At 40.2% G+C, this 288,358-nt stretch overlaps 2 protein-coding genes and 2 long non-coding RNA genes across 33 annotated transcripts, besides 15 other annotated features; 2 read left to right on the top strand and 2 right to left on the bottom strand.

Moving 5' to 3' along the window:
* Positions 5,502-5,671: an enhancer, noted in NCBI's record as "experimental_109428 CRE fragment used in MPRA reporter constructs". NCBI's record gives its function as "activates a minimal promoter by MPRAs in K562 erythroleukemia cells, with activity observed for both the introgressed and non-introgressed 9:94254943 or rs72741296 variant alleles {active_cell/tissue: K562}" and the evidence as "EXISTENCE:reporter gene assay evidence [ECO:0000049][PMID:34662402]".
* Position 5,586: a transcriptional cis regulatory region, noted in NCBI's record as "Neanderthal adaptively introgressed variant 9:94254943 (GRCh37/hg19 assembly coordinates) or rs72741296 in the experimental_109428 CRE". NCBI's record gives its function as "modulates activity of the experimental_109428 enhancer by MPRAs in K562 erythroleukemia cells {active_cell/tissue: K562}" and the evidence as "EXISTENCE:reporter gene assay evidence [ECO:0000049][PMID:34662402]".
* Positions 8,072-9,271: an enhancer, noted in NCBI's record as "BRD4-independent group 4 enhancer chr9:94251258-94252457 (GRCh37/hg19 assembly coordinates)". NCBI's record gives its function as "activates an origin of replication core promoter dependent on BRD2, P300/CBP, MED14 and CDK7 cofactors, and independent of BRD4, by STARR-seq in HCT116 cells {active_cell/tissue: HCT116}" and the evidence as "EXISTENCE:reporter gene assay evidence [ECO:0000049][PMID:35650434]".
* On the top strand, positions 14,750-89,202 carry NFIL3 (nuclear factor, interleukin 3 regulated). 10 transcript variants are annotated; one of them, XM_047423425.1, is made up of 2 exons: positions 14,750-14,900; positions 87,341-89,202. In XM_047423425.1, the coding sequence occupies exon 2, from the start codon at positions 87,513-87,515 to the stop codon at positions 88,899-88,901; it is 1,389 nt and encodes a 462-aa protein (XP_047279381.1). In that variant the 5' UTR covers positions 14,750-14,900; positions 87,341-87,512; the 3' UTR covers positions 88,902-89,202. The 10 variants fall into 10 exon arrangements, with proteins under 10 accessions (XP_047279381.1, XP_016870232.1, NP_001276929.1 ...); XM_017014743.2 differs by lacking the exon at positions 14,750-14,900 and adding an exon at positions 73,187-73,544; NM_001290000.2 differs by lacking the exon at positions 14,750-14,900 and adding an exon at positions 73,621-73,838.
* LOC105376146 (synapsin-1) lies at positions 70,637-74,214 on the bottom strand. Its single transcript, NR_188612.1, has 2 exons — positions 71,851-74,214; positions 70,637-71,417 (listed from the first exon to the last, which is right to left on the bottom strand). It is a non-coding gene; the product is annotated as a synapsin-1 (long non-coding RNA).
* Positions 71,571-71,767: a silencer, noted in NCBI's record as "fragment chr9:94188762-94188958 (GRCh37/hg19 assembly coordinates)". NCBI's record gives its function as "represses an EF-1alpha promoter that drives an FKBP-Casp9 reporter gene in an ReSE screen in HepG2 liver carcinoma cells {active_cell/tissue: HepG2}" and the evidence as "EXISTENCE:reporter gene assay evidence [ECO:0000049][PMID:32094911]".
* Positions 74,078-74,477: a silencer, noted in NCBI's record as "silent region_20026". NCBI's record gives its function as "represses an Ori minimal core promoter by ATAC-STARR-seq in GM12878 lymphoblastoid cells {active_cell/tissue: GM12878}" and the evidence as "EXISTENCE:reporter gene assay evidence [ECO:0000049][PMID:35858748]".
* LOC124902209 (uncharacterized) lies at positions 76,188-76,625 on the bottom strand. Its single transcript, XR_007061661.1, has 2 exons — positions 76,543-76,625; positions 76,188-76,228 (listed from the first exon to the last, which is right to left on the bottom strand). It is a non-coding gene; the product is annotated as an uncharacterized LOC124902209 (long non-coding RNA).
* Positions 133,214-133,414: a silencer, noted in NCBI's record as "peak7289 fragment used in MPRA reporter construct". NCBI's record gives its function as "represses an SCP1 promoter by STARR-seq MPRAs in K562 erythroleukemia cells {active_cell/tissue: K562}" and the evidence as "EXISTENCE:reporter gene assay evidence [ECO:0000049][PMID:32103011]".
* Positions 136,159-136,598: a silencer, noted in NCBI's record as "silent region_20025". NCBI's record gives its function as "represses an Ori minimal core promoter by ATAC-STARR-seq in GM12878 lymphoblastoid cells {active_cell/tissue: GM12878}" and the evidence as "EXISTENCE:reporter gene assay evidence [ECO:0000049][PMID:35858748]".
* On the top strand, positions 136,329-284,424 carry AUH (AU RNA binding methylglutaconyl-CoA hydratase). 21 transcript variants are annotated; one of them, XM_005252066.4, is made up of 11 exons: positions 136,329-136,619; positions 140,734-140,763; positions 142,092-142,159; positions 142,277-142,364; positions 172,843-172,929; positions 200,171-200,263; positions 202,170-202,226; positions 277,255-277,442; positions 280,920-280,970; positions 282,141-282,188; positions 283,822-284,424. In XM_005252066.4, exons 1-11 carry the CDS (start codon positions 136,358-136,360, stop codon positions 283,897-283,899), a joined length of 1,050 nt encoding a protein of 349 aa, XP_005252123.1. In that variant the 5' UTR covers positions 136,329-136,357; the 3' UTR covers positions 283,900-284,424. The 21 variants fall into 21 exon arrangements, 19 of the variants coding, with proteins under 19 accessions (XP_005252123.1, NP_001338360.1, NP_001338361.1 ...); NM_001351431.2 differs by lacking the exon at positions 140,734-140,763 and adding an exon at positions 137,807-137,876; NM_001351432.2 differs by lacking the exon at positions 140,734-140,763 and adding an exon at positions 137,807-137,968.
* Positions 153,763-154,418: an enhancer, noted in NCBI's record as "NANOG hESC enhancer chr9:94106111-94106766 (GRCh37/hg19 assembly coordinates)". NCBI's record gives its function as "activates a minimal SCP1, AML or CMV promoter by ChIP-STARR-seq in primed H9 embryonic stem cells {active_cell/tissue: H9 hESC(primed)}" and the evidence as "EXISTENCE:reporter gene assay evidence [ECO:0000049][PMID:30033119]".
* Positions 182,587-183,086: an enhancer, noted in NCBI's record as "OCT4-H3K4me1 hESC enhancer chr9:94077443-94077942 (GRCh37/hg19 assembly coordinates)". NCBI's record gives its function as "activates a minimal SCP1, AML or CMV promoter by ChIP-STARR-seq in primed H9 embryonic stem cells {active_cell/tissue: H9 hESC(primed)}" and the evidence as "EXISTENCE:reporter gene assay evidence [ECO:0000049][PMID:30033119]".
* Positions 183,087-183,588: an enhancer, noted in NCBI's record as "OCT4-H3K4me1 hESC enhancer chr9:94076941-94077442 (GRCh37/hg19 assembly coordinates)". NCBI's record gives its function as "activates a minimal SCP1, AML or CMV promoter by ChIP-STARR-seq in primed H9 embryonic stem cells {active_cell/tissue: H9 hESC(primed)}" and the evidence as "EXISTENCE:reporter gene assay evidence [ECO:0000049][PMID:30033119]".
* Positions 215,675-215,844: an enhancer, noted in NCBI's record as "experimental_109279 CRE fragment used in MPRA reporter constructs". NCBI's record gives its function as "activates a minimal promoter by MPRAs in K562 erythroleukemia cells, with activity observed for the non-introgressed 9:94044770 or rs4430195 variant allele {active_cell/tissue: K562}" and the evidence as "EXISTENCE:reporter gene assay evidence [ECO:0000049][PMID:34662402]".
* Position 215,759: a transcriptional cis regulatory region, noted in NCBI's record as "Neanderthal adaptively introgressed variant 9:94044770 (GRCh37/hg19 assembly coordinates) or rs4430195 in the experimental_109279 CRE". NCBI's record gives its function as "modulates activity of the experimental_109279 enhancer by MPRAs in K562 erythroleukemia cells {active_cell/tissue: K562}" and the evidence as "EXISTENCE:reporter gene assay evidence [ECO:0000049][PMID:34662402]".
* Positions 239,491-239,660: an enhancer, noted in NCBI's record as "experimental_109225 CRE fragment used in MPRA reporter constructs". NCBI's record gives its function as "activates a minimal promoter by MPRAs in K562 erythroleukemia cells, with activity observed for both the introgressed and non-introgressed 9:94020954 variant alleles {active_cell/tissue: K562}" and the evidence as "EXISTENCE:reporter gene assay evidence [ECO:0000049][PMID:34662402]".
* Positions 261,966-262,260: a silencer, noted in NCBI's record as "tiled region #15085; HepG2 Repressive non-DNase unmatched - State 16:ElonW, and K562 Repressive non-DNase unmatched - State 24:Quies". NCBI's record gives its function as "represses a minimal TATA promoter and a strong SV40 promoter by Sharpr-MPRA in HepG2 and K562 cells {active_cell/tissue: HepG2 | K562}" and the evidence as "EXISTENCE:reporter gene assay evidence [ECO:0000049][PMID:27701403]".
* Positions 280,366-280,966: an enhancer, noted in NCBI's record as "OCT4-NANOG hESC enhancer chr9:93979563-93980163 (GRCh37/hg19 assembly coordinates)". NCBI's record gives its function as "activates a minimal SCP1, AML or CMV promoter by ChIP-STARR-seq in primed H9 embryonic stem cells {active_cell/tissue: H9 hESC(primed)}" and the evidence as "EXISTENCE:reporter gene assay evidence [ECO:0000049][PMID:30033119]".

The raw sequence follows: 288,358 nt of genomic DNA, 5'->3' as shown, positions 1-288,358 counted from the left end.
CTCTAACTGCATGACTAATTAAGATGACCTAGGTAATATTGTCACGGATTTATTTCAATTGGCATAGAAAAACTGAAAGTAGAAATGTAATATATAATCAATCTTCTCATACTGTGCATAAGCACACATACACACACAGACACAAGAATAACCCTATGTACTATATTATACAGCTTTGTTTTTGTTGAGTACCCGTCACGTGCCATGCACTGAGCTTGATTCTTTTACATAAAATTCTAGCGAGATAATTTCACATGCAATCTATGTAGTGTAATCTAATTCAGAGGGGAGGATATGGTCACTCCCTGATAGAGAGGAGACTGGTGAATCTCAAGAGATTAAATAACATGCTGATGATCATCAGAGAGAACACATCAGCAACGCATCTCCAATTGCTAGGTAGTGTTAGATGTAATACAGTCGCCTAGGTAAAAGCAGAACTTTCCTTTAAAATCTCAAATTTTAAAGGACTACACTAGTGGTGGGCGCCTGTAGTCTCAGCTACTTGGGAGGCTGAGGCAGGAGAATGGCGTGAACCTGGGAGGCGGAGCTTGCAGTGAGCCGAGATCGCGCCACTGCACTCCAGTCTGGGCGACAGAGAGAGACTCCGTCTCAAAAAAAAAAAAAAAAAAAAAAACAAAAAATCTCAAATACACTTTACTTGCTGATTTTCCTTATTGCATTCAATGTAGTAAAACCTGCTTTTCCGTTTGTGCACAATGGAGGCACCTCCCCCTTGTTGCTGGGGCCTGGGGAGGACAGAGTGGGGGATGGTGGTGAGAGACTGTTGGTGTCCACCCTGCTACGGTCCGTCCCTATGCCCACTGCTTCGCTGACAGGGCGCCCCTTCCCACAGGAGCTGGAAATTCCAGATGGCTGCTTTTCCCGCTTCTTGTGAAGCCAGGTGTGGGCCTGAAGCCATCCTGGCCACCAGACTGTCTTGGGGGTTGGGGGGACAGAAGAAGGGAAAAGTGTGTGTGTGAGGATGTGGCCCTTGCCGCTGTGAAGACAGAAGCCTGCGGCTGACAGGAGGGAGGATGGGCTGACTTTTGTCGTTCATGTTACTATGCCTATTAGTACACCAACTTACTATCATGATAATTTTAAGGCAGTCATTTTGTTCTTCGATGTTCTGTTAAAATGTATGTCTTAAAGAATAACAGCGTCTAGGGGAATAGAATGGAAGGCCAGTGGCTCCAGCCACTGCACCAACCTGGGCACTGTCCAGTCTCCAGACATGTTGCTGTAGAAGGCAATCAGCGCTGGATTTTTAAACTGTTGCTACCCAGCGTGGTCCTTGGGCCAACAGAATCAATAGCACCTGGAGATGGCTAAAATTCAGGATCCAGGGTCCCACCCAGACCTGCTGGGCCAGAATTTGCATTTTAACCAGATGCCCTGGTGATGCATGCACTGAGGCATGTGTGAGCATCTTCAACCGCTTTTCCAAAAAGTGGAACCACTTTTGCATATTCTGTGACCTGCAACCAAACATGCCCAACTGAGGCAGGGGTTGTAGTAAACACCGTGCAGCCCTGCGTCAGCTCAGTAGAGTCTCCGCTCTCTAACTTCTTACAAGTGTCTTCAGTCTAAGTACAAGACGCTCTCTGGCCTGTTCACTCCGATGGCAAGAAGCTTTTTATCAATGCCTGAGAAATACCCAAGCCAAACACTCTCCGGGAAAGCCTGGCATGGCCTCTAGTAAAGAGTCAGGTTTCTCCCCAGCCTCTCCCTACCAAGGCTGGCAGTGCTGATTCGTTATGGCTGCAAAGACTTTTTCTTTTCTTTTAAAAATAAGCTCTGTATGAATTCTTCCATTCCATTTCCCTAGACTCCCTTATTCTTTAAAACACAGGTTTTAACAGAACAGTGAAGAGCAAAATAACTGCCTTAAAATGATCATGATAGTAAGTTGGTGAACTAATAGGTATAGAAATAGTGGAATACTACTTCCCCCGCACCCGACCCATTTTAGTTCTCCTTTAGCTCACTTAAAAAAAAAAATAGAGGATAGGCACATATTAATGGGTAGCTTCCTCGTGTCTGTGTGTGTGTGCACTGAAAAATGCACTTAATAATTTATGTACTCGTGCTTTAAAATAAGCAACATTAGACATCTAGTATAACCTAATTATCAACATTTTAGTATTGCAAAACTAGTAAAAGTAGAGAAAGTCAACATGTTTCCCAGTTCCCAGAATGTAATTTTCCATCCTGGGAATTATTTTGACAATATTTTAGCAAATGGGAACTTTTTTTCCTCTTTCTGGGCAAAAACTGGACCTTTTTGACCCTTACACAAATGATTATTAATCTTTCCAGATTTCTGTTTTTTTTTTTTTTTTTTTTACATTTCATAAAGTGGAACCCAAAACTGTAACTGAACACAGTTTGGAGACAGATGACTAATTTCCTAAACTATTTCTGGATTTTTCCTTTGACTACTTATAGCTTCAAACAGGCTTCCACAGAAAATTTCGCTGTGAAGTCCTCCCTGCTCCCCCTCCAGTCCCCTTCTCCCTTGAGAGGTAGAAGTGAAAGGTTTGTAATGGAACACTTTAAAAATGATTCCACTGGGCCCTGCCTCCTATTCACTAGCAAGGAATGTGGTTGTGCTTATACGGCCGAGGTTAGTCTAAAAGAATTTTCATAAACCACCAATTGCATTACATCAATGCATCATCTTAAATCCCATGGTGATTTTCCTAAACATAACTAGCTCACTGGCCTCAAACCGATTATCTCTACTTGTCATTACAAGAAATTCTCTAAATGTTTATGTTCCTACAGGACCATACTAAAACGGCCAGTTAGCTAATGTGGAATACTAAGGGAAAAGTAATATATATGCTCTCAAGAAATTATGCTGGGGTGGAATATATAGCCACCAAGCAAAACTGTCCAAAGATCATGCTGCCCCTAGAACCTGTGAGAGGAAGCATTTCGTTAGCCCCATTGTTTCTGTGAATTTATTTATTGTTGTGGTGGGTGAAGTGAAGGGACTTTGGTATGGAAATGAAGAGGAAGCAGGATAGTTATTTAGAGAGACTATTCCTCTTTCCAAAACACCATCGGGCAAAAATGCCTGCCCCTGATACTCTGAAATTGACCGAGAATGACAGGGAACTCAGAGAGAATGAGGAGGACCTTACAAAATTAAAATGTGAGCTCCTCAACATCACTAATCATCAGGGAAATGCAAATCAAAACCACAGTGAGATATTATCTCACCCCAGTCAGAATGGCTATTATTAAAAAGACAAAAAACAACAGATACTGGCAACAATTCAGAGAAAAAGGAACTCTTATACTCTGTTGGTGGGAATGTAAATTAGTATAGCTACGATGGAAAACAACATGGATGTTTCGCAAAAAAGTAAAAATAGAACTACTGTATCATCCAGCAATCCCACTACTGGGTATTTATCCAAAGGAAAAGAAATCAGTATATTAAAGGGATACCTACACTCACATGTTTATCACAGCACTATTGACAATAGCCAAGATACGGAATCAACCTAAGTGTGCATCATTGGATGAATGGATAAAGAAAATGTGGTATACATACATGGTGGAATATTATTCAGCCATAAAAAAGAATGAAGTCCTGTCATTTACAGAAACATGAATGGAACTAGAGGCCATTATGTTAAGAGGAATAAGCCAGGCTCGGAAATACAAATACTCCATGGTCTCACTCATGTGGGAGCTAACAAAGTTGATTTCATGGAGATGGAGAATAAAATGATAGATATCAGAAATGGAAAAGTCAAAAGGAGAGGGATAAAAAGAGGTTGGTTATGGGTACAAACATACAGTTAGAAAAAATAAGCTATCCTTTGATAGCTGATAGGGTTTCACTGTGTCCCCACCCAAATCTCATCTTGAATTGTGGTTCCCATAATTCCCACGTGTCATGAGAGGGACCTGGTGGGAGGTAATTGAATCATGGGGACAGGTCTTTCCCGTGCTGTTCTCGCAATAGTGAATAAACCTCATGAAATCTGATGGTTTTATAAAGGGGAGTTCCCTGGCACATGCTCTCTTGCCTGCCGCTATGTAAGACGTGACTTTGCTTCTCATTCGCCTTCCCCCATGATTGTGAGGCCTCCCCAGCCATGTGGAACTGTGAGTCCATTAAACCTCTTTCCTTTATAAATTACCCAGTCTTGGGTATGTCTTTATTAGCAGCATGAGAACAGACTAATACAATAGCAGACTAGGAAAGTATACTTAAGCAACAATATTGTGTACATTTTAAAGTTACTAGAAGAGAGGACTTGAATGCTCTAAAAATGCTCCCAACACACAAAAATGATAAACACTCAAAGTGATGGGCACCCAAAATACCCTGACTTCATCCTTGTGCATATTCTATGCATGTAACCAACTCACGTGTGCCCCATAAATATGTAAATTATTATCTATCATTTAAAGGGAAAAAATTGTGAGCCCTCGAACGCAGTAACTGGTCAGGAAGATAATGTTATGAGCTCTAAATCAAGACATGTCTCCTTAGCATATTAGCATATTGGACTTATGCAGCTCTCTGAAAAAGTAATTTTTGGTTATGGCTGGGAGGAGGCCTGTAAAAAACAGTATAAAAAGGAAATCAGGTGTTGTATATCCTGAAGTTTTGGCTTTCTCTAAGACCTCACCTTTCATTGCAGGCTCTTCTCATTCCGTGAGTGACCTCACCCAAGACTTGAACTTCCACAGGTGTGCTGATGACCAAAACCTCCATCCCCAGCCTGGCTTCTCTTCTGAGCTCCAGATGCAAACTGCTAGCTGCGTATGGGGCATCTCCTTAGGGGCCTTCCATGGGTACCTCACAGTGACACATCCAAATGCAACTTCTCTGCCTGCCTAATACCTCCATCCCTTAGTGTATTCAAGAAGAGGTAGGTTTGTCACTCACCTGGTTGGCTGCTCTGTGACATGAGCTTGTCCCCTGTGGCTCTGGGTCAACCCTGGTTTGCTGGTGTATTCCTGCAGGTCACCACTGAGATCTGCTGAGAACAGTACCAGCTGTTCCCTTAGCACAGGCCCTGGGGTGGCTGTGGGGGCCGCCAGTCTCCCATCACATGCTCCAAACACCACATGGAGGCTGATCAAGGGATGGGACCCTCCGATGGGGAAGGAAGGAGAGTAATTAAATAGAATTACAGCATGCTTGGTGGAAGCATTTAAAACTGAGTGCTAAAATGACTATCCTGAGACTCTAGGAGAAAAGCATTAAAAACAAACAAACAAACAAAAAAAACCTCCTCCCTGAAGATGCCTTGTGGGCAATCGCCCAGAGCTGCAACAGTGTGAATCTCCAGCCTGCCAGGAAGCCCACTCAGATTGCTTTCACCCATACCCAGCACCCCCTCCAGCACCTGTGGCTCCAGCCATTCTCAGTTACTTGTGCCTCCAAATATCTCTGCCTGTTTCACCCTCCTTGCCTTCACATTGCTATTTTTCCTGGATTTCCTTCATCTTTCAGCTACTCCATCTGCTTATTCTAAATCCCTCTAGTACCTGTCTCAAGCATCACTGTCCCTGAGCCCTCGCCTGAGTTAGAGGCACATTATGTTAGAGCAGGTGCCACACCCTCACCTCCCTGGAACCCCGCCCATCTCCTCTTCTCACTTGATTCCTCCCACTCAGGGGCTTTGTGTTTGCAGCGCCTGGCCCAGCACTTGGCACATAGCATTTCACAAATATTTGGGGGAAGAATGACAGCTGTAAAGAACAGTATGCTTGTGTTCAAGACCCAGGATTAATGCCCCACTTTGCTATTTCAAATGTGTAGTTTTGCTGAGGTAGTGTAATTTCCCTGATTTCCCTGAGTCCTCTTGTCTGTAAAATGGAAGATGATCCCTTTCTTCTTCTAGTGAGGATCAGCATCACAAGGGGAGTGTGCACATAAACCCAGAAGTTTCACCCAAATGTAAGCTTTTTTTGGGGAAAAAAAAGGAGCTAAGAAGAAGAATAGCTGAAGCTCACCTAGCTCATACTCTGTGCCAGGCACCATTTAATTGATCCTTGCAATTATCTCATAAAGGAAGCTAAGTCATTTGCCAAAGAGCATAGAGGTAGGACATAGTGGAGAGAGGATTTGAACCCAGGCAAGTCACTCACTTGTAAATACTTTCACCAGGCAAATCTTTGGCTTCAGAATGTATAGGCTTAAAAGCCCGCTGACGACTGTAATACCAAAAGCTAACGCTGACTGCACGTTGCCTATATGCTGAGCTCCGTGATAACCATTCTACAGTGACATCGACCTATGCTGTCCACAGCCCTACTGTATCGGCGTCCTTGGTCCCATGAATCCGATGAGAAAATGGAGACAGAGCCATGGGCACTCGACCAGGCTGCAGGGCTAGTGTTCAGGCCTGACCCACACTTCAGAGCTGGGGCTGTCCAGCACCGTGCAGGGTTCAGTGAAGATGACCTTGAGGCAGCAGCTCCTGGGCTGTGCAGGACCAGGAGGGAAGCCCAGTCGAGGCTCATGGACAACCTTGCTTGGACACAGCTTTGTCTCAAAACTGGAAGTGTTGAATGATCTTCAAGTCTCTGTAGGAAAAAGAGGTTCCAAAACAAGGAACTAAGGCCGAGGACCACTGGGAATTGGGGCGGGCTAGCAAGTCCCTCTTGTGTTTAGAGTAGGAGACTTGACCCAGCAGGGAGAGCCTGAAAAGGCCTCGCTGAGGCTCTGAAAGCAAAGGTCTAGTGAACTCATCTTAGAGAAGGCTGCTAGTGTTGCGGAGGTCTCCTGCCTGTAAAAAGTTTGTAGTCCAGATTTTTCCCATGTTGTGATAACATTCTAATGTGTTAGGTTTGAGGTTTCTTCATGAATAGATTCAGGATACGCAATTTTGGTGGGAAGCAAGAGAAGTGCAAAAAGCTATGTTTTTCTCAGCACATCATATCAGGAAGTACGTGAAGTCCACCATCTCTGATGCCAGCTGTGATCCGCTGGTTAAGGTGAGGCCTGCCAGCCTGCACCAGTGTAAAGTGACTATTTTTCCCTTCGTAATCCATCAGTATTCCGCGAGGAGCTGCACTGAGATCATGAAAACATCCTATTCCTCCTCACCAGCTAGTTCTGTCTTCCGCTGACAGCTGTCTGAGTCAATATAACTATGACTGTTACCAAAAGGTGATTTTCTCATTAATTCATTCTTTAGGATGAAAACTTATGGACATTTTATGAAGTGGATAGCTTGTATGCCTCAAAAATACCAATCTCATTAAAACTGAGGAACTGCTCCACATCAAAAGAGACTAAGGAGCTATGACAACTAAATGCAATGTATGGATCCCAGACAAGAATTTATTTTTCTTTTGCTCTTAAAGACATTACGGGAGCTGCATGCCATGGCTCACGCCTTTAATCCCAGCACTTTGGGAGGCCGAGGCAGGTGGATCACCTGAGATCAGGAGTTCAAGACCAGTCTGGCCAACATGGTGAAACCCTGTCTCTACTGAAAATACAAAAAGTTAGCCGGGTGTGGTGGTGGGCACCTTTAATCCCAGCTACTTGGGAGGCTGAGGCAGGAGAATCACTTGAACCTGGGAGGCGGAGGCTGCAGTGAGCCAAGATAGCGCCACTGCACTCCAGCCTGGGTGACAGAGCGAGACTCTGTCTAAAAAAAAAAATAAAATAAAATAAAATAAAAGACATTACTGGGACAATTGGTGAAATCTGAACAAGTCCTGGAGATTAGATAATATTATTTGAATGTGGATTTTCTGATGTTGATACTTGTATTATGTAAAGAATGTCCTTGTTTTTTGGGAATTACATATTGAACTGTTTAGGAGCAGAGGAGGTTTTGGCTGCCACTTTCTTTCAAAAGGTTCAGAAAACTAGTATGTATGTATAGAGAATGATAAGACAAACATGGTAAAATGCTAACATCTGAGGAATCTGAGTGAAGGGTCTATGGGGGTTGTTTGTAATATTCTTGCAACTCTTGTACATCTGAAATGATTTCAAAATGAGCGAACGTTTTTAAATGTGCTATGAGTTTGAACTGAATATGTGTACTTGGCTCTTTCTGCCAATGAATGGTTGGACTCCCCACTCCTACAGGGAAGGGACTGGGGCTGTCTTGTCTCTGGGAGCATTCTGAGGTGGGTAGACAATCTACTCTGTTCCCCTCTGACAGATGCAGATCCACAGAGAGATGTAGTCAGAAGTATCTTGGTCTATCATGCTGTTGTGGAGGGGAAACACTTAAGTCAAATCAAAGCTCATCTTTTAGAACACTGACCGATACTGGCCCATCGCTTTTGTCTGTAAGTTCCAGCTTTAGGGTATGACGCTGCCACTGTCACAGGCTCCTGAAATAGATGATGCCAGAGCACGGAGCTTCCATAGGACAGAAGGCTTTACATGGCAGCAACAATAAAGCCCTTTAGCCACTGAGCCCTGCAATGAAGGGCAAGAACAGCAAGTCATGAGTCTTCACCACCACATGAATAAGCTGCCAACCCACAGTGCCACGGAAACACAGGCTCTGAGCCCACATGCCCACAGTGCAGATAATGACCTCAGCCTTCAAAGGGGAGAAAGAAGCGCCCCCTAAAACAGTCCTTTAAAACCCTCCTTCGTCATTTGTGACAGCACAATTTGCTGTTTCATTTCAGTCTCTTATGAAGACGCCTTCTGAATCAGTGCTCTATTTTGAGCACAAAGTCAGGATGTCTGTGGCTTCAGCCAAAGAGGCTCACATGGAAGACCTGCTGAGCTAGTTGCTGATTCAAGCCTGGACCATTCCTGAAGTTCTTCTGGGTGAGTGGGAAAGGGTCACCCATAATAGCTTTTTCTTGGCCTTCCTATTCCTTTCCCACCCTGTCCACTTAGCATCCCTCTAGAGAAAATAGGAAACTGAATAGATGCCAAGAAAATGGACACACTCCACATGCATTAATAACTTCACTATATTAATAGCTTGCCAAAGTCAACTATCTCCCTAGGGGATCTTAGTTTCTCCTCTTGTGTCTATTTTTTGTGTGTTTGTTCTTTCTTTTCCCTGGCCTTCTTATAGAAATAGCATGTAAGGTAACCAGTTGTAGCCTTTGTAATGATATTCATACCTAATGACAGCAGGGCTGGCCCCACAGATGCCTCTCAGTCACTGAGTTCCCATAACGAGGGCACTTTACACATGCCATCTACCATCCCATCTAACCCTCAAGACAGACTTACATTTTACATCCCAACTTTGCTGATGAGAAACTAAAAGCTTAAAGAGGTTGAATCACATGCCCAAAGATGCATGGCTAGTACAGGTGAGATTCAGACTCAGTCTATTTGTCTTGGTGCGAGAGCCTTAGCATTTCCACTCTGAAGATGACCAGCTTCTTCATTTGCCTGTTGAGGGCCCAGTGTTCTTTTACCAAATCGGCTTTGGTGCCTGGAGTGCATGAGGACTCATGACCCTTAGCTCACTTTCCACCTGTAGTTGCCCTTTTATTTCATTGCTACAAGTCTCCTCTGTAACCCTGTTCAGCAAGAAAGTGAATATATTCAGGCTTTTGCTCAGATTGTCATTCAGATTCCTCCACGATGTGTGAGCAGGGGTTCCTCAAAATGCAAAGCTGGGCAGTGCTGCCATCTTCTGCCCCGGCTAGTGAGGGGAGCCCCAGTAGCTAATCCTGTGTGTCCAGCCCTCCTACAGTTTGTAATCCATCATTTGGCTTTTTGTGAGTTATGTGACATCTGGGCCTGAGAAAGAAGATGTTCTCACCTCCCAGGGGACCTGAGAGTCTGTCCTGTTTCCCTGGATACAATCACCTCTTTGTTTGGCTCCTCAGGCAACAGCATCCCTAGAATGATGCTTCCAACAAGTGCCTGGGATGCTCCTCTCCTGGACATGGCTGAGTTGCACCCATCGCCCGCCGTGGCACCCACTGGAAGCTTGCACAGTAGTGGCTTCTCACAGATGCAGCGGCACTTCTCCATTGAAGGGCCCAGGGAGCCTGACTCACACGCGGGACCTGAGTCTGACGTGTGTCCTAACTTTCCTCTAGAGGCTTCCAGTGGGGTTGAGCCACTACTGCCCACAGCGATAACGTCTGTAAAGCACCCTGTGCATCGACTTCCTTCTCTTCTCTGTTTCACATCCACGCCCCTCCCAGTGCTTCCCAGCATCAGTGCCTAAAACATCCCTTGCACTCAGATCTTAATCTCAGTGTCTGCTTCTGGGAAAACCAGCCTCAGGCACCCCCGGACTCTTCTTGTACATCCCTAGTGCAGTGGTCCGCTGCTTAGCCCTCCGTGCAATGGTGCTGACAGTGGTGAGGGCAGACAGCCCAGAGTTCCACACTTAGACTTTTCCATTCCAGGAAGCTGCTGTTCCAGCCAGAAGGCACCCTCAGGAGTTCCTGGCGGGTACAGGAGGGCAGGGCTCAGGGTGGGGAGCCACTCCAGAAATGTGAGAGAATTTTCTGTTCCAATGGCGTATAGGGAAAGATACAACATTCTCAATCCAATTCCGAGTGCCATTAAGCTCAGAAACAAAAAATATTTCTATGCAAAAGAAAGGAATGTTTTGTCTTTTGCAGATTCACAGTGTTTCAAAAGAGTAAGATGTTTCTTCTTCTCCTTCCACCTTAAAACCCTCTTTTCTACCCTAAGTTGCACGCTCCATTAAGTTATCTAATGGTTTCCAGGAAGTAATGGAAACCCAGAGTCATGCACCCCACTTCTGCTAGCAGTCATTCGGGGCCCCACTGTGATCCCGTCCTCAGGGCACCAGGTCATGGAGTAGGTGAGGGTGTGTCTCGGCATCCAGGCACACACTCATTTCCTCCCTCACTCTAATTGGCTCAGGGGTGGACATGTGACACCTTGAGACCCAATGAAGTATCTCCTGGGACTTCTGGGAAACAGCCCTTTGCTTCTCCTCACTGGTTTACAGTAAAAGGATAAGGGCTGGGGCCTTGGCAGCCATTTTGCTCCCCTGAGAGAAGGGCCTGAAGTTAGAGCCCACAGGAAGAGGCAGAGCTGAGAGGGAAAAAAACACCAAGTCTTGTGACACTGAGCAGTGGAATCTGCCTGTCCTCCTCTGGACATTTCAGTAGTTTAGTCATTCAGTTCCCTTTCTTGCTTCATCTGGTGTTGAGTTTTTCTGTCACTTATTGCAAAGAGTCCTAATTGATGTGAACAGAAGGGAGAGGTTTCCTTTTTTTCTCTCTCTCTGATCCAAAATGACTGGTAAGTTTTCTTCATTCTCCTTTGCACCATGACCCAAGTTTCTTTCTCCTGTCCTCTGTGACCCAGAGTGGCCCTAAGAGGCAGGGCACGTGGCTGCTGGAGGCCCCTCAGCGTGCGTGAGTATCTTAACATTTCTCCTTGAAATCCTCTGTAGAAATGTAACTGACTCCGCCAAAGAGGGATGACCAAACTCATAAGGAGTGTAAGGAATTTGCACTTGAGATGCCCAAGAGTCTGATTCTGACATGCTAAGGTTTTATCCCAAAAGTTAAGATTTCATTAACAAATCTTTATGCAAAAGCGCTTGGAGAAATTTGGCTTTAAATTCAAGTGCAAAGCGTAATCCTTTTAATAAGCTGGGACCAATGTTTTGAAAGGGAGAAAAAAATTTTCAGTGGTAATTCAAATATGTAAAATAAACTATTTATCTACTAGTTCTTCTGAAAGGCTTATAAACATGGTAACTGTAGTAGAGAGTTTCTCATATTACTTCATTTTTAAAAAATCCTTTAGTTTCTCTCCAACTTATTAAATACTCAACATACAGAAAACTTGCAAAAAATAATCAAGTGGACGTCTACATATCCTTACCTAGATTTACCAATTGTTACTGTTTTGCCATATTTGTATTATATATACATATATGTGATTTTTTTTTTGAGGAAGCATCTGAGAGTTAATTACAAGCATCATGACACTGAACCCTTGAATGCTTTAGCATTTCTCTCCTATTAAATGAGATAATTATATAATTATCACACTCAGGAAATTAACATTGATAGAATACTAATTATTATTATTTTTTTACACAGGTATCACTCTGTCATCCAGACTGGAGTGCAGTGGTGAGATCATGGCTTATGTAGCCTTGAACTCCTGGACTCTCAACACAGCCTCCCAAGTAGCTGGAATTACAGGCACATGCCACCACACCCAGCTAATTTTTGTATTTTTTGTAGAGATGGGGTTTCACCATGTTGCCCAGGCTGGTTTCAAACTCCTGGGCTCAAACAATCCCACTTTGACCTCCCAAAGTGCTGGGATTACAGGTATACGCCACCATGCCCAGCTCACAATACTATTGTCTACGTCTTTGGTCCATATTCAAATTTTTTTCTTTGTCCTAAGAATATCTTTCACAGTTGACTTTTTTCTTTTGACACAAGATCCACCCAAGTATCATGCATCACATTTACTAATATTTTACTTTTGAACATTATGCTACAGCCTTTTTTCTAGTTCTTAATGAACTATCTTGGGTTATTATGAAACTGATAATTGTTCCATGAGTTGCTTATTTTCTATCAGTTTCTATTAGTTCTACTGATTAATTATTGAGAGAAGTACCTAAAGAATTACCTAAAGCCCACAAGGGTTTGGGCATTTGTGTAATTTTTTAAACCTAAGAGAACCTGTTGATTTTATACTTACAAGCAAAACCCATCCTGTTGCATTATACATTATCACAGGAAAAAAAGTAATCAAAGGAGGTTGGTGGCAGATGTATGATGATATTGATAATGTAGTGATGGGGATGATGAAGCTGAGGAGAAGGAAGGAGTATGGTGATTTTAAGTCAGGTTGACTGAATTAAAGTTTTGCCTGAAGATGTATATCTGTGTGCTCTTTTGTATTATGAGTGTTTTGCCAAAGGTAGCTGCTTCACATACCTCCTGGAGCTATAACCGCTTCCTTCAAGATCACTGCCTTGACCCCATTATCACCAAACCTACACCACATCCCAAAACTACAGTGCCATGCCTCCCACTCACGGACTGCCATATGCCACGTCTTTACTTGAGAATGGCGCTGTCCCGCAGAATGTTCTACAAGGATGGAATGTTCCAGACATGCACCATCCAGTACATGTGGCCACTGAGGGGTATGACTAAAGTACTGAAATTTTAATTTTATGTAACTTTAAATACTTTAAATAGCCACAGATGGCTGGTGGCAACCATATGAAAGAGTGTGGCTCTAGGTCATGGCTGCAAAACTGCTTTTCCCCTCAGAGCCCCCAGTTCAGATTCGCTGGCCAGCACCTCTCACAGCCCATACACTGTTTAGAGTTCACCAGTAGGTTATGGTTACCTCAGAGAAGAATTCAGAAGTGGTCATCTTGTTTAAAATTCACAAATCATCCCTCTTCCAGCCCAGCCCATGCAGAACTCCCCGTTTGCCTCCCTGATTGATTTTCTCCATGCATTTACCATGGCTTGGCATGCTGTGTATCTAACTTATTTAATTGTTTACTGTCCATCTATGTCCACTGTGATGTAGCCTCTCTGAGAGGAGTTTCCTCTGTCTTGTTTCCAGCTGCATCAGTAAACACTTGGGAGTGAAGCAGGCGCTGTAGACCATCGCCCGGGAATGCCTACGTCTCACCAGCACCACGTGCCTTACATATCACGCACATCCAGGATGCCCATACACCCTCAGCATGGTGGGGAACACGGGAGGCAGCAGGGTAGAGGAAAACAGGGGGCCCTAAACAGGGCTAAGTTCCAGCTTACCACTCATAAAAATAGTGGTACTTTTGGCCAGCTGGGTTGTTATGAAAAGTAGAAATAATAAATGTGAACAACCTATCGTGATGCCAGCAGCAGAGGATAGCCCCGTGCACATGTAGAATCTCACGAATGTGATTCAAGTCAGGCATCTTAAAACCCTTTTCAATGATACTTTCTTATAAGGGAGCAGGCAACGTGTTTCACTAGGGAATAAAAAAGAAGGGCCCTTGATACCTCTGGAAAATCTCAGTGCTGAGTGCTTCATCTGCGGTAACTCATTCATGAGTGGTCATTATCCTCATTTTCAGTTGGGAAAACTGAGGCCTAGAGAAGTGTCCTGAATCCCAACGTCTGTAGCGGGACATGAACTCACGAACCTCCTGCAGTGTGTTTCCAGAGCCTGCCAAGTCACTCTGCTGTACCACCTGGCATGTGACGTGCCAGACTGAACAGCAAGGCAACTGGAATGAAAGTCCCTCCTGTCATTCATTCAAATCCAGTGAGTCCCTCCTTGTAAGCATTGAATGAGGTGAGAAGCGGGAGGTTGGTGAGAAGGGCAGCTGCTTCCTGCTCCACACAGTCCAGGAAAAGTGGCTGACCGGCCACGCAGCTCACATAAAGAGAATGGGGGCATTTTTATGTTAGGATAGTTTTAGCCACGCAGTTCACATAAAGAGAATGGGGGCATTTTTATGTTAGGATGGTTTTAGGATCTTTCAGAGGCCACTTCTTGTTTGCTCCCTGGCTGAAGGAGCCGAAGAGCTGCTCATTCTTGCTCTTGCGGGGGGGTGGGGGGTGGGTTGGGGGGAATCTCATTTCAAGGTCAGAGACTGAAGGAGTTGCCTCTTTGGATCTGCACTAGAGTGCCAAATGCCCAGGCTTAGGAATTATTTTTAGTTGGGAACGTCACCCCAGAATGTTGTGATTCCAGAGATCGCCACCCAGGCAACCCTCATGCAGATGGCTGAGTAATGCAGCAGCCAGCACCAGGGCTCCAAGGAGGGGCAGGAAAGAGAGAGAAGCCAGTTCCTCGTGTCCTCATTTCAACTGACTGTGTGTTCCTGGTACCCTGACTTTTCCTGGTTCCTGCAACTCCAGACTCCTGCTGGGGACAGAAGAAATGTGGGTATTTCCCGGTCCTCTTGTCCTCTCCAGGCTTTCTGATTTTGAGCAGGGTGAGTACTATGCTAGTTTCCCAGATTCTATTTTCATCCTGCTGGTGCTGGATCCAACTCTGGACATTACAGCATATCCCAGCAAAGCTGTCACAGGCTGGCCAGGAAACATAGGACGGGAGGGACAGAAGGAGGGGGTGAGAAGGGAAGACTGCAGCTTCCTAGCTTCTCCACCCACAGCCAATGGAAAGGGCTCTGAAGGTGACTTATATGGCCTTTGGAACCCACCACCAGGGAGAGAACTCAACAGGTGCAGACTGTTGAGCAGACTGTTGAGGGAGATGATAAGGGAAGAGACCAGGAACTGGAAGTTGGGCAACAAGTCTTCTAGCCAGGGATGTTGTGGAAGCCCATGCTTCATAACCTTATGTGGATAGGCAGTCGATGGTCTTATCTGCATAGACCCATACTCTGCTGCTGACATGTGCGCCTTTCGGGTGATGACGCAGTCCTTTCTGCCCCATTACCTATATACATGTGCAGAAGTTCTTCACCATACTCTAGAGTCCAACTTATTTGTCTCTTTTTAAAACGTTCAGTTAGGAGGCTGGGCATGGTGGCTCACACCTGTAATCCCAGCACTTTGGAGGCTGAGATGGGCAGATCACCTGAGGTCACAGAGTTCAAGACTAGCCTGAACAACATGGCAAAATCTCGTCTGCACTAAAAATACAAAAATTAGTCGGGCGTGTTGGTGGGGGCGCCTGTAATCCCAGCTACTAGGGAGGCTGAGGCAAGAGAATCACTTGAACCCGGGAGGCAGAGATTATAGTGAGCCAAGATCGCACTACTGCACTCCAGCCTGGGCGACAAGAGCAAAACTCTGTCCCAAAAAAAAATTTTTTTTGGTTAGACAGTAATCTATACTCCTAGTAAAATCACCATCATCATCATCATCATCATCATCATCATCACCCAGCCCTGGCTTCTTTATATTAAACTACTGCCTCCCAAAGATAAAGGCCAGATGTACTCTTTGCCATAACTTTCACCACATTCATATAACCAGAGGCAAACACTGTTTTTGATAATATTTTATAAAACCATTTCCTGTTTTATAAAACTGGATTCATGCTGTGTACATTTCTGTGAAGATTGCCTTTCACACTTCTTGTAGTTTTTTGCCAGGCCAAAAAGTGTTGCAATAGACATCCTCAAGTACAGATACTTTTATTTTTATAGAGTAGATTCTGAGAAATGAGATTGTAGGGCCAAAGGGTATGCGCATTTTAACTTTTTAATGGATATTGCCGGATCACTTTCCAAAACAGTTGCGGTTATTCCTGTTCCCACGGGCAAAGTATGCAAGTGCCTTTTCCCCCAATCCTTTCCGGCACCAAGGTGTCATTTTTTCTCACTTTTAAGCAAATAGATTGCATGAAATTATCTTACTATTTCTTAAAATTTCATTTTTCTGGCAAATAGTCAAATTAATTATATTTTCATATGTTTATTGATCGTTAGTAATTATTTTCTTCAAAACTATCTATTAATATTTTATGACTATTTCGCACTGAGATTTTAAAATCTTTTTATTTTTCAAGCATTTTATTGTGTTATAGATGTTAACTCTTTATTTGTCACATATATTTCTCTGTTGATCATTTGTCCTTTGACTTTTTTTATGATAGTTTTTGCCATAATATTTTAAAATACAAATATCATTGGTATTTCTTGTGTTGTTTACAAAAAACGTTAACCGCAAAATCAAAAGCAAAGTAATTAGAAAAGAGTATGGTGATATATACAAGAAAGTATCAATTACAAGCACTGTTTATCATTAAAATAGAAATAACCCGAATATTGAAATATTAAGGGTGTAATTTAATTATAGTATTGTATACAATCACAGCCATCAAAAAGCAGATGACTATGATTGTATACAATACTAGAATTATAACTATTTACATGAAATGAGACTCAAAATACATATTTTGATGTGAAAAATAAGGTTACACGGCAATATGTATCTTATGACACCAACTATTTATATTTTTATAAGTGCATAGAAAATACTTGGGATATGAATAAAACCAACTACGTTTTATGCTAGTGAAATTACGTGTGTTTTCCCATTTTTTTATCTATGTGTATACATACTTTTTAAAAATTATCTCAAATTAATTCTGTAATGAAAGAATAAGGTCTATAAGGATTTACACACAAAATGTATTATCCCTTGGGAGTAGAATTGGGCTAAGAATCGTTGTTAGCTGAAGGAGTCTTTCAATGTTAACTCTACACACCTATGTGTTATTTAACTTTTAAAAACACGTTATTTCTGAAATATTTTAAACTAACCAAATAAAAAGGAAATGAAATGTGGATGTCAGGAAGTACTCCAATAACATGAAGTTGACATAGAATAAATCTTTTAAGGTCACCCTCTGCGCGCCCTTCCCTGCTCCGCTGTCAGCTGTCCCATCCTTTCCTGTGGGTAACTGTGGGTATTATTTACTCTGAGTCCTATCAGATCCTCTAAAGGTGCATTATGTATGGATATGCATATTTACAAATCTCTACCTTTTCAAGAAGGCTAATGTCACAGGACAATTAATTGAGAAGTAATTTTTTAGGAGCTCAAGCCATTTTGTTGCCTGCATTTTGACTTAATTTATGAGGTCTTCTTGGTCCATAGATTTCAATTTTTGTGTAGTCAGACCTCCTGAAATTTCCTTGCTGTATCTTTTATTGCTTCAAAACCCGTAGTCCATCGCCAAATTTTAAAATACAATCTATTCTCCTTTTTTTTAGTGTTTTCTAAGGTCTTTGTTGTTGTTGTTTTTTATATTTAGCTCCGTAATTCATCTAGAATATATTATTCTGCATGTTGTGAGGTAGGAATTTAACATTTTTTTCTAAATAGAGAATCAGTTGTTTCAATACCCTTAGTTGACCAGTTCAAACTTTCCCTGCACTTGAATGCTACTAGTAGAATATTCTATGTTTCATGTTTATGCTCTCTTGGGTTTCATTACTCTCTTTGATTCGTTCTGTAAGCTCACACACGGGTTTAACTACTATAATTTAGAGTATAACTTAATATCTGGTAGACCATGTTCTCCTTCTTGTGCTTCCTGAACTTTTTCCTGGCTATTCATTTACTGTTTAAAAAGAATGAAGAGGCAGTGAGCCAAGATCAAACCACTGCACTCCAGCCTGGGAGACAGAGAGAAACTCTGTCTCAAAAAAAAAAAAAAAATATTAGATTATGAGAACAAAATACAGGAGGTGGCTGGCAAGATGGCCAAATAGGAACAGCTCCAGTCTGCAGCTCCCAGCGAGATCAACACAGAGAGTGGGTGATTTCTGCATTTCCAACTGAGGTACTCGGCTCATCTCTTTGGGACTGGTTAGACAGTGGGTGCAGCTCACAGAGGGTGAGCCGAAGCAGGGTGGGACATCACCTCACCCGAGAAGTGCAAGGGGTCAGGGAACTCCCTCCCCTAACCAAGGGAAGCCGTGAGGGACTGTGCCATGAGGGACAGTGTACTCTGGCCCAGATACTACGCTTTTCCCATGGTCTTTGCAACCCGCAGACCAGGAGATTCCCTTGGGTGCCTACGCCACTAGGGCCCTGGGTTTCAAGCACAAAACTGGGTGGCCATTTGGGCAGACATTAAGCTAGCTGCAGGATTTTTTCTTTTCTTTTCATACCTCAGTGGTGCCTGGAACGCCAGCAAGACAGAACTGTTCACTCCCCTGGAAAGGGGGCTGAAGCCAGGGAGCCAAGGGGTCTTGCTCAGTGGATCCCACCCCCACAGAGCCCAGCAAGCTAAGATCCACTGGCTTGAAATTCTCGCTACCAGGACAGCAGTCTGAAGTTGATCTGGGATGCTCGAGCTTGGTGGCGGGAGGGGCATCTGCCATTACTGAGGCTTGAGTAGGCGGTTTTCTCCTCACAGTGTAAACAAAGTCACCAAGAAGTTCGGACTGGTTGGAGCCCACCGCAGCTCGGCAAAGCCTCTGTAGCAAGACTGCCTCTCTAGATTCCTCCTCTCTGGGCAGGGCATCTCTGAAAGAAAGGCAGCAGCCCCAATCAGGGGCTTACAGATAAAACTCCCATCTCCCTGGGACAGAGCACCTGGGGGAAAGGGTGGCTGTGGGCACAGCTTCAGCAGACTTAAACGTTCTTGCCTGCTGGCTCTGAAGAGAGTGGTGGATCCCCCAGCACAGTGCTCAAGCTCTGCTAAGGGACAGACTGCCTCCTCAAGTGGGCCCCTGACCCCTGTGCCTCCTAACTGGGAGACACGTCCCAGCAGGGGTTGACGGACACCTCATACAGGAGAGCTCCGGCTGGCATCTGGCAGATGCCCCTCTGGGACAAAGCTTCCAGAGGAAGGAACATGCAGCAATCTTTGTGTTCTGCAGCCTCTGCTGCTGATACCCAGGCAAACAGGGTCTGGAGTGGACCTCCAGCAAACTCCAGCAGACCTGCAGCAGAGGCTCCTGATTGTTAGAAGGAAAACTAACAAACAGAAAGGAATAGCATCAACATCAACAAAAAGGATGTCCAAACAGAAACCCCATCCGAAGGTCACCAACATCAAAGACCAAAGGTAGGTAAATCCATGAAGATCAGGAAAAAACAGTGCAAAAAGGCTGAAAATTCCAAAAAACAGAACATCTTTTCTCCTCCAAAGGATCACAACTCCTCGCCAGCAAGGGAACAAAACTGGACGGAAAGTGACTTTGACGAATTGACAGAAGTAGGCTTCAGAAGGTGGGTAATAACAAACTCCTCCGAGCTAAAGGAGCATGTTCTAACCCAATGCAAGGAAGCTAAGAACCTTGAAAAAAGGTTAGAGGAACTGCTAACTAGAATAACCGGCTTAGAGAAGAACATAAATGACCTGATAAACATAGCACGAGAACTTCATGAAGCATACACAAGTACCAATAGCCAAATCAATCAAGCAGAAGAAAGGATATCAGAGATTAAAGATCAACTTAATGAAATAAAGCGAGAAGACAAGATTAGAGAAAAAAGAGTGAAAAGGAATGAACAAAGCCTCCAAGAAATATGGGACTATGTGAAAAGGCCAAACCTGTGTCTGATTGGTGTACCTAAAAGTGACGGGGAGAATGGAACCAAGCTGGAAAACACTCTTCAGGATATTATCCAGGAGAACTTCCCCAACCTAGCAAGATAGGCCAACATTCAGATTCAGGAAATACAGAGAACACCACAAAGATACTCCTCGAGAAGAGCAACCCCAAGACACATAATCATCAGATTCACCAAGGTTGAAATGAAGGAAAAAATGTTAAGGGCAGCCAGAGAGAAAGGTTGTGTTACCCACAAAGGGAAGCCCATCAGACTAACAGCAAATCTCTCTGCAGAAACCCTACAAGCCAGAAGAGAGTGGGGGCCAATATTCAACATTCTTAAAGAAAAGAATTTTCAACCCAGAATTTCATATCCAGCCAAACCAAGCTTCATAAGCAAAGCAGAAATAAAATCCTTTACATTCAGCACATGTGTCCCAGAACTCAGAGTGTAATTAAAAAAAAAGAAAAAGAATAAAGAAAATAAAAAGGAGACCTAGGAATGTGCTCAATCTCCCCACTTTTGGGGTCTCTTTGTTGTGTTCATTCATAAGCATTTATAATTTTCTTTGTCTAGGTCTTGCACATTTTTATTAGTTTTATCTCTGGCTGTTTTTAGTTTCTGTTTCTTTACGTGCTTGAAATTTTTTCCCCAGTACTTTTTATAGTGAATTATTGGAAAGCGATTGATTTTTCCATTTTGATCTTGTATCTGGTTATCATGCTATCAGTTGCTTCTTTGGGATTTTCTTAGAAGTTGTGGTGAGTGGAATTCTAAGATGGGGCTTATGACCTGTCCCTGGCCTCCCTCTAGGTTACACTGCAGAAGGGATTTTGCAGAGATAATTAAGGTCGCCAATCAGTTGACCTTAAGACAGAGAGATTATCTGGGCTGACCTAACCTCATCACATGAGCCCTTTAAAAGCAGAGCATTTTCTGCAGCTGCAGAGAGAAGAGGAATTCAGAGATGTGAAGCACGAGGGGGTTCTATGTGAGGGACTCCCTGTCGCTGAGATGGAGAGTGACATGTGTCAAGGAAACAGGGAGCTCAGCTGGGCAACCCCAGGAACTGAACTGTGACCACAACACCCAAGAGCTTAGAAGTGGGTTTTCCCTGACTCTCCAGACAGGAATTCAGCCCAGCCAGCACCTTGATTTCAGGCTCTCGAGGCCACAATCAGGGAACCCAGTGCAGCCCGGCCAGACTCTGGACAACAGAACTGTGAGAAAACAAATGGGAATTGTCTTAAGGCACTAAGTTTCTGGTAATGTGTTATGCAGCAACAGAAAACAAACAGAAAAGTCAGATCATTTAACAGGAATTAGAGTTTTGCTCTTCCCTTTCTAATATTTACACCTCTAATATATTTTTATTATTCTGTTAGCGTCTAGAACCTCCAGAAAAAGGCAAACTTCGGCAGCAGTAGTGGAATTCTTGTTTGTTCCTGATTTTGATAGGAATGTTTAGTGTTCACCATTAGCTGCTTTACGTGCAATAGATTTCCTTTATCACAGTAAAAAGTTTCTTTTATCCTAATTTACAAAATGTGATATTCAGTAAGAAATGTTGAATTGTATTGAATGCCTTTTCAGCTACCATCACAGAGATTTTTTGTTTTTCTTCTTTAATTTGTGAATGTAGTGAATTGCGTTCATAGACTACCAAAGGTTGAAACACTTTGCATTTCCATAAATAGACAATTGGACATTGTTTTTTTTTTTTTTAGACGGATTCTTGCTCTGTCACCCAGGCTGGAGTGCAGTGGCGCAATCTTGGCTCACGGCAACCTCCGCCTCCCAGGTTCAAGCAAGTCTCCTGTCTCAGCCTCCAGAATAGCTGGGATTACAGGTGCGTGCCACCACACCCAGCTAATTTTTGTATTTTTTGTAGAGACGGGGTTTTGCCATGTTGGTCAGGCTGGTCTCAAACACCTGACCTCAGGTGATCCACCTGCCTCAGCCTCCCAAAGTGCTGGGATTACAGGCATGAGCCACTGTGCCCGGTCAGTCGTGATTCTTTTATACACAGCTAGATTTGGTTTTGCATCATTTTACATAGGATGTTTACATCTATGCACTGAATTGAGGTATGGGTTTCTTTGTGTGGTATCTGGTTTTTTAGTATCAGGAAAGTCCTAGTCTTGTAGAATGAGGTAGAAAGCCTTACATTATCTTCCATGCTCAAACATGGAAATTAACTGTGCTTTAAAGGTTAGTAGAATTTACTTGTGCAAGTCTCCTAGCCTCTTTCCTTATGGAGCAGTCATTCATTCATTCATTCACTTAGCCAATAACCACTGAGCACCAGGCATAGGTCTGGTGTCAGGGACCCCACAGTGAACAAGGCAGCTTCTTTCAAAGAGCTTACAATCAGTTAACTATCATTCACTACCTTTGATTTTGCTCCAGTTAGTATTTTTGCATTTGCAAGCTATTATCAAGTAAATGTCATTCACATATATTTTACTGGAAAATTCATTTAATCTATATTATCGTATTTATGGTTATAAGTAGTCCTTAATAATTTTTAAAACTTCCTCGTATCTTGAGTATATGGCCTTTCTCATTTCCAACATTGTTCATTTGTGAATTCTCTCACTGTTTCTTAACCCACCATGCCCTGGCATATCTGGTCTGTTGGTTTCAAATATATTCATTTTGCAATATTTTATTAATTTCTGATTTTTTGTATTAATCTTTTTTTAGCATCTTCTTGCTATTTTTATTTTGTAGTCTTTCTTTGTGTTCCAATAATTTCACTTAAGGTTAGAATTTTTCCTCTGAGTGACATTTTGGCCACATCTTGTAGGTTATAATATTAGGTACTTTTGTTAGAATTCTGTACCTTCAGCTAAAATTGACTGTCATGTTAGCCCAAGATGTATTTAGAGGAATTTAAAATGTTTCTATATGAATACCCATACATATATATTTATGTTTACATCTATCCATGTAGTTGGAAGTTTTGAATACATACATAAAACATATGCTGCACATATCTATACATAAGTATATTATAGGTCTAGAAGTCAGGGTCAAGGTCTGTACTGGAATGGATAATTTTGTGATCAATCTATGGATAGATTATAAGTGGAGTTATGAGTACATGAAATGGTTGGAACAAAGTAATGAGTGGGTAGAAAAGAAAGCCTTGAGAAATGATAACAATGAATGCTCAAGAAAATGAGATATGGGTTTGTCATGCCAATTGAGAATGCATTCAACTATCAGTCACAGAACCCCTGACTAACAGCAGCTTTAGCTTAGGGCTAGTAGGTCTCACAGGGCAAGAAGTCCACACAAACTTGCAGGGATGGTACAGTGGCTCCACAAGGCCATCCAGGTTCTTTCTTACTTTTTTGTTCTGCCATTTAATATATAGGCAGGACTTTGTCTACATGAGGGGCTGACTAATCTGGCCCACTGCCCATTTTGTAAATGAAGTTGTATTGGGAAACAGCCACACTGGTTTGTTTCCCTATTGCCCATGGCTGCTTTTGAATGACAAGGACAGATTAAAGTACTCAGGAAAGAGACCTTTTGGCTAGCAAAGCTCAAGTCGTTTATCTCATCTTTCTTCCACCTCACCTAACCCCTTCAGAGTGTTAGGATTCCCAGGATGAAAATCCACAATTTAGGTAGAATAAAAAACCATTTCCAGTCTAGCCCAGCACATAAGGCACTAAGAAGCCATCACTCCTGCCCTCACAAGAGAAAGACATAAATGGAAAATAAACAACTCTTATTAGATCATAGAATTGAGTTTACAGGCCAAACCATTGCCCCAAAATAGGAAGAGACAGAAAGGTGCATATAGAGAATCACCACATACTGGAACAGAAGCCAAGGAGCAGCAGCCTTCATGGGAACTAGTGCCAGGGTAGAAAAACCTAAATTATACACCAATATCTCTCGTTAGCCTAGATGAAAAAGCCTTCAATAAAATATTAGAAAATCAAATCAAATAATATATAAAAAGAATTACATACTATGAACAACTGGAATTCATTACAGGTGTGCAAGACAGGTCAATATTCAAAAATCAAGTAACATAATCCCTCATATCAACACATTAAAGAAGAAAAACCATAAGATCATATTAATAGGTACAAAAAGAGCAATTGACAAAATCCAACACCCATTCATGATGAAAACTCCTAGCAAACTAGGGACAAAGGGGACCTTTGTCAACTTGATTAAAAAAAAAAAACAAAAACCCTACAACTAACATGATACATAAGGGTGAGAAACTGGATGCTTTCCCTCTAAGGTCAGAAACAAGGCAAAGCTATCCCTCTCACCACTCCTATTCAACATTGTTCTGGAAGTACTCACTAATGCAATAAGATAAGAAAAGGAAATAAAAGTACAGATTGGAAGGGAAGAAATAGACTGTCTTTGTTCACAGATGACATGATTGTCTATTTAGAAAATCTCAGAGAATTGGAGATTGTTCCAAGATGGCCAAATAGGAACAGCTCTGGTCTGCAGCTCCCAGCGTAATCGATGCAGAAGACAGGTGATTTCTACATTTCTAACTGAGGTACCTGGTTCATCTCACTGGGACTGGTTGGACAGTAGGTGCAGCCCACGGAGGGTGAGCCAACACAGGGCAGGGCGTTGCCTTACCCAGGAAGCACAAGGAGTCAGGGGGAATTCCCTTTCCTAGCCAAGGGAAGCTGTGACAGACAGTACCTGGAAAACTGGGACACTCCCGCCCTAATAGTGTGCTTTTCCAACTGTCTTAGCAAATGGCACAACAGGAGATTACATCCCATGCCTGGCTCGGCGGGTCCCACGCCCACGGAGCCTTGCTCACTGCTAGTGCGGCAGTCTGAGATTGAACTGCCAGGTGGCAGCCTAGGCTGGGGGAGGGGCGTCTGCCATTGCTGAGGCTTGAGTAGGTAAACAAAGGCACTAGGAAGCTCAAAGTGGGTGGAGCCCACCACAGCTCAACGAGGACTGCCTGCCTTTGTAGACTTCACCTCTGGGGGCAGGGCATAGCTGAACAAAAGGCAGCAGAAACTTCTGCAGACTTAAATGGCTGTGTCTGACATCTCTGAAGAGATCAGTGTTCTCCCAGCACAGAGTTTGAGCTCTGAGAACAGACAGACTGCCTCCTCAAGTAGCCTGACCCCCGTGTAGCCTAACTGGGAGACGCCTGCCAGTAGGGGCTGACTGACACCTCATATAGCTGGGTGACTCTCTGAGATGCAGCTTCCATGGGAAGGATCAGGTGGCAATATTTACTGTTCTGCAGCCTCTGCTGGTGATACACAGGCAAACAGGGTCTGGAGTGGACCTCCAGCGAACTCCAACAGACCTGCAGCTGAGGGTCCTGACTGTTAGAAAGAAAACTAGCAAATAGAAAGGAATAGCATCAACATCAACATAAAGGACATTCACACCAAAATCCCATCTGTACGTCACCATCATCAAAGACCAAAGGTAGATAAAACCACAAAGCTGGGGAGAAACCAGAGCAGAAAAGCTGAAAATTCTAAAAACCAGAGCACCTCTTCTCCTCCAAAGGATCATAGCTCCTCATCAGCAATGGAACAAAGCTGGACGGAGAATGACTTTGATGAGCTGACAAAAGTAGGCTTCAGAAGGTCAGTAATAAACTTCTCTGAGCTAAAGGAGGATGTTTGAACCCATCACAAGGAAGCTAGAAACCTTGAAAAAAGATTAGACTAATGGCTAACTAGAATAAACAGCATAGAGAAGACCTTAAATGACCTGATGGAGCTGAAAACCATGGCATGAGAACTACGTGACACATGCACAAGCTTCAGTAGCTGATTCAATCAAGTGGAAGAAAGGGTAGCAGTGATAGCAGATCAAATGAATGAAATGAAGCGAGAAGAGAAGTTTAGAGAAAAAAGAGTAAAAAGAAATTAACAAAGCCTCCAAGAAATATGGGACTATGTGAAAAGACCAAATCTACATCTGATTGGTGTACCTGAAAGTGATGGGGAGAATGGAACCAAGTTGGAAAACACTCTGCAGGATATTATCCAGGAGAACTTCCCCAACCTAGCTAGGCAGGCCAACATTCAAATTCAAGAAATACAGAGAACACCACAAAGATACTCCTTGAGAAGAGCAACCCCAAGACACATAATCGTCAGATTCACCAAGGTTGAAATGAAGGAAAAAATGTTAAGGGCAGCCAGAGAGAAAGGTTGGGTTACCCACAAAGGGAAGCCCATCAGACTAACAGCTGATCTCTCGGCAGAAACCCTCCAAGTCAGAAGAGAGTGGGGGCCAATATTCAACATTCTTAAAGAAAAGAATTTTCAACCCAGAATTTCATATCCAGCCAAACTAAGCTTCATAAGTGAAGGAGAAATAAAATCTGTTACAGACAAGCAAATGCTGAGAGATTTTGTCACCACCAGGCCTGTCTTACAAGAGCTCCTGAAGGAAGCACTAAACATGGAAAGGAACAACTGGTACCAGCCACTGCAAAAACATGCCAAATTGTAAAGACCATTGATGCTAGGAAGAAACTGCATCAACTAATGCGCAAAATAACAAGCTAACATTGTAATGACAGGATCAAATTCACTCATAACAATATTAACCTTAAATGTAAATGGGTTAAATGCTCCAATTAAAAGACACAGACTTGGGGGGAGGGATAGCATTAGGAGATATACCTAATGCTAAATGACGAGTTAATGGGTGCAGCACACCAACATGGCACATGTATACATATGTAACAAACCTGCTCGTTGTGCACAGGTACCCTAAAACTTAAAGTATAATAATAATAAAATTTTAAAAAAAGTAAAAAAAAAAAAAAAAGACACAGACTGGCAAATTGGATAAAGAGTCAAGACCCATCAGTGTGCTGTATTCAGGAGACCCATCTCATGTGCAGAGACACACATAGGCTCAAAATAAAGGGATGGAGGAAGATACACCAAACAAATGGAAAACAAAAAAAAAAAGCAGGGGTTGCAATCCTAGTCTCTGATAAAACAGACTTTAAACCAACAAACATCAAAAGAAGGCCATTACATAATGGTAAAGGGATCAATTCAACGAGAAGAGCTAACTATCCTAAATATATATGCACCCAACACAGGAGCACCCAGATTCATAAGGCAAGTCCTTAGAGACCGACAAAGAGACTTAGACTTCCACACAATAATAATGGGAGACTTTAACACCCCACTGTCAGTATTAGACAGATCAACGAGACAGAAGGCTAACAAGGATATCCAGGACTTCAACTCAGCTCTGTACCAAGCAGACCTAACAGACATCTACATAACCCTCCACCCCAAATCAACAGTATATACATTCTTCTCAGCACCACATCACACTTACTCCAAAATTGACCACTTAGTTGGAAGTAAAGCACTCCTCAGCAAATGTAAAAGAACAGAAATCACAACAAACTTTCTCTCAGACCACAGTGCAATCAAACTAGAACTCAGGATTGAGAAACTCACTCAAAACCACACAACTACATGGAAACTGAACAACCTGCTCCTTAATGACTACTGGGTAAATAACGAAATGAAGACAGATATAAAGATGTTCTTTGAAACCAATGAGAACAAAGACACAACATACCAGAATTTCTGGGACACATTTAAAGCAGTGTGTAGAGGGAAATTTATAGCACTAAATGTCCACAAGAGAAAGCAGGAAAGATCTAAAATTGACACCCTAACATCACAATTAAAAAACTAGAGAAGCAAGGGCAAACAAATTCAAAAGCTAGCAGAAGGCAAGAAATAACTAAGATCAGAGCAGAACTGAAGAAGATAGAGACATAAAAAACCCTTCAAAAAATCAATGAATCCAGGAGCTGGTTTTTTTTAAAAGATCAACAAAATTGATACACCACTAGCAAGACTAATAGAGAAGAATCAAATAGACACAATAAAAAATGATAAAGGGGATATCACCACCTATCCCACAGAAATACAAACTACCATCAGAGAATACTATAAACACCTCTATGCAAATAAACTAGAAAATCTAGAAGAAATGGATAAATTCCTGGACACATACACCCTCCCAAGACTAAACCAGGAAGAAGTTGAATCCCTGAATAGACCAATAACAGGCTCTGAAATTGAGGCAATAATTAATAGCCTACCAACCAAAAAAAGTCCAGGACCAGAAGGATTCACAGCCAAATTCTGCCAGAGGTACAAAAAGGAGCTGGTACTATTCCTTCTGAAACTATTCCAATCAACAGAAAAAGAGGGAATCCTCCCTAACTCATTTTATGAGGCCAGCATCATCCTGATACCAAAGCCTGGCAGAGACACCACAAAAAAAGAGAATTTTACACCAATATCCCTGATGAACATCAATGTGAAAATCCTCAATAAAATACTGGCAAACCGAATCCAGCAGCACATCAAAAAGCTTATCCACCATGATCAAGTGGGCTTCATCCCTGGGATGCAAGGCTGGTTCAACATACGCAAATCAATAAATGTAATCCAGCATATAAACAGAACCAAAGACAAAAACCACATGATTATCTCAATAGATGCAGAAAAGGCCTTTGACTAAATTCAACAGCCCTTCATGCTAAAAACTCTCAATAAATTAGGTATTGATGGGATGTATCTCAAAATAATAAGAGCTATTTATGACAAACCCAAAGCCAATAGCATACTGAATGCGCAAAAACTGGAAGCATTCCCTTTGAAAACTGGCACAAGACAGGGATGCTCTCTCTCCCCACTCCTATTCAACATAGTGTTGGAAGTTCTGGCCAGGGCAATCAGGCAGGAGAAAGAAATAAAGGGTATTCAATTAGGAAAAGAGGAAGTCAAATTGTCCTTGTTTGCAGATGACATGATTGTATATTTAGAAAGCCCCATCGTCTCAGCCCAAAACCTCCTTAAGCTGATAAGCAACTTCAGCAAAGTCTCAGGATACAAAATCAATGTGCAAAAATCACAAGCATTCCTATACACCAATAACAGACAAACAGAGAGCCAAATCATGAGTGAACTCCCATTCACAATTGCTTCAAAGAGAATAAAATACCTAGGAATCCAACTTACAAGGGACATGAAGGACCTCTTCAAGAAGAACCACGAACCACTGCTCAATGAAATAAAAGAGGACACAAACAAATAGAACATTCCATGCTCACAGATAGGAAGACTCAATATCGTGAAAATGGCCATACTGCCCAAGGTAATTTATAGATTCAGTGCCATCCCCATCAAGCTACCAATGACTTTCTTCACAGACTTGGAAAAAACTACTTTAAAGTTCATATGGAACCAAAAAAGAGCCCACATTGCCAAGACAATCCTAAGCAAAAAGAACAAAGCTGGAGACATCACTGGCTGACTTCAAACTACACAAGGCTACAGTAACCAAAACAGCATGGTACTGGTACCAAAACAGAGATAAAGACCAATGGAACAGAACAGAGGCCTCAGAAACAACATCACACATCTACAACCATCTGATCTTTGGCAAATCTGACAAAAACAAGAAATGGGGAAAGGATTCCCTATTTAATAAATGGTGCTGGGAAAACTGGCTTGGTATATGTAGAAAGCTGAGACTGCATTCCTTCCTTACACCTTATACAAAAATTAATTCAAGATGGATTAAAGACTTAAATGTTAGACCCAAAACCATAAAAACCCTAGAAGAAAACCTAGGCAATACCATTCAGGACATAGGCATGGGCAAGGACTTCATGACTAAAACACCAAGAGCAATGGCAACAAAAGCCAAAATAGATAAATGGGATCTAATTAAAGTAAAGAGCTTCTACACAGCAAGAGAAACTACCATCAGAGTGAACAGGCAACCTACAGAATGGGAGAAAATTTTTGCAATCTACTCATCGGACAAAGGGCTAACATCCAGAATTGACAAAGAACTCAAACAAATTTACAAGAAAAAAACAAACAACCCCATCAAAAAGTGGGCGAAGGATGTGAACAGACATTTCTCAAAAGAAGACATTTATGCAGCCAAAAGACGCATGAAAAAATGCTCATCATCACTGGCCATCAGAGAAATGCAAATCAAAACCACAATGAGATACCATCTCACGCCAGTTAGAATGGCGATCATTAGAAAGTCAGGAAACAACAGGTGCTGGAGAGGATGTGGAGAAATAGGAACTCTTTTACACTGTTGGTGGGACTGTAAACTAGTTCAAGCATTGTGGAAGACAGTGTGGTGATTCCTCAAGGATCTAGAACTGGAAATACCATTTGACCCAGCCATCCCATTACTGGGTATATACCCAAAGGATTATAAATCATGCTGCTATAAAGACACATGCACACATATGTTTATTGCAGCACTATTCACAATAGCAAAGACTTGGAACCAACCCAAATGTCCATCAGTGATAGACTGGATTAAAAAAATGTGGCACATAAACACCATGGAATACTATGCAGCCATAAAAAAGGATGAGTTCATGTCTTTTATAGGGACATGGATGAAGCTGGAAACCATCATTCTCAGCAAACTATCGCAAGGACAGAAAACCAAACACCGCATGTTCTCACTCATAGGTGGGAATTGAACAATGAGAACACTTGGGCGCAAGGCGGGGAACATCACATACCAGGGCCTGTTGTGGGGTGGGGGTTGGGGGGAGGGATAGCATTAAGAGAAATACCTAATGTAGATGACGAGTTAATGGGTGCAGCACACCAACATGGCACATGTATACGTATGTAATAAACCTGCACGTTATGTACATGTACCCTAGAACTCAAAGTATAATAGTAATAATTAAAAAAAATCCCAGAGAATCAACACAAAACCCTGTTGTAACTAATAAGTGATTATAGCAAGGCTGCAGTATACATGGTTAATATACAAAAGTCAATTGCTTTCTTATATACCAACAATGAACAATTAGATTTTGACATCAAAAATGTGATATCATTTATATTAGCACCCCTCTAAAAGAAATGCTCTATTAGAGTATTCCAGAGAAACAAAACTGAAAAGATGTATGTTTGTGTATATATACACACATGCACACATACATCATATACACATGTATACATACACACATATGCTATATATACACACACATATGCATTTACACACACACATTTAAGTTGTATATACATATAATATGATATAATATAATATATAATATGTGTATAAAGACAGAGAGAGATATTTAGTTTAAGAACTTGGATCATGCAATTTGGGGTGCTGGCAAGTCCAGAATCTGCAGAATTGGCAGGCTGGAGACTAAGGTAACAGTTGTTGTTGAAGGTAGCTTGACTCTCAATGCAGTCTGCTTTGCAGAATTCCCTCTTCATTGGGGGAATCATTCTTTTTTCTTTTAAAGTCTTCAACTGACTTGTGGAAGGTATTCTACTGTACTCAAAGTCTGCTAATTTAAGTATGAATCTCGCCTAAAAAATGCCTTCAGAGAAATATCTAGGAGAGTATTTGACTAAATATCCGAGTATCATGGCCTGCCCAAGTTGACGCATAACATTAACCATCACAAGTCCACTCTTTGTCAACTTGACACCCGTATATACCTCTTTAAACCATGTTTATTCTCAGAATAAATACAATAACAATGTCATACTTCTGCCTAATGTGATAGAACTATCCTGCGTATGGCCAAAAGTGCATTAACCCTTTCCTCAAAAAGGATGCAACGTTCTTGGGTGATGTTTACTCTTTTCCTTGATGTCTTACAACTTAAGTATTATGAAATAAAATTAACAATGCTTAAATACTATGATACAGAGCCAATACTTTACATGTTATATGATAAGGGGATAAGAGAGGGAAGAAAACAAAGACATTATACAAACATACATATCCATAACAAAACAAACTCATGCTCATAACAATTGCAGTTCTCTTTTTACATAACAGGTCATACAGTCTTAGCTGCTTTTTATAACTACTTTCATCCACTACCATTCTGTATTTCTTGTGTTCTCAGGAAGCATCTCAGCTGGTCATGGTTTTTCACCTGGTAGAGTGACTCTAACCTTCATTCAGAAGGGTCTGTGTTGTTAGTACTCTGGCTGGAGTTGGGTTGTTGTCATTGTAAAGTCCATTGACTTTAATTGCAGGGCATGGTAATATTAAGAGATGTCCTAACATATCTCCTGTATTCCAAACACACTCTTCCTTACCTCTATTGTGGATTAGTGGTTCAATTTCCCTTTGGTAATCAGGATCAATCACACCAGCCAACACAAAGACACAGGCTAACTAAAAGACTGAGATCTAAACATGTGACTTTAGAATGCTTACACACACACACAGATCTACTGTACATCACACACACCCCACACATACACACACACACACACCACACCCTTTACTACCATGCCTACAGGGCTGTAGTATAATAACAGTGGGTTCCAGCTAAAAGAACCACAAGACTCAGACTCTCTCTAAAGAAAAGTACTTATGAAAGGTTAAAGTGAAGAGGAAAGATTAGAAAACAAGGACATTAGAAGAATTTTAATCCTCTGGCACCTATAGCACAGCAAACATTAAACAGCCCAACTCCTGAACAGATTAACATAAATTCTCACATAAATCCTAACATAAATGGCCTATTTACCTCAGTTCCTATTAACCAATATAGCACGTCAAGCATTCCACAAAAAATTTAAAGGCATGCTAAAAGGAAAAAAAAATGCACACACTACAAGGAGACAAAGCAAACGCTGGAATCTGACTCAGCTATGACACAAATGGTGAAATTGTCAGGCAAAGAATTTAAAAGACTATGATTAATATGTTAAGAGCTCTAATGGGAAAAATAGAGTAAAGGTAGACAAGATGCAAAAAAAAACATGGATAATACAAGCAGGGAGATGAAACTGGAATAAAGAATCTAAATAAATTTCTAGAAGTAAAAAACACTGTGGCAGAAATGAAGAATCCCTTTGAAGGGCTCACCAGTATACACAATACAACAAAGACAGAATCATTGAGGTTTAACACAGGTCAGTTAAAACTTCACAAACTGAAATGTGAAGAGAAGAAATATTTTTTTTAAAAAACAGAACTGAATCTCCAAGAACTTTGGGACAATATCAAAATGGGCAGTGTATACGTATTTGAAATATCAAAAGAGAAGAAAAGGTACAGAGAAGAAGAAATATTTGAAGTAATAATGGTTAAGAACTTTCCAAAAGTAATGACAGACACCAAACTATAGATGCAGAGCTCAGAGAACACCAAACATGATAAATACCAATAGAATAACATTTAGTAACATCCTATTGCAACTTAGAAAACCAAAGACAAATAGGAGTAATACCAATAAATACCAATATATCTAGGAATAGCCTATTGCAACTAAGAAAACCAAAACAAAAAGAAAATCATTAAAGAAGACAGAGGAAAAATACAGCTTAACGCTAAGAGAGCAAAGATAGAGATTAGTTTTTGGAAGAGAAGAATCTTCTCATCAGAATCCATGCAAGCCAGAATTGGAGTAGTAAATTACTCAAAGTGTCAAAAGAAAAAAAGTTCACACCAACCTAGACTTTTATATGCAGAAAAATTACCCTTCAAAGTTGAAACAGAGATAAAGACTCCCTAAGACAAACACAAACAGAAAATTTATCACCAGCAAATTGGCCCTGCCAAAAATTTTATAAGCTCTTCAGGCAGAAGGAAATAACATAGGTCAAAATCTTGGGTCTGCATAAAGAGTGGAGCTGCATCAGAGAGGGAATGAATGAAGGCAAAATAAAACATTTTATATTTATTATTCTTAATTGATACAAAAGATAACTGTTTAAAGTAACAATAATAACATTGTATGGGGCTATTATGGCATATGTATAAATGAAATGAATGACAGCAATGTCACAAGGGAAGGGAGGAAGCAAATAGGAATACTCCATTATAAGGCACCTGCACTACCCATGAAGTAGTATAGTGTTATTTGAAGGTAGAGTTAAGTTAGTTTAAAATATATTGTGTTAACTCTAGGACAACCACTAAAAAAATTTTTTTCAGAGGTATATTTGATATGCCAAGATAGGAGAGAAAATGGAATAATATAAAATGCTCAGTTAAAACCTGAGAGGGCAGAAACATGTGAGGGAGGTGAGAAACAAAGAAAAAAATACAGCAAATATAAAATAAATATGGTAGGTATTAACCAACTATACCAATAATGACTTTAAACATGCATGGTCTAAGTACACCAATAAAAAGACAGAAATTTTTGGTGAGGGTTAATAAAAAGAAAACTATATGTTGTCTACAAGAAACCCACATAAAATATAAAGATGCAAATATGTTAAAAGTAAAGGATGGGGAATGATATACCATATTAACACTAATCAAAAGAAAGCTGGAACAGTTCTATTTTTCAACAAAGCAGACAGAATTATCAGGGATAAAGAGGGACATTACATAATTATAAAGGAGTCGATTCTCCAAAACAACAGAACAATTTTAAATGTATATGTATCTAACAATAGAGCATCAAAATGCATGAGGCAAAACTTGATAGAATTAAAAGAAGAAATGGACATATCCACTATTATCGCTGCAGACTTCAACACTCTGTTGGTAGTTGATAGATGGAGCTGACAGAAAATCAGAAAGGATATAGACAACCTGAGTGTCACTACCAATCAACTAGCTCTAATTTATCTTTATAAAAGTCTTCGCCCAACAGCAGCAGAATGCACATTCTTTTCAAACTCACATGGAACATTCACCAAGACAGGTCATGTGCCGGGCCATTCTTAGACTGCAATGGAACTAAACTAGTAAACCATAACATAAAGATAGCTGGATAATCCCTGGATATTTGGAAATTAAACAACATTCTTCTATATATTACATTTGTCAAAGAAGTCTCAAGATAAAATATTTAATAAATAAATATCTTATTTAATAAAATAATAAATAATGAAATAAATAAAATTACAACCTATCAACAGTTGTGGAATGCAGCAAAAGTAGAAGTTAGAAGGAAGTTTATAGCATGAAATGTGCATGTTGGCAAAGAAGAAATATCTAAAATCAATAACCTAAGCTTCCACCTTATGAAACTACGGAAAGAAGAACAATTTAAGCCTAGAGCAAACTGAATAAAAGAAATAATAAAAATCAGAAAAGAAATCAATGAAATTGAAAATAAGAAACTATGTAGGATATCAACAAAACCAAAAGCTGGTTCTTTGAAAATATCAATAAGATCGATAAACCATTACACAGGTTAACCAAGATAAAAATGTAGAAGACATAAATTACCAATATTATAAATAAGATGTCATTATACTAATTCTATAGATATTAAAAGGATAATAAAGAATATTTCAAACAATTCTGTGGCCACAGATTTAATAACTGAGATGAAATGGATCAATTCCTTGAAAGACATAAACTACCAAAACTTATACAAAAAAATAGATAAACTGAATATTTTATGTCCATTAAGCAAATTGAATAATAATAACTATTTCCTTCCCTCCCCCCACCCCCAAAAAAAACATTGGGCCTTGATGGAATCAATGGTAAATTCTATCAAACATTTAAAGAAAAAATAATACAATCTCTTCCAGAAAATAGAAGCACAGAGGGCACTTTCTAACTTATACAATGAGGCCAGCATTATCTTAATACCTAAACCAGAGAAAGATATTATAAGAAAAGAAAACTACAGACCAATATCTCTCATGAATGTAGATATAAAACTTCTTAATAAAGCATTAACAAATTGAGTTCAACAAAGCATAAAAAGGATTATGCATTACAATCAAGTGGAATTTATTCCACGTATGCAAAGATGGTTCAAAATCTGAAAATCAGTCAATGTAATACATCATATCAACGGTCTAACAAAAAGCACATGATCATATTAATAGATGCAGAAAAAGCATTTGACAAAATCTAACACCATTTATGATAGAAACTCTCAGCAAACAAGAAATAGAGGGAACTTTCTCAATAAAGAACGCTTACAAAAAAACTATCGCTAACATTATACTTAATAGGATAACACAGATCCTCCTAAGATCAGGAATAAGGCAAGGATGTCCACTCTCACCACTTCTATTTAACATTGTATTGACAGTCATAGCAGGTGCATTAAGACCAAAAAAAATAAAAGATAATAGATTGGAAAGAAATAAAGAAATGTATTGATTGCTAGTATATTTGGATTTACTTCTTATTTTGTAGTTTGTAGTAACATATATACTCAACTATCAACTAACAAAGTCTAAAGTTATTTCACACCTGGTCCTTCTCAGCAAGACAAATACCTTAGTAGGTTTTAAGTACCCATTGAATAACCTCCCCCCATTTTGTTAATGTTGACTAGATTCCAAATCCACGTTATTAAGCATATAGAACAATGACCGTGATTACCTACCTATATTGGCAAGACTATAGTCTTGCCAATATATTTTATAGATGTGTGTCACTTTGTTTCCTAAATAAGATGCCTTTCCTCTAGGTTCCTTTTCCTCTCCTTACCTGAGGTTCATCCTTAAGAGTTATTAAGGACATTGCGATGAGGAAATCATCCTAGGTTATCTGTGTGGGCCCTAAATCCAATGCAAGTGTCCTAATAATAACAGAAAAGCAGAGCTGATTTGAGACAGGAGCAGAGAGGACTCAGACACAGAGGAGAAGACAATGTGAAGCTGGAGGCAGAGATTGGAGAGACGCGGCCATAAGCCAAGAAAGCCAAGAAACACCTGAAGCCATCAGAAGCTGGAAGAGGCAAGGCAAGGTCTTCCCAAGAGCCTCCGGAGGGAGTGTGGGCAACACCTGGCTTTCAGACTTCTGACCTCCAGATCTAGGAGTGAATACATTTCTGTTGTTTTAAGCCACGAAGTTTGTGGCAATTTGTCATGGCACCCTCAGAAAACTAACATAGGTCCCTTTTGGTTTTTAGTTATCAACTCAATCCTTACCCCACATACACACACAACTTGTTATTTTTGCTTTTTATTTGTAACTTTTCAAATTTTTACCTGAATTTATTTTTTAGTTAAAAAAATTTTAAGAAGTCAAACTAGGTTAAGTTTTCCTAAGGGCATTTTCCTAAGGGATGTATTTTCTTCTGTGTATAAATTGGAAAATGTGAAACTGTGGAATTGACAAGATAAATAAGATGGGGTTGGTTGGCTCTACAAACAAGGTAGCTTAACAAGTTCTTCACCATAATCGTCCCTGACTGAGTAAATCTTTCCAAAATCAATGACCAGGAACAAGTTTCCACCCAAGATAGATGAGAAACTCCAAACATGGCATAGACAGCATGGAATTCAGATGTTCCCAATGAAAATGACAAAAGCGTCTTACTCATTGCTTATGAAGTTACACAGAAGGAACTAGATGGCAATGTAGCATTTAATTTCTATTCTAAACCTTTCTATATTGCCTATATGCTTAGGATATATTAGGCATTTTTGCAGTTTTCAAGACATAAGTAAAATAGTACTTTTGAGTTGTAATGCCTTTCAGAGGGTGCCCAATGCACTTACCCCATATGCCATGCATTATGAGCCAGATGTTCATTTTTGACTTCTCTATTTAATAACTAAAGACTCAGGTGTATGCTTGCTAGGCTCTAAATGTGCATAACTCAGGAACTTTGCAGAACTCCCCCAGGGAAAACCCTTGAAAAATAAAGAATGTGATTTGGTGGATAAACATTCCATCTCCTGTCTTTCAGGTGGACAATTCTGGTTTCACAAGTTGTCTATTAAGAACAAACCCCAAGCTGGGCGTGGTGGCTCACACCCGTAATCCCAGCACTTTGGGAGGCTGAGGTGGGCAGATCACTTGAGGTCAGGAGTTCAAGACCAGCCTGGCCAACATTGTGAAACCCCATCTCTACTAAAACAATAGAAAAATTAGCCAGGCATGATGGTGCACACCTATAGTCCCAGCTACTTGGGAGGCTGAGGCAGGAGAATCATTTGAACCTGGGAGATGGAGGTTGCAGTGAGCCAAGATTGCACCACTGCACTACAGCCTGGGTGACAGAGTGAGACTCCATCTCAAAAAAAAAAAAAAAAAAAAAGAACCAAGCCCTCCTTGCCCATGGCAGCAATCTGTACACTTTTCTTTCTTCTTTTTTCCCTGTCTCACTCCCCTGGTCCCTCACTCTTCCTCCGAGGATTGCTTCTCAAACTACCTGCACAGCCTTCTCCTCTGACTCTACTCAAGGCAGAAGGAGCAGTGGATGGTGGGGGTGGCTGGGGAGAGAGGTTGCTGGGGAGAAGGGAGCTCAACTCAGACATTATTTTTCTAACATGTTTTATGAACAAAGGAACGTATAAAACCCCAATCTCTCTACCTTCTCCACCATCCTCATCAATATCTTCCCCAGATTCTGGATGAAGAGGGTATATAAAAAGGGCTCTTTGTCAGTGTGCCTTTGCCTAAGGAAAAGACTCTACGGTATGTCTCATTACCCCCATTCATCCATCCATCCATTCCTTCATTCATTATACATACATTCATTGAGCACTGTATTCGAGCTATAGCATTTGAAATGCAAATATTAATAAAAATCAGTACCCGCATCAAGGATTTTATAGTCTAGTGGAGAAAGTAAATACATAAACAAATATTTTCTTTTTTATTTATTTGTTTGTTTTTTGTTTTAAGACAGAGTCTCTCTCTGTCACCCAGGCTAGAGTGCAGAGGTATGATTATAGTTCACTGCAGCCTTGAACTCCTGGGCTCAAGCAATCCTCCTGCCTCAGCTTCCTGAGTAGCTAGGACTATGGTGCACACCACCATGCTCAGCTAATTTTTTATTTAATTTTGTTATTGTTGTTGAGACAGGGTCTCACTATGTTGCCCAGGCTGATCTCAAACTGAGAGAGGAGAGAGGAAGGAACAAGTTAAGCAGAGACTTAGGACATGTCCTTGGAAGAGTTCTTTTCTAAAAGAGCAGCCTGAAAGATCAAGCTACAAGCACAGATAAGGAAGCAAGATCCAACATAAAAACTGCCTTTTGTGTAGCCAGCAAGATTCACATATACATGATGGGCTTCACTGAGCACATCCCTTTCCTTTTTTGGGCATACTCAATTAAGGGAGCTTGCATAGGGAGTCTTGCCTAAAACATGCCTATAGCTGCACAGATAAGATACACAGAACCAGGCAGGTCCACAATGGAAAATTCCATCCCCTGACACATGGGCAGTAGGGAAGTTAAATAACATGGAGTAACTCAGACTAACAGCCCACATGGGCACTAGAGGGACAGGGTGGAACTGTCAGGAATTCACACCTTATGCAAACGAAACACTTAGTCCTGACCAGTTTTTCGCACCTTATGCAAATAAGGCATCCTGTCCCACCAGCCTGTTTCTAAAAATTATTGTATTCAACTGCAAAATGGCATCCCTCTCCACAGCAGAGAGCTTTCTTCTTTCACTTATTAAACTTTGCCCCAACCTCATCCTTGGTGTCCATGCTCCTTAATTTTCTTGACACCAAGAACTTCAGGTGATACCTCCAGCAATGAGATCACTTCAAAATTCCAGGCCTCAAGCAGTCCTCCTGCCTTGGACTCCCAAATAAGCAAATACTTTCTAATGACTTTGATAGAACAACATTAAATTAAGAAAAAGTTAACTAAAATATTAAGTATCACCAGAAATGGTAACTAGGTAGGTAAATATATAAGAATTTTTAACATTAAAGTCAGTGAAATAGAAAACAGAAAAAATAGAATCAATAAAACCAAAAGCTGGTTCTTTGAGATGATAAAAAAAATGGATAACTTCTAGAAAAGCTTATCAGAAAAAAAAGATAGAAGAAATGAAGGCCCAATATCAAGAAGGAGAGAGGTGACATTACTACAAATGCTACAAATGTTAAAAGCAAAACAGGAGAATACTATGAATAATATTATGCCAATAAATCTGACAATTTAGACAAAAATGGACAAACTCCTTTAAAGACATAAACTACCAAAGCTCACTGAAGAAGATAAATAACCTAAATAGCCCTGAATCTCATAATGAAATTGAATTTTTAGTTAAAATCCTCCCAGCAAAGAAAACTCCAGGATAAAATAACTTCACTGGTGAGTTCTACCAAATATTTAAGAAAATAATAATACTAATTCTATAAAAACTCTTCCAGAAAATTAGAGAGAACAGTTCCAAATTCTCTCTACAAGGACAGCATTATTGATTCAAAAAAACTAACAAATGTATTTTTTTAATTACAGATTAAAATTCCACATAAAAATATATGTAAAAATTCTAAATAAATCTAAGTCACTGATATATAAAAAGAACAATATAACATGGCAAAGTGGGGTTTATCCCATGAATACAAGGTTGGCTTGCATTTGAAAATCAATGCAATCTACCACATGAACAAATGAAAAGAAAAAAACTGTATGATCATCTCAAGACAGAGAAAAAAACATTTCACAAAATCATATTTACATTTTTCATCTTAAAATCTTGCAAAAAACTTGGAATAAAAGTTGCTCAAACTTAAAAAGAGTACCTACAATAAACCTATAGCTAACATACTTAGCAGTAAAAGATTAAATATTTTCCCCCAAATTAACAACACAAAGATTTCACTCCACCTGTTTTCAACATTGTACTAGAGGTTCTGAGCAGTGTAATAAGGTGATGAAAGACATAAAAGACATTCAAATTGGAAAGGAAGAAGTAAAACTGTCTCTATTTGCAAACAGAAAGCTATCTATGAAGAAAATCCAATGAAATGTGCTACACAGCTACCAGAACTAATATAATATAATACATTATATTTCTATATGGTAACAATGAACAATGAGAAATTGAACTTTAAACACTGTTTATAATAGCATAAAAAACACTTGGGAATGAATCTGACAAAGATGTGACCTCTACACTGAAAACTATAAGATATTGCTGAGAGAAAGTGCAGAAGAAATAAATAAATAACAGCGATAACAGTGTTAAATGCAGAGATAACAAGTGTTTACAGCTTGGAAGAATCAATATTATTAAAATGGCAAATCTCTCCTAATTGATCTATAAATTCAATGAGATCACAATAAAAATTCCAGAAAGTTTTTTTTTGACAAAAACTGACAAACTGATCCTTAAAAAATGTTAAAATTCAAAAGATTGGAACACCAAGAGAACTTTTAAAAAGAATGATAAATTTGGATAGTAGCACTATCTTATTTTAAGCATTATTGTAAAGGTACAGTGATCAAGATAGTGAGACATTAGTGTCAAGATAGACACATAAATCAATAAAAGAGAATAAAGAGTCCAGAAATAGAACCACACACATATCTTTTAATAAAAGTGCAAAGGTAATTCAGTAGATTAAAATATAGTTTTTTCAACAAACAGTGCTGGGACACTTGGATATCCATATGCAAACAAAACAAAACAATACAAAAACCCAAAAAAGTGAACCAAAAAGGAATTTAATGCATTCCTCACACCATATAAAATGTTAATTCAAAATGGATCACAGACCTAAATGTAAAACCTAAACTATAAAATACCTATAAGAAAGTAGAGGAGAAAACCTTGTCATCATGTGATAGGCAAAGATTTTTTAGATATAATGCAAAAAGTAAAATTAATTCAGAAAAAGTTAATGAATTAGACTTTATCAAAATTCAGACTTTCTTCCCTTTAAAAGCATTGCCAAGAAAATGAAAAGCTAGCCATACACTGAGAAAAAATATTGCAAACCGTCAATCTGATAAAGTCATCCAGAATGAAAAACTCTAAAAATGTAATATTGAGAAAACAAGCAATCCAATAAAAAAATTGTGTCAACACTTCAGGAAAGATGAGATAAGAATGGCTACTAAGAGCATGGGAAAGGTGTTTAAAATATTTATCAAATAAAGACTTCAATAAGATACCATAATATAGCTATTAAAGTAGATAAAATTCGAAAGACTGACCATACCAAGTGTTGGAAAGGATAGGAAAGAACTGGAACTTTCCTATTCTTCTGATAGGAATAGAAAATGGTATAACCACCCTGGAAAGCTGTTTGGCAAGTTTCTAAAAAAATTAACCATTAACCTACAATGTGACTGATCCAATCATTCGACTCCTAAGACACGCAAACACATGTTGAAAGTGCTGGAACAATTTGTAATAGCCCAAAGCAGGGAATGAACCCTATGTCCATCAATGGATACATGTATATCCATACAGTGGAATAATATTCAACAATAAAAAGGAATAAACGATTGATATATACAACACCATGAATGGATCTCAAAATAATTATACTAATGAAAGAAACAAGTAGGAAAGTTGTGTGGTTTCCCTTACATGAAATTTTAGACAGTGTGAATTAATCTCCAATGACAGAAAACAAATCAGCAGTTGCCTCAGAATATTGGGTGAGGGTAAGGGGGAGGCATGAGGAGAGTTTTAGGGGTGATATACATGTTCATTAACCCACTTATGCTGGAGGTTGCAATTTTTAAAATTTTTGCAATCAGACCTTGGCTATGACCTTGAGCAGTAGGATATAAATAACTCCCACGTGCATAGCGTTCCAATAATGGGATATTAGGCATAAATGGGTTAACTTGAATGTGGTGATGGTGTCACAGGTCTATAAGTATGTCAAAATGTGCCGGATTGTACCCTTCAAATATGCGAAGTTTATCATGTACCAATTATTCAATTACACATCAATAAACCTTTTTGTCAACTATCAATGTTTTAATAAGGCCAAAGAATGCTTGTAAAATAAAACAGCCCTGGGTAGATGAAGGGTTTGGAATAAATCCAAAAAAAGATTTAAAAAGAATTTTTAAGTTAGAGCTTATCAAAAGGACATCAAAGCTGGAACAATTTAGGCCACAAAATACAGAATGATAGTATTAAATAGAATAAAATAAACATCATTAAGCCACAAGTGATGTAAATAAATAAATAAATAAACAAATAAAATGGGGAGATGGGACAGCATTTCCTTACAGAATAACTACAAGTAATAAATGCAGAAGGAAAGAGGGAAATAGAAACTCAACATCAGTCAAACACCACAGCAAAACTTGCCATAGAAAGATCCATGGATGGGTGCTAAAATTGGTGAGCAAAAGTTTGAGGAAAAGCAATATATTCACATAGTCTCAAATATCTCCCTCAAGATGTTTATTACTTACAAAAAGACCTAAACAGTGGAGAAACTCAACAGATACTACCTTACCCAAATGATCAAAGGGAACATCACCCTCATATTCGTATAACTCATAGTCCTATCACAAACCCCTCATTTCATAAGAAAACATTAGATAAAGCCAAAATACTGTACAAAATAACTGGAGGCAAAGAGCATGCAGACTGTGTTCACCATGATGTCCCTAGCAATTACTGTAACATTTAACACATAGTAGACATTTAATAAATATTTTTAAATGATGGAATTCATTAGAAAAATGAGTTCCAGTTATTGAGAAAACTTCTAAAGTTTCTTATGAGAGGTTTTGTTTTGTTTCGTTTTGTTTTGAGATGGAGTCTTACTCTGTCTCCCAGGCTGGAGTGCAGTGGCACAATCTCGGCTCACTGCAACCTCTGTCTCCTGGGTTTAAGCCATTCTCCTACCTCAGCCTCCCCAGTAGCTGGGATTACAGGCACGTGCCACCACAAGCTGCTAATTTTTTTATTTTTAGTGGAGACGGGGTTTCACCATGTTGGCCAGGCTGGGCTCAAACTCCTGACCTCAGGCAATCCACCTGCCTCAGCCTCCCAAAGTGCTGGGATTACAGGCATGAGCCACTGTGCCCAGCTGACAGTTTTTTAAAAAGTAAAAATTGACAATCACTTTGGGGTAATTGAATTATGGCCCAATTTCTAAGGAAATGTATGAATTTCATAGGTAATCAAGACTTTGTGGTTTTACTGTAGCATTTTTTTTTTCAGAGTCAAAAATTCGGTGTTTTGTAAATACAAAAAGGCAAATATTGTTGGGATAAAAAGCCTCCCAGAAAGTTGATTTCCATGGAATAGAAATAATTTTTCTATTCCAATTGCCTTGTTTGCTTGTGCTTAGGGAACACAAATCATGGGTAATTTTACTTGTGATATTCTTTTTTTTTTTTTTTTTGAGACAGAGTCTCACTCTGTCTCCCAGACTGGAGTGTAGTGGTGCCATCTTGGCTCGCTGCAACCTCCACTTCCCGGGTTCAAGCGATTCTCCTGCCTCAGCCACCTGAGTAGCTGGGACTACAGGCATGCGCCACCCATGCCCAGCTAATTTTTGTATTTTTAGTAGAGATGATGTTTCACCCTGTTGGCCAGACTGGTCTCAAACTCCTGACCTCAAGTGATCCCCCGCCTCAGCCTCCCAAAGTGCTGGGACTACAGGCATGAGCCACTGTGCCTGACCTTAGTTGTGATGTTCTTTAATTGTATTTCTCAAGCCTTAATCTCTTGAAATTTCTTTTCCATGTCAAAAACTAATGTTTAATTCCACATGACACACAAAACCAGAAATGAGATACTATAAGCTAAAAAGATAAATCTCAAGTCAGTAAGACTTGCCCTCATTTTGTGGCTATTTTTAATGTTTTAATTCTATCAGTTTTCATAATTAGATAACACCTACCAATACAAATGCACCCTATTCCCATGTTTTAATTTCAGAGAAAATTTTAGACTAATCTGTATAATAAATGATTGCCTTAGTGTAATGTTGGAAATGTCTCTGCTTTAAAATACAGTCTCGAATGGTCAAATAGTTTTATTAGTATACCCACAGGAGAAAAATGCTAAATAGCAAGGATTTAAGAAGAATTTTTGAAATATGTTGGGAAAAAATCAAGTTTATGTCTCTCCGAAATAAAGTTAGTTTTTAAATATTTTTGTTAATAATTCATTACATTTAATAAGACAAAGGCTTATGAGGTAAAACCTACCAAATGTTTGTATTCTGCTTTTATTTATGATGCTATTATGGGCTGAATTGTGTCCCTCCAAAAATTTCTATGTTGGAGTCCTAAACGCCAGTACCTCAGAATGTGACCAGACTTGGGGATAGAGTCTTTTCAGAGGTAATTAAGTTATAATGAGGTCATTAGTGTGGGCCCTAATCTAATATGTCTAGCTTCCTATAAGAAGAGGATATTCAGATACAAACATGTACAGAGGAAAAACCATGTGAAGCCACAGGAAGAAGATGACCATCAACAAGCCAAAGAGAGAAGCCTGAAACAGATCTTTCCTTCACAGCTCTCAGAAAGAACCAAACCTGCTGACACATTGACCTCAGATGTGTAGCCCTCAGAATTGTGAGAAAGTAAATTTCTGTTGTACAAGCCACCCAGTCTGTGATACTGTGTTATCACAGCCCTAGAAAATTAGTGCAGGTGACAATTCCAGCTTTTGTTCTTACAGCCGTGAACCCAAAAGTCTCTGAGACAGGCCTCAATTAATTTAGAAAGTTTATTTTGCCAATGTTAAGAATATATCTATGACACAGCCTCAGGAGGTCCTGACAACATGTGCCCAAGGTGGTTGAGGTACAGCTTGCTTTTTTTTTTTTTTTTTTTTTGAGACAGAGTTTCACTCTTGTTGCCCAGGCTGGAGTGCAGTGGTGTGATCTCGGCTCACTGCAACCTCCGCCTCCCGAGTTCAAGTGATTCTCCTGCCTCAGCCTCCTGAGTAGCTGGGATTACAGGTGTACGCCACCACACCTGGCTAATTTTTAGTTTTTATTTTGTATTTTTAGTAAAAACGGGGTTTCACCATGTTAGCCAGGCTGGTCTCGAACTCCTGACCTCAGGTGATCTGCCCACCTCAGCCTCCCAAAGTGCAGGGATTACAGGCGTGAGCCACCGCACCTGGCCTAGCTTGCTTTTGTACCTTTTAGGAGACATAATACATCATTCAATACCTGTAAGAGGTGCATTGATTTGATCTGGAAATGTAGGACAACTGAAAATGGGGGCTTCCAGGTTATAGATAGATTTAAAATTTTTCTGATTGGCAATTGGTTGAAAGAGTTAAGTTATTATCAAAAGGTCTGGAATCAATAGAAAGAAAGGTCTGGGCTATGATGACAGGTGTTGTGGAGACTAAAGTTTTATTATGCAGATGAAGCTTCCTGGTAGCAGGCTTCTGAGAGAATAGATTTTAAATATTGTTTTGGTGTTTTTATCAGACTTAAGATCTGTGTTGATGTTAATGCTGGTCAGCTTTTCCTGAATTCCAAAAGGGAGGAGGGTGTAATGAGGTATGCCCAAACAACCCTTCCCATCACAGCCTAAACTAGTTTTCCAGGTTAACTTTGGAATGCCCTTAGTCAAGAGGAGGCTTCCATTCAGATGGTTGAGGGGCTTCAAATTTTATTTTTGGTTTACATAGCTAAAAAATACTTCTTGAACTTTCAAGAATTGTGAGGGGTCTAGGATTTTACTCTACTTGCAAGCTAACAATTTAGACTATTACTGTTTCTCAGATGCTAGCAGAAGACATGAGATTCCTGGGTCAGAGACAAAGGACTTCCTTACTCATGGCAACAGCAGGTCATGTGCGTGGATATCCTGTTTTCCCTGAATCCCGCAGGGCCAATTTAAACAGTCCATGATGAATGCCCATGTGTACAGTGGTTGTGTTACAAGACAAGAACCCACACATCTTAGATGAGTCATCACTAATATGCTAAGTAGAAAGAGTCCTGCTTTTTGTCTGAGAGACATTACTTCATTATCTCTCAGGTGTGCTCTCTGCAAATACAATCCTGAGGAATGGGTCCAGATAAAGAGTGATCAGGATCTTGTATTCTTGGCATACTCAGCAAGATCATGAAGAGATATTGAGGGCCAATTGTGGCTTGCCTTTCCCAGTGAAGCTATTATCTGCCAGGCACAATGCTAGAGGCCCTAGTGGTGATTAACAAGCCAAAATGTGGTATGTTAAGAGTTATGATAAGAATCAAAACACATGGAAGGGTATAATTCTTTAAAAGGATATGTGATTTTGTATAAGGAAGTCAGAGTATGTTTCTCAGAGGAACTGATGATTTAACTGACACTTATAGATCAATAGAAATTCTGTATATGAAGAGATAGAGGAGCAGAACTAGAGGCAGTTCTAGCAGCATACAAAGTAAAACAAAGGCCAGGGGGTGAAAGGATTGGGTGCAATTGGAAACATGCAATACTCAATATATTTGGAATCAGGAGTAAGAAGGAAGAGTGGAAAGAAGGTAAAATTAAAGGTAGGAACCAAAGCCAGGTCATGGTGGGCTTTGAAATCATGCTAAGAAAAAAGAACGTTTTCTTGAGGCTAATGGAGAGCTAGGAAAATGGTTTTAGAGTGAGAAGTGTTGGGATGAAATTTGGTTTTCAGAAAAAGTTACCTTGGTTACTGTTTGGGGAACAGATTTAATCAGAACAAAGCTGAAGCTGGTTAGGTACCATTAAAGTAGAACAGAAAAAAATTTGGTAGCCAGGAAGCCAGAGTCAAGAGATCTTTAGGATTTACAAAATTGAAGGGAGAAATATACAGTTCTACAATAATAATTGAAGACTTCAATACTCCACTTTCAATAATGAACAGAACATTTAACCATAAGATCTATAAGGGCACAGAGGGCTTGAACAACACTATAAACTAACTAGACCTAACATACATACACAAAACCCTCCACCCAACAATAGAAGGATACACATTCTTCTTAAGTGCACATGGAATATTCTCCAAGATAAATCATGTGTTAGGTAGGCCACAAAGCAAATATCAATGAATTTTAAAATTGAAATTATACAAAGCATCTTCTCCAACTATAATAGAATGAAGCCAGAAATCAATGCCTGTGAAAATTGGAAAATTCACAAATATATGGAAATTAAGCAATGCATTCTTATATAACCAATGGGTCAAAAAGAAATCACAAAAGATATTAGATGATTGGAGACTAATGAAAATGAAAACCAAACTAGTATACCAAAACTTATGGGATGCATGAAAGACAGAGTTCAGAGGGAAATTTGTAGCTGTAAATGCCAACATTAAAAAGAAGGAAGATCTCACATCAGTAGCCTAACTTTATATCTTGAGGAAATGGGAGAAAAAGAGCAAATTAAATTCAAAGGTAAGATAAGGAAGAAAAGAATAAAGGTTAGATAGCAGATAAATAAAATAGAGAATACAAAAACAATAAAGAAAGTGAATTAACCCAAAAGTTTGTTCTTTGAAATGATCAACAAAATTAACAAAATTTAGCTAGACTAATAAAGAACAAAAGAGAAAAGATACAAATGACTAAAGCCATAAATAAAAGTGAAGACATTACTATTGACTATACAGAAATAAAAAGGATTTTAGGAGAATAGTATGAACAATTGTATGCAGAAAATTAGATAATCTAGGTGAAATGGACAAACTTTTAGAAATACACAAATTACCTAAACTGACTTAAAAATAAACAGAAAATCTCAACAGACCTATATAACAAGTGAAGAGATTAATTCAATAATCAAAAATGTCTCAACAAAGAAAAATCCAGGACCAGACGGCTTTACTGATAAATTCTACCAAACATTCAAAGAACTAATACCAAACCTTGAACTGTTTTTAAAAAATAGAAGAGGAGAGGAAACTTTGTAACTAATTCTATAAGGTCAGCATTACCCTGATATCAAAGTCAGATAAAAACATCACAAGAAAAAAGAAACTTCAGACCAACGTCCCTTATGAATAGAAATGCAAAAATCCTCAACAAAATCCTAGCAAACTAAATTGAATGGCACATTAAAAAAATTATACTCCACAACCAAGTGGGATTTATATCAGGAATACAAGGGTGGCTCAACATAAGAAAAGCAGTAAATGTAATACATCACATTAATAGAAAGAAGGGGGAAACCCACATAATTACCAAAATGTAATGCAGAAAAGGCATTTGACAATCCAATATCTTTTTTATGATAAAAATAACTCTCAGAAAACTAGGTAGAGGAGGGAAATTTCTCATATGCTAAAGAGCATTTACGAAAAACCCGCAGCTAACATTATACTCTATGGCAAAAAACTAAAATTCTTCATTCTAAGATCAGGAATGAGACAAGGAAGTTCACTTTCACCCTGCTGTGCAACATTGTATAGTTAAGTTTTAGCCAGAGCAATTAGACAATAAAAAAAAATAACGAAAAGGAGCAGGTAAAATATATTTATTTGCAAATGGCATTGTCTTACTTATAGAAAATTCCAAAGAATACACAAGAAAGCTAATAAATTAATTCCACAAAGTTTCAAGGTGCAATGTCAATACCAAAAATCAGTTGTGTTTCTATATACCAGCAATGAATAACTAGAAAAGGAAATTAAGAAAGCAATTTCATTTACAATAGCATCTAAGGTAATAACATACCTAGGAATAAATTAACTAAGAAGGTGAAAGACTTGTATACTGAAAATTATAAAACGTTGCTGAAAGAAATTAGGACCAAAATTAATGGAAAGACATCCCATTAAAAAGAAGACTTAATAGTATCAAGCTGTCAATACTACCCAAAAAGATCTACAAATTGAATGCAATCCCCATCAAGATTCTGATGACCTTTTTTTCTAGAAAGGGACAAGCCAATCTTTACTTCATATGGAATTTCAAGGGACCCTGAATAGCCAAAGGCACACTGAGAAATATAATGAAGTTAGAAGACTCACACTTCCCAGTTTTAAAACTTACTACCAAGCCTTAGTAATTGGTTTGAAAGGGGTCTGTTCCCACCAAAACTCATGTTGAAATTTGATCCCCAGTGTGGCAGTGTTGGGAGGTGGGGCCTAGTGGGAGGTATTTGAGTCATAGGGAGCAGATCCCTCATAAATAGATTAATGTCTTCCATCAGAGGTGAGTTCTTGCTGTCACAGGATTGGATTAGTTCCTGCTAGAGCATGCTGTTAAAAAGAGCCTGGCTTCCTTGGTTTCCCTTTCTTGATTCCTCTCTTGCCATGTTCTTTTTGCACGTACTCCGCTTCTGCTTTCTGTCATGGATGGAAGCAGTATGAAGTCCTCATCAAATGTAACTGTTTAATGTTGGCCTTTTCAGCCACCAGAATCATGAGCCAAATACACCTTTTTTTAAAGTAAGTTACCCAGCCTCAGGTATTCTGTTATAGCAACCCAAAATGAACAAGAAAGTAAGCAAAATAGTGTGGTGCTAGCATGAGGATAGACATAAGAGCACTAGAATAAAATTGAGAGTTTGAAAAAAAAGACATTTGACAAGGGTGCAAAGTCTATGTAATGTGGAAAGAATATTCTCTTTAATAGGTGGTTCAAAAGAATAAAGTTGAATCCCTAGTTCATATTACATACAAAAGTATACAAAAATTAACTCATAAGGGATCAATGGCCTAATTATGAGAGCTAAACCATAAAACTCTTACAGGAAAGAATAGACATGATCTTCAACACCTTGGATTTGGCAATAAATTTCTAGATATTACACCAAAAGCACAATTAACAAAAGGGAAAAATAGACAAATTGGGCTTCTTCAAAATTAAAAACTTTTGTGCATCAAAGAACACTGTCAACAGAGTAAAAAGGCAACTTACAGGATGGTAAAAAGAATATTTGCAAGTCATATAACTCATAAGGGTTCAATATCAAGAATAGAAAAAGAATTCTTAGAACTCAACAATAGAAAGACAACACAACTAAAAAGTAGTTAAAGGACTTGAATAAATATTTCTCCAAAGAAGATATACTCATAGTCAATAAGGATGCGATAAGATACTCAACATCACTAACCACTAGGGAAATGAAAATTAAAGAGGCACAATGAGATATCACTTCACAGATACTAGGATGGCTATAATTTTAAAAATGGAAAATAACATATGTTAGCAAGGATATGGAGAAATTGGAACTCTTGTGTGTCATTGGCATAAATATAAAATGGTGCAGCTCCTGTGAAAAACAATTTGCCAGTTCCTCAAGAAGCTAAACATAGGATTACTATATGAACCAGCAATTCCACTACTAGCAATCTCAATACCCAAAGGAATTGAAAGCAGGACTCAAACAGATACTGGAATGCCAGTGTTCATCACAGCATAGTTCATAATAGCTCAAAGTCAGAGACTACCCATGTATCCATCAACAGATGAATGGGTAAACAAAATGTGATATATACATACAAATGGAATACTATTCAGCTTTAAAATGAATGAAGTTCTTATATATGCTATACATGGTTAAGACTTGAAAACATCAGGGCCGGGCGCAGTGGCTCACATCTGTAATCCCAGCATTTTGGGAGGCCGAGGCAAGCAGATAACCTGAGGTCGGGAGTTTAAGACCAGCTTGGCCAACATGGTGAAACCCCGCCTCTACTAAAACTACAAAAATTAGCCAGGCATGGTGGTGCGGACCTGTAATCCAAGCTACTTGGGAGGCTGAGGCAGGAGAATCACTTGAACTCAGGAGGTAGAGGTTGCTGTGAGCCAAGACCATGCCATTGCATTCCAGCCTGGGCAACAAGAGCAAAACTCCATTGAAAGAGAGAAAGAAAGAAAGAGAGAGAGAGAGAGAGAGAGAAAGGGAGGGAGGGAGGAAGGAAGGGAGGGAGGGAGAGAAAACATCATACTTAGTAAAATAAGCTAGACACAAGAGCACGTATATTGTATGATTCCACTAATATGAAATACCTAAAATGGTCAAATGTATGGAGACAGAAAGTATATTAGAGATTACTAGAGGCTGAGGGGTGAAGGAAGAAGGAGTTATTGTTTATGGTTACAGAGTTTCCATTTGGAAGGATGAAAATGGTTTTGGAAATAGTGATGATGGTTGTACCATATTGCAAATGTAATTAATGCTATTGAATTGCACTTTTAAAATGGGTAAAATTAGGGGTGATTTCAGCAAGATGGTCAACTAGAAGTTCGTAGAACTCGTTGCCTTGCAACACACACAAAAACAAAACAATGAATATACAACTACATTTCAACCAAAATAACTAAAGGAGAACACTAGAGAAGAGAAAAGGAGCAACAGAAATCCTGTGAAGCACAGAAATCCAGTATGGCTACGTAGAGAAGGGAAGGAAACAGTTTGCCTCCACCAACTGGTCGCCCAGTAAGGATCAGCTCATAACCAGGAGAGACTTTCTCTCTGCAGGGAAAGGTAAGCAAGAGGACTCCTGAAACCCCCATCACCACTGTGGACATCTGCATTCTTCATTATTGGAGACTCCCACAGTCCTCACAGATTCTGATCCTAGTTAAGGGAGCTCCCCAGTGTCTACACACTGCACTACCCCAGAGAAAGAGCTGATGTTGTATCTCTCTCCTTGTGGTCTGAGCTGCTGCTGTTCTACACCGTCTTGGAATTAGGGCCACTGCCAGACTGTGTTCTGCTCCAGGGATGAGTAGCCATTGCACCTCTCCATCCCTGAGTCTTTGCTGCCACTGTACCATGCCCACATGATAGCATTACCATCTCTAAGTCAAGCTGTTACTACAACCTACCCCTGAGCTAAGCTACTGTGGAGACACTCCATCCCCCCGATTTCAGTCACTGGAGCACCCTGCCCTCAGGGTCTGAGCTAACACTCTTCCTCACTGCTCTGGGATCTCAAACCTCTGGCAGTTGCATCTCCAAGTACCATAGCTGAGGTAGTGCCCTGCTTTCTATGGACCCTAAGCTTCAGCCCTACAGAGCAGTCTTGCGCCCCCAGTGCCCAAGCCAATGCTGCACCCCACCCCTCAGAGAACTAGAGCCCCTGGCAATGTGTGTAGCCATACTCTGGAGCTGAGCTGATGTGGCACCTCATATTCCAGGGAAACTTACCCTTGGCTGAGCTGTTCTACCCCACCTTTTAGGCTCCACAGCTAAAGGCCCTGCCTCCCTAAAACTGGAGTAGTCCCCCAGAGTCCAAGCTGCTGAGGCATGCCCACTCCATGGGGAATAGAGTCATCACTGTCTACTCCCCGGTCCTCAGGGCCTAAGCCACAGCTGGGCCATTCCTGGGTCATTGCTGCTGCAACAACTGGCCTCACAGAGCCTGGGTTACTGTCATGCCTCACATTCTCAGAATCCAGAGTCACTACTGTGTGGTATCTCATCCCTCAGGGCCCAAGTTGTCACTGTTTCCTATTGGTTCTGGGACCTGAACTGCAGTTGTGCCTTGCTCCCCAGGGCCAAACCCTCAGAGTACCCCTTCTTCCCAGAGCCAAGTCAGTACTATGCCCTGACCACCAGGACCACAGTCATAGCTACAACCTAGCTCCATGGGCCTCAGCTGCTAGGATATGCCTCAGAGCAACAGACCCCAGCTTTATTAGAGAACTAAAGCCACTTGTGCCTCAGAGAGTGAACTGAACCTCAAGTCCCAGGTCCTATAGTAGTTTTGCAAGACCCTGAGCCCAGCCCAGGACTCTGGCTCTACAGACACTCAGAGCACCTGGGCCCTGGATCCCAGCACCATTACCTGTGGGCCATGTCAGGCTTGAAACGAAGAGAGATTCCTTCAGCTAAGACACTTCAGCTAAGTGGTGGAGAAGAAAAGTACAGGAGAATCTCTAAAGCTCTTGCCACCAAGAATCCTAATAACATATGCTGCCACCACTGTTGCCACAAAATCTTGCAGCCTAGACCACTGAGGCACCCACAGTCATTGCTGATGTTCATCACAGGTAAAGAAGCTACATGGAGAATTACATAACTACACCCACCTGGGACCAGACCCATCACGCCCTGCCCAATTGTCTCCCTCAAGCCCATCTGTGGGTGAAAATCTTTCCCAACAAAAGCCACTGTGTAAAGTTTGAGAGAGGTGACTGCTCCACCAGATGCACAAACGTCAATGCAGGATACAAGAAACACAAAAAACGAAGGAAATATGATACCATCAAAGGAACACAACAATTCTTCAGTAACTGACTCCAAGAAAATGAAAATTTACCAACTGCCTAAAAAAGAATTCAAAATAATGATTTAAAGGAAATCCAGGAAGATACAAAAGAATACAGATAGATAATTCAATGAAATCAGGAAAACAGTTTATGATCTGAATGAGAAATTCAATAAAGAGATAGATATCATTTTTTTTAAAACCACACATAAATCTTAGAATTAAAGAATTTGATCAATGAAATGAAAAATACAATCAAGAGCTTCAACAGCAGACTAGATCAAGCAGAAGAAAGATTCTGTGAACTTGAAGATAGGCTGTTTGAAATGAATCAATCAGAGGAAAAAAATGAAAGTGAAAAAGAATGAAGAAAGCCTGTTGGACTTATGTAACACTACTAAGCAAACAAATGCTTGCAACATGGAATTTTCAAGAAAAGAGACAAAACAGGGACAGAAAGCTTATTTAATGAAATAATTGCTGAAAATTACCCATGTCTTGAGAAAGATATTAATGTCTAGATTCATGAAGCTTAAAGTTATCCAAACAGAACCAAAGAGGTCCTCTCTGGGGTACATTATAATCAAGCTGTCAAAAGTAAATGATGGCAGCTGCAGCGTGTCTTGAGCCAGGGCCGCTAAGAGACCAGCTGCAGTGGGGGAGGTGCGGCTCGGGCTGCATGCTCATGGAGCTGGTGGGGGCTGGTAACAGGTGGGAGCCCTGCCCCCTTCTGAGTTGTTGGGGCAAGAGTCCTGCAGCCACCCAACCACAGCTACCAACCCAGCCTAGGAAGCCCCTCTGTCCCTGCAGGCTTGGAAGTGCCTGCTCCCAGTGCCCACTCTGGGGTGGAGCAAAGTCGTGGTCGAGCCCAGGGCTGTTGTGACCTGTTCAGGTGTGCATGTGCTTGGGGTGGTGCTGACATGTTAGCCCCCTGCCGCCTTGGCCTCCTCCAAACTTTGGGCCCTGACCAGCACAAGTGGGAGGCCAAGGAGGTGCTGACGGCAGCTCAGGCATGGGCCTGCAGGTGCCCTTCAGCACAAACAGCATGGGCACCATGGACAACATGATTGGTGGCAGGAGGCATACAGGCTTCTGGGCAGAAAGGGGCTGTTCCCTGGTGAAGCCCCTCCTTCAAATCCCAGATGGCCTGAAGCATGGGGGCCAGGCTATCAGTTCCAGGTAGAGTCTGTGGACTGGAATGAGAACTTACGGCGCTTTTTCCAGGCCTGCCCGTGGCTGCCCATGGACCAGTCAGCAGGCATTTCTTCCCTTCTGAGCCCATAAAAACCCCAGACACACTCAAACTTGAACAGACATCAGGATGACCTGCCTATGGAAAGTAGCTACCCACTGTGGGTCTCCTCTCTACTGAGAGCTAGATATTCATGTGCATGACCTGCCTGCAGAAAGGAGCTACCCACTTTAGGTCTCTTGAGAGCTGTTCTGTCATTCAGTGAAGCTAGTCTTCACCTTGCTTACCTGCCAGTTGTCCACATACCTCATTTTTCCTGGATGTGGGACAAGAACTTGGACCCACTGAATGGCAGGACTGAAAGTGCTGTAACACAAACAGGGCTGAAACATGCCCCTCTGCTTGCCACATTCCGGATGACAAGAAGGAGAGAAGAGCTGTGGCCCTTCGGGGAGCTCAGACCTAGGGGCTCCCAGAGCCAGGGCTGTGGCACCCTCTTTGGGTCTGTGTGGTTCCTGGCATCTCCAAGCTTCTGGGCACCACCATGTCCCTCTCGTCCAGATGTGGGCACCCACAGCAGAAGCCACATGTGGTACATCTGGTCCAGCTGCAGCCTTGCAGGGAGCCAGCACCTGTGCTGGCACCTGGAGCTGCCTGTGCTGCCAAAGCAGCCAGCATGCCTGGCTGTGCACAATGACCAGATCCTGCACTTGCTCACCCACACACCCCTCACCACTCTGCGCCTGGCTCGCCCTTGGCAGGTATAGGTTACAGGCTGGTAGCATAAGCTGAGCACAGCCTGCTGGGCTGAGTGGGCAGAACGAGCCCAGCAGACACAAGCAATACTCAGGCAGAGGACACTGCTGACCACAGAGGTTTCTGGCTGGTGAAGTGACACCCCAAGGACATAGAGAATTTAAAAGGTAGCAAGAGAAAAGCATCGTGCCATGTATAACAGCATTCTCATTAGACTATTAGTGGATTTCTCAGCAAAAACCTTGTAAGCCAAGAAAGAAAGGGGTAATATATTTAAAGTACCAAAAGAAAAAACCAAGCTAGCCATAAATACTAAATCTAGCAAAGCTGTCCTTAAGAAATGAAGGAGAAATAAAGTCTTTCACAGACAATGAAAAGCTGAGGGAACTCATCACCACTATCCCTGCCTTATGACAAATGCTTAAAGGAGTTCTTCAAGCAGAAAAAAAAGGACAATAATTGCTATAATGAATACCTAGAAAAGTATAAAACTAGTGAGGAGTAGTAGTATAAAACTCACTAGTACTTTTATTCTTTCATATGTATGAGTACAGGCAAACACATACTCAAATTCAGAATACTCCAACACTATAATGGTGCTATGTGAATCATTCATATCTCTAGTATGAAGGTTAAAAGTCAAAACAGTCAAAAATAACGAAAGCTACCATAAGTGGTTAAGGAATACAAAATATAAAAATATGTAAGTTGTGAAATCAAAAACATAAATTGTGTGGGGTAGGGTAAAAGTCTAGAGTTTTTATATGTGACAGAATTTAAGTTGTTGTCTGTTTAAAATAGTCAATTCTAACTATAAGAAGTTTTATGCAAGCCTCATGGTAACCACAAAGCCAAAACCTATAACTGGTATACAAACAATAAAGAGAAAGAATCAAAGCTTAGCATTACAGAAAATCCTCAAATCACAAAGATAGACAAAAAAAGCAAAGGATCCACAGGACAACCAGAAATCAAATAACAAAATGGCAGTAGTAAGGTTTTACTTGTAAATAATAACCTTAAATGTAAGTTGATTAAATACTCCAACCAAAAGACATAGAGTGGCTTTGTGAATTAAAAAAATAAGATCCAACTATATGCTTCCTACGACAGACCCAGTTTAGGTTTAAGGACAAACATAGACTGAAAGTAAGAGGATAGAAGAAGATATTCCATGCAAATGGTAACCAAAAGAGAGCAGGGGTGGCTGAAACTTATATCTAATTAAATATACTTCAAATCAAAATCTGTCACAAGAGACAAAAAAAGTCATTATTTAATGATAAGGGGATCAATTCATCAAGAGGACATAACAATTATCAATATATATGCACCCAACATCAGAGTACCTAAACACATAAAGCAAATATTAATGGACATGAAGAAAGAAATACACAGCAATACAATAATAGTAGACCATTTTGATACCTCATTTTCAACCATGAATAGATCAACTACACAGAAAATTAATAGGGAAATACTGGACTTGAATTTCACTTTAGACCATACAGCCCTAACAGACATATACAGAACATTCCATGCAACAGCAGCAGAATACACATTTTTCTCAAGTACACATGGAATATTCTCCAGGATACACTGTATGTTAGGCCACAAAACAACCCTTAACAAATTTTAAAAAACTAAAATCATATCGAAGATTGTTTCAGACCAAAATGGTGTGAAACCAGGAATCAATAACAGAAGATATCTTGAAAAACTCACACATATGTGGAAATTAAACAACATGCTCCTAAGCAATCAATGAGTAAAAGGAGAAATTAAAAGGGAAACTGTAAATACCTTGAGACCAATGACAATGGAAATGAAACATACTAAAACCTATGGGATGCAGCAGCAGCAGTTCTGAGAGGAAAGTGTACAGCAATAAGTACCTACATTAAAAAGGAAAAAAGATCCCAAATAAATAGTCTAAAAATATTCTTCAAGAACTAGAAAAAGAAGAACAAACTAAGCCCAAAGTTAGCAGAAGGAAGGAAACAATAAAGATCAGAATAGAAATAAATGAAATGGAGAACAGAAAAACCATAGAAAAAAATTGGTAAAACTGAGTTGGTTTTTTAAAAAGTAAACAAAATTTAAAAACACTTACTAGTCTAGCTAGCAAAAAAGAGAGAAAAGACTCAAATAAAATAAAAAATGATATTGAAGATATTACACGGATGCCTCAAAAATTAAAAGAATCACACAGGACTATTATGAACAATTATATGCCAAACAAATTGGATGACTTAAGAGTTGGATTAACTCCTAGAAAAGTAAAGCCTACCACAGTTAAATCAGAAAGAAATAGAAAGCTTGAACAGAATAATAACAAAGAGATTGAAGAAATAATCAAAACCCTCCCCCAAATTAAGAGCCCAAGACCAGATGCCTTCGCAGCTGAATTCTACCAAACATTCAAAGAGGAACTAATACCAATACTTCCTAAACTCTTCCAAAAAATAGGGCTACAGGAAATACTCCCAAACATACTTTATGAGGCAAGCATCATCTTGATACCTAATCCAGACAAAGACATCACAAGAAAAGAAAACTATAGGTCAATTTCTCTGATGAGAATTAATGCAAAAAATTCTCAATTAAATATTATCAAACCGAATTCAACAACACACCAAAAAGACTGTACATCATGACCAAGTGAGATTTATTTCTGGCATATAACACTGATTTAACATATGCAAATCAATCAATATAATATACTACATTAACAGAATGAAATAGTAAAAACCATCTGATCCTCTGAATTGACAAGGAAAAAGCATTTAACGAAGTCCAACATCCTTTGTTGATAAAAAACTCTCAACAGCTTAGATTTAGAAGGAAAGTTTCTCACACATAATAAAGATTTTGTATGCAAACCCCACAGCTAACAACATAATCAACAGAGAAAAACTGAAAGCTTTTCCACCAAGGTCCAGTACAAGGCAAGGATGACAACTCTCCACTTCTAGTCAGCATAGTACTGGAAGTTAGCAAGAGCAATCAAACACGCACACACAAAAGAAATAAAAGGCAATTAGAAAGGAAAGAAAAAGTATCTCTATTTTGCAGATTGTACAATCCTATATGTATAAAATCCCAAAGATTCCACAGGGAAAAAAAACAGTTAGAACTAATAAGTGAATTCAGTAAAGTTGCAGGATTCAAAATCAACATACAAAAATCAGTAGTGTTTTTACTCACAGAATAATAACCTAGCTGAAAGAAAAATCAAGAAAACAGTCCCATTTACAGTAGCATCAAAAGAAAATAAAGCACTTAGAAATTTAACCAAGGAGGTAAAAGATCTAGACACTAAAAACTGTAAAACATTGATGAAAGAAGTTGAGGAAGAATAAATACAAAGATATCCCATGCCCATGAATACAATAATTAATGTTTTTAAATTGTCTGTTAACCAAAGCAATATACAGATTCAATGCAATCCCTATCAAAATCCCAATAACATTTGTCACAGAAATTTTTTTTAAAGTTCAGAAATTCATATGGAACGACAAAGCATCCTGAATAATCAAAACAATTCTGACAAATAGTTGAAGGTATCACACTTTCTGATCTTAAATTATATTGCAAAGCTATAATAATCAAACTCATACTGTATTGGAATAAACCCATACCATATTGGAATAACAGGCCATAGACCAGTGAAACAGAATAGGGTGCACAGAAGTAAATCCAAACATGTATGGTCAATTAAGTTTTGACCAAGGCACCAAGAGGACACAATGGAGAAAGGATAGTCTCTCTAATAAATGGGGCTAGGAAAACTGAATTTCTACATATAAAAGAATGAAATTGGACTGTTATCTTACATCATGCACAAAAAGCAACTCAAAATGGATAAGATACCTAAATTTAAGACCTGAAACTATAGAACTCCTAGAAGACACTAGAGGGGAAAAGTGCCTGAACATTAGCCTTGACAATGATTTTTTTCCCCTAATTACACCAAAAGCTCAAGCTACAAATGTAAAGATAAGTAAATGGAGCTACATCAAAATAAAAATCTTCTGCAAAGCAAAGGAAATTATCAACAAAATGAAATAGCCTATGAATTGGGAAAAAAAATTGTATACCCTGTATCTGATAAGGGGTTATCATCCACAACTTATAAGAACCCCTACAATTCAATAGCAGAAAAACAAATAACTCAATAAAAAATGAACAAAGAACCTGAATAGACATTTCTCCAAAGAAGATATGAAAAACGGCCAACAAATTTGTAAGAAGGTGTTAAACGCAGTTAATCATCAGGAAACACGAGTCAAAATCACAATGAGATACGACCTCACACCCATTATGATGGCTATTATTTAAAAGTCAAAAGATAACGAATGTTAGGAAGTATGTGAAGAAAAAGGGAAGGCTTGCATAGTGCTGGTGGAAATGTAGTTTGGTGCAGCCATTATAAAAACCAATATGAAAGTTTCCAAAAAAATTAAAAATAGGACTACCATGTGGCCCAGCAACCCCCTTTCTGGGCATATACCCAAAGGAAATAAAGTCACCATTTCATAAAGGTATGTGCACGCCCGTGTTTACTGCAGCACTACCCACAATAGCCAAGATATGGAAACAACCTGTGTGTCTGTAGAGATACAAATAGTTAAGAAACTGTGCTACATACATATAGATAAAGACATATTATTTTGCCTTTAAAAAAGGAGATCCTGCCATTTGTCACAACATGCAGAAACCTGGAAGTTTGTGCTAAGTGAAATAAGCTAGACACACACACAAAAATACATGATCTCATTTACATGTGGAATTTTTTAAAGAGTCATATATACAGAGATAGGGAATAAGACACTGCTTACCAGGGGTGGGGCTAGGGAGGTAGAAAGGAAATGGGGAGATGTAGGTCAGAGGACACAAAGTAACAGACATGTAGGATGAACAAGTCTAGAGATCAAATGTACGTGAAGATTACAGATAATAAAATTGTACTGTATTTGTGATTCCTGCTAAATGAGTAGACTTTAGCTATTCTTGCCACAAAAACTAACAAAAGTGTAACTGTGTGAGATGACGAATATGTTAATCTGCTTCTTTATAGTGACCATTTTACTATCTACATGTATCCCACAATATATTTACATCTTAAGTATAAATGATTAAATTTATTTTCTTAAAAATGGTCAACAGGCAAATTTTGTTATATATGTATTCCTGATCCAAAAAATATAACATGTAATACATCAAATACCATTGAATCGTGCACTTTACATGGGTAAATTGTATGGATGTGAATTATAACTCAATAAAGCTGTTTTAAAAAAGAGATTTAGGACAGTGTTCTTTAATCCCCAGGCCACAGACCGGTACTGATCCCTGGCCTGTTAGGAACTGGCCCGCACAGCAGGAGATGAGCGGTGGGCGAGCAAGCATTACTGCCTGAGCTCAGCCTCCTGTCAGAGCAGCGGAAGCATTAGATTCTCATAGGAGTGTGAACTCTACTGGGAACTGCGCATGCGAGGGATCTAGGTTGCGCACTCCTTATGAGAATGTAACTCCTGATGATTCGACACGGAACAGTTTTATCCTGAAACCATCCCCCAAAACCCTTGCACGTGGAAAAATTGTCTTCCACGAAACCGGTCCCTGCTGCCAAAAAAGGTTGGGGACTGCTGATTTAGGGGATAGTGTCAGTAGGAAATTGTAACTGACTATATATGAAGGATGTAGTGAACATTTGTCACTTTATGGCTACTTGGCAGAGGAACCTCTTCCTATTTTGGGTTATAGAGCCTGTCTCCAATCAGAGAAGTTGAAGATCTTCTATTAATTTTCCCAGACTCTTGGTAGCCAGGGTCCTGGCATATGACGTAGGTCCTGCCAATCAGACATACTTAACTCCTCCTTAGCTCCCCACCTTCAACTCTTTGTTGTTGTTGTTGTTGTTGTTGTTGTTGTTGTTGTTGTTGTTGAGGCAGAGTCTTGCTCTGTCGCCCAGGCTGGAGTGCAGTGGCGCCATCTCGACTCACTGCAAGCTCCGCCACCCGGATTCACGCCATTCTCCTGCCTCAGCCTCCGGAGTAGCTGAAACTAAAGGTGCCCGCCACCACGCCCGGCTAATTTTTTGTATTTTTAGTAGAGACGAGGTTTCACCGTGTTAGCCGGGATGGTCTCTATCACCTGACCTCGCGATCCGCCCGCCTTCGGCCTCCCAAAGTGCTGGGATTACAGGCGTGAGCCACCGCGCCCGGCCCCACCTTCAAATCTTAATCAGAAAATGGTAATGTGAAGAAATGGAGATCATGCAGGCTCTTTCCCTGGGGCAGTGCCTGTGAAGGTGGCTGTATCCTGTTTGCAGGAGCTTTCTTTCTGGTAGCAGCATTGGAGGAGTGTGCCATGCAGATGCAGTTTCTCTGTCCTACAGCAGAGACAGCAGTGCCTGCGGGAGATCAATTCTGCAGTTTGATTTGGGGCATAGCTTCCGGCTTTTTAGCCTTCAAACCTGACTTGCCACAGATTCTGTGAGTTGCCTGGAGTTTTTTGGGTTTTTTTGTTTAGTAAATTACTGTTCTGCTCATATTAGCCAAAATCGGTCTGTGTTGCTTGCAACAAAGTACCCTGAATGCTGTAAAAAATTGCTCCCAGATTCTCAGCAAGTTGAGTGAACTATGGGATGTACAAGATGTAACTGAAGGAAGTAAAAATCCAGCTAGTATTAAAGGGAAGAGTTCTGATAGTACCTGGCATGCATAGATGAAATGTTAATTAGATTATAAGCTGTAGGCACATGGAATAAACTGTTCACTGAAAGTCTCAGTAAGGGACCCTGGTTGACCACTGTCACAGAATAGAATGGTAGTCATGAAGACCATGTGGCAAAATCATAGTCCTCACTTCACCAAGGCAGACCTTTCTTCCTACACTCCTCAGTTTCAGGCGCAGGCAGATGTCTCTAAAACTGATTCAGTGCCAAACGGAGCCATCATCCAGCCTCTAGAGGCAGGTGGACTCGGTCAGGCTTCATGAGGACCATGATGAAATGGCACTCAAGTTCCATTTCAACCTCCTTTGAGTGGCCTTTTATGTACCATAGAATTTGAATTCCACATTTACTAGTCTCTCTTGCAACTGGTATTCTGGATGCAAATTAAGATAAAATTTGATGGTGAAAGAGAGGTGAGGCACACTTCCTGTTGAGTTAGCAATTGCTGCAGGCAGGCAAGGTCATAGAGATGTTGGAGTTTTCTGACCAGCAGCTCCAGGGGCCTGATGATTGTATTATTGTATAAGTCAGTTGCAGCAAGCGTTTTTATCACAATTCTCACAACTCTGGGTTCTGATCATTTAGAGGACTGAATATCCAAGGAGGGTGATGCTTCCACTACTTGACATAGCAAATACTTGCTATGCCTAGTGGGGGCAGTGGAGAGAGAGAGAAAGAAAGAGAAAACACACAATTCAGTTATTAGGTACTTTGGGGGAATGCAAAAGAAAACCAGGGAAAGCACAGGGGTGCCTGGAATCATAGAAGACGGCTCATACGGATACTGTTATGTCACCTACAGGCAGCCTTGCCATGGTCCTTGGGCATGTTCATGCTGACCTCCACATTCCCTAGGAAACCCTTTAGAGAAGTGTTTGGCAAACTACAGGCCTATGGCCCAAATCTAAACTGCCACCTATTCTTAATTTTTTTTTTAATTGCGATAGCTTTAAGAGTACAAGCGATTTTTGGTTGTACATGGATGAATTGTATAGTGGTGAAGTCTAGGTGCACTTGATTTTTTTCGAAAATTATTCGTATCCTTTTACTATTTTCCTATTGGATGTTGATTTTCTTGTAAATTTATAAGAGTGCTTAACATATTAAGAATGTTAAACCTTTTTCTAGAATAAAAATGTGAACTATTTTCTCAAATTTTTTGTCTTTTAATTTTAAGGTGTCTTTTATCAAACAAAAGCTGCTTCACGGTTAATTAAATATATTTATCTTTTCTTTTGTAACTTCTGGGTTTCATGTAGACCTGTTCTCCCATATTTTGGTTTTGTACTTTTATGTGTAATTTAACACTTAAATCTTTAATATTACGGGAATATTTTTATGCTTGGAATGAGATGAAGGTCTAGCCAATGATTCCAACATGATGTATTTTCCCTTGGTTAGTAGACACTTAGCATCCATTTTTTTCTACTCCCATGCAATCTGATATCTACTTGGGGAGGCTTGAAAGCTGAAGAAACATGTCTTAGACTTCATGAAGCTGAGGTTCTGGAAGCATATTATGTTCCATTGTTTAGAAGCACTCATGAGAGCCTGTGTTGTGCAGACTGGTCTCAATCTCCTGGTCTCCAGTGATCCTCATGCCTCAGCCTCCCAAAGTGCTTCTATTATACGCATGAGTCACTGTGTCTGGCCTGAGAATCAACTTTTTAAGTTTCTCAAAATATCCATTAGAATTTTGATTAAGAGAGATTATACTCATTGGTTAATTTGGGGGTAATCATCATCTTTATAATACTCTTAATCAGAAATATATTCAATTTTTTTACTTGTTTGGCTTCTGTTAGTCATTATTCAATGTTTAATAGTTTTCTTTATGTAGACTAGCTTGTACCTTTTTGTTAGATGTAGTATTAATTATTTGATAGTTTTTCTTATTGTGAATAAGACACTTTTCCCAAGTATATTTTAAATATATTTAAATATAATATTTTTCAACTAAAATACTAAGAGCTAACATTTATTAAACACTGCCTAGGCACCAGATATGTTATTTATGTTATGCTTCACATGTTATTCAGTCACAAATGAAAATATTGTTCACAAAATACTCATCTAACAATGACTTAAACAAATCGAGGTTTGTGTTTCTCATGTTCAAGAAGCCCAGGAGTAGGTAAACAGGTGCTGATATTGACGCTTCCCTCATGGTCAAATGGGTGCTATAGTTCTAGCATCATGTCCATTTTTAAGGCAGGAGAAAAGGAAAATAGGGGCACCTGCAACTTCTTATTATGCCCGTTTGGCCAGAATGATGTCAGTTAGCCACCCCTGCCATCAAGGAAGTCTGAAAGTATTTGATACTTGCAAATCCCAGAGTAAATAAAGACTGGATGAATAAGCTTGTAAGTAGATCTTGTGTGAGTCAAACTGCAGCAATGCTCATTCATAATATCCTCACCATAACCTTCAGAGGGCAGCATGACTACAATCCCAAGTGTGCAGAGGAGGAAACTGAAACATAATGAGTCTCAGCAATTTGCCGATAGTCACAGCAATAAATGTAGAATGTGTGCTTTTAGCCATTCTATTACAAATGATTCCCATATGCAGGAAAATTTTGTTTTTAAATATTAACATCTTGTCCAGCTACATTACTGAATTCTTCTATTTTTGCATAAGCTTTAGTTTTGCTACATAAGTAAATGAACATATGGAATTATAACTTCCTTGTAATACTGATAATTCTTTTTTTTCCTGTCTCATTGCAATGGCTAAGACCTTCAAAATGATGTCAAATAATAATGAGTTTCCTGTTTATTTTCCTACTTAAATAGGAAGGACTTTATTGTTTCACCATTAAATGATTAAATTTACACTGAAAAAGAATGCTTTTCAGATATTCAGTAGTAAAGATAAATATTTTTCAGTAACAAGAAAGTTTTCTTTCCTAGTCTGCAGTTCAAAATGTTTTCCTTTTATCACATCAAAATAGCTATACTTCTGACTACTCTCCAGCTACTTTAGCAATATATATCATACTCCAAAAGAGTACTAGAAAAGACCTCCCTAAGACCTTCTCACACTAATGCTTTACAAATCAACCTCCCATTTCTTTTCAGCTCTGCCTTTGCACAGCAGAATTAAGATCTGGCAAAAAAAAACCTAAACAACTTCACTGGAATATATAGGTTCTTATGTGTCAGCAACAGTTTTCATAATACTGCAAAAGATAAGAAAATGGACAATTTCTCTGCAAGACTGAGAGTCATCTTTCTCTGCTACTTTTCGTGAGGGACATGTTTTCAGGAAACCTATTTTTGGGACTATTGCTGCACTTTGAATCTTTGACAGGTTCCGAAAGAAATTGGCTGGGCCTGAGTTTCCCAGAAACCGGAGCCTGAATCAAATCTCCTGTGCTAAGCCTTTCTTGGGAGGTACAATTCTAGAACTGCAAGAGTAGGAGGAAAAGAAGAGGAGACAGAGAAATAGGGGAAGTACATTTATAAGGACAAGGTACACTACCAGGTTGACTACAGTGCCCCAAGACAGCACAGACTGTGGCTGGGATTTGGGACATCATGCCACTAAACATTGTAGAGAGGAGGTATTTATCTACTGGTTCCATCCCATCTCCTGTCACTCATGGCTCAGAACTAACCTGACAGTGTGCCAACTACCCTACATCATGGGGTTGTGTCACCTGCCCCGGTAGCCCCTGGGAAAGACAGGTTCCTGGCCCTCTGTGCTTGTGTGAGTTCCTAAGTGATGGGAGGTGCCCATCTGTAAGTTCTGTCCATCTTACTTGCAGCAGCAGGAAAGCATTGGGAACCCAGGAAGACCCAAGTTAGCTGCTGGTGGTAGAAGAGGGAAAGGCGTCCAAGACAAAGCCTGTCCAGTAGCAAGCAAGAGAGGCTTGGGACAGGTGAGGCAAAGGGGATCCAGGAAGGAGACACACTGGGACTTGCAGAGAGGTCATTTTTACAAAGGAAAGTGGTGTTTTACTTATGCATTAGGGGGAAAGTCTTGTGTGGCCTGGGTCATTGAGCAGCACAAGTCCTGCACTGGGAACCATCCCAGACAGCCAGGAGCAGGAACAGAAGCAAAAGGAACTCTGGAGCAGCATAGCCCAAGTACAGACACTCCCTGAAGGCCAAAGTCACGTCGGCTTCCACTGTGGTTAAACTGTTCAAGTCAAATTCCACTTGCTTCTAGTCTCCAGCTGGCTTTCTCTCGTGGGATGAATACACACCCTTTGTAATAGCACAGGAGAGCATGTGCCAGTGCATCCCTAAGCTCAGGCTCTGTTCCCGTGACACCTTTCCCCTCTCCACGGAATGGTAGAAGGATGAAACATCTTAATATATGTGATGCGCCCAAGACGGTGTGTGCATGCTGTGGTGTTTGAGCAGTATTTGTTATTATTCTTACTGTGTAGAGGAACTGAAGCATATATAGCATATGTAAAGTACTATTGTGCTGTTTCTCAGATGAAGAAACTGAGGCATCAAGGTTTCACGTGACTTACCCATGGCCACCCAGCTCTAGAGTCCAGGCTTTGAACCATTTCCCTACACTAATTCTTAATGTGTGACATTTGGGGGAAAAAAAGCATTTAAAACAATGTGTTTTAAATGCTTGAATAACGTACTGCCTGAATAACGTACTGGTTGGTTTTGCTACTCCAGGTCCCCTAGGCCTGGGCCTGGTCTACATTTCCACACTGCTCTCCCATGCCGACTTTGCAAAACCTGGGTTTCCATCAAGCTCTCTGCCAGGACTTGTCACTCCCCAAGGTTCCCTTGGTCACCAACCACACTGGCTTTGCTAGGCCTGGCTTTATGTGGTACTCTTTTGAGGCATGATTCCTGCCTGTAGAATACCCATACATCTTTAAGACTTTGGTCATAATCCCAGCACTTGGGAGGCTGAGGTAGGAGGATCACTTGAGGCCAGGAGTTTGAGACTAGCCTGAGCAACATAGTGAGATCCTGCCTCTACAAAATGTTTTTTAATTAGCCTGGTGTGTTGGCATGCACCTGTAGTGCTAGCTGCTTGGGAGGCTGAGGCAGGAGGATTGCTTGAGCTCAGGAGGTCAAGGCTGCAGTGAGCTATGATCATGCCACTGCACTCCAGCCTGGGCAACAGAGCAAGACCCTGTACCAAACATTTTTTTTAATAAAAAAGAAAAACTTTGATTAAATTATACCCTCTTTCAGGAAGTACTTCTGCCTCTGCTTCAATGGAATGTGGGTCTCCTCTCCTTCAAGCCCCTCTTGGTACACAGTCTGGTCTTTCCAGTGACAGTTACCACACCGCGACAGTATTCGAGTTATGCTTTTAACCCACCATCCTCATCTTCCCATTAACCTCTAAGGGCCTGGCTTAGTTTCTGGCCCCTGCTAAGTAGTCAGTAAACATGTACCTTAAGTGAGGGAGTGAGTGAATGAGCGCCAAGTCTACAGCAGGCATGGGACATCACTCAACTGTTCAAGGGATGCCTGGCACCCAGCAGGTGCTCCATAAATGGAAGAATGAATGAATTCTAATCCCCATCCACCTCTGTTATTCTTTCTTGTAGATGTACATGCTCACTTGTTCATCTGAATTGAATAGGATCCTGGCAGCGTAACAAGATTTATTATGTATATGTAATTAATATGGACACGCACACACATACGCATGCACAGGCACAAGTATTTGGTTGATGATACTATTTTTCTGATGTATGTTGATTCTTTTTTGGGTTAATAATAATAGCTAACACTTGCTAATATATCAGGCACTTTCCTAATCAGTTAATAGGTACTAATTTTATCCTCAGAACAAGTTGAGATTGATACTATAATTATAAATGGTTGTCAAAAGGTGAAAGTGAGGCACACAGCAGACGAGAAAAGTAAGTTGCCCACAGCCACAGAGTTCCTGAGTGGCTGTGGGCAAGCTGGGATGTGGACACGGGCCTCTGTATCTGGGTCTTCAGCACTGGGCTCTACTGCCTGCAATTCCTGGTGACTGCCCGAGAGCTGGCTCTTTTATCATCCTGCCAGTATGCGGACTCACAAAATCCTCCACAGACCTACATGCACCGCCTGAGAGCAGCATCACACAGCAGCAGCTGAAAACACAATGGCACCTGAATCTTGAGCACTTCTGAAAGTTTCTCAGAAGACCAGAAATGCGGTCAAGCACCCAATTTCCGGACTTCTTAAGTGCATTTACCAAACGGAGAGCATTCACTTTAATCTCTTGCTGAAACAAACGACTCCAGAAGACAACTTTTGTCTCTGGAGTGACAAAAGTTGGTGGGCAACTCAACAAGGTAATTTTCTCTTGTCCATGTTACAATTAGGCCAAGGGAAGGTTATGAATGAGCCAGTGCTTGCCATAGCTGCTTTGCTGCAAATGCCACATTTGCAGTTTTTCTTTTCTGCAATATATGCTGGTGGCATGTTAGTCAACCCATGCTAATGAGAGAAGGAACGTGGCCAACCATCTGGTTGGCTCCCTCGGGTTTCAGATGAAGGAATGGACATTCAGAGAGGTGAAATGATCCCCTTGGTGAGTATGGGGTACAGAATGCACCAGAATTTCAGCTTCTGAGTTGCAGCTGTGTAGCTCTTTCCAGTAAACTATCCTGTGCATGACTTCACAGAAATGTTTAGATAAGCTTTACTTCGTTGATTTGAACTGGATTGCAATGTGGACCTGTCTTGTCTTATTCTTCATGAAATGATTTTTGTTAGAACATATTTCACAATTTTCTATTTCATATACTCATAGCCCTGCTAGCTGTGTTCCAGTTGCTGGCTGAGTGCTGCCACAATGCTTGCTCCATCGCCAAGATTTTGCAATGAACACGATTAGCTGCTCCCACAGTCTTGACCATTTTTAGTGTATTCTCCTTTTTCCTACCCACCTTTTTTTGTTAATGTCCCTTATTTTGGCACTCTTACTCACATATACCATTTAATCTGAATGAATAAAAATGCTTACTGAAATGTGTGCCATCTGTGGTGGCTGAATTTAAAGACATGTTTCAGTTTTTGTAATAGTGTACTTGCAACATTTTCTCTTCTTTGCAAAATCACCTCTTTCTGGTCTTTTCCTGGGTCCTTTGGAAATGCTTTCAAATGTATTCAGACCATCAGCTGATTTTGTCTGGGGAAATCATGTCGTTGGTGTAGAGATCTAATTTCTTTCTTAGCTTGAGCAAGAGCTGCTTAATAGGAAACATTTTGGCTTCCCATACTTTAAAGCCATCGCTTCTACAGGGAATGTTATGTGACCATCTTCTATTACCCAATTTCCCACAAAAGCTAGTTTTTGAAAAAGAAGGCCAAGCATGCTAATAGAACTCCTGCTAATGGAGCCACATGGCAAAGTTAGGGGACCGAGAGGCAGAGGCTGGAAGACAGTTGAAATCTTAAAAACTATAACGTCTAGGTTGTGGCTGGGATAGGTAGGTGGCAAGAGCAAAGAGAAAAGTGGATGTTTGGGGGAATGAAGGAATCCCAGGAAGTAATGATCTGAATGACTGGAGAAAGGCCAAAGGAAAAAACTAAGAATAATAGAGTAAATCAAGATAACTAAATTTAAAAAGAAAAAAGGTCAACAAAGGTAGAAAAACTACAAGAAAAGGCAAAGCGGAAGAGGAAGACAGAGGTGAAAGATTAAAAATGGCATGAATAGCAGAAATAAAAGTGCATGAGTGGTGGAAAGAAATATCATTCCAGGAAGTTTCTGCCTCAACAGTCAATGACTCATTGCATCAAAGCCAAAATCCCAGCAAAAAGCACACACTGATGGGCGTGGGGAGGAGAACCTCACTAAGGCTACCATGCTAGCTCACATCTTAAAGCCTCCACTTGAAAACAAAACAGGTCTGGTGCTGTGACTCACACCTGTAATTCCAGCACTTTGGGAGGCCAAGGTGGGAGGATTGCTTGAGCCCAGGAGTTTGAGACCAGCCTGGGCAACATAGAGAGACACTGACTCTAACAAAAAAAAAATTAAAAAATTAGCCAGGCATGGTAGTGTGCACCTGTAATCCCAGCTACTTGGAAGGCTGAGGTTGGAGGTTTGCTTGAGCCTGGGGGGGTCAAGGCTGCAGTGAGCCGTGATCACTCCACTGCCCTCCAGTGTGGGCAAGAGAGCAAGACCCTGTCTCAAAAACAAAAACAACAACAACAACAACAACAACAACAAAAACGGTATGCTATGGATTCCCAGAAACTGAACTTCTGTTCCTGGAGTTTAATAAAAAGACACAAGGTGGTCCATAAACATACTACAGTGGAAAGAAAATGGTCCTGGCACACAGGAGCCCTGATGCAGGCTGCCGGCCACCAGACCAGACAGGAGGTCACCAAAGGGCTTTTAGTTATCGAAGTTTTTTCTACAAAGAAATCCATAAGTCCAATGCACAAAACAGATAGGGTAGAGCTGCCCAATTTGGTTGCCAGGTAGGCAGCCTGCTTTTTAGCCACTGAGTCCCCCGTCTCCACCCCCTGTTCCCAGGACATCTCTGTAGAACTCAGAGGACTCAGACTGTCCAGCCTCTGGGTAGGTAAGTCCTGCAGTCTTTTATTTTTTAATGAATTGCTTGCCTAAACTGAAAATCAGGATATTTTACCAAAAAAAAGAAAGTCAACTTTCTTTTGAATAATTGGAGCTGTGGGCTGTGCAGTCTTTTATTTTTTAATGAATTGCTTGCCTAACCTGAAAATCAGGATATTTTACCAAAAAAAAAAAAGTCAACGTTCTTTTGAGTAATTGGAGCTGTGGGCTCCTGGAAACAGCAATTGATGAGAGAGCTGAAAAACAGTCTTCTTCAGTGGGTCACTTTCTTTTTGCCACAGTCCACGTGTGGCTAACGTCCTGAATTCTCATTATCCATCTGACTTTACAGTTACTCCGGCCTAGTGAGGTCCACTGTAAAATCCCTGGGATATATATATGGCCTCTTGGGGATGTTCCAGCTCAAGACATTCTGCAGCTGTAGAAAAATTATTACTATATTAAATTAAGTTGTTACTAAATTACAAATTCCTATTAATTCCCATTTTAGTAAGGAGAAGTCACTGTTTTAGTCATTCTGTTCTCAAGCTATAGCTCTTATATTTGCTTAGTCAGAAACCATGTTGGCAGTATAATAAAATGAATTAGAATGTGGTTGATTGTCTTCTGCTGGTAGTTCTCATCCCTGTCCAGGCACCTCCTCCCTTGCCCCTGCCCTCAATCCACCCCTAGCACTGAGAGGTTGCTGAGAGCAAGAACCCCTTCCTCCTCCTCCTGAGAACCTTACAGCCCAGCTCCACCATCAGGCACATGCTGATGTCTTCCTAGAAGCCTCCCCACCCTGGTTAATTTGTTTCAAATATCTTAGGTTTTTATGCTCCATTTACTCGAGTTAATCTGCAAATACTTACCTACTCTGTGAATGTTCTAGGATATAATATTAGATACATCATCACTTCGGCCCTGGGGACAGATCCTTCATCCTGTTGTTTAGTGGTGTCCTAATCACCAGGAGGAGCTAAAGAGTTGTTTTCTAAGCTGGTATCTCAGATACCTTTCACACTTCCTCTGATTTCCAAGTTAGATGGTAACAATGAATGATGCACAGATATAATACATACACAATCTAAAATACTCCAAGTAAATATAGGAGCATTCGATTTCAAAATTCAGCATAAAGAATAAGTTTCCAGGTTGAGAGAACTCCTCCAGCATCACTGCCTGGGGTGGCTCCAGGCACGTTCTTTACCTGTCTTGAAGGTCGAGTTGTCTTTAAAGAAAGACATTTACTACAACGGCTTTGAAATTCCATGAAATTATTCAAAATGCAGAACAAGGTCAGAACACGTGAAGGGGAGGGTAGATTATGCAGGACAGCCCTGGATTTCTAGACAATAGCTGCATTTCTGACCCCAAAAAGGCAACTAATATGGATATGATTTTGATTTCATCTAAGAGAGGTTCTCAAAGCTACAAATAAGCATTGTAAGGTTTGGGCAAAAAGGAAACTATCAGTAAATTTGAGAAAAGTGGCCAGGCACAGTGGCATGCGCCTGTAATTCCACTACCAGGGAGGCTGTGGCCGGAGGATCCTTTGAGCCCAGGAGTTCCAGGCCAACCTGGACAACATAGTAAGACCACATCTTGAATTATTATATATGTATGAGAAAAGTGGAAATTATAAACTAAAATCAGGATTTGTTCTCATGAAGGTAGTCAAGTTTGGAAAATGTGTAGTGGAGGGGATGTGGTTCTTGCATTAGTCAGCACCGGGAAGATGGTGTCGGGGAACACGCTAAGCCCATATTGTACGTCTGAGTTTTCAGAGCCTTGTCAGCAGAGCTGTACTACCAGATAAATCACGAACAAGAGTGCGTTCAAAACCACAACGCTGCCCTGGAAGGCTTTCCAAAAACTCAACTGATAGGTGATAAAAATTTTTTAAATATGACTTGCGTTATTATGATATTAACTGTGCAAGAAGGGGAAAGGTAGAAAAGACAATCTTGGCGAGTAGATAGATCTGCTGCTCATGGCAGACACTAGGGATGGTACCTGGGTGTTCACTCTGCTCTTCTCTTTACTTTGGTTTTTGCTTTTTAAAAACGAAAGGAGCAAAAAGAAGTGGAAAGTCGTGGAGGCACTCGGCCCAGCCCCCACGTAGTTCAAGGAGACCAGGAGGGAGCTGGCTGGTGGAGGTCCTGCCCACCTGCCACACTCCGTATTTGGGCAAGCCTGTGAGTCACTGTCGGGAACATGGCTCCCTTCGCCAAGGCCAGCACTGACCACTATCCGTGTATCGGTAAACGCAGGGAGTGTGCCACGTGCCTTGACAGTCTAGCGCGACGACTTAAGAAGTCGCGGCTAGGTGCTCTTTTTTCCATTTTTTTACGTCTCTTCCGTAGCCCGGGAATTTGGGAGAGAAGACTACCGTATCCAGTTAGACGCAGAAATAACACTAAGCAGCTATCAGCTCAAAATCACAGGAAGAGATCCCGCGCGGTCGTCTCAAGCCCCAGCACCAAACGACAGTGGGCGTCCCAGCGGGGGCACCCGAGCGCGGACCTTCACATCCTCCGAGGAACGCCGCACCCGCGTGGCGGGGGTGGGTAGATGGACCTCAGCGAGCCTCGTTTCCCAGTCGTGTTACGCAACAACTTTGCAGCCGTCATCTTCGCCCTAATTGTGCAGGGGGCGGTGTTTGTGCGTGGAGCTTTCCCTCCCGGCTCCGGGCCGTCGCGGCTCTCGGGAGAGGCGCCGGGACATTTTAATCGCTGCCTCCGCCGCGCAGCCCTGCGCAGCTGCCCGGCCGCGCCAACCCCTTCCCCGCCGCAGCGCGCCCCGAGTGTTGGCAGCTTGCCAGCCGCCACCCCCCGCCTTCCCTCCTGCCCACCCCAAGGTAGAGGGCTCCTCTCGGGAGTGTGCGGGGAAGGGGAGGCCGAGGTCCGGGCCACGCCCGGGTAGCCGCAACCCGCAGTGCTCAGTCGGCAACAGGTAGCCCAGCAGGCTGCGGCTCTCAGGAAGACAAAAAGCGCCTCTGCGAGCAAGTGAGGGTCGCGGGGAGCGCAGAGCCACCGCGGCGACCGGGAGGGTGAAGGGAGCCAAGAGCGGACGGGGCGGTGGGACGGGGGGCTCCCGGGCTCCTCCGCAGGCTCGCTCCGGTCGTGTCGGCCGCGTGGGCCGTTGCGCAACACTCGTTGCGCCGGGAATGGGGCGCCAGCCCTCGCGGGCGCTCGGACGGCGGTGGCCCTGGCCGGGGAGGGACGCGAGCTGGTAGTGGCGCCGCCGCGGAGGGGGAGCTGAGGGCGGGGAGGCGGGGCGGGGCCGCGGAGTGCCCGCCCCGGCCCGCCCCTGCCGGCCGCGGCCATTGGCGGCGGGCCGGGGGCGGGTGCGGGCGCGGCGATTGGGGCCGCGGCCGCCAGTCACGCGGGGCTGGCGGGCGGCGACGTAGCGCGGCGCTCGGAACTGACCTACTAACACACATCTCTCCGCGCGGCCACGGCGCCCGCGGACCCGGCGCGCCCGCCCGCCTCCCGCGCCGCGCCCTCGCCGCCGCCCGCCTCCCGCCGCGGCCCCGGAGGCCCGGCCCGGCCCGAGCCCCGAGCGCCGGCGGCCCGACTCCCGGCCGCCCCTTTCTTTCTCCTCGCCGGCCCGAGAGCAGGAACACGGTAAGCGCTCCGCCCACCGCCGGCCGGGGGCCCGGCGACCGCTCCCAGGGCGCGCTGCGGGCGGGCGGGCGGGCGCGGGGTGCGGGCCGCGCTGTGTGCGGGGTCGGGCTGTAAGCTGGGCTCGCCAGCGGCGGCGAGTGCGCGCGGGGCATTCATTACATAAACTTTTGCTGCCTTGTCAGGATGGGACTCGCCACCTTAAGGTGGCTGCTTTGATTGCAGCGCCTTCGCGCCGGCACGTAGTCCTGGCTGGTTTGCGCTCTCCCCCCGCTGCTGTTGCATAATGTCTCCTGATTTCAGGAAAATTGATGTTTTGGTAAAGAAGAGCGCCAGGCAGGCTGAGCCCTCTCCGAGCGGGAAGATGCTCTTTCCTCTCTAGTGTCTTTCTTTCTCGTTCCTTCTCTGGGGCTGGCGGCGTAGGGGGGAGAGGAATGGGGGGTTGAGGAATGGGGAATAGTCTTAATTTGCTTGGTGAGAAAAAGGGTTGGTAGCGTGAACGGTGACGGCATTCGGAGAATGCCTGCGCGGCGTTTGTTTGTGTCAGGGGCTGTGTCTGCACAGACGTTTTCCACCCTGTTTGTCGTCAGCGTGTTTTACAAGCCCTCGGGAAGGTTGTGGGATTTGTCCTTTCATACATTGCATAATCTGCCCACGGTGAAATGTTGGCAAGAATTGCGGGCTGATGTGGGAATATGCGCGTATGTGTGCAATGATTTGGTAATTGAGGCGCAGCGTTGGATATTAGATCGTTATTTACGTCTATATTACGTCCCAAATAAACAGGTTTTAAAACGATACTACAAAACCTAAAAGCAAGAATTGCTCGCATTGAATTCTGATCTTGGGTACTACTGGGGTTCGCCCTTTCAATGTTCTCAGCTGTTATTTTTAAATCTGGGACGAACCATTGTGACGTTTACCTCCCCACCTTCCTAATTTTAATGCATTCCATTCGATCAGCCCTTTTTCTCACCTTATTGTCATTGCTTTTTCAGACACGACAAGACAAATCACATAATAGTTTCCTGGAAATGTTGCATTATGTAACTGCCGAATTTGCTGGCAGTGAGCATAGAGAGAGGGAGCTAATTACGTGATTTTATAATCTTGCTACAAAGAAAGTAGGACAGTCTCAGCCTTTAAGAATGTCACTATAACAGTTTTTTTTTTTTCCTTAAGGATATTTTAAACAGGAAAGTAGACAACCGGGTAAGCATGGAGTTTGCTCATGCTGCCGAATGTGTGTCTTTTGCCCTAAATGAAACGCACGTTCTTCTAAATTTAGCCCTATCACATTTTAACAATTGTGGCCTCGCAGTGCTATTTCTGGTGTTTTCTCCAGGGCTGTGTGCAAATACAAGTTCAAGGCCATTTGCTGTAGTTTTAACTCCACGCCTTCGGAGACCTTTGATAAGATTGTATTTTTAGGAAGGCATTTCGCAGCGCCCGGTGATTTGCTGGATGCTGGCTCCCATTTATGTTTTTAAAGGACACTTTAGGAAACTGCTGTTCTCTGAGAACAGCAGGGAATGGCCAAGTGTCATCTTCTGTTCTTGGCTTTTGTAAATAACAACAGTAAGTGAGGTCAGAAGTATTTATTTACCCCCAGACCAGATATGACCTATGGGAAACAGATATAGGTTAGTAGATTGTTTTTTTGTCTGGATACCCTGGTTTTACTTATGTGAAGATGTGTGAATATGTAATTTACCCAAATATTAAATTTCTTCCTGGACTGTTACATAGTGATTATGTGTGAATATATGTATATGATGGGATGTATATATAACGTAACATTTAAATTAAGTGCAGGGTTTTTTTTTGTGGGAGGTGGGGGGTGGACGTCTCTGGAACAGAGTATATTACCCCAAATAATTGCAGTCGCTTTCCAAGAAGCTAGTTGCTCTAGGCCCCCAGCTTCAGACCCCGACCTACTTTGCGAGCTCGGGTGGGAGTCCCAGGCCTGTAGGGGCCGCGTGGCGCCACCTTCCGATCGCGATCTCCAATGGCGAGTCCGTGCGGCCCCCAGTGCGCCGCTCCCTCCTGCGGGCCGGTGGGGTCTGCGAGAATCCGGGGCTGGGGGCGGGTCTGGTAGTGGCGGGCGGGGACCTCGGGTCGGGACCGAGAAGCGCCTCCGAACGGCAGTTATACTGGGGCTGCTCAGTGGCCTGAGCTCCTCCCTGCCCCCTCCCCACATTCCTTTGTTCTGGCGCGGGGGGTCCTCGCGGCGCCGAGGCCCCGCTGCGCCGCCCACCCGGAGGGAGGAGGGTCTCTGGGAGGCGCCGCGTGGGGGCGCGGCCCGTGGAGCCCGGGCGCTAGGGACCGGCCGGGGCCGGCGTACGGGTGCGCTCTGGGTTCGCCCGGGCCGCGGGAGCCAGGGAGCCAGGGAGCCAGGGACCCCGGCTCCCGCACGGGGCAGACAGGGGCAGCGCGGGCGACCCGGAGCGCCTGCGTCTCCGCGGCCCTCCTTCCAACAGGGCAAATCCAGGGGCCTGACTCCGCGCCTGTTCTGCGGTGAGGTTCAGAAACCTGCAGACACCTTTGTTCCAAGAGTCTTCATTGTATTTCGGAACCAAGCGCGTCTCCATTCTTGAAGTGAAAAAGACCTTAAGAAAAACCTCCAAACGTCCACCGGCCACAGAAATTGGGGGTGGAGGCGCTCCAGTATTGATAGTGATTAAAAGGAAGGCCTCAGCTTGACTTTGGCCAGTTGAGTTGAGCCGATTTTTTTTAACCTTTAATTTATGTGGTCAAAGGCTAGAGGAGAGAGAACACTGATCTCCAGAGTTCAAAATAAAATCTAAACGCCCACATAGACGCTGCTGTCCTACTGTAAAACTACAGTACTTTCATCCTCGCATAAAGACTTCCAAGATTGTACCCATGCAGTAATTCATGGAGACATCACAGATGTTCTCCTGAAGCATATCAACGCAATCTGCTCTTTGTTGAAAACTGACCGAAAACTTGCTTTCTTTGGCATCATACCCTACACCGCTATCCCTAATCAGTTTCCCTCCTGTTACAGGCAGTAGTTAGAGAACAGGTTTCGGTGAGGTACAGATCCTAAGAGCGCAGGCCCTGGGCTCACAAGAACCCTGGGTCCCAGGCCCCAGCTTGTTATCTTCCAACACTGTCCTGATTTCCATCACTCTCCAGGGTAAACTGAGGGAATAAAACCTGTTGACTTAGTTGGTTGTGAGGAGTTCAATAAATGTTTCCTGTGTTATTGATCAGGAACCAGAATCTGTGTGTGTGTGTGTGTGTGTGTGTGTGTGTGTGTGTGTATTTACCTTCATTTTTCTCTTTGTAAATCTCTTCGCAGTAACAGTAAGGATTCGTGTTGGAATTAAGTCTGTAAGATCTTTCTTGAGATACTTTTTTTGTTCTAATAATATATATATTTTTTAATTTGCCATCGTGTTCAATGTTAATTTCAGTTTGAGGGGAATTCCTGACAGGATTGCAGAACCTCAAACTTCCCAAGTCATTGGGTTAATGTTTTGGGGAGCTGCTTGAAGGAATAGAGAGATGAGTCGATTATAGTAGCAGGAATGACGTGACAATTGCCATATTAATAGCTCAGCTTTTTCCAATTCCCTTACACATTCTGTGACTCATTTTCTGTAGCTTGGATGATTTCTCTATCTAAAACTTTGTGGTCTGAGATCAGCAGTGGATGGTGAGACCCCACAGATAAGCTCTCTTGTAGGGGGTATATGTAGCCTGAAAACTAAGGCCAGTCCTGTGAAACTGTTGATATTTGACCCTTTTGACCAAATTTTCATTTGGTTTACCCTTACACTTGCGACATAGGTCAGGGCTTCAGTAAGAGTCACGAGCAGCAAAAACAGCCTGGAACTGATAGGCATCGTTGCCTTTTGATACTGATCATTCTTCAGAAAAGAGATAAAGAGTTAGTATTTACTAAACACATACTCTGCATGTGCCAGGCACAGTGTTGAGGGGCTCTGTTATCATCCACATTTCATAGATGAGGAAATGGAAACTCAGAGAAATGAATTTGCAGCCCAGGTCGCAGAGCCTGAAAACCAGATGGGGAAATTTGCACCTCAACAAAGTGTATTCTCACACTCACTGTAGTTTTTGAAACAATTTCCTTTTCTGGGTTAAAGACTTATTTTTGTGCAGTGCAGTTATAACATCACTGTGATGCAACAGCCTGAAAATTAAAACCCTTTGTGAGAGGCCTTTCGGACGTTGAGCAATGTGCCTGACTCACCAGCTGAGTGGATTTTTCTAGTTGACCTTGCCTTGGTCATTAGAGTCAATTTCGAGATGTAAATGCGATTGCAGCATGGAATGGAAAAGGTGCAGTCATATTGCCTGGGCTTTATTTTTACCCAGGTTAAACTCATATACTTCATGATTTCCATTGTAATCCAGATGCCATTGATGCTGTTAAAGTTGTTTATTTTTAATTTGTATTGAGGAATGAGAGCACACTTGGGATTCAATTCAAAATATAACAGAAACAATGTAATTGAAATTGCCTTTAATATTCATTTCTTGTTTTTGTAAGGTATGCCTGTATTTCACGGGGTTTAATACATTGTTTGATATCCTGTTATTTTTCTAAATTATATTTGAGTTGATTTCTATCCAGGTTGGACTTGTATGAGAATGTTGAAAGACGTTGACCTTTGATCACAGACATTACAATATGAATTTTTCAGTTTCAAAATGAATTTTTATTACTACTACCCCAGTTATCTTTCACATTTCTTTGTAAGTAACTTTACTGTAGTTAAAAAAAAAAAAAACACCCAAAACTGTTTCTCATATGGCTTTAATAATAGAGCATAAACTTGTTTTTATGATAAGAAAGTTTACTAGAGATTTGCTAGATGCCATTTGTTATTAATCTGTGCTTTGAGGACTCAGTTTCATAGGACTCAGAATGATGTTTATAAGCCTTTTAGTTATCAGAACATGATGTCTTTTATTAATTAGCTTTTTAGGGGTCTTAAACTGTAATTAACTGGCCTTCAAATAAACACTACAAATAAGCATTTGAAAATCCACTCTATTCATAAGGTAGAAAATGACATTTATAATCATCCACTGACTGGAAAAGTGGAAAAAGAAATTAAAAAGCCAAGTGAAGCAAGTTGGGATGATTCTACATTATCATTAGAAACTTTCAAGAATTTTCTCAGCCTGACTGTCCCCTTAGCCCACCATTTTTGCCATCATTACACCATGTTGCATGTATTACTTATTCATTGGGGAATTTTCTACAACTGGGTTACTTTGTGATTGTTGGTGTCCTTTTAAGATTTCAGATTAGTTGCTACACTGATCAGTTATCTTTTCAGAAGTTTCAAGATATTAATAGTCCCCACATTTAAGTTTCTATAGATTTTTAAAAAATTATTACTGTTCTGTTTTTCCCCCATGTTACTACCCATCTTTAGTGAGAGCTGTTCTTATTTCTCAAGCTGTGCAGTTAATTGGTCGTGCTAGCGTGTATGTGCTTACTCTGTGCAGGCTTCAGAATAATTTAATTGTGTATTAAGTTTCAAACACTGACGACCTCTTAAAGAAGAATGTTAAGTTATACTATTTCATATTTCAATTACTTAAATTACATCAGTGATGTAATAAAATGCAATGTTGTCATCGTATTTATTAAATTTAAATTTAATTTTCAGCTAGTCCTTTGTCGAACTTGAAATATTTTCATTTATCATAAACTGGATCAGGCTTTGACACATTTATTTACAGAGGCACCCAAATAGAAAAAGTAGGTCAATTTGTTGCTATGATAGAATAGATTCTGGCAGTGTGCGAGAGTGTGTGTGTATGTGTGTGTGTGCGTCTTGCCTGTCTTGATCAAGTGCACATTTCTCTCTAACTTTGGGGTAAGCTGCTTCTTGGGGACAGAATGGCCCTTAGAGAGGTTTAACATAGTTTTCTCAGCTTAAAAATCCTTCTCTTTTTCAACGGGATTAGAAAATTCTCTTGCAACTTCGGTGTTTTCTGACTGAGTTTTTTCACTCCCCATTTCCTCTGGGTTGTACATGTATAGTGAATTCTTTTCTTATTTCATCTCTGCTTTTAAATACTAGATTGTTTTCTCATCCATGAAAAGAAGTAAAGCATTTCATTGACGCAGATACTGTGAATTTTACCCACAGGAAGAAAATGTAGGGTTAACATATTGCTAGTATTCATACTTTAAAAGTATAAAGAGATGTGAATTGATTAATTGATTTGATTTTTTCATGAAAATGACATTTATCTAAAAAATAAGCATCTGCTGTCTTACTGGAGAGGTGGCTTACAGTTTAACATAACTTAGGTTTACCTTGAAGACATTTTTTTTTCCTTTACTGTTATCTGTATTATATAACAGGGAGAAAACAATACATTCAGAGAGTAGAGGGAAAATAAGATAATTCTATAATGTTTCCAAATCATTGGGCATATCAAATAGTATTTCATCTTCTATTGACAGAATTTTAAAAACAAAATATATATTGCAATTTGCAATAAAACTTACCCTTTATAGATAATTAATAACAAAATGTTCTCAGAGTAGATTTTAATGTTTAGACTATTAGTAAGATTTCAGATGATTGAAACAAAGCATGTTTATTCTTTTCTTTTGTGGAGCTTGGATTGTTAAACATTAGTTCTGGGAGAGACCAGGGAAGATAAAGGTCTATCATAAACATAACTAATGAGATAACTCCTCAAGGATAAATTTGGTCTAGAATTATTGTTATGAGGTTATATTCTTTTATAGAATTTTCTAAATCAAATCTTGTACTTAATTAAAAACAATAGGGTAATCTGACTTAAACTTTAAAAATCTGGGCTTATGAAATATAATTCTTGCTATATAATTCTTGCTTAGAGAAGTAGTGTGATGGACTATACAAAAGCATTAATTAGTGATGGCACCTTCGGAGTATGTATGGAAAAATATGTCAACTGGTAGGTAATAATACCTGCTCTTAAATTTCTCTTTTTTATTTGTGTTTTCAAGGAGAGTCATATCATCTAATGTGTGTAATGAAGTTAATCGTGCTGAATACACTAACATCATAGAATTGGCATGTAGTGTCAATTATTCACCAAAAAAGAAACTTAAGCAATGACTAATATACCACAACATTAGATGTTGATTTGAAAAGATGATGCATAGATGAAGTAATTGTTAAATTAATCATAAGGGAAAATATTGAGGCTTGAAATAAATTTGTTAGGTTAGCATAAATCCTGAGGCTTTTTGAAGGCATCGTAAACTACTTTTGCATTTGCTTTAAGTTCATTGTTGAGGGGCATAAGGAGAGCTCAGAGCCCATCTGTGCCCAACTGCTGTGTGGTCTTGGGAAGGTCAGCCTGTCTTCTAGCTGATTAATCTGCAAAATGAGAGGGTCAGAGAGACACTGTCCCCCGCCTCATGTTGAAAACAGATTACACTCTTGGATTTGTTAAAAAAAAAAAAAAAAGAAGAAGATCATAGGTGACAATGTCCACAGCTATCATATTTCTTTTTCTCTATTTAACATAATTAGAATAGCCAGGAGGTTAAAATTTTAGTAAAGATATGAAAATTAATAAAATGTTTTCTCAATTCATAAATAGTGCCAGATCTGAAACATCTAAGGAGGATGGAGAAAAGTTCTAGATAGTATCTTTGCTGGCTAAAGAAGTTAAGACAGCATCTAAGAGAAGTTAAGGAGCCAGGCGTGACGGCTCACGCCTGTAATCCCAGCACTTTGGGAGGCTGTGGCAGGCGGATCACCTGAGATCGGGAGTTCAAGACCAGCCTGACCAACATGGAGAAACCCCGTCTCTACTAAAAATACAAAATTAGTTGGGCATGGTGGCGCATGCCTGTAATCCCAGCTACTTGGGAGGCTGAGGCAGGAGAATCGCTTGAACCCAGGAGGTGGAAGTTGTGGTGAGCCAAGATCGCGCCATTGCACTCCAGCCTGGGCAACAAGAGCAAAACTCCTTCTCAAAAAGAAAAAAAAAAAAAAAGAAGAAGTAGTTAAGTTAGCATAGTGCCTTACTGCGCCCAAAGTAACTTAGTAAAAGGGTATGTATTACTCAGAAATGAAAGTGACACAAAAGAGAACTGTGTGTAAATGAGACTGCATTGCAAAGATGCAGAACCACCTGTGAAAGTGTAGGAGAGAGTAAAGGAACTGGGCCTGAATGTACGCTCTGCCATTTAGCTATGTGACACTGGGCAAGTCACTTGACTTCTCTGAGCCTTAGTTTTCTTATCTGAAAATTGTCACCAAAAGTGAATGAAAGAAAGCAGGTCAGGCTCCCAGTGCCCATTCTGTGGTAAGTGTTCAATAAATGGCACCAATTATGATTGTTTTTGTTATTATCTCCATGACAAGAAGAAAGCCTGCACCCCAGGCCCATGTTTGTGCAACTCTGCACTCACACCTGGTTCCCCTCTGCTCACCTGTTTGTCTCCCACCCACCCACGACTGAGCGCCTGGTCTCGGGAGTTTGGTTTTTCTCTCCCTCTTTATGTGCCCCTAGTCTCCCCTTGTGCCCAGTACACAGTAGGTGCTCCATATGTGTTGAATAAACAAATTAATGAATAAGAGAATCTCTCTGTTAATAAGTAAAATATCTTCTTTACAATTCACATAACATTAAAAAGAAAGCATCAAAAAAGTTTTCTGTTTACAAAACTCTCTTATATAAGGTATATGGGTGACTGTCAATGAAATGTTGAGCACCTAATATCTTCAGGTTTTTGCTAGAAGACAAGTATATTTTAATTTCCGCCCTGAAGTAATTCGCAGTGTAGTTGGGCACAAAAGACAAACACGTGGAAACACACACAGTGTATATGATTGTGCCTGTCTCCGTATCATCCCATAATGCTGATAAACTCTTTTCAACACTGCAAGATTATTTGATAGATAATATTACAGAAAATATCCTAAGATAGTGTGGTGATTTGCCATTGAGTTGTAGAGACCATGAATGTAATACATACAGATGAGAGCAGAATCACAGATTTATAGTGACATGCCATGAAATTCAAATAGGAAGAAGATGATTAAAAACAAATGAGGTGGCCTGGCGAGGTGGCTCACGCCTGTAATCCCAGCACTTTGGGAGGCCAAGGTAGGCAGATCACCTGAGGTCGGGAGTTCAAGACCAGCCTGAACTCCCCATGGAGAAACCCCATGGAGTTTCCCCATCTCTACTAAACCCCATCTCTACTAACATGGAGAAACCCCATCTCTACTAAAAATACAAAAGTAGCTGGGCTTAGTGGCACATGCCTGTAATCCCAGCTACTTGGGAGGCTGAGGCAGGAGAATTGCTTGGACCCTGTAGGCAGAGGTTGCGGTGAGCCAAGATCGTACCATTGCACTCCAGCCTGGGCAACAAGAGTGAAACTCTGTCTCAAAAACAAAAAAGCAAATGAAGTTTTCTGTAGGTTAATGTACCAACAAAGTTGTAGAGATGATAAAGTAGTCATATAGTACTTAGACACCTAGAAGACATGAGTTAAGGAAATTTTAAGACAAATGGGGCTATTTCAGTTAAATAGAAATAGGACCTATTGTGAAGGCTCCTTCCCAATTGGGCCCCAACCTTGAAAAGGTCCTAGAAGTTTAGGAAGAGTAACTAAGGCAGACAGAATGGCGGGGCATTTCAAAAGCATTACTGTAAATCTAGTAAGTGAGGCAAAATAAAGGAATCTGATTTTTTTTTTTAAGAAGGAACAAATAAGATAACACATGGAAGAGAAAGATTCTCAGGTGGAGAAAATAACCAGAATAATAGTCTGCAAGGGATCATATGATGTTTAAAAACTAAAAGTGGAAAAAAGTAGTGGCCAAGAGTATAGTGGAGATTTGAAAGGTGCCTTGGGAAAGGTCAGTGCAATTGTCTTCTTTAACTGGGATATCTTCCTCTTTACTTCTCCACTCATTTTACTTTAGCAGGAGGACTTTGCTGAATGGCAGAGTGCAGACTTCAACAGAGGAAAGAATCCATTCAATATGTAAAGGAAACTGGGTTTTCATATTAGAGGACAAAACCTAAATGCAAATTAGAGGAAATAGTATTGTTGGCCGGGCGTGGTGGCTCATGCCTGTAATCCCAGCACTTTGGGAGTCCGAGGCAGGCAAATCACCTGAGATCAGGAGTTCAAGACCAGCCTGACCAACATGGTAAAATCCCGTCTCTACTAAAAATACAAAAAAATTAGCTGGGCGTGGTGGCGCGTAACTGTAACCCCAGCTACTCAGGAGGCTGAGGCAGGAGAGTCGCTTGAGCCTGGGAAGCAGAGGCTGCAGTGCACCAAGATTGCACCACTGCACTCTAGCCTGGGCAGCAGAGCGAGACTCTTATCAAAAAAAAAAAAGGAAATAATATTGTTTAAATGATAAATAGGAAGATTCCTTCTCTGCAACATCACTGCTGACTGTGACACACTCCTTGCCTTCATTTCCTATTAAAGTTTCATTACCAAAAAACAAACAGAAACTTGATATTAATAATCACAAATTTCTCTGAGTTACGACTAGCTGTTCCCTTAACTATGTTGGCTCAGTTTAATGGGCAAAAACCTGGCATGAAACATTATTCTTTATGATCCTGAAATTATTACATAATTCCTTTCATTCCCTGGAAAAGACAAAAGAAGCTGGCAGGCTTTTCCAATTGATAAAAGTAAACTTCATTTTATTAGTCATTATGAAACTAGGCGTAAGAAGGAGATAGTGGCATCATGTAAGAACATTACATCTTTTTTTTTTTTTTTTTTTGAGACGAAGTCTCGCTCTTGTCCCCCAGGCTGGAGTGCAATGGCGCGATCTTGGCTCACTGCAACCTCCGCCTCCTGGGTTCCTGGGTTCAAGCGATTCTCCTGCCTCAGCCTCCCGAGTAGCTGGGATTACAGGCGCCTGTCACCACACCCGACTAATTTTTGTATTTTTAGTAGAGACGGGGTTTCACCATGTTAGCCAGGCTGGTCTCGAACTCCTGACCTCAGGTGATCCGCCCACCTCGGCCTCCCAAAGTGCTGGGATTACAGGCATGAGCCACCACACCTGGCTCATTACATCTTTTTAGTAGGGTAGAATAAAGTGCCACTGTGTGCAGATCGTGCTGATGGAACTGTTGTACCATGTCTATTTAACGAAAAATATTACTGACTGGAACATTAGGCAGAGAATCAGTGTCTAGAAACACAGTTAAATTCAAAAGCCCCCATGCAATGATTGCTACTGGAACATAACATGGATTTTATTATCTCGAGCTAAGGCAACTGTCAGGCCAAATTTGTAGTGTAAGTATTTCATCAATGGAAGAGGAAACTAATGAATGATTCTATTTTTGAGTTGTTATATTTTACTTGAAACTAATTCATATAAATGAAAGAAATTTTTTTCTGTAACTATATTCTCTTGGTTTAAAAGAATTTCATTTCAAGAATGCACTATACTTTTAAAAACCCCCTTTGAATAGTAAGTGTTTTTTTGTTTTGTGTGGGGTTTTTTTTTTTTTTTTTTTTTTTTTGACAGAGTCTTGCTCTGTCACCAGGCTGGAGTGCAGTGGCGTGATCTCAGCTCACTGCAATCTCTGCCTCCCAGGTTCAAGCAATTCTCCTGCCTCAGCCTCCCGAGTAGCTGGGATTACAGGCACACACCACCACACCCAGCTAATTTTTGTATTTTTTAGTAGAGATGGGGTTTCACCATGTTGGCCAGGATGGTCTCGATCTCCTGACCTTGTGATCTGCCCGCTTCGGCCTACCAAAGTGCTGGGATTACAAGTGTGAGCCACCGTGCCCCGCCTAGTAACTGTTTTTTAGTTCAAAGCTACTATGTAACTGAAACCTGAAATCTATTTTGACAGAATTTTCAAGATCACAAAAAGCATTTTGGATACTTCAATCTTGAATGTTTGATAGAACAAATTCAAAGGAATCAGAAAAAAAAATTCTAATCTCTTAAACTCAGATGCTTGTAAAGAGATGGCTTGATGGAGAAGAATCCTTTTCATTTAGTTGCAGTGAGTCACCTGGTGGAATTTGCTGGGATATAAGCCTACCAGGCAGTCAAGGATGTGATGGGCAGGTTTATGTCCACGTTAAGGTGTAGATTAAAACCAACAGCTCCGTTGTTAATGTGGCTTTTACTTTAGTTTTTGTAGAAGAAGTTTGTCTCCATTTGTATTTTATTCCATATAGGAGTGCAGAACTTTTTTTTTACTCACGTTAAAGTTTACTTGGTAAAGTCCCTTTTAAGAGGTGAGCATATCTGCTTGGCAGTGATGTAAATATTAGGTAACATTATTTAGAAGCACCACGGTATGCATGTACTGTTTAGAAACTTACCAACCAGAGGCTATCTGTCATTTCCTTCCTGTAATTGCCCACACCCAACTATTTCTCCATTTCGCCTCATTAAATACAGCCTTCCTCTACTTCTCTCTGGGCAGAGGTTATTTTATTTTTCCCTCACTTTCCTGGATCACATATTCTCTTACTGATAGGCCTCATTAGGGATTTGTCCTTTACAGCTTTATAGTTTAGGTATTTGGGAACTTATTTCCTTTTTGAAAATGCTAACTTGTTGAAAGAAAGAACTGTGGCCATGCCTCATCTGTGCTTGTATGCCCTAAATGCTTAGCATATTTCCTTGTACATAATTTGTAATAAACATTTATCCAGTGAATAACTGGTTTTTTTTTTATTCATGTATTGCAGATAACGAAGGAGGCCCAACTTCATTCAATAAGGAGCCTGACGGATTTATCCCAGACGGTAGAACAAAAGGAAGAATATTGATGGATTTTAAACCAGAGTTTTTAAAGAGCTTGAGAATACGGGGAAATTAATTTGTTCTCCTACACACATAGATAGGGTAAGGTTGTTTCTGATGCAGCTGAGAAAAATGCAGACCGTCAAAAAGGAGCAGGCGTCTCTTGATGCCAGTAGCAATGTGGACAAGATGATGGTCCTTAATTCTGCTTTAACGGAAGTGTCAGAAGACTCCACAACAGGTGAGGAGCTGCTTCTCAGTGAAGGAAGTGTGGGGAAGAACAAATCTTCTGCATGTCGGAGGAAACGGGAATTCATTCCTGATGAAAAGAAAGATGCTATGTATTGGGAAAAAAGGCGGAAAAATAATGAAGCTGCCAAAAGATCTCGTGAGAAGCGTCGACTGAATGACCTGGTTTTAGAGAACAAACTAATTGCACTGGGAGAAGAAAACGCCACTTTAAAAGCTGAGCTGCTTTCACTAAAATTAAAGTTTGGTTTAATTAGCTCCACAGCATATGCTCAAGAGATTCAGAAACTCAGTAATTCTACAGCTGTGTACTTTCAAGATTACCAGACTTCCAAATCCAATGTGAGTTCATTTGTGGACGAGCACGAACCCTCGATGGTGTCAAGTAGTTGTATTTCTGTCATTAAACACTCTCCACAAAGCTCGCTGTCCGATGTTTCAGAAGTGTCCTCAGTAGAACACACGCAGGAGAGCTCTGTGCAGGGAAGCTGCAGAAGTCCTGAAAACAAGTTCCAGATTATCAAGCAAGAGCCGATGGAATTAGAGAGCTACACAAGGGAGCCAAGAGATGACCGAGGCTCTTACACAGCGTCCATCTATCAAAACTATATGGGGAATTCTTTCTCTGGGTACTCACACTCTCCCCCACTACTGCAAGTCAACCGATCCTCCAGCAACTCCCCGAGAACGTCGGAAACTGATGATGGTGTGGTAGGAAAGTCATCTGATGGAGAAGACGAGCAACAGGTCCCCAAGGGCCCCATCCATTCTCCAGTTGAACTCAAGCATGTGCATGCAACTGTGGTTAAAGTTCCAGAAGTGAATTCCTCTGCCTTGCCACACAAGCTCCGGATCAAAGCCAAAGCCATGCAGATCAAAGTAGAAGCCTTTGATAATGAATTTGAGGCCACGCAAAAACTTTCCTCACCTATTGACATGACATCTAAAAGACATTTCGAACTCGAAAAGCATAGTGCCCCAAGTATGGTACATTCTTCTCTTACTCCTTTCTCAGTGCAAGTGACTAACATTCAAGATTGGTCTCTCAAATCGGAGCACTGGCATCAAAAAGAACTGAGTGGCAAAACTCAGAATAGTTTCAAAACTGGAGTTGTTGAAATGAAAGACAGTGGCTACAAAGTTTCTGACCCAGAGAACTTGTATTTGAAGCAGGGGATAGCAAACTTATCTGCAGAGGTTGTCTCACTCAAGAGACTTATAGCCACACAACCAATCTCTGCTTCAGACTCTGGGTAAATTACTACTGAGTAAGAGCTGGGCATTTAGAAAGATGTCATTTGCAATAGAGCAGTCCATTTTGTATTATGCTGAATTTTCACTGGACCTGTGATGTCATTTCACTGTGATGTGCACATGTTGTCTGTTTGGTGTCTTTTTGTGCACAGATTATGATGAAGATTAGATTGTGTTATCACTCTGCCTGTGTATAGTCAGATAGTCCATGCGAAGGCTGTATATATTGAACATTATTTTTGTTGTTCTATTATAAAGTGTGTAAGTTACCAGTTTCAATAAAGGATTGGTGACAAACACAGAACTCCTGCTCCATTGCATTTGATTTGATGGAGAAGAAAAGTCAATTTAAGTTATAAAAATAAATATTAAGATATTTTACATTTTATATGAGAGAGTTTTCTCCCCTGAATAAGAGAAAACTGAAGTGCTAAGTTCAGCAAATAATTTGTTTTTCCAGGCTTCTAAAGAAAGAAAAATAACAGTGAATTTTCTTGCATTTGAGACTAATTCACTAAATTACTTTATATTATATATTTTTCTGTAAGATTATGTTTTCTCTATAATTTTCTTAAGTATAAAAATACAAGTTGTTTGGTAACAGCCTCTTCTTAGTTATCTACCCTTTAAGTATGACACATGGATGTGGATAGTTGAGTCACTGATGCATTTTATTAAAGTCTGTTTTAAAAGAGCAGATAAAGACTGAGGATGAGGCATTTTTATGTTATTATAAGTCTTAACAGTTCTAGAGTATAACAATCTAGGGAACTAAGCTAAACACTGTTTAGTTTCTAAAATTTCAAAGAACACGTCAATTACCACATGCCAAAATATATAATCTGAGTATATATAATGACATTTTAGAAGATTTATTAATGATGAATAGGAAGAATGGCTCTATATCTTCAGATGTTTGCTTAAAAATTATAGAAGTCCAAAAAAAAAAAACTTCCTAAGTAAATTGAGGATAAGACCATTATTGGTTATTTGTCCAAGACGCTCAGTTGCCATAATTATAGAAGTAAGCGTGGTCAAACGTGGACCAAGTGCTTCTGTTGCAATGCCTGTGACTGGCATCTGCCTCTGCGTCTGGGATGGGGTGGGGTTGGGGGAAAGTTGCGGGGGTTGGTAGGTGGGCTGGGTGTTAGTCAGGCACAGCTTTCTCCAGAGATAACTGCTCACCGAAGCCCTCTTCAGAATCGTCTCTTTCCACACTGACCTCTTTTCTATTCTAGAAGTGGGTAAAAGACTTGAGCAGTCCTGGAACTGGTGCAGAGTGACAGTGACTCAGCCCTCACTTCTCACCCGCATCTCACGTTGGCAGGGAGGCAAAATGCAGGCAGGAAGAGCCCAAGGGTAGCATCCCGTTTTAGGTGCCTGTAGTCTGTGACTCTCCGCTTTGAGCACAAGCCTGATTTTTGATATGCTAAGTTTCCTGCACTTTCATATTTTTAAAAAGTATGGTGCCTTGTATTAAAGGCACTGCCAGTAACACACACACACAGGCCATCCACTTTGTCCTTTTTGCCACAGGGGTCACTTTCCTCTCTGAAATCTCCTGGCTCTTAGGGAAATGTGCTGCCTGGCTCTGCTCTTGGCCTTCTCTCTCCAGTATTTTACTAGTGGCTGGGTGAAGCCCAGAGGCAGACTCTTCTCATTTATAAGTGAAAGTTATAAAGCAGGGAAGGAGAGCTAAAATATCCGATGGGAGTCAGGATCCAAAAGCCTTTGACGGCCTAGATGGGTAGGATGAATCTAACAACACGAAATATAATAGGGATACAATGTAAAGCCAGGTTCTTACATTAAAAAAAAAAAAAAAGCAACTATCCAAATTCACAACCGGGAGAAAAATAATAAAATAACTACATTTTTTTTTTTTTTCTGAGATGGAGTCTCGCTCTGTCACCCAGGCTGGAGTGCAGTGGCTCCATCTCTGCTCACTGCAAGCTCCGCCTCCTGGGTTCACACCATTCTCCTGCCTCAGCCTCCCGAGTAGCTGTGACTACAGGCGCCCACCACCACGCCCGGCTAATTTTTTGTATTTTTAATAGAGATGGGGTTTCACCATGTTAGCCAGGATGGTCTCGATCTCCTGACGTCGTGATCCGCCTGCCTCAGCCTCCCAAAGTGCTGGGATTACAGGCGTGAGCCACCACGCCCGGCCTAAAATAACTACATTTTTAAAAATGAGTTTTAGTTCCCTCAAGCTTACTAAGAGTCAACAACAGTGGAATGTTGGGTTGTGTCAATGCAAATAGCATTCCAAGCACGGGTGGCTGTCCTCCGTACCTGGGGTGCACGCTTGATAAGAGGTGCAACAGCAGACATTCCAAAAGACAAAGTACTAAGAAAACTATTGGTAAATTGTCCAAAAAGGGATGAACCTTACACTCTGGGCTACTGAAAGGGAGAATAAGTAGATAATAGCAAGAAAGGTAAATCTCGAGTAGTTTTTTTTTAGGAAGAACTTTGATCTCTCAGAGCAGTGAAGAAGCAAACAGCACCTTCCCCAGTAATCTGTGAATATTGGCGCTCATGGTGTGTAGCACACTCAGATATCACCATTTGAACTCTTTTCCTTAGCCTTCTTTTGCCTTTTCATTTCAAGGATCTAAGTTATCATTGGGATCATTTTTAAATGTGACCCCTCGTGGCCGGGGGTGGTGGCTCACGCCTATAATCCCAGCACTTTGGGAGGCCTAGGTGGGAGAATTGCTTGAGTCCAGGAGTTTGAGCCAAGAATGGGCAACATAGTGAGATCCTGTCACTACCCCCACCCCCAAAACCTCCCCAAAATTAGCTGGGTATGGTGGCACATGCCTGTAGTCCTAACTCTGCAGGAGGCTGAGGAGGGAGGATCGCTCAAGCCCAGGAGTTCTAGGCTGTAGTGAGCTGCAATGGCACAACTGCACCCCAGACTGGGCAACAGAGCAAGACCTTACTTATCGCCCCCCCCCCCCAAAAAAAATGTAACTCCTTAGGAATAAAAGGAATATCATAAACAAGCAATTCCAATCCCACTAGAGACCAAAGAAACGCAAAGTAAAATTACACCGTGATACTTTGGTTTCATGATGTCAACCAACCAAACACCACCGCCTCTCCTTCCCACTCACAGAGCCCCCAAGAATGAGAGAAAATGTGTTTAAAACCAAATAAATGTATAACTATATTCAAAAATAAGAAACACAAACCTCAGAGCTCCAGAAGGTTTAAGAATTCCCAGCAAGGTGGCTATCCGGCAGGCCTAGATAGTGAGAGGAAGCTGCGGTCAGTCACAACCCGAGAAAGCTCCCACTGGGTTCCGCCCCAGTGACTGAACAGGAGAGCCCTGTGGGGAACCTGAGTGATCCTCAGGGGCATTGGCTGGGCGAGGACACAGCAGCCACAGCCACCAGCCAGGCCAATCGCAGTGGGGAGCAGCGCAGGGCAGAGTCGGCGGCCGGGGGCGGGGGTGGTTGGGGTGGCCTGCGCCCTGGTAGCCCACAGCGCCCCTGTGCAGTGCACGCATGCGCATGCGCCCCGCGGGAAGGCTGCACAGCTGCATAGCCATCTTGTGCCCATTGTTTGGCCTTTTTTGATTTTCGGTTTTTCATTGTTGTGCCCATTTTTATAAAGAGGAATGCTGAGACTCTGAGAGGTTGACTTGTCGAAACTCTCCCAGCTGGCCATGAAAAGCAGCGGTCAGGTCAGGCACTTTGTTCTTCCCCCGATATACCCGGGAAATGAGACTAAGGCGTCTCTCCAACCTGCATGAGAAAAGGAAGGAGTCCAAGGGAGTATCCAAAGTGACTTTGCTCTGTCAATCAGTAAAACTGCTGTCTAAGCATCTACTTGTATAGATATATAATAACTGTGTAATAACTTTATTCTTTTTTGTCCTCAACCAGCAAACATTCCCAAATTAAAACAGCCCCCATCAGCGTAGGTCTTCCATTGCTCATGGATATGCACACGTGTTTCCTCTCCTGAAGTCAGATTCCTCACAAATGGGCACCTTTTTGACACACAGCCGTTGTTAATTAAAACCTTAAAAGAAATCATGTTACATTTTTTAAAAAACTAGTAGCTGTTAAGCTCATTTTTTGAAAACTATGAATTATTTCTCAGAAATGAAAATTATTGGCAGCACCCACCTGGTTTTTGTTGCTTTGTGTTCTGTGGGGCAGAGATGGGGAGTTGTTGAAGTGTAGTATTAATTACCACTGGGATGTCTTGTGCTGGGCCACCAGCTACTTGCACCAAAAAAATTTAAATAAGAAAAACTTGTGGTTGGGTGTGGTGGCTCACGCCTGTAATCCCAGCACTTTGGGATGACAAGGCGGGCGGATCACCTCAGGTCAAGGGTTCGAGACCAGCCTGGCCAACATGGTGAAACCCTGTCTCTACTAAAAATACAAAAATTAGCCAGGTGTGGTGGCGGGCACCCGTATTCCCAGCTACTCAGGAGGCTGAGAGAGTAGAATCACTTGAACCCAGAAGACAGAGGTTGCAGTGAGCTGAGATTGTGCCACTGCACTCCAGCCTGGGTGACAAGAGCGAGACTCCATCTCAAAAAAAAAGAAAAAAAAGAAAAAAAAAATCTTGCCAAGGATGTGAAATTGTGGCATACTCAAAATACCAGTGAGGATACAGAAGTAAGAGAACATGCAGAATTATGAACCATATAGTCTTCCCAGAAAAAGGTACACAAGGATATCTCTGGAAAGGTAATAAAAAATACAACTGGTTTAAAGAGTCAGCCATGCACGGTGGCTCACACCTGTAATCCCAGCACTTTGGGAGGCTGAGGCAGGCGGATCACCTGAGGTCAGTAGTTCAAGATCAGCCTGGCCAACATGGTGAAAGCCTGTCTGTACTAAAAATATAAAAATTGGCCGGGCGTGGTGCGCGCATCTGTAATCCCAGCTACTTGGGAGGCTGAGACAAGAGAATTGCTTGAACCCGGGAGGCGGAGGTTGCAGTGAACTGAGATCATGCCACTGAACTCCAGCCTGAGTGACAGGGCAAGACTCCATCTCGAGGGAAAAAAAAGAGAGAGAGAGTTTGGCAGTAATTCCCAGAGGTTGCTTATTTTGATTCTAGTGGATGTAAGGAAAAAATTAATTCAAGAATTAGTGAAAATAAGACCCGGGGTAGTATGAGCACCAGAAAATAGACGACACTTCCTGACGAAGAGGCGCTACTTAGAAAGTTGGGAGAGAGAAGCTGTCACTGCTAAGTCATGCTGGAGACCGGCAAAGAGTGGTTACTGTCTGCTGAGTATCGATAAGTCTACAGAGAGGCAAACAGAAGTACTTGTGTAGAGCCTTCTAAAGTAAACTATTTCAGCTAAGTAGCCCAGACAGGTATGACGGCCATTTTTTATACCTCACTTTTGTCAATCTGATCCACTTGAGAAGGAAAAGGTTACTTTGGGGAAAAAACCTTAATAAAGTCCAAAGTTCTGGAGGTCAAGAAACTTTTGAAAGAGTACATGGAAGAAATCATGGTAGGAAAGGAGGGAGAAAAAGGAAGTTGTTCAAGAATAACATAGCAATCTAACAAAAGGGAGATGAAGAACAGGAAGGAACCTCAAAATTAATAACCCCTGAAGTAAACATATTTCAGTATAACAGGGTTAAAAAACAAAGTTGTTCTAACAGCTATGTCAGATTTCTAGTGAGAGAGGGAACTTTCTTTCTGAGAAAAGAACTTTGATATGATACTGGGATCCCAGCAGAAATGCTAAAAACCGTGATGTTTGTAGATGCCTGGCACAAACATAGGTAAGTTGCTTTGCAGAGAAAGTGAGTCAGATGATGGTGGTGATTTGTGCTTTTTTAGGGCAGCGGGGAGGATTGCTTTTGAAAGAAAGAGGATGGAGGAGAAAAGAGAAGGGAGGGAACCCTGCCTGGCTAAAGAGCCAATGCAGACTCCCTGTGGGTGGGCAGCCACAGGACCCAGAAGGCCACTGTCTGATTTGAAATAGTTTCCATTGCCGAATGGAAACAGTCCAGAATATTTCCTCCTTAGATTTTCAGTAGGTCCTACTAGACTCAGAAATGCTTTTTGTGAGTTTTTGTTTGCTGGACTTTATATCTGAGTGAGCATTCTGCAGAGCAGCTTGTCTGAAAGCAGGAGTCCAAGGCCATGGCCATGAAGGCTGACCCGAGGAACCTGCAGAATCTGGAAGGAGACTTGGACTGTGACGACCCATGCAACTAAGACCTGGAGGTCATCTTATCTAGATCTCAGGGGTTAGGGAACACCCCTACCTGCTAATTTTCAATGACCATGAATCGCCTAATGGATACCCAGTTCTGTGCAACATGCTGTAAAGGAAACATAACAAAAAGAAACTATCTCCTTGTGAAGAGTTTTAAATCTACCTGTAAAGGAAAGACCAAAATGCTAAAAGTAGTAAGAGCCAATAGAGTACATTATCAAGAGGTAGAATAGGTAGAAAGAAATCTATCTGGCTGGGTGCAGTGGCTCACGCCTATAATTCTAGCACTTTGGGAGGCCAAGGCGGGCAGATCACAAGGTCAGGAGTTCAAGACCAGCCTGGCCAAGATGGTGAAACCCTGTCTCTACTAAAAGTACAAAAATTAGCTGGGCATGGTGGCGCATGCTTGTGATCCCAGCTACTCGGGAGGCTGAGGCAGAGAATTACTTGAACCCAAGAGGCGGAGGTTGCAGTGAGCCAAGATTGTGCCACTGCATTCCAGCGAGGGCGACAAGGCGAGACTCCATCTCAAAAAAAAAAAAAAGAAATATATCTACCAAAGAAACTCAGGAAACAGAACTGGGAAGAAACTAAAGGACATTTTGGCAATTAAAGAACCTGGATTAGTCAGGTGTGGTAGTCACACCTGTAATCCCATCACTTTGGGAGGCCAGGAAGGAGGATTGCTTGAGCTCAGGAGTTCGAGACCAGCCTGGGCAACATGGGGAAACCCCATCTCTGCAAAAAATTTAAAAATTAGCCGAGTGTGGTGGTGTGTGCCTGTAGTCCCAGCTGGTCAAGAAGCTGAAGTAGGACAATCACTTGAGCCCAGGAGGTCAAGGCTGCAGTGAGCCGTTATTGTACCACTGCACTCCAGCCTGGGTGACACAGCAAGACCCTGTCTCAGGAAAAAAAAAAAAAGACATAAAAAGAAAGCAAAAAAGAAAGAACCTAGATGAGAAGGAAAATTTAGAACTTGGATGAGCAGGGAAGACGTGTTGGGCATGAATACTACTGTTGGGGGCAGGGGGCGGTAAAGTGATGAAGTACTCTGCATCATTGCAGAAGGGAATTTATTCAGAGGATTAGTAACAGAATTCAAAGATGAACATAGAACCAGTTGCCAAAGGACCTTGAATTCCAGGCTTAAGAAAATGCCTTTGATTCACTTAGGAATGGCTGGAGGAAATGTAACCTTGTAAATGCTGCTGAAAGACTTATCAGGGGTGTCAGCTCAAGGTGAATCCAGGTGGGAGAGTCAGGAGAGCAGGTGAGCAGGAGTCAAGAAAAAGATCTGGAGAAGCCAAAGAGCTCTTCCTTCCCTGGGTACATTAGTGTGTTCTGAACACTTCAACAACAGTGAAACCCCAGCAGAGCCAGGGTCACTGAAGATGGTGCATTGTAATGAACCTGTTCTTCATTTTCCGCAAAGTATGATAAGTATCATGATGTTATTTTTTGCTTCTTCAGTTTGTAGTTGCTTTTGTATTGTATGCCCCAAGTGGCACCTAATATCATACCAACATCAATACAGAACAAAATTGGGATAATTACTGAAATAATTCAAGGGAAAATATTCTGAATTTTTTGATATTTTAAATGAGTGTGTTTCTAGAAAAATCAAGATAATTGTCTATATTTTCCACTTCACTTGCTGTGAACATGCAAATTAGGCCTAAAGCTTGCAAAACACACTTAAAAACTCACTTTTTCCAGGTAGAAGGAAGCATCTTAGCACCTCCTCAGAGTCATGGAATAAGGCAGAAATGAGGGAAGTGTCACTCTTCCCATTCATTAAGTTTGAGAGTAAATTAGCCTCAGGCCAGAAAGTTCTAGGATAGAGCAAAGTGTACTATAGGCCAAGCATGGTGGCTCACACCTGAAATTCCAGCACTTTGGGAGGCTGAGGCAGGCGGATCACCTGAGGGCACGAGTTCAAGACCAGCCTGGCCAACATGGTGAAATCCTGTCTCTATTAAAAATACAAAGAATACAGGTGTGGTGGTGCACACCTGTAGTCCCAGCTACTCAAAAGGCTGAGGCAAGAGAATCACTTGAACCCGGGAGGTGGAGGTTGCAGTGAGCTGAGATCATGCCACTACACTCCAGCCTGGGCAACAGAGCGAGACCCTTGTCTCAAAAAAAAGAAAAAAGAAAGAAATAAACGTATGCTGTAATAACTGGTGAAAGCACCAACGTGGGGTGGCTCTCACCTGTAATCCCAGCACTTTGAAAGGACAAGGCAGAAGGACCCCTTTAGGCAGGAGTTTAAGACCAGCCTGGGCAACACAGCAAGACCCCGTCTCTATAAAAAATTTTTAAAAATTAGCTGAGGTGGTGGTGGGCACCTGCAGTCCCAGCTACTTGGGAGGGTGAGGTGGAAAGATTGCTTGAGCCCAGGAGTTTGAGACTGCAGTGAGCTATGATAGCTCCATTGCACTCCAGCCTGGGTGATGGCGAGACCTTGTCTCTTAAAAAACAAAAACAAAACATCTTTTTTCCTCTCTGTGCTTCATATTGGGTAATAAATAAATAACTGGAGAAAGCAATCAAAAATGGCTAAGCAGAAGAAAATACAAGCGATGGCTAGAGCCTGCTACTTTTATTTGTCCCTGCCTAATGTTCTTGCAAGTTCTCTTACACCTCAGTATTATGAATAGCGTACCAAAAATTAAATGGTGCCTTAAACGTGCAGTAACGCATATTTATGATGAAAGCGTAAGAAAGAATGAACAACAGGTCATTTTTGAGTATGCCTTTTATGTATTTTAAACATACACAGTCACAGTGAGTGCTAAGGCAAGAGCCCTGCTGGCATTTCCTTTGCCCCCTCTTCCCACAATTGTGATTGAAGAACTAGGTGACCAGGCCGCAAGTGACAGCAGATTTGGAAGCTGCTTCAGAGGAATGTTCTGCCTTTGCAGAGGGGAATTGTTTCCCTGGGGACATGGCTGGCACAGCTGGACTCCGTGAGCGCCAACTCCCGAGGAAGTGTGGTCCTCTGGGCTTCTGCGCGATGCCACTAACATTGGGCTTCTGCACAATGCCACTAACATTCACTGTACTTTGAGAGCTCTTCCTGTGTCCCAGAAATAGCCTTTCGCAGAGGTCGGCAGGGAAATTTAAGTCACCTGGCCACGTGCACAGAGTGGGTAGGTGAGGAGCAAGGAGGTGACTTTGAGAGCCACACTCCTAATCGCTATGCGACACTTCCTTAGGTCTGAGCTGGTAGCATTTTTAAGGGCAAAAAAATCATGGGGGAGAGGGTGAGAAGCATAATAACTATTTTACTCCCCCAGTTTAGGCTGCAAGAGCCTAAACTAGTCTGTGGGCTATCACTACTGTCCCCAGTGCCAGTGAGCCCTGCACCATCTACCACACTGTGCCTACTGCTACAGGCCGACCACCTCCCCAAAGCCCACATTGAGACACACTGCCCACCTTCTTTTTTGGGGGGAACAGGATCTCACTCTGTCGCCCAGGCTGGAATACAGTGGTGCAATCATGGCTCACTGCAGCCTTGACCTTGATGATTGCTTGCATGGCTCAAGCAGTCATCCCGCCTCAGCCTTCCAAGTAGCTGGGATTACAGGTTCGTGGCACCATTTTTTTTTTAATGCTAAATTTGAAGTTTTTAAATTTTACATTTAAAGTTCGCGCCACCATAATTTTTAAATTTTTTTTTAATAGAGACAGGGTTTCATGATGTTGCTCTGACTGGTCTAGAACTCCCGGGCTCAAGCAATCCTTCCGCCTTGGCTTTCCAAAATGCTGGGATTATAGGCATGAGCCACTGTGTCTGGCCACATTGCCCCCCTTCTAAAAACCTCAGGAGACCCTCTTGGTTACAAATAACAACGCCTAAACCTCCTTGTCTGAAACTTAAGACCCTTAACATTTCAGCTGATACTAACCTTTCCTAGCGTATCTCCCATTCTCTGTGAATTCCAGACTGTGGGTTGCAACTGCACTGGCTTGTGCCATGAATGCCAGGGACACTAGCCAGCATTTCAGATGCAGGAACAGATGACATGGCAGTGCATTCAAGGTAGCAAGTCAAGCTGCAGTTTCAAGAAACACACATCCTGACATGTTTGCATTTCCAATGTAAAATGCATCTCTTATGATAGGTCTCTGCTGAAGCAAAGTCTTGAAAGCCGTGATTTCATACCACTGATGTGAACTGTTCTCCCTGGAACCCAGGAAGCCCACAGAGAGGCTTTACTGGCCTCTGGGAGGCAAAAGAAGGGGGCATGAAAGCCTAGGTCTCAAGGCCCAGTTCTCCTCTCATTAGTGCTCCTCTTTTTCGTGTGTGTGTGTGTGTGTGTGTGTGTGTGTGTGTGTGGTATTGGGCTTCTACCTGGTAAAAGAGTTCTGCTCTTCCCTACTCTGTGACAACATTCTTCATCACCCCATATCCTGGGTGCTCTTCTGCTTCCACGTCTACAGCACGCGCCTGCCCTGGCATCCATCATACAGCTCTTTTCCTGTAGCATTATTCAAAGTAAATTCTGATACAAGAAAATTAGGACTACCTTTTCAAGACAATCATTTTCTAGGTTAGATAATATCTGTGTACTACTGGCATTACTGTTCTTTCCATCTAAAAATCAGCCCTCTTAAATGGTACCCCTTGAAAACAACTTGAATAAATTAAGTAGTACCTTGCCAGATTCTGGAAATGCAAAACAAAAATGTCCTAGTATTTTAGACCAGTGGTTTCCAACTTTTGTTTATCCCACAGTCCTAGCTATTAAAAAAAAAAAAGAAAAAAGGAAGAAAAGAAAAGAAAAGAAAAAAGTACATCTATCTATGTATCTATTATCTACTTTCCTCCCTATCTATCAACCATCTATCATCCATCTATCATCTGTCTATCCACCCATTAACTCATCCATCTAGCTGTTATCTATTTACTTATCTACCCATACATACATCATACATCTATCTATCTATCTACCTATCTTTTTATCCATCCATCCACCCATCCTTCTATTCGATGAGAAAGTGCAGGTACTAAAGTCAGTTAGAATATTAAATATTAATAAACCTTGCTGAGTGGGGTGGCTCATGCCTATAATCCTAGCACTTTGGGAGGCCAAGGTGGGCAGATCACTTGAGGCCAGAAGTTTGAAACCCTATCTCTACTAAAAATACAAAAATTAGCTGGGTGTGGTGGTACACACCTATAATCCCAGCTACTTAGGTGGCTGAAGCACGAGAATTGCTTGAACCCAGGAGGCGGAGGTTGCAGTGAGCCGCTGCACTCCAGCCTGGGTGACAGAGCGAGAACTGTCTCAAAAACAGGAATAAATAAAATAAATATTATTAAAGCTTAATGTATCTCATTTTCAGACAAATAAATATGAAAAATAATTCCAATATTCTCCCTGCATCACAAAGGATAATTTTGTAAACATACTGGGCATCATCCTTGGACCCCAGTAAAGACCACTGCTTTGTATGAGGAGGGATTGGAGGTAGAGGAATGGCAGCTTTTCATATACTTGATCAGCTAATTGGGTTTTTACAAAAAAAAAAAAAGGTAAGGCACATTTTGACATCCCAGTTTAAAGCTTTTAGATGTTTCCAAATGTTAAAAATATACACACATCTCTATTTCTTCTTCTCCCTATTTCTTCTCACCAGCTTGGATTTTAATGGCTAAGATAGCCTTATAGATGGTTTCCAGTTTTGAACTATTTTTGACACCTGCACTATATTTTAAAATTGAGGCTATGTTTGTCTTATAACATGCCTAAGACTTGTTTATTACCTAAAAATGAACAAGGAAAGTCATAGCCTGCCTTAGTGTTCTTCCAGTGGACAGGAAAAAGCTTCTACCACTGAGCAGTTTAATGAGGCAATGGGAAACTACATAAAGTTTGGCTTTGAATCCATCAGGAATTGTGTTGATTCAAGGCACCAGAAAGCTCCTTATAGAATATAAGGCCAAAGAATATAAGATCCCCCTGTATTTTATTTTATTTTATAATTTTTTGAGACGGAGTTTCGCTTGTGTTGCCCAGACTGGAGTGCAATGGTGTGATCTTGGCTCACTGCAACCGCCGCCTCTCAGGTTCAAGCGAATTCTCCTGCCTCAGCATCCTGAGTAGCTGGGATTACAAGCATGTGCCACTACACCAGGCTAATTTTTTTTTTTTTTGTATTTTTAGTAGAGACGGGGTTTCACTATGTTGACCAGGCTGGTCCCGAACTCCTGACCTCAGGCGACCCACTCTCCTAGGCCTCCCAAAGTGCTGGGATTACAGGTGTGAGCTACCGTGCCCGGCCAAGTTCCCCCTTTAAAATTTGTAAATTCTTTCAGGGCTAGCATTCAAATAGGCTTTGAGGGAAAGCAATCACCTATTAAATTCTTTGTGAGAAACATCTCTGGATTAAACTTGAGAGGGATTCCATCTGGTCTCTGACCTTTGAGCTTCTTTATAATTACAACTGACCCCAAAGTCATTGTATTTTGCAGTTTTCTACCTTGGGTTCCAGCAGCCTTCATGATATTTGTAAGATATTAAAATTACCATCTGCTATTGCTTACTATGTCTTAGGCTTCTGATGTGATAAAAGTATTAATTATTTTAAGCAGTACATTTTTAAACTTCTTATCCTCTTTTATGAATGCTCACTAATGAATTCTTATTAAGCCATTAAGGTAAGTATGGTAATTTATTATTACATTTTTTTTCCTATAAAATGGGAACAGCTTGTCTGGATTTGCATCTATAATGGTAACAGTAGCTTCAAGAACATCTGCTTTGGTGTTAACTTCTAATAGGCCTTGCGTGGAGCAATCTGTTCTCCATGTATGGGACCCAGTCATTACTCACGTTCCTGAGAAAAGATGGCACCAAGTCAACTACTGCTGGTTTTATTTGTATTATTTTTAAGTCATTTTATTTTTTGCTGTAGATATCCTGTAATTGAAACATACTACTTACTTATAAGAATTCTACTAAAATTCCACTTCTATACTAGGACTAAAGTATTAAATTAGGAAGAAACATACATAGTACATTCAAATAATGCATATTTCATGAATCTTTGAGGTATTCTTGCCATTTGAGGAATTCCTGAAATGAGTCATAACCCACAGGATACATATCCGCAGAACTTTTGTTTTGTGACTTGCAGCAGCAAGTCGCTTACAACCAGTTTTACACATGTTTGTCTGGTTTAACTTCCTAAAATACAAATGTGGTCAACCCAATCTTCTGATTTCTTACTTTACAGACTAAGCTTTGCTATTCAAAGTGTGGTCCAGGCTCCAGCAGCGAGAATCTGACATGGAATCTTCTAGAAATGCAGACTAGCAGGCCCCTCTCAGAATCAGAATCTGCACTCTAACAAAATCCCCAGGTGATACATCATACTCATTAAAATGTGAGAAGTAAGATCTATAGGAACGGCCCCCAAAAAAGTCTGTCTTGGTGAAACTAGTGAAAAATGAAGAACCACAAAACAGTGAGTTTGTCATAAAGCTAAAGGTATCTAACGTTTTTAGTAGACAAGTATGAAATCTCCCCCTCCCTGCACTGCCACACTCCAATCTCTTTTCCATCCTCAGCGTCCTTGTTCCCACCTTGCACAACTCTGGGCCTCTGCACATGAAGCTTCTTCCATTGGGAATCCCCATCCCTGTCTGACAAACTCCTTTGAATTCTTCAAGACCCACTCAGTTTCTACCACATCTGTAAAGACATTCTCAGTGGTGTCCCTACAATGCCGTACTCATGCTGTGATTATAGTGTTTCTCACATTATATAAAATGTTGTTCATGTGTCTGTCAACACACCTAGACCATGTGCTCCTCAAAAGCAGGACTGTGTCCTCTCCGTCATTGTCTCCTCAACTCCTAAGAAAGACAGACACAAACTAGTTGCTCAATATGTTTGCTGAATGAATGTGACCTATGTGGAAATAAGCACCAGCAGAGACAGTTATTGTGAAATACTCCATTTGATAGGTTGAATGTGGTACATAGAAAGGCTGTCGGTTCAGGAGACCACTTGCTAGAAGACTTTGGTCAAGTCACTTAATCCTTCTGTGCCTCAGTTTCTTCACTTGTAAAATAAGAATACCTGATTTCTCTGAATGCATTGGATTATTCTGAGGGTAAAATGCAAGGAATTATAAAAGAATCTTTAAAAGTTAAAAAGCAGGAACATCAAACACATGGTTAAACATCAATATGAGGCAGTAATCTTTTTTTTAATGTACCATTAGAATGAAGACATACTATATATGAGTATTTGTGGCTCTTTTGGTTTTCTAGAGCTGCTGTAACAAAGTCCCACAGTCTGGAGGCTTAAACAACAAAAAATCTATTTTCTTGTAGTTCTGGAGGCTAGAAGTTTAAGATAAGGTGTTGGCAGGGTTGGCTCCTTCTGAAGCCTCTCTCCTTGGCTTGCAGATAGATGACGTCTTCTCCCTGCATCTTCACATGGTCTTCTGTGTGTGTCTGTGTCCTCTAACTCTCTCTTTTTATAAAGACACCTGTCAGATTGGGTGAAGGCCCACCCTACTGACCTCATTTTAACTCAATTGCCTCTTTAAAGACCCTGTCTCCAAATATAGTCGCATTCTGAAGTACCAGGTGTTAGGACTTCCACTTACAAATTTTGAGGAAGACAATTCAGCTCTTAATAGTGACTTATTTAACTTTACACAATAAGTGTTTGTGGCATTTTAATAAAGGTAAGGTACCTCCTACCTGCTCTATCCATTCCTCAAATCCAGCCGGTTGTTAGGGTTCCCGATTTTTTTTCCAACAGTAGGCCATTCAGAAATGCAAAGCACCATTCAGTTAATAATGGTGCGCCAAGACGGTTCAGACTTGGTAAGTGGGATTTCATTCGAACATGACTCAAGTGGAGAAGGAGGTTTTTACGATATTTTTAACGTTATAAAAATATAAAAGAAATATAATATAGAAGTATAGAAAGAAAAATTTAAAACTTCCCCTTCCCCAATCTGATCCCCCCAAGATGACCAATGTGAAGTGGTTTAATGTGTATTTTTCCATATTAAAAGTGCTTATATATGCAAACCTACACAAAAAACATATGCACATATGGAGTCTCCATATGGAGGCATTTTCACACCCATTTTACTTTTGTCAGTAACCCATCATACTGTCTCAGTTTCATGATGTAATTGCAGTGGAATTACATTTAACAGCTCAAAGTTACATATAATCAACACATTTCGATGGCGGTGGAGGAGGCAAGCAATGTGCCTCTTACTTGCCGGTGAGCCCCAGGGCTCTACTACCTCCTCATGCAGACTTAGTCGGTTGGCCGCCATGATGGTTAATTTTAGGTATCGACTTGACTGGACTTAAAGGACACCCAGATGCTGGTAAAGCATTATTTCCGGGTGTATTTGTAAGAGTGTTTCTGGAAAAGATTACCATTTGAATTGGTAGACTGAGTAAAGAGGGTAGCTCTTCCCAGTGTGAGTGGGCATCATCCAATTTGTTAAGGGCCCACACAGAGCAAAAGGGCAGAGGAGGGGCGAATTTGATCTCTTCCATTTGAGCTAGGACATCCATCTTCTCCTGGCCTCAGACATCAGCACTCTGGGTTCTCCGGCATTTGGACTCCGAGACTGACACCGTCACTTCACTGTTCCTGATTCTCAGGCCTTCAAACTCAAACTGATTTACATCACTGGCTTTCCCGAGTCTCCAGCTTGCAGACAACAAATTGTGGGACTCCTTGGGCCTCCATAATTACGTGAGCCAATTCCTATGCTAAATCAATTCCTCTGTCTTGTGTGTGTGTGTGTGTGTGTGTGTGTGTGTGTGTATAAATCTATACAACCGCACAGTGAACTCTTAACTCACAAGAGTCAACCTCTAAGATGCTGTCCTCTGTTTGTAGCTTTATACTGATTTATTTTCTTTTTTTTTTTTTTGAGAAGGAGCCTTATTCTGTTGCTAGGCTGGAGTGCAGTGGCGCAATCTCAGCTCACTGCAACCTCTGCCTCCCGGGTTCAAGTGATTCTCCTACCTCAGCCTCCTGAGTAGCTTGGATTACAGGAGCCCACCACCACACCCAGCTAATTTTTGTATTTTTAGCAGAGACGGGTTTCACCATGTTGGCTAGGCTGGTCTTGAACTCCTGATCTCAGGTGATCCACTCGCCTCGGCCTGCAGCAAAGTGCTGCAATTACAGGCATGAGTATACTGATTTCTTGAGTCACTTGAAGCACAAGTCTCTCATTTTTAAGAAGCTAAATTTACTTACTACTATGCTTAATTTAAATGTTGTTTTTCTGGCTTTAATAATTTCTTGTCTTCAGAAAATTATCACATATGTTCATATTCCGATGTGATCAAATGCTTGCAACTATTTTTTTGTTTCCTTTTCTAGGCCTTGTGGCCTAGCCCCTTTCCTTTCCATCTCCCTCTGGGGTCTACCTATCTGGGGAAGCATGCATTCTCTGCTCCTCTGTGCCTTGAGTCTTAGGGCACCAGCTCCCCACAAAGATGAGGAAGCAAACAGTTTATCAGCTACAGCAGTTGTCCAGTTCTACCAGTGATCAAGCAAGTAGATCTTATTCTAGAACCTGGTATTGGCAGGCTCATTTGGCCTGCAGATGGAAAGCCATGTTTGCTAATAGTGGTGTTAGTAATAAAAGTAATAGAAGAGAACCTGAGATAACACATAAATGAATGTTGGCTTTGTCTCCCTCCCTAGTCCCGTTGCTCAACAGGTTGGGGTAGTAGAGTATAAAATGCATAGCATTACGTGCATGTTTTGGTGGTGTTTGTTAATATTCAATTCTGCTATGGAAGGAAAAAAATGGAAAGGAAGAAACTTAAGATAGAAGTATAGATGAGTAGTAAGTATGTAGCTTGGAAGACATCCACAAAATTCTCAAGATACGTTAGATAAAGAAAAGTTGTTAGCAAGCAAAGCGTGAGAGAATGGACTGAGAGATACCCAACATATATTACTCTAAATATACAGGAGGCACTTGAGGCAATACATATTCATGAGGTTTGAATTCAACCACCCATCAGTGACACCCTTTCTGGCCCTACCTGTTCTCTGTCTAAGAAAAGCAAATAAAACCCTTATCTGCTCAGCAGGCTAATTGACAAGCTGTCAAGTGGCCAGGCATCCTTGCCGCCTTGGTGCCAGGCACCTCCTATGGTTGGGCACCCTGGCTCAAACCTCAACACTAGTCCTTATAACATCATCTATAGGGACAGCTGATGAGACAGAGACAAATGACAGACACACCACATGAACACTGTCATGTACCAGGATTCAGAGAGCCTGGCCCTTCATCCTGCTCACACCCTACACTAAGTCTGCTAACTAACCGTATTTCTTTTCCCTTGCATCTCCGTGTGTGTTTTAAATTGACTTAATACATTAAGTGCCTGGAAGAGTTTAACTTGTCCGGTGAGACTTTCTGTTCTGTGACCTCTGCAACTACTTGGCTGGTAATGTCAAGTTGGTGATGAGTATGGGATGAATCCCAACTAAATTAACAGGAAAACGAGGTCACACTGCAGAAAGACTCTCTGAAATCAAAGCCATACTTAAAGGAAAACCTCCAGCCTAGGAAGACTATGAAAAACTGACTCACAGTCTAGTGTAGAAAAGGCATTAAACAAGAATTTAGGAAATAAATCCAGGTTAAAACTCAACGCAGGCCTAACCAAATCCATAGGAGTGAAAACAAGAAGCAAAAACCTAGAGCCAAAGGCAATGGCTTCAGTGTTAGTGGGGGCTTTGATAATGTGCATAGGCAGACGTTATGGCAGAAATCAGACTATAGTAGCAACTGCCCACCTCTGGGAGCTGACCCTGGGGAGTCTTTGACAGCACCCCCACCTCTGCCTGGAGGATACAAAGAGGATCACTATGATCAACCAACAGAGCGATCGTATGCTTCAAAACCAGGAAGTAATTCTTGTGGTCCTGTTGCTCAAATCAAGGAAATGGGGGGCTTATACTAGGTCAGACTTAAAACAAATGATAGGAGAATTTAATTAAATCTCAAGAAACATAATGAATTAGCAGACTGAATTAAAAAAAATTCTAGGCTGGATTTAAAAAATCCCAGCACTTTGGGAGGCCAAGGTGGAAGAGTCACTTGAAGCCAGGGGTTTGAAACCAGCCTGGGCAACAAAGCATGTCTCTACAAAAATAAAAAATAAAGATAAAATAACCCAATGTGGTGGCGTGCACTTATGTTCCCAGTTACTTGGTAGGCTAAGGTGGAAGAATCGCTTGAGTTTGAGGTTACAGTGTGCTGTAATCACACCACTGCACTCCAACCTGAGTGACAGAGTGAGAGTCTTACTCAAAAAAAAAAAAAAAAAAAAAAAAAAAGCAGGGCTCAGTGGCTCACGTCTGTAACCCTAACACTTTGGAAGGCCAAGGCGGATGGATCTCTTGAGGCCAGGAGTTCAAGACCAGCCTGGCCAACATGGTGAAACCCCGTCTCTACTAAAAATACAAAAATCAGCTGGGCATGGCTATACGCACCTGTAATCTCAGCTACTTGGGTGGCTGAGGCTCAAGAATTGCTTGAACTGGGGAGGCAGAGGTTGCAGAGAGCCAAGATTGCGCCATTGCATTTCAGCCTGGGTGATGACAGAGTGAGACTCTGTCTCAAAAATAAATAAATAAATAAATAATGATAGAAGAATTTAAATCTCAAGAAACATAATGAATTAAAAAAATTCTGGGCTGGGTGTGGTGGTCACATTTGTAATCCCAGCACTTTGGGAGGCCAAGGCAGAAGAGTCACTTGAAGCCAGGAGTTGGAGACCAGCCTGGACAACAAAGCACGTCTCAACAAAAATAAAAAATAAAGATAAAATAACCCAGTGTGGTGGTGTGCACCTATGGTCCCAGTTACTTGGTAGGCTAAGGTGGGAGAATTGCTTGAGGAGTTCGAGATTACAGTGTGCTGTAATCGCACCACTGCACTCCAGCCTGAGCAACAGAGTGAGAGTGTTACAAAAAAAAAAAACCACACCGGGAGTGGTGGTGGCTCACACCTGTAATCTCAGCACTTTGGGAGGCCAAGGTGGGCAGATCACTTGAGGCCCGGAGTTTGAGACCAGCCTGGCCAACAAGGTGAAAACTCGTCTTTACTAAAAACACAAAAATGAGCTGGGCATAGTGGTGCGCATCTGTAATCCCAGCTACTTGGGTGGCCAAGGCATGAGAATTGCTTGAACCAGGGAGGTGGAGGTTGCAGTGAGCCAAGATTGCACTACTGCACTCCAGCCTGAGTGATGACAGAGTGAGACTCTGTCTCAAAAATAAATAAAAACAAATGACAGAAGAAAGTAACTAAGTCTCAAGAAACACAATGAATTCGCAGAATGGATTAAAAAAATTCTGGGCCAGGCATGGTGGTCACACTTATAATCCCAGCACTTTGGGAGGCCAAGGCAGAAGGGTCGCTTGAAGCCAGGAGTTTGAGAGCAGCCTGATCAACAAAGCATGTCTCCACAAAAATATTTAAAAAAAATAAAATAACCCAGTGTGGTGGCATGCACCTATGGGTCCCAGTTACTTTGTAGGCTAAGGTGGCAGGATAGCTTGAGGAGTTCAAGGTTACAGTGTGCTGTGATCACACGACTACACTCCAGCCTGGGTGACAGAGTGAGATCGTTACTCCAAAGAAAAATTCTGTTCAGAACCACTCTATCATTATAGTTTTTGTCTTTGTCTTTTCAAGAATGTCTTATAAATGGAATCACATGGCATTTAACATTTTGAGTCAGGCTTCCTTCACTTAGCACAGTACCTTTGAGATGATCCAAGCTGTTTTGTGTATCAACGGTTGGCTCCTTTTTATTGCAGAGTAGAATACCATGATGCTACGGCTGGACCACCATATGTTAGCCATTCACTCTTTGAAAGACATTTGGGTTGTTTCCAGTTTAGGGCTATTACAAGTAAAGCTTGTGCAAAGTTTTGTGTGAAAAGAACTTTTCAGCCCAGATGCAATGGCTTATGCCCGTAATCCCAGCACTTTGGGAGGCCGAGGCTAGTGGATCACTTGAGGTCAGGAGTTCGAGACCAGCCTGACCAACATAGTGAAACCCCGTCTCTACTAAAAATGCAAAAGTAGCTGGGCATGGTGGCACACACCTGTAATCCCAGCTACTTGAGAGGCCGAGGCAGGAGAATCACTTGAATCTGGGAGGCGGAGGTTTTGGTGAGCCGAGATTGTGCCACTGAACTCAAGCCTGGGCAACAAGAGTGAAACTCCATCTTAAAAGAAAAGAACTTTTCATTTCTCTAGGGTCAAAACCCAGGTGTGGGGTTGCTGGGTCATATGTAAGTGTGTGCTTAACTCTGAGAAACCGTCAAACCGTTTTCAAAGTGATGGCACCGTTTTGCATTCCCCTGGCAACACGTGAGGCTTCCGGCTGCTTCCTATCCTTCCCAGCACCCAGTATTTTTTATGGTACTCGTTCTAATAGGTGCCTAGTGGTTCCTCCTTATTTTTTTCTCTGTCTCTTTATAAGAAACTTTGAAGATTAACTCATCATAAAAGAAAAAACAAAACATGTCACTTGTTAAATACCTGAAAGAAAAATAATAGAATGTAGCTGAGGAAAAGAATCAATTAGGCCAAAATAGCAATAAACTATTTAGGCATTACCCAAAGAAGGCCTTTAGTACTAGATGTTATAAAGGAAAAATAAAAATAACAGCTCTTCCTCTCTGGCCAAAAAAAAAAAAAAAAAAAAAAACAACAACTACACAGAGGCCCAGAGAGACATTTAAGTACTGGAGACATATATTTTAACCTCGGGTAACCTCTTTATGCAATTACTGGAAGACCTGGGACATTGGGAGAAGACTCTCACAACAGCTCACCCTTGACCCACCTGAGCAAGCTGGTCTCACCTCCCTCCTATTCTCCCCATCCCTTTACCTGGAAATCACTATTTTGGATAACTGTGCTTTCTTGCCTCTGACATCAACAAGTAGGTGGTTGGACAGTCTGAATCAAATACATTGATACATTGATTTACACAGATACACAAACATACACACACACACCCCACACCACACACATGCTACAATAGTATACTGGGCATTACAACAAACTGGAAACTAGCCAGCAACACTGAACACTACAAGGGCAATGGGTTGGATTTACCCCCAGCCAGACACAGTGGGGATAACAGCCTCTCTACTCAGGTAAAATGAAGAATGACATCACAGAAGGGGCTGAGAACCTGTGGTGTGCCATTTGCTGTGGGCCTGCTGGGGTCTAACAAAGCTTGGAGGGGTTAGGGGGTGGGAAGATCCTTGAGGGGAAGGCCCTGCGGATTTGGGCCCTCCCTGTTCAAAGCTCTCAGACAGGCAGTGCCTGAGGCCCTGGGTATGCTCTGCTGAAACTCCCAGGGACTGAGCCTGGCCAGGCTTAGCCAAAGGTGGAGAAATGTGTCAAGTTGGCTGAATTACAAGCTATGCTCAAAGACATAACTGGCGACATATTTTACACTGATTCCTGAACAATACCAAATGGTGTTAACTACCTGGTCTGCACATTGACAGACTACAAACTGGGAAGCTGATGGCAAAAGGGTGGCAAAATCTAGCAAAAAATAATAAAAATTAAAAAAAAAGAAAGAAAAGTCCAGGCATGCTTCGTGCCTGTAGTCTCAGTTACTCAGTAGACTGAAGTGGGAGGTCGTTTGAGCTCAAGCATTCAAGGCTGCAGTGTACTGTGATTGCGCCTGTGAATGGCCACTGTGCTCCAGCCTGGGCAACACGGTGAGACCCTATCTCTAAAAAATGTTTAAAGATTAAAAAAACAAAAAACCCAACCAACAAAACAAACACACAAGCAAAAAGAACATTGCCACGTAGCCCAACCCTCACCTTAAATAAATATCTGAGGCCATATAACAGGAGTCAATGGACAAAGTAACTCAGAAAGTATATACAAGACTGTATTACACAAGGAACAGTAAAAAATCAACATAAATTAAGCATAGTAAGATATTAACAACAATAACTCATAATAAAATGAACAATTATAAGAATATACTGAAATAAAAGTTATGTGAATGTAGTCTGTGTCTCAAAATATCTTATTGTACTGTACTCACCTATTAGTGGAAGGCACTTGACTGTGGGTAACTGAAACCATGGAAAGTGAAACCCTGGCTAAGGGAGACTACTGTACACTAATCAAACAAAAACAAAGCTTGGCAAGTGACACTTTTGAAAAAAAAAAAAAAAACCCCACCAAAAACCCCCATAAATTATCCCATAGAATACAGTAAATTGTGTTTCTGAAGACTCAGGCAGGACACTCAGGAACAAATTCTCTGACAACAAGAATTGAACAAAAACACATTCGTTTAAACAATGAGGCTATTTTACCAGCTCTTCAAAAATGTGATCCATGTCATGCTGATGAAGTCAGCCTTTCACCTGTCAATGGAGAGATTGACAGATCAGAGGAAATAAACTGAGCCAAAGATGGCAGATGGGTTATGGGCAGGTATTACCCAGACCCCTGTCATGGAGCAGAGAAATACTGTCTCACCACCTAAGATACAAACTCAGCACTGGCATTTGCTATCCGGGCAGATCCGTAATTCCTGACCACTACTACAGGGTCCTGCCATCTCTCCAAAAATGACTCCTGCTCACAAGCAGAAAATGATCAGAGAAAGTGACCAGCATACTTCACAACTCAGGTGGTCCAGGTAGGGGCAGAGGTACATAGGCTTATCCATTTAAATTGGTCTTTTACCTCCCCTTGAACTCTGAGTTCGGAATTAGATGAAGTTCCTCTTATTAATTTGGCCTACAGAACTTTAAGAAGCACCAATTTAAAATAGGACAGAGGGCAAAAACAAAAAGCAAAACAAAATTGGGATGGGTGACAAAATAAACTTCTAATGTTTTTTTTTTTTGTTTTTTTTTTTTTTTTGAGACGGAGTCTCGCTCTGTCGCCCAGGCTGGAGTGCAGTGGCGCGACCTCGGCTCACTGCAAGCTCCGCCTCCCGGGTTCACGCCATTCTCCTGCCTCAGCCTCCCGAGTAGCCGGGACCACAGGCGCCCGCCACCACGCCCGGCTAATTTTTTGTATTTTTAGTAGAGGCGGGGTTTCACCGCGTTAGCCAGGATGGTCTCGATCTCCTGACCTCATGATCCTCCTGCCTCTGCCTCCCAAAGTGCTGGGATTACAGGCGTGAGCCACCGCGCCCGGCCAAACTTCTAATGTTTTAAGGGTGTTAGTCTTTCAGTATAAGTCCTTGTCTTACAGAAGTGGCCAAGAGAGTCCATAAATAACAATGACTAAACAGCTAGATAACTAGATAAACCAAAACGCCAAAAAAAAAAAAAAAAAAAAAAGAAAGAAAACGTCAGTACTATTAAGTACAATTTATTTTATATATATTTTTTGAGATGGAGTCTCGCTCTGTCACCCAGGCTGGAGTGCAGTGGCGCAATCTCGGCTCACTGCAACCTCTGCCTCCCAGGTTGAAGCGATTCTCCTGCCTCAGCCTCCTTAGTAGCTGAGACTACAGGCGCACGCCACCAGGCCTGGCTAATTTTTGTGTTTTCAGTAGAGACGGGGGTTTCACTGTGTTGGCCAGGCTGGTCTTGAACTCCTGACCTCATGATCTGCCCTCTTCGGCCTTCTAAAGTGCTGGGATTACAGGCATGAGCCACCACGCCCAGCAGTACAATTTAAATGAACTGTAACATTTGGTTGGTAAATGCAGAGGTATACAAATTGTATGGAGAACATCATGGGTGGCCAGGCTCAGTGGCTCAAGCCTGTGATGGGAAGCAGAGGTGGGAGGATTGCTTGAGGCCAGGAGTTTGAAACCAGTCTGGGCAACATAGAGAGCTCCCGTGTCTACAAAAAAAAAAAAAAAAAAGAATAAACTAGCTGGGCATGGTGGTGCATGCCTGTAGTCCCAGTTACTCAGGAGACTGAAGTTGGAGGATCACTGGAGACCAGGAGTTTGAGGCTGCAGTGAGTCATGATTGCTCACTTCAGCCTGGGTGACAGTGAGACCCCAACTCTGAAAAGAAAAAAGAACTTCAAGTGTTATATTCCCATTTAATATGAATACTTGAACACAGTATGTTAGTACACACAATATATTCAAAACACAGTATATTCAAAAACATCTATTTGTCTTCTCTCTGATCTCATTATTTTATACTTTCTAAATTTCCTCTGTTGATTTCATGGGTCAGATAAATTATCACTCTTTACACAAAATATGTAAAGGCATAAAAATATAAATATATGTATTTAACTAAATTAAATAGCAACTGCTGTTTTCTAAAAAGATTTGTTCCTGTAAACCTGAAATAATAGTGTAAAACAGTTCACTCTTGCTATCCGCATGTGATTTTTTTTTTTTTTTTTTTTGAGAGACAGGGTCTCACTGTGCTGCCTTGGCCCAGTCTAGAACTTCTGAGCTCAAGCGATCCACCTTCCTCGGCCTCCCAAAGTGCTGGGATTACAGGCATGAGCCACCACACCCAGCCCTTCCATGTGAATTTTTTTTTTTTTTTTTGAGATGGAGTCTGGCTCTGTCTCCCAGGCTGGAGTGCCATAGTGCGATCTTGGCTCACTGCAACCTTGCCCTCTTGGGTTTAAGCGATTCTTCTACCCCAGCCTCCCGAGTAGCTGAGATTACAGGTATGCACCACCACCCCTAGCTAATTTTTGTATTTTTAGTAGAGAGAGGGTTTTGCCATGTTAGCCAGGCTGGTCTCAAATTCCTGACTTTGGGTGATCCACCTGCCTCAGCCTCCCAAAGTGCTGGGATTACAGGCGTGAGCCAACATGCCCAGCCCTGCATGTGATTTTTAAATATTGTACCTTCGATTTTTAAAATCAACAATGATTATATCACACTTTAAATATAATTTTTGAGATCCGTGATTGTCTTCAAGACCTATGACTAATATTCAATTAAGGTAGTAAATAATGTTGTCACATGAAATCTTTGGTAACTAAAATGCATAAATAAGAACAGAGATTATAGAAGTGATAGACCACTCTATAATAGCATATTTGCTCTTTGCAAAGCTCAAATTAAGACGGTAAATTTATATGATGTATATTGCTTTAGATAATACAATGATATTTAATTTATCAATATTTATTTTAAAAAGCTGAAGTTAAAACTAACTACATATGTATATTTAATAAAAATGCATATAAAGTATATTAAAGATGTTAAATGAAAAAAGCTTATGAATAATGAAGACAGAGAGTGAATAGTTCAGATGAATATTATTTTGACCCTTGAATATACAATCTGCTCTTTAAAAAGAGAAAACAATTTTGTTCTCTGTCTTGAAAACAGAACCCCACTGTTAACTCTTCTCACAAGAGTCAACCTCTGAGAGGTCATTCTCTATTTTGTAGCTTTGCCCTGATTTCTTGAGTCATTTTAAATAAGTCTCTAATTCTGAAAAAGTCAAATTTAGGTAGTAGTATGCCTAATTTAAATATTATTTTTCTGGCTTTAATAATTTCCTGTTTTCAGAAAACTATCCCATGTTTATATCCTGATTGATTAAATGTTTGACAATTCTTTTTTCTTTTCCTTTTCCTAATCTAGGTACACAGATTAAACCCGGCAAAAAAAAGAAATTAATTACGTAGTGATAAAATATAACTAATATAAATTTCAATAATCATTTGCTTTTCAGGTTGGATAGAACATACTTAGGTTATGTATAATGATTGAGGCAAAGCTGTCAACAAATTAGTTTATTCCTGGATACAAAACTCCTTGTAATTTGGTACAACTCTAATATAGGAACAAAATCAAAGACCCTGGACATTTGTCAATATCTTCCCTGATAGTTCCTTCTCTCTGTATGATCATTGGCTAAATACCCAAATAGGGGATTCCATTCTCCTCTCTTCTGATTAAATAATATTGACTAATCACAGCTATTCAGTCTTGTCTCCTGCAGGTGGTTTTATAAACTATAAATCAGAAATTGAGTTTTTTAGAAGTGCCTCCTCCCCAGAAAGCCCTAATAAAAGATGGTACCAGATAGGAACAGACTTTTCCCAAGGGATAACATTAGGATTTCCAGGACTCTTTCTATCTAGAGAGAGATGACCTCATTGAAGTAGACTGCTCGACCCAAGTTTATCGGTATATTTGACTTTTGAGACTATGCCAACTGGATATCCATGTATTGAAAAATTAAAATCAGAGTACTGTGTCACACCATACACAGAAATAATTCCTGATAGATTAAGCACATAAATGTGAAAAATAAAATATTTAATATTTTAAAAGAAAATATAGGAAAATATGTTTTAAGACTCTTACATCTTAAAATATATAGAAAAGGCACATCTGATAAGAAACAACCAGTAAACCTGACATCATTAAAGTAAAACCCCCATTCAACCAACGACAACAGAAATAAAATGAAAATAGAGCTCAAAGAGTGAGAAAAGATACTCAAATGCACATAAGAGGATATAAAGAATGTATTAAAAACTTCTACAAACCAATGAAAACAGGATATACCACTCAGAAAAAAACCTAAAGGATATGAGTAAAGAATCTACAGGAGAAGAAATTAAAATATTGCATAATCATTTGTAAAACCACTCAGTCTCCCTAGTAATCTGAGAAGAGCAAATTTAAAACACAAAGATCAACCATTTCATGACCATCAGATGGGAAAAATAATTTGTTGTCATTATCTTTGTAGAAACAGAAATCCTTTTTTTTTTTTTTTCCAGACGGAGTCTCGCTCTGTTGTCCAGGCTGCAGTACAGTGGTGTGATCTCGACTCACTGCAAGCTCTACCTCCCGGGTTCACACCATTCTCCTGCATCAGCCTCCCAAGTAGCTGGGACTATAGGCGACCGCCACTAGGCCCGGCCAGTTTTTTTTTTTGTATTTTTAGTAGAGACAGGGTTTCACTGTGTTAGCCAGGATGGTCTCGATCTCCTGACCTCGTGATCCTCCCACCTCAGCCTCCCAAAGTGCTGGGATTACAGGTGTGAGCCACCACGCCCGGCCGAAACAGAAATTCTTATGCATTGATAATGGAAATATAAGCTCACACAACTACTTTGGAGGATAATTTCTCAATATTTTATGAAGCTAAAACTGCTCATATCTTTTGACCAGTTTCATGATTTGGACAATATTTGTAATTTTCTGGCAAGTGTGTATAAGAAGACAGATAACAGAATGTTCACTGCAGTATTGCCTATAATACTGAAAAAAATTTGAAAGCAATGTAAATGCCATCAACAGAGAATAAAATAATGATTTAGTCCTTTAATTGAATACAAATAATCAAAAGAGTGAGCCAGAGCTGCATGTATCAAAAAAGATACATTTCAAAATCAAACTGAGTTAAAAAATACACATACTGAGTTTGAAGAGTTAACAGTGTAACAACTTGCAAGAAACTAAGCACAATATTTTAGAAAAGTGATCATCTCTGGGAAAGAAGAGGCAATGAGAGGATTTCAGAAATAGCTTTAATGTTCCCATTATATCTAATACCCTTAAAATAATTTAAACTAAGACAAAATACTAGACTTTGAAAGGACTGGGTTGTGGGAATATAGGTGCCATTTTGTTACTCTTTGTGTGATTTTCCATGTTTGAAGTATTTAATCACAAAAATGTAATAAAGAATTTTAGTTGTCTCAATAACTTCCGTCAGTTGCTATAATTTAACAAATGAAATCTGGGATAGTTCCTCAGGCTTTGTCTTTTGTGGCGTTTAAGAATATAAGAATATACATATGTATAAGAATGTTCTTCATTTGGGGTTTGTCTAATGCCTCCCCACCACTAGAGTCAAGTCACTTGGATACTGTGCAGATGATGGGTCTTTCTCAGGATTCACATCTGGTGGTAAGTGATATCACTCATTGGTGTTGCTAATTTTGATCATCTAGTCATGCTAGTGTCCAGCTTCTCCATTGTACAGTATTTTCCCTCTTACATTACAATAAGCAATCTGTGGGGAAAGACTAGGATCCGCTGCTTATCATAATGGCTCACCAACTTGGTTTATCCTTCATCACTGCTTCTTGATGGAATCAGTATTTATGAAGGATGTTGTAATATGAATTTCCAACTCCAGTATTTCCTCCATGTTTACCACTTGGCCCTTGACATTCTACTGTAAGCAAATGCTTTCGCACTGCAATCAACCATCCATCCACCCACCCATCCATCCATCCGTATCTGTCTATCTATTGTCAACTATCTTCAGTATGGACTCATTGATTTCCCCCTTTTTTCTTAATGGTTTATAATTTATTACCATCTTAGTTATTTTGGTGTTCAAATTATCTAAGATTTGGCCACTGGCATCCCCTTAAAGCCTGCTCATGCAACATGTGCCCCTTATTTTATTTTATTTTTTTAGCATTTCCTTCTTTTTTGAATAACAGCATATTCCAGGATTATCTTCTGCCATCTTTGCGTGATCCCTGGAAATTCTCTCCAAGGACTACGTTTATAATTTATTGGGATAAGTTCCTCATTTTCCCTTTCAGTGTGATTACGATATTCATTTGAAATACAGATAGTTTAAGGTTTGCTTTCAGTTTTTTTCTTCTTTCCCATTCTCATAAATTAATATTATTTTTTGAAGATGTAGAACATTAACATGCTTCTAAAAATCAAACTGATATAAAAAGGAATAGTGTCATTATCTTCTGTATCCCTTTCATCCCAACATCCCCTCACTTATAGGTAACTATTCTCGTTTTTTTGACTTATCCTTTTTGCATTTTTCTTTGTTCTTGTAAACATAAGCAGATATGTGTATGTCTTCTTTCTTTCTCTTCTTTCTTACATAAAAAGTAGCATACCATATATGCTCATGTTGGTCTGGCACAGTGGCCCGTGCCTGTAATTCCAGCACTTTGGGAAGCCAAGGTGGGTAGATCACTTGAGGCCAGGAGTTTGAGACCAGCCTGGCCAACATGGTGAAAACTTGTCTCTACTAAAAATACAAAAATTAGCTGGGCGTGGTGGCACATGCCTGTAATCCTAGCTACTCAGGAGACTGAAGCACGAGAATCACTTGAACCAGGGGCGGGGTAGGGGTGGGAGGTGGAGGTTGCAGTGAGCCAAGATTGTGTACCACTGCACTCCAGCCTGGGTGACCGAGCGAGACTCTGTTCCCTCAACCAAAATATATATATATATATATGTTTACTTTGCTTTTTTTTCACTTAATTGTATATCTCAGATATAATTCAATCTGTCTAGAGCAAGATTCTTCACTCATTTTACAATTGCATAGCACTCTTCTGACCATAGAGTTCTTGAACATTATGACAAGACCTGATGAATTAAGAACAGAGAGAGGAGAAAGGCAGGAGACAAGTTTTCTAAGGATATAGAGAAAAAGGCTGCTTCATTTACTTAAAATGTCACCCAGGGCTCTGGGAGTGTGCCAACACCATAGTCAAAATACCAGCACTGGTTTGGAAGCCTGCATTTCATAGCTTCTGTCTCAATTCCATTTAAATCTCCTTTAGAGACAAGAGAGGAAGCAAGAGAAAAATACACATCTATCTGCTATCACCCTCTTCTCCTTTTTACTATAGTCGGGATTTCCAAACTCGAATGGGACTCAAAACTTGACTACACTATACATTTGTGCTTGGCCCAGCTGTAATAGTTCGCAAAACTAAAAATATAAATTAAATGATGCTAAGAAAGTCTCAATTTCTCAGCCAAATAATGTGTTCCTATAAAACAAAACAGAAGATTATTACCTATAAGAACTGCTACACCATAGAATTTTTAAAATTATACTCTACATTCTTGTTTCTTTGTATAAGAACTCATAATCTGACCTTGGGTTAAATTTTAAAAAGAAATCTCACCTGTTCTTAAATAAATAATACTCAATTATTTTTGCTGTAATCTTTCTCCCCTGGGCAGTAGGGAGGAGAACTTCATAAACAGAGTTACATAATATTTAAACTAATACGCAGTCAATGCACTACTGTCTCCTCTCATTTTCTGTATTTCCTCAGTAGTATCTACTGTGAAATGGGCTGGGCTCTTATCAACTCCAGGAAATGACCAAGAGCCTGATAGTGATTTAAGAGAAACATCTGGTTCCTTTTATTAAGTGTGGAGATAGAAATCAAGATAAATGTTATCATTGGAATGTTGCTTGTGTTTCATTATCCTGGCTACAGATAAATGAAGTTCCAGAGTGCTGTTCTTGCTCAATAATTCAGAGAAGATTACCCAGAACAGCAATTTTATGCATTTCTTGGCCAAAAGAGCCCTAGTTGTCGGAAACAGCCTCTCAGGCAGCCTTTCTTCTTGTTCTGCTGAGACACTGATACCTTGTGTGCTTGGAGCTGCAGGAACTATTGGATTAGTCATTTCTGCCCTTCAAGGGACCTTAAGTATGCTGTACAAATATCAATTTCTGTGGGCACCATAACATGAAAATGACCAGAAGTTTGTTCATAAGGCAAAAGTCACTTACTGTCTATATGCATTGATGGGCAAACAGCATTTTTCAGCTGTAAAATTTCAAATAATTTTTAGGTACTTCAGAAAGAGAATATAGCTTAGAAGAATGCAATTTAGTTACAATTGCTTTTAAATGCCTATATGTACTGTATATAAAATAAAAGGCCTGAAGAATCTGCCTCTCCTAACAACACTTTAATACAATGTGTATTAGTCCGTTTTCACACTGCCGATAAGACATACCCAAGACTGGGCAATTTACAAAAGAAAGAGGCTTATTGGACTCACAGTTCCACATGGCTTAGGAGGCCTCACAGTCATGGTGGAAGGTGAAAGGCAAGGAGGAGCAAGTCACATCTTACATGGATGGCTGCAGGCAAAGAGAGAGAGAGCTGGTGTAGGGAAACTCCCATTTTTTAAAACCATCAGATCTCGTGAGACTAATTCACTATCACAAGAACAGCACAGGAAAGACCCAACCCCATGATTCAATTACCTTCCAATGGGTCCCTCCCATGACACATGGGAATTGTTGGAGTTACAATTCAAGATGAGATTTGGGTGGGGACAAAACCAAACCATATCACAGTCGTTCTCAGCCTTGGCTGTACATTGGAATCATCTGGGGAGCTTTTAAAAACCCCAATGTATAGGTAGGTGAAGTGGCTCATGCTTGTAATCCTAGCACTTTGGGAGGCCGAGGTGGGAGAATCACCTGAGGCCCAGAGTTTAAAACCAACCTGGACAACATAGTGAGACCCCCATCTCCATAAAATTAAAAGAAAAATTAGCTGGCATGGTGGTGTGCGCCTATAGGCCAGGGCAGGAGGATCACTTGAGTCTAGGAGTTTGAGGCTGCAGTGAGCTATGATCCTACCACCAGCCTGAGTGACAGAGAAAAACCCTATCTCTAAGAAAAACAAACAAACAAACAAAAAACACAAAAACACCAATGTCCAGGCCGCAGCCTAGACCAATTAAATCAGAATCCCTGAGGGTGGTATCAGCAATTTTAAGAGTTTGGCCGTCCTAGGACATTCCAATGTATACCCAAGAGTGGCCACTCTAAGAACACACATTTTATTTTGTCACTTCTTCATTCCCTATTTTGTGAGAGCCTGTAGAAAGGTGCCATAGCACCAATATGGCCAATACCTACCTGGGCTCTACCCTAGTGAGGCTGAGGTCTTCATCCAGCTGTCCATGTTTTCGTTTGCCTTAAATGAAATTCAGAGGAATGTTTTAACTTTAAGTGTTGTCATTTGACTCATGGAATCCATTGAAGAGTGACGTGTTTAAAAAAATACAACTAAAGAAATGATGTTTTAACTAATCTACCAGAATTGGTACAACAGTGACGGATTAATACTACCTGCTCTACAATTCTAATTTAAAAGCCAAATGCTAAGTCTTCAAAATTAAATCGTAACTTTTGGAGGGTTTGGTCCTAGTTCTGACTGACCTCATGGAAAACCACAGATCTTAGTTTTATTTTAACAGAATGAACAAATGCAGTGTTTTACATGGACACAAAGAAGGGAACAACAGGCACCTGGGCCTGTTGTGGGTGGAGAGAGAGGATAGAAAAACTACCTATTGAGTACTGTGCTTATTACTTGGATGATGAAATAATCTGAGCCAGGCGTGGTAGCTCACGCCTGTAATCTCAGCACTTTGGGAGGCCATGGTGGGTGGATCACTTGAGGTCAGGAGTTCAAAACCAGCCTGGCCAACATGGTGAAACCCCCTCTCTACTAAAAATTTTAAAAAATTAGCCAGGCATGGTGAGAGGTGCCTGTAATCCCAGCTACTTAGGAGGCTGAGGCAGGAGAATCACTTGAACCCAGGAGGCAGAGGTTGCAGTGAGCAGAGATCGTGCCACTGCACTTCAGCCTGGGCAACAGAGCAAGACTCTGTCTCAAAAAAAAAAAAAAAAAAAAGAAATAATCTGTACAGCCAACTCATGTGACATGCAAATGACCTATGTAACGCACCTGCACATGTACCTCTAAACCTAAAATAAACATTTAAAAAATGCAGTGTTTTAGACCATCTAATTTGTGCCAGGCATTGTGGCAGACCCCGGGGACACAATGGCATGTAAGATGCACAAAGCCACTGTTCTCATGATTCTGATCATTTAGCAGTAATGAAGTGTGAATTCTGAGAACACACATAAAAACCACAGACATTCTTCAACATAATTGAGAAATCCATCCTGGCCTACGGACTTGAAAAAGAAGAGCACTTAGCCCCAGATGTCAAAACTTAACACGTGGCTCTAGATTATACTTTCCCTTACAGTAGATCACATATGTACTTCCCAGAAACCAATACCATTGATAAATAATTATAAAAAGCAACAAGCATTTTCCCAAGCAAGATTCAGATTATACCAAATGCCCCCATTTAGGCATAATTTTCGCTAGTAGCACGTCAGTGATGTGCTTGCTAAAAATATATGCTATTTCTTTTATATTTAATAGGAAAACAAGTCGTCTTTAGGGCTAAATATGCCTTTTGGCTCTAAAGGCCAACATATTCCTGGGCGTTTGCTGGGTTACAACAGATTGTGACTGAGTTGAAACAAGCCACAGGGATTTCTGAGCTGTGCCCCCTCTCCCTGGGGCTCTGCACCCCAAAACACCTAATACTTGGAGGGGACTTCTCTATTGTTTCAAAAAATAATTTGTTTGATAGGTTTGATATTCTTAGGTTTTTCTCCCCTTTCTCTTCTGTTTCTCTTTCAAAGTGGTTATTATTTCAAGCAAAATTTTGACAGTCTCCCTTTTGTCTTGAAATGCAACTGTAGAATACCTTTTTCTTAGAAAAATAAAAGTCAGGGCCGGGCAAAGTGGCTCAAGTCTGTGATCCCAGCACTTTGGGAGGCCAAGGTGGGTGGATCACTTGAAGGTCAGGAGTTTGAGACCAGCCTGGCCAACATGGTGAAACCCCGTCTCTATTAAAAATACAAAATATTAGCTGGGCATGGTGGCGCGTGCCTGTAATCCTAGCTACTTGGGAGGCTGAGGCAGAAGAATTGCTTGAACCTGGGAGGCAGAGGCTGCAGTGAGCCGAGATAACGGCATTGCACCCCAGCCTGGGCAACAAGAGTGAAACTCCATCTCGAAAAAAAAGAAAGTCAGGCTCCCACATGGCAGGTCCTCTGCATCAACTTCCTGGGTGGTAGCCACTCAGGAAGGTGGCACAGGACAACTGTGCAAGAAGCACAGGGCGCCCGCACTGCTGCTGATTAACAGGGGTTGAAAATCAGGAGTTCTTCCTTCCACATCTCCCAAGCCCCAGCTTCATTTAACTAGGTTTTCTAATTTGGAGATAGATAATTATCAAGTGACTTCATATAAGATGACACACATGGAGAGTTTCTACTGGACATCTATAGTAATGTTGCTGATAAAATAAGGTCTGATTCATTTCCTGAATTATTTATAAATTCAGTTCCTGAAAATAAACCGACCATCCTAGGCAATACACTGCTCTTGATCTGTTGATTTGACAAAGGAATTTTAATGAATTGCTGGGGTTGGAAAGAAACGCATCATCCTGGCTTTCTTGGCCCTAGTTCAAAATGTGAATATTCACATGCTACGCTACAGGTTGGCAAGCTTTAAATAAGCAATGATTTGAAAATATGTTGTGGTTTGTATGAAAGAGACTTAATCTTGAGAATGAAAATTCTATAACAGTTCTTGGCCTTTTGGCTAAGATCAGGTGAAAATGCTATACACTGGCCAGGCACTGTGGCTCACACCTGTAATCCCAGCATTTTGGGAGGCCAAGGCGGGTGGATCATGAGGTCAGGAGATCGAGACCATCTTGGCTAACACAGTGAAACCCGGTCTCTACTAAAAATACAAAAAATTAGCTGGGCATGGTGGCGGGCGCCTGTAGTCCCAGCTACTTGGGAGGCTGAGGCAGGAGAATGGTGTGAACCTGGGAGGCGGAGTTTGCAGTGAGCCGAGATCGCGCCACTGCACTCCAGCCTGGGTGACAGAGCAAGACTCCGTCTCAAAAAAAAAAAAAAAAGAAAAAAGAAAATGCTATACAAATACATGTTTCTGAACTTTTATTAAATCTCTGAGCCAATTGTCTCCAATTTTTAAAAATCACATCTTCTACCAGTGAAAACATTTTTAGGTACATAATTCCTATATATACACGTTCACACATATATGTATATATACACACATATGTATATGTATGTATGTACACACACAAAAGTTATAGGGAGAAGTAAAAATACAAGCAGAAGTCCTAGGGTTTTTTTTTTTCCCTATCCTAATGTATATTGTCTCAGAATAACTAATCATGCCAAAGTTATTGTATCTTAAAGGTAATAAAAATAACAACTGATATTTATTGAATGCATATAATATGCTGTACTATACTAAGTACTTTACATATATTATTTCATTAAACCCTCAAACGAATTGCTATGGTCTGAATGCTTATGTCCCCCCAAAATTCCTATGTTGAAATGTAATCACTACTGTGATGGTTTTTGGATATGGGGCCTTTGGGAAGTTATAGGTCAGGAAAGTGAAGCCCTCACGAATTGGGATTAGTGCCCTTATAAAACTGATCTCAGGGCAGACGTAGCGGCTGATGCCTATAATCTCAACACTTTGGAAGGCCAAGGTGGGCCGATTACTTGAGCTCAGGAGTTCAAGACCAGCCTGGGTAACATGGTGAAACCCCATTGCTACCAAAATACCAAAATTAGCTGGGCATGGTGGTGCATAACTGTAGTCCCAGCTCCCTGGGAGGCTTAGGCAGGAAGATTGCTTGAGCTCAGGAAGTTGAGGCTGCAGTGAGCCAAGATCACGCCACTGCACTCCAGCCTGGGCAACAGAGAGAGACCCTGTCTCAAAAAAACAACAAAAAAAGAAAAACATAAAGGAGACTCCAGAGAGATGCCCTGCCCCTTCTATCATGTGAGGACACAGCTGGGAGGAGCCATGTATGGACCCAAAGTGGGCCCTCAACAGGCAACCAATCTGCTGGCACCTAGATGTTGCACTTGCCAGTCTCCAGAACATTGAGAAATAAATTTCTGTTGTTTATAAGCCACCAGTCTATGGCATTTTGTTAGACATGCTGAAACCCCGTCTCTACTAAAAATACAAAAATTAGCTGGGCGTGGTGGTGCATGCCTGTAATCCCAGCTACTGGGGAGGCTGAGGCAAGAGAATGGCTTGAACCTAGGAGGCAGAGGTTGCAGTGAGCCGAGATTGTTGGTTTAGGACGGGCTGAATTTTATCTTTTTGCTATGTAGAAAAGAGTCAAGTTGCTCTAATCCTTGAACCACAGAGGCTTATGAGAATTCAAATTCATGTCTGGTTTCCCTGTATTCAGAGATTCTACAGAGAGAAAATTCTCTCCTAAAAGGAACTGTATACCGGCCAGGCACGGTGGCTCACGCCTGTAATCCCAGCACTTTGGGAGGCCGAGGAGGGCAGATCACTTGAGGTCAGGAGTTGAAGACCAGCCTGGCCAACACGGTGAAACCCCATCTCTACTAAAAATACAAAAATTAGCTGGGCATGATAGCATGTGCCTGTGATCCCAGCTACTCTGGAGGCTGAGGCAAAAGAATTGCTTGAGCCTGGGAGGCAAAGATTTTGCCATTGCACTCCAGCCCGGGCAACAGAGTGAGATTCTATCTCAAAAAAAAAAAAAAAAAAAAAAAAAAAGAAAAGAGAGAGAACATTTCCTGATAGTGCGAGAGTTGGTTTCATTTTTTTTTTTTTTTTTTTTTGAGACAGGGTCTCCCTCTGTCATCCTGGCTGGAGTTCAGTGACCCGATCAGAGCTCAGTGCAGCCTGGACCTTTCTAGCTCACATGATTGTCCTGCCTCTATCTCCTGAGTAGCTGGGACTACAGGTGCATGCCACCATGTCTGGCTAATTTTTTTTTTTTTTTTTTTTTTTTGGGAGATGAGGTCTCATTATGTTGCCCAGGCTGGTGTTGAACTCCTGAGCTCAGAAGATCCACTGTTCTCGGCCTCCCAACGTGCTAGGATTACAGGCGTGAGCCACCGTGCCTGGCCTGGGAGAGTTAGTGTCTAACATACTGCAGACCTGGCCTTTGCAAAGCTTGGTGGCTAGTCCCCCAAATGTCCAAGTGATTTTTCTCTTTGTGATACAAATGGAAAACTACTTTACTCAAAGAAACAATTATGACCCTGATAGAGCAGTACAAAAAGAACAACACTGGAAAAGTCTTGAGAAGTAGAATCTATTTTGCTGCTTTTTTTTTTTTTTGTAAATTAATTTCTGGATAGTCACGAATCAAAGAGACAAACCAACTGCACTGTCATCTGTTGCTTTTTTTCTGAAGCTGCTGAAAGCACTAATGATCAGGAGATTAGCTAATGCCTATTCTTTGAGCAAAAGGAAGCATTATTCTATCAGTGCCTCTACTGTCAGTGCCTCGTGCCTAACTATGACAAAGACTTTAATGAGAATAACTGGATGTCCTGGAGAAAAAAGAGAACATGAACAGGGAGGCAGGAGGTTATGACAAAATACCTTGCATGGATTTGCATAAGGTTCTGCAGCTTACTAGCTATGTGACCTTTGGCAAATTGCCTTCCTTAACAGGGGGAGACAGAGTGCTTATGAGCACAGGAGGAGGTGTGGGCTGTTGACACTATTATCATCCAGGGAGGCTGCCACAGATTTGGGGAGGCTCAGGGATATGGGGATAGGTCTACAGAACCGGCTACGGGAAACTGAGGAAGAAGAATCCCTTTGTTATAGACTGAGTTGTACCCCTCCAATTCATATGTGGAAGCCATAAACCCCACAGTAAGTGCATTTGGATATAGGGCCTTTAAAGATGTGATTAAGGTTAATTGAGATCATAAGGGTGGGGCCCTCATCTGACAGGAAAGGTGTCCTTTATTTAAAATTAAAATTTAAAATTTAGTTTCAGGGGGTACATGTGCAGGTTTGTTACAAGAGTATATTGCATGATGTTGAGGTTTTGGCTTCTATTGATCCCATCACCCAGATAGTGAACATGGTACTTCCAATAGGAAGTTTTTCAGCCCTTGCCTCCCTCCCTCCATCTCTCCTTTTGGAGTCCTCAGTGTCCACTGTTTCCATCTTTATGTTCGTGTGTACCCAAGATTTAGCTCTCACTTACAAGTGGCGGCATGCAGTATTTGGTTTTCTGTTTCTGAGTTAGTTTGCTTAGGATAATGGCCTCCAGCTGCATCCATGATGCTGCAAAGGACACGATTTCATTCTTTTTATGGCTGCATAGTATTCCGTGGTGTATATGTGTCATATTTTTCTATTCTGAATAGTGCTGTGATAAACACATGAGTGCATTTTTGGTAGAAGTATTTATTTTCCTTTGGGTATGTACCCAGTAATCTCATTACTGGGTCGAATGGTAGTTCTATTTTTAGTTCTTTAAGAAATCTCCTCTCTACTAAAAAATACAAAAAATTTGCTGGGCGTGGTGGTGGGTGCCTGTAGTCCCAGCTACTCGGGAGGCTGAGGCAGGAGAATGGCGTGAACCCAGGAGGCGGAGCTTGCAGTGAGCCTAGATCACGCCACTGCACCACTCCAGCCTGGGCGACAGAGCGAAAAAACAAAACAAAACAAAAACAACGAAATCTCCAAACTGCTTTCCACCATGGCTGAACTAATTTACATTCTCACCAGCAATGTATAAGCATTCCCTTTTGTCTGCAGCCTTGCCAACATCTGTTATTTTTTGACTTTTTAATAATAGCCATTCTGACTGGTATGAGATGGTATCTCATTGTGCAGGGGTCCCCACCTCCCAGGCCATGGACTGGTACTGGTCCACGGCCTGTTAGGAACCGGGCCATACAGCAGGAGGTGAGAGGTGGGCCAGTGAGCATTACCACCCAAGCCCCCGCCTCCTGTCACATCAGGGGGGGCATGAGATTCTCAGAGGAGCCAAACTCTATTGTGAACTGTGCATACAAGGGATCTAGGTTGAGTGTTCCTTATGTATAAAACCCTAATGCCCAATGATCAGAGGTGGAACAGTTTCATCCCCATTCCCTCCCGCCCCCACCCCTGGCCCAGTCCATGGAAAAATTGTCTTCCATGAAACCGGTCACTGATCCAAAAAAGTTGGGGACCACTGTCATTGTGGTTTTTATTTGCATTTATTTGATAATTAGTGATATTGAGCATTTTTTCATGTTAGCTGACTGTATGTCTTCTTTTGAGAAGTGTCTGTTAATGTCCTTTGCCCATTGTTTATTTTTTATTTTTATTTTTTGAGACAGGATCTCACTCTCAGTCAGGCTGGAATGCAGTGGCCCGATCTCAGCTCACTGCAACCTCTGACTCCCAGGCTCAAACAATCCTCCTACTTCAGCTCCCCACCCCAGTAGCTGGGACTACAGATGTGTGTCACCACGCCTGGCTAATTTTTATATTTTTAGTAGAGATGGAGTTTTGCCATGTTGTCCAGGCTGGTCTCCAACTCCTGAGCCCAAGTGGTCTGCCTGCCTCGGCCTCCCAAAGTGCTGGAATTATAAGTGTGAGCCACCATGCCTGGCAGCTTTGCCCATTTTTAAATGAGGTTATTTGTTTCATTCTTGTTGATTTGTTTAAGGTCTTTATAGATTCTGGATATTAGGGTGTGCTGGATGCATAGTTTGTAAATATTTCTCCTGTTCTGTAGGGTGTCTGTATACTCTGTTAATGGTTTCTTTTGCTGTGCAGAAGCTCTGTAATTTAATAAGGTCCCACTTATCAATTTTTGCTTTTCTTGCAATTGCTTTTGAGGACTAAGCCGTAAATTCTTTGTCTAGATGGATGTTCACAAGAGTATTTCCTAGGTTTTCTTCTCTGATTGTTACAGTTTGAGGTCTTAAATTTAAGTCTTTATTTCATCTTGAGTTATTTCCCTTGTATATGGTGATAGATAGGGGTCCAGTTTCATTCTTCTACATATGGTTAGACAGTTTCCCCAGCACCATTTACTGAAAAGAGAGTTGGAAAGATGGTCTTATAAGGAGAAGACATACCAGGGATGTGCACGCACAGAGGAAAGGCCGTGTAAGAACACAGGAAGGAGACACCATCTGCGAGCCAAAGAGAGAGACCTCAGAAGGAACCAGTCCTGCTGACACCTTGATCTCGAACTTACAGCTTCCAGAACTTTGAGGAAATAAATGTCTATTGTTTAAACTGCCCAGTGTGTGGTATTTGTTATGGCAGCCCGAACTGACTGACATATCCTCTTCAGTACCCTTTACTCCATAGAAGGTTGGTTGATTTAGAGGAGAGAATAACATTCTCATCCACTAGACAAGCGCTTAAGCGACAAGGCACAATGAACCCAAAGACTATAAACAAGAGGGGGCTAAGACCATAGATGTCTAGTTATACCCTGATAGAGCAGGTATTCCTTTTACCTATTTGGAGGGGTATGAGGGAGATACCACCTATCTTACAACTAAGAGGGTTAAAAGCAATAGGGTGGGCCTCCTGATCTTAGACTTAAAATTTTATGAACAATTTCTATCCTAGACCTGCTGAAAGCAGACAAGAATATCATATTATGTTATTACAATAGTATATCACTGATTAATATCTGTCTTTACTACTTTAACTACTGTTGGCTTTATCTTTGACACCTTCCTCAGGTAGGGCAGAGTATCTACATGAATTATTGGAAATTCTTCTGCTTGGGAGTTTGGTCTCTTCTCATTTAACTATTCAATCATTTATCTGTATCAGTATGTATACATGGATATTTATTTTATGCTTTCGGATATCATGCTATGCCACTTTATTCTATTGTTCATCTTGTTCCAGCTGTGGCCACTGGGAACTCTCTCAGTTGGTTCCTGCATCTCTTTGACATCTGCCCATCATTTTGGGGTTATTTTGAACACTTTCTTATTTTCTGGCACCACAACATCCTTCAGGCTCATCTTGTATATTTCCTGCCCCAGTCCTAGAATCACCCATTTCTCCAAGGATCAATGGGGAATTCTTTTTTACTGGAGGATGGTATTAGAAACCAAGATCTGACACTAGGTGTGCTCATTGTCGATGGTGTGTTATTGCTTCTAGTTCATCTTAGCTGACAGAGCAGGAGTGTGTGTATACTCATGTGTGCATATGTACTTATCTGTAGATGTTTCTATGTGTATCCATCTATATCTATATTAAGCTAAACATGAGTTCATACTGATGTTTCCAGTGCTAAACCCTTATCAAACAAATCATCCTGGCCTCCTTCCCTTGCTTATCTGTAGTCTCCCATACCAACAGGGAGAAACTGGCTTCTACCATCTGCCATCCATTTACTTAATTGTTCACTGATATCTTTAAAAAATGCTAAATGTTTCTATCAATTACTAGCATGGTTCTCTTCAACATTCTAATTGTCCCAGGCAAGGCCAGTAGAAACCCTTCCGAGCTGTGGTCTTTCACATTTCTGTCAATTGTGGAGCACTTCAGTGTTTTCTGGCACAAGGAGATATTCTGATCTCACCTAGTTTTTCTCTGTCTCAGACACTCAATCAGTCATCTCTTCAAGGATCCCAAATCCTGTCTCCTGACTTTTGCAGCAGCTTTATTGAAGTATTATTCACATGCCAAGCAATCCCCCGATTTAACATATACAATTAAATGGTTTTTGGTATATTCTCAGAGTTTGTGCAACCATCATACAATAAACTTAGGACATCCTTATCATCCCCAAAAGATGCCATGTACCTTTTTGATCTCATCCCCTAGTCTCCCCATCCCTCTCATCCTGAGATGACGAAGGTTTGTATTTTCAGGACATGGCACATGTGTTTGCATATTTGCATGTATGCACGTATACACAATCAGCAACTATGGAATTGTCAGGGGGAAGAAGCAGTATCTGGGAAATCGTGACCATGCAGGATCCAACGCAGTGGGTGAAATTTCCAAATGAAATGATAATAGAAGGGCTTGATAAAACTCCCTACTGATTGGGGTCAGAGTAGTGGTGGAGAAGATGAAGCCCTTACAATCAATTAGGAAAAGCAAACAAAAGAAAGTCATGATTAAGAACTCAGGTTTTTGGAGTGGAGTGTTTGAGTTCCAGTTCCAGCTTTGTTATTTATTAGCTATGTAACTTTCAGTAATTTATGCCTCTCTTTACTTGTCTGTATAATGTCTACTCTTCTCCAGAGGTCATGGAGCTCATAGGCACACATGGTTGCTACCTAAAATGAGACCTACAATACCTTGGTGGGGGTGGATTGCAGTGTCTGGTCAAGGAGTCTCTGCAGGGCAGAGTGAGAGAGGGTGTCTTCAAACATACCTTTTCTCTGGGGGTAGTGTCCTTGGGTAAGGCTTACTGGATCCCTTCAAGGCTCTAGAGATTGGATTTTCTGGATTTGACATCCAATCCCTCCTTTTGGAGGTAAGTACTCAGACTAGATGGGAAAAGACCTTCTGGAGTGAAAGGCCACCATGGGGCTTATGATATCGTGATATACTAAGAAAAAGATATTTGGTCCTTGCCTTAGTCCATTTTGCATTGCTATAAAAGAATACCTGAGGCTGGGTAGTTTCTAAAGAAAGGAGGTTTGTTTGCCTCACAGTTCTGCTGGATGTAGAAGAAGTAGAAGCAGGTCAGGAGATTAGTGGGTGTAGTACTCTGAATACTCCAGCTTTTCCACTCTTTCACTCTTGCCATTTCTTCCTTTTTTTTTTAATTATTATTTTTTTCAGTGGCAGAGTCTTGCTATGTTGCCCAGATTGACCTTGAACTCCTGGGCTCAAGCAATCCTCCTGCTTCAACCTCCCAATGCACACCACCACACCTGGCTATACTCTTCTCATTTCAAACAACAAGCCCTACCCGCCTTTTCCCAAACTGATACTCATTATTCCTGTTTCATACTTGACAATCTTTCATTGAAAAGTAGAAATTCCAGAGGTCATGACATTTTATTGAGTACCTTAACATTTATTGAAAGGCTGTTCTAACTAGTGATTAAGAATATGGGCTTTGGCTGGGCCCACTGGCTCACACATATAATCCAGCGCTTTGGGAGGCTGAGGCAGAAGGACGGCTTGAGCCTAAGTTCAAAACCAGCTTGGGTAACATAGTGACACCCTTGTTTCTAGTAAAAAAAAAAAAAAATTAAAAGATTTTTAAAAAAGAAAAAGAACATGAGCTTTGGAGTCAGATGTATCAGTATTTGAATTCCAGCTCCATGGCTTCCCAGATGCAGTCTTTGGTAAGTAACTTAATCTCAGTTTCCTCATCTATAAAAATGGGGGTAGTAATACCAACTTGAAAGTTTCCTGAACATTAAATAAGACAGCGAAATGCCTTCTTAAATAGACTAAGAAGGAAGTTGGTAAATGGTAGCTAATATTTCCACGCTGCTCTATTTCTTTCTTGGTGCCAAGTGTTTTACATACTTATCAACCCAATAAATGGGCATAATTATTCTCATTTTATAGGTGAAGGAATTGAAGATAATTCAGTGGGGCATGGTGGCTCATGACTGTAATCTCAGCACTTTGGGAGGCTGAGGCAGATGGATCACCTGACGTCAGGAGTTCGAGATAAGCCTGGCCAACGTGACAAAACCTTGTTTCTACAAAAAGAAAAAACAAAATTAGCTGGGCATGATGGTGCCTGCCCATAGTCCCAGCTACTCGGGAGGCTGAGGCAGGAGAATCACTTGAACCCAGAAGGTGAGACCACGCCACTGCCCTCCAGCCTGGGTGACAGAGTGAGACTCTGTCTGAAAAAAGAAAAAAAAAGAATTCATAAAGTGAAATAGATATATTAGCTATACTGCAGATGAAGAAGAGGAAGCATGAAGTATTTAAATAACTCACTGATGTCTCAAAGTGGAGCAATTATAGAGCAGGGATCCAAAGCCATGTCTATTTGGTTTGGAATTTGTTAAATTCCTGATATTTGGCAATTTGCTGTTAGTTGTCATGCTTGACAGGTTGTGATAGTCATGGTGATGTTTATTAGTTGCATTAATTTTTAAGAATCAACTTTGGTCACAGACCTGAGATACGTGCATGACTATTGCAAATAAGGACGAGAGTCCCAAATGTTAGGGAAGGGGATAGTCCTCTATGTTGCATTTTTTCCATCAGGCTCTATGCCTTTAGAAACAATGGGTGGTCCTTTGTTTTCTTCTATAACCCAAACAATCTATGATTATCTTTCTGCAGCTGTCCTAGTCAATTATCAGTATTATCTGAAGTTATATTATTTTAAATAGCACTGTCAGGAGCTCTGTATAACTGCTTTCTCTAAATTTACCATCTATTGATGAACCGACATAAAGATATCAAAACAACTGGAGACCAATATTAATAAACAGTAATTATATAATTGCAATAATTGCAATGGTTGATCTGTAAATACAATTGTGAGTTTCCTAGTGTTACGGAACCTTTGAGGTGTCGATTTCCTGGCCAGAAACCTCTGTGGCTGGTGGCACCTTTGCCAGAGTTCTTGTCCTGGGTCCAGGAAGAATGAGGTATGCAGACAAGTGGAGGGTGAACAAGACAAAGAGAAGCTTTATTGAGCATTAAAACAGCTCGGAGGAGACCCGCAGTGGGTAGCTCCTCTCTGTAGGCAGGGTGTCCTGAAGTCTGCCCAGCTCCTAGGAGAGAGGAGGCCCTGGAGAGGGTAGCTCCTCTCTGCAGCTGGTTGTCCTAACATCTGCCCAGCTCCTAGCAGAGAGGAGGCCCTGGAGAGGGTCACTCCTCTCTGAAGCTGGTAGTTCTGACATCTCTGCAAGTCTCTGAAGCTCTCAGCTGAGAGGGTAGCTCCTCTCTGCAGCTGGTTGTCCCATCATCTGCTCAGCTCTGGCTGAGTTGGGGATTTTATGGGCCTCAGAGGGGAGCAAGTGCCTGCCGCTGATTGGTCCATGGGCAGCCATGGGCAGGCTCGGAAAAGGCACCACAAGTTCCCACTCTGGTTCATGGGGCTGGCAGCCCAACCCCCAGCCTTCAGGCCCTCCTTGGCCAGAAGCTGGGGCCTCACTGGGGACCCACCCCCTTCTGCCCAGGAGTCTGTCTGCCTCCCACTGCCATTCATGGTGCCTGGGTTCAGCCTCAACTTTGCTCCAAGAATGGAGCAGGTGCCAACAGCAGGGAGAAGCCAGGCAGCAGGAGCAGGCATTTCTGAGCCTGTGAGGGCATGCAGGGCCTTCCTGGGCCCCCAAGAGTGCAGGGATGCCTGGGGCTGCAGCCGTGGTTTGGGTGGCTACAGCTGCCCTCGGGGAGGGCAGGGCTCCTGCCTGCTCCTGGCCCCCTAAGAGCACAGGGAGGCTCAGATCTGCAGCCACACCTTGGGTGGTGCTTCTGCCTGCTCTGTGGAGCAGGAGGCCCCAGTCTGCAGCTGTGCTGCAGAGGCAACCAGGGAGTTCCCACCCCAACTCAGAAGGGGTGGGTCTCCCGCTTGTCCCTGGCTCCCGCCAGAGAGCGTGCAGCCCTGGCCATGCCTCCCTGCTGCAGCAGTAGGCCGTCTGGAGCAGCCGCTGCCATCTCTAGTACAGTAATTCTCATAATTTTATTTTGCCTTGGTATCCATTTTGAATATGTTTAACTTTCTCATATGAGAAGCAGGGCTCAATCACCTTTGATACAGTTTCCAGTTCTCTGCTTCCTCCCAGTTCTTCAATGTGATCCATCCAGATATCTGCTTAATGCAACTGCTTCCTGGTGACCATCTCCCTATGGGACAGGTAAATGCAGCCTGCTTGACTCACCTGTTGACCTCCATAACCCACATGGACTGTGTAGATGGGCTCCAGTGACCACCTCACAGTGACAGGGTGACTCCATGGAACTTGTGCCTGCTTGTTCTAAACTCACCAATTAGAACTTCCATGGGAAACTGCTTGGGTAACACGCTGGACCCCAACAGAGGCTTTAGCTCCACAAGTGCCCCTTCCTTGACCCCCTTCCACTGGCTGAACTCCCTGTCACCTCCAGATTTACCCTCCCTCTGGTGACCACAAGACCAAATTAGAAAGAAACCATAACAATAAAAATCACAACACCCAGCAGTCAACATGTACATCATTATCAGAAAAGAGGAAAGATACAAAGGAAGCAAAGTTTTCCTTGTAGTAAACTTCAGGAAAATTTTCCTGCATGGAACTTTACAAAAGATAGAATAAAAAGTGGGCTGTGCATGGTGGCTCACACCTGTAATCCCAGCATTCTGGGAGGTCAAGTTGGGTGGATCACTTGATGTCAGGTGTTCAAGACCAGCCTGGCCAACATAGAAACACCCATCTCTACTAAAAATACAAAAATTACCCAGGTGTGGTGGTGTGTGCCTGTGATCCCAGCTACTCAGGAGGCTGAGGTGGGAGGATCATTTGAGCCTGAGATGCAGAGGTTGCAGCGAGAGGCGATCACACCACTGCACTCCAGCCTGGCCGACAGAGCCAGAACCTGTCAAAAAATAAAAAATAAAAATAAAAATAAAAGTGCCTTCAACATCATTTTACAGCAGATGCAGTAATGGAATTCAGTCTACTTTTTGTTTCTACATTGGATAAAAGTTGAGGACATAATGAAGGATGTTTTGCTTAGGACTAAAAAATACAAGAAATTTCTGTGGCACTAGACGTATGCTCATAGCAGCACACTTTTCAAACAGTATTCTTTTTTTTTTTTTTTTTTTTTTTTGAGACAGAGTTTCACTCTTGTTGCCTGGACTGGAGTGCAATGGTGCAGTCTCAGCTCAGGGCAACCTCCGCCTCCCGGGTTCAAGCAATTCTCCTGTCTCAGCCTCCCGAGTAGCTGGGATTACAGGCGTGTGCCGCCACACCTGGCTAATTTTGTATTTTTAGTAGAGACAGGGTTTCACCACGTTGGCCCGGCTGGTCTCAAACTCCTGACCTCAGGTGATCCACCTGCCTCGGCCTCCCAAAGTGCTTGGATTACAGGCGTGAGCCACCGCCCCCTGCCCAGTATTCTTAAATGCAAGCTTTCCCATTAGAGATCTGATAAAAGCTAGGTAGCATTAATTATACTGCAACGTGCTTTGATGAGTACCTACACACTAAATTGATATCCCGAGTTTCTGGAAGAGCTACATACTCTAAATCCCATCTCAGCGTATGGCTTGTTTGAACCCCTGTAAGACTCTTTCCGTCCAGGAAGGGCCATGGGACATCGGTACGAGTGGGTGGGCTGGAGAAAGAACTCCTTTGCCTGTTTGCTGTTCTCATCCTTTTCCTGAACGCCACGTAGTAAACATCATTTATGCTTATCAGGGACGCTAAACCAACAACCTGAGATCCATAAGTAAGGCAGTGACCAACGATGGGCTGCCACACTTTCAGCCAACTTGAGGAGACAAAACTTTTTTGTTCACTTTTGCAGCTTACTTAACACAGGACCGCAGGGCATGGTCCAGGGAGTACGGGGAGATAATTCCCTCCGGGTGGTTCTTATAGAAAAGTCTTCCCTGAATTATTCCATAACCTTGGAAAACTACTTTCTTTCCTTTTGTATTGGACAAACCATCCAATCTCGCTTGGAGAATGGGGCAAGGCCTCGGGTCACCGGGCTTCGGCGGGGCAGTGAGGGGCGGGAACACGGCTCCGGAGGGCGGGGCCAAGCCGGAGCGAGGCGGCGGGTCCGGACGCCGTGCGCGTGCGCGCGGCAGGTCGGCGCCGGGCGGGGGCGGAGCGGCCGTCGCAGGTCCACGCCGTAAACAGACAACATGGCGGCCGCGGTGGCGGCGGCACCTGGGGCCTTGGGATCCCTGCATGCTGGCGGCGCCCGCCTGGTGGCCGCTTGCAGTGCGTGGCTCTGCCCGGGGTTGAGGCTGCCCGGCTCGTTGGCAGGCCGGCGAGCGGGCCCGGCGATCTGGGCCCAGGGCTGGGTACCTGCGGCCGGGGGTCCCGCCCCGAAAAGGGGCTACAGCTCTGAGATGAAGACGGAGGACGAGCTGCGGGTGCGGCACCTGGAGGAGGAGAACCGAGGTGAGGTGCGAACGCTGGGCAGGCGCGGGGCAGCGGGCGGCCGCTCGCTCTCAGGACGGGCATAAGGTGCAGCGTCCGCCGGCAGGACGCGGGGTCGAGGTCAGGCAGGCGCACCGAACCTGGGTCCCTCCCCTTTCTCACCTCCCTACTCACCCAGCGTGGCCGCTTCCTTGTGCACCTATTTCTTGCTTTTAATAACCTAAACGTGTACCCCCGAGCAGCTTACCTGTAAAGTGACCGCATTCAGCGCGGCAAACAGAAGTGCAGCTTACGCCCTCCGCTCCAGACAAGCCAAGGTCAATATATACCCTGGGGATTTAATCCTTGCTACCAGGCTTTATTGTTGCTGTGTAATGGCTTTCTGTAAACTCAGCTATTAGTGGTGGAGTTGTAAAAGCTGCGGTGAAACTGCCTTTTATTATTACGGAGAATCTTAAATTTGAAGCTGCTCAGCTGGAACAATTTTTCCTCTTGTTCATTTTCTCTTAGAAAGTTAGTCTTGAGGGACTGTTCCACTTCATTTAAACAATTTTGAGCACTTTTTATTTTCCTCAGCTCTGGCGATAAGAATGTGGATGGTATGGATCTTGCCCTTGAGCTACCTTCTACGGGAGGAGACATCATTAGCAATACAATACAGAGCTTTGAAGGCTTTGAAGGAGGCTGACAATCCTAGGGAATACTGTTACAGCTCAGTTCCTTTCACTGGCAGTGCAGGGAAAAGCTAAAAGGGTCGTGAAGGGTGGAATAGCAGTTTCCACCCTTAACCTCCGGGTTAAGCCAGAGGACCAGTGTTTTAATTTTGACATGCATTTGTTGAGCACCTATAATCTGTTAAGCAGAAGTGAAAAGCGTGTAAGTCGTGATTGGTTTTAGTGTAGTGAAGCAGATCCTGGTTATTAGTAGGCTGTGTGAACTTTCAAGGCATGGTAAGAGGAAAGGGCTGTAATACCTGCAGGGTTTCGCCATTTGAAAGGGGTTCCAAGGCATTCTTTAATAGGCAGTGGATTTTGCCATTTGTGAGGGTTCTTGGGCAGACTTATCTCACGTGTAAAACAGGAAAAACAATACCAACTTTATAGGTTTGTTATGAAGATGAGATGAGATTGTTAATGTAAATTGCCACTAGCACGTAGCAGTGCTTCAGGAGTGTGATGAATGACTTTATTCCTTACTTATTATTCCAGACAGAGACAAGAACATGGTCAAAGGCATGGAGATGTGAACATGTGTGGTGTATTTGGGACGTAACATAAGGCAAGTGTGGCATAAGCAGAATAGTAAGAAATTCAGCTGGAAGCATAGACTAGCACTGGAGTGATTAGAGCCTGAATGCCATCATCTTTTGGGTAAGCTTAGTCATGCCGGGACTTCACTTCCGTTAAGTGTACCAACAATATGTTAGATATAAAGGGATTGCAAGTACAGCTACTAATATGCACCATATTCTATTTTTTTGGTCGTTATGACTTGAATGCAATTAAAGGAATATTTGTGCAGAATGTCTGGACAGACTTTAAGTTAGGATCTGAATGGACAGAAGAGAGAATATCAGATAATAAAAGATAATAAACGAAAATTTTTTTGGGTATCATGGTTTCTTTTTTTTTTTTTCTTTAGCCTTGATTTCCTGATGAGATAGGACATACATCATGGTTTCTTAAAGTTGACCCCGCCTCCTTTGAGAATTGGCAAGAATGACGACTCAGGCTTGGCTAACATTACCTAGGCTTTGCTTTGCTTTACTGTTGAACCAGCAATAAGCAGTGCAAAGAAAAACATGAGGTCAAGGGTACTACAGGTGAAGGAGTTTCCTGGGTGCCTTTATTTCTCTTAGAGGTGGGTCCAAAATTTGGTGCTCTCAGCAGCCTCTAAGGAATAGGATAACTCTCCTAGTCACAGGAGCCTCAAACAGCATGCAGCACTTTAGGTGGGTGGGGGTAAGTAGTGCAGAATACACCAGGTCTCATCTGTTATCTGGGCTCCATATTTGTAATTTGTTGTAGGAGGCATAGCTCTATAACCAAATTTCCTTTTCTTTTCTTTTTTTTTCTTTTGAGATGGAGACTGCCCAGGACTTTGAGGCTGCAGTGAGCTATGATGGAGCCACTGCACTCCAGTCTGGGTGACACAACAAGACCTTGTCTCTTAAAAAAAAAGAAAAAATGTATGAACCTATTTATGTAGAATAGCTCCAACAGAACATATGATCCATTTATGTAAAATAGCAACAACAAGCCAAATGGTAATATACAACTCTATTTCTGTATGTAGATACGTTGAACATTTTCTGGAAGGTTACATTACATGTAACTGTGATAACTGTGGCTTCTTCTGGGGAAGGGAATGAGCTGGTTCTAGGGAAGGAGGACTTTCACTTTGAGTGTATTTTTTCATTTTGTATAAGCAGAACGTATTTTGTTTTGTTTTTAAAGTCTCAGCAAAGTTGTTACATTCATCTTTCAGTTGTGTGAGCTTTATAGAGCAGGATTCATGCTGTGATGTGACCTTGTTACAGATTCACTGAAGATTTTTGTATGTTTTGTGAAAAGTCAGGAAAATTAAGGTTGGCATGTGAACGCCTAAGCTTTTCTGAGTTTGGTAAACTTTCTAGGTTATGTGAGGAGGATGCATGATAATTGAGTTCTTGAGAAGTGATTGAATTGTGAATTAAAGTGAGACAGTTATAAAAAAAAACTTTTAGACTTTGCTGAATAAAGCTAAGGTTTTATTCCATTTTAGAATACCAAAAGCCTACAGATACATTTGATGGTACAGTTGTTACATATTAGATAATTCATTTCAGATTGCAGAGCTAATTTCTAGCTTTTTGAAGTGGAAGTACTCAAAACATCAAGTCTCAGATATGGGACCAAAATTGCTGGAATTAACTGTGTTAGAAACATTTTGATGGCACTTTACCCTTCAGTAATAATGTCAGCATTATCATATCTAGCAGAAATTATGGTGAAACTTTTAATACTTACTGCATGAGAGGTGTTCATGCTAGAAGGGAGGTTAATTGGGTCCTCATGTTGTAAATTTTACATGTATCATATCATTCGATTCTAATACAGTCCCATGGAGTGTGGAACTGTTAGTATCTTAATAGAGTAAGAAACTGAGGATCAGAGAGGTTAAGTAACTTGCCGAATTCTTAATAGAGTAAGAAACTGAGGATCACAGAGGTTAAGTAACTTGCCGAATAGCTAGTAAGCGGCAGACTGGGATTTCATCCCCAGCAATCACACCTTAGAGCCTGCATTCTTAGCCCTTGGACGTTGTATCAACTTGGATGTCTGAAAGGCACTTCAGATTCACTTTAATTAAAAACAGAAACTCATGAGCTTTACTCCCCTCCACCCTCACCTTGGTAGTTTTATGATTTTGTCTCATTAAATGTCATCTTTCATCCAATTGGTGAAGCCAGAAACCTGGTAAATACTCCTTAACACTTTCTTCCAGTTAAATCAGTCCTCAGTCTAGGCATCATTAACTCATTTAAAATTTTTGAATAGTTCTTGAATCCTTTCACTTTCCTTTATTTTTACCACCACCAATCTCAGCCAAACCTGTTATCTGTTGATTGGACTCGAATTGTGTCTTGAAGCTCCCACCCCTGTCTACTTCTGGTATGATCTCCAAGTATAGAAACTATTCCCCCGCCAGTTTTATATGTGCATGTGTATATGTTTATACCTACGTAAACTCCTTCAATGGTTATTAGGATGAAGACCAGACTTTTTAGAAGGTCTGTAAGGATATTTCTGGCTTGTGCTGACCTCTTTACTTTCATTGGTCACTCTCTTCTCCCCCTCGTAGGTTACAGGACATTCAGTGGGACCATGACTAGTTTATGCTTTTCCTGTTTCCTCTGCCTGGCAGTCAGCCCCTCTCCTTCACTCTCACCTTGACTCCTACTTATCCTTCTAACCTTCACTGTCTGGGGTAAGCTTTCCCTAACCATCTCCTTTTGCCCCAGACCATTATCAATTCTGGTTACAAGTTACTGTAGCACCACTTACAGCTTGTAAAGCAGTTTGAATGGATTATTAATGATATTTATGATTATTAATGATTTCTATGATTATTAATGTTTGTATTTCCCTCCTAGACTCTAGTTCCATGGCTGCTGATCACTATAGTACGTACTCAGTATGTTTGAATGAATGGACACATCTAGTCTTAGCTGCTTGATTTTCTTCCTGAGGAAACTGAAGCTTGAACAGTGTAACACAGTTTTATTCAAGTATAGAGTTAGATTACCACTTAATAGCTGAAGGAAGTTACTTCACCTCTCCAAGTCTCCATTTCTTTATCCGTTAACTATTGATAAAAGTAGTGCCCACCTCTTGGGTTGTGGTGGGGATTACATGAGTTAATTCGCTTAAAGCACCTGGAGCAGTGCCTGAGGCCTACTGGTGGTAGCTGTTGTCAGTAGTATTGGGACCTACCCAAAGTCATTCAGCTGTTTAATACAGATCCTGTCAGATAGCAGTCCTTTATGCTTTTCTCTGTACTGAGAGCATTTGGAATTCTTGCAAATTTACTCTTGTGAGCAGAAGTTCATCTTTATACTTTAAAGAATGGGTCTGCACAGTTTCTTGCACAGCGAAGGCATGTGTACATTTTGTTGTCTTCAGTTTAGCTCAGTTGCAAATAAGAAACATACCCACCCTGACTCAGTGGAAGGTATTTCTGATACACTGTGAAAATTTGTCTACTCCAAGAACAAGAAGGTTAGTAGAGGTTGTGTAGAACTTTGAATATCAAATTAGGATCTTTGAAGTTGGATATTTTGAAATAAATAATGAAAGGATTTTAAGTAGGGGATGCATTCTATGCATAGTACTGTTTTTAGAAAATTGGTAACTGGAAGGAATGGGAGGCTGGGTTTAGGTGATGGTCTTTGATTAAAAAGTGGGGCAGTTAGGAGTGACAGCTGGGTTTGTGGGAGAGATAATGAACTTTGTTTTGTATAGGTTGAGTTGGAAGTACTTCTTGGACATCTAAATGGAAGTGCCCTCAGGTTAAGTATATCAGACAGAAATCAGGAGAGAAGCTTGGGATAGAATTACTGAAAACTGTGTAGTATGAACAACAAAAAAATGGAGATATTAACAACTGGTCCTAGAAAAAGCAGATGCTATAATACCTGCATGTGACAAGGTTTATTAGCGGTTACTTTGGTATCTACTTGAAGATGATGAAACCACATTTTAAATAGTATCCTTTAACTTAAAATTTTCACTAATAAGTCTAGTCTTCCCTCTAGTTTGAGTTAGTGATGTAAAATTTACCAAAATGTTGCAAATTATCTTGGTGCTTAAGAAGAGATCGATTGAAGGGAACGTGATGTCATGAATTTCTTTGATTTGTTAAGTTCGAAGCTAGCTAGATGTGTGATGTAGAGTCTGTTCTCTGAATGCCTTGCTCACTCAAGTGCTTGTACTTTTTTTCCCCTTTAACTAGGAATTGTGGTGCTTGGAATAAACAGAGCTTATGGCAAAAATTCACTCAGTAAAAATCTTATAAAAATGGTGAGTGTAAAGATTAAACTGTTTGCTTCTAATATTAAGATATATTATTGTCATCAATGTAAAAATGTTTTGTTTTTTTTTTCTCTTTTTCCTCCTATGCTTCCTATTTCTGTTTAGCTATCAAAAGCTGTGGATGCTTTGAAATCTGATAAGAAAGTACGGACCATAATAATCAGGAGTGAAGTCCCAGGGATATTCTGTGCTGGTATGTAAATATGTTGTATTATGAAATTAAACTGTAGTCTGATTTTTCCTCAATAGTAATCTGTTTTCCATTAGAATGTTCTTTGGTTTGAACCCCATTACCAACAACTCCTCTTTGTCTGTGTTTTACTGATTCACAAGAAAAAAACATGCTTAGTCTGTCAGCATTAGAAAGAAGCTTTTGCAACATTTAGATTGTTTTGGAAGTTGAAAAAAAATCTTTGAGCCATTAAAATACTTGTTTGTAGTACCTGTAGTACATGTAGTACAATGTTGTTTGTTGTGTCTTAATTGTGGCCAATATTCTTTAGTTTCATTCTTTTTTTTTTTTTGAGATAGAGTCTTGCTCTGTCACCCAGGCTGCAGTGGCGTGATCTTCGCTTACTGCAACCCTCGTCTCCCCAGTTCAAGTGATTCTCCCGCCTCAGCCCCCCGAGTAGCTGGGATTACAGGCGCCTGCCACCTCGCCTAGCTAATTTTTGTATTTTGAGTAGAGACAGGATTTCACCATGTTGGCCAGGCTGGTCTCGAACTGCTGACCTCAAGTGACCCACCATCTTTGGCCTTCCAAAGTGCTGGGATTACAGGGGTGAGCCACTGTGCCTGGCCCCTAGTTTCATTCTTAAGGATTCTCAATTTTTTAAAGCTTCAATCTCTGTGGCTTCTGCCTTAAAATATTGCAGAATAGTGTGATATTTAGAAATATGCAGTGTATTTTGGCTTTTGATAAGGTTTTATTGCCTCCTTAATACATTTCTTAAAATGTAGGATACCGAAAAGAATTAGTTTTAATTCCAGTTGAGTAACCAAAGAGTGTAGGTTTATTACTCCCAGCTGCTAGGGTTATGGTGTTATGCAGTACAGATTTCTGTTTTCACATTTGTCAAATGTGAGTAATACTGTCTGCTTAGTAGGAGTGCTTATAAGGGTTTTATGTATATTTTGAGTTCTTTGTTTTTTTAAACAATGTGAAAGACTTATATCAAGAGAATTAGGATTCTTATGTCTAGATCATATTCACCAGGTGAATATGATCTTGAGGTAAAGGAGTATAACACATGACTGATGGTTGAGAGGTTCTCTAAAGGTCATTGGATGGCTTATTGGGAAGATACAGAGTAGCTTTAGGGTTTTTAAAGAAGGCCCAATTATATGAATTTTTGAGGAGTGATATCAATGTTGTGAAGACAGATTAACATTTTAAAAATAAGTGTTAGTGGTCATCCCGGCATTGTTTTTCTGTTGGCAGTAGGTTTTATAATTATTGCACTATAGTTACTGGTGGAATTCTTTTTATTTTACATATTCTTTTGCAGCCCATTTGTTCTAGATTTCTGCATTAGGAATATACTTTGAAAAAAGCTTTAATGCTTTAGCACAGTTTGTGGATGTCTGTTACAGATTGCCTTTTTGAGGACATGCAAAATGTCCTCAAATAATATACCACATGCTGTTTATTAGAATAACATGTTAGCCTTGAGTACTTTTTAACAAGTTAATTTAATCTATTTACTTTGCTTTATGTGCTTTTAAACTTTCGTACAATCAGGATAATCTTTTAACTCAAGATTTGTGACTGTATTTTGTCAACAAAAGTCAGTGTCTTAATTATAGAAAAATTGGGGCATATCATTCTCTTTTAGTAATTCAGTGTATATGATGGAACTGTTCTTTCAGATTTCTCCGAAAGGTTTTCCTTTCTTGTTTTTTTTTTTGAGACGGACTTTCACGCTTGTTGCCCAGGCTGGAGTGCAGTGCCACGATCTTGGCTCACTGCAGCCTCTGCCTCCTGGGTTCAAGTGATTCTCCTGCCTCACCCTCCCGTGTAGCTGGGATTACAGATGCCCGCCACCACGCCTGGCTAAATTTTTGTATTTTTGCTAGAGACGGGGTTTCAACATGTTGGCCAGGCTGGTCTTGAATTCCTGACCTCAGGTGATCCACCTGCCTCGGCATCCCAAAGGGCTGGAATTACAGGCCACACATGGCCTCTTTTTTACATGTATTTACATTTATAAGCTGACCAGTAGGTCTGTCTTTTTTTTTTTTTTTTTTTTTTTTTTGAGACGGAGTCTTGCTCTGTCACCCAGGCTGGAGTGCAGTGGCACGATCTCGGCTCCTGGGTTCACCCCATTCTCCTGCCTCAGCCTCCCGAGTAGCTGGAACTACAGGCGCCCGCCACCAAGCCCGGCTAATTTTTATATTTTTAGTAGAGACAGGGTTTCACTGTATTAGCCAGGATGGTCTCGATCTCCTGACCTCGTGATCCGCTCACCTCGGCCTCCCAAAGAGGTCTGTCTTTTAACATGTACATATGAAATAAAATTATAGGTAAATAAAATCTCTTTACATTATTTAAAGAATATTTAAACTTACAGCCTATATTAGTATAAACATCTTAATCAGGCCACATTTATCAGTTATTGTTGAGGAATGTGGTCTTTCACATAATTAAAGCTTTAATTTGTACTCCAAAGTAGTAATATTAAAAGAAACCTCTGCTGGGCGCGGTGGCTCATGCCTGTAATTCCAGCACTTTGGAAGTCGAGGTGGGTGGATCACAAGGTCAAGAATTCGAGACCAGCCTGGCCAACATAGTGAAACCCTGTCTCTACTAAAAATACAAAAAATTTTCTGGGCGTGGTAGTAGGTGCCTGTAATCCCAGCTACTCAGGAGGCCGAGGCAGGATAATTGCTTGAACCTGGGAGGCAGAGGTTGCAGTGAGCCGAGATGACGCCACCTCATTCCAGCCCGGGTGACAGTGTGAGACTCCGGCTCAAAAAAAAAAGAAACCTCAAAAACACAGTGTACCGTTTATTGATTATCCTTTTAGCCTCTTCTCCATCCCTTGAAAGTCATCATTTTCCCTCTTCTTTTTCTTCTCCCACAAAGGTTTCTCTGTATATATTAATACTGTATTCCAGTGATACCTTGCTCATTTCTAAATATTTAAAGCTTAGCAAATGGTCTTGCCTCAAATTTCTTGAGCATAGGAACTCCTCTTATTCTTTGAGAATCATCTTTTACATTCTCAGAACACAGCAAACAACAGGGACTCAGCATTTATTTGCTGGAATTAATCAGCCTTTAAACTGTGCTTTAATTCACTGATTTTTTTCAGGAATGGTTGGGATATAATAAGCAGCTTCTCTGAATTGTCTCATACCACTCTCCTATTTACTGATAGTAAATTTGGCTACATCTTTTTTCTAAAATGCTAGGAAAACAGATAAACATTAAAGAGATTCCTACATTGCATTGGAGGTTGGGCCAAGTGATTTCTGACTTCTCAGAAATCTATTATTTAGCATTATTAAGTACTTCACTTACATTTTAAGTTTTTTAATCAATTTTTAGTTTAAAAAAGTAGCATGGTAGGTCAAAATGTATGAAAATGTATACAGAGAGAACTCTCTCTAACCCTACTTCCTCTACTTTATTCATCCCCTAATATAAATAATTATTATTTTTGTCCTAGTATTTTACTTTATTTTATATATATGTATATATATACACAAATACAGTCATGTGCTCCATAACAACATTTTGGTTAACAGTAGCCTGCATTATACAATGCTGGTCCCATAAGATTATTTGTTTTTATTTTTTTGAGACGGGGTCTCCCTGTCACCCATGCAGGAGTGCAATGGTGTGATCTTGTCTCACTGCAACTTCCGCCTCCAGTGTTCAAGCGATTCTCGTGCCTCAGTCTCCTGAGTAGCTGGGATACAGGTGTGTGCCACCATGCCCAGCTAAATTTTGTAATTTTAGTAGAGATGGGGTTTTTACCATGTTGCCCAGGCTGGTCTTGAACTCCTGACCTCAGGTGATCCACCTGCCTAGGCCTCCCAAAGTGCTGAGATTACATGGGTGAGCCACTGTGCCCAGCCTCATAAGATTATAATACTGTATTTTTACTGTACGTTTTCTGTTTAGGTACATATAAATACTTAGCATTGTGTTACAGTTACCTACAGCATTCAATACAGTCACTGTACAGGTTTGTAGCCTAAGAGAAATATGTTATACCATATATCCTATTTATGTAGGGGATGGTTTCAGGGTGAAACTGTTCCATCTCAGATCATCAGGCCACCTTGGCCTGATTCTCATAAGGAGCGTGCAACCTAGATCCCTCGCATGCGTAGTTCACGGTAGGGTTTGTGCTCCTATGAGAATCTAATGCGGCTGCTGATCTGACAGGAGGCAGAGCTCAAGCAGTAATGCTCCCTTGCCTGTGCTCACCTCCTGCTGTGTCACCGGTTCCTAACAGGCCACAGACCAGTACCATTCATCAACTCGGGTTGGGGACCCCTGGCCTATACCATCTAGGTTTGTGTATATATACTCAATGATGTTTATACAAGGATGAAATTTTCTAAGGACTCTACCAGGATGTTCTCTTTAAGTGACTTATTATATACCGATGCGCTCATTAGAATGTTAAGTAGATATTTAAAGTCATACATATAAAGACATATAAATACGATACTTATAAAGTGATATACATGGAGTGTGGAAAATAACCTGTTACAAGCATAGAGAGAGTTGTATATAAAATGTTATGGCCATTATTACTGTAGCTGTGTAAACTATGTCTGTGCCAATAAGTTCATGGGCCAGGTGGCTCACACCTGTAGTCCCAGCACTTTGGGAGGCCGAGGTAGGCAGTTGGCTTGAGCCTAGGAGTTCAAGACCAGCCTGGGCAACATGGCAAAACCCTGTCTCTCCAAAAATATACTAAAATTAGCCAGGCATGGTGGTGCGTGCCTGTAGTCCTAGCTACTCAGGAGGCTTAGGTGGGAGAGTCGCATGAGCTTGGAAGATCAAAGCTGCGAGCCGTGATTGTGCCACTGCATTTCAGCCTGGGTGACAGAGCGAGACCCTGTTTGAAAAAATGAAAAAAAAAAGATCATGGATTAAAGGTGATATTTTTTCTGTCTTCAAACTTTCTGAAATAACTTCGTTATATTAACAAATTATATTAAGCAAATATATGCAAAGTAAATAATTTTGAAAAATACAAAGTATATTAGTGTATTTTTCTTTTTTTGGAAACTAAAATTGGGATATTAACTGAGTTCCTAAATTGTTGTTACAACTTTCTTTTTGTTTTTTTTTTTTGAGATGAAATCATGTTCTGTCACCCAGGTTGGAGTGCAGTGGTATGATCTCTGCTTACTGCAACCTCTGACTTTCAGGTTCAGGTGATTCTCCTGCCTCAGCCTCCCGAGTAGCTGGGATTACAGGCACCTGCTGCAATGCCCAGCTAATTTTTGTATTTTGAGTAGAGACGGGGTTTCACCATGTTGGCCAGGCTGGTTTTGAACTCCTGACCTCAAGTGATCCACCTGCCTCGGCCTCCCAAAGTGCTGGGATTACAGGCGCGAGCCACTGTGCCCGACCCATTACAACATTTGAGAAGATAAATTTTAGACTAAAAGAGTTCCTATAGAATAATTCAGACCCTTTAATTTTATAGAATCCCTGTGAAGTGAAAGACCTGGTTAAAGGTGGTGGCTTAGCTGAAACTACTTCTCTTGACAGTTAGGACAGAGTTTTCTCTTAGACTGTGGTTTCTAATCTAGAACCTAGAAGGAATATGAGGTGTCTCTTTAAAGTTCTTAAAATTTTATACACTTAGACATTTTAGTGGCCCTACATTGAGAAGGTGTGTAATGTCAAAATGTCATTGTTACAGTAATGTATTAAAATGGATGTTTCTATTAACCACAGTAATATGTAAATACAGATAAAAATATGTCATAGTTGTCACAGATACAGACAGTGTTTCCCATACATAATGTGTTTTCACATGGTGTGCTATACCCCAAATTTTAATATATTGTTGATCGTGACATTCTGGAAAAGTCTTTCTGGTTGGCCGGCTACATTGGATGTAAATGTGTGATCACAGTCATACCCTTCAGGTTGGGAATCACTGTTGTGTATTCTTTCTTGTAGATTAGAACACCACTTCTGGGTTCATGGCTTGCCTGTACTTCTCTTAGAATACTAAGAAAAATAATTTTGTTAGTCAAAGCTTCTTGTGAAGCATTGGCTACATGGATTATGTGAGATTGGACTGAATGTGTGCTGCCTCCTTACATATTCTAAAAACTGTTTAATCACTTTTAGTTTACCTTCTCTCTCTCTCCCTCTCCCTCTCTCTTCTCTCTGTGTGTGTGTGTGTGTGTGTGTGTCTGTCTCTCTGCCTTACATACACACACCCACACACACATACACACACACACAAGTCAAAACAATTCTGCTATTTCAAAATGTTTATGTAGTTAAAATTTTAATATTTGCCAATCACAAAATTCTAAAGAAGTCTGATTGGGCTGCTGCGTTGGATGTAAATGTGAAATCACCGTCATCTGTTTATTTTTGTTCTTTTACTTTTCTAATTCAAAGTAACAAAGTGCACATGCATTGTTTTTACCAGAACATTTTTGAAATGAAATTTTGTGAGAAATTACTGAGAATGAGGATTTTTTCTTTTGAAATTTCCTAAGATATATGATAAACAATTCTTGGTAATTGATTGCTATATGTAGAACCCTAAATTGTTTCACTGAATTACACCAGTGTGGGTTTTATAAAAAAGTAAAGGTAGTTTTGCTTCTGCTTTTGAATTCTAGTAAATTATGTTATGACTAAAGAGTGACTTGTCACTAAAATTGTCAACATGCATTATTGAATGTTGTGTGCTGTTCATATGGATAAAAATGTCATGATCTGGATAGATGTGTGGGCACGTTGGACTATGAAGTAACCTGGCCGTTGTTGTTTCAGAATCTTAGATTGTCATATTTATGTATTTAACTGTTAGTCCTTCAGAGAGTTTGATAAGTAACGTGAAGGGATAGATACCACAAATTTGTAGTAGTTTAACAAGTTTGTATTAGTTTAGCTATATAGGGTTTTGTTTTTTTGTTGTTGTCATATATTGTTTGTTGGAATAAAAAATGTTTTATTTAGGTATGAATTACTTGGAATAAAGTTTACCAATTTAAAATGTATAATTGATGAATTTTGACAGGTATTTAAACCATGATCAGAATCATGATACAGAACATATTCGTTACTTAAAAAGTTTTCTTGTGTCCATTTGCAGTCAAGCCCCTTCCCTTGCCCTGATCTCTGAAAGTACTAATCTCCTTGCTGCTCCTAGTTTAGCATCTTCTGTAATTTTAAAATAAATTGACTCATACTATGGGTAGTCTTTTGTGTCTGACCTCTTTCATTTAACATAATGGTTTGAGCTTCATCCATATTCATGTTTCACTAGTTTCATTTTATTGGCATGTATTTTATTTTATTGCTGAGAATAGTATTTATTGTATGACTGTTTCACGGTTTGTTTATTCATTAGGTGATGGTCATTTGGGTTTTTCCATCGTTTGGCTTTTATGCATCACTTCTGTGACCATTCACACACACCTTTTTGGCAATGCATAATTTTATTTCTCTCAGGTAAATAGTCAGAAGTAGAATTACTGGTTTTATCCTGTGTGTTTAGTTTTGTAAGAAACTGCCAACTGTTTTCGGTATCATTTTGCATTCCCACTAGCAACGGATGAGAGTTTCAGGCGTTCCACATGCTTACCAACACTTGATAATATGAGGTTTAAAAATTGTAGGCATCCTAATGGATACAAAGTCATATTTCATTGTAGTTTTAGTTTACATTTCATATGTGTCACCTGTATATCTGTTTTGATGACTTGTTTATTTGAATTTTTTCCCAATGTTTTTCTTAGAATCTCATCTCATTGAGTTGTAAGGTTTTTTTTTTGTTTTTTTTTATATTCTTGATACAAGACTTTTATCTGTTATACTTGGTAAGTTTTCTTCCACTAAATGGCCTGTCATTTTTCTGCCTTATAATTTGTTTTGAAGAACAAAAGTTTTTTATGTGAAGACTGATTTTTTAAAAATTTACATATTGTTTCTTTTTTTTATTATACTTTAAGTTCTAGGGTACGTGTGCACAATGTGCAGGTTTGTTACGTATGTATACATGTATGAAGACTGATTTATCATTTTTTTTTCCTTTTATGGTTTGTACCTTTTTGTGAATTTTAGAAATTTTGTTTTACCCCACAGTCAGAAAGATTTTCTCCTGTTTTCTAATACTTTTGTAGTTTTTATATCTTATATTTAGGACTCTGAAGTATTCTGAGTTAATTTTTATATATGTTGTGAAAGAGAATAAAAAATATATTTGGTCTTTGCCCTTGTTCTTGGTACAGAGCTCTTAAAACCCTGGGAGTTTCCTGAATGGTCCAAGTGCTTTTTGTTGTGTAATGAGATGACCCTAGATAGCTTCAGGATGGGGGGGCAGCTTGTCAGAAAAAGCAGCCATGGGTTAGAGGATTAGAACTTTTAGCACCCTCTCCCCCCAGAGGGGAAAGGGGCCAGAGATTCAGCTCAGTTACCAGTGGCCAGTGATTTAGTCATTCATGTCTCCCTATGGAGGTAATGAAACCTCCATAAAGACCCTTAAACAGCGGGGTTCAGAGCCAGGCACGGTGGCTCATGCCTGTAATTCTGCCACTTTGGGAGGCTGAGGCAGGTGGATGGCTTGAGTTTGAGACCAGCCTGGGTAACATGGCAAAACCCCATCTCTACCAAAACAAACAAACAAACAAACAAACAAACAAAAAACCCTCTTAACTGGGTGTGGTGGCACATTCCTGTAATCCCAGCTACTTGAGGGGGCTGAGGTGCAAGGATTGCTTGAGCCTGAGATATTGAGGCTGCAGTGAGCTGTGATTGTGCCACTGTGCTCCAGCGTGGGTGACAAAGTGAGACCCTGTCTCAAAAAAACAAAACAAAAAATGGGGCTCAGGGAGCTTCTAGGTTGGTGAACACATTGATTTTCTAGGAGGTTGGCACTCCTAAAGAGGGCATGGAAGCTCTGTACTCCCTCTTCCCATACCTTGCCCTATGCATCTGTTCCATTGGTCTGTTCCTGAGTTGCATATAGTAAATAAAGTGTTTTTTTTTTTTTTTTAAATTCTGAGTCATTCTAGTGAATTAAGTAACCTGAGGAGTTTAGGGGAATCCCCAAATCTATAGCTGGTTGTTTCAGACATATGGGTTGCCCCTGGGACTTGTGAGTTGCATCTGAAGTGAGGGCAGCCTTGTGGGACCCCTTAACTTGTGGGATCCCACTAATTTTGGATGGTGGCAGAATTTAACTGAATTGTTGGATACCCGCTTGATGTTGAAGAATTGGTGTGGAAACCCTCAGACATTTGGTGTCAGAAGTGGTGTTAGAAAAAAAGACGTCATAATTGGTCTCAGGAATGGGATTTGCTAGAGCATCTCACGAAACTCAGGAAAGTGCTTTATTTACTATTACCAGTTTATTATAAAAGAGAAAACTGAGGAACAGTCAAGTGGAGGAGGTACTTAGAGCAAAGTTAGGGTGGAGGGTTGCAGAGCTTCCATACCCTCTCCAGGTGTGCCACTTACCCAGCACATCCATGTGTTCACTAACCTGGGAGCTCCCTAAGCCCTGTTTCAGGGATTTTTTATGGAGGCCTCTTTACATAATGATTGATTACATCATTAGCCATTGGCGACTGAGCTCAATCTCCAGCTCCTCTCACTCCCTGAAGGTGTGGGTAGGGCACTGAAAGTTCTAACCCTCTGATCATGGCTTGATATTTCTGGTGACCAGCGCCTGTCCTGGAGCTATCTAGGGGCCCTCTAAGAGTCAGTTCATTAGCATAAACTCAGGTTTGGTTGAGAAGGGCATGTTAGGAATAACAAAAGACACTCTGTCACTCAGGAAATTCTGAGGGTTTTAGGAGCTTTGGGCCAGGAACCTGGAATAAAAACGACGAAGTATTTTTTTTATACACAGGTGGCTTTTTTTGGGGTTTTTGTTTTGTTGCATTTTCAATTCTCCCAGCACCATTTGTCAGACCAACTTTTCCCCCATTACATTATTTTGGGACCTGTCTAAAATATCAGTTGACAGTATATGTGTGAGTTATGTCAGGGTTCTCTGGGTACTTTTTTTTTTTTTTTTTTGCGATGGAGTCTCACTCTGTCACCCAGGCTGGAGTGCAGTGGCGTGATCTTGGCTCACTGCAAGCTCCACCTCTTGGGTTCACACCATTCTCCTGCCTCAGCCTCCCGAGTAGCTGGGACTACAGGGGCTCGCCACCACGCCCGGCTAATTTTTTGTATTTTTAGTAGAGACGGGGTTTCACCGTATTAGCCAGGATGGTCTCGATCTCCTGATCTCGTGATCCACCTGCCTCGGCCTCCCAAAGTGCTGGGATTACAGGCGTGAGCCACCACGCCTGGCCTTCTCTGGGTATTTTTAATGCCAATACCGCACTGTCTGTTACCATGTTCAGGTCTTAGACATGTTTGGTTAAATTTATTTCTAAGTTTTTCATATATTTTGATGTTACTGTAAGTGGCATTTCTTCTTAATTTTACTCCCAATTTTTTATTACTAGTATATTGCTAGTATATTGATTTTTGTATATTGTCTTTGTATCCTGCAACCTTGTTAAATGCACTTTTTACTTCTAGGACTCTTTTTTGTAGATACTCTGGGGTTTTCTACAAAGGTAGTCAAGTCATTTGTGAATAAAGATAGTTTTACTTCTTCCTTTCCTATCTGTTCACCTTTTATTTTTTTTTATATATCCATTACATTTTCATTATAGAGTTGACTAAAAGCAGTGTGAGTGTTCGTCTTTGTCTTTTCTCAATCTTATGGGGAAGGCATCCAGTCTTTTACTACTAAGTATGATGTTAGCTGTAGTTTTTTCACAGATGCAGTTCATCAGGGTGAAAAGTTTCTTTTTATTTGTAGTTTGCTGAGGCATTTTTTTTTTTTCATGAACATGTATTGAATTTTGTCAAATCTCTTTTTGGCATCTATTAAGATTCTCATATTATTTTTCAGCCTGTCAATATGGTGAATGATTGATTGATTATCAATTATTAACAATTGTGTATTCCTGGAACAGACCTCTCGATCATTAATCCTTTTTATATACTGCTGGATTTGATTTGCTTAAGTTTTTTAGGATTTTATAACTTTTCATAAGGGAAATTGGTTTGCCTTCTTTTATTGTAAGGTCTGTAGTTCTGGTATCAGGATAGTGCTGGTCTCATAAAATGAATTGGGAAATGTTCCTTCCTTCTATTTCCCTGAACAAGTTTGCATAGTTGTTATTATTTCTTACTTAATTGTTTGGTAAAATTCACCAACGAAGTCATTTGGTCTAGGAAGTTTCTTTGTGGGAAGATTTGTAACTATGAATTTGATATCTTTAATAAATACAGGGCTACTTGAGTTTCTTCTGTTTGAAAAGTCAAATTCTGTAACATATTCGAAGAGATTTATTCTGAGCCAAATATGAGTGACCAGCCCCAGGAGATCATGAGAATGTGTGCCCAAGGTGTTCAGTCTACAGCTTGGTTTTATACATTTTAGGGAGACATAAGACATCAATCAATACATGTAAGATGTACGTTGGTTCAGTCTGGACAGGTGGGACAACTGGAAGCAGTGAGGGATAGGGGGCCTTCCAGGTTATAGGTAGATTCAGTGATGTTCTGATTGGCAATTGGTTGAAAGAATTTATCTAAAGACCTGGAATCAGTGAAAGGCAGTGTCTTAGTTGTGGAGACCAAGGTTCTTATTATGCAAATGAAGCCTTCAGGTGGGAAGCTTCAGAGAAAATAGATTGTAAATGTTTCTTGTCAGACTTAAAGGGCCTGTTCTGTCAGTCTTCAGGTCCTGTGTTGATGTTAATGCTGGTCATCTGTGCCTGAATTCCAACGGGAGGAGAGTATAATGAAGAATGTCCTACTCCCACTCCCACTTTCCATCATGGCCTGAACTAGTTTCTCAGGTTAGCTTTGGATTGCCCTTGGTGGAGGGGAGGGTCCATCAGTCAGTTGGCGAACTCAGAATTTTATTTTTGGTTTACATTTCTTTTTGAGTGAGTTTTGGTAATTTGTGTCTTTTAAGTTGAGTGAGTTTTGGTAATTTGTGTTTTATCTAAGTTTTCAAGTTAATTGCCATAAAATTGTTCATATTATTCCTTATCCTTTTACTACATTGAATCTATAATGATATCTGATTGATTATTTATTTATTTATTTTGAGACAGGGTCTTGCTCTGTCACCCAGGCTGGAGTGCAGCAGTGTAATCTCAGCTCACTGCAACCTCCGCCTCCCGAGTAGCTGGGATTACAGGCATGCACCACCACACCTGGCTAATTTTTGTATTTTTAGTAGAGATGGGGTTTCACCATGTTGGCCAGGCTGGTCTCGGACTCCTGGCCTCAAGGCCGCCTGCCTCAGCCTCCCAAAGTGTTGGGATTATAGGTGTGAGCCACTGTGCCTGGCCGATGTCTGATTATTTATTTTTGATATTGATACATTGTGTCTTTTTTCTTAAATACTAGCAAAACATTAGTCACTTTTGTTTATCTTTTCAAATAAGTGGCTTTTGGTTTCCTTTATTTTGCTTTTCTTTCTATTCATTGATTTCTTCATTATTTTCTTCTCTCTGTTTGCCTCGGGTTTAATTTACTCTTATTTCTAGCTTCCTAAGGTGGAAGTTTAGATAACTGATTTGAGGCCCTTCTTTTCTTATAGTTGACCCTTGAGCAACATGAGAGGTTAGGAGAGATGACACCTCCACCTGCACCCCTGCCCCCACCCCTCACAGTTGAAAATCCTCCTATAACTTGACTTCTCAAAAACTGAACTACTAATAGTCTACTGTTGACTGGAGGCCTCACTGGTAACATAAAGGGTTGAGTAACAAACATTTTGTATGTTATATGTATTATATGCTTTATTCTTACAGTAAAGTAAGCTAAAGAAAAGAAAATGTTACTAAGAAAACCATAAGGAAGAGAAAATACATTTACTATCAAGTGGAAGTGGGTCATCACACAGGTTATCCTTGTCATCTTCATGTTGAGTAGGTTAAGGAGAAAGAGGAGGGGTTGTCTTGCTGTCTCAAAGGGGTGGCAGAGGTGGAAGAAAATCTGTGTACAAATAGACCTGATGTTGTTCAAAGGTCAGCTGCACTTAAATTTTAATGTTTTCATTTGAGCACGTCAGAGATGCCGTTAAAAATGACTCAGAGTACTCGTGCCCTTTCTGTGTAAGTAATGATTGATTGGTTGTTGCTAATTCATTTCTGACTCTAATTCCATTTTTTAAAAAGCCTACCTGTATAATATTTTAGGATCTGTAGAGATTTTAAGGAATAGGAAATATATATTAGTAATAACCTGCTGACTAATCTGCTTCCACTCTTGCCCTTTCCCCACACAGCAGCCCAAGTGATCTTAAAAAAGTTAATGGATCACATCACTCTGCTATTTCAGACACTGTTCAGAAATAAAGTGTGTGGGAGGCAGAAATGACCCCCAAAGTTGTCCACGTCCTAATGCTGGAACCTTACATGGAAACAGGAACTTCGCAGATGTGAGGAAGGTGAAGATCTTACGATGGGGAGATTTTCCTGATGTATCCACTGGGCCCAATGTAAAGACAAGGGTTCATACAAGAGGGAGGCAGGAGGACTCTGAGCAGGAGAAATGACAACAGGAAGCAGAAGTTGGAGAGAAGCAAGGAAGGGGCCATGAGCCAAGGAATGTGGACAGCCCCTAGAAGCTGGGAAAGGCAAGGGAGCTCATCTTCCCTAGTGCCTCCAGAAGGAATGCAGCCTTGCCAACCCATTTTAGACTTCTGACCTAGAATTGTCAGGTAATCCCTTTAAGCTTGTAGTTATTTGTCCAGCAGCACCAGGAAACTGATACCAAGTGTGTCAGGTCTCGCCTACTCTGGCCACATTGCCTTTTCCCACCAATTTCCCACTGCCTTTCTTACTCTCTCTGCTTGACAAAGCTCATTCTTCTCTCCAACTCGTTGTGCTCAGTGTTCTCTTTGTGTTCAGAAAGGCCTCTGCTCTAATGTCATCTTAAATAGCTGTTCCCTCATCACTTAAACCAAAGCAGGTCTCCCTGCTTCCCCCAGCCTCCATCACATTTTTCTATTTTAGCTTCATCTCTGAACGTTTCTGTTCTTGAATTTATTTTTTACTTATTGATTATCAGTCAGCCTCCCCCGCAGATAAGCTCCTTTCGTTGGCATTAGGACAGAGGCCTATTGCCAGAACAGTGCCTGGCCCATAGAAGGCACTTAGCAAATAGTTCATGGGATGACTGTGAACCATTTTGGTTGTTGAGGAAGTAACATTGGCAAAATGTCATGGTTAAATAAAACAAGCTTTGATACAGAGCATGCGTAGGTGGCTTGTGTGGTTAAGAAGAGTGATTTGTTCTTGAGATATTGTCAGTCTTATAAATAGAAGGTTGTATCTAGGGTACCAGTAAATTTAACCAGTGGAGATTAAAACATTAGCTTTATGACTTACCGTTAAACCTGTTTCAAAGATATGGCTTTGATGTGTTCCCAGATGGACTTCAAGTTCTCTCTCCCACCTGCTACCACAAGGGATGTCTTGGAGGAGCACAGCTGCCTCTGTTGGGGTGAGCAGAGAATGGGCCCCCCCTAGTGGGTGGGCAGCTGGTCAGAGAGCCTAGGTGGTTCTCTCAGTCCCCTTTCTCCAAGGCTGCCCAGTTATGTGGTGAGGTGAGCATTGTGGGCAGTGGGAGGCTGGAAGGGGTCCTTCCTGCAGGAGACCCCTCTTGCATGAGGCCAGGGGAGTGGAATTCAGCTCTAGAACTTTGGTCAGCTTGAGTAGAGCTCCGGCAGTTAGAAAGGGAGACTTCAAAAGTTAGAAAAAATTAGATTTTTGTCAGTCTGCTTCTGGAAATTGATACTCAGTAGTAGTTTGCCTTCTCAGGGCTTTCTCTGGGAACTGGCATTAGTCTAGACTGAGGTTAGTAAATTTTGTGTGTAAAAGGCCAGATATTTTAGGCTTTGTGTGCCTCTTAACAATTTTTGTCACATATTCTTTGTTTTATCTTTACAACCCTTAGAAAAGATGTAAAAGCTGGGTGCAGACTGGCCTGCAGGCTGTTTTTTGCTGTCTTCTGGTTCACACTCCAGTTTTCTCTGTTTGTTCCAGCTGGAGGAGCAGGGGTCAGTTACACTGGGCTTTGCAGGAAGAAGCTGGAGAGGCTTGGCCATGGAGGCTGTTTTTCTTGACATAAAAATAAAAATGTTCATTTTTTCTTGTGTGCTTGGTGAGTGATCTGGAAACAGTTGTACAACTCATAGTTTGAGAAGTATTTTGTTCAGTGATAGTGTCATTTGGGTGAATGCTAGATTTGAAGGCCAGCACCAATTAGGATGATCTTGAGGTTTATGGTTCTTAAAAACTCCCTGAGTTGAAGTTTCATTTGAATAATGTATTGCTTTTCGGGGTAAAATAAGGTTGAAAGAGATGGAGGTAGTCAATATTTTTACATTCTCTAAAGAAAAAGGCAACATGATTAATACCAGTATTATTTACTCATTAAATTTTATATTAATGGATATTATGTTTGTTACCTTTTTGTGACTGTAAACATTTGGTAATTTTTTTTCTTTAGAATTATGTGAAATAACTGTCAATTGGTTTTGTTTTGTGACAGATAGGACACATGCCTATTAGGTATCTTTCTTATTCAGTGTGGTTTTGCTGCAGAAGGTAGTTACTGTCCTGGAGGATCAGTCCAGCTGGACATAGGTGTTGACAAGTTCTCTCTATTCCTGCTGGTCATAGCGTGAATGCCTTTCAGCTCAGTGTAATCTCTAGGATTTGTTCATTTCATAGCTCCCTGGTTGTTTTTTCTTTCTCTAGTAATTTTCTATGAATTGGGAGTTTACTGTTCAGCCTAAGCATTAGGGAACCCTAGTGCATTTTACTGGAGCTCTTCCTCTGAGAGGTTACCCCACCTTTCCATTTATCTGCCCTGTAAATTCCAGCCACCTCAGCCTCCCTGCACGCTGATCTCGATCAGCAAGACCACAGTGCTTTGTTGGGGTACCCCTGCCTTCTACCAGTCTGTCAGGTGTCTTCAGGAAGAAAACAGGGACAGTCACAGGATCCCAGATGGTAGTCTTTTACTGCCTGTTGATCAATAGCTGAGCCATTTCATATATTTTGAGGGAGGGGATCCAGTACCAGTTACTCCATTGCAGCCACAGGTGCAAGTTCTTAGTTCCTATTAGTGGGGAATGGTATTGAAGAACCAAGATCTGGGTACAACATGTGCTCACTGTTACATGGGTGTCTTTGCTTCTCAAGACAGACCTAAGAAATAAGTAGATAAATTACATTACATATTCACACACACATGTTTACAACCATTTCTGTACTTACATGTTGAAAACCATGAGTTTATATTGTTACCTCCATTTCCAGTTTATCACCACAGGGTTCATTGTTACCTTCTCCCTTTCCATATTTGTAGTACCTGCAGTATATTGACTCATTTGCTCAATCCTGTAACTTACTGAAAGTAATTTCAGAGTTGCTGATCCATACCACTGTGGTAAACATACCTTTTATCCAGAGCTTATTACCTATTGACAGTACAGTCCCTCACTTAATGATGGTTTGACTTAGCGATTTTTCAATTTACGATGGTGCAAAAGTGATACGCATTCAGTAGAAATTGTAACCCCATTTTAAGTTGAGGAGCATCTGTAAAATGCATTTTCCAGTTGTGATATTTTCAACATCCCATGAGTTTATTGGGATATAACCCCATTGCAAGTCAAGGAGTAGCTGTACTTTATATCTTTGGACTGAAGGTATGTAATACTGTAATATACAATACTAAACATATTGTGTGAAGAGTTACTTAGGTTATTTCTTTATTGTGGTTGTGTTTTATTCATTAGAGGTAATGTTAGGTTTCCTCACTCCTATTTATTTTATTTTGATATATGAAATATTAATATGGTTTCAGAAGTCTAAACTATTCAAAGAGATATAATCATAGAAGTGTCAGTACCCACTTCCTCCCTCTAATCTCTTCCCTCCAGTTCCCACCCTTGAGGGTGTTAGTGAGTCTCATTAGTTTCTAGATTATCCTTCATGTTTCTGTCTGCAAAATTAAGGCTATACCTATTTGTTCAACTATTTCCAATCTTTCTTATGCTAGTAGCATTTTATATATATTCTTGCACTTGAGTTTTTGCAGTTAACAATACCTCTTCCCAGCACTTTGGGAGGCCCAGGTGGGTGGATCACCTGAGGTCAGGAGTTCGAGACCAGCCTGGCCAACATGATGAAACCTCATCTCTACTAAAAATACAAAAATTAGCAGGGCGTGGTGGTGGGCACCTGTAATCTCAGCTACTCGGGAGGCTGAGGCAGGAGAATTGCTGGAACCTGGGAGGTGGATGTTGCAGTGAGCCGAGATCGCGCCATTGCGCTCCAGCCTAGGCCAACAACAGCGAGACTCTGTCCCCCTGCCAAAAAAAAAGTACCTCCTAGAAATCAGTCTCTGTTAGTTCATTAAAATGTAGTGATGGCTGGAAGTGTATGAGGGATCTATGAGACTTTTTCAGGATGGAGGTGTTACTATAGTTTGCATGCTGATGAAACTAATCTGATCCTATTGAAGAGGGAGAGGTGTCATCACGTTTCAGAAAGAAGCCTCGAAGTAGGCCTTCAAGAGGGGCTGAGACGCTGGACAGAAATGGAGGGTTTTGGTTTTGGTTAGTGAAAGGACACTTCACTTTGAGGAAAAGTGACATCTGATTTATTAGAGCCTTGAATTCTAATAGAAATCCTGTGGCAGAATAGTCCTTTTCATCAAATGGGCAGGTAAAATTTTACTGGTTGAGTTTCCAAGATAGAAATTTTTTATTTAATTGGAGTAAAAGGTGGGTGCAGGTTCTGGATGAGGATATAAGTGAAAGCACTTACAAGTTGGTATTCTTATTGAGGATCTAGTGCTCTAGAAGCTCTGACAGTAGTCATGTTATACCAAGAAGGTCATGCTCCTTAATCTCACTTGATCCTCTCCAGACATTACCTAGAAACTTTCTGTAATCATTAGAGCTAATTTTATATCTCCACCAATCAATTCCTTCCCTTGAGAACAGATGTGGACTGAAGCAGAACCAATTTGTAATCATTTCTAATATGTCATCTAGTTAGATAATGAGCTCTCACCTCCATCTAACAAAGCATTTTCACAAATTGACTTAAACTATAAGCCTGTTAGGATTGCCTGAATCCAGTCATTTTGAATTTTTCTGAAATTCCTGTAGTTTACTCTGTTTGCCAGCTTTATATATGGGTTGGTGGCCTAAAACTTCAGTTCTGGGCCCCATATCCATGCATGACTTTCTTGAAAGAAAGAGAATACTCTGCTGCAATCCAAGCTGGAGCCCTTCAATTGAGCTTGATTTGATTGCTTAGGGGAGTGGACCATGCTGGTTAGCTCAAACTAACCATAGTCCACTCCTGGATGTGGGGGTAGATTCATCTTCTTCCAAAGTATATGGACTGTGGGGAGTTGGGAGGGCACCAGAACAAAAGGCTGCCATCAGGAAATAGGAGGAGGTAAGTTGGAGAGGATGTTAAGGTAAATGGTTAGTATTCATACCTCTTAAGCATTTTTACTGTAACTCTTCATCAGATCTCAACTACAAAGAAAACACATGAATTTCATTAATTAATTCATGTATTTAATATTTTTTAGAGAGAGCCTGCCATGTGTCAGGTACTGTTGAGGATATAGCAGTAAATAACAGAGAAATAATCTCTGCTCTGTGGGCAGTGGGGAGGGACCATCCCATTTTGCCAAGAGGATGTGCGATAGTATTGTTGGATCTCATATGATGTTTATATGTGAACATTTACTTGATACAGCTTGTAAATGATGTGTTGAAGGCCCTTGTGTATACAAAGGTGATAAGAAGGAAATAGATGGCATAGAAATGAAAACAAGTCATTGGCTTGATCATTCTGACTGATGTTTATAAATCTAAAAATGAAAGTATATTGCAATTAGGGAGCAAAGAATATGGCTGTCCTCTTTAAATTAAGAGCCATCAGTGTTTTCAAAAACATTGCATTTCTACAGTGCAAGTCCAAGAAGAACCAGAAGTAGTGATAGTAATGATGATCTGCTAGAGATGTATTTGAAACCTAGATTCAGCTTTTATAAACCTGTGCAATCCAGGTTCATTTCTTTTTTCTTTCTTTTTTTTTTTTTCTTTTTCTGGAGACCGAGTCTGTGTGATGGAGGTTCATTTCTTTTTTTTTTTTGGAGACCGAGTCTTGCTCTGTCACCCAGGCTGGAGTGCAGTACAGTGGTGCAATCACGGCTCACTGCAACCTCCGCATCCCAGGTTCAAGTGATTCTCGTGCCTCAGCCTCCTGAGTAGCTAGGTTTACAGGTGTGCACCATCACGCCCAGCTTATTTTTGTGTTTTTAGTAGAGACAGGGTTTTGCCATGTTAGCCAGACTGGTCTCAAACTCGTGGCCTCAAGTGATTCACCCGCCTTGGCCTCCCAAAGTGTTGGGAGTAGGCATGAGCCACCATGCCTGGCCAATCCAGGTTTATTTCTGTCTGTTAACAATTTCGTTCAAATGATGTAGCCTTTTTCAGATGTGTTTGTGTATGTATGTGAGTATATATTTGTATATTTATAATATGTATGTGTTTGTATGTATGTGTGTGTATATACATATATATGCATATGCCAGGAAAATATAAAATAGCAACGTGGGTTTTTTATGTTTAAATTTTTACTAAAATTTCTAATAAAGTTGTTTTTTCACTATTATTTTTCTTTAAATTGTTTGTAAATTGACCTAAATATGAAATAAAGATCTAAGGAGTCCATTGGCCCCAGCTGATAGAGTGTTGGTTACTTTTCCTGGTCTACTGAGGGTTAATGTAATATACCTTTGTGGACATTCATCCACAGTGGTTGATGGCTAGGCATTCGTTTCAGGCACACATGGACTATTTATGAAAATTAGCCATCTGCTAGGCCATAAAACCTCCACAGATTTCAGAGGACAGCTATCATCAGACCACATTCTGTCACCACAGGCAGTTGTTAGAAGTCATTAACAAAAAACGTAATTAGAAAAAGTCCCCTACATTGGGAAATTTAAGATAACTTCTAAATAACTTACAGCTCAGCAAATGAATCTTAATGGAAATTAGAAAGCATTCAGAACTAAATGCTAACAAAAAATACTTTAAAAATTGTATAAGATAGCTAAGGTTGGACTTCAGGAAAGAAAAAAGGCTGAAAATGAATAAACTAAGCATGTACCTTAAGTGAAAAAATAACTGCAGAATAACCCAAATAGGGTAGATGAAAGGAAATGAAGTGAGCATAAACTAATGACATGGAAAACACATTAAGTAGTAAGGATAATAGAGCCTAGAGCTGCTTCTTTGAAAAGCCAAATAGTCAGACTTTTGGCAAGATTAATTGTGAGTGAGGGAAAAAATACACAATATTCAGATTGGAAAAGGGAGCCATAGATATAAATTCCACAGAGATTAAACTGGTAAGATAATGTTAAGAATGTGCAATAAAGTCAAGATTTTAGGTGGAATAGATAAATTACTAGAAAATAAAAATTAACCAAAACTGACTTAAGAAATAGAAAACTAGTAATACCAGAGCAATGTGGAAATTGAAGCATCAGTTAAAGATCTTTCCACACAGAAAGCACCGGGCCACAATGACTTCAGAAGAATGTTACATTTACACCTAAGCATTCATGGAGCAGATAATTCCAGTCTTTATATACTCTTTGAGAAAATAGAAAAAGAGAGTCTTTTCCAGCTCATTTTATGAAGCTAGGGTACCCCTGACAACCACCACGTAAGAGCAGCGGGAAAGAAAAACAGACTAGTTTCCTGGTCCTAGTTGGAGATATTCCAGGACTCAGGAGAATCCCCGCTTTATCCAGATTTGCTTGCAGGTTAAGATGTGGATTTAGCCACATGGAAATCATTGGTTATCTTGACCTGATTATTTGGCTTTATTGGAGAGAATAAAAGCCTGTTTGGAGTGGGATCAAGAGACCAGGGTGTTCGAATTGGCACCACATGTACAAAAATTGGAACGATTGAAATCATGACTTTAATCACTGCGTAATAACCCCCTACAATTTTGTGAAGCATTTCATCTTTTACTTCTGAGAAAAATGCAACTTAAAATTACCATTTCTCATTCACTAGATTGCCACAATTTAATAAGTGTATTAGGGTTCTCCAGATAAATAGTATCAATAGAAATATAAAAGATTTATTGTGAGGAATTGGCTCACGGGATTATGGAACTGAAATGTCCCACAGTCTACATCTGCAAGCTGGAGACCCAGGAAAGCTGGTGGTGTAATTCAGTCTGCGTCCAAAGGCCTGAGATTCATGGGAGCCAGTGTAAATCTAGTCCAAGGGCAGGGGAAGATGAGATGAGATGTCCCAACTCTAGCAGTGGGGCGGAAAATAGAGGCCAGTTCCTTCCTCCTTCACCTTTTGTTCTATTGAGGCCCTCAGGGAATTGGATGATGGCTACCCACATGGGAAGGGCTGCTTCTTTGCAGTTCACGAATTCAAATGCTAGTCATCCAGAAGGACCCTTACTGACGTACCAAGAAACTGTATTTTATCTGGGCACCCTGTGGCCCAGACAAGTAGACACATAAAGTGAGTCATCACAGCAAGTATGACAATGCCGTGTACTGGAGGCAGTGTGTGGATGTGCAGCCACTTTGCATTCCATATGACCTGGCAACTGACTTCTGACTGATGTGACTTAAAAACAGAGATCCCCTGGCTGGGGCTGGGATGTTTCTAGGCCTCAGGAGGTGCACACATCTGTCTAATACATAAAGGGTCTGTCTAATACATAACGTGTACCCTGTCATAAAACTCTTCAGGCTGAACTGGAGGTTCCAGTTCTCTTTCTCTTCATAGTTGCCTCTTCCACAATGGAAAGTTATTCCTGATCTTTGCTTTGTTGCTACAGGGAGGGGAAAAAAGCCTATGAATTGCCAAAAAAGAGGCCTTTAAAATATTAATGTTGAGAATTTCAGCTGAGATTCTTATTCTGGCAGTTTCTGGTTCTTTGCTTTCAACATAGTTTGAAGACAGTTTACTAGAATTGTTGGGAACTTGTTAGATGTTTCTTGATTACGATGTGATTTTTTCACCAGAGTGCTAAAGGAATGACATTGCTGTAGTAAACATCTTCCTTGTTTATGTGAAAAGGTTTTCTCAGCATGAGTAAAATTGATGGTAAATCCTGCCTCACTCTAGCAGTAAATAATACTCATTCATGAATATATGAAATAATGAGAGGAGGGAAGGTAGTCCCATCTATCTCATTGTGATGCATGTCTAATAAAAGTTTATATTTAGTATTTAATAGTTATCAAATTTGAAATATATTTTTGCTTTTGTCAGTTCTGTGCTAATAATACTTGTAATGAAAATTCAATCCAGAAGAAAACTTTTAAACTTGGCACTTTATAGGGAATTTAATAAAAATTAATTTAATTTGCATACACATTTTGTTGCAAAGAAATGTGACAGAATGACAAATAAAATATTTTAAAGCACAAATACCAGTTATATCAGGAAAAAAAAAATTGAAAGCAGAGCAAAAATACCAGTTAATGAAGAAAGGAGATAATGTAACATTTTTTATATTGAGAAATAAAAATGAAATGCTAAGCCAACTGACTTGGACAACTGTGACCTCCTTTTGGCCGAGGAAAATCTCAGCCATGACAGGATGGGAGGTCGGACATCTCTTGTAATACCCCCTCCCTGGAGAACTGCCATTAGGCTTTCTTTCCTGAAGGTTAAACAAACCAGCCCTTTGGAAAGACTTGCTCCACTGCTGATATCTACTGCCTGGTGCTGCCCCTGCCTTTTGTAGTTTTAACTGCTTACCAGCGTTCTTTCCTGATAAGAGAGCGAGAACCGCAGAGTGGTTCTGGGAGGTCTACGAAGGATGCACAGTGAGGGTTTTTGTGTCCTCTGCTTCACCTTTGACAGCAGAGGGCTGAAAACTCTGCCCTCGGGCCATGCTCACGCCCCCATTTTTTGTACATGACCCATGAAAGTGCATGAAGCTCAATTGTGCGCACGCATTTCTCCTTTTATAATATTCATGACTCTTAGAACTTGTTAAATATGTATATTCAGCCACCTCGTTCATCATAAATTCCACTTCCCTTTGCCTTTCCCTTGAAGTGTCTGTTTCTGGCTTCTGGCCAAAAGCTGTGCTCCCCAGCCTGTCAGTATGGCACAAGCCGCAACCATTTATGAGAAATAAAACTCTCCTTTCCAAGTTTATGAACCTCCTCATTCTTCAGTTTACACTTTTTAAGGATAGGTTTGTTTGTATGTTTTATTTATTTTTTTGAGACAGTCTTGCTCTGTTGCCCAGGCTGGAGTGCAGTGGTGCGATTTTGGCTCACTGCAACTTCCACCTCCTGGATTCAAGTGATTTTCCTGCCTCAGCCTCCCAAGTAGCCGAGATTACAGGCACCCGCCACCACTCCTGGCTAATTTTTGTGTTTTTAGTAGAGTCGGGGTGTCGCCATTTTGGCCAGGCTGGTCTTGAATTCCTGACCTCAAGTGATCTGCCTGCCTCAGCCTCCTACAGTGCTGTGATTCCAGGCGTGAGCCACCGCGCCCAGCTTGTTTTAAATGCGGTATGTTTTAATGCGGATGATTTTGAGAACCAAATCACTGATAGTGTAGGTTCCACTGGATTCATTGAAAATGGCATATGAGTTTTGTTTAAAAATGTGAGTGTTCATAGTACATTGAAATCTTTCAAACTACTTAAACTTAGATGAAAAATTTCAAATGTCAGCATAAAAATGTTCAAAGGAGCACATACTTCAAAATTCTTTTAGCAATAATAGGAACAAAAAGGTTGAAGATCACTGGCTTAAAGCATTAGATCTCAAGGGGACGTTAACACCCACTGTGGAGCCTTTTGGAATTTGAGGGACGTTTTTGGCTGTTGAAGAGCTTTATTGACATATGGTTAGTGGGGGCCAAGGAAGCTAGACATCATGCAGTGCATAACAGAGAATAGTGTGTTTTCCCATAACTTCTCTAAAGTTCATTGGAGTAGTTTACTGCAAATATAAGTATAGAAATTTAATACATACTAATCCTAAAGAATATTTAAAAGAAGGAATTTATTAAAACACTGAAATTTTAGGAGAGGGCCATTATAGTGGGTGGTGTTTAAAATATATGTTTTCTCAAAATTGTTAAATAATGTATCAATTCCATGCGTTGTCTACTTAGTGTATTATACATTTCCAACTATATATTTAAATGAAAAGAGTTTGCAGTAGATAATGCAAAAGCAATACAAGTTATTACTGGCAAGTTACATACAAATATGTAACAGGAGATATAAAGTTCATTTAAAATGTCTGAGAACCAGGTATTAAATTATTAGATACACTTGAAATACAAGGAACATATGAAATCTTATTGAATCTTATTATACTTTCTCTTAGAATAATCTCTCCTCAGATAAACCTCATTGGCTATGATACTGCCATTCACAAAGCTTATTATACATTCTCAAATAGAATGGTATTTATGACATCGAATATTGTGACATGGTCACCACCTTTAATACCCGTCTGTACTTTCTTCACCTTTTTCTCCAAAACATTTATCCCCTTCTATGTAGATTACTAATTTGTTATGTTTATTTTTTACTCTTTTTGTCTCCCTTGCTTGGAGACAGTATAGGAGGAGAGCATGGGAGGCAGGTCTTCTGAAGAGTTTGGCGTAAAAAGGAGGAAAAAATTGGCAGCTGGAGGGGGTAGGGCGTATGGAATCAGGAAACTTAAAAAAAATTTTAACTGAAGTATAATGTGGACATACAGAAAATTGCACAAATTAAAAGCACATAATTCTGTAAATTTCTACAAAATGAAGTCCCAGCACACCACAGTCGTCCCACATGTCCCTTCCTTATCATTACCCATCTCCCACCCAAAAGACATAGGCAATTATTATGACTTTTATCGCCAAATACTAATATTGCCTATTTTCAAACTTTATGTAGTTGGAATTTTGCAGGCTGATCTCTTCCATTGAACATATTTGCAGGATTCAGCCTGTACCATTCGTCTAGGAGTAGTGCAGTCCTGTTCCTTGTAGAAATATTTCATAATTTGTGTCTTCTACTGTTTGCTTGTTGTTTGAGGTGTTCCCAGCTTTTAGCTGTTTCTAATAGTGCTGCCCTGACTATGCTTGTACATGTCTTTTAGTACACATCATGCATTTTTTGTTGAGTGTGTATATTTGGAGTGGAATTGCTTTCCAAAATGATTGTACTGGTTTTACTCCTAGCAGTCTTAAGTCAGAGGTCTCATTGCTTTACACCTTCACCAATACTTTATGCGGTATCTTGACTGTTGTTGGCACTTTGCATTTTCATCTTATTAATTTTCAGAAAAATTGGGATTTTTATTGGAACAACATTTAATCTATTAATTTGGAGAGAATTTACATCTTTTAGTATGAACTATTCTAACACATGAATGTAATGTGTTCTTTTATTTGGGGCTTCTTTATTTCAGTAAGATTTTTCAGTTTTTGTGTCAAGGTCTTATGTTCCTTTTGTTAGATTTATTCTTTCACTCCTTGATTTTTGGATGTTTTGAAAGTGATATCTTTTCGAGATTTCACATTCAAATTTCTTTTGCTAGTATATAGAAATACAGTTGATTTTTGTATATTGAGCTTATATCCAGCAACCTTACTAAATTTACTTATTTTCATGGTTTGAAAATTCTTTAGGCTATTCTTCATATACAGTTATCTGCTAATAATGACTGTTTTATTATACCTTTCAATCCTTGTAAGTTTTATTTTGGTCTTATCACACTCGCTAGTACATCTGTTACAGTGTTTAAAAGTGTTAGGGAACACCCTTGTCTCTTTTCTTGGTCCCTGGGAGGAAGCTTTTAGTAATTGACTGTTAAAGATTATGTTAGCTATAGGTACTTTACAGTTACTTTTTATTATAAAGATTCCCTTTTCTTCCTAATTTGCTAAGATAATTTAATCAGGAATGAGTGTTGATTTTTAGATATTACCAGAAAAGCACAACTGATAAAAATTTATAATTTTGATTAATTTTAATCAAAATTAAAATTTGTGCTTCAAAAATCACCAAGAAAGTGAAAGGCAAGACACAAAAATGAAGAAAATATTTGTAAATCATATATTTTAGAAAGGGCTTGTATCTAAGTTATAACTTACAACTCAATAAGGAGAAAACAAATTACCTGATTTTAAAAAAATGAGCAAGATTTGAATGGACATTTCACTAGAGCAGCTGTTTGAATGGCCAGTAAGCACATGAAAAGTGTTTAACCTCATTAGTCATTAGGGAAATGCAAATTAAAATCCTTATAGGTACCACTTCACACTCACTAGAATGGGTATAATAAAAAAGACAGACAATTGTTGGTGACTAGGAAAACAGAGACCCTCATGCATTGCTGGTAGGAATGTGAAATGGTGCAGCCAACCTAGGCAAACAGCTTGGCAGGGTTTTTGTTTTTTTTTTTTCTTTTCTCCAAGTTAAACAAAAATTTACAGTATGACCTAGCAATTCTACTTTGTCTTTATCCAAGACAAATGAAAACATTTGTCCACCAAAAACTTGTAAGTGAATGTCCATATCAGCATTAGTCATAGTAGCCAAAAAGTAGGAATGATATGAATATCTGTCATCCGATGAAGGGATAAGCAAAACGTTTATATGTTCATACAGTGGAATACTTCATGCTTATAACATGCATGAACCTGAAAAGCAAGCCATATGAAAGAAAACAGACAAAAAAAGACCACATATTGTATGAATTTATTTATAGGAAATGTCCAGAAAAGACCAATTCTTAGGAACATAGATTAGTGATTACATGGTGCTGGGATGGAAACAGGGAGCAACTGCATATGGGCATGAGAGATCTTTTTGTGATAATGGAGGTGTTCTAAGATCAGATTGAGGTGATGGTTGTACAACTCTGTAAATTTAGTAAAAATCCTTGAATTCTATACTTAAAGTGGCTGAACTCTATTTTATGTAAATTATTCTTCAGTGAAGATGTTAAGGAATGAATATTGAATTTTATCAAATACTTTTTCTGTAACTAATGAAAATGTATACGATTTTCACCTTTATTTCATTAATTTGGTGAGTCCCTTTAGTGGGCTCTCTTGTTGGTAGTTCCTTTTTCTCCGAGATCTTGGCCTCAAAGTTCTGGCTGAGCCTGTAGTCTTCACTGCCAGTGTTTGTCTCCCCACTTCCAGGAGATTACAGAGATTTCTGAGCTGCTGCTTCGTGCTACGGCTTTTATACCCTCTTTACCCGACCAGTTTATAACTCAGTGTATGTTTTGGGAGGAAAGCAGAGGCTTACCATAGTTTCCCTTCTCTGGCTTTCCAGCCTCTTACATCCTGGCTGCCTTAGTTGCTCAAGCAGCTGTCTTACATATTTTCTGCAGTATTTCATGGAGGAATTGGTCTGATGATGACCTATTCCATCATAGCTAACAGTGGAAGTCTATGTGAGTTTTTTTTAAGATGTCAGTATTACAGCATTGCTATATGCTGATGGGAACGAACCTCTAAGGAGGGGTAGTATTGATGCCAGCCAAGGAGAGCGCGTAAGTGCTGGAGTGAGTGATGTCCCCAAGGAGATTAGAAGGGGTTGAATCCAGTGCACAAGGGGATGGATTGGCCTCCCTCATGATGTTACAGGATTCCTTCAGTGCCACTTTGCCAGCCAGAAATCTTTGCTGCCCCTGCCACCTCTGTCTGGGCCTTGCTTGGGCCCCCTGGCCTTACTCCACCCTCTTGGCCTGGCAGGTTGTGCTTGGTTCGCGCCCACTTGAATCCCGTGCCTGCTGCACCTCCACACTCAGCTTGAGGCTGGACTGGGCATGCCATGAATGACTTCCATGTCAGGCACCGGTGTCTAGACAAGGGGAATGTGGTGTCACCCAAAAACTCAGAGATAAAACCAGCATTCATGGAGCCCCAAGCAGTGTTACAACTCTTGCTCGGGGAGTCCTGAGGTCTGGGACCCCAGAAATGTTGCAGCTCTTCACTCCCATAGCTTGGCTAGCGGGAGCATGTTACAGCTCTTTTATTCCCGTTGCACGCAGCTTGGCGAGCCGGCCAGGGGCATCACAGCCCTTTCATTCCTGTCGCCTGCAGCTCAGCGAGTTCCAGGTCCTTGTCCCGCGACCAAGAGGAATGAGGTGCGTGGACACCAGAGAGTGAGTAAGGCAGAGAAGAATTTTATTGAGTGACATAAGGAAAGCTCTCAGCTGTGAGAGGGGACCCAAAGTGGGTAGCCACCTGAGAGGGTGAGTCTGGGGTTTTTATGGGTTAGAATGGAGGTGTGTGTGCTGATTCATCCCTGGGTGGGCTTGGAAAAATCACTGTTTGATTGGTTAAAAGGCATCATCCAGAAGGAACCAATCAAGAGAGTGAGGGTAATATGGGGATAGAAGTTCTCTCTCTGTTTATGGACTCTCTCAAACCAGCAGCTCGGTTTTTAGACTTTAAACTGTCAGTGGCTTGAAGGTTGGGTTTCACTGGGGACACATCCCTGTCTGCTGGGGAATTTGTCTGTCTTCTGTCACTCTCAATGAGTTAGTTCATTCATGGTAACAGGAGGCAGGGCGGAGTATATAGGTTCAAGTCCTGGATGGATAGCTTTGGTGGTAAGTACTGGTAGAATGTCTTTTCTGGCTTTTCGTAGGATTGATAGGAGGTTTTAAGATTCGTGGAGAGGGAAGTTGTGAAGTGGTCTATATGTGAGTAGGAGAGTGAATGAACTCAGGAAATACAGTAGGATTGCTGGGCAGCAGAATGGCCCACTTGAGATGAGTGGTCATAAATGTAAAATATTTAAATTTATGAAGTAATGGAACTGAGAAATACTGGGCCTCAAAGAACAGTTTGGCACCAAGTTAAGCCAGTTATTTGTTTTTGGTTCTGCCAACATTTTTCTTTGTTACATATTAATTCTTCATGGAAAAATTAATTACAAAGACATGTATCAGGCATTCCAAAACATTTAAAGACTTGCATATTTAGCACCCACCACCCAACCTAAGCAATACAATATTACAAATAAAATTGAAGTCCTCTGTGTACCCATTGCCAGTCATACTCCAGCCCCCATAACCACCAATTGAATTTATCATTTCTGTGTGTTTTATATCCCTGAATAGCATTATTGTTTTTAAAATTTGTGTTCATTATCCTGTGTATCTTTCTGTAATTAATACTTTTTCAATAATATTATTCATTGGATTTATCTGTATTTACTCTTAATTCTTTCACCTTCATGCTTATACAGGTAACATTCTATTTATAATTATGTCCTTGTTTTATTAATTCTCCTATGGATGGATATTTAGGTTATATCCATTTTTTTGCTAGTCTTTGTATGCTCCCTTGAATTTTATTGTACATATTTTCTTGGGTATTTGAGAGATTTTCTAGGGTATACATATCTAAGATCTGATGGATGCTGGGATATGTGCTTTGTCAACTGAGGTTCTCACTCCCCTGGAAGTGTGTGAGATCAGAATGCCCCTGCCCTAGCCCTTACTTATATTATGTATCAGCATGATTGATTTGTAATAGACTAATAAGGGTAAATAGCTGAGTGTATGCCTTCTATACTGTAATTTTACTTTGTTGTTCGTCTGTTTGTTTAATTGGGGACCCATCTTTTTTCAGATTGTTAATTTTGCTAAAGATCTTCTTTGTTCTCAGAGTTAATTATCCCTTAAGGAATTCCATGTGTTTATTTTTCTCTGTTCCAAAGTTACGATTCTGTGCTAAAGTCATAATTATGAAATCATCAGTTTGTTCATACTTTAAATCTATGCTTCTCCCTTGTGGTTGACAGTCCCCAAGGCAGGCATCCATGAAGTCAAAAGGACTGACCAAAGTGTAATCTGCCCTTTTTACTGGGTTGGCATTTGTGCTAATACACTGCAAAAGCAGTGGTGGATAAACTGACAGCACCTTGCAAAGCAGCAAGGTGGTGTCACCAATTTGTCATTATTTATGTTAACATTAATGGGTTCATTTGTATTTTTAAATGAATAAACATTTAAACAATTTCTTAGTTTTGATTTCTAATAGAGTAACTATAGATCAGTAGATGCCAACTATAGTGTCTTCCTTTAAGAGCGTGAAGGGGCCTGAGACTGGAAAGCTGGAGAAGCACCGCTTTAAGCACATGGTAGACGTATGAATAGACAAATACTTTATTCTTGTTGAACATGGTCATTGGGAAGGAAAACTGAGGTAATGTCATTCTATTAAAAGATGAATTAGGCTGATCTTGAAGTTGTATACTAATCTTAAGTAAATTTTCAATTCTTTGCCTTAAAATTTTGTTTACAACTAGATTATATTTGTAAATAAAATACTTTGCAGGTGCTGACCTTAAGGAAAGAGCCAAAATGAGTTCCAGTGAAGTTGGTCCTTTTGTCTCCAAAATAAGAGCAGTGATTAACGATATTGGTAAGCACTATTAAGTTCTTCTTTCAGCATGCCGAAGGGGTTCTTAAATGTCACATTTAAAAAGTTACACATTATATATAAGCATTGGTTAAATATTTATATAATTAGATAATCATGACCTATAGCTGTTTAACGTGACACTTAATATATTTAATTTGAAAAATTATGTAAAATATTTAATAATTACAGATGTCTTATGTATGATAAAATATGAAGGTATTTATTTATTAGACAACAATAATAATTTGCCATAAGCCTTTGACTTACAATATCTATATTTAACTATATACATGCAAACATACGTTTGGGATTCCTTTGTTTTTTAAATATACAGGATCATACTTTTTTAAGACTTACAGTAACTATCAATTTATTTTATTTTTAATTTACTGCTGTATATTAATCCAGTCTTATCCAAAATTTTATATTATTTCTTCATTAATGAACATTTTTTTCCTCTGTTTATGTTATTTATAATAAGGTAGTGAATACCCTTGTACATAAGCATAGATTCTTAAACAGGGAATCGCTGTTCCAGTTATCATTTGTTCATTTTATATTTTAGTATTAATAAATTCTACAAAATTATATTCCCATCGGTTAAAGACAGTATATGTTTCCTCACATTCCTGCCAGCATATAATGTTGCTATTTTTGAAGTTTGCCTAGGTTAAAAAAAAAAAAACTCAACATTTTAATTTGTATTGCCCCAAATGCTTATGTGATGTTTTATCTTTTCAAATGAGATTTGGCTTTCTTTTTTTTTTTTTATTTGGTTTTAGTTTTTTTTTTTTTTTAATTTTTGATTTTTTCTAGAGACAGGGTCTCACTTTATCACCCAGGCTGGAATGCAGTGGCATGATAATAGCTCACTGTAACCTCCAACTCCTGGGCTCAAGAGATCCTCCTGCCTCAGCCTCCTAAGTGGTTAGGACTACAGGTGTGAACCATCAGGCCTGGCTGATTTTTAATTTTCTTGTAGAGATGGGGGTCTCACTGTGATGCCCTGGCTGATCTTGAACTCCTGCCTCAAGCGATCCTCCTCCCTCGTCTTCCCACAGTGTTGGGATTACATGCATGAGCCACATTACTCAGCCTTTTCTTCATTTGTAAATTGCCTTTCACATCTTCATCCTCCTTTTATAGGATTATTTAATAACTACTTGTTTATTTAAAAGGCATTTTTATATTCTTTGTGTTTAAATGTGTTATAGATATTGTCCTCTAATGTGCTTAATTTGATTCCAGTATCTTTAAATTTAAAACTTTTAATATCTAGATGATGCTAGGTTCTCTTTATTATTCTTTTTCCTTGAAGGTTTTCTCTGTTGATTCTCGCACATCAGTTTTTCCAAATGAATTTAGAATTATTTTTTTAAGGCAAAGAGGAAAAATTTCTGTATTGCAACTGTGATTGGAATTTTATAAATTTTGTTAAGAAAATTTTGACATTTTTATGATAGTAAATCTTTCTATCCATAGTGTGCATGGCTCGTATTTTCTGGGGTCATTCATTTTTTTAATGTCTTTCAAGGAAGTTTTATACTTTTCTTGGTCTTATATCTTTTTTTCCCCCTCAAATATATTCCTAGCTATTTTATAGCATTTATTCCTTTGAATGAGACCCTCCCCTTGTTTTCGTTGTAGTCTTGTTATTATAGTCTGTAGGAAAGTTATTAAGTTTTTTTTTTTTTTTGAGCCGGAGTCTCGCTCTATCACCAGGCTGGAGTGCAGTGGCACGATCTCAGCTCACTGCAACCTCCGCATCCCAGGTTCAAGCAATTCTCCTGCCTCAGCCTCTCAAGTAGCTGAGACTACAGGCACGTATGACCATGCCCAGCTAATTTTTGTATTTTTAGTAGAGATGGGGTTTCACCATGTTGGCCAGGATGGTCTTGATCTCTTGACCTCGTGATCCACCTGCCTTAGCCTCCCAAAGTGCTGGGATTACAGGTGGGAGCCACCACACCTGGCCAAAAGTTAATAACTTTTATGTGCTTATTTTATATCATGTCAGCTGGATAATTACTTGTGTTAATTCTTCTTTAATTTTCTTGTGTTTTCAGTTGAAAAGTACAATATAGGTAATTACCTATAAGTAATGCAGTTTTTATCTCCTCCCCCAACATTTTAACCTTACATATTCATATTTTTTCATATTGGTTCAGGCCCTCATAGAGTATTCATTTGTTAAGGTGAGCGTGATCATCCTTATCTTTCTTTGACTTTGGTGGGTGCCTTTAATATTTTGCCAGTAATTATGATATTCAGGCAGTTCTCTTCTATTTCAACTTGTTAGGAGATTATTTCTGTTTTTAATCAAGAATAAGTATTAAAGTTTGTCAAATGCTTTTAAAATATGCATCGGGATTATAATTGATGTATGTTAGCGTTTGCCTTATTTAGCCTTTATTATACTGAGTTGTGTTAATAGATTTACTAATGCTGCGGTGGCCATACATTACTAGAATAAGCTCTGTCTGGTCATTGTGGTTAGGGGTGGTGTTGGTTTTTAAAATATATTGCTGGATTCAATAAAATGCTTTTGGTAGAATCATAAAGGAGATTGAGCTTTTAATTTTGTTTTGTGTTATTCTTTTTTGGTTTGGTGTGAAGGTTATTTGTCTTCATAGAATGAGGTGAAAAGCTTTCCATGTTTTTCTATGCTATATACAGAACAAATCATTTTACTTGAAAGAATTGTAGAATTTGACCATTTGACACCTTTTTGCATCTTCTGTGGTTTTGTTACTGTTTTCTCACTTTCTTAGAATTAAAATTTAAAAAATACGTGTTTTGATTTCTATAATGTCTTTGGCTTAGCTGTCTATTCTGCCTCTTCTCATTCTGTGCTGGTATTGTTTTAGGCCCTGCTTCTCTCCCCAGCTTCAGCCTCATGTTTATGTACCTTCTGACACAGAGCATGAACTTTGTTTAGAAGTTGGTCAGAGAGCTTGATTTTAGAAGTAAAAGTTGATGCTACCTGTAAGTTTATATATATGCAAGGGGGTGGCTAAGATTGGTTTCATTGTTCAAATTACCTTGATGTTTGTTCCAGAGTGTCTTTCTGTTCTGTGGATTCTGAAATTGGGATTTTTCTGGAACTCTTTCTGTCTTTGCAATGTCATTTTCTTTTTTGTGATTGTAGCTATAGCTTTTCTTTTCTGGGCTAGTTCTTATCTCCATTTTTTCTTGGGAGTTCCTCCATATTTATTAATGATACTTTTTATTATAACATTACAGTAGACTTACTGTGATGATTCCAGACATTTTGAAGGACATATGGAAACTAAGTATCTTAATAGTATCTTAATAGAATCCACTCATTTAATATGTTAAAAATCACAGGCAGGCAGGCTTTATCTTGAAGGGTCATATAGTAAATATTGTAGGTTTTATGGTGCCATATGGTCTCTGTTGCAGCTATACAACTCTGACTTTATAGTATGAAAGCAACCATAGATGATGTATCAACAAATGTGTGTGGCTCTGTTCCAATACAGCTTTATTTATGCATACCCAAATTTGAATTTCATTTGATTTTTATGCATTTTGAAACAATTTTTTATTTTGATTTTTTTCCCCAGGCATTTAAAAATGTAAAAACCATTCTTAGCTCACAGGTTTGTACTAAAACAGGCAGTGGGTCTGATTTTTCTTTGAATGTCATTTGTCTCCTATCTTCATTTTTCCTGTTGTTTGGAGTTAATTCCTCTATATTTATTCAAGAAATCTCACTTCAGTTCTAATTTGAACAACTTGATGCATGCTTGGCTTATACCTTTGTCATTGGGTTTTGCTTTTTGGAGTCATAAAGCTTTTAATTTTAAGGTCTTCGCTTTGATAGGGAGTTTAAAATATTGCATCTGGGGGTTTTGTATTCTTGATAAAATTCAAAGAAAACAAAACAAAACAGTTCAAGAAAAAACAAAACAAAAACCAAAGATAAGTTCATCCAATCTTAAAAAAATGTAAAGAGAAAAAATAGCATAAACTTAGAACATCTTGAATAGTAAGATGTTGAAATAAGTCAAGTACTCACTATTAATGTTAGTTGATTAAACTTGCGGTTTAAAGACATAGATGTTCAGATTTGACTAAATAATTGACATCAGCTGAATATTGTTAAAAATAGCCACATCTGGGATACCTCTTTTTGTACCTGAAGATTACTAGCCAAAAAAAGATATATCAGTATTGATATTGGTCAAAATACATTTCAAAATAAAAAGCATTACTAGAGAGAGAGTTGCTGCATGTGATAAAAGATTCAATTTTTCAAGAAACATACCCTTAAACTTGTATGCACTTAAAAACAAAAGTCTCAAGATACACACATAAAATGATATGGATAAATTGGTAATTTGTCATCACTGACAAAATTATCAACCCATCTCCCTCAATTTACCATGAGGTCAAAAAGACAAAAGTTAATAAAAATTTTTTAGTGATTTGAACAACATAATTATCAAGTTTGGTTTAATAGACTCAACCCCAACTTATGTATTCTCATGAACACAAGAAATGTTTAAAGATATGGGTCACGTGCAGGACCCTAAGGTCTCTGTTAAATTTCAGAAAATTGGTGTATAGAGACCATATTTTCTGTCCACGGTGGAATTAAGTTATGTTAAAAGAAAAACTTCAGCCAAATTAAGTTTAAAGGAGTTTAATAGACCAGTGAACGATTTATGAATCGGGCAGTCCCCAGAATCACAGTACATTCAGAGAGACTCCAGGGATGCCTTGTGGTCAGAACAAATTTATAGACAAAAAAGAAGGAAGTGACATACAGAAATCAGAAGCGAGGTGCAGAAACAGCTGGATTGGTTACAGCTCAGCGTTTGTCTTATTTTAACACAGTTTGAACACTGGGCAGTGTATGAGTGGTTGAAGTATGGCTGCTGGGATTGGCCAAGCCTCAGGTACTGTCACAGGGCATACTCCTAAGTTAGGTTTTCTGTCTTTTCTACCTATTAAGTTAGGTTGCAGTTCATCCACAAGTATAGAAGTACAGAGTCTTTCTAAGGCCGTATTTAGTTTGCTTTAACAGTTAGAAACAAGATATGCATACGTACAGATTCTAAAACCGTATATTTGTAAACTGAGAATACTGAACAGCTCATGGGTCAAAGAAGAAACTATAATGGAAAAGAATACTAAAACTGAATGATTATACAATTACCATATGTCCAAATATATGAGATTTGATTAAAGTGGTACTGTTAGCTGTGATGTATCCATGTCATGCAGCACAAGTATGTTAGCATCAGTGAATCTGTACAGGTCTGTAGCAATCTCAGTTCTTGCCTCCTCAGAAGAAAGAATTCGACCCAGGGGCATAAGGCTGGAGGAGACACTGGGGCAAGTTTTAGAGCAGGAGTGAAAGTTTGTTAAAGAGCTCTAGAGCAGGAAGGAGAGGAACTTGCACAAGGATCAAGTAGACGACTTGAGAGATCAGGCGCACCGTTTGACCTTTTGAATTGGGGTTTTATATGTTGGCATTCTTCTGGGGTCTTCTGTTGCTTCTCCTGTGATTCTTCCCTTGGGGTGGGCTGTCTGCATGCGCAGTGGCCTGCCAGCCCTTGGGAGGGGCTGCACGTGCAGTGTGTTTACTAAGTTGCAGGCCTGCCTACTTGAGGCACCTTCCCACTTTGCAGCCCCGTGTTCCTAGAGGGACGTCATCCGCCATTTTGCCTCAGTGCTCATGCTCAACTGCACTTGCCCAGCTCCTGAGATCTTATCAGGAAGCTGCTGATCACCAGTTTCAGGTATTTCTATCTGGAAATACCTGATATTTCGAGGAGACTGCCTTTCTCTGGTGTTGGCTGTGACCAATTATTATTTTAGAGAGACAGTTAACAGCCGCCTGACAATTACATGGTCACCTGACATTCCTGGTGTGTGTATTTTGTGGGGAGCCCTTTCCAACTCTGCTCGTGTCTGATTAGCTACCTACTGTAACAGTACTTGAGGGGAATTTACAACATTAAATCCATAAGTTAGCAAGGAGATGTCATTGATGATAAATAGCTAAGCATTACCTTAAAAAGATTTTTAAAAGTTTTAAGTTCAAAGAATGTTGAACTAAAGCAACAATACAAGGAACAGAAATGAGTAAAATGGAAGACAGAGATGCAGTGCCTAGGGTCAACACAAGGCCGTGCTCTTTACAGTGGAGTAAAAAGTGTTTTAACAATACGTATTACAAATGAAAAAAAGGTGTGATTATAGATACAGGAGAGATTATAAAGATAATAAGAAAATACTGGGAAAAAACTTTATGCCAATAAATATGAAACTTCTGTCTCAAGAAGAAATCATGGGCTGGAATAGTCATGTAACCAAAAGAGGGTCCAACTTCTCGCCGCTTGTAGAAAGAAGCCAAAATAACAAGAGTGAGGTATGATAAAGAGTGTGAATTTTATTAATTGTTGCCAGCAAGGGGGAAAGTGGACAGAATCCTTTCCCAAAACTGCCACTTTCCAATTTCTGGAGAGTGCAGGGGTTTAAGAAGAGGGATTTGGAATGCAGGAGAGGCAAGGGGGCTGGGAGGTGCCCAATGGCATGACTTGCTCCTATGGCTTATCCTGAATTATTGTTCCATCTGGTGAAGGGGCCAGCACCATCTTGGGCCCAACCATGCCAAATCAGTCGCAGTCAGTCTTGCTGTCAGTCTCTAGCCGGGAGTAACTCTGGCCTTGAAGTAATATCCTGCTCGGGAGAGAATTCTGGAGGTGCCTGGTTTGCATCAGGATTTGGCCCCTGAAGCTTCTAAGGAAACATAGGACCAGATAAGTGAGCATGGTGTGAGCTTAACAAACATCCAGGTAAATACATGTGCATCAGGCATGAAAGCATAAGGTGGGAAAGGGAGGGGAGTGGAGTTTTAAAGCACATTCCAAGGCTGTATTTAGAGACAAAAGAAAACACATCTGTAGTTTGTCTCAAAGCTGTGTCTTGAGACTGGGATGAAAAGAGGAAAGGAAAAAAAATTTCTAAAAGCAGTTTGAAGCTAAGCTGCTTGGTTACAGTCATATAATCACTGAAGTGATCAACCAATTCTTATAGTAAACTTTTTCACAGAGAAAGCACCAGACCCAGTTTTTTGATGATAGAGATTTACTTTTAAGATGTTTTACCCAATGCATAAGGAACAGATTCTTACAATCTTATACAGACAGTTCCACAGGATAGTAAAGTGAGAGTTTACTCCTAACTCATTATTTCAGACTAGTGTAATCTTTATACCTAAATCCGAGAGAAACAATGGAAGAAAGGAATAGGAGGAGACAGCCTCACTTGTGAGCATACATGAAATCCAGCAGATTGTAACAAAAGACCAAATTGGGCTTTCCCAGGAAGGCAATGGTGGTTTCCACTGGAAAATATTAAATTTTAACTCATGATGTTAGCCAATGAAAATAAAGTCATATGTGTATCTCAGTAGATTGAGGAAAAAGCATTTGAGAAATATCAACATGTATTCATGGAAAATGTTCTCAGCAAACTAGGAATAGAAGGAAACTTCCTTAGCCTGACGAAAGGTATCTCTTTCTTAACAATAAAATATTAGAAGTCATCTCCTAAAATCAGGAACAAGGCAAGAGGACCCACTGTCACCACCTCTGTTCTATATTATTCTGTAAATCCTGGTTTCTGTAGTAGGCAGGAAACAACAATAAATAAGGACCGAAAAAGAAATAACAGAGTCCTTCTCATGTGGTATGGCTGTCTCCATCAAAAAGCTAAAAGAAACAATAAATTATTAGAAATAAGAGTGTTGCAAGATGGCTGGAAATGAGATCCATATTCAGAATAATCAATTGCCTTTCTTTATACCAACAACAGACAAAAGATGTCAAGTAAGGATACCCTGGAAAGTAGGAACAAAAATGAGTCTAGGACTACATGTAGCATATTTGGAGAAATTATAAAACTTTATTGTAACATGTTTAAAAAAATAAATGGAGACAAATTATCCTCTTGAATAGGAAGATTGAGTATTAAAAAGATGATTCTCACAAATGGTGTAATTCAGTGTAATTACACCTAGACTCTCAGTATTGATTTTGTGAGGGACTTGATGAGCAAAAAGAGACCCCCAAATAGCCAAACACTCATAAAGAAGAAAATGAAGCGTCTTGCCATTTCAGCACTCAAGATTTATTATAATGACATAGAAATGAAGACGGTGTATTATTCGCTTTCGGATAGATAAGTATACCATTGGGTTGAAATATAGAACCCCCAAAAGACCACCCAAGTGGGGAAGTTGATATGTGACAGAGGTGGCATTGCAGATCGCTGGGGAATGGCAAAGACTTAATATGTTTAGAAGTGGAAACTAAAACTTCAATGATCTTAACAGAGAGAAGAGTTTCTTAAAACATAAAATATGACACATAAAAGAAAACAGTGATCAATTTTACCAAATTAAACTTAAGAACATCAATTCATGAAAACATACTATAAATAAAGTAGAAAGAAAAGACACAGACTGGGAGACAATATTTGAAACACATAGTGGCCAAAGATTCTTGTATGCATTGATAAGTACATACAGGAATCAATACATGCATACATATGTACAGCCTTGAAGTCAGCAAGAGGACATGACAGAAAAACATTTCACACAGAGGTAGAGGAGTGAGGGTAGACATAGGAAAAGATGGTCAGCCACAGTAGTAGTCATAGACCTGCAATTAAGACCACAGTGGGATGCCATTTTACATCCACCAGATTAGCCAAAAATTCTTAAGCCAGGTCTTACTAAGAGTTAGTGAGTTAAGTGGATTACCAGGCAGGAAGATTTATACTTCTAATGGGAGCTGAACTGGTGTAACTGCTTAGGAAAAGTATTTGATATTGTCTTTCAAATTTGAATATCCACATTCCATAAGACTCGGTAGTTCACTTTTTAAGGGGTATTTACATAGAGGGATAACTTAAAGACTGTTTTTATTGGACCTGTAGTAAGAAATATATCTACACTCTGGCCCAGTAAACACATAGGGGTGGGAGAGTATCAAAGGTTATGGTTCTTCTGTCTGTACACTCTAGTTTGATACTACCCTGTGTCATTAAAAAAAATTCCTCATCTTGACTAGCTCATGAATGGGTTGCTACTTGGATTTGAAACCACATTGTTCTGCAGACATTTTGCACATGTGTCCTAGGGACACTTAACATTGTTAATAGCAAAAAGCTGAAAAACAACCAAATTTCTATGACAGGAGAATGGAAAAATATTTTGGTATATTTATACAATTGGATAGTAGAGAGCAGTGTACATAAATGAATAATACACACATGTACCAATATGGATAAATCTTTGAAACACAATGTTGATTTGAAAGTATGACTTATTTTTTATAAAACTAATAGCATTCAAAGCTAAACAGTTTGTGTTTAGGGATGTGTAAGTGTGTAATAAAATCAACATATACACACACACACAGACTTTACAAGGATGGTTATCTTTGGTTTGGAATTCAGGTGGAAGGATAGTTGAAGAGCTCGGTGGCAGACAGGTGTTAGTTCTGACCTAGATCTAGCTTTGAGTGGTGATTGTGTTGGAGTTTATTATGATTATGCTTTATTACATGTATATGAATATATTCTTTATATGTGCCAAATAAGACCAATTTTTAGAAGATTCATCTATCTTGAAACTTGTGGACATTTCTTATTTACTGTATTTTTTTTTCTTTCTTACTGTCAACTGAAGAATGACAAGGTTCATAACTTTAGAAAGGAGAGCTTTATGTCTCATAAAGGGTTACAGCCTGCAAGGTGGCTATTCCCACACTCTGGGAAGCACAGCCTCTGGCCAGAATCCAGAAACTGCCACTTGGAAGGTGGGGTAAAGGGAACAGGAATGTATGCTGAGCAGGGTGGCCAGGTATACATAGTCAATAAGCTGCAGGAGGAGTCATGAATATTTATGAAAGGAGAAACAGGCACATGCGCATTTGAGCTTCAGGCCTTTCCGTGGGACCCATGTGTAACAAATGGCAGCCAGAGCAGGATCTGAGGGTGGAGTCTTGGGACCTCTGCTGTCAAAAGATGAAACAGAGGGCTGGGCGCGGTGGCTCATGCCTGTAATCCCACCACTTTTCGAGGCCAAGGCGGGCAGATCACCTGAGGTCAGGAGTTCGAGACCAGCCTGGCCAACGTGGTGAAACCCTGTCTCTACTAAAAAAATACAAAAATTAGCTGGACGTGGTGGCGCACGCCTGTAATCCTAGCCTGTAGTGCCAGCTATTAGGGAGGCTGAGGCACGAGAATCGTTTGAACCTGGGAGGCGGAAGTTGCAGTGAGCCGAGATCATGCCACTGCACTCCAGTCTGGGTGACAGAGTGAGACTCCGTCTCAAAAAAGAAGAAGCAGATGACACGAAAAACTCTCATTGCGCCTCCTCTGTAGATGGGCCAGAACCACCCTGTGGTTGGTAGTCTCTTTATCAGGAAGAAATGCTGGTTGGTTGTTTTGACAGAACGGCAGAAGGGCGGGGCAGCATTCAGGCTGTTGGTTGAAATCAGCAGTGGCATCTTTCAAGGGCTGGTTTCTCTTTAGCCCGTTAGAAGAAAGCCTAATGGCGGCTATTGAGGGAGATGGTCTGACCTCCCATCACATCATAGCTACGAATTCAGCCTCTGAGGTTTCTCTGTGGTCCCCTTGGCCAAAAGAAGGTCAGTTCAGTTGGTTGAGGGGCTTAGAATTTTTTTTTTTATTTCTCATTATTTTCAAGGGAAGCCAAGATTTTACATGTCTAGAAAAATAGCTCTTGGGCTTTTGGTTTTAAGGTGTTTTTTTTTTTTTTTTCCTTCTTTGAGAGAGGGTCTCCCTGTGTCGCCCAGGCTGGAGTGCAGTGGTGCGATCTCAGCTGTCTGTAGCCTCGACCTCCGGGGCTCAAGTGATCCTCCCACCTCAGCCTCCCGAGTAGCAGGGATGGGCTCTACCATGCCCGGCTAAGTTTTGTGTTGTTTCGTCATGTTTCCCAGACTGGTTTCGAACTCCTTGACTCAAGTGATCCTCCCGCCTTGGCCTCCTGAAGTGCTGGGATTACAGGCATGAGCCACTGTTCCTGGCCCCCTACTTTTAAGGTTTTTGACATTAAAACTTTTCTTGAAACTTTTTCTCTTTGATGGGAGAGAAAAATCCTTTTGCATGTCTAACAAAATGCGTTTATGGGCAGGCACAGTGGCTCATGCCTGCAGTCCTAACACTTTGGGAGCCTGAGGCGGGCAGATCACCTGAGGTCAGAAGTTTGAGACCAGCCTTGCCAACATGGTGAACCCCCATCTCTACTCGAAGTACAGAAATTAGCCAGGCGTGGTGGCACGTGCCTGTAATCCCAGCTACTCAGGAGGCTGAGGCACGAGCATCACTTGAACTTAGGAGGCGGAGGTTGCAATGAGCCGAGATCGTGCCATTTGCACTCCAGCCTGGGCGACAAGAGTGAAACTCGGTCTCAAAAAAAAAAAAAAAAGAGCGTTTATGGACCAGATACTGCACAGAGGCCTCCATCTTTCTTTCTGGCTCTCTTTTCACTAGTTCTTCTCATAAAGTTTGTTCATTTTCTTTTTTTTTTTTTTTTTTTTGAGACGGAGTCTCGCTTTGTCGCCCAGGCCGGACTGCGGACTGCAGTGGCGCAATCTCGGCTCACTGCAAGCTCCGCCTCCCGGGTTCACGCCATTCTCCTGCCTCAGCCTCCCAAGTAGCTGGGACTACAGGCGCCCGCCACCGCGCCCGGCTAATTTTTTGTATTTTTAGTAGAGACGGGGTTTCACCTTGTTAGCCAGGATGGTCTCGATCTCCTGACCTCATGATCCACCCGCCTCGGCCTCCCAAAGTGCTGGGATTACAGGCGTGAGCCACCGCGCCCGGCCAAGTTTGTTCATTTTCTGAGAGAAGAGCTTCTAGGCTTATTTTTGTCTTGGGAGGAAGTGACTTGGCCAGTGGATGTTCATGGATACTGATGGTGGAGGATCCTGCATTGTACTGTTAAAATTATGGGAGGCCATTGTTTTGGACTGAGCTCCTGCTCAAATCCCCAGCAGACCAGATTAAATTGATATAGTCACTCCTGCAAAATGCCACATAATCAAATTGAAACTTTATTAAGGAAGCAGACGGATTCCAAAACAGACCGGTTTTTCCTGAAAGCAGGAGATTCCAGTCTACCTGAATCAGCTCAGTAAGTCTACTCTGCTTTAACCCTTGCCAAAAAAACAACCCCCCCCGCAAAGCCTGATGTAACCTGTTAACCAATTAGTTTTTTTTCCTCTTGTCCTGTTTTCTTGTTTCTACCTTACTTTAAAACCCACTGTTCTGCCATTGCCTCATGGGAACTTTTATTCTATTTTGTAGAATGGAGGCTGCCCTGCCTCATGAATCACAAATAAAAGGCAATTGGATCTATAACTCAATTTGTTAGATTTTTGTCTTTGACAGTACTTACGGGCCTGCTTCCTATACAGACCCTCCAGTAATTAAATGCCTTGGCAGTGGTGTACTGGGGCCTGCTCACACTGACTCCAGGTGATTGTTAAATTTTCAGGAATTTTTTTTTGTTTGTTTTAAAAAAAAGATAGGGTCCCACTCTGTTGCTCAGGCTGGAGTGCAGTGGCACGATCTCGGCTCACTGCAGCCTCCACCTCTTGCGTTCAAGTAATTCTTCCACCACAGCCTCTTGAGTAGTTAGAACTACAAGCGTGAGCCACCACGCCGGCTATTTTGTATTTTTTGGTAGAGACAGGGTTTCGCCATGTTGGCCAGGCTGGTCTTGAACTCCTGGCCTCAAGTGATACCCCCACCTTGGCCTCCTAAAGTGCTGGGATTACAGGCATGAGCCATGACTCCCAGCCTAATGTTCAGAAATTTTGTGAGCTGGCTGTTGAACCATAGGCATCTTTAAATTGTGGCAGTATTAGTACTGATACAAATCAGGGTTCACCCTTGTCTGTTGGGTACCATTTTCCCCTCTTGCCTCCTGTTATATTCACATTTTCTACAACTGGAGAATTGATGGGATCTGAAAGGCAAATGTATTTTCTCTTTGGCAACCGTGATTTCCTGTACTCTGTGTGTTTTTAATGAAAGAGAGTTTATAAGCAACTTACAGACATGACTTATTTGAAAGCTCTTCTGTTTTATTAAAATAGAGATCAGAAAGCAGTTCTGTATTTCATTCAGAGTCACTAAATTTACTTTATTGTTCCTAGTATCTTAGAAAGTCTGTTCTTAAACAGTAAAATCCTAGAATAAAATTGAGTTCTTTTGTTCTTTAAAAAAAAAAAAAAGTCATGTGACTATTTTTGAGATGTTTCATTCAAAGGAAATGGTGAATTTTTAGATTTCTAAAATGTTAATCATTGTTACAAGTCCCCTTCCCTCTTGAAGTTTAGGTTGCCTGGATTAGAAGCAGTAAACTGATTATTTTGAAATATTAGGCATCAGCAAGGCTACACAGCAATGAAATTATCAGGATCTATTAACAGCTGTTGTTTCTTACCATTCCTTCTAGGGCTTCCTGGTGTGCACCTTCCTTCCAGTAGTTCGTGGTGGCAGTGTTGACATCACTATTGGGACCCATATTGTGCACATTAGCAGTATAGAATATGGGGAGTGGACATGTTAATTACCTCACTGAGGGCCATTCTTGCCCTTAGTAACATTTAAATTAGATGATATTTCAAGATGAGATAGAAAACATTTTTAGAATTCTCTAAGTGGAAACTCTAAAGGGATAGACCTAGTTCTCTCAAGTTGAGACATCAAAGAATTGTTACCTAATGATAAAGAAATATTTAAAATAGGTTTTCATTAGAATTTTAGATTACAGAATTTAGTGTGAGGCAATCATGTTTTTGTAAATGATCTTCCACAGTAATCCTTTAAAATGCCAGCATTCATAACTTCTTTTTCTTTCTCTGATGAAATAAAATTGCAAAAGCTTTAATTTAGCAGTGTAAATGCAAAGCTGAATTGAAATACAGGTAATTATGTTAAAAGGGACAGCTGACAAAATTCATGTATTTAACAATTTTTTTCTTAACATTTATAAGGTTTTATAGAAAGAAATAATTTAATTTTGGAAATTTTCAGTCTCTGGATCTGTTCTTCATGTGATTGAAAATCTACTGTCCATATTCATTTTTCTATGAAAAAAGCTCTCTCTTTGAAATACAAAGAATATCTTTGTATAACTGAATGAAAAAATTCTGTGTGAAAAATCTGATGTAAGTTTTATGGTATAAACCTCTTTTCAAGCAGTGCTTCTCATTTTATTTTTGTTAGCATGTCTTTCAGTTTGAGAATTGGGATACATTTGAATTTTATTATTGAAAGGCTCAAAGTAATGCAAAACAAGTCACTAATAATTAACAGACCCACTACAGTATAATAGATGCACATACATATCAAACTTTCATCTTGGCCTCTCTTCTGCAGAGGTTTGATATTGGAATCAAACTCTTCTGTCCTAGCCTAACTATCTTTGTATAAATGAGTGTTCTTTAATGTTTTGGTAACCACATGATCTATCTTTCTGTCATCTTTATCCTAAGCTTGAAGTTCCATTATATTTCAGCATGTAATGATACTCTTAGGAGGTCACAAGATCTGCTCAGTTTAACATTTTCTCAAAGATAATGCCATAGGATGGTTTATTTTGTTATAGACAGTTTAGATTTTATACATTGTTAAAATGTGATGAACTCTTGAATTATTTTGGTGTAAGTTTATTGATCTTGATCTCTTGATGTGGAATCAGAAAATGTGGATTCTCTCTACCATCTGGTACTTTCCATATCTCCCCATTGCAAGAACCATGAGTTGGCTTTTTCTTCACTTATACCTAGTGTCTAGTAATGAGCACATGGTAGGTACCTGATTGAGAGGGCAAATTGGCTTATATCTTATTGGTGTAAACATGTTAGCCATACTGTAATTATTTCATCTTATCTTCAGGCTGAACCTTCTCTTGCAATCCCTTTCCTGTCTGCCTCTACCTAAAATTCCAAGAATGCTGCTCAACTTGCCTGAGTTTGATCCTCTGTCTTTTCTACCCAAGCTCCTGCTGCTCTTAGGACATGACTGAGAATGATAGAATGAACATGAGTGGAGCAGTTGTTGGAATGTCTATTGTGGTAAATTAGGACTGATCCTTTGCTAGATTGGGATGGAAGGTCTCGCTCAGGAGTCCCAAGTTTGATATGTGAAGGTAGTGATGCTTAGTGGACATCCAAGTGCAGATGAATTCGGAGTTGAGGCAGGTTGACCCAGGTGAACTTGGGAGTCATCAGAATGTTAATGCTATGTGAAGCCATGACCACTGGATGAGACACCTAGGGGGTTACTGTAGAGATAAAAAAAAGTCTGAGGACTGTGAGGCATTATGATATTTAGAGGCTGGAATGAAAGCGGTAGATTGAGAAAGGCCACCCAGGGTAGGAAGGTGGGAAGAAAACAATATTCTTAATTGTTTGTGCTTATTTTATGTTAGATCCGGGGATACATGTGCAGGTTTGTTACATGCATGTATTGTGTAATGGTGAGTTTGGGCTCCTAGTGAACCCATCACCCAAATAGTGAATGTTGTATGCAATCAGTAATTTTTCACCTCTCACCCTCTTCACCACTGTCCTCCCCTGTGGAGTCCCCAGTGTCTGTTATTTCCATCTTTATGTTCATGTATACCCATTGTTTTGCTTCCACTTATAAGTGAGAACATGGCAGTATTTGATTTTCTATTTCCGAGTTATTTCACTAAGGATAATGACCTCCAGCTCCATGGGGCAGCAAAAGACGTGGTTTCATTCTTTTATTATGGCTGCATAGTATTCCATGGTGTATATATACCACATTAGGAAGAAAACAGTATTCCAAAAGCCAAGTGAAGAAAATGTTTCAAGAAGGAGAGTGTGATTAAATGCTGTTGACAGGCCAAGTAAGATGAACAGTAAGAACTGACTACTGGGTCTTTGAGACAGTTTGTGTATTTGGCACCACCCAAATCTCATGTTGAATTGTAATCCCCAGTGTTGGAGGTGGGGCCTGGTGGGAGGTGTTGGAGTCATGGGAGTGGATCCCTCATGGGTTGGTGCTCCTGACCTCAGGTGATCCACCCACCTCTGCCTCCCAAAGTGCTGGGATTACAGGCATGAGCCACCACGCCTGGCCAGCAATTCTTAACATAATACATTTAAGATAAAAGTTAAGACCAGGCGCCGTGGCTCACGCCTGTAATCCCAGCACTTTGGGAGGTCGAGGCTGGTGGATCACCTGAGGTCAGGAGTTCGAGACCAGCCTGGCCAACAGGGTGAAACCCCATCGCTGCTAAAAGTACAAAAAATTAGCCGGGCATGATGGTAGGCACCTGTAATGCCAGCTATTTGGAAGGCTGAGGCAGGAGAATCGCTTGAACCTGGGAGGCGGAGGTTGCAGTGAGCCAAGATTGTGGCATTGCACTTCAGCCTGGGTAACAATAGCGAAACTGCGTCTCAAAAAAAAAAAAAAAAGAATTGCTTAATAAGGAACATTTTCAAAGTTTGCAGAATTTTTTTGTCAATCCACCAAGTTGACCTGAATTGTTTATTTATGTTCACTGTGTCTTTTTTGTTTGCTTGAGGGTCAAAGAGATTTCTAAAAATATGTAATGTAGCTTATTAGATTGAATCCAGCATATATTTTACTTTTTATTTTCCTAATTTGATGTAATTATTAGAAATTTGAAGTGCCGAATTATGGTGTGTGAAAGATTAATTGGTAGAACACTTTACTGTCTTTGTTTTCTGCATGGTGACTTACAGATCTTAGTTTTAGTTTTCTTTATCCTCTCATCAAGAATGGTGGAGAATGAAAACAAACATCTGGGAGTCAGTTCTTTTATGAGTTATTAACATCCCTCTCCTTTTGAATCATAGTTCAGTATGTAGTTTTCTTGTTTTTAGAGACAGTGTCTCGCTCTCTTGCCCAGGCTGAAGTGCAGTGGCACAGTCATAGCTCACTGTAGCCTTGAACTCCTGGGCTCAAATGATCCTCCTGCCCCAGTCTCCTGAGTAGCTAGGACTACTCAGTCCACCATGCCTGGCTAATCTTTTTCTTAGTGGATGGATACAGCTTCTTTAAATATATTGATGTGTTTGGTATTAGGCCTGTCGTTATGCTTTTCTTTGTCTTCTGATTTTGGCAATTTTACATTTTAAAAATAATCTTAACTATGTTAGGTGCTTCTCTGGTTTGTTCTGTGTGTGGGTTTATTCTAATAATGTTAAGCGTTGTATTTTGGTACTACCTTATCATCATTATTACACTTACGTAGTGTATTTGATCCACTGTTTCTTTAGAAAGTTCTATTGAACAATGACAGAATTTGTGTATTTCCTGTTTTAAATTATTCCTTCCCACCTTTCTCTTCTCCCACCCTTTTTTCTTAGTGTTTTCTTTATGCAATAGTTGACCCCTTATTATTAGGGGATGCACTCCAAGACCCCTAGTGGATGTCTGAAACCACAGATGATACCAAACCCTGTATATACTGTTTTTTCCTGTACATACACACCTATGATGAAGTTTAATTTGTAAATTAGGCATAGTAAGATATTAGCAACAATAACTAGGAATAAAACGGAACAATTTGCAACAATATTCTGTAATAAAAGTCATATGAATATAGTCTGTTCTCAAAATATTTTACTGCATTATACTCACCCTTATTGTGTTGAAGAAGGGATGGAGCAGGATGGTGCGAGATTTTGTCATGCTACTCAGAATGGTGTGTCATTTAAAACTTATATGTTGTTTATTTTTGGACTTTTCCGTGTAATATTTTTTAACTGCGGTTGACCATGGGTAACTGAAACCTCAAAAAGTGAAACCGCACGTAAGGGGAGACTACTATAATTTTAGATTTACTTACACCTCTGTTACTTGGTGTACAAATTTTAAATTATATCTCTGCATCAGCCCTTGTTCATGAAAGCTCAAGAAACCAGTGTACTTTCTTTTGTTGACTTTATGATTTTCAGATCAATTAGATCATATAATTCTTTAAAATAGCTTTATTGAGGTGTAATGACATAAAATAAATTGCCCATATTAAAGTGTACAATTTGGTAACTTTTGACTTGTGAAAACAGCACCACAATCAAGATAATGAATATGTCCATCACCTCCAGAAATTTCCTCATGGCCGTTTGCTGTCTCTTTCTTTTGCCCCTCCCTGCTACCCTCAACTTATCCTCAGGCAATTACTGAACTTGTATCACTATAATTTCCATATTTTTGAATTTCATGAAAATGCAACAGTATGTATTAATTTTTGTATGTATTCGCTTTTTTTTGATCAATAGTTCTTTTTTATTGATGAGTAGTATTCCATTGCCCAGATGTACTACGTGAAAGACATTTGGGTTGTGTTCAGTTTTGGGCTGTTACACATAAAGCTGCTACAGACATTTGTGTGTAAAGCCTTCACTACCCTTACGTTTATGGATCAAGTTATGGCCGTTGCTTCCTCAGTAGCATTTTCAATGTAGTGGATCAGCATATTATCCTATGGATGGTGAGACTGTCAAGTTCCCTGTGGATTAGCTTAAGTATCCAGAGCTCCTCAAACTGTATTGTGTGTATAAATCACCTGGGTTAAAAATGTGCATTGTGAAAAATGTAGATCCTGCTTCAGATGGGTCTGCGATAGGACCTGGGAGTCTACATTTATAAAAAGCTTACAGGTGATGCTAATCCTGCTGTTCTACAAACCATACTCTAAATAACAAGGTTACAGAGCCTGAGAGTTTATGAAGCAAGGCAATAATGGTGAGGTTTTTTCCTGCCAAGTGAAAGTAAACTACTTATGGTATGTTATCTTTTTATCAGAAATAGAAGTGACTGCATTTACCATGTTAAGCAGCATTTTAAATGCCAAGAGTTTTGTTAAATGTGGAACAGCAATCAACAGAAGTCATCACTCAGTTCTACTAGTAAGTGTAACCTTCCAGATAAGATTGCTGAATGGGCATGGACTTCCCTGCCAGCCTGTCATCTGTGCATTTCCCTTAGGGAGGGTTTTTTGATTTGGAATTTTGGTAGGAAGGAAATATTCTGGGGTTGGCCCTTTTTATTTTAATAGCCTATAGAGTCGTGTACTGGGGGGCACTGCCACACTGTGGGTTTTGGGGGTTTCCAGAGAAAACTCAAGTCAGAACTCGATTACAGTCAGCTGACTGGTGCTTTGCATCCAGTTCCCAAGGTTTCCCCAGTTGAACCCAGTGAACTGTGGTGTTGCCGTAGGTCTCAAGGAATTAGTGGCGCACAGAGCCAGTGTGCTGTCGGGCTTCCTATTGAGTTTCAGCATTTCCCTTTTCTCGGGTACGTGGTCACAAGTCCTTAGGGGAAGGATGGAAGGATGGCTTACGGTGTTGGGGATCTGGGGTGTGAGAACTAGTGATAGGCAGTAATGGTTAAGAGCAAAACCCTGAAACCAGACAGCCTGTGCTCAGACTGTACCAGGCAAGTAACAGCAACTCCTTTGTGCCTCAGTGTGTCATCTATAAATTGAAAGTCATGAGTTCTTACAGCATAAGGCTGATAGAAGTTTAAGTAATCTTTGTAAGGTTCTTAGGACAGTGGCCACACATAGTAAAAACTTTTTAAGTATTTGCTAGATACATAAGCGTATATATAGAAAGGTAGGAAGGCAGGTGGGGAAATGATAGGCTTAGAAAAATTAAGCAACTTTTCTCAGGGCTCACAGTGGTAACAGTGGTGGCATTGAGCCAGGATTTGACATTTGAACTCCCCACAGTTGCATTCTGTAGCTTCACTTAAATCATTCAACATGGTATGTGGCATATATTTGATGGAAGCAGTGACTGAATTTAGGACTTCACCAGTTTACTAATTTGTTGAGACGTGAAGTGTCAGCATAAGCATAGTATACCAATTTAACATCCCTGAACTCAGACTAGACTATGTCTGTGATGTTCTGGCTTGGGTCGTGTTAGTAATAAAGTAGAGAATAAGCTCATGTGTAGTTATATTGTTGACCCTTAGTTATATTAAAGAATACGTCCTTTCTAATAACTGAATTTTTTTTTAACTTTTCCTGGACATAGGTATATATGAATTGCTTTTTAAAGAAATTATAGGTGTTCTCTTCTAATTGACTAAGGAAGTCATCTGATTTATATCAGATCAGATTGTTTTATAAACATTCTATCATGTTGTTTTAAAGATGCTAAAGGAAATAATATCCTAGTATGGTATTAAAATAATATATTGCTGAGTTTTTCCAAATGAATAATGTATTGCTGAAATTTTCCAAATTTTTCCATGTAATATTTTCAAACTGCAGTTGACCATGGGTAACTGAAACCTCAAAAAGTGAAACTGCACGTAAGTGGAGACTACTATAATTTTAGATTTACTCACACCTCTGTTACTTGGTGCACAAGTTTTAAATTATATCTCTCCACCAGTACTTGCTTATGAAAGCTCAAGAAACCAGTGTACTTTGTTTTTTTGGCTTTTTTACTTCATTAAGCTGTTTTACTTAATTCTTTAGTTAGAAACATTTTGTAGACGGCTTTCTACAATGCTAATTTGTTAATTAATAATTTAAAGTACCAGTGCTTAACCTATTTAATGATTTGAGAATATTAGTATCCCATTTTTCTTGTTCTTTTTGTATGTGGAACCCAAATTTCTTGTCATTTTGTGTTATATATTTCCTATAAGCTTTAGGTACAAGGTGCTGTTAAGAGTTAAGGAAGGTACTTTCTGCCTTCATCATTGAGTATAAAATCTGCAGCACTGCAGTGAGGCTGTCCTCATGCTGTTGCCACTCATGGTCTTACTCTGCATCACTCGCAGTATTAGGGAGGAGTTGGACCCTATTCCATGTTGCCCACATGCCTTTGGTTTTAGCTAAATCGAGGATTGATTACTTATTTTATGCTGTTTCTAGGCAGTTTTTCTCTTTTTTTCCTAGTAAAAAAGTAAATTTAGTCCTCTTTTCTGTGTGAATCCATACAGCCTGAAATTACTATGACAGGCTTGTATAAAAAAGCATGTGAGAGGGAATGCTAGCTTCCAGCAATTTGTTCTTGGTATAATGACCCTTTCTGTAAGGAATGTTGCTGCTCTTCATCTGTTAGTTTTTCTTCACAACAACTTGTAGAATTTTTCCATTTCATTTAGATTTTAACCTAGTGCTAGAATCGAAGTGTCATATTTAAATACTGTTACTTTTGGCTTTTGGATATGTGTTCCTTTTAAGGTCTGTGGTGCCTGAGACTTCTCACTTTGAACTCCCATCTCTCACCTGTGGTATTATGTTTGCAGCAATGACCCTGGTGTGGGCCTCCAGGGAGCAACAGCCCAGCCAGCCTGCAGGCCTCACTCAGGGCTTGTTTTGTTATTGTGATTTTTTTTAAACCTCAGTGATGGGAATGGGAGAATATACATTAGGATGAAGGTAAAGTTTTAGCCAAAATGAAAGATAATTAGGTATTTATTGTAATTTTCAGTTAACTTAGATTTTATTTCTATTCTTCTTGAAAGATTTTAGTATTCAGACTTCCAGCATAATGCTACATAGGGCCTTTCCCTTGAAATGCTTGATTTCACTGCTTTCTGTAGGAACACTATTCTTCAAGCAAAACCAAATTTAAAAATCCTGTGGGGCTGGGCGCAGTGGCTTACGCCTGTAATCCCAGCACTTTGGGAGGCCGAGGCGGGTGGATCACGAGGTCAGATTGAGACCATCCTGGCTAACACGGTGAAACCCTGTCTCTACTAAAAACACAAAAAATTAGCTGGGCGTAGTGGCGGGCACCAGTAGTCCCAGCTACTCGGGAGACTGAGGCAGGAGAATGGTGTGAACCCGGGAGGAGGAGCTTGCAGTGAGCCGAGATTGCGCCACTGCACTCTAGCCTGGGCGACAGAGCAAGAGACTCCGTTTCAAAAAAAAAAATCATGCGTCTGACACTAACATTTTCCTTTAATAATCAAATTGTTCATATTTTTCTAGAAGCATCAAATAACCTACATTATGTGTTGTATTTATCTGAGAATCGAAAGTAGATACTTTAATTTTCCCCACTTTCATAGTCCCTTGAGTCTAATTATCGTAGGCTGCAGGTCCTACAGACTACTGAAGTGAACCAGGGGCCTGCCTTACAGTTGCTTTTTTCCCTCTTAAAATAGCAAACTGTTTAATTGTTTGCTTTAATTATATTTTTAGGAGCATTTCAAAGGATTATTATCTTCTTTGTCATACCTGGCTCATTTCCTGGTACGAAACTGAAAATAGTATCTGATCCTATTGGTTGCATAACATACTGAGTCATAATTTCTTCCTCTTGCTGTTGGGAATAGCCATTGCTCGTTGGATTCGCAGTTCCTGTTTCATTTATTTGTGCTTATATACAACTGTCATTTTGCTATTCCTTTAGATCTTTGAAATTCATAATCTACCTTTCTAAAGGTGTATTTTATTGAGTTCCTGCTATGATTATTAACATTTTTTTTCCTTTTTTTTGAGACAGAGTCTCACTTTGTTGCCCAGGCTGGAATGCAGTGGCACGATCTCAGCTCACTGCAACCTCTGCCTCCAGGGTTCAAGCAATTCCCCTGCCTCACCTTCCCAGTAGCTGGGATTACAGGCACGCACCACCATGTCTGGCTAATTTTTTTGTTTGTTTGTTCGTTTGTTTTTTTGAGATGGAGTTTCACTCTTGTTGCCCAGGCTGGAGTGCAATGGCGCGATCTCAGCTCACTGCAACTTCCACTTCCTGGGTTCAAGCGATTCTCCTGCCTCAGCCTCTTGAGTAGCTGGGATTACAGTCATGTACCACCACGCCCAGCTAATTTTGTATTTTTAGTAGAGATGGGGTTTCTCTATGTTGGTCAGGCTGGTCTCAAACTCCTGGCCTCAGGTGATCTGTCTGCCTCAGCCTCCCAAAGTGCTGGGATTACAGGCGTGAGCCAATTTTTGTATTTTTAGTAGAGATGGGGTTTCACCATGTTGGCCAGGCTGGTCGCCAACTCCTGACCTTAAATGATCCACCTGCCTTGGACTCCCAAAGTGCTGGGATTACAGGCATGAGCCACACTGCACCCGGCCCCCTCTTTGATTATTAAGTGCTCCCAAGTAGAAGAAATACTAGATGTAAAGAAACCACATATATCAGACTGGCATGTGCTTTGAGATGATGCATACTTTCCTGGATAAAATTTACTACGACAGACATCTTTTAGGGAATAATTAGGATGATGTATAGCCTTAGAATTTATAATATTGTAAAATGACTAATATTTAATTACCCATTGAATACGAATTAAGCTGTTTTACTTAATTCTTTAGTTAGAAACATTTTATAGACAGCTTTCTACAAGGCTAATTTATGTTAATTAATAATTTAAAGTTCCAGTGCTTAACCTATTTAATAATATGAGAATTAGTATCCCATTTTTCTTGTTCTTTTTGTATGTGGAACCCAAATTTCTCATCATTTTGTGTTACGTATTTCTTACAAATTGTAAGGCATATGGTGCCTGAGACTTGCTCTTGGAGCTCCTGTCTTCCATCTGCAGGCCCTGGTCCTCACCTCTGGTATGTCTCTTGGCACCTAGGCTGGCTCTTTTTGCAGTGACCCTGGTGTGGGCCTGCACAAAAGGAAACAAGCCCTGGAATTGTTAAGCTTCTCAAGGGCACACAATTTTCATCCTCTTTAGAAACATAATTTCTCAAATTCTTTCTTAAAAAATCAAGACGAGGTCTCACCATGTTTCCCAGGCTGGTCTTGAATTCCTGGGCACAGGCAATCGTTCGTCCTTGGCCTCCCAGAATGCTGGGATTACAGGCATGAGTCACTGTACCTGGCTCAAATTCCTATTAGACTTAAAAATAGTTTTTATTAATTCCAAAAAGTATAAACTTATTGGAGAAATAAGAAAGATGCATTTATCACTCCAGAGATTCCAAGGGTTTTAAGAGCTGTGTGTCTGGAAACAGGGATGAAGACCAAATATGTATTTCATAATATCACGGCCTCCAGCAGCTACTTGCTGAGTGACTTCAGCACTTACGTAGCAGGGAGGGAGCACCCACTCTTTCTCTGCTTCTGCTCTCTCCATCTTAGAACTCTTGGCAATTTTTCTTTTCTTTAGCTCCATAGGACTGCATATGTTTATTTCTTTATTAAACAAAAGAAGTTAATAAAAAAAAGAAAAGTAGGCAAAATACCAGGATTAATATAATAAAGGAGGAAGAGGCAGTGAAAAACCGTGAGGTTTGTCCCAGATTAGTAAGAACGTTATTGAGTAGCATTGATGTGATGTTAATTTTTGTTTCATATGGGCTGTATGGTAATGAATGTTCTGATAGAAAAGGTTATGCACAGAGTGCCATGTAAGCATAGAGGAAGGGACATTTGAGCCTCGACAGACAAGTAGGGGCTAGCTAGGCATTCTAGGCAGAGCTGCACCTTGTATACAGATATTGAGTCTTGAATGGAGACTTTTGGAGCTGTTTTAAGTAGTTTGGGGCTGGAACAGAATATCTGAGGTTTTGGAAGAGATTAGGCAGGTGTGCAGAACTTAGTTCCAGGTGCCTTCCTGTGCCATGCTAAATGTTTACACCATTTCTATCCTGAAGGTAGAATAAATCATTGAACAGTTTTAAATAGGGGAATAGCATGACTGTGTTTACATTTTAGAAAGATTACCCTACAGGAAAGGTAGAAGATGCATAGAAGGGTGGCAGATTGCAGGTGAAGGAGATTAATTAGGTACTTCCTGCTGGTGAGAAATGATGGGACCCAGAACTTGGGTGGTAGAAAAGGGCATTGGCAAGGAGGACATCTGGGATGACTTCTGAGTGTCTTGAGTAACTTGATGAATGGAGGTGCTACTAACTGAAATACAGCCTAGAAGAAGGATTGAGAAGAAATGGTTTGGACACATGAAGTATTTAAGTGGGTATGTCCAACAGGCAGGGGGCTGTTTGGGTTTGAGGTAGAGATCTGGAAATCATTGGTGGTAGTATAGGTGGTAAAAGTTGTGGATGAGAATGAGATCTCCTGGGAAGAGCTTTTATTGAGAGGGGAAGAAGGCTGAGAAATTACCAGAGGTAGATGGAAAGGCAGGAAAAATGAGGGACCCAGCAGGCAGTGAAGGGAGGAATACAAGGAGGGAGTGTCCAGGATGGATGTCTCTGATCTTTTGAGGCAGTACATTTAATAGGTACTGAATATTGTCCACTGGCTATAGGACAATCTTATAATGTCATTGGTAACTGGAACAAGAATGGTCTTGCTTGTTTGGAGGTGAATGGGTATGGTGGCATGGGTTTACTCTACTCCTCTTAGAAGCTGGTCTGTAAAGGAGGTGAGCTGGAGGGCCTTAGCAAGGCCTAAGGAAGGCTTCTGACGGGTGAGACTTGAGGTTGGAGAGATAGTAGGTTGAGGAGGTCTAGAAATAAATGATCTCTAGACAGGTTTTTAGGAAGGAAGAGGAGTTGAGAGTCGGTAACCAAAGTCATTACATTCTACTTGTAGTAGCTCAGGATGACCTTGGGAAGGACTCAGTTTAACTTGCTGTTTTATATTTTTATTGATTTTTCTTTTCTTTTTTCCAGATAAAATTCACTAGATATTGTTTGCACATTAAACTCATTTCCAGACTGCAAACCCTGACATAGCTGTTATTTTTTTCACTAAGTGTTCTGGAAAGCACATTTTGAATTTGTCCTGTCCTTTCAAGTCCCTCCCCACCCCCAACCCCTAAATGTTCAGACAGGTACAGATAGTGAAATACTGCCTGTGCAAAAGCCCCTTCCACGCCTGCTCTTCTGGGAGTGCTTCAGGCGGCAGCTGTGTATATGTGCTCCTTCCTGGCCTTTTCAGACTTGATCTTCAATAAGTGATGAATTCCTTTATTTATGAATAAAACTCAGTGTACTTCAGCAAATTTGTATATTTTAAAAGGAGTCAAGGAGTGAGCCTCTGGGGGATTTTACATATCAGAATGGAAGAGAGAGATTTTGGGGGATAGTACCTTTTTATTGTTTTTGTTTGTTTGTTTGTTTTTTGAGACAGTCTCACTCTGTCACCCAGGCTGGAGTGCAATGGCACGATCTTGGCTCACTGCAATCTCTGCCTCCTGGGTTTACGCGATTCTCCTGCCTCAGCCTCTTTGAGTAGCTTGGATTACAGGCACCCGCCATCATGCCTGGCTAATTTTTGTATTTTTGTAGAGATGAGGTTTCACCATGTTGGCCAGGCTGGTCTTGAACTCCTGACCTCAGGTGATCCTCCCACCTCGGCCTCCCAAAGTGCTGGGATTACAGGCGTGAGCCACAGCGCCCGGCCGATATTACCTTTTTAAAATCCACTTTCTGTTATATATTAACATTGGCCAGCCTTGCTTCACATTCCCATAGTCAGAAATAAAATTAATAGAGTTCTGCTTTTCAGAATAACTAATAAAACCAGTCACTTTTTGAACTGGTTATGAAAATGAAATCTGTATGTCATAATTTACAAAAGTTGTATTAAAATAATACTCAATTTCTGGATTCAAGCAAGTTGAGCTTTTAGTTCTGTGACTGGCTGACCCCTTTCCAGGCATGCTTGTGAGCAGGTTCTCAGGGCATCTTGCCTCTGAAGTGGAAGAGCCTGATTGTTTTCCAGCTCCCATTCATAATGTTAGGGCTCCTCACTAAATGACAGCTCACGGGCCAATGCCACAGCAACTACTTGGACAGTTTCTTTCTTGTTTGAGCAGATGTCTTTCTTTGAATGAGACTCTGTCATTCCAAGCACTGAAGTAGCCCATAAAGGATCATAAATTTCACAATTATGTATAAGTCATTTCAATTTGAACTTTGTATGAACCAAACATCTTGTGAAAGACTTCTGGCTCTAAGATTAAGAAATCGTAGAACTGTGATTCTGTTAATTCAACAAAAAATGTTTATGAAAGTAATTCAATAATATGGGAAGATTTAAAGATATTGCACATACATGTGATGGAACACTATACAGTAATTATATAATGTTTTGAAGAATAATGATGGAAATGCTTATATTTTGTTAAAGGTAAAAGGGATACAAAAGTCTGTATATGATCTCCCATTTAAAGCATAAATTCACAGAAAAAAATTAAAAATGAATTACACAGTGAGATAATAATCTTATTAAGGAAGCATAAAATTTTCTTTCCATTTCAGCTAATCTTCCAGTACCAACAATTGCAGCAATAGATGGACTCGCTTTAGGTGGTGGTCTTGAACTGGCTTTAGCCTGTGATATACGAGTAGCAGGTAAGAATTAATCCTGTTAAAAACATAATTTAAAAAAGTGAAGGTTGTGTTTACTCTTCAGGTAATTTTAAATATTTTATTCTGCTTCCTGTTGTTGAGTAGAATATTTTCAAAAAGTCACTTGTTGGTCCTAATGGTGTTTTCGAAATTCCCACCTGAAAAAAGTCTTGTGTTGTTTCTTGCCAGGATTTGGGTCAGGTAGAACTGAGTTTGAATCTTAGGTCCTGGACCAGGCGCGTGGCTTGCACCTCTAATCCCAGCACTTTGGGAGGCTGAGGTGGGAGGATCACTTGAGCCTGGGAGTTTGAGGCTGCAGTGAGCCATGATCGTGCCATTACACTCCAGCTCAGGTGACAGAGGGAGACCCTGTTTAAAAAAAAAAAAATTAAAAAGGAAAGAAAAAAAGGAAAAGAATCTGAGGTCCTCCCTTTTTTAGGCCAATATCTTCCTCTTTAGAGGAAATGGGGGAAATGACTGTTGCTGTTGTGAAGATTAAGCAATTAATCTGTGGATGTTAATCTAAGTACTAAATCACCATTTGCTACAGTAATGATAACTGAATCTCCTTGAAGTCCACTTTCTTCCTGAATGGTTTTCTGAGGATCTTATGAGGTGAATAGAAAAAGAGTGAAAAGAATTAGTGCCCACTGCTTACTGTGTGCAGTCCAGGCACCCAGTGTTATTCTAGCACTTGACATGTATTCACTCACTCCATCTGCATAACAACCCTCAGAGCAGGTACTTTGGGGCACTGGAGGAAACTGGAGAAGGGAGAGAAGCCCCAAAGAAGTGACTGAACTGAGATTTGAACCCAGACTGTTTGGCCACAGCCCACACACCTGTTACCTCATGAGAGCAACGTAGACTGATCTCCCATATTCATCGTTGTGGACACTATATCCATAGAGACTCAGCTCTGCCTGTGTCCTCGGGCTCTGAGACTGAGAACTGGGCACAGCAGACGGCACAGAGTTGTCACTGTTCTTCTCTTGCTTTCCATTATCGTTTCTGATGTGGCTGCATGTTAAAAGCAGAGCTGCCAAGGCAGAAGGATTGATTGAGGCCAGGAGTTCAAGACTAGCCTGGGCAGCATAAGGAGACCTCATCTTTATAAAAGATTTTTTAAATTTTTAGAACAATGTAGCGTCAACATGATTCAGTTTCTTGGGATTTCTGGTTGCTAGTCCATGTGTCCTTTTTCCTCCTTTTCACTTCATTTTAGGAACCTATTTTCTTGTAATGAAATCATTGGATTTTAAATTGAAAAGCTAAGGTACATGTAATCCATTTCTGAAAGAATACAGGTTTTGGAAATTAGAATATGGGAAGTAGTCTAAGTATATTTGGATATGCAAATAAAGAAGTTATTAAGATGTTTTAAAGTAGCCATGAAAACAGACATGAAAAGAGGAACCCTGTCCACCTGTCAGAATAGTAAAACTATTTGTCAGAAGGTAACTAAAGACTTGGTCTTGAAAAGTTGCCATATCTGATATGACCTATTAAGCTCTTTGGTCTGGGGGACTATATTCAGGCAACTGAAGAATTTGGGCTTGTCAGATACTGACAAGTCTGCTGATCCTGAATAATTAATAGATCTATGCCTCCAAATATGTCTTGGCAATATTGGGTCTAATAATGGAGTTACAGTCCTGGTCTTGTGAATCAAAAATTAATTCACTGCCAAGCAGTTTTTAACAGAAAATGTTGTGGGACTCTCCTAATACATGTCATTTAGAGTGCTTACTTATTTCCATAACAATGCCTTTTAAGTGATTTTTTTTAAGAATTTGTGATATCAATTTAATTAGTAAACAATATTTTAGTATATCTCATAACTTTTTCAAGTTGTCATATTTGAATGTGATGATATGGATGATACTTAATTTTCTTTCTTTCGTTTTAGCTTCCTCTGCAAAAATGGGCCTGGTTGAAACAAAATTGGCGATTATTCCTGGTGGAGGTATGAGTAGTTCACGCCCATTCCTCAAATCCTTGATTTGGTCCTAGAAACAGGGCATAAGGCAAAATCATGTTAATTGGAAAGGCAACATTTTGCGTAAAGAGACAATGGCATATTGTTTGCATCCCTAGCAAAGTCCCCATTCAAGTTACAGGCATACCTAACAGATTTTCCCCACCGCAATGAAACAAATACTGCGATAGAGCAAGCCACACAAATTTTTTGGTTTCCCAGTGCATATAAAAGTTATGTTTACACTATCTGCAGTCTGTTAAGCATGCAGTACCATTATGTCTAAAAACACAATGTACATATCTTAATTTAAAAATACTTTATTGCTAAATTTTCTAATGGTCACCTGAGCCTTCAAAGAATCATAATCTTTTTGCTGGTAGAGGGTTTTGCCTTGATGTTGAGGCTGCTGACTGATTAGAGTGGCGGTTGCTGGAGTGTGGAGGTGCTGTGCCAATTTCCAAGGACAGCAGTGCAGTTTGCCACATCAGTTGACTCTTCCTTTCACAAGAGATTTCTCTGTAGCATGCGCTGCTGTTTGATAGCATTTTACTCATAATTCTTTCAAAATTGGAATCAATCCTCAAACCCTGCCACTGCTTTATCAACTAAGTTTATGTAATACTCTAAATCCTTTGTTGTCATTTCTGCAGTGTTCACAGCATCTTTATCAGGAGTAGATTCCATCTCAAGAAACTGTTTTCTTTATTTGTCCATGTATTAGTCTGTTCTCATGCAGCTAATAAAGACATATGCGAGACTGGGTAATTTATAAAGGAAAGAGGTTTAATGGACTCACAGTTCTACATGGCTGGGGAGTCCTCACAGTCATGACAGAAGGCAAAGGAAGAGCAAAGGCATGTCTTACGTAGAGGCAGTCCAGAGAGAATGAAAGCCAAGGGAAAAGGGAAACCCCTTATTAAAAAAAGCATGAGATTTCCTGAGACTTATTCACCACGACGAGAATAGTATGGGGGAAACCCGCCTCCATGGTTCAGTGATCTCTCACCATATCCCTCCCACAACATGTGGGAATTATGGGAGCTACAATTCAGGATGAGATTTGGGTGGGGACACAGCCAAACCAGATCAATCCACAAGAAGCAACTCCCCATCCATTCCAGTTTTATAATGAGACTTCAGAAATTCAGTCACGTCTTCAGGTTACTCTTCTAATTCTATTTCTCTTGCTCTTTCCACCACATCTGTAGTGACTTCCTCCACTGAAGTCTTGAATCCCTCCAAGTCATCCATGAAGATTGGAATCATCATCTTCCAAACTCCTGTTAATATTGATATTCTGGCCTCTTCCCATGAATCATGAATGTTCTTAAAGGGATCTAGAATGGCAGATCCTTTCCAGAAGGTTTTCAATTTAATTTGCCCAGATCCATAAGAGGAATCACTGTCTATGGCAGCTATAGCCTTATGAAATGTGGTTTTTGTTTTGTTTTGTTTTTTTGAGACGGAGTCTCGCTCTGTTGCCAGGTTGGAGTGCAGTGGTGTGATCTCGGCTCACTGCAACCCCTGCCTCCCCGGTTCAAGGGATTCTCCTGCCTCAGCCTCCTGAGTAGCTGGGACTACAGGTGCACACCACCGTGCCCAGCTAATTTTTGTATTTTTTGTAGAGACGGAGTTTCACCATGTTGGCCAGGATGGTCTTGATCTCTTGACCTCATGATCTGCCTGCCTCAAGCTCCCAAAGTGCTGGGATTACAGGCGTGAGCCACCACGCCCAGCCTGAAATGTGTGTCTTAAATAATAAGACTTGAAAGTAGACTGATCCATGGGCTGTGGAATGGCTGTTATGTTATCAGGCATGAAAACAACATTCATCTCCTTGTCTGTCTCTGTCAGAGCTCTTGGGTAACCAGGACATTGTCACTGAACAGTAATATTTTGAAAGAACTCTTTTTTTTGAGCAGTAGGTCTCAGCAGTGGGCTTTAGTATTCAGTAAACTATGCTGGAAACCAGATGCACTGTCATCCAGGTTTTATTTGTTCCATTTATAAAGCATAAGCAGAGTTAACTTAGCATAGTTCTTAAGGGCTCTAGAAGTTTGGGAATGATAAGTGAGCAGTGGCTTTAACTAAAAGCCACCAGCTGCATTAGTCCCTAACAAGGGAGTCAGTCTGTCCTTTGAAGCTTTGAAGCCAGGCATTGACTTCTCTTCTGTAGCTATGAAAGTCCTGGATAACATCTTCTTCTAATAGTAGGCTGTTTTGTCTACACTGAAGATGTGTTATTCAGTGTAGGCACCTTCATCAGTGATCTTAGCTAGATCTTCTGGATAATTTGCTGCAGCTTCTACATCAGCACGTGCTGCTTCACCTTGTACTTCTGTGTTACGGTAGATGGCTTCTTTCCTTAACCATGAAGTAGCCTCTGCTAGCTTCCAACTTTTCTTCTGCAGCTTCTTCACTTGTCTCAGACTTAACTCTAGAATTAAAGAGAGTTAAGAGTTATAGTTAAAGAGAGTTAGGGCTTTGCTCTGGATTAGGCTTTGGCTTAGGGGAATGTTGTGGCTAGTTTGATCTTCTTTACGGACCACTAAAACTTTCTGCATATCAGCAATAAGGCTATTCTGCTTTCTTCTTATTCCTGTGTTCACTGGAGTAGCACTTCTAATTACCTTCAAGAAACGTTGCTTTGCATTGGCAACTAAGCCTAAGTGGTGCAAGAGGCCTAGCTTTTGGCTGATCTCAGCTTTTGACATGCCTTCCTCACTAAGCTTAATCATTTCTAGTTTTTGATTTCCAGTGAGAGACGTGTGGATCTTTGCTCTACTTGAACACTGCAGAAGTCACTGGAAGGTTATTCATTGGCCTAATTTCAATACTGTTTTGTCTCAGGGAATAGAGAGACCCAAGGAAAGGGAGAGAGATGGGGGAACAGCCCGTTGGTTGAGCCGTCAGAATACATGCATTTATTGGTTAAGTTTGCCATCCTATGTGGGCGTGGTTCATGGTGCCCCAAAATAATTACAGTAGTAACAACAAAGATTAATGATCACAGGTTACCATAAGAGATACAATAATGAAAAGGTTTGAAATATTGTGAAAATTACCAAAATATGGCACAGAGACATGAAGTAAGCACATACTGTTGGAAAAATGGTGCCAATAGACTTGCTTGATGCAGGGTTACCATTAATTTGTAAAAATGTAGTATCTGTGAAGTACAATAAAGGGAAGCACGACAAAATGAGGTATGCCTGTATGCCCTATTTTTAGCTTACGTAGACAGTGAAGATGGTAGTTCTTAAGTTTTAAGTTACTGTGCTAATTACATTTTTGTCACTGTTTGGATCTATTTTCCTAAAGGATTACACAAATATTTTAAAGCTTTTATGCGTGCATTTAAATGTGTGTGTCCTCACCAACAGCTTCATGCAGACAGTGAAACCCCAAGTGGAAGAAGAAGAGAGGTGCCTGGGTGCGGTGTCTTATGCCTGTAATCCTAGCACTTTGGGAGGCCGAGGCGGGTGGATCACTTGAGGTCAGGAGTTTGAGACCAGCCTGGCCAACCTGGTGAAACCCCGTCTCTACTAAAAATAGAAGAATTAGCCAGTCATGGTGGTGCGTGCTTGTAATCACAGCTACCTGGGAGGCTGAGGCAGGAGAATTGCTTGAACCCAGATGGTGGAAATTGCAGTGAGCCGAGATCACACCACCGCACTCCAGCAGCCTGGGTGACAGAGCGAGACTCCGTCTCAAAAAAAAAAAAAAAAAAAAGAGGGTTCCCAGGCTTTGTACCACCTTTCTTGTGTTTCTCTGCAGTGGGACAAAAGTTGCGGTTAGTGGGTAGCCTGAACTTAGAGCTGAAGAGGTGTTGTTTCTTCTATTCCTATGAAAAAAATAGATGAGCTTCTGTTCTTGAAAGAGCCGTTTAAGAAAACATCTTTCCAAAATTGATAATGAAATCTTGCATCACCCAATAAATCTGAAATTTTTGGTCTTTTGATTCAGAGAATTTGGAGGCATTCCCATTTTGTGAAGTCATTCTTTCAAAAAGTAGACTTCATTTAAGGATATGCATGTTATAGTAACCTTCCTTGGAACTTTTTTTTTTTTTTTTTTTTTTTTGACACGGAGTCTCACTCTGTCGCCAGACTGGAGTGCAATGGCACAATCTTGGCTCATGGTACCTTTTATGTATGCTAAATGATGCTTAGAGTATGAATGAAACAACAGTAACAATGTAAATATTAAACTCAGTGTTGAACATGGAAGACATACTTGCATATGAATTGGTTAAAATTGTGTGGTTAACCTTATCATTAAAAGAGTATTTATTCTGATAGGTAGAAATTTAAAACATAGGTTACAGTGAAATTGAAGACTGCCCAGATGAATGTGTAAGACTCCCCATGTTTTCTACTTTGGTAATTGATGAAAATGTTATTCTTGTAGGCCAAAACATTTAATATATACTTACTCTATTATGCCTGCCTTTTTCACTGTGACTAATAAAAAACACCAGAAGGATTTATAAGACAGTGGATCAATTTAAAAAGAATTCCCAGATAACTAATATGTGAAATAAAGCAAAATTTAGCAAAAGGGTGATGTGACATATTTCTGAAATTCTTTTGAGAAGTAAGCATTTGTTGGTAATGAGGATGTGATTAATCCTAGAAGATAGAAAGATAGTGGCTGTAGTGGGTTGGATGGCATGCCGCCTCCACCCCCACCCCCCCAACAGACACCAAGAGATGTCAGCCTGGAAGGAAAAGCATCTTGCACGTGTAATTAAGGATCTCAAGATGAGATCATCCTGAATTATCTGAGAGAGGCTTAAATCCAAAGACAAGGGGTCCTTATAAGAAAGAGGAAGGCACAGAAGAAGAGAAGGTGATGCGAAGACAGAAACAGAGTGCAGTAATACATCTACATGCCAAGGAATGCCAAGGGTTGTCGGCAGCCACGGGAAGCCATGGGTGAGAGGCATGGAACAGATTTTCTCACAGAGCCTCTCGAAGGAACCACACTACAAACACCTTGATTTTGGATTTCTGGCCTCCAAAACTGAGAGAGAATAAATTTCAGTTGTTCAGAGGTACCAGGTTTATGGCAATTTGTTATAGCAATGAATACAGCGACTTTTTGGTGATGTTTACATGATTTTTGGGGACAGATGGGGGTTAGTAGGTGGCAGAAATTTGGGGAGGGAGCAAGATGAACTTGGTAATTTGGATATTTACTGTGACTTGATTATGAAAAGTTTTGTGTTACAACTACCAGAAGATAGAGAGCAGTGTTTGGTTTGATTAGATGAGAAAAGATAGATTATGCTATAACAACCTCTTCTGTCTTGTCTTGTGAACTCACTGTGCCATACCATATGAGGTCTAGAAACTAGAATTTTTTCCCAATATACTTAAGTTCTTTAGAGTCCTCTGCAATAGTGGCTGCATTAATTAGAACCTACTTTTTGTAGGTTTGATTGAATTTGGACTACATATTCTGACAAATAGAATTATTTTTCTAGTTTCTATTAAATAAATTTGTCATAAAAGTCAGAATGCTTTGACATATTCCCATGTACTTACAAAGGATGGTTGTCTTTTTCTTTTCTTTCTTTTTTTTGTTTGGAGACAGGGTCTTGCTTGGTCACCCAGGCTAAAGGACAGCGATGTAATGATAGCTCACTGCAGCCTCAAACTCTTGGGTTCGAGATCTTCCCACCTCGGCCTCTGGAGTAGCTGGGACTATAGGCACACAGCACTGCACTCGGCTAATTTTCTTCTCTTTTTGTAGAGGCAGGGTCTCACTATGTTGCCCAAGCTGGTCTTGAACTTCTGGCCTCAAGCAATCCTCCTGCCTTGGCTTCCCAAAGTGCTGGGATTACAGGCATGAGCCACTGCCTCTGACCTCTTTTGTCCTAAGTGAGTTTGAGGAATGTATTTTAGTTCCTCTTTTAATACCATGAAGCTTTCAAGTTCATAGCTCATAAAATGTTATGTAGCTTTGAATTTTTTAATGTAAATGAAAATCAGATTCATTTTCGTTATTAATAAAAATTTCAATAGTATTCACATTTAGATAAGAGATGCACAGAATTTTTGGTCTACTTTTAAATTAATATTACAGTTCTTAAAGTACCCTAGGTGATGCCTGTTCTTTTGAAACAGCAGAGATTTTATTTTAAAAATACGTTTTTGTGTTTATTACCTAAAGGAGCTATTCTGAAATTTTTATGTAGAAAAATCTTCTTCTGCTCCATCCACAGAAGATTTTTTATCCATAGATATTTTTGCCATCTCCTTTCTCCTCTTTCCTTTGTTGTAGATGATATGAAAAGACTGCTTTTTTCAAAAATTGTGTTTTTAAATTGGTGAATTTTGCCATGCCTAAAGTGATCTCTGAGATATCCTCCTTTTGGGTATAAACATTTCTGTTAAATGTTGTAAAGAGCTTTCTATAATAGACACAGTAGACTGTATTTAATTTTTTTCTCCCTTCTTGGTAGATCTCTTTTGGTTAAAAGAAAATGCGTCACTTGCCTCCTATTATAGAAGCTTGTATGAGCAGCCAGGGGTGCACTCTGCAGGGAAGGCTTGGCCATTGCCAGTGAGCCTTGCTCCACTGTAGCTGCCTTAGCTCTTCCTCTTTTCCAGATGAGCAGGTGCTGACAGCCAAAAAAATAGAAAATAAGTGGGGAGAATTCAAATATGGGGAAAATATTGTGGAAAAAATAGATGCTTAATTTTTCTTCTTAATATTATGTAGAAAGTAAATATCTTTGGGTAAAATACATGAATTGTAGCCACTCTAGAAAACAGATGTTTAAAATCTGGCAAATAATCTTCTGCTAAGTTATTACAGGTCCATGATTTCATACTGGCCAGCATTTGTAAGTTAATCCAAATGAAATTGTATCTCCTTATTTGAATTTACTGTACATTTGATAAAGACAAGAGAATTAATGTGATGCTATTGATTGTCATATCATCACTTCTGGCCTTTTCTGATAGCAGTTCACAGCAAAACAATTTGTCAAAAAATAGTGTTTTGTTTTGTTTTGTTTTCTTTACCTGAGCTTTGACCTGCGTAGCAATATGTTGATTTTTAAGGTATGTTTTGTAAATTAAAAAAATGCTATTATAAAATAATGACTTTGAAGAGATGGTAATATTTCTATTGAACATATTAATGGACCACTGCTATCATGTAGTTTTTAATTTAGAAGGCTCAATTTTAGTTTTTATTAGAAAGAATATTGTTTAGTATCAAATGACTATTAAAAGTATATAGTGCAATAAAAAGAAAGACGTGAAGGAATGTGGAAACATTAAAACAAAATCGAACCTCCTTAAGTAGTAGTTATATCAGATGTAATTAAAAGATGGGATGTAATTTGACTATCAAATACTTGAACCAATGCTTTTATTTGTAATATATATATGTGTATATATGTTTTTGATTACCAATATTAAACACAAAGTGAAACACTATTGATTTGAAGCACTGGCCCATTTAAAAATAATTTAAATGGTTACCCCAGAACCTTGTCGTAATTTTATTGGGGATTTTTGTACAATATATAGCCCTAGTTTCGTCTCCAACGTTCTCACCTTTAAGAAAGCATTTACATTTCCTATCCTCTCCCAACTGGGAGAATATGCAAATATTATAAAATAAAATTCTCTTTTAGAAATAGTTCCTAAAACAGTACTTTCCTTTAATACATTTGCAAGGATGAAATACAAGTTCAGAGGATTAAGATCCTTTTATTTGACAGTATCTCTTTAAATTTACAGAGAAAATAGTGGCAGATTTTCTAATTCCCGCTCTTTGTTCTTACCTCTTCTACTGGAGGTTTTGGGGTCTGTGTCAGGAAACCTTATTATTACTAAGGTAATTTGTTAAGGCTTTTTGCTTGGGTGTACACCACTGGGATTGAGATGCTTTGTATTTCCACTGCTCTGTGAATTCCTTTTTTATTCCCCCCAGCTTCTGGGGGGAGGCATATTCAAACTAGGAAGTTTGAATAGCAGTAAAACACACATTTTTATACCCTTTACAAAGATCTATTCCTTCCATTTTCTTTCTCCTTCCATTCCCCAAATCCTTCTTTCTCATAGAAACATTTCAAAATATAGATGAGTCTTTCAATATTTCAGCATACGTTTTCTAAGAATCAAGAATGGTCTCTTACATAATCAACACTATTATCACACCCAAGAATATTAACAGGAATTTAGTAATATTATTTAATATATGATTCATAATTGGATTTCTCCAGTTGTCTGTAGCCGTCTTTTTGTATTTTGTTTTTCCAGTTCAGGATTAATTTTTCATTTGGTTAAATCTGTAGTTTTTTCAAATTTGAAAGAGTACCTCATTCATGTTTTTTGTTTTCTATAACACTAATTTAACTTTTCATGTTGCAGTAATTTCAGATTTACAGAATAGTTACAAAGATAGTATAAATCACTCTTATGTACGCTTTACCCAGCTTCCTCAAATATTAACATGTTATAGAACTGTACCACAGTTAACAAAAGTAGACAGTTAATACTGGTATGTTATTACTAACTAATCTGTAGACCTTACTCAAATGCTGTCACTTTTCTCACAAGTGTCCTTTTTCTGGTTCAAGACAGTTGAGGCCTCCACGTTGCATTTAGTTGGTGTGTCTCCTTTGTCTCTTGTATTTAATCAGTGTATAAATTTGTATTTAATCATCTTGACAATTTAGAAGAGTGCCAGTCTGTAATTATGTGGAATGTCTTTTATTTTTGAGTTTGCCTAATGTTTCCTCATGAATAAATTAAGATTATTCATTTTTGGCAAGAATTTGTGTTCTTCTCAGGGCATCCTATTGGGGTTGCATGATGTCCCTGTGTCTCATGTTTGGTGATGGTAACTTTTCTTTTAACCTGAAACATGATACTTACCCATTTTTTTTAAAGGATTAAGTATTTTATTTTTCTAATTGACAAGTAAAAATTCTATGTAGAGTGTTTTTATATATATCTACACACACACATTGTGAAGTGATTAAATTAAGCTAATTAGCATGTATTGCCTCATATACTCATTAGTGTGTGTGTATATATGGGGTGAGAACATATAAGATCTACTCTTAGCAATTTTCAGGTATATAATATGTTATCATTACCTGTGGTCACCATGACATACAGTAGATCTTTTGAACTTATTCCTCATGTCTAAAGTTTGTGTACTTTGGCTAACATCTCCTCAGTGTCCCCATACAAACACGATAGGTAGTTAGGTAGGTAGGTAGATAGGTAGATAGATAGATTTTTTTTTTTTTTTTTTAGAGAATTCAGGCGATTGTCTGAGTCTTGCTCATTCTAGATTTAACTTAATATTTCCTCATGGTTAGGTTTAGGGTAAGACATTTTGCCAACAACATTAAAATGTCAATGCTGCATGTTTCATTTTGTGTTTATTATGTGATTCCTAATGTTAGGTCATCCCACTTTGGGTGATAATATCTTTGATCATTTGGTTGGGGTAGTGACAAATGTGGGCATATTTTTAGGATTATCTTAGAAACTTTTCAGGAAAAGAAGCTATAGTAATTACCATTGGCTGACTATTTCCAAATTTAAAAAGAAAGGAAGAAGGAAAATTAGAGCACAGAGGTTTCATGGAACCAGAAAAAGAGACCAACTCCAGTTTTGTCTTTTTTTCCCCTCCCTGGGTGAGGGATCTGGGGGCATTACTGTACATCATTGTTGGCTGTGTTCAGCAGTAGGGCAGTCTTTTGGCATGTTTTCCTGGAACTCGATTTTAAATCCTGTGAGTGTGTGTAGTCCTGAACACAGTAGTCATTTTGAAAGGCTTTGTTTATAACCTTTGTTGAGATCCTTTTAGAAGTTCCGTCAGAATCTGAGCTTATTCTTTTAAATATCCTCAGCAGTGACTCATTTTTATCCTGTGAGGGTAAATTTGATTTTCATAAATATCAAAAGATCATTCTGTGCCAAATATGATTAATAAGGTCATACTATTCCAGGAAGAAAAAAAAGCATAACAAAACGATTTTTTTTAAAAAAGAGGCTTACATAATGTTGACATTTTACCGATGTGAAGAAAGAACAGAGTAGTTGGGTTTAGTGTAGCACTTCCCCAGGTGACTTCCTTAAAGCTGGCACTGATTCAGCCTTCTGAAGTCCAGTGTATTTATTAACATATTAACATTATTAACATACCTTGCGTATACACGAGCACACACTATGAAGTCTCATCTTTTTATACATTAAAGTGTAATTCAGTGACTAGTTCTTTTTGTGTAATTAGGGTGGTTTGGGAGTTATTTGCTGACTTTGTACTGTGTACAGACCATTTTGTTAGTAGCTGTGGAATAAACAGGTTTATGTAGGACTTAGTAATGCTCCCTTGGAATTGATCACCTAAAATCTGTTAGGAGAGATGAAACGTGAGCAAACATCATAACTGCCCTTTATAATACTGTTGTTGTAGTCAAACAGGGATAAGGCAATATAAAGCTGGGAGTCAATGAGTTCAGAAAAACAGTGTGGCTTCTGTCAGCCATCACCAAGATTTTTTTTTTTTAATACTTTAAGTTCTAGGGTACATGTGCACAATGTGCAGATTTGTTACATATGTATACATGTGCCATGTTGGTGTGCTGCACCCATTAACTTGTCATTTACATTAGGTGTGTCTCCTAATGCTATCCCTCCCCCCTTCCCCCACCCCATGACAGGCCCCAGTGTGTGATGTTCCCCTTCCTATGTCCAAGTGTTCTCATTGTTCAGTTCCCACCTATGAGTGAGAACATGTGGTGTTTGGTTTTTTGTCCTTGCAATAGTTTGCTGAGAATGATGATTTCCAGCTTCATCCATGTCCCTACAAAGGACATGAACTCATCATTTCTTATGGCTGCATAGTATTCCATGGTGTGTATATGCCACATTTTCTTAATCCAGTCTATCATTGATGGACATTTGGGTTGGTTCCAAGTCTTTGCTATTGTGAATAGTGCCGCAATAAACATACGTGTGCATGTGTCTTCATAGCAGCATGATTTATAATCCTTTGGGTGTATACCCAGTAACGGGATGGCTGGGTCAAATGGTGTTTCTAGTTCTAGATCCCTGAGGAATTGCCACACTGTCTTCCACAGTGGTTGAACTAGTTTAGAGTCCCACCAACAGTGTAAAAGTGTTCCTATTTCTCCACATCCTCTCCAGCACCTGTTGTTTCCCGACTTTTTAATAATCACCATGTTAACTGGTGTGAGATGGTATCTCATTGTGGTTTTGATTTGCATTTCTCTGATAGCCAGTGATACAGCATTTTTTCATGTGTCTGTTGGCTGCATGAATGTCTTTTGAGAAGTGTCTGTTCATATCCTTCGCCTACTTTGTGATGAGGTTGTTTGTTTTTTTTCTCGTAAGTTTATTTGAGTTCATTGTAGATTCTGGATATTAGCCCTTTGTCAGATGAGTAGATTGCAAAAATTTTCTCCCATTCTGTAGGTTGCCTGTTCACGCTGATGGCAGTTTCTTTTGCTGTGCAGAAGCTCTTTAGTTTAATTAGATCCCATTTGTCTATTTTGGCTTTTGTCGCCATTGCTTTTGGTGTTTTAGACATGACATCCTTTCCCATGCCTGTATCCTGAATGGTATTGCCTAGGTTTTCTTCTAGGGTTTTTATGGTTTTGGGTCTAACATTTAAGTCTTTAATCCGTCTTGAATTAATTTTTGTATAAGTTATAAGGAAGGGATCCAGTTTCAGCCTTCTACATATGGCTAGCCAGTTTTCCCAGCACCATTTATTAAATAGGGAATTCTTTCCCTATTTCTTGTTTTTGTCAGGTTTGTCAAAGATCAGATGGTTGTAGATGTGTGGTATTATTTCTGAGGGCTCTGTTCGATTCCATTGGTCTGTATCTCTGTTTTGGTACCAGTACCATGCTGTTTTGGTTACTGTGGCCTCATAGTATAGTTTGAAGTCAGGTAGCATGATGCCTCCAGCTTTGTTCTTTTGGCTTAGGATTGTCTTGGCAATGCGGGCCCTTTTTTTTTTTCCATATGAACTTTAAAGTAGTTTTTTCTAATTCTGTGGAGAAAGTCATTGGTAGCTTGATGGGGATGGCATTGAATCTATAAATTACCTTGGGCAGTATGGCCATTTTCACAATATTGATTCTTCCTATCTATGAGCATGGAATGTTCTTCCATTTGTTTGTGTCCTCTTTTATTCATTGAGCAGTGGTTTGTAGTTCTCCTTGAAGAGGTCGTTCACATCCCTTGTAAGTTGGATTCCTAGGTATTTTATTCTCTTTGAAGGAATTGTGAATGGGAGTTCACTCATGATTTGGCTCTCTGTTTGTCTGTTATTGGTGTATAGGAATGCTTGTGATTTTTGCACATTGATTTTGTATCCTGAGACTTTGCTGAAGTTGCTTATCAGCTTAAGGAGATTTTGGGCTGAGACAATGGGGTTTTCTAAATATGCAATCATATCATCTGCAAACAGGGACAATTTGACTTCCTCTTTTCCTAATTGAATACCGTTTATTTCTTTCTCCTGCCTGATTGCCCTGGCCAGAACTTCCAACACTATGTTGAATAGGAGTGGTGAGAGAGGGCATCCCTGTCTTGTGCCAGTTTTCAAAGGGAATGCTTCCAGTTTTTGCCTATTCAGTATGATATTGGCTGTGGGTTTGTCATAAATAGCTCTTATTATTTTGAGATACGTCCCATCAATACCTAATTTATTGAGAGTTTTTAGCATGAAGGTTGTTGAATTTAGTCAAAGGCCTTTTCTGCATCTATTGAGATAATCATGTGGTTTTTGTCTTTGGTTCTGTTTATATGCTGGATTACGTTTATTGATTTGCATATGTTGAACCAGCCTTGCATCCCAGGGATGAAGCCCACTTGATCATGGTGGATAAGCTTTTTGATGTGCTGCTGGATTCGTTTTGCCAGTATTTTATTGAGGATTTTTGCACCGATGTTCATCAGGGATATTGGTGTAAAATTCTCTTTCTTTGTGGTGTCTCTGCCAGGCTTTGGTATCAGGATGATGCTGGCCTCATAAAATGAGTTAGGGAAGATTCCCTCTTTTTCTGTTGATTGGAATAGTTTCAGAAGGAATGGTACCCGCTCCTCCTTGTACCTTTGGTAGAATTTGGCTGTGAATCCGTCTGGTCCTGGACTTTTTTTGGTTGGTAGGCTATTAATTATTGCCTCAATTTCAGAGCCTGTTATTGGTCTATTCAGGGATTCAGCTTCTTCCTGGTTTCGTCTTGGGAGGGTGTATGTGTCCAGGAATTTATCCATTTCTTCTAGATTTTCTAGTTTATTTGCATAGAGGTGTTTATAGTATTCTCTGATGGTAGTTTGTATTTCCGTGGGATCGGAGCCATCACCAAGATTTAATAGATGACATGTCCTGCAAGGTGGGTCCCTGGCTACTTCTCTGACCTCAGCTCCTACCACTGCTCCTCCTGCTCACATACTGTTTTCCAGGCATGTTTACTCACTTGCCTTAGCAGACATTTGTTGAGTCATGTGCTGATGTGGACACTGGGGATACAGCCGTGAACAAGCAGAGGAAGATCCTGCCACCAAGCAGTTACCTTCTAGCACAGGAACAGTAGACCTAGCACATGATAAATTGTGTATTATGGCAGAAGTGGAAGGTGCTATAGAAAAAAAAAATAGGGGAAGGGGTCCAAGGAGAGTGTGGGTTTGTAGTTTAAAACCAAGAGGTCAGAGCAAACCCCATTTAAAAGGTAACATTGAAATAAAGACTTAAGGGAGTTGAGGAAATTAATCATACAGATCTGAGGAAAAGCATGTCAGTCAAAAGTATCAACTAGTAAAGAGGCCTTAGATGGGAGTGTGCTTGGAACATTCACCACATCACCACAACCAGAGCAGAGAGGAGGAGGAGGAGAGCAATAGGAGATACTGTCAGAGAAGCAATAGGGGAGTCAGATCTAGAGGTCTTATAGCCACTGTCAGGACTTTTAACTTTTACCCTGAGTGAGAAGGGGGCTCACCGTAGGTTTTTCAGCAGAGGTGTGACGTGCTGTGACATGCTCTTAGATATTTGAAGGTTCATTGTCATCACTGTGTTAGGAGCAGACAATAGTAGGGCCAGGTTAGAAGGAAGAAGCCTATTCCTGCCACGAGCCTGTTGCTGTAGTTGAAGTGGAATGTGATAGGGGCCTCTACTGGGATGGGAATGGTGAAAGTAGTGGGGTATGGTTTAGATTCTCGGTATCTTTTGAAGATGGAGCCAAAAGAATCTCTTGATAGACTAGATGGGTAACATAAAAGAAACCGATGTAAAGAATGACTCCAAGGATTCTGGCTGCAGTAACTGAAAAGAGAGGTTGCCTTGTACTGAGATGTGGAAAGCTATTCAAAAAGCAAGTTGGGAAGTGACAATCAAGAATATTGTTTTGGACGTGTTGGCTTCAAAATGGTCATTAAATATCAAGTACACTTTTAAGTAGACTGTTACACAGATGTGGAGTTTTCGAGAGCAGCCTGGGTGGAAAATAAAAAACCGTGGGATTCATTTTTTTCCTGCCTTCCAGAGGCCTGTTCTAAAGGCATCCTGAAACACAGAAATGGACATTGGTACAGACAGAGAGAACTCCAGGAGAGTAACTCCAACAAATAAAAATCTTAGGATTAAAAAATAAAATTGCCAAAATAAAAAACAAACTGGATGGACTGAATTGCAGAATGAAGATGAACAAAAGAGAGAGTGAGTGAATCTGAAGATAGAGCAATAGAAATTATTATTCAGTCTGAACAACAGAGAAAAAATCATTGTGTAAAATAAATGAACTGAACCGTAGGAACCTGTGGGATAATACTGAAAGGTTAAACATTTGTGTCTCAAGTGTTCCAGAAGGAGAGGAGAAAGTGTATTTCAGGGGGGAAAAAATCAAAGAAATAATGGTTGAAAACTTTCCTAATTTGGTGAAAGATATAAGGATTTAAGAAGCTGAGTAAACCTAAACAAGCCCAGAGAAATCCGCGATCAGACACATCATAAATAAACTCCCTAAAATTCAAGACTTTTAAAAAAATCCTGAAAGAGGAAAATGCACAGGCAATTCAATGGAGAAAGTGTGTTGTAGGAAAAATTGGACTTCCATGTGCAGAAAATAATAAAAAAGAACCTTGATGTAAACCTCATAATTTGTGCCAAAATTAGCTCAAAATAGATCATAAATGTAAAACTAAGTTTTTGAAGCTCATCTCTTGTTCTCTCGAGTGTAAGACCAAGGGGCCTAGCCCACTGGTAAGTCCTCAGTGTGTATATTTGAATGCGTAAATTACTGCTCCTGGAGAAAAGAGAATGAGATTAACTTCAAAGGATAGTTATACAGAAAAGATTGGAGAATTAATAATATGAGTATGTTATTTACTTTAACTGCCCTTTTTTCATTAAAATTAGCTTTATTTATGTGTTCAAATTATGTAAGTAATGGAATCTAATTAATTGGTGATTTTGGTTATGAGTATTTTAATTTCCTCCTTATAACCTCAAATTTATGTCAGTGTTTATTGCTCTCATTTTTAAAAATTGCTAGTAACTTGCTCTCTTAGAAAAAACAGGTTATTCATTTTATGAGTGGCAGGTTACTTTCTTATTATCCAGCAGTAATCAAGGTGGTCTTATTTACATTTTAATATTCTATAGTGTTTATTTTTGTATCAAGTTAAATAAATGGTCTCAAGAATCACTTTAAGCAGTCTAGAAAGCAGATGTTGAAAGACCTACCTTTTTCTCAGAGTCATTAAATAGAATATGTAGAAAGTTAATCAAGGAAGTTAAATTAGTTCTGCCTATAAATTAAGAAGAGCGGCAGTTCATTTCCCTTATCTTTTAAAAATAAAACTGAATTCACTTTTTACAAACCTTCCAGTTTGGTGACTGCTTTTTTGAACCTCTAGTGCCTGTAATGTGAAAAACAGGGTGTGAATTGTTTGGACTTACCATCAGAGAGATATTTCAGTGTGTACCTGTCAGCATGCCATCCGACAGACGTAAATGTCAAGTCTAATGATAACAAGAACTCTGATTTGGAATAATAGAGTTAAGCTTACATTCCTTTAAGAAAACTGAACACACTAGCTCAGCAGTAACATTTATGGTTAAACATCTGATGACTAGCCATGTCTACCTGTGGAGTCGAATAAGTAGCTCATGGCATGTGCTTTGGAGTGAGGTCCCTCTTGGCTTGTGATAGAGTTTAGATATTTGTTTCCACCAAATGTCATGTTAATTGTGACCCGCAGTGTTGGAGGAGGGGCCTGGTGGGAAGTGACTGGATCGTTGGGGCAGATTTCCCATGAACAGCTTTGCACCGTCCCCTTGGTGATGAGCGAGTTCACAGGTGATCTGGTTGTTTAAAACTGTGTGGCACTTCCCCCTCCTTGCTCTCTTGCTCCTGCTCTCACCATATGAGATGTCTGCTCCCCCTTTGCCTTCTGCCATGATTGTAAGCTTCTTGAGGCCCTCACCAGAAGCAGATGCTGATACAGCACTTCCTGTACAGCCTGCAGAACTGGGAGGCAATTAAACCTCTTTTCTTTATAAATTACTCTCAGGTATCTCTTTATAGCAACACAAATAGCCTAATACTGTTGGAAATCCCATCTCTATCACTGAACTGTATTTCTTTAGACAAGTTATTTCTCTGTATTATTTATCTCAGTTTCTTTTGTACAATAAAGATAATAATAATGCCTATATCATAGGTTGTTGTGAGAATTGACTAGGATAATACATGTAAAGTGCCTATGTCATTACCTGGCACGTTGTAAGGACTAACACTTTATTTTTGTTGTTACTTAATGGTTGTTTGCGATAATTTTTCTTCATTTTTAATATCTTTAACAGCTTTATTAAGTTATAATTGATGTACAATAAACTACACATATTTTAGCATATAATTTGATAAGTTTTGGCATATATACACCCATGAAATCATAACCAAGATAATGAAGAAGAGAAAAAACTCTTAAAAGTTTTTTCATGCCACCACTGAACTGCTTTCTGTCACTGAAGATTAGCTTTTGTTTCCAGAATTTGACATAAATGTTATTATCCCTTACGGAATCTTTTCTTTGCCTGGGTTCTTTTCCTGAGCATAATTATTTTGATATTCATCCAAGTTAGGTTGGGCAGTCTAAGGGCTCATGTCGCTTGTTTCAACAGTTACTGTCCTTTGTTGCCTTATCCAGTGTCTTGAAAACTGTTTTTTGAGTTTTTCAGGTAGGAAGGTAAATCCAGTCTTTGCTACCCTATCTTGGCTGGAAGAGGAAGGGCTATGATTCATTAAATTAATAAATGCACTATTCTTCAGTTGCATTATTTTTGTGAAATGACCAACCACTTAATCAGAAAAGTTATCTTACTGTATATCCAGACTTTCTATTTTTCCATTCGTTGAAATCGCGCCAAACTACTTCCAAGATTTGTTACCCACAAAGGTGAAATCAGACTTAACAGTGACGATCTTAAAAGGCATTTGGTATGAGTAGTTTAAAGGACCACTTTTCCTTTGAAATAGACTTACTGGTTTTTATAGTTACTTGTCACTCAGAGTGAGCACCATCTGTCAAGATTGTGGAAGAGATGGAAAAAAAATCCTCAGTGTTCAGGTTTCTTTTCTTTACTACGTATGTAAAATTGACTTTTATAAAATAATCTTTTTGCTACGCGTAAGATTACACTGTGAAACTAGAATGTTTTTATATTTGTGTGTCTTGCTTTCCCCGTTATTTTTTCATTTTAAAGTAGGACTTTGTGACTATATTGCTGGATCCTGTGGTCGCTAGGCATGGCACCCTTGTGTGGCAGTGCTATTGTGTGATCTTACTTCATGCAGCATGTTGCCAGCCCTCCGTTGTTTTCTTTTCCTACAATTTCTTCCCCTTGGTCTTCTACCTTCTGCTGTTTCTTTCCTGACACCTCATCATTAAAACTCACCTGCTGCCTCTACGATGCCTCCTCCAGTGGGGAAACCTTGAGCACCCTACCCTCAGAGCCTGTGTCCCCTTGGTGGGGAATCTTGCATACCAAACTGTTTTAATCTCAGTTAATAAGAAAGGAATAGCATTACTTCCAAATTTAACTCCCAGAGCATTCAAAGACAAAAGTAATATTGCTACCTTTTTTAAAAAAAGGAAAATATATAAACACTAATAATGTCTGATTAGGAAATCAGAATCATAGTTGGAAATAATTTTGAGGAATTTCAAAATTTCATCTTTTAGTAATTGAGGATTTCTTAAAAGTAGTTGTCTCATGTCACTTGATTTTGATTCAAACAATAGGGAAAACAGCCCCAATAAGTAATTATTGTTAATGATTTGATGCCTGCCATTTAGAAATTTTTAAATGCATACACTGATATATTCATACATACATACATACATAGATTTTTTCCCTAAAATTATTATATTATACATTCTCTTCTGCAGCTTGCTATTTTGATTTAATGTTAGGTTTTAGATACCTTTCCTTTTCACTTACAACTCTTACAAAAAACTTCTGTTTTACCATAAAACCTTCTCCTGGCTTTTAGTTTGAGATATACTTCCTTAATCATGTTAAGGAACTCTCTTGAAATGTTGATAATACTACATTTTTTGATACTGGAATTATTTAGATAGATTTTCCATTGTTGACAGAGTCTAGCTTTTCTGGAATGAACTGTACATGGTAGTGGTATATTATTCTTTCATGCTAAATTGTAATTCTGGATTCTGTATATGCTTAAATTGGAATGGTATTTTATGCATCCATTTTTATAGATGAGATTATTAGCCCTTAACATTTTAAAAGGTATGTGGAAATCTTAGTATTAATTTTTAGAGATAGGGTCTTACCCTGTAACCTGGAACTCCTGGGCTCAACTGATCTTCCCATCTCGGCATTCCAAGTAGCTGGGATTACAGGTATGCCCTACCACACCTGGCTGGTTTTTTAAAAAAATTTTTGTGGAGATGAGTGTCTTGCTATATTGCCCAGGCTGGTCTTGAGCTCCTGGGCTCAAACGATTTTCCCACCTCAGCTTCCCAAAGTGCTGGCATTACAGGTGTTGTATAATACATTTCTTTTAAGAGGTGATTTTATCCCATTTTCACATTCTTTACTTGGGGAAGAAAACCACATGGCAAACATATTTTATAAACCCATTGTCTTCCAGACTTGTTTCTTGTCCTCTATGTTCTATAAGCTATTGTTCTTGAGTCTTGCCAGTGTATAAGGTGACAGGTTTTGTTTCCATGGTGCTATGTTGTAAGTTCAGTGTTTATGTTTTTCTGTGCATATCACATAAAGATCCTTTTTTAAAAAAAGTTTAGTGTTTCATTACTTGCATTTTTCTTTAGATGTGGCGCTGCAAAGTGAGTCAGTAACCTTTGTTGAGTTTCGAAAAAATAATGACCTGTTACAGTGTTTTGTTCTCGTTTGTTATTGTTTGGAAAAAGAGTCCAAAATAATTTTATTAAAGTCACATTACTCTGTAGATAGACATAGGCCATATTTTTGAGAATTCACATTAATAACAATTTTGTATATGCAATACTCTTTTTTTTTTTTTTTTGGGAGACAGGGTCTTACTCTGTCATCTGCAGTCTCAGCTCACTGCAACCTCTGCCTCTGGGGTTCAGTGGATTCTTGTGCTTCGCTTTCTCAAGTAGCTGGGATTACAGGCGTCCGCCACCACACCCGGCTAATGTTTTTGCAATTTTAGTAGAGATAGGGTTTCACCATGTTGGCCAGGCTGGTTTCAAACTCCTGGTCTCAAGTGATCCGCCTGCCTTGGCCTTCCAAAATGCTGAGATTATAGGCATGAGCCACCGCGCTCGACCTGTTCCTAATTTTTTTTTCAAATTTTGAAATGCAGATAATATTATGTACCCCATTAGCTTATGGGGTACGTAAAGGAAATTTGTATTTGATATTGGCTCTGGTTATTACTTTTGTCCTTCCATGGACAATCACTTAAAACCTTTAATGCATGAAGCTGTATTTTAGAAAGCTATTTTGGTACTAGTCTCAAAGGATAGATTGCTCTATCTTTCCCACCCTAATGAAACTAGGTCACTGGCATTTGGCACATCTCCATGATGTGAGATTTGATGTTCAGATGTGCTGTCTAGAAATGATAATGCATTGTCAGCAAGACCACTTTTCATTTCATCAACATAATTTCCACTGCCCTGGAATCAATTTATTCCTTGACCTGTTAATAATTACACTTGATCACTAGCATTTCAGTGGCAGAGAAAGCCTCTGGAAATGGCCATAGTCATCCTTTTGGGTGATAAGTTATGGGATTTCTGTTCGGCTTGGAGATTTGGCCTGTTGAAGTGGTTGACATTTTATGAAAACAAAGGAGCAAACTTTTACCTGATGCCGTGTTAAGATTCACTCTGTCAAGTGGTTGAGAACACTTATTTAATTATCTAACTGTACTTTTGCATTACCTTTTTTTATGGCCAACTTTAAACATGCCTAGGGAAGTTCCCGTTCTATTCCCAGCCAGAAGCAAGTGTTTGAAAAATGAGAAATCACCATAGAGCTCCTCTAAGATTAATTTTTCACAGGTCCAAGAATGCCTAATATTTAAAATGAGCTACTTTGAAATCAGTCATGTATCACATCAGTGTTTCAAAAAGAGATTGAGAAAATATGGGCTGTTACAAAACCACTAACCTCACCTGTTGCTCCGTGGTGATTTGGAGCCCTGGAGCAGGGCTGCCTGGATCTGAAACTTTGCTCTGTGGCCTTTTGGGAAAGTGACTTGCCTCTCTGTGTTTCTGTCCTAATCCTTAAGTGCAAGAGTGGTCATGCATATTTTATAGTGGCATTGGGAGGATGACAGGAATGAATACATGTAGAAGGCTTTGAAAGGGTTCTGGTAGATCACCACCCAGTGTGTGTTGTACTAGTCATCATTGTTACTGTAACTTAATGTGTTTTAGTGTTAATGGATGTCCTTTTTTCTCTTTTGCTATCCCAGCCCCTTCCTTGCCTAATTGTTACTCTCTTCTGTGTGGTTAGGAGCAACTAGTTCAGTTTAATTTCCCTTAGAGAGCAAGTTTCAGATATAGCATCATTTTGAACTACTAAGGAAGTTTAATTCTCCTAGGATTGGTCATATAGCCTTCTTTAGCAAAATTGAACAGGAACCTTAGGTGAAGCTTGGTTAGCCAGGTTTATGGATCTGGGGCCTTTTCTATGCTTTAATTTTATATATTTGACTGTTTAGTAGATGTTTATCTTCCTTATCTGAAGTTCACTTTCATCTTGTTGTTGTTAACCTACATAAAGATTTATTTAATGTGGATTAAGTCCTCTGTTATTTAGAAATATAAATTGAGTTGCCAATCTGATATTTACTTTCTCAATTTTTATACACTTGACTTTGCAGTTATACATTTTTTGCTAATTATTCATAAGGCTTACAACTACTACTAGTAATTCAACAGAAAATAAGTACTGTATTGTAAAATCCTAAAGGATTTGAGTTTTTAATTCAAGTATATTAAGAACACATCCTTAGGTATTGAAATAAGAACCTTATAACATCCTGTCATCTTCCAGTTTGCAGTTTCACCTCTTTGCTAGTGCTGATGAGGTCATTGATGTGTCATCATAACACTCTGAGTGCCAGTAGGGAAGGAACTGTTTCATTTGATTGACTACTGTATTAACAGTATCTAGCCCATTGCTCATTACATGATAGGTGCTTAGTAAATATTTGTTAAATGAAATAAAATGATTTTCTCTATATTTTGTATTTTCTAGGATTTTTAGGAGGCATACCCAGAAAATAGGCTTATATATTTTTTTTGGATTTGTTTCTGCTAATAATCAGTATGCTTTGCACGTTTGTATTCTGTTTCCATTTCTTTTGTTGCTGTAGTTTGCTTTTCAATAGGCACAGTTTCAGTACCTGTTTCCCTGCCCTACATAACACCTTGAGAGAGACCTTCTCTTGTGTGCCCGTTATTTTTAATCCTTAGACTCAAAAGAACAGATTGTCTTTCTTAAATTCAAATATACCTGGTCAGCCCTTTTCCACCTCTGAGAAGAGAGAAAAGAAAGTATATTAAGATTCTGGAATTATTTGTGTTTTATGGCTGTGCAGAATTAAAGTGGCAAAAATTGTTCGTCAAAGAGCTCAGATCCTTTTAAGATGCAAACCACTGAATTTGTTTGTCAGTGATTGCTCTGGAACTGGAGGTATCCCCCTGCCAATGCCTGGTTTGGGGGCCACTGTGTAATTATTTTTTACTGATTTGCCTCATGAATGTACACATATGCATGTTATTTTTGATGCCTTAAAAACATCTGTTATAAAGACAGAGGGTTTTAAATACTTCAATTTGGTACCTTTATTTTGAGCGACCTTAAATAAATGTAACATTTTCAATGCCAGTTGATATTGCAGAAATCTAAATTGCTGTTCAAATATGTGAAATTTATCATAGTTTTTCAACTATTTTCACTTACAGTGCTAATTAATAGCCACTGAACCTTAACACTTTCATACTAGTCAGTTATAGTGGAATCCTGTCATCACCAATAGCTCCTATAGCAGCTATTAGGAGATAACTGTGTTACAAGGAATACCTGGAAGAGTTTTCTCTTTGATGTTTATACTAAGTACTCAAGTGAAGGGTGTTGTACACCATGACTATAGTGAACCTTTTTGTGTGCATGTGTGTGTTTTTAACCTTGCCGGCATCTTAATCCCCCTTTCCAAATCTCTGGGTCCCTGCTGAGTTTCAGCAGCTTTGTCTCTGCCCAGGGCAGCAGGGTCCTTATCAGAAGTGGGCCTCTCGGGTGTGGCTTGGGGCTTCAGTCCTGCTTCATGGTGTCTTACTGGTTTTTGCCCTTTTTGAACATAATTCTTCAGCATTCCTGGTAGTTTCGGGGGCCACCCAAAAACCTTTCAGCAAATTCTTCTTCAGCTAAAGTTGGTATCCATTGCTAGCTGCCAAGAAACTTGACTGATACAGCTGTGTATTGTTCTGTTCTCCTAAATCCCAGTCAGTGATGTATATTGATGCTAAAGTACAAATGTTATGTAGTCAGTATTTTGCTCTCCTATTTCTTTAGAGTATGTTCTATGCCTACTAGGTCTTACTTGATTTTACAGTGAAGTTTTTTTTGGTTTGTAAGTTTGTGAAATATATTCAGCTATAATTATTTTATTGAGTACTGCTTATGCACCAGATACTTGTTAGTAATGGCTGGAAATACAGTAGTAAACAGAGACAAACCCCCAGCCTTCATAGAGCTTACATTCGAGGAGGCAGACGGATACATAAAATATATACTATGTTAGACCATAGTAAATGTGGTGATGGAAAAATTAAGCAGAAGATGGGAGAAAGAATGTGAATGAGAAGGTTATTAGAATGGGTATCGGGTGTTTTCAGATGAATCCTGATGGTCTTAAGACAGAGGTGGGAGGGTGCTGGGCACTGCTCCCATTTCTGCTGGGCCGAATGGAGGCCCAGGGAGGAGCAAGGCAAACGCACAGTGCTCTCGGCTTCAGGATTTCCCTTGACTCCTAAGATGTGCTGATTGGCCCAGGACACTGACGGGATGTGTAGAAAGCAACATTTTAAAAGAGTAGCAAGCTGGGGGAGCATGAGAGCACCTTAAGTGTACTTCAGCAGGCACAGGTGTAGTGGGATTAAATAGGCAATTATTGTGGGATGAAGTTTAAAAGTACATTTGGATACAAGAATTGACATTTTAAATACTTTACTATAAAAATTGAAGCACATGGCCTATTAAATCTGGACCATATGTTCGTTATCCTAATGTCTATTTTAGTTGTGACACCACATAAAGAATGTGTAGGAGCACCAGCTTTTAGAATAACACAATTTCCAGGGGGAGCTGCTGTTGTGTTTCCTTATTTAACATACAAAAGCATTTGATGCCTGATACTCACATGCTTGTGCAATATATATAGAAAAGTCTTGGAATTATAGAAAATTAGAAGCATATTTAGGCCGGGTACGGTAGCTCATGCCTGTAATCCCAGCACTTTGGGAGGCCGAGGCGGGTGGATCACCTGAGGTCAAGAGTTCCAGACCAGTCTGGCCAACATGTTGAAACTCCGTCTATACTAAAAATACAAAGAATTAGCCGGGCGTGGTGGCGGGCGCCTGTAATACCAGCTGCTCAGGAGGCTGAGGCAGGAGAATCGCTTGAACCTGGGAGGCGGAGGCTGCAGTGAGCTGAGATTGCGCCATTGCACTCCAGCCTGGGCAACAAAAGCGAAACTTCTCAAAAACAACAACAACAAAGCATATTGAAGATTTTGTATTGCATTATAGAAGGACTAATATAATATCTTATTATGCAGAAAGGCTACATATATTTGAAGTAATTGTCATAGGACAAGCCCTACTAAACGTAGTCTTCTTTCCTCACTTACATTTTTTACTAAATGCCTTAGACTGAATATTTATTTTTGTCACTGTGAATATTAAAGAAAACTAAGCAGAAGCAGTCTTAATATCTTGTTGATTACATTTCAGAAAAAAAAGAAATGGCAGAACATTAAGCCTGAATGCCATTTGCTATAATTACTCTGTGTGAAATATAACTGGTAGCTGTCAAGCTTTGATTGAAATTTACGGAAGGTTGACACCAGCTGCATGTATTAATTGTCTCTGCAAGCAAATGCACATACCACCATTACCATTTGGAAGCATGCTCTTTTCTATTGAATTTGTTGTAAAGCATTTTTTGATTGTGTTTTGATGAATGCTGCTCTAAGTTCAGATTTATCTTTTGCTTCGTTTCTAGCAAACAAACAAATGTCCTTTTAGCTAACTCCTGAGTACATCTATATGAGGGATATTTCCAAATTTGTAACACTGACCATTTGGAGAAGGGAAACTTAAAAATTATTATTTTAAAGAAGTGTTTTGAAACATGTTTCTAATAAAAATTTATATATCTTCCCTATTTGGACTATTAATATTTGACTCATTCTACATGAAATTCAATTCATGCATTAGTATTTTTATAAGGTAGTTTGATCATATTAGGACAGTTATTTTTTCATCCTTTTTAATTGGGCAGTAGCAACCTCCAACTGAAATTTTTCTATGCATACTATTCATAAAATATATTTTTAAAAGCATTGAAACAAACTTATTCTTTATATCAAAGTGATAAATACAGGTGTGCAAACTTATTTGGATTGTGTACAAGTGTATTTTGGTGGGTGCATTGCTACCTTGTTTGGTTTGATAGGTACCACATATGGCACCGGGTAGGTCAAATACTGATTCTTTATTCATTTTGATCACAGTCAGAATTGAACAAAGATTCTAGGTGCAGCACAAGCAGAAGGTGTTTATTCCCTTTTTGCTCTACAAGGGGTGTCTACTTTGAGTCTTACAGAAGCCAAAACAGTGTGAATATAACCTAAATTCATCTGAAGACTTATACTGAGAAGTATATTGGTATCATTGGCTTATTGAGAATCTACAGTAGACGTTTGTTGCTTTTTAGCTGTCCAGGATCTATTCTCCTTCCTGAGAACACCCCAGTTTCTATGAGGAAAGCACAGGGCTGTTCCCACTAGGGAAGCGAACCAGGGCCCCCTCCACCTCCTTTCTCTTTGGGTGTGGAACTTTGAGTTTCTGCAGCCTGGGGCTCTTCCACAGGGCTTTACAGTGGGAGGTGGAGCCCAGCAGCCCTGGAAGTCTCCATGGAGATGTGCTGACCCTTTCCCTGCATGTTGCCAGTTGGTCTCTCTGGTCTCTGTATGTTATCTTTTGGAGCCTCCCTTTGATGGTCTCTGAGAGTCTTCCAAAAATCCCCTTTCCTTATGCTAACCAGAGTCAATTTTAGTTGCTTACAACCTTCACAGGAACTTTAATTGGCTTAAGAAGCATATCCTTTTAAAATCTAAAATGGAATTTTAATTTTAGTAAAAGTGTTCTTCTGGCTCACTTGATAGAGTTTGATGCCAGTTTAAACTCCATTGCTGGGAGACAGTTCTTACACTAGCTCTGTAGACCCAGCCAGGTAAACACTTTGTTTCTCTTTGTAGTTAGGTTTTGAAGATAAGGTTTGTACAGATCTGGGTATCATGTCATAAAGGGATTTGGCAATGTTTTTTTGTTTTGTGGAATAGTATTTAAAATTTTAGGAACGTTTCCCAGAGCACGAGTGTTTAAAGCCATCATTGGTGACTGGATGCTGTGTGTCATAAAGGGGTAGCTGAACTCAAACATTTCTTCAACTGCATTTTGTATCATGTAGTTTTATTAAAATGAACAAAATATATCCCTCTTTTCCTTCTCGTAATTTTAAAGTGACACGGTTAGAAGTATAACATGACTAAACTTGAAACATTACATTTGGAAATTCATTAATACAGAATAAAATGTACTTTTCTCATTAAAGGCACTTGGTTTCTATTGAAATTAGAATATTACTAGCAGAATCATATATTGAAAATAATTTAAATGTTTATCTTTCAATCTAAGTATGAACTAATGAAATGGAAAATTTAAACGTTTATATTTAGATCTGTCACTACATAGTTTTTGTATTAGACTACTGTCTGTCTCTATCATATTTTCACTGTAGGCCTTCCAGACACGTAAGTGTTTCTGTGAATTAATCTATGTTTTATGAGGGAGTTCATGAAGACTGGTTTCTTAGATGCTTAGAAAATATTAATTATCTGGCTTGGCGTGGTGGCTCACGCCTATAATGCCAGCACTTTGGGAGGCTGAGGCAGGCGGATCACGAGGTCAGGAGTTCGAGACCAGCCTGGCCAATATGGTGAAACCCCATCTCTACTAAAAATACAAAAATTAGCTGGGCATGGTGGCGCACGCCTGTAGTCCGAGCTCCTCAGGAGGCTGAGGCAGAAGAATCGTTTGAACCCAGGAGGTGAAGGTTGCAGTTAGCCAAGATCGCACCACTGTGCTCCAGCCTGGGTGACAGAGCGAGACTCCATCTCAAAAAAAAAAAGAAAGTGTTAATTATCTGAATCATACCACCTCAGTAGGATAAACCTTGATATAATAGTAGTCATGCCAGCATCTTGTTTTATATTCTTGTCTATTAAATACATGCTTAGATATTGTATTATGCATATCCTTGAATATATTTAGAAGCATCACAATTGAATATGTATGGATTTACCTCAAAGAAGACTGGGAAATAGTTACAACTGGCATATTGTCATAAAAACTAGAAGTATTATGGGTTTTAAAAAATAGGTCTATGGGCCGGGCGTGGTGGCTCACGCCTGTAATCTTAGCACTTTCGGAGGCTGAGGGAGGTAGATTGCCTGAGCTCAGGAGTTTGAGACCAGCCTGGGCAACACGGTGAAACCCCATCTGTACTAAAATACAAAAATTAGCTGGATGTGGCAGCGTGCGCCTGTAGTCCCAGCTACTCAGGAGGCTGAGGCAGGAGAATCGCTTGAACCTGGAAGGCCGAGGTTGCAGTGAGCCGAGATGGCGCCACTGCACTTCAGCCTGGGCAGCAGAGTGAGACTCCGTCTCTTAAAAAAAAAAAAATGTCTAGGAAGTGTTATGTTTTTCTCAGTGTGTGTGTGGTCCTTGCACTTTCATATGGCTGCAAACACTTTAAATTTTGTGCCCTCCCAACATAGATATGAGTTATGTTGGAATGAGTTTATTTTAAACCAGAGTATGTTCTCATTATAGAAATGTTACATAGGATGAGAAGACCTATGGAATACTGCTGAAGCCTAATTTAACCCAAAGTTTAGGTGGAGCACTTTGTGCTTTCATGTATAAAAGAAAACTGTTTCTGCGTGAATAAAGTTTTAATGGTAAAAAGCTACTGAATTTGGAATGATGATGTTTATTACGATTGTTGGTCCTTGAGTGGAGGTTGACTCTGTGGGGTTTTAGTCTGGTCTTCATTTTTTCTGCTTGAGAACATCCTCCTGGTCATCTGGAGTTAATGTATGAAGACCAGAGCAGCCCGTAGCTGAAACTGGAAGTTAGGAGGATAGATCTGTGAGTCCAGAATTAGGGGCTCTGGGCAAAAGTGCAATATCTGTGGGTGGAGGGGCTGGAACCAGCAAATCCGCGTTGTCATCTTCCAACAACTCATATGGAAAAGGTGGTAGTAGTGTTAGGTGAAGGAATGCATTTACAGAGTAGAGAAAAGGGGCTAGGAAAGGGGAAATGAGCTCCCTACATCACCTTTCTGCCCTGCCTGCCTGGAGTACTCAGTACCTGAGAGAAGAAGCAACCAAATGTTTCTGAATCATAGACCGAGGCTCCCTTAAACCACTAACAGCAAGGATGCAGCATTTCAGTGGAATGCTTTTACCTCTTCAGTTGCAACCACTACCAAGGGAGAATGCTGTGTACTCCCTGTGGTAGCTTCATACTTGCTTTCCACTTGCGGAAGACTCTGAGGGGCAAGCAGATGCGGCCCAAAGGAATAAAAGTGCAGGCAACTGAAGACATACATTGGAAAACCTTGAGTTAACCTACTCGGCTGTTAGAGCCATTAAACAAGAGCAAGACACCGTAAGAAGGGAGCAGGTGAATGGTGAAAATGAAAAACATGGGCCTCATCCTACATTGTAAAGGTTTAGAGTTAAGGAGACAGGGTTTAAACCATTAACTAATTGTGTGACAGGCTGCTAATTATGGCAAGGTACTTGGGTCTCTGATCTTTTCTTTCTCTGTAAAATGAAGGTGATGATAGTATCTGTATTGCAAAGTTTTTTTTTAAAGACATTATATTTGTTACCTTTTAAAGACTGCTTTGTAAACTGGAAAGTGCCATACACATGTTAGTTATCCCATGGCTTTTTACATTAGTAGCTGGGGCACCTTTCTAGGGCATGCATTGCTAGTTCTAAGTTTCAATGATGCATCTGTAGGCTAAGCTGACACTTCCCTTTCTGCCATCTGGACTGATAATCAAGAGACCTGGATTATAGTACTGGAGATCTGGTTTTGCTCCTGAGTAGCTTTGTGCTTCTCAGACTTCTCACCAAAATATAACATACACACACGGAGTGCACTAGCAGTCTGTCACATGGGCATACTTTGTCTAAAATGTCAGTTTAATAATTTTTTATAAAGTTTGCTATCTAACCCTTAAAATATATGTTTATGTTCAACTATACATACCTCTAAGTTACCTGTGATTAAGATTGCCTGAGCCTGTTCCTTTATGTGCCCCAGTCATAGGGGCATACACACCCAACTCTTGAATTTTTATTACTTGTTAAAGAAGAGTACTGGACTCTGTGAGGCCTGGTGTACCTTTCTGGACCATTATTCTGTGAACCTGTGTAGCAGATATTGCAAAGAACTCTTGACCTGGTTACAAAATCAAATTATATGACACTCATTTTTATCAACTGGTTTCTAGATATTGTGTAATCCTTACCCATATGAGCCAGTTATAGAGGGCTTTGCTCAGGGTTTATTATTGTAGAGGCCACAAATTAACCAATGTTATTGGCTTACAGATATTTTTGAAGGTTGGCCATCAAGTACATGACCTTTCATTGTGGTCTTTACCCTACTTTTGTGTGTGATTGTAACTTTCCTTTATTTTTTATTTTTATTTATTTATTTATTTATTTATTTATTTTGAGATGGAGTCTCACACTGTTACCCAGGCTGGAGTGCAGTGGCGTGATCTTGGCTCACTGCAACCTCTGCCTCCCAGGTTCAAGCGATTCTCCTGCCTCAGCCTCCCAAGTAGCTGGGATTACAGGCGTCTGCCACCACGCCCAGCTAATTTTTTGTATTTTTAGTAGAGGCGGCTTTTCACCATGTTGGCCAGGCTGGTCTCAAACTTCTGACCTTGTGATTCACCCGCCTCAGCCTCCCAAAGTGCTGGGATTACACGCATGAGCCACCGTGCCCGGCCGTAACTTTCCTTTATAAGCTTAAAAATCATTAAGGCTCTGGGTCAAGAAAGCAGACTAGTTACTGAGCATTGTCATCTGCCTTCTCATTTTAAGGCTTCACCAAAATGAAAACATAAACTATAAAAGAGAAAAAAAAAGGTATAATTACAAACATGAATACCAAAGAAAACGGGAAAGGAGGCATCAACAAATGAGATATATAACTCTTTAGGAAGAGGGGATTGATTTTACAGATGAGACGGGTTGAAAAGCCCTAGCCTAAATGTACTGCAAAGAGGTTTCTGAAGATATGCAAGTTTTCAGAAAAACTGACTTCTTTAGACATGAGACGAAATTCAGAAAACTAAGACTCCTGATGATATGGATTTTGATGTTGCACAATAAAATCCTTCTCATTCTGTGGAGTCTACTGCTCGATAGTCAGACTGTTTTCTGTTCATATCAAGTAAAGCCTGCCTATTGGGGCAAATAGAGTTCAGAATTCCCCCTTAAGGGAGGAGGCCCTCCCCCAAAATATGCCAACTGACACGAGTGGAGGAGAACAGTTCCCACTCTCCTGGTGTTACTATCTTAAAGAACACATAACCAAGAGGTCATGGAGTACATGAGGAGAATTGACAGTGTGAAAGAAAAACAACTGAGCCTTAAGGAAACAGCTAATACAGAAACAATGATATTACAAAAAAGAGCTATTAGGTTTTTTTTAAAGGATTGCTGAAATGAAAATTTAAGTAGAAATGTGAGAAAATGAAGTTGAAGTAACCTTCTAAAATGTAGAGCAAAGACCAAAAAAAAAAAAAAATGCAAGAGCAAATATGTGGGGAATTAACCTCTGAGGTTTGACATTTGACTTAATGAAGCTAGAGAAAAGGAAAGAGAGGAGAGGAAATTATCAAAATAGTGGAGGAAGATAATTCCCAGAGATGGAAAAGACACACATCTTTATATTAAAAAGACCCACTGAAAGCCAGAACAGTTAATGAAAAAGAGTCACTGTGGGTGTGTATTTGTGAAATTTCAGTGCTCGGAGGATTAAGAGAAGATCATAAAAGATTTCAGAGAGGAAGAAAAACAAGTTGCCTGTGTGTGAAGAAGTATTAAGCTGGCATCAGTTGTTTCATCAGCAACATGGATGCTATAAGCATTGCCTACAAAACCCAAAGGTAAATACACTTTTAAACCTAGAATTCTGTACCTGAGGTGTATATAGATATATATGAGATAGCAAAGATATGTCTAGATATAAGATAGCAAAGTTAAGACATTTTCAGATGTGCAAGGCCTAGAAAAGTTAGCTTCCCAAATACCTCTTTTTGCTTTTTAGAGATAGGATCCCACTATTTTGTCCAAGCTGTTCTCAGTCTCAAACTCCTGGGCTCAAGCAGTCTTCCTGCCGTGGGCTCCCAAAGTGCTGGGATTATAGTTGTGAGCCACCATGCCCAGCCTCCCAAATACATTTATCAGAAAGATAGTTGAGTATGTACTCCAGGAAAACAAAGTAATAACCAAGAAAGAGAGACTTGGCCTTCAGGAATTAGAGGAACCAACCTAATTGCACAGTCAAAGCAGGTCTTTGAGGTAATAATGGCTATACAATAGTCCAGAAAACAGCCATTCCAAATTGGAACAGGAGTACAAAAGACTCTTGAAGCAAAACAATGGTTGACAACTTGGGGATAACATCTATCTCCACTTCAACCTTATGCTCCCAGAAAAAAAGCAATTAGAAATCCTAGGAGAACCTCCACTCATGCCTCAGTTTGTAGGGGAAGGTCAGGCTTTTAAGCAATCAGCAAGAAAAGTGGGTCCATTTAATCTTAAAACTAGATTTTTAAAATTTATTGTAGTGGTCAGATTATGACATTAGATTTGTAAAGAATGAAATGTAATTTTAGTATACCTCTTGGCCTGGTATTAAATTGTGTATATACACACACACATATAACACATATATGTGTGTGTATATATAATATTGCAGATACTGATTACTGATTTTCAACACAGCTAGTCTGTGATAAAGTCTTGATAGTGGTTATAATCTTGATGTTATAGGAAAAGTGAAGCTTACCTAAGGTGGGTTGTGGAAGCTCAGAGGAAAAGTGTGTTGTGGCTCCAGTATCAGTGAGAAATTGATATACATGGTGGACTTGGTGAAACAGAGAATGTAATCATATTCTGTATACTTACAATCACAACTAGTAGAAGAGCTAAAAATTGGGAGAGGCAGTTGAAGATTAGTGTAGATGAGCTAAATTCTAATTTTTAAATTTAGGAGAATCAGTAGACATTATGTAAAATTATTAAATCCAGAAACCTAGATACAAGTTTACTATTTAGGGATATAGAGATGACTACCAGAAGAATGAAATACAAGAATAGTCAGAAAATTTATTCTGAGGAATGGGTCATGGTATAGGGAGGGAATGTGGAAACAGAAATTCTCTAGTGTTATTGGATTTATTCTACATTTACATATTTTGAGAAAACAAAACACTTAAAATATTTCCTAATTTGGCGTTTCACTAATCTAGACCTATAATGAAGTTTTGTTAAAGAGTTAGTTTAAATAATTGTCTGAACTCTTTGATACTAGCCTTAAATAAAATAATATGAAAACTTTTTCTTCACACTTGGCTTTTAAAACTGAGTTATTTTGGATAACGACAACAAAAAGTCACATGAACAATTATTTTTCCCATTATTAAACCTAACACTTTTTCCTGAAAACATTTGTGCTTTTTTACTATTAGTTGTATAGATATAGAAACAAGTGAATACAGCTCACTTTTAATAAGTGTGAAATTCAGCCCTGAATCTGGTAGACTAAGTCATTGATGACACAAATCATATCCTGTGGTAAACCATGGTATAGAAGTGAGGATGGGGCTTCAGAATCCTTTCCAACAGTGTATTCCAAGCATCAAATAGACATTTGGTCATTTGCAGTTGACTCAAAAGCAAAGACCTAGTTTGCGTTCTTGGCACTGTTCTGCTTCTACTCTAAAGATAACCCATAGTAGAGTGACCTGGGGAGAACATGTGGAGTACCATCTTAAAACACAGCAACACTGCAGTAACTGCAGCAGAACAAAAGTGCCTGCAACACTCAAGAAACATACCTGTTGCCATGGCCACTTGCAACTTTTGTGGCCTGTAAGTGAGATCGATAATTCCTATTTATCCCTCCCCAAGCAAATTTCTACTATATGACTATATCTGAAAGTTCTGTGATTTTTTCATCCTGGCAGAAACAACTTATTCACAAAACAGGCAGCTGGTTCACTGACCATAGTTTGCCAGCCCTTGATGGAGTAGTTACGGAGTTTTGAACTAGATCACCTAGGCATGAATGTTGTCCCCACCCCACGCCCCCACCCCACTCCAATTGTGGGACTTCGTTTTCTAATCTTTAGTGTTACCGTAATGGATGTGTCAGTGCCATAGAGTTTTGTGAGGATTAAATGGAGTGTATAAAGTGCTTGAGAATGGTGCCTGGCTCATAGCAACTGCTTTTTAAGTTTTATAATAGCTGTTATTGAAATAGGGTACAAGTGGCTAAGTTTACTCTCATATGCTGGCTCAGCCTGGTCACAGTGTTTGGGGCCATGTTCATGTTCAGTGGAAATAATGCTGTCTGATTAGCTGTGTTGGAGGGGCGAGGGAAGACCGTAATAGCTGGTCTAGGTCTTTGGTACCTCTTGCAGATGATCCTGTCATCCTCAGATAACCTCTTCATGATTAGGAATGCAATACTACATTAAAATATTTCTATTAGAAAGCAGATTTAATTCAAAATTATCTCAGGTACACTGGGTTTTACAGAAACATAACTGATGTAAATTTAAGGTTGGCGAGTAATGGATGTATAAACTACTCTTTAATGATGTTAGTTAACTCGAATTTATCTTGATGACATTTTGCAAAAATAATATTTAAAGAACAAAGCAGTTTGTTGAACAGTATGAACTAAGTGGAGTATAAACATGAAATGCTTTTATTTTTCTCTAGTTATTGCCTTCAACTGAACTTTTAAAAATCTTTTTTTCCCATTGGTTTATGTGTTGTTGACTGACTCAGTAACTTTCTAGTCATTTTTGGTTATTCAAGAGAAAGGTGCCTGCTTAATTTGGCTCAGTTCAAAACTTCATTCTCAAGTCTAATTCAAAAGTACCCTTTTTCTATTTCCAGAGAAATAGAAAGTAACAGAGTAACAGAGACCAAATGTGTCTTTCTACTTTAAATTACTAGAGAATTGGGCAAATATATGGAACAGCTGTTTTCATACACTGGATTACAGGTAGCACAGTTCTGTGATCCTGAGAGAAAATAATCTACTAAGGGAAGTCCTAAAATCACTGCTGCTTTCTGCCTAGAGGCATTTTCCAGACTACAGTGAAAGAAAGAGGAACCTAGGAATTCTGAGGAGGCTGAAGTGGATTAATATGTGAGATACAACACAGGATAGGAAGTAGCTACACAGAAGAACAGAAATTTGCACGAGGGTGACCTTGAGTTGGTTGGTGATTGCCAAGATGTGCTTTCATTTGATAAAACTCAACAAAGCCACAAAGGAACTACCAGAGAAAGAGAACTGTAAGCAGACTAATTCCCAGAGTTCACACAGAAGTGAACTGGGAACATTTAAAATTCTGAATAGCAGATTAAAGAGGCTTTGTAGGACACCCTGAAGAAAGTAGAAACCCAGAAGGATTATGCTTTGGTAGGGCCATACTATCCTTAAAATAAAGAATTCTCTAGGCCTGTCTTAACAAAGCTTAGAAACAAGTCCCAAAAGGATCCACCTGCTTGGCAAAGAATTTAACTGCCTTTGGTACATCATTCAATATGCTTTGAAGAAATACAGCATAATCCAGCACAGAACAAAATTACATAATATCTAGCAACCAATAAAAAAGTAGTAGAGATGATGAAGCAGGAAAATACGACCCAGGAGCAGAAGCAGTCAGTAGAAACAGAGATGATGGAATTGGCAGAAAAGGATCTCAAAGCCACGACTACGTTTATACTCAAGGATTTAAAAGAAAAAAACTAATAAGAGAAATGGAAGATATAAAACAACTATTTGAGATGTCTAGGGGTAAAATGTACAATCTCTGAAGTGAAAATTTTGCTGCATTTATTTACTTCAGAAATTGTAAATTTTGGAAGTAACAGCAGATTAGGTACTGTAGAAGAAAAGTTTAGTGAATCTGAAGACACAGAAATAGACACCGTGGAAACCAGAGTACACAAAGAAAAAAGACCTAAAAACTATAACGAACAGAGCCTCAGTGACCTGGGTCTATTGTATATACATATTATCAAGTGGTCCAGTGGATATAACAGTAGAAGTGGGGAAAGAAAGAATATTTTAAAAAGTAATGGCCAAAACTTCCCCAAATTGAGTGAAAATTAATTTTTACTTCTGCAAGACTTCTATTGTACATAATGAATTAACTTCTGTCCTGTGCATCTAAGAGGTATATGTACCATCATTGGGATATTTTAAAGTATTCATATTATTTCCTGTTAGCTGTATTCTCTCATAAAGCCCTAGCTGAGAAAGGCCACTGTTGATCAACCACTAAAAATGGAGAGAAATACAGCTAGTAAGCCAGTAGTGAGGATAGAATGGAATACTAAAAACACTCATTCCAAAGAAGACAGGAAAAGAAAGAAGAGCAAGTAACAACAGGTGATAAAAATGGAAAACAACAAGATGGTAAGTTTAAACTCATGTGGATAGTTACATTAAATGTAAATTTTGTATACAATACAGTTAGAAGGAAGAGATTGTCAGATTAAACCAGTAGATTCAATGGCATGCTGTTTATAAAAGACACACTTTAACCATAAACATACAGTATAGGTTTAAAACTAAAAGGATAGAAGGAGATATGCCATGCTAACAATAGAAAAGAAAGCTGGAGCAGCTATGTTAACACCAGACAAACTAGGCTTCAAGACAAGAAATATTACCTAAGATAAAGAAGGGATGTTTCATAACAATAGAACTTCAATATACATAGAATGAAAATTTCCAGAAATAAAAGGAAAAATAAATAAATCAACTGTTTTGGTTGGAGATTACATAATTGATAGAGCAAGTAAAAAGAAAATCAGTGAGAATATAGAAAACTTTAGGTGTATTAGGAAACAATTTGACCTAACATTTTCGGAGAACTCAACAGAAGAACAGAATTCACGTTCAAAATGCACGTGGAATATTTATCAGAATAAAATGATGGACCATGAAACCTCAAATTTAAAAAACTGACATAAGAATATATTCTCTGACACCAGTGGAATTAAATTAGAAATAAAAAACCGAAAGACATATTTAAAATCTCCAGATAATTGGAAAATAAAAGAATATACTTCTAAGTAGTCTGTGGGTCAAGTAAGAAATCACAAGAGCAATTTGAATGTATTTTTGAATTTAGTGAAAATGAAAACATTAAATTTTGTGGGATGTAGATAAAACAATGCTTGAAGGAAATTATAACTTTAAAATCTTAGGAAAAAAGGTCTAGAATCAGTGATCTAAACTTTTACCTTAAAAGAGGAAACTAGTGAAATAGGTTATGCACAAATAGAGAACAATCAGTAAAACCAAAGCTGATTCTTTGAAAATGTTTAAAAAAAAAAAGCCAACCTGATCAAGGAAATGAAAGGTGGTAGGTCAGAGGTGAGGTCAGAGGGAGACAGGACACAAATGACCAAAATCAGGATTGAAAGATCATTCACCACTACAAATCCTACGACATTTAAACAGTAGAAAGAGAATATTATGAGAAACATTATAGGAGCAAATTCACCAACTTGCAAGACACAATTACCAAAACATGACATGAGAATAGGGAATCTGAATACTTCTGTACTTTTTTAAGAAATTGAATTTGTAATTAAGAATTTTTCCACAAAGAAAGCTCTGAGCAGATAGCTTCACTAGTGAGTTCAGTCAGCCATTTAAGGAAGAAATATTATCATTTCTACTCCAACTGTTTCAGAAAATAGAGAGCATACTTCCAGACTCATGGTTTGAGGCCAGGCCAGCATTACCTTCCTACCAAATACAAAAATAGTTAATGAAAGATATATACAGACAAGCATCCCTCATGAAAACAGGTGTAAAAGTCCTAACAAAATTTTAGCATATCAAATCCAATAATTCATAAAAAGATAATACATCATAACCAAGCAGGATTTATCTCATTTATAAATCAATACAATTCACAATTTTAACAGAAACAAGAATTGTGTGGTCATCTCAATGTTCACAGAAAAAGCATTGGACAGAATTTAATATTGACTCATGATTTCTTAAAAATTTCATAAAATAGAAACAAAAGGATACTTCCTCAAACTGACAGAAGGCCTTTACAAAACATTTACAGTTAGCATATTTAGTGATGAAAAACTATATGCTTTTCTGCTAAAAGGGGAAGTAAACAAGCCTGTCCACTCTCGTCACTCTTATCCAACATTGTCCCATAGGTTTTTGCCAGTGCAATAAGTGAGCAAAAGAAATAAAAGACATACAGAGGCTGGGCACGGTGGCCCACACCTGTAATCTCAGCACTTTGGGAGGCCATGGCGGGTGGATCACCTGAAGTCAGGAGTTTGAGACCAGCCTGACCAACATGGTGAAACCCCATCTCTAACAAAATACAAAAATTAGCCAGGTGTGGTGGTGCATGCCTGTAGTCCCAGCTACTTGGGAGGTTGGGGCAGGAGAATCCCTTAACCCAGGAGGTGGAGGTTTGCAGTGAGCCGAGATCACACGATTGCACTCCATCCTGGGCTACAAGAGTATAAGAGTGAAACTCCATCTCAAAAAGAAAAAAGAAAAATACAGAATGGAAAGAAGAATTTAAACACTGTCTTCACACATGTCATGATATGTTCAGATAAAATTTTAAAGAGTCTACCAAAACACTTTTGGAACTAATAAGTGAATTAAGCAGGGTCATTGGATACAAGTTCAAAATATAAAATGAATTGTGGTTCTATGTACTAGCAATGACCATTGCAAAGTAAATTTTTAAAAATCACTAAAATTTACAATAGCATTAAAAACCATGAAATACTTTAAATTTAACACAATATTTGCAAGATCTGTAGACTCAAAACTACCAAACATGACTGAGCAAAAATGAAAGAAGACTTAAATGGAGACATAATGTGTTCGTGGATCAGAAGATGAAGTATTTTGAAGATGTCCTTTCTCTTTGAACTAATCTGTAGATGCAGTGCAATCCTGGATAATATACTTACAGCGATTTTTGTGTACAATGGCAAGGTGGTTCTAAAATTTTGATGGAAATGCAAAGAGCAAAGTTGGTAGATTAAACACTACCTGATTTCAAGACTTACTATAAAGGTACAGAAATCAAGACACCAGGATACTAGTGTGAGAACAGACATAACAGAGCCATGGAACAAAATAGAAATTCCAGAAATAGACCTGCACATACATATATGATGAGGGACCCATTGGTGGCAAGGGGCTGTGATCTGTTTGTTATTCTCCTCCACTTTCAAGGGAGTGGCAGTCCTCTCCAGGACCCCCTTCACCCCATTCTAGATCTTGATTCCTTCTCTCTGTTGGGGTGGGAGGAGGCTGGATCAAGAGGCTCCTCGCACTGCTGCTGCTCCTGTTCTCTGGGTGGCATGTGTCCATTGCTGGCTCTCCTATGGTTTCTGTTGGTGCCACCGCTCCCTGAGGTAGGAGGTCTGACTACAGATCCCCATCTTGCACTGCCACTCGTCTCTGGCAGTGCCCAGTAGTCTCTGTGGCAGAGTCTCTAGTAGTCTCTGTGGCAGAGACTACTAGCTGTTTCCAAATAATGGCTGGATCTTTCTTCCTTTTAGTAATAATACTGCTACCCTGGTTCAGATCCAGCTAGATCAACGTAACCATTTTAGCTCTACATAACCATTTTAGCCTCCCATATAGCTTGGAGATGGCCTTATGGCAAAGTTTCTGCCCACATAGATGGCTGCAATGTGAACTGGAGAACATTCTCATCAACCTCAGAGACAAGAGCAACACCCAGCGGGTGGCAGAACAACACGAGAGATAACCCAAGAATACCTACAAGTTTGGGATATTTTAAAAGGAGAGAGAAGCTTTGATGTTTTTTAAGCCTATGTTATTTTTGTCCGCTGAATAATCGTAACTCATGTCTTTGCCTCATAGGCTGTCTCTCTGTGTAAGGGTCTGGCAAGGTAGCTGCAGCCCAGGTACCTTCCATGATGTTGAGGAGAGACTCTCCTATCCTCACCACACCAGAGAGTAGGTATGCAGGTTGCCACCAGTGTTCTCCTCCCTACCCACTCCCTCACTTTTCTTTTCATTGGTTCAGTAGAAGGAGGGGCTGTGCAGTAAGTCTGCCGCTTGAGCACAGGGACAGCTGTCACTGCAGTGCTGGTCTCCTGTTCTTGGAGGCACCTCAGTCTCCTTGACCTCTTAGACACCCTCCTACCCCCAAGGTGGGGAAGGAGCAAGCAGAGGCAAAATCCCAGCCCTCCTTGTTAAGACTACAGTGACTTTCCTCCTCTCCCTTCTCCGTGTCCGTAATGCATAGCTGGAAGGAAGTGTCTGGGTGGTGATGCCAGTAGCTGTGCTGGTGCCATGCCAGGTGCTCTTCATGAGCACCAAAGGAGGGCAGGCTCAGGTTTGTTGCTGTCTTTAGAATCTGGGGTTCTCGATAGTCTTTGCCCTCAGGTTGGATCTCAGTCTCCAGATTGTGGGTAGCAGGTCAGTCCCACTTCCTGTCTCATTACAAGATGTCATATTTCAGAATAATCTTGTTAATGGTTTTATTAACAAATGTTATTTTAGGACAGATTTCATGAAGTGTTATTTTATGCCACTAAATAAATCATAAGCTTAATTGCTACAGTCTGGGTAGAAGCATATTTGTTTTACAGTATAAGCCTCACTAACTGATTTAATGGAGTAGCCAAAAGCAATTTCAAGTACTTCCATATATTACAAATGATCAATCTTTGTTGTTTCTAAGATAAGATATAACTGAAATAAAATGTTTACATGACATTATTTAAATTTAATTATATTTAATTCCTATAAAATGGAAGATAAAATGCCAGAACTTAGAGCTTATGTATTTTTAAAATAGAGCTGCGTAACTTATAGAGCCTCAATTCATGAGCAACTAGCTTGCTTTTTGAAAATGAAAAAGAGAAAAAAGATGACAGTTTCCAAGTTAATTCACATTATACTTTTGATTATAAATAATAAATGTCATTTCTAAATGATCACTTTGCTGTGTACCAAGTTAGCACTTGATAGTTGAAAATAAAAATTATTTTATGACTACTAACTTGTAAGGAGGCAGTATAAATAGCTTTTATATGAAAAAATAGATATATATGCCCAGGCATATTTAATCACTAAAAATTGCTTATCAGGACAGTCATGGAAATATCCTTCTGTAACAGTTTCTCTCAGATCTATTTCAGACTTATGCATCTGTTACTATATTTATCTTTATCTTAATCAGCCCTTGCTGTGAGGTTTGGTTATTTTATTACAAGCAGCTGGGCAAAGCTTTTTCTTTTAAAAACTACATTCTTTTGTAGTGCTGCCATCACTCACATTACACACTTGGACAGCAAAAGCACGTAAACAGTAGAACTAGATGAAATACTTGATGTCACTATATTTCATGATACTGTAACAGAAACCACTCCTTCGGGACGATATAACATGAAAGCATTACAATTTTTAAAAATCTTAACAAAAGATACAGTCAGTGTATGGATGATCGCTCTTAGAGTTTTTGAACATGAAACTTCTTTTCTTATGCTGGGTTTAACTGTGACTATATTTACTCATCTGAGGGTTAATATCATGCCAACATTTAACTAGTTTGCTCTGATACTAATATATACATACTAGTGTTTAGTGACTTTATAAGATTATTAGAAGTCTACAATTCCAAACCTCTGGCCGAGATGAGAACTTTTTAAATATATAAACCCTTTTATAAATCTAACCTTACACTTTATTCCAACTTTGGTATGACAGTTTGAAATGTTTTCAATTCCAGGCTATAAATTCCAGATTCAGTTTTCCTTTGAGTTTATGCTGTATACCAGGTCCTGGGGTAGGAATTATTCCATTGTCTCTTAGTTTTATGTCAAGTCTAAAAGGTAGGTTACTCCCATATCAAAAATATGGAAACTGAGTCTTAGAACCTTTTCCAAGGTCACATAGGTAATTAAGGATATATTGATTGTCCCATTCTGCCATTTAGGATTTTTGTTAGTTAAGAGATGTGCTGTGATATTAGGAAAATGATGTTCAGTGTAAACATATTGTTGCATTGATGTCATACGAATGGTTGCCAATATAGGCAGTTCTTGACATGTTTTATTAACTGAAGAGATATGGACAGCTTGCTATTTTAGATTACCCATCTCTTATGTTTAGAATTCGTTTTTGTTTCTACTATCACACTTTTAATTTAGTCTTCTGTTACCTGCCCTCAGAGCTAATCCAGCATCTTACAGTTAAACTCTGGAATTCTATCCTCCATACATTTATATCCATGATTGCTAAATGAACTTTACATCAAAACCAGTGGTTCACATTGCTTACTAAAGAAAGCATAAGCTCATCCTGGCATTGAACACTTTATTTTCATTGCTCAGTTTTGCCCTTCCCATCCTGTCTGCACCCCGTCTCAGCCATTTGAGGCCCCTGCTGTTGTTGGGAGAGGCCTTCTTGTTCCCAGTGCCCCTGCTCAGGGAAGACTTTCCGCAGCTTCCTCCCATAGTGCTTTGTTTAATCCTCTTACATTACCTTTATTTTAGCCCCAAGTTATAAAATCTGGGAAATTCAAGTCAACCAGTAAGTTTGTGCACACCATCCAGAGATATTCTTCACAGATGTGCAGTCTTCCTGTGTCTGCTTTCCGGGAGAGGCCTGTGCACTGAAGACAATTCAGATTTACTTTATTAACGTTCTTTCTGTGAATTTGTTTATGGATCAATCTTTAAGTATGCCAGAAAGGACATTAGTTTTATTTCCATCGTAATTAGTTGGAAATGTAATTAGTTGGAAATGTAATTATTTTCACTCTGTACTTAGCTTATTTATTTGACTTAACGTTAATTTTTTCACAACATATTTATAGCTTGTCTCCTTAAATTGTGCTTTATTTCATACCATTAAAATACAATTTTGTATGCAGAAGAATTACTTGTATTAACACTTTAAAGTATACAAAGATTATCCACCACATAGTGATATATTTAGATAACCTTGATAGACTAATCTGAAAGGAGGTGCTGAGTGTTAATTCACATGGAGCCCCACAAGGGGGTACAGAAACTGCTTCAGTGAGCAGCTTGCAAGGCTCCTGATGACTGCAGTCCTTAGCTCTCTAGATACCAAGATAAGGGATCAGAGAAGAGCCACAAACCCGTGAAAGTCAGCTCCTCATTACACTTGACAAAAAATTTGGTTCAATGTAAATAGAAAGGTGTTTGTTCTGGGCTAGGAGGTTTACTGTGATGAGCATGCAGTACATACAGCCTTAGGCCCATGAAATAATACTGTAGGTTTACCTCTTCTTGGGTGTTTTATTATACCCCATAATTTATTTTCTGCTTTCACAGAGTTTGGTGGGATGTGTTTATAAATTTAACATCATAACAAAAATATTATTTACAAGTTTAGTTTTTAGGCTGTAAGTCATGATTTTCTGATAAATATGAATCTCTCAAATCAGAGTATCTGATAAATTTCCAGAGTTCTAGTTAGTTGCTCACTTTACATTATACCATGTAGAAAGCCCTAATCTGTGCATCTATTAAACATTAGAATGGTAACTAGTAAATTAATTTTTTCAAATTTCCCTTGAGAAAGAAGTAATTTGTCATGTAGTCCGAGGTTGCAATGTTTATTAGGTACGAGCTTACTTTTCATTCTGTATTTATGAAAGATTATTGTAGAATCTTGGTAAACTTAATCATTTCAAATAGTGAAAGGGCTTTGTTTAAGAAATTGTATGATGAATTATTCTCTGAAGAGTAATGGACCCTAGCATACTTTCAAAAATTTTAAACCATATGTTGGATGTATAGAAAAAGACAACCAAAAAAATCACTGGTATTAACAACTACTACAGAAGCAAAAAGTTTGCGTATTCTCATTACATATACAGCTATATCATATGTGATTATGGTCCAGTAGTAAAAATGTAAAAATTAAAAGATTGTTTTGGTACCTCCATGTCAAAAGGTCAATGCTACTGGCTTTGTTTCTTTGCCTTAAGGCTTTTATGATAGCTTTTATTCTAATGTAGTCAAAATATGTATTATATCCACATCCACTGATACCTTAGTAGTGTTGCACTTCAAGTATTCTTTTGCTGTCTATTTCTAATATCTTGCCTCTTTGGTAATCCAGGTGCCATCCTGCCCTTTATGCTACTCTAGCTGGGTGGGGTTGGGAGTCAGTGAAGATGGCCACACACAGTCTTTGTTGTCATGAGAGAGAGGTAGCGTAGTGATGGATGTGGTCACACTGCCAATGACAGCCTCTTGGGGGTTCTGCAAAATGAGGGTGATGGCACCACCTCAGAGAATTTATGTGAAAATTAAAAGTTGATAAAGTTCTTAGGACAGGGCCTGGCACATAATAAGAACTAGATATGTGTCACCTGCTGCTGTTTTATGCTTTTTTTCCAAGGCATCATACTAACGTGTAGCTCTTCCTTGACCATATGTACAAGTTTTGTTTTTAAATGCCTACTACTTTTTTCCTAAAAAAAAAAATTCGGCCGGCTGCGGTGGCTCAAGTCCGTATTCCCAGCACTTTGGGAGGCCGAGGCAGGCAGATCACGAGGTCAGGAGATCTAGACCATCCTGGCCAAGATGGTGAAACCCTGTCTCTACAAAAAATACGAAAATTAGCTGGGCATGGTGGCGGGCTCCTGTAGTCCCAGCTACTGAGGAGGCGGAGGCAGAAGAATCACTTGAACCGGGGAGGTGGAGGTTGCAGTGAGCCGAGATCGTGCCACTGCACTCCAGCCTGGGCAACAGAGCAAGACTCCGTCTCAAAAAAAAGAAAATCCTGAAAAGTAAAAAGAGATTAAAAAAAATAAAAAGGTTGACCGAAGATTGATAGATTTTGTCAACAGCATCTGGAGCTCAGTTAGACTTGAACCGTTTAACAGTAAGGAGGCCTTTGAAGGTACTGGAATGCAGGAAATATTTATCAACCCCTTACCACATTATAATTACATAATCACAGCACTTAAAGGGGCAGCGTGAATTATTCTTTGCTTGATCAGTATAAGAATTTATCCGAAGAGTTGCTAGAATAGATGAGGGCTGTTGGGTTATGAGGGAATGAAAGAGAATGCTCAGGAGCAGCAGGAGTAAATGGAAAGTTTACTCTATCCTGGCATTCACTCGACATTTGGCTCCCTTTCCCTTTTTCTTTTACAGGCTCTTTGGGAGCTTATATCAATGGAAACCACAGCTTCTGGCTTTTATAATGAATACATGATCAGCCAGTGATTGACTTGTATTTACCATTCTCCAGTGACTCCTCTCAGAAATCCAGCTACTTTGTAAATAGTAAAGACCCATCATGAGTAAATCTCCTATGAGTATTCACACTCTGAAAACACACAGCAAAGGCATAAATTTCACCTTGGCAGCCTCTGCATTATAGAAAGACCTGTGAGAGGAGGTGAAACTTCTTTACTGGAGAAAGATTAGTTTCAGCTTAGGAGAGAAGAGCTCATTTTCATGTCTTGATAAGAGCTCAGCACCTCAACCATGTCATTGCACTCCAAATGTTGGAGCACTGCTGCTGCACCTAGAGGGGACTGGCAAGGAGAGGACATGGCGACCTCCCGGAATGTTCATAATGGCAAGCCCATCCTGTCTACCTTACCTAGGAGGTGATAGAAATAAGATTCCCAAAGGTAAAATGCATCTTTGTGGTACGTCGGTAACCCCTGGTCTGGACCCTAGGCTGGTGCCCTATCTCTTCTGCTGCAGCCGTGTGTGGTGGGCTCACAGCTCACCCATGTGCTGAAGGAAGCTGCCACTCCACCCACGAGTGGTTTCTTCTCTTTATCAAATACTTACTTGCCTTTACAACACCCAGGGGATGTGCTGATGTGTAATATTAGAAGTCCTCTAGAGCAGAAATCTGTATCCCTCTCTAAGTTGAAGGAAACAGGGAGCTCACACTTGGTCATCCGCAGTCTGACAGAGGCTTGTCTTGAGGGCGACTCTCTGCCGTCAAAAGACGGAGGACATCAGTGATTCATTAAATATTGGAAACTAGAAGTTTCTGTTTACTGAGCTTTAAATGATGGGTGCTGTACTCCAGAGAGAAGAAAACATAATGAGTATGTCCTCAACATTTTCTTAGGGTTTTAGTTGCCTGAGCAATAAAATACGGGTATGCAGATTACATAGTTGCTGCAAATATGTAGCAGTGGCAAAAAATACTCTGTAGTGATTTAGAATCACATACTAGCAAAAATACTGCTTAAGCTAATAGGTCACACATCTGGCAGCTCCCTGGGAATATAAGAGACTCACCTGTCTCCGTGTGTGGAAAAGGCAAGGGGCAAGTTCTCCTGCTGTAACTGATCCTCAGTCAGGACATGCAGTGAACAAGAAAATGTAATAAATAGACACTGTGTTTGCTGAGTGATACAGTGGCCTTTAGGGCCCTTTACAGAATGCTTTGGTATGAGTGTGGTATCAAGAGAATTTTTCAGAGGAGTGAGAAAAACTTGCACACCATGGCAAGCTGGGATGGGTGAGTCGTGAGGAGTGGGTGAGGTGGGTGTGCACTGGGAGGGCTGCCATGTGCTGGGCAGCAGGTGCGGTCTCAGACCTCCGGGACTCCAGGCTCGCCCTGGCAGGTGGAGGCCAGGTTCTTGACAGCTCCTCTGTCCTTCTGCCTGGAGACAATTTTTTAAGTTTTTCATTTTTTTTCCTTCTTTCTAAAAGAAGAATTTAGTGGAGAATACAACTGGAACCCCTGATTTTTTTTTTTTTTCTTGAGACGGAGTCTCACTCTGTCTCCAGGCTGGAGTGCAGGGGCACTATCTCAGCTCACTGCAGCCTCCACCTCCCAGGTTCAAGCAATTCTCCTGCCTCAGCCTCCTGAATAGCTGGGACTACAGGCACGCACCACCGTGCCCAGCTAATTTTTTTGTATTTGTAGTAGAGATGGGGTTTCACCATGTTGGCAAGGATGGTCTTGATCTCTTGACCTTGTGATCTGCCTGCCTCAGCTTCTGCAAGTACTGGGATTATAGGTGTGAGCCACTGCACCCGGCCAGAACCCCTGATTTAAAAACAATTGCAAAGCCTTTTTGTTTAAAATGAACACAAACAGTAGTTGATGAATACCTTTTTGAACATGGTCTTTAAGTGTACTTTTACCTGCTGTATTCATAGTCATGAGCAAAGGTACAGAAGATATTTGAGTATTAAGTATGCTTTGAAAGTATCTCTTATATTGCTGATCTTATGTCGGTGTTACCAAAAAAAAACTACCGAACAAACAACTTTTGTGTAATTAGCTCAAAGAATAGCCACAAGGGTGAGGTTACAGGAAAAGAGGGCTTTATAAGATGATGTGTGAGATATTGTTTCTTTGGTATGTCACAGAGCCATGTGGGTCCAGTGTTCCCCAAACCCCCTCTTACAGAACTCCAGGTCAGTGTTCAGAAATATTGTGTTCTTTTTTTTTTTTTTTTTTTTTTTTTTTTTTTGAGACAGGTTCTCTGTCGCCCAGGCAAGAGTGCAGTGGTGCAATCATGGCTCACTGCAGCCTCAATCTCCCAGGCTCAGGTGATCCCCCCACCTTAGCCCCCCAAGTAGCTGGGACTACAAGTGTGCATCACCAGGCCTGGCTAATTTTTGTATTTTTTGTGGAGACAGGGTTGTGCCATGTTTCCTAGGCTTGTCTCGAACTCCTGGGCTCAAGTGATCTGCCCACCTTGGCCTCCCAGAGTGCTGGCATTACAGGTGTAAGCCACCGTGCCTGGCCCAGAAATGTTGTATTCTTTACTCATTTCTGTTTTTCATAATTTACATGGAGGTATCCACTGCAAACATAGAAGCCTAGTCACAGTATCACAGTGTTGACCGTGAGCCAAAAATGCCATTGTGCTAGCCTGCTAATAATAACAGTAAGTCCTCGCTTAACATCATCATTGGTTCTTGGAAACTGCAACTTTAAACAAAATGATGTACAGCGGCTCCTGAAATCACATCCTTTTGTTCATCCTTGTTCCTTTATAATGTTGTTGTGAGGGGAAATGGTTTTGTTACATGTTGTTTCGCTTGAAGTCCCAGTTTCCAGGAACCAACAATGTTATGTGAGGACTTACTGTACATATATAAGTGCATTTTGATATGAAACAGTGAGGACAAAAACTGGTATTATAAGCTTAAGATTTACGTACTAGTTATTTAAATTTCCGTGTCCCACCCCAGAGCTCATATATGTAATCTAGACCATATTCCCACTACCCCTGGGGGCACTCCCGCTTCCCACAGGCTTCCTTTGTATCACTCCTTTTAGGTTGTGCTTTCTTTGTCTAAAATCCAATATTGTTAGGAACTTATGCCCATATTTTTCTTCCTTATATTTCTAATAGTTGTAGGCATTTTTAGGAAAAAGTTATGTCCTTTATCTTGAGATGTTTTTGGTAGACTCCTTAGAGACAAAAATAACACATAATACAGAGTTGAACATTGAAAAATAAAGCCTCATGCAAAGGCAGTTAATCAAGGAAAGAACAGGCTTTTCAACTATTGGTTGTCCGTATGCAAAAGAATGAACTTCAATCCATAGTTCTCACAATATGTAAAAATTGATAAAAATGGATCACAGACTTAAAATGTAAAACCTAAAAACAGAAGTGCTTAGAACAAAGTTCAGGGAAAAATATCTTTCTCATTTTGGGTTAGAAATCTAAGGTTTCTTAGATGAGACACCAAGAACATGATCCACATGAGAAAAAAATAGAAATACTGGACTTACTGAAGTTAAGAATGTCTTTTGTCAGGACACTGTTAAGAGAATGGAAGTACGAGCTCCAGAATAGAAGAAGATATGTGTAAATCATATTTTTGATAAAGGACTTGTATCCAAAATTTGTAGAGAATTCTCTAAACTCAATAGTAAGAAAACAAAGCAACTTAGTTAAAACATGGTCAAGATATTTAAGCAGACACTTCACTAAAGAAAATGTAAGTATGGCAAATATGCACATAAAAAGATGCTCTACATCAGTAGTCTTTAGGGAAATACAAATTAAAACCACGATGAGACAATACTGAACACCTATAGAATGACTAAAATTAAAGACTAGTAAATGTTGGCAAGGATGTAGAACACTGGGAACTTTCACCAATGCTAGCATTATTGGTCACTAATTCAGAGAGAATACTAACAGTTTGGTGGCTGAAGGATTTTGGCCCTGGAGGACACAATGGGATTTGTTTTAAATTGGAGAATAGATTCCTTGTGCCAGAGCCCCATGTGTCAGGGAGGAGGGAGGGGGCAGGACAAGATGTGATCCAAGGAGATGGAGAGGCTGGGAATTGAGGTACTGTAGGCGTGCAGCTGTGAGAGTGAGAAAAATGGACCAGTGGGAGTGGGAGAGACAGGAGAGATGATCTGCATAAGAGTGTGACTGACTGAGGGGCGAGGCAGGGAAGGGGAATGGTGCTGTGGCAACCACCTTTATGGGGAGTGAGAGTTAGCTGCCCCCCTTACCCTCTTGCAGAGTAGCACTATCGGTTGAAGTTGATGGGTCTCTGCAGCAGTGTTTCTCTGTCCGGATGTAGACTCAGAAAAGGTTAAAAGGGTGATGCAGTGTACGGAGGAGAGTTTGCCAGCCATGTGCAGTGAGAGAGGAAAGAAGGCTTCACTGCAAAGAATGTGGCTGAGCTGTTGCAGCAGTGGGAGGAGGCTGTATGGAAGGGAATTGAGTGTGAGTAGGCTGAAGGATTGTCGGGGAAAGGAGGCAGGTAACAGAAGACTCAGCTGACTGTGGCTTAACAAGGCCTTGGGTATCTTTTTATAAGAAGTCTGGGAAGGCATTGCTGGCATGGCTCCGCTGCTGGCATGGCTCCGCTGCTTAGGCATGATGGGGACTACCAGACTTTCCAGCCTGCTGTTTTGCCATCCTCATCATGTGGCTTTTCAGCCATAGACTTGTCTTCTATTCCTAACTCTTGGATTTTGTGCTTTAGAAACAGCAGTTTTCCTTGTTAAATAGTCATTTATCCTTTATGCCTATTCTCTTAACGTTTATTTGCTTAGCTTCTAACTTCATTGTGTGCATATACCACCTTTAAACAAGTGTTTTGCCTTTGGCGTGATTTCTGACTTTAGCCTTATTCCTTCTAGCATGCTATTTCTAATTCATTTATTAGTTCTGTATTTATGTTATTTTGGTCCTCAGTGTTTCAGTTGCTCTGCAATCTTGTTTTTCATTTCAGCGTGTTCATTTGCCATCGCCTCTTTGAGTCTCATATATTGATTTTATGTCATCTCTAAATTATTTCATAGTAAGCACTTCTGGGAACTTTTCTTCAGTTATTAGTTAGGCTTTCTTAAATAAAAGACGGTGTCTTTAGGATGCCATGTGTGTGCCTTTGCTGTCCTCAGTAGGGGGCTTGTTTGGTTTGGTTTGCTTTGAGGAGTGGGGAGGCTGGCCTGTCTTGTCCAGTAACTATGCCATGTCTTTTGTTAATCTTCCACGTGGTTTTTTGTTTGTTTGTTTTTTTAGCATGAACCTCTGTCAGTATTCTTCTTCTTTTACACAGCGAGTGAGCTTTGGGTTGATTCTGGTTGAGGGCTCAGAATTGTTGTGGTGTTTCTTTTGCTTTTCCTCTTTGTCTGAGAGAATGGGAGGAGAGGAGGCAGGAATCACCCAGCAGGGCGGGAGGCCATGATTCAGCTTTGTAAATATCTTTTCCCAGGCTGCCTCCACCGAATCTGCTCATATCTGTTTCCTGTGAGACACACCCTTTGCTTAATATGGTTTCCCAGCTCAGGACAGGGGTCTGGCATTTTAGGACAGTAGGTCTCTGGTGTTTATGGGCCCTGCTCCTGTCCCCATCCCCGTCACATCTTGCCAGCTTTAGACAAGAAGGATGGGCACAGTCCATGAGTGTTTTTAGGGACAGCGCAGGGGTCAAAGGTGCACTCCCTCTAGAACACAGGGGAGGAGAGGGCCAGAGCAGGCTCCCCAGGCTTGCATCCTGGCTCCAGGCCCTACCTTAGGCCTCCGTTTTCTCATCTGTGTGGAGGAAGATGATAGTCCCTACATCCTGGGGTAGGTGGAAGGATTGAATGAGATAATGCCCATAAGTCACTTGGCACCCGTTTGCTTCTATCAGCAGATGTCAGCTCCAGTCATTGATGCTTCATAGACTTCTCACTCAGGCACTTCCTACTCAGTCATCTTGGTCCCACTGATCTTGTTTCATTTATTTTCACTTTTGCTTTACTTTTTACTCAACCCTTGCTTAATTGTTGGGGGTGATTAGTGATTAGGTGATTTTGATATTTTTCTTCTTTCTCCAGCTTTCCTCTTATCAGATAAAAACCAAAATGGCTGTCTTCTGTGGGACTCCCTGCTGAGAAGTGGGGCCTTGTTTCTCAAAAAGCGTTCTGATTTTAAAACTTTTCATTGGCTGCCATTGCACCCCTTTGTCTTCTCATGGGAAGAGGGTGTAATAGTCTCATACTTTTCACAGTTCTGCCCATTTGCCAACTCTGTGCCTGGGGTAGGCCATGCTTCCCCACGGGGCTCCTGGGGTGGGCCGTGGTTCCAGTTCCCACCTGCTGGGCCCACACTTGAAATCTCTTGTGTGTGCTCCCAGCCCTGCTCTTCATGCTTGTGCCATGCAACTGTGTCACTTCCTCTCTCGTTGCTTTTTTCCTCCCCACCTCTCATCCCTTCCCTCTCTGGTTATTCAACTAATTGTTGTTGCTCTGATTGAGTTCAAAGAGGGTGTCTAGGAATTAGTTGTGAGCTAGCTAAATAGAGAAATCTGCAATATACATTTTAAATTTGTAATCAATGCATATTTTGTTTTCAGTGTTTAAAGAATTTTTCATTTAAAATACTGACAGTATGGCTTACTTTTAACCTTTAACCTCTGCATCTCAAATAATTTTTCAGAGGTGCACCTTGGTAAATCCATTGTTGCCATAAACCATATTTTGTACAGTGACAATACTTTGATGGTTCTTGCTAGGAGAGCAGTAATTAATACTCGTCATGTCTAGAACTTCCCTTCACACATTCTCCTGGAACAGGATACAGGACAGGGATTGCCCCCTCTGGAACCTGCCATTGTGGGTTTAGAACCCTCAGGACACTGGTAAGCGGAGTGAAAGGAAGTCACTGACCTTCCTTACCAACATACTTAACAGTGCCTGTAGGAAGCTAGTTGGGAGATGTGGATGGGAAGGAAAAAGTGTCAACATTTATATGAATTTCAAATGTATCTTACCTCTAGCTGTGCCTTAAAATGTTTTGAAATATGAAAACTAAAAAATTTGTTAAAACATGTTTATTAAACTTGCAGCTTAAGTTTATATTCAGTTTAATATAACTGACTACATTAAGTTTATGTGCAAATTCAGTAACTAGGAAGTCTACAGGTGGCCAATTTTGTGAAGTTATCCCCCAACATTTTATTATGACAGCTTTGGCCAATGTTATTTTAACTGATATTCTATTAATACTATACAGTGAACCTTTTACAAATATTGGATGATTTTTATAAATTACCCAACTGAACCTAAAGAAGCAATAGTTGTTGGTGAATACATTCATTTTATATGTTGTGGGTAGTTTTTCTTGCTGGTTTAGATAGAGATTTTAGTTGTTTTATGGTATGCCTTGATTTTACTTTTGTTTGGGATGGGAGGGAAAGATCGTTTGGTTTTGTTTTGTTTTTCTTGAGATATGTCTTAGAGTTTTGAAAAACTGACTGGATGTTGGATATGTTTTATAATATAATTTGTTTCCAGTAAGTTAGAGTTTCTTTGCTATGCTAAGAAGAATGGCTCATTCCACTTTCTTAATATGAAACAGTTGTTGACTAGTTCGTTAAATAACAAAATCTTCTAATGCTGTCCTTTTACAGAGTGTTTGATGATTTTCCCGATGAAGAGTAAAGCTATCTAGTTCACCTTTATAGCTTTAGTTATAGTCAAATATCCTGCTTGTTTTAATTTGCTCATTTTGCTGCTCGTTTTCTGTTAAAGGTTACAAAGAAAAAAAAAAGTGGGCTGCTCCACCCGGGCTGATCTCCAGCAGGAGACCCCAGAAGGTGCAGGGTGGGACACATGACACATCGGCTCAGGCCCCTCTGCACAGGTTCTGTGCTTTGTGGTCAGTTCCACATCTTTCACGTCTCAGGCCTTTTCTTGTAGCACTAGCCCTAAAAACTGCAAGATAAGATTGAGGTGGGCCAGCACAGAGAATAGAAAGCGAGGAGGAAGATCTGCAGCGAAGTGAGGAGGCAGAGTGTTGTGCACCCTTCCATCACACGGGCCTTGCCGTGTAATTCATTTCTCTCCAGCAACACCTGCCCAACCGGAGCTGACTGCTGTGTGATTTTGTTTTGAAGCTTTCTGCCATTGTCACTGCCTCTGATAACAGATGAGATAGGTAATAATTCATTTTTCCTTTTGTTCTGATTACCCAGTTATATTCGTATGCTTATTAAGTCTCGCTGAGGCTTAGCCCTGGCAAAGATAGCTAAGGAGCTATGGGTCTCAGGTTTCTGGTCTCTGTTAGTGGTAGGTAGCTGACTGTTAGGAAAAGCAGGTGACTTGCAGAATGAGACATAGCTAATCCACCACTGATTTACTAGTGCATATGGATCTGGTGGCCACCTTACTGCTCTGAGCCTTCAGTTTTCAGATTTGTCAAATGAAGATAATTATGATAGTGACCTCATAGGATTCTTTGAAACATTATAAGAGTAATGTATTCCATTACATAGTACCTAGTAAGTTCTCAATACGTGGTAGTTATTTACCTGTTAATAATGGTGTTGCTATGCCCAGAATCTTTAAATTTTCATCATGTGCCCTACTTTTGATAAAGAATATCAGAAACATTCTTGTCTTCATGTCCACTCCATTCTTTGGTCATTTCTAGGTAACATGAAATATTTTCACATATTATTTCTTTTATTCCTGATATTTTACTATCTGATAACACCTGGTAAACTTAGCCAGATGTTTTGTGTTTCTAACATGCAGTTAGTAAGGATTTCTCACTTACATCTTAAGTCTTTTATTAGAACCCTCATTTAATGAAAACATGAAAGTTCAGTTTTTATGAAATGGAGTGTTCACTCTTTATTGTTACAGTTATTACAGTTAATTCAGAAACACAAGAAAAACGGTTGATGTGAGGGTGTCACTTCCTTCACTTCTGACTGTGGTTGGCAAGTACGGTGTGTTTTTCATGTGTTGAGCTTTCCAAAAGGATTGTTTTCCATAGTATTCTCTCCACACTTTTCCTCCTCTATTATTTTTTCAAGATAAGTGGTTCACATATTCTTTTTTACTTCCTCCTTGATTTGGAAAGAATGAGGGATGATTTTGAACTTTGGGAAATACTCTCTGAATGTTGTCTTGAAAAATACTGGGGTTTTTTGGTAAAAGAAAGATGAGTGGAAGAAAAGATGCTCCTTACAGTGTGTGCTGCTTGATCAATCTTTGTCCTCATGGTAGGCAGCCTCTAACCTGACTGCCTGGTGTTCACACAGTGTAATGCTGCCTGTGGAGTGAGGCTGGCCATGTTGACTTAGAAGCAATGGGACGTCACCTCTCAGATAGGTTGTAAAAAGACTATGGCTTCCTTGACTCACTCGCCCTGGCAATGCCTTGTCAAGAGGCAGCCCTGCAATGTAGCTTATGTGTGCAGGACCGAGAAGGCCTGCCAGCCGTGGGGAAGGGAGCCTGGAAGCAGGAGAGCCAGCCAAGCTCTTCCTGGATTCCTGACCCCTTAGAATCTATCAAAGAGTAAGTGTTTGTTTTAAACCACTGAGTTTTAGAGTAACTTGTAGTGCACAATAAATAACTATTATTTAAATCATTAGACATGATGACATAGTTTCTTTCTTAAACAGACTACATGGTTTATGCTTTACCATATTCAGTGTCCAGTTGGGCTAGGAAATATTACATAGTTGATTTGTTTTCACCATTTAAGAGAGTTTGATTTTTTTTTAAAGTATAAAATGTTAAATACAACTCTTAAGGGGTGGAATCTGTAGATATCAAGGTATTAAGTTTGACATTTTGCTTTAGTAGTTACATGATTTGTCTAGTAAGGTAAACATGAAACATTATATCTCTGGCAAATGTTACTGCATTAAAATAATGTAATCAAGACTTTTCTTTAGGGCTGGCTTATGTATTCATGTTCATTTGACACAAGTATATATGTATTACACATACATAATACATATTATGTACTTACCACAAAACCTAATAAAGGAAAACCTAACACAAAATCTCAAAAAGGAAAAAATATCCAGCCTAGCCATAATCCTTATAATACATTTGTAGATACTAATATGACTTTAAATCAATCACATATACTTATATATAATATATAACATATTGTCTATATAAATAACTAGGGATTAGAATGAAAAAGTGCAACACATGTAAGACATAGTTGGTTAGGCATGTTATGGCATGATATTTTTACTGTAGGTAGGTAGATGTCTTACTGCAGCCCTAGTAATTGATCTGATACATGTATGCTGCTACAGAAGAGTCCATTGGATCCCCTCTTTCTATTAGTTTTGTTTCTCTGGACAGTTTCCATGTACCTGGGATAGGTGTTATGTTCAGAAGTCTGTTGGGAAGATCTCAGTTTAGATCAGGCTGGCCGATACCACTTCTCTTGTGTATGTTGAGCAACTGTATTGTAAGATTATCATTTAGATTCTGAATGTCTTCCTTCTTAGGTCACTTTTGTGTGACCCAGGTTGTCTAGACCACAGAACGCACTTATCGCTAGGCATCAGCTGGCTGTTTTCCCACTTTGTGCTGTGCAGCATCCTCCTACCCTGGCCATGAACTGTAGAGATGTTGTGTAGACCTTCTCCCTCAGCTGCATCATTGACTAAGACATTGGGCATGTTGAAATGAACTGTAGGTCATGTCAAGTTTCTTTGGTTTTGAACAGAAACCAGTGTTACCACCAAAAGGGAGCTCATGGGAGGCTAAAGGGCCCCCAGAGACTCTCTCAGTGGCAGGAGACTCTAGACCTGTGCCATCTAGTATTGTAGCCACTAACCACATGCAATGATTTAAATTTAAATTGATCAGAATGAACTAAAAATTAAAACTTGAGCCATACTAGTCACATTTCAAGTGTTCAGTAGCCACATGTGGCTAGTGACTTCTGTATTACATAGTGCAAACACAAACCCTTTCCACCATCACAGAAACTTCTCCCTGGAAGTACAGCTCCAGATAGCCTTACCTGGAGGCCTTCACTCCAATTTACTAGCCCAGCCATTCCTTCCATTGCTCTGTTCAAGATCCACGCTGAAGGAGAGAGAGTTGATTGGTCTGACTTGAGTCATGTGCTCACGTCTTGGTCATATGGGTGTGAGTGAGGGTTGGGCAGGAGAAGCCTCCAGAGACCTCTCAGAGCCACCAGGGCAAGCATCTGAGTTCACAGCCTCAAGACAGCACTCAAAGGCGGAGGGGTGCACAGTGCTATTGGTGGGAGCTGGCCAAGAATGGACAGATGCACACCATGGCAGTCTTTAAATAAAAGATTTTGAAAGGAAGATTTTGTGTTCCTCTGGTAGGTAACAATACATCTTCAAAATTTTTTTTAAAAAGATATCACAATGTATCAGCAAATATTTGTTTTTAAAGGTGCATGTAAACATTGAAAAATAAGCGTAATTTTGTTTTTAATGATTAAGACTTGGGTGTGTATGTTTCTCTAACAGTGTGTGGCATAATAGTTGAAAAAGCTTTCTATAATAAATATTAATGAAAGCTGTATCACAAAAGTGTTTAATTGTGGCCAGTTTGCTTAATTTGCTCTGGAAAAACGTTTTTGCTGTCCAGCCTTCCTTCCCCATTCCAGTCCTGATTGCTAAAGGCTTCTCTACCATAATCCACAAAGAGCTCAAACTAATATGCTTCAGGCAGGTTCTGCTGGGGTTGAGCCAGTTAGGTTTTTCTCCTTACATAGCCCTCTGTCTTGTGCGTGCGTGTGTGCATGTGTGTGTGTGCGTGTGTGTTTTCATTGCTTTACAACAGGCCTCAGTGAATAGGAAGCATTACAACACTTTAAACATTGGTCACAAATGGAAGGATAAATATTTTTATGGTTTTTGTATGATTGTGACACAATTTAAGACTAGTAAACATGCCATGTTTGTTCACATAGCTCACTCCTCTTTAACCCTGATGCTTTCATTGTAAAGTGAGAGGAAGTTAGTTTTGTAAGCATCAAGCCCTGATGCATGAAGAAAGCTCTTGCCTAGGCCATCTGACACAGAGTCCCACAGGAATCAGCTTGCAGTGGGCTTTATAATCCAAAGTTAGCATTATACTGCAGTGTTTCCTCCCATGGTTCAAGGAAAAAACAACCTGAAGTGGGGCTTTTCTATTTATGAGAGAAGATTTATAAGTAATTCAAAAGTGGTATTTACTATCAGAAGTCAGAGATCACTTCTAAGCATATCAGTAAATGCCCTCAATTTGGTATCCACATACTTTTAACTTGGAAGATTTGTTATGAGCATCCCCCTTTATCAGTATGACTTCTTTCTTTGTGCTCTCTTGAGAAGGGAAAAGATGAAGGATAAAAAAAAAAAACAGAACAAAAAGCTTGGGTTTTCCACCGTTAAATGTTACTAAAACATACTTTATAATCCAAAGTCATAAGGTATGGTCAGTTCTTTACACATTACATTGTAATTGAATGTGAAATGTCAAAGCTTGCTTTAGATTATTTTAATACATGTAAATATAAAAAGGGGGAAGTAACATCTATATTTCACATTATTCTGTACTTTGAATTTAGGTCTTTTGGTCTTGGAGGAAAGGGGAGAGTAGTCTCAGATTGCTGCCAACATCTCCCCATGGCATTGAAGGTTCTCATGGCTCCCAAGAGGCAGCAGGGAATACAGGAGATAACCAGATATTTTAAACATTTTACTTCTTGCCTTCTCTGGCAAAAGCTTGCTGTGCTTTAAGCCTCTGCTAAGACAGGTTGCTACCTCAAAGTAAGTTGTGTTTTAAGTAGTATAATCGCAGGAGATTATTACCTAGGGAGAAAAATTCTTGATGTCTTCTCAAAAAGATTAAATGAAGGAAAAATAATAAACAGTAATATTACATTTCAAGTATATCTTTATTCTATCCAAGTGATACATGAACATGAAGACATTTTGTTGCATGATGAAAACAGTTTTGCCACTTGTGGTAGTGTCTGCTAATTGCCTACCCATTTTCATTTTCCCTTAGTGAGAGAGTCCCAGTTTTATTCTCTATGCTATGGCAAAACACTCAGCAAGGAAACTACATTTCCCAGCCTCCTCCAGCTACACATGGCCAAGTTCTAGGCAGTGAGATGCAAACAGATACTGTTGTCCAGTACTTAGTCAGTGGCTTTGAAAATGGAGCACTCCCTTCCCATTCCCCCTTTTCCCTTCCTGCTATTTGGTTTGCAGACCTGATTGCAAGGCTTCAGCAGCCTTTTTGGACCATGAGATAATCTGAAAGGACAGAAGATGCAGCCTGAGAATGACAAATGAGAAACATTGAGGGAACCTGGTTTCTAACAGTGGTCATTTGTGATATTTATGCAACCCTGAAAAAACTGGTCCCAAAATTTTGTTTCTGACTTTTAAGCTTTCAAGAAAGTGGTTAAATCAAAGCAATAAAATTAGTATAAAACGGACACTGAAAATGTTGGCAATCCAGTAGCCCATGTAGTGAAGTACTGACTAGCAAAAAACTCATTCCCCATACTCCCTTGGTAATGCTCATCCTCAGTGCTCGTCATTTGTTAGAAAAGAGAAGCTTTGAATCTCAATGCAAAATCTTTAAAAGAATTCAGAACATACCATATGAAATCATTGCTATTGTAAATAAACTTGATCATGATGTGAGCAAAAGCGTTACATTTAAAAATGTAGCTCCACTAAAAGGAATCAAGGTCTGAGGAGGAAAGGTACAAGATGAGCTTGGAACATTTTGTGATACCAGGTAACAGGAAGTTATTGATGACTATTTTGGTCATGTCAAAAGGACTTCACAGCCAATCTAACTAAGTCCTCACTGGTCAAAGATGGGGTAGTTTGAGCATCAATAAAGATTTTAACTGCAGTGGGTTGTCATACATCAAATAGGCTAAAATCTATAAGTTAATTATGATTTCCAAAGATTAAAAACTTAACTGTTCAGCGTTAGAGGATACTAGGGAACCACCTTGTAATTTTGAAAACTAGTGAATAAATGAAAAGAGTCAACCGCTTATAAACTAGAAACTCATTTTAATATTATTTACAGATCACAAGCAAAAGAAACAAAGATATCCATTTTGAGTGTTTTTATCCTCTTACTTTGTCTGTGGCTTCAGACAGTGAGTCAAAGCCATTCACTCCCAGGATCTTGAGTACCAACGAAAGAAATTCATTTGAGTGTGAACAGTTCTCACTCCTGCCCCGGCACACAGCTTTACCGCATCACCAGGGAGCAGCAGTGACTCTTGCCTCTCTCTCTCCCTCCTGTACCACCAGACTTTTCATTTGATAAGTAAACAGTTTTGAAATTCTTTGTTAATTTTGCTAAGCATTATTGGCATTCATCTTTTACCTATAACATAGCTTATTGTTTATTTTCATCACATTATCTGTTTAATGCCACATAGGAGGAAACATAATCTGTAGCTGATAGATTCATTTTCTGCACATACACGTATCCCCTAAATAATTCATTAAGAATTCAATAAGTAGGTAATTGGTGTTTAAAATGCTAAATATTATGTAGAAATTGTGGTAGACTGTTACATAGCAGTTTATGGGGTTTTTTTTCCTGCCATTTTATCGATTTGTGGGGAAATTGATTGGAGCTTTTGGGTGGGCTAAGAATAAATTACTATTTTTCCTATTTAAAAATGATGGGTTCTCAGTATTCAAATATTTGCTTTTCAGTGGCTTTTAAAACACAGAAAATTTATTCCAGAAACCATGATGAGCATTATCTATACATTGTCTCATACTGTCCATGAGCTGAATTTTAGCAGTCTGTGACTGCACCTGCAGGGATCTCTTCCTCCTTCCCATTCAGCCCAGTCACCCCACAACCTCCAGTTATGCACACCTGCTCTGTTCTGAATCTCGATTTCCTGCCTCTCACTCTGCAGCATCCTAACCTTCCAGTTCTGTTCAGACCTCACTAAGTCCTCAGGTCTGGGGCCACTCACTCTCAATCATTTCCCTCTTTTCCTCTCTTCTCTCCTCACACAGCCTAGATTTCATGGTTCTTTGTGATAATCACTTTCTTACAAATGACCTTAGCTACCTTCCCACTAACCTCATAGGGGAATTGTAAGGATTAAATGAGTGAATACTCTTGGAGTACTTGGGAGGATTTACGTAGTGTTATGTAGTATCTGCTCAGTAATGTCAACGGTTGGTATTACTGAGCTCTCTCCTCTCTTCTTGTACTTGTCTGGCAAAGTTCCAGACCCCCACCCCGATCCCCCCAACCCCTGCCACCAGTTAGCTAGAAATTGCTAGGGATGGAAAAAATAATCATGCTAACTCATCTCCTGATCACACATCTCAAGTGTGTAGTTAATTTTGCCCAGCAACACTGCCATACTTCCCTAGTATGTTTGCTTTTCCACTTTCTGAAATGCATGTTCAAATCTCTTTCCTCCATCCATCTGTACTTCCTGATGTTCTTGGTACAAATTACAGGAAACCCTATTTCAGCTGGCTTAAACAATAAGAAAATACTCTGTAGCATCACAAGCAGTCACAGAGTAAGGCGTCTTCAGGATTGATAAGGTCAGCAGCCTAGTGCTGTCTTTCTGCTGTGCCATCTTCAGTTTGGAGACTTTGCCCTTGCCACCTTCCATCATGGTCACAAGGTGGCTGCCATAGCTCTAAGTATCACATTTAGAGGTGACAGCATCCTGGAAGAAGACCTGTGTATTCCTGAATGTCTTTATTTCAGTGAAGAATATCTTTCCTAGAAGACCCCTGCAGACATAGCTTTATTGAAGGAAGGGTAGGGTGAATAGTGGTAGAACAGGAACAGGTGACTTATAAAATGTGGTTGGCTGCACCTGAGCAGCTGAACAGCCTCAGTGAGCACCTGTCCAGGTCTTGCTGACATTTGTCTAAACAGTCTCCCTAAGTGATCTTATTCAGGACCTTGGTTTTGAATGCTACCTGTATGATACTAATCATTGGTAAACCTTATTCTCTGTGTCCAGTCTCACACATGACTGCTCCACTCTTATGTGTAAAAGATACATTATACTTACCTTGGCCAGAGCACAGCTTCCCCCTCCTCCATTCTTGTCAGTGTTCATAATATCGGACACTCACACACTCAGGCTAAAAATCTAGCCATTAGATTGATTTTCCTTTCTCCCAGCATCCATTTAACTAGCATTTCAGACAACACTTATTCCAAGTCCTCCACATCTCTCTCCCTACCTTGCGCTGTCTCGGTCCAAGCTGCCATCCTGTTGTACTTGGGTGACAGCAGTAGCTGCCTACTGGGCACCCTGTTCTGATTTTGCCCCTATCATCTCTTCTCCCCCAATCTTACAAATGATCTTTTTAAAGTGCAGATCAAATTATGTCACTTGCTGCTCAAAATCCTCCAGTGCCTTTGTGTCACTTTGCCTAGGGTAAAATGTAAACTTCTACTCCGCTTACCCAAGCTCCTGTCCTGCTCCTCCTCACATCCTTTCCTATGAGCCACAGTGGTCTCCTTCAATGGGCCATACTCTGCCTCATCTTTACATCTTTGTACCAGCTGAGCTCATCACTGGGTGTTCTTCCTGATCTTCATTTGGATGTCTGGTTATATTTCAGACATTGGCCTCACCTTTATCAAGCAGGCCTTCTCCAACCACCCAATCTAAATTAGTCATCTAGTGTGCTGTCTCAGAACTCTCTTCCCTGCCTGAAATTCTCTGTGTAACACTCCTCACAGTCTCTTCTCTCTGGCCCATTGCTTCTTGCCATTTGTCTTTGCTCTCCTTCTGCAGAATGGTAAGGAATGGTCTATCTTACTCAGCACTGTGGGTTCAGCACCTAGGACAGTGCCTGGCACTTGTTAGGTTAATCAATAAATTATTTATTGAACTTAAATAAGCTTTATTTGGAAAAAGTAAAACGGATAAACTCCCATTCAGTTTCATCTGACTTTTTTAAAGAGAAAGAAAACTAATAGCTCTATTATTGTATGATTCGTCTTTTTGGAGAGTAAGCAATAGAAATTGACTCTGGCTACCCTAAATGAAAAGGAAATTTATTGTAAGTCTCCTGAAATCAATAGATGGATAGAGATTGAAGCTTAGAGCACAAACTGGAACCCAGGAGCCCCAGAACTAGACAGTCTATACCATGGCAGGTCTGCACGTCACTGCCCTGTGCTCTTTGTGAGCTTGGCAAATCTCCATGCCATGAGGTTGCCCATTCAGACTGTCAGTCCTGGAAGCAGCATCCAGCAGGCCAGACCTGATGTAGACGCCTGTCCAGCTGTGTCAGGGCAGAGGAGGCAGCTCTGGCTCTTGGGCTTCAGTTGCAGGGATCCTCTACTGTCCAAGGCTGATACAGTGGAGAGAGGGGTGGCCAAAGGGGTCTCCAAAAGCAAGACCGGGATTTTAATGGGGGCAGTGGATGTTGAGCAGCCAAAACATGGCCAACATTCAAATCATTTGGGGAACTTGTTTAGAAGTCTCTCTCTGAGCTTGTTGGAGCTCCACCACAAATAGTACAAACATCTGCCTACCCCCGTCTTCTTAGTTCATGACCATAATTCTCCCTCAAATCTCTGAGGAATCAAAATGGAATCACTGGTGTTAAAAATAACCCTGACAAATAGAATTGAGAAGCCCATGAAAAGAGGGTTCTTATGCTTGTATGCCTGATAACTAAAACCATCACAAAACACTCTGCAAAAACCACAACCTTACATGAAGGCCATTGTAACCTTATACAGAAGACACTTCTGCAAGGATGTCTGTTCAACTGCCTGTCCAGCCTCAGGCTGGCGTTACTTGTTATTGATCTTTGTAGCCAAGGATAATTATTTTGAAACAGTTACGTAATCTTCATTTTTTCCTCTAAAAACCTTTGTCTTCCTTTATCTCCCTGAATATACACATTGTTTATGGCATACGCATTCCTGTTGCAATGCTTTATTCCCAGATTCCTTTTAGAGGCCCTCTCCCTGTTTTTTATTTAGGTTGACAAGCTCAAATCTTCATTAGAGAATGACAGTCCCATACCACTGTTTCTCAGAAGATGCTCTCAGATGTTCAGTGGCTTCTTGTCCCCCTCAGAGTAAACCCCAGGTCCTTTTGGGCCCATGGGACCCACAGGATCTGCCCCTGCTGTGCACTTCAGCCACACTGGACCTCCTTGTGCTCCACAAGTGAATCAGTTGCAATTCCCACAAAACCTGTGCCCTTCGTGTTCCTCCTGGAGATGCATTCCCCAGACCTGTGTGGGAATCCTTGCTACCTCCTGCCTCAGCTCCAGTGTCACCTGCTCAGAGCCCTTCCCTGGCCATCCTGTCTTAACTGTGCCCATCCCCACTCCATCTCCCCCCGCTTTCTTACTCTCTGTGTGTATTTCTTTCTTTATTGCGAGGCTTCCCATGACAGTGTTGAACGCCAGGGGCCAGGGGCTTTGTTTTGTTCATGGATGTATCCATGTACCAAAACAGGGTCCCTCCATAGTGATGCTTCAATGAGTGAAAAAATGGGTTGTCATCTGTGAAATTAGTTTTAAAGGAGGAATTCCAAAATGGTCCTAAACAACAAGTAGACAGCATGTGAGGTGATGATTGCAATTACTTACTTGGTTATGTAAATTCTGTTGCTTTAATTTAAGAGAATTATCTCTCCACCTCCTGTTTTAGAGCAGTGGGTTAGTAGATTCTGCTGCCTCTTCAGCTGAATGTTGGAGCCTATTAGAAATGCAGAACCTTAGGTTCACCTCATACTCACTGAATCAGAACCTCCAAGTTGACACAGCCAAGGCAAAAAGCCTTAGAAATCCCCTTGTATATTCTAAGCATTCACACATTAGAAAGGGAAGGGCAGTGGCCAAGGCGCTTTCTTTCTTCATAGCATAGTAATGCAGCTTTGGAACTCAGTTTCTGCTTGCTGATCTGGACATAGCGTCATGTAGGTACACGAAACTTCACATAGTACCTTTGGCTGGTGGGGTGTTGAAATGGCAGAAATATTATAGTTGCTTTTCTGTGGAAGGAAAAGTGCTATAAATTTACTACCCCTAGGAAGGTTTGAGGCACTTGTTTTTTAAAATTTATTTTTAACTGACAAATAATTGTATATTTATGGGGCACAATGTGATAATTTTGTTTTCATTTTTATATTTTTAGAGACAGATCTCGCTCTGTCACCCAGGCTGGACTGCAGTGGCATAATCATAGCTCACTGTAGCATCCACTTCCTAGGCTCAAATAATCCTCCTGCCTCAGCCTCCGTAGTCAGCATGCGATGCCTGGCTGATTTTGTATCTCTATGTGTGGTAGAGACAGAGTCTTGTTACGTTGGCCAGGCTGGTCTCAAACTCCTGGGCTCAAGCTATCCCCCTGCCCCAGCCTCCTAAAGTGCTGGGATTACAGGTGTGAGCCACCACCATGCCTGGCCATAGTGTATTGATCTATGTAAACATTGTAGAAAGAGTCAATCAAGCTAATTAACATATCCACGACTTCACCAACTTATCTTTTTTTGTGTGGTAAGAACATTCAAAATCATATAAGTACATACTATTATTAACTGTGGTCGCTGTGAGATCTTTGTTTTTTAGTGGAAGCCTTGTGAGCTATCCTGTAATTTTCAGCTTATCTTCACATTTCTCCTCATACTCTGTAGTACTATGGAGTATCTGCAGGAGTGTCCTGGGAATGTGTTACTTGCTGATGTCGTAATCCCTGAGTATATAGCTCCAGCCCAGGGAGCCTCAGAGCAGATCCTGACCAGGAGTCAGGCTCTGCATTGGAAGCTGTTGGGATGGACAGTGTGAGTTTGAATAGTTTTGTAGACCTCTGTCACCTTGAATGCATTAGGGCTGCTTGTGAGACTGAAACAATTATAATTTCACCAAGGACAATCCTATTTTTTTAATTCCACTGCTTAATGTCATCAGTCACCAAGACTGTTTAGAAGTGGCACTTTAGATGACCGAATAGGAACAGCTCCGGTCTACAGCTCCCAGCCTGAGCTACGCAGAAGACGGGTGATTTCTGCATTTCCATCTGTGGTACCAGGTTCATCTCACTAGGGAGTGCCAGACAGTGGGCGCAGGTCAGTGGGTGCGCGCACCGTGTGTGAGCCGAAGCAGGGCGAGGCATTGCCTCACTTGGGAAGTGCAAGAGGTCAGGGAGTTGCCTTTCCTAATCAAAGAAAGGGGTGACCGACGGCACCTGGAAAATCGGGTCACTCCCACCCGACCCGAATACTGCGCTTTTCCGACGGGCTTAAAAAACGGCGCACCACGAGATTATATCCCGCACCTGGCTCGGAGGGTCCTACCCCATGGAGTCTCGCTGATTGCTAGCACAGCAGTCTGAGATCAAACTGCAAGGCAGCACCGAGGCTGGGGGAGGGGCACCCACCATTGCCCAGGCTTGCTTAGGTAAACAAAGCAGCCGGGAAGCTTGAACTGGGTAGAGCCCACCACAGCTCAAGGAGGCCTGCGTGCCTCTGTAGGCTCCACCTCTGGGGGCAGGGCACAGACAAAAAGACAGCAGTAACCTCTGCAGACTTAAATGTCCCTGTCTGACAGCTTTGAAGAGAGCAGTGGTTCTCCCAGTAGGCAGCTGGAGATCGGAGAACGGGCAGACTGCCTCCTCAAGTGGGTCCGTGACCCCTGAGCCCCGAGCAGCCTAACTGGGAGGCACCCTCCAGCAGGGGCACACTGATACCTCACACTGCAGGGTTCTCCAACAGACCTGCAGCTGAGGGTCCTGTCTGTTAGAAGGAAAACTAACAAACAGAAAGGACATCCACACCAAAAACCCATCTGTACATCACCATCATCAAAGACCAAAAGTAGATAAAACCACAAAGATGGGGAAAAAACTGAACAGAAAAACTGGAAACTCTAAAAATCAGAGTGCCTCTCCTCCTCCAAAGGAACGCAGCTCCTCACCAGCAACGGAACAAAGCTGGACGGAGAATGACTTTGACGAGCTGAGAGAAGAAGGCTTCAGACGATCAGATTACTCTGAGCTATGGGAGGACATTCAAACCAAAGGCAAAGAAGTTGAAAACTTTGAAAAAAATTTAGAAGAATGTATAACTAGAATAACCAATACAGAGAAGTGCTTAAAGGAGCTGATGGAGCTGAAAACCAAGGCTCGAGAACTACGTGAAGAATGCAGAAGCCTCAGGAGCCGCTGCGATCAACTGGAAGAAAAGGTATCAGCAATGGAAGATGAAATGAATGAAATGAAGCGAGAAGGAAAGTTTAGAGAAAAAAGAAAAAGAAACGAGCAAAGCCTCCAAGAAATATGGGACTATGTGAAAAGACCAAATCTACGTCTGATTGGTGTACCTGAAAGTGATGGGGAGAATGGAACCAAGTTGGAAAACACTCTGCAGGATATTATCCAGGAGAATTTCCCCAATCTAGCAAGGCAGGCCAACATTCAGATTCAGGAAATACAGAGAACGCCACAAAGATACTCCTCGAGAAGAGCAACTCCAAGACACATAATTGTCAGATTCACCAAAGTTGAAATGAAGGAAAAAATGTTAAGGGCAGCCAGAGAGAAAGGTCGGGTTACCCTCAAAGGGAAGCCCATCAGACTTAACAGCGAATCTCTTGGCAGAAACCCTACAAGCCAGAAGAGAGTGGGGGCCAATATTCAACATTCTTAAAGAAAAGAATTTTCAACCCAGAATTTCATATCCAGCCAAACTAAGCTTCATAAGTGAAGGAGAAATAAAATACTTTACAGACAAGCAAATGCTGAGAGATTTTGTCACCACCAGGCCTGCCCTAAAAGAGCTCCTGAAGGAAGTGCTAAACATGGAAAGGAACAACTGGTACCAGCCGCTTGCAAAATCATGCCAAAATGTAAAGACCATCGAGACTAGGAAGAAACTGCATCAACCAACGAGCAAAATAACCAGCTAACATCATAATGACAGGATCAAATTCACACATAACACTATTAACTTTAAATGTAAATGGACTAAATGCTCCAATTAAAAGACACAGACTGGCAAATTGGATAAAGAGTCAAGACCCATCAGTGTGCTGTATTCAGGAAGCCCATCTCACGTGCAGAGACACACATAGGCTCAAAATAAAAGGATGGAGGAAGATCTACCAAGCAAATGGAAAACAAAAAAAGGCAGGGGTTGCAATCCTAGTCTCTGATAAAACAGACTTTAAACCAACAAAGATCAAAAGAGACAAAGAAGGCCATTACATAATGGTAAAGGGATCAATTCAATAAGAAGAGCTAACTATCCTAAATATATATGCACCCAATACAGGAGCACCCAGATTCATAAAGCAAGTCCTGAGTGACCTACAAAGAGACTTAGACTCCCACACATTAATAATGGGAGACTTTAACACCCCACTGTCAACATTAGACAGATCAACGAGACAGAAAGTCAACAAGGATACCCAGGAATTGAACTCAGCTCTGCACCAAGAGGACCTAATAGACATCTACAGAACTCTCCACCCCAAATCAACAGAATATACATTTTTTTCAGCACCACACCACACCTATTCCAAAATTGACCACATTCTTGGAAGTAAAGCTCTCCTCAGCAAATGTAAAATAACAGAAATTAAAACAAACTGTCTCTCAGACCACAGTGCAATCAAACTAGAACTCAGGATTAAGAATCTCACTCAAAACTGCTCAACTACATGGAAACTGAACAACCTGCTCCTAAATGACTACTGGGTACATAACGAAATGAAGGCAGATATAAAGATGTTCTTTGAAACCAATGAGAACAAAGACACAACATACCAGAATCTCTGGGACACATTCAAAGCAGTGTGTAGAGGGAAATTTATAGCACTAAATGCCCACAAGAGAAAGCAGGAAAGATCCAAAATTGACACCCTAACATCACAATTAAAAGAACTAGAAAAGCAAGAGCAAACACATTCAAAAGCTAGCAGAAGGCAAGAAATAACTAAAATCAGAGCAGAACTGAAGGAAATAGAGACACAAAAAACCCTTGAAAAAATTAATGAATCCAGGAGCTGGTTTTTTGAAAGGATCAACAAAATTGATAGACCGCTAGCAAGACTAATAAAGAAAAAAAGAGAGAAGAATCAAATAGACGCAATAAAAAATGATAAAGGGGATATCACCACCGATCCCACAGAAATACAAACTACCATCAGAGAATACTACAAACACCTCTATGCAAATAAACTAGAAAATCTAGAAGAAATGGATAAATTCCTTGACACATACACTCTTCCAAGACTAAACCACGAAGAAGTTGAATCTCTGAATAGACCAATAACAGGATGTGAAATTGTGGCAATAATCAATAGCTTACCAACCAAAAAGAGTCCAGGACCAGATGGATTCACAGCCGAATTCTACCAGAGGTACAAGGAGGAACTGGTACCATTCCTTCTGAAACTATGCCAATCAATAGAAAAAGAGGGAATCCTCCCTAACTCATTTTCTGAGGCCAGCATCATTCTGATACCAAAGCCGGGCAGACACACAACCAAAAAAGAGAATTTTAGACCAATATCCTTGATGAACATGGATGCAAAAATCCTCAATAAAATACTGGCAAACCAAATCCAGCAGCACATCAAAAAGCTTATCCACCATGATCAAGTGGGCTTCATCCCTGGGATGCAAGGCTGGTTCAATATACGCAAATCAATAAATGTAATCCAGCACATAAACAGAGCCAAAGACAAAAACCACATGATTATCTCAATAGATGCAGAAAAGGCCTTTGACAAAATTCAACAATGCTTCATGCTAAAAGCTCTCAATAAATTAGGTATTGATGGGACATATTTCAAAATAATAAGAGCTATCTATGACAAACCCACAGCCAATATCATACTGAATGGGCAAAAACTGGAAGCATTCCCTTTGAAAACTGGCACAAGACAGGGATGCCCTCTCTCACCACTCCTATTCAACATAGTGTTGGAAGTTCTGGCCAGGGCAATTAGGCAGGAGAAGGAAATAAAGGGTATTCAATTAGGAAAAGAGGAAGTCAAATTGTCCCTGTTTGCAGATGACATGATTGTATATCTAGAAAACCCCATTGTCTCAGCCCAAAATCTCCTTAAGCTGATAAGCAACTTCAGCAAAGTCTCAGGATACAAAATCAATGTGCAAAAATCACAAGCATTCCTATACACCAACAACAGACAAACAGAGAGCCAAATCATGAGTGAACTCCCATTCACAATTGCTTCAAAGAGAATAAAATACCTAGGAATCCAACTTACAAGGGATGTGAACGACCTCTTCAAGGAGAACTACAAACCGCTGCTCAAGGAAATAAACGAGGACACAAACAAATGGAAGAACATTCCATGCTCATGGGTAGGAAGAATCAATATCGTGAAAATGGCCATACTGCCCAAGGTAATTTACAGATTCAATGCCATCCCCATCAAGCTACCAATGCCTTTCTTTACAGAATTGGGAGAAACTACTTTAAAGTTCATATGGAACCAAAAAAGAGCCCGCATTGCCAAGTCATTCCTAAGCCAAAAGAACAAAGCTGGAGGCATCACACTACCTGACTTCAAACTATACTACAAGGCTACAGTAACCAAAACAGCATGGTACTGGTACCAAAACAGAGATATAGATCAATGGAACAGAACAGAGCCCTCAGAAATAACGCCGCATATCTACAACTATCTGATCTTTGACAAACCTGAGAAAAACAAGCAATGGGGAAAGGATTCCCTATTTAATAAATGGTGCTGGGAAAACTGGCTAGCCATATGTAGAAAGCTGAAACTGGATCCCTTCCTTACACCTTATACAAAAATCAATTCAAGATGGATTAAAGACTTAAACGTTAGACCTAAAACCATAAAAACCCTAGAAGAAAACCTAGGCATTACCATTCAGGACATAGGCATGGGCAAGGACTTCATGTCTAAAACACCAAAAGCAATGGCAACAAAAGCCAAAATTGACAAATGGGATCTAATTAAACTAAAGAGCTTCTGCACAGCAAAAGAAACTACCATCAGAGTGAACAGGCAACCTACAGAATGGGAGAAAATGTTTGCAACCTACTCATCTGACAAAGGGCTAATATCCAGAATCTACAATGAACTCAAACAAATTTACAAGAAAAAAACAAACAACCCCATCAAAAAGTGGGCAAAGGACATGAACAGACACTTCTCAAAAGAAGACATTTATGCAGCCAAAAAACACATGAAAAAATGCTCACCATCACTGGCCGTCAGAGAAATGCAAATCAGAACCACAATGAGATACCATCTTACACCAGTTAGAATGGCGATCATTAAAAAGTCAGGAAACAACAGGTGCTGGAGAGGATGTGGAGAAATGGGAACACTTTTACACTGTTGGTGGGACTGTAAACTAGTTCAACCATTGTGGAAGTCAGTGTGGTGATTCCTCAGGGATCTAGAACTAGAAATACCATTTGACCCAGCCATCCCATTACTGGGTATATACCCAAAGGACTATAAATCATGCTGCTATAAAGACACATGCACACGTATGTTTATTGCGGCATTATTCACAATAGCAAAGACTTGGAACCAACCCAAATGTCCAACAATGATAGACTGGATTAAGAAAATGTGGCACATATACACCATGGAATACTATGCAGCCATAAAAAATGATGAGTTCATGTCCTTTAGGGACATGGATGAAATTGGAAATCGTCATTCTCAGTAAACTATCCCAAGAACAAAAAACCAAACACCGCATATTCTCACTCATAGGTGGGAATTGAACAATGAGACCACGTGGACACAGGAAGGGGAACAATCACACTCTGGGGACTGTGGTGTGGTGGGGGGAGGGGGGAGGGATAGCAGTGGGAGATATACCTAATGCTAGATGACGAGTTAGTGGGTGCAGCACACCAGCATGGCACATGTATACATACATATGTAACTAACCTGCACAATGTGCACATGTACCCTAAAACTTAAAGTATAATAATAATAATAATAAAAAAAAAGAACTGGCACTTTAGGAATCCTGAATTCAGATGCCTAAGGGAACTAGCAGATTATATCATCTAATCTAATGAAGCAAGCCTGGTGTAAAATAGTCAACTGACAGAAATAGGATACGCTATCTTCACTTTTACCCCTAACTCTAAGTTAATATTGGAGTTTGATATTCAGAATTAAGAAAAGGTGAACTGAAGTAATTTTTTTCTAGTTCTCCTCTTTACATTTGGAGCTTACAGTCTGATGCCAGGCATGGCATGCTAACTAGGGAGGCTGAGGCAGAAGGATCATTTGAGCCTAGGAGGTGGATGCTACAGTGAGCTATGATTGCACCAAGATTTTGGCACATCTCATCTTTTGGATTGGGATGTTTTTCTGCACTATTTGACTTCCTTAACCAGCAAGAATACTGAGTTTCATTTAGTTTAATTATAGAAAATGCGTGTTCATAAATTTAAGTACTTTCAAGCTGGAAAAGAATGTTGGCATAAAAAGTTTTGCCATTTGGGGTAACTATTCCGGAGATATTTGTAAAAATCTTAGATTCCATATCAATCATGTTTAGTTGTCCAATATTGCATTGTAACTTCCATTTGTAAAGTTCTTTGCTCATAGTATCATTAGTAATTGAGAAAGGCAGACTGAACAGATTATATCATTTTTATAAACCTTGAAATCATGAATTTTGTATGCCTGAGGGGTGGAGGGGACAGTTTACTTTCAGTTTCACACATGTAAAAATATATATAATTCAGGCCATCAGTCTTAGATTTCTGCAAACTGGGATAATTTCTTGCCAAACAAATGTTCTAAAAGTTAAAATTTCAGTGGGAATGAGTGAATGAAATCATGTATTTGTGTAATCATTTAAGAATGTCCCTTTCAGGAAATAGTGTTAGGAATACTTTATACCCTATGCAAAAATTAACACAAAACTGATCAAAGACCATAGCATAAGAACTAAAAGTATACAACTCTTAGAAGAAAGCATAAAGAAAAAGCTTTATAACATTGGATTTGGCAATAATTTCTTGGATATGACACCAGTAACACAGGCAACAAGAGAAAAAAGAGGTAAATTGGACCAAAATTAAAGACTTTTATGCATCAGGCACTATCAACAGAGTGAAAAGGCAACCCATGGGATGGGAGAAAATATTTGCAAGTCTATATCTGATAAAGGATTAATATCCAGAATATATAAAGAACTCCTGTAACTCAACAAATGAAACAACTCAAGACGCAAATTAAAAATAGGCAAATAACTTTAAATAGACATTTCTCCAAAGACAATATATGGATGGCCAATAAGCACATGAAAACTTAGGCGCTCAGCATGACTACTCACAATGAAATTGCTACCAAAACACCAGGGGTTTTGTCTAGGTCCTCCTGTTCACTGCACAGAAAGCCCATCACTGTCACGACAAGTATTGCCAAGGAAGAAGGCTTTAATCGGCTGCTGCTGCTGAGATGGGAGCTCAGCCTCAAATTCATCTCCCTAACCCACTAAAACTAGGGGTTTATATAGCAGGGAAGAAATGTAACAATGTGTAAGAAAACAAGAACTAGGGAGGGGCAAGGAGTCATCTGGTCTGGTGATCAGCTGAGTTTTGGTTCTTTGATACTTTTTTTGAAAGGCCTGAAGGTCCTTTTCTGGGGAAGAAACTCAAAACAGATGCAAGTTTCAAACTTTAACAGCAGAAGGGTCAATTTCTTTGTTTATCCAAAAAGAACTGTCTATGGGACTATTGGGTGGGTTTCAAAATGCTACTGCACACCCATTAGGATGGCTACTATAAAAAAAAATAGTAAGTGTTGGTGAGGGTGTAGAGAAATTGGAATTCTTGTTCTCTGTTGGTAGGAATGTAAAATGGTTTGGTGACTATGGAAAACATTATGGTGATTTCTCAAAAAATTAAACTGGAATTACTGTATGATCCAGCAGTCCCACGCTGTATATATTGAAAGCAGAATTGAAAGCAGGGTCTTGAAGAGATATTTGTATATCCATGTTCATAGCAGCATTATTCACAATAGCCAAAAGGTAGAGCAACCCAGGTATCCTTCCAGGGGTGAATGGATAAGCAAAATGTGGTATATACGTACAATGGAATGTTATTCAGCCTTAAAAAGGAATGGATTTCTGACACATGCTACAACAGAGGTGAATCTTGAGGACATTACGCTAAGTGAAACAGGTGAATCACAGAAAGACAAATACTGAACGATTCCATTTATATGAGGCAATAAAGTAGATGGCTTGTGATGTCATCCAAAAAGATCAAGTCCTGGATGCAGTGTTAGTGGGTGAGCCACGCCAAGGGTTTTCCCCTGGTTCCTGTGATGCATTGTTTTCAATGGGTCAGAAAGTTAGCTCTCTTCTGCACCATACCTCTAGCCTCCACCGCAGGCCCGCCAGCCATCTGTTGTGTTATGCATCCAGCTTAAGAAACAAAGCATCCAGCTGTCTACCCCTCAGCTTAAGGGACTGGGTCTTTTTCCTAGTGTTAGTTACCACCTACATGACCATTACTTTGTTAAGTTTCTGCAAAAATCCTCATACCTCAGGATCATGCTATAAGTGGAACAATATGATGAACGAGTTTGAGCTTCCGGGACTTGGAAAATGTTGTTTCTGTTGAATAAAAAGTGTGACATTAACAATGTGGGTCACATTTGTTAATTGTGACCAGTCTACATTAAACTTTTCATAGAACATGAGAAAGAACCATTTCCTAATATGCTTATCATGAATAATATATATTCATTAAGTTCTTCAGTCTCATCAAAATTCTCATCAGCTCCATGAGTAAATATAGTTATCTGAGTTATATTTATATCTGTGTTCTAATCAGCTGCCATTGGAAGCACCATAAATAGCTTGTCTTTTCCATGCAGCTTATCCCGTAAGTTCTCAGACCTATCTTTACTACACTGAGCAACATCATTGTCGAAAGTTAAATTTAAATTTGTCAATAATTCATTGTCTTCAGACACATATTTTCTGCCGTATCGAGTAAACACTTATATAAACTCACCATCTCTAACGGCTTGGGCAGCTTAAACACGTAATAACTGCATTTTGCGGTAGCATTATTGTATTTGTTTGAAAACAGTCTGTATTGAAAATATTAGTCCTTTTACAATTCATTCAGGGTTTCTTTTTCTAAGTGTTACCTGTGTTCTAAATATTAATTACGGTTCTTAACATGGTTTGCTTAATAATGGCATCTTAAGCTCTGTTCTTCCAACTGAGGCATACTTTGTTAAACATGTGCCTTCTTGTGGTCTTTAATTTTTTTCCACTTTTCATAGAGGTGTGAACAAAAAATGATTTTGCTTTCCTTTAAAGGAAAAATACTGGAGGTAAATTGGTTTTTTTTTTAAGATAAAATCACTCATCTAGTTTTAAATGTTGCTAACTAATGCAGAAAGAAAAGTTTTAAATTTTGTAGGTCAAGTAAAACCCAGTGAACTTGTGTAGATGGTGGGCGTCAGTTTGCTTTTCCTGCTCTGCAAGGGGGCAGTCTGCTGCTCCTCTGCCTCTTGGCACAGCCATTGATAGGGTGAGATTTAGGTGAATGCTGATGTTGAAGCTGTTTTCATTTCTTCTTGGTAGACATTGAGGCTAGACCTGTGTTACCTGCTTTTGCCCAACTTTGTATTTAATGAGATCCCGTCCTCATCACTGGAAGATACTGAAGTGAATACATAGATGGATCTAGTGAGTTAGGCTATCTTCAACAAAATAAGCATCTTTTGCTGTAGAACTATTCTGACCTACATTTACCCTAAATCATGCTAATATACCCACTGTTTTCCCTTGGAGTTGAAGAGTTAATGAACTCCCGAAGTCCCTAAAGTAGTAAGTGACAACGTCAAAACCAAATGCATGGCTTCTGACTCCACACACAGTGGATTTTCCTCACCAGCTGGAAAAGGGGTGTGTTTGTGTGAGAGAGCGTCTCCGAGAGAAGAGCTAACGGAGATGACCAGGACTTGCACTGAGAAAATACCACCAGGACAAAGCCTGTTTTCATGAGTCATTGTCTGGTTTTATTTCTAGATTAAAATGTGTTTACAATGTATTCGCCATAAAGGATTCTTTAAAAGAACAGGAGTTGAATGTCTCACAATGTGTTAAGATTTATTTAAGCTGAAAGAAGAATGCCAAGCTTGGTGGAACTCTGCCTTTCTAGTCAGTGGACTTACTGGCTGGTACTGCCTATCCACTGCTGTTCACCTGATGGTTACTGATGGGGTGATGACTGTGGATTGGACTCAGTGTATACCAGAGAGGTTGCAGGTGATACTCAGTGCCAAAATCACTTAATAAGGATGTAAGGTTCTCAAGTCCTTTTTTGGTGTTATTAGTTTTATAGGGGAATTAAGAAATTAGATTCTGTTCTGAAGTAGTTTTCCAGCTACTAATTTTAACATATAAACTTCTGGCCCTGGTTTATTTTTATAAATGAAGATATGAAACACTGAAGTGTTAAAACTAACAGGTGTCAAATCATTGCCTTTTCTCTCTCTTTCACCCCTCAGGGGGGACACAGCGATTGCCACGCGCCATTGGAATGTCCCTGGCCAAGGAGCTCATATTCTCTGCGCGAGTCCTCGATGGCAAAGAAGCCAAAGCAGTGGGCTTAATCAGCCACGTTCTGGAACAGAACCAGGAGGGAGACGCGGCCTACAGGAAGGCCTTGGACCTGGCGAGAGAGTTTTTACCTCAGGTATTTCTCATTAAATGAGTTTATTTTTTCTCATTTTAGGAAACATTATAACACTTTGACTAAAACAGCAGTCATCTTGCCTATGGAAGAAGTCCCTGGCTTGCTTCCAAGTAAAGGGATGCGTGGGCTCTGTAAAACTAGAGCAGTTACACAAGATAAACACTATGATCCTGTGGAATTCTGATGACGCTTTGAAGATGCTCCAAGGGTCTTATTGTAGCCACACTTTGATAAAATATCCCTTGACAATGCTTGTCACATGTGCACAACTTCCTAGCAAGGTGTTTTAATTTGCTCACCAGCTGAGCACTCTAATGGAAGCCATAGCCATGGAAAGAAAGAGTGATAGGGCTGGCTGTCACACTGGGCCACCCCAAGTCAAAATACATTGAAATATGCTGTTTTCTAGTAAGGGACTGTAGTCTGTTGTGCCAGAGTGGACTTCCATTGCAGTGGCTTCACTTGAAAAGTGAAAAGCCTGCTTGAAAAGCAGCAGTTGTTTGTCTTTCTGTGTGTTTGCCTATGGTGGTGTAGGCGTTGTTTTGACTCCATTGTGCTTCCTCACAACTACACTTTCAAATCTAGAACATGATGCGTATGGCTGACTCAGGAGTGATATCAGTGGCCGTGCACTGACAGTCCTGCTTTAAGCAATTCTTTTTGTCACCCGTTCAGATATATTTTTCAAATATGCCTTTGGTCTGAAATCACAAGATTAAAGGGCTTTAAATTGAGAGAAAGAGTCTTCTTTTGCTGTGTAAGCAGTAGTGATCTTCTTTATTCCTAGTGGAGTTTGAAGTTTTATAACCCCCTAACCATTTCTAGAGTCAAAATAATTTTTCTCTCTAACTCAGGGTTGCTTAACTCAAACAGGTTTCATAACCTTTTTTGTGGGCTGTGGATCTTTTTGGGAATGCCATGAGATTCCAAATTCATGCATTTGATTCTTTTTAAAAATGCATGAATGCTCACATTTGTTCAGAGTCTTGCATCCAGTTTCAGAAAGTGTTCTTGGCACTCAGCACAGGAGCCTTTGCTGACAAACCAGTCCCCACTCTGCTGGTATGCACCTGCTGAATCGGTTTTTAAAACCACACTGCCTGGCATTGATGCTTCTGGTCCTTCTTAATTAACTTAGGAGCTGTTAGCTCTTTTAGGGAAGGACCATTATATAATTTATTCCCCACATAAGGTAGTGCAGAGCCATACATTCAGTAGATGCTCAATAAGTATTTGTTGGATTGATGGAAACAGAGCAAATAAAAAAAGATTTTTGCCTTAAAAAGATAAGATTCTCACTACAAACTTATTTATTCTTCCCAAATATGAGAGAAGTCTCTACCTAAAGACAAATTAAAGGTACAAGTATCAGGAGAGTATAATCTGACTGAATATTGGTGTTATAACTTACCTTGGCTTAAAACTTTATGACCAGAACATACCTCAGTTGAAAGAAAGGGGTGTGTTTAAGAAAGGTTATGACACAGTTCCAATTCTGATGATCTGCAGAGCCCGCTCCTGGCCTCCTGACATGGATGTTCAGCTCTCTACTTCAGAGCTCCCTATAGGCAGCTTATTAGCCCCTTAGGGCCTGACTTGCTCTCTCTCCCATGATGCTTCTGTGGCCACCATGCAGCAAATGCCACCACCGTCCACACACCGCCCCGCCTGAGAACGTGAGCACTGTCCTCTCCTCTGCTCCCTCCTTCCACTGCCAGTGTGTCGAGCCGCATCCCATTGTGTGGTTACCCAGCCGTCATCACAGTCCCTGTGCATGTGCCTTTGTCACCTTTCATTGGAAGGACACTCCTTCAGAATGTTGATTGTTAAAATTAATTTTCCTCCAGGTCAAACAAATAAGAAGATGTTGATGTATAAGAAGATGTTGAGTTACTTCAGAAAATATGTGACTGCAAAATTACATGCACGAGTCACCAAATGAAGTTTGAGTGGAATCACCTTTATTTTTATGTTTGTTACTTTGTTGCCAAATGATTAGTCCTCCAGATAACTGAAAGCTTTTGTAAAATCAGTATTTCTAGGTGATATCTGTATTATATATTACTTCCATTTATCTGAGAAAAAAAGGCTTGTAAAGAAGAAAAGGCACTGGAAATGTTTTAAGGAGGAAACAAATTAAATCAAGCACTATTTCTAATAGCATTTTGAATTTTCCTGTTTTTCTCATGGCTTTCTAAACTTTACTTCCCAAAGTGTGGTCTGTGGACCAGCAGCCTGGGCATCTCCTGGCAGCTTGTTAGACGTGCAGAATCTCAGGCCCATCTCAGACCCACTGAGTCCACATCTGCATTTTAACAAGGAGGATGGGGATTTGTGTGCATCTAGGAGTTTGACAAGCACCTTTTCTTGGTCAGTTGACAATGAAAATGGAAAAATTAGAGGAGCACACCATTTAATAAAATGGATTGATTATCATGAAAAAAATGGTGGTGGTGTCTATGATATATACAAATCACAGTGGGAAGAATTATCAATAAGATATTTGTCTAACAACTATAGCCTTGGAAATTGTGGCCTTTGAAAAAGATTTGTAAACATGATTTGGAAGAAAATTTAGATAGGTCAAATTTAATAATAGAAACTCCTTGATAGGAAAACATGTCTTTTCATGCATTTATCCATGTCACCATCCAAGAGTCCTTTGCTGTGCCTGTTGTTTAGAGCCTACCTTGTGTTTTAATTCAAAAGAGCATTCAGTTCAAAATATAGCATTGAATTCACATTTATTACCCATAAATGGTATTTTAGGACTTTAAAATGTGATCCAATAATGAAATTCCATCTGAGGGATTCTGGTTTTTCTGCTTGGTAAGAGTTTGGCTTCTGCAAGACACAGGTAACATTCTCCTTCTCACAACAGATATCCAGTTCATTCCTTGTGACTCTTCTGCATCCTGAAAGACTTATGTAGACTTCATATTTATGTGTGCTGTGGGAGCACTGCTTAGAGGACACTGTTGATTAATCCACCATCATTGCTGTTAGTTGTCAAGGCGAATGGAGGAAATATAGCCAGTGTCTGAAGGAGATGATATCAGAACCCTACCTTAATCAATAGCAACAGCCTCATCCCCAGCCCAAGCTTCTTTCAAAACCCCTAATTGGTGTGGTACTGAGGCAAAGACTACCTCCTTTTCCTTCCTCTACTTAACTTCTAGGAAGTGTTGCTGAAGAACAGCAAGCTCACAGCTGGACATGCACTACCTGCTCACCTTTAAGGATCCGGAGTTTGCAGCATAACAAAACATGTGGAATCTAAATAATGTGCTGATGTGGTTGTTGCAGTTGCTCTTTAATTACAGCCTTGCAAGGCTCAGAAAATTTTCCATCTAGTATCTGACAGCCATTGCTGGCTGTGCAATGGATCCAGTGGTGGGAATTCTGAATTTTACTGAGATATACGACATAATTTGCATAAAAAATAATTGAAGTCTGTTTCTTTAATTTGAATTTTAGGGACCTGTTGCAATGAGAGTGGCAAAATTAGCAATTAATCAAGGGATGGAGGTAGGTTCCTTAATGCTTGAGTTTGTTTTGGGAATGGAGAGTGGAGATTTAATTTAAATGAACCATGTTTAGACTTCTACATTTTTTTTAAAGTTCTAAAATATGGTTGTTTAAATGCTACTATTACTGAAAGCTACTGAAGTTCCTTGCAAGTACGTCATTTATTTCATTCTTACAGTTATTGCTAATTCAGTATCACAAGCACAGAATTCAGTAATTTTACCAGTGCCCTGAAGCTTATGACATGCTCATTATTCTTGCCATCCAGTTAACAGACAGATTTATTGGCTAGTAGTTCATAGAAAACCAAAATAACAGGGCATTCTGTGCATTTTTAGCATCAGTATTATATTATACAAAACATTCCAAGAACAGCTAGCTCTTTCCACCTTTAGCTTCTCAGTGTGCCTTCTACAAGGAGGCACACGCAATGCAGGTATAAGGTGAATCCATTGTGTGTCCTGGGGGTACCCCAGGGAGATGACTCCAAAAGAGTGAAGGCCCCAGGCCTGGGAGGAGGGGGTGGTGCACATACCCATTTATTGGACTTTTCATGGCAGTTATTATATTTTGGGTAACTTATGGGTATTTTGAAGAAAAGTGCTTCCTTCTTGGTAGACTAAGGAACCTCCGCATCTTCCTGGGCTGTATAGCAGTAAAAAGAGATTGACTTTATACAGTCAATACTGTATAACAGTAAATACAGTTTCATAAATTTGCAAAAGTATTTGATTGGTTTATTTAAATATTTACATAATGGTAACAATACCAATAGCAAATACCTTATATAGCCCTTACTATGTATTAAGCATCGTGTGTGTGTGTGTGTGTGTGTGTCGCGACATAAAGGCCTCACCTAGATTAACTCATTTAATCCTCACAATACTCCCATTTGGTGAGCATTATAATTAGCCCCTTGTTCAGACATGCCTCTTTGAAGCACAGAGAGGTTAAATAACTTCCCCAAGGTAACTCAGCTCCCAAGTGAGGGAGTCAGGACGAACCCAGGAAGCCTGGTTCTGTGTCTCATGTTGGTCACACTCTGATCTGCTGTACTATATCAAAGGATTGGGTGCTTTGGGGATAAGGTTATTCAATTTGAATTTCTGTTGAATATACCACATTTCGCAAAGTTATTTCTGCTGAAATGGATTATGTTTTTATTCTCAGGTCGATTTAGTAACAGGGTTAGCCATAGAAGAAGCTTGTTATGCTCAGGTATGTAATGCAATCACAAATTCAATGAGGATGACCCTTACAAATTATATTTACCTTCTGTATAATTCAAATGAATTTCACTGAGCAAGATTACCCTTGCGCCCATTCCAAAATCATACAAATGGGTTGAAATTAGTTGTTTCTGCTATTTGTTACCAGCTCTTATGACTGATTCTGTTCCACAGGAATGCCTCTTGTCTATATAATCTAGAAAACTCTTAGAGTAACTGAGTCAGTCCTGGGTGTGCAGGAGCTGTCTCTCTAGGCTTATGCTTTCTTTTGTGGGATTGGTCCTGGCCTCCCACTGCAATGTAGAGAGGTAGAGGAGAGTGGTGATGAGCGTGTGCCTGCCATGCAACCTGGGGTGAGACTGCTTGGCTTTTCCTGAACCTCTGATCTGTCTCTCCTGACCACTGAAAGTTCACTAATGAAATTATAGTTTTATTTTTTACACAGTCGGCCCTTTTCATCTGTAAGTTTTGCATTTGTGGATTCAACCAAGTGTAAATTGAAAATATTCAGGAAAAAAAAAGATGGTTGCATCTGTACTGAACATGTACTGACTTTTTTCCTTATTATTCCCTGAACAATATAGTATAAGAACTGTGTACATGCCATTTACATTATATTAGGTATTATAAATAATCTAGAGATGATTTAAAGTATACAGGAGGATGTGCGTAGGTAATATGATATGCAATTTTATTAATATATAAGGGACTTGAGCATCTGCAGATTTTGGCATCTGCAGGAGGTCCTGTAACCAATCCCCTGCAGATAACTGAGGGATGACTGCATACAAATTATTAGGTCTTCCTGGAGAGGAAAAAAAAAATGTTTTCCCTTTTTTGTCTTTCTCTGAAAGATAGAACTTTGTTTTAGGGCATCTGAAATAGCAAAAAAGTTTTGTTCTACCTTTCCTGGGAGTTGGAAACTGCATGAGCACTCGTTTAAAGGAGCAGTATCTAGAGTGTGACTCTGTGCCCAGCTTGTATATATAAATCACCACCTGTCATTGATGAGTACGTGCCATGAGGAAAGTGAATTACAAACGTCTTAGAAATAGCCTCAGAGCCCAAAGAAAAATTTTAAAAGCACATTTGGCCATAAATTACAACTTACTAAATGTAAACACCAGAAATTATTCAAGGTATTCTTCAGACCACAATGGAATTAAACTAGAAATCAATAAAAGAAAGACTGCTGGAAAAACCCAAAATATTGGGTGATTAAACAACATCCTTCTAAATAATGTTATATGTCAGAGATGTCTTGAGGAATTATAAAGTATTTTGAATTAAAATGAAAATACAACTTCTCAAAGTTTGTGGGATATACTGAAAGCAGTGCTTAGATAGAAATAGCATTGGATGTATATAATAGAAAAGAGAAAATATCTAAATCGATAATAACCTTCCACCTTATTAGGAAACTAGAAAAAGAAGAGCAAAATGGGGTAGAGGACCACTTGGAGTAAGAAGGATGAGTTTGGTTACATAATTAGGAGAATTGTTCAGGTGACTGATTTCAAAATTTTAGAATGTGGTTCTAAGTAGTTTTCTTAGATAGTGCTTGATAAACTTTTACAGTTGTTTTAACATTTTTGACATATTTAATATTTTGTTTTTCTTAGACCATTCCAACAAAAGACAGACTTGAAGGTCTTCTTGCTTTTAAAGAGAAAAGGCCCCCTCGCTATAAAGGAGAATAAAAGGAACAGAAATTCTTAAGATGCCAATGTAATAAATGTACTTCCTGGAAGTGTCTTTCGGATCCACTATATGCCTCAGCACATGGAACCTTAATGACCAAAGTGAAGAGCAGATTATTCATACGGTGTAATAAGCATCTGGAATGGACCCATCCGTGTACTTCATTCAAATGTGTAAATGTCATATTCATTCAGATTTATAAAGCTAGTAGTGTATAGTCAGAAACAGAATCAAAGTTAGATATACATTTTTAAATATTTACTGCATATGAGGCTTTCTGTTAATTTTTTAATGTGAATAATTTATATATTGCACATTCTAGGGAATAATATTGATTGTATGTCTACTGTGCTGCATTAAGAAAATAAAATTTCTATATACCAAAAATGTGAAGTTATACCAAATAAAGTTTCTAAGTGATTAATGCATACGAACAGCTACATATACATATATCTAAACCTGAAAAATGAATTGATATTCTGAGTGAAAACTACCTAATATAAATAAAATTAGTGAAAAGAAAACATGGGAATTTTTCTCTTACCCCATTCTTTTTGAATTGACTAAATCATTGCATGCTGGACTTTAGAAGAAACAACCCTTTCATTGCTGCTTCTATCAGGCAACCTCTTTACATGGTCAGTCCTGTAATACAGTATTGAAGGTGAAGAATGAATCCAAAGACTGAAGCCAAAGAACCAAAGCGGACAGGAGACCTAGTGCAGTGGGACTTGCTGGGACCTCCTCCCAGCAAGTGGTGTGGTCGCCGACTGGCCTAGGAAAGGCGATGTTTGCACACAAAGGAGGAAAGAAAATGGGGCAGCCAGGATTGGAGCATGGAAATGGCTTGGGGTCATGGATTAAAGTGGAGACTGTTCTCTGCTTCCCTACCCTCTGCTATTTGCCTCCAATTTCTGTAAGGGAAAGAGGTGAACTTAACAACCCTTTGTCCTAACAAACACCTGCCTTCCTACCCAGGCCAGGTCAAGAAGCTGTAAACGGCCTCCAGGTTGCATGCCTGAGTAGCCACACCTGGGGAGTAGGCACTGGTGGGAGTTGTGTGGGACATTGGGAACTGGAGAATTCGCTGTGGAAAAAAGGAGAACATTCTGATGCCTTTAAGTAATTTGAGATAGCTCTACTTTACATTCATTTTACCAAACCACCCTGCCTTCCTAGTTTGTGTCAGGTCTGAGTCTGGTCATGCCAGAGACAACGTCCCCGGGAGTGCCCCTGCAGCAAGCTTCACTGTGGTACAGCCCAGCTGTGTCCCTAAGGTGTCCTCCTTTCACATTTCCATGTATCAGATAAACACCCATTTTACTGTGGATTTACATCCTCATTGTGGCGACTTCATTGCTATTTGAAGGCATGTAGGCTTCATTTTTTTAATTCTGAAACTTACATTTTTTAACTTAGGAATTTGAACTCAACCTCAATTCTAAAATTCTTATAAGAGGCAAATGTGGACTGGCTGGCTGCTGATGTCTGTCCTGACAAAGGTAGGCGGTGTCTTCACTCATGTTTGGACACTAAGGTGAGCGCTATTTTCTTTATGACCTTTGGTGCTGAGGCTCTGCGGATTTATGATGATTGCTCAGCTGATCATCATACTATAAAGAGGGCTTACTAAAATTCACATTTGGCACTCTCTGTGGTGGTCGTATCGGGTGGCATGCATACTAAACTTGCTGGGCTATTCGTTTTGTGCGTGATAATTTGCACCTAAAATGCTGGTGGTGGTTTTCATAGCCTTTTAAAGGTTGCAGGGCCAGTTTGTCCTATCCATGACATGCTAAATACCACTTTCTCTTGAACTGAGCAGGAAATAATTATGTCGTTAGGGAAAAATATTAAGAGTGTGCTGTGTGAGTCGTTTCTCTTGGATTCATACTCTAGTCTACTGTCACTGATCGAGCACCATTTAATTTCCTAACAAGTTCTGATGAAGTCACTGGAATGTATCTGAAAGTAAAGTCCTGTAGTGACTTAAGGTATTGCAGACTTCATGTATTATGGCAGAGAAAAGTGCCTGTCCAATTCTCTGAATAAATGTTTGCCTTTCTCTTGATTTTCCTTTCAGTATCGGTCTTGCTGCTAAGCAGTCCTGATCCTCCCCCAAGTCAAGCTCACAGGGCTCTGGATAGGGCCGTGCTACCTAGGGAGGGTCCCCTGCATGGGCTGCTCCTCTTTTCTCCAGCACACCGCCTGTTGGTGCACAGAGTTGGAAATGCAGTAGACGTATCCATGTGTTCAGACTAGGTTAGAGAAGGCTCTCAAGGAGGATGAGTGATCAAGCACAGATAGAATTCAGAAGATGAAAGCAAAATAAAGAAAAAATTTTCCGTTATCTCAGAGCATGAGGCCTACTGGTTTTGAAGTAATTTAGTGCTGGTTAATTTCTAACTTGTCTATGAAAGGAAAGGAAAAGAGGTCTCCAAGTTTCTGAAGTTCTGAGGCAAGAGAAAAGTTCTAGTAATGGCCAAAATAAGAGTCAGATTTTCTGAGACTGATTTCTGTAATGTAAAGGATCATTTCACGTTTGCTTTGTTCTTAATAATGATGGATCTGGTTTTCCTGTTAATCATTTTTTTTGTTGTTTTTCTAGCAATCAAAAATTGGCTTGTCACAAAGTGTTACTTTTCTGATAGCACTTTTCTAAGTGTGAATAGGCCAAAGTAGTGGAGTGTCGATTCATGGATCAGCACTTAGAAAAAGTGTGTACCTGCACATGGGTGTGTTGCTGGCCCGCCATCGGCCCTTTTCCTCACTTGACCTGAACTTCTACCTCTGGTGATATGCCCTACATTTGCTCTTATTCGGGCTCCAAGGATCCTGGCACACACATTCAGAAATAGTTAATCATGCCATTATTTGTCTACCGATCTAGTAAAATATTAACTAATACTTACATCAGTACGTATTGAACTTTATCAGAATAGCAATAGAAGTTATTTTCTCATAGTATATTAATAACTATACATGTTTCACAAAAAATAAAACATTTTAAAGTTAGTTGCTAATATTCTGGTAACACAACATAAGAGGTACTTTTCTGCATAAATGAAGCAGGATACAGATTGTGATTTGGGGTATTTTGGGAGGTGGAAGGTGGCTGAATCCTCTGTTCAATTGTATTTGTGTCTCAGGCTCCAAAAATATCACTGTTTCAAATGCTTGCCTTTGGATTTTCACAGTCTTCTTTGGGACCTCCAGAAATTCAGCTACCCCTTAGAGGGTTAGCACCTAATAAGCAACCCAAAATAATTCTCAGGGCAGCATGAGAGATCTGGGGACCTGGTGGGGAAAATAAAGGATGTCAAGGACAGACCAAGACATGCACCCATGTGGCTCAGGAGCAGCCCAGGAGACGCGCCTGTGTGGCAAGACATGAGATGGCCCCTTTTCCGGGAGCTGGCAGTTCCCTCAGGGGCCCCAAAGTGAGCTCCTAGGAACCAACATGTAAGGTCCTTTTTAAAGGCCTAATATAGAAACAGTACTGTGTGGTGTTTTGATTTAAGGAAACATTTTGACAAGATCACTGAAAATACCCTCTAAATAAGATGAGTGAATAAGAGCTGGGTATTATGGTAATACTGAGTAACATTTATGAAGCCATTCATACCTACCAGATGCTTTACAGACACTACATCCCCGAAAGGATAGGCACTTTGGTTATTCTGTGGCACAGAGGAAGAGAAAACCATAGAGGGATCACTTACCCACAGCCCCACGGCATGTACATGCTGGAGTCAGGAATTACACCCAGGGCTACTGGCCCTTTTGTCACTGTTGAGCTTGAAAACAGCCAAACAGCATAACAGAAGGCTGCTGATACGTGTGTTTTCGTCAACCAAGAGGGAGTAGTGTCCTTTGCTCTGATTTGGTCAACAATTTTCTCATTACTTGGAAAGATACCAAAAGTGTGCTTATCAGCAGATCTGATGACACAGGCAAGTAATGTAACAATTAGAGCTAATGCCCACTCAGCGCCTCCTCTATCAGACACTGTGCGTTTTCACACCTAATACCAAAATCTTATGAAATGGGTTTGCTGATTTATAGTTTAAGAAACTGAGGCAGCAGGATTCATGCTGGGCATTCTGTGTTCTGGGTTCCAATGTTTAACGGCTATACCATCAAGGGCACGGAGCCAGTCTTGGTAGATGTGAATGATGCTTGGATCTGTCAAGATGCTAGTAGTGATTGGTGTATGTCCTCACAACTCAGTTCCCCCTAAAACCAGCAACTGGAGTATAAGTGTGAAGACTCATGGTTTGATAGCAATGCTTGTCAAAAAGGGGGCAAGATGGCCTGTAATCCCAGCACTTTGGGAGGCCGAGGTGGGCAGATCACGAGGTCAGGAGATCGAGACCATCCTGGCTAACATGGTGAAACCCCGCCTCTACTAAAAATACAAAAATTAGCCGGGCATGGTGGCGGGCCCCTGTAGTCCCA

The sequence above is a fragment of the Homo sapiens genome, chromosome 9 (genome assembly GCF_000001405.40).
Source record: "Homo sapiens chromosome 9, GRCh38.p14 Primary Assembly".
Classification (NCBI taxonomy): Eukaryota; Metazoa; Chordata; class Mammalia; order Primates; family Hominidae; genus Homo; species Homo sapiens.
The sequence above is the reverse complement of the archived record's forward strand: the minus strand, read 5'-3'. Positions and strand labels throughout refer to the sequence as shown.

Bases quoted from the DNA above. Each gene is read 5' to 3' on its own strand.
- NFIL3 (XM_047423425.1), top strand. From the start codon at position 87,513: ATGCAGCTGAGAAAAATGCAGACCGTCAAAAAGGAGCAGGCGTCTCTT.
- AUH (XM_005252066.4), top strand. From the start codon at position 136,358: ATGGCGGCCGCGGTGGCGGCGGCACCTGGGGCCTTGGGATCCCTGCAT. The intron at 277,443-280,919 runs GTATTTCTCATT...TTTGAATTTTAG, and splicing joins CGAGAGAGTTTTTACCTCAG to GGACCTGTTGCAATGAGAGT. The intron at 282,189-283,821 runs GTATGTAATGCA...TGTTTTTCTTAG, and splicing joins AAGAAGCTTGTTATGCTCAG to ACCATTCCAACAAAAGACAG.